The 247,774-nt window shown below is 46.6% G+C and overlaps 2 protein-coding genes, 1 long non-coding RNA gene, 1 other non-coding gene and 1 pseudogene across 13 annotated transcripts; 2 read left to right on the top strand and 3 right to left on the bottom strand.

Annotated features, from left to right (window-relative positions):
* Positions 1–11,588: 11,588 nt before the first annotated feature.
* On the bottom strand, positions 11,589–12,323 carry LOC144311899 (U2 small nuclear ribonucleoprotein B'' pseudogene; annotated as a pseudogene).
* Positions 12,324–74,260: 61,937 nt separating this feature from the next.
* On the top strand, positions 74,261–74,364 carry LOC144313137 (U6 spliceosomal RNA). The gene has a single exon (XR_013378861.1). It is a non-coding gene; the product is annotated as a U6 spliceosomal RNA (small nuclear RNA).
* A 4,821-nt stretch (positions 74,365–79,185) lies between these two features.
* LOC144312762 (uncharacterized) lies at positions 79,186–158,823 on the bottom strand. 4 transcript variants are annotated; one of them, XR_013378334.1, is made up of 4 exons: positions 157,688–158,823; positions 155,317–155,470; positions 134,018–134,109; positions 127,766–130,055 (listed from the first exon to the last, which is right to left on the bottom strand). It is a non-coding gene; the product is annotated as an uncharacterized LOC144312762 (long non-coding RNA). The 4 variants fall into 4 exon arrangements; XR_013378335.1 differs by lacking the exons at positions 127,766–130,055; positions 134,018–134,109 and adding an exon at positions 79,186–83,182; XR_013378332.1 differs by lacking the exons at positions 127,766–130,055; positions 134,018–134,109 and adding an exon at positions 127,476–127,734.
* Positions 129,879–214,490, top strand: LARP1 (La ribonucleoprotein 1, translational regulator). 6 transcript variants are annotated; one of them, XM_077895772.1, is made up of 19 exons: positions 129,879–129,900; positions 190,786–190,847; positions 191,087–191,152; positions 192,088–192,262; positions 193,200–193,328; positions 193,405–193,611; positions 193,711–193,873; positions 194,799–194,943; positions 197,975–198,149; positions 198,263–198,432; positions 200,460–200,852; positions 202,061–202,184; positions 202,308–202,513; positions 202,967–203,073; positions 203,673–203,824; positions 206,218–206,362; positions 208,877–208,986; positions 209,176–209,303; positions 210,728–214,490. In XM_077895772.1, exons 4-19 carry the CDS (start codon positions 192,139–192,141, stop codon positions 210,935–210,937), a joined length of 2,688 nt encoding a protein of 895 aa, XP_077751898.1. In that variant the 5' UTR covers positions 129,879–129,900; positions 190,786–190,847; positions 191,087–191,152; positions 192,088–192,138; the 3' UTR covers positions 210,938–214,490. The 6 variants fall into 6 exon arrangements, with proteins under 6 accessions (XP_077751898.1, XP_077751893.1, XP_077751895.1 ...); XM_077895767.1 differs by lacking the exon at positions 129,879–129,900 and adding an exon at positions 159,341–160,042; XM_077895771.1 differs by lacking the exon at positions 129,879–129,900 and adding an exon at positions 160,504–160,576.
* A 1,031-nt stretch (positions 214,491–215,521) lies between these two features.
* FAXDC2 (fatty acid hydroxylase domain containing 2) lies at positions 215,522–243,623 on the bottom strand. Of its 2 annotated transcripts, none has more exons than XM_077895774.1 (9): positions 243,475–243,623; positions 229,982–230,029; positions 227,857–227,948; positions 227,624–227,727; positions 223,635–223,756; positions 219,319–219,524; positions 218,719–218,824; positions 218,204–218,370; positions 215,522–217,409 (listed from the first exon to the last, which is right to left on the bottom strand). In XM_077895774.1, the coding sequence occupies exons 2-9, from the start codon at positions 230,027–230,029 to the stop codon at positions 217,253–217,255; spliced, it is 1,002 nt and encodes a 333-aa protein (XP_077751900.1). In that variant the 5' UTR covers positions 243,475–243,623; the 3' UTR covers positions 215,522–217,252. The 2 variants fall into 2 exon arrangements, with proteins under 2 accessions (XP_077751900.1, XP_077751901.1); XM_077895775.1 differs by lacking the exon at positions 243,475–243,623 and adding an exon at positions 235,037–235,055.
* Positions 243,624–247,774: the final 4,151 nt, after the last annotated feature.

The raw sequence follows: 247,774 nt of genomic DNA, 5'->3' as shown, positions 1-247,774 counted from the left end.
TTCCATGCAGAGGGAACAGACAGTACAAGGACTAGCAGCAAGAGAGAGGGCTTTGAGTTCAAAGACCTAGAAGGCATTGTGAGGCTGGAACTCCATAGAGGAGGGTGAGCCTGCAAGGGGAGCATGGGGGAGGCAGTTCAGGGAAAGCCTTTAGCCTTTATCCTGATGCGGTGGGGAGTCCCTGATGAGTTTAAAGCAGAGGCGGTACAGATCAGCCCAGAGCTGCATTTGCCAAAAGGTCACTGTGCTGTGCAGAGAGGAGCATGCCAGGTGTGGAAGAGGCAGGAAGGAGACAGGTTAGGTGGGACGCTGTCACCTTGAACGACACAGCCAGCAGGGAAAAAGGAAAATGTCATGGAGGGGGAGGCCTTCAGTCATGGGACTAGGCTCCATGGGGGTCTAGGAGCTGGTGGGCCAGAATGAGAGGGGAGCAAGGCAGATGGATTACCAAAGGAGAGGCCCTCTAAAATTTTGGCTTGGAGATGCTTAAGAGGCATCATTTCTCAGGATCCCCAGTTGGGATACAACTGGTGGGGAGCCTTATAAATGACTGGGAGTTCAACAACCATGTCCTGATGCTTACCACACGTCATCCAGCATGCTGGGTATTGCAGGTGTGGTGGTTTGCAAGACAGAAGAGGTTCCTGCTTATATTCTGCTGGAAGAGAGGGGCGATAAACAAACACACAGGTCACATGGCTCCTGGTGAGAAGTGTTTCAGACAACAATTAAGCAGAGTGAGGCTAAGTGTGAGGGGCAGAGAGGGATTGCAGTTTCCTATAGGATAGTCAGGGAGGGCCTCCTTCATGAGGTCATTTTTCTTTTCCTATTTCACTCTTTAAAAAAATAGCATTATAGAGATATAATTTGCATATCATACAATTTACCCTTTAAAGTATGCGATTCAGTGGCTTTTAGTATATTCACAGAGTAACTATCATTGCAATGTAATTCCAGCACTTTTTTTTTTGAGATTTTATTTATTTATTTGTCAGAAAAAGTGAGAGAGCACAAGCAAGGGAAGCAGCAGGCAGAGGGAGAAGTAGAGCCCCACTGAGCAGGGAGCTTGACATGGGACTTGATCCCAAGACTGCAGGATCAGGACCTGAGCTGAATTGAAGGCAGACTCTTAACTGATTGAACCATGCAGGTATCCCCCAGCACATTTTCATCATACCAAAAAGAAACCTCACCCCAGCCCCTCCCCCTATTCCTCTTTACCTCCAGTCCCTGGCAACCACTGATCCACTTTCTGTCTCTGTGGACTTGGCTCTTCTAGACATTTCATGTAAGTGGGATCATGCAGTATGTGACTGGCTTCTTTCACTTAGCATGATAATTCATTAAATAATTAATAATACAACTTTTGGGTACAGACCTGTAGGACATGAACAAGTTGGCTATGCAGATGTTAGGGCAGAGAAGACCATGGTCAGTGAATCCCAAATTGCCCAAGAGCCATAGAACATGAAGCACTTGCTCCAGCCCAGCTGTCCTGGGCCCTTGTGGGGAAGGAGGTTTGCTGGGCAGGCAGTGAGGACTGGAAAGTCTGGCAGCTGAGCTTGGGGACATCTTGAAAGCCTGCTATATATGTAGGCCAGACCTAGCCTCGCCTGGGTAGGTGGGTTGTAGATGGCCTCTGACGCCCCAGGAGGCTTTGAAGGGCTCCCCGGGGCCTCAGTATCTTTATCTATAAAACCAAGGTAATTTGGGCCCCTGGGTGGCTCGGAAGGTTGTGTGTCTGCCTTTGGCTCAGGTCATGATCTCCAAGTCCTGGGATCAAGCCCCACGTGGGGCTCCTGGCTCAGTGGGGAGTCTGCTTCTCCCTCTCCTTCTGCCTCTACCCCTGCTTGTGTTCTTTCTCTCTCTCTCTCTGAAACGAATATATAAAATTTTTAAAAACCCAAAAAACAAAACAAAAAACCAAGGGAATCATTTGGGTCCTGCAATCATATGGAATTGGAATGACACCAAAGGACTGAAGTGAGCCTGAGTGGACCAAAAGCCTCGAGGTGGGAGGAACTGGTGTTACTGTGATGGTTGAGGCACTAGGTGTATCCTGGGTCTGTACCAGACCCTTGGGGATCTGGATGGCCTTTTATGGGATTTTTGCATAGCCAGAGGATGAAGATTGGAAGAGATTTCTTTGTACACCTTGGCAATTCTGGATCTTTCTAGGCTGGGTCAGAGATGGGGCCCAGGAAGGCATGCTGATGCCCAGACCCAACTGTGGCCTCTTGCTCATACCAGTATGGAGGAACAGAAAAAGGAAGGAGTCTTGGGTGGGGTCTCAGCTCATAGTGACCTTTGGCAAGTTACTTCTTCCCAATGATCCACAGACTCCCCAACTGAGGACATAGACAGCATAGTCCAGAGGATCCCTCAATTATAACACTGTAGGACTCCAAACCTCTAGAATCACCATGGAGGAAAAGTGCCTCAGGGTACGGGACTCAACATAGAACACATGGTTGACACATGGTCTGACAACAAAGTACAATTTTTCTCTTAAAATGATTTAATTTTTTTCATTTGTAAATATTTTAGTATATATCTCTGAAATGTAGCGCTTTTTTTTTTTTTTTAAAAAAAAGCAAACTGTATTACCATTATAACATCTGTGTCAGCCAACTATCACCACAATAATGCTGAGTAACAAAACATCTATACACAGTGGTGTAAAAGGCAAGTTTGTGGTTGTTTCTGGAATGTCTGTGGGGCAGCTGGGTTTAGACAAAGTAGGTGGAACTTGGCCCCAGGCTGCTTCTGGGCTCAGATCTGTTCTATGTGTCTTTCGTTCTTGTGGGGCCAGAGAGTCAGGCTGGGACGTGTTCTTCCTCCGAGGGCAGGAGCTCAGGAGCAAGCCCGTCCATGCAAGCACATTTCAACCTACTGTTTGGTCCGTTCACCAGCATCCACTGGCTAAAGCAAATCCTGTGGCCACTCTTAGATTCAAGGGAGGGAGGGGTAGGGAGAAGGGAGAGGGGGTAATAGACTCTGCCTCCCAGTAGGAGGAGCTGCAAAATTCCCCCAAGGTTTCAGGGAAGGGTGAAGAATTGGGTCTATTTTTGTGATAGGCCAAACCCAGCATCCTCCACAAGAGATGAATAAGGTATGTGCAGATGGATGTTTCTTTATGAACTCTAGATTCATTGCAGTTATTTACTATATTAATACTCCTTGTTCTCCTCCCATCTTTAGCCTGTGAGAGCCTCTTCAGTTTCGCATGACCCCAGTAGACTCTGAGAGCTCCCTTGCTCTTTAATATTGATTATAAGACGTTCCGGACTCATCTTGCACATTTCCTGCTCCAGGCCTAGAATCAGCCTATTAATTATTTTTAAAAGCTGTACATTTGTAAAGTTTAAATGTCATGCCATTTTTTAAAGTACAGAATGTACAGCAAACTCCCTACCTCCCAGCCCCCAGTCCCCAGGCTCTTCATTCCCTTCCCTACAGGCAGCCACAACTGTCAATGCCCCGCTACTCTTTCTGGAGGTATTCTACGCCTAATGAAGTACATGTGATAGGCATCTTATTTTTTAAACACAAGAAATGAGTTCATGTTTTATTTTATGTTTTACAATATGCAATAATTTCATTTCACTATACATAATAGTAGTGGTTACCATTTGTATCACATCTACCGTGAGCTAGGAGAGCTAAGGTCCAAATGAAAATCTGCTCAAAATCAGAAGGCTTTAATCACACCCTGTCCACCATCTCGAAGTCCAGCAGCCCAGACGCATCCGTTGTACAATGATGTTTGACGGCATTTCCCAAAATATGGTAAACTACGTGATTTTATGTCACAGTACAAAGTGAGCATAACTATTATTTAAATGGTTATGAACCTATTCGAATTTATAAGAGACAAGACGAGGATAACAAGGAAGCTGCAGTGTCCCCTGATTACTTAATGGAAGCTGTTGTTCTGTTACTAAAGCTGTGTTTGGGGCCAGCTCCTGGCTGTTTCTGGGCAGAAGGAACTCTCATTTTGAATCAGGTCCCCATTGCTGTCTTTCCAGATCCTTCTATCTCTCACATCTCTGCTTCTTCTGCCACTGCAAAGACCCAGCCTCCAGGGGGAGTTCTGGAACTTTGATTCGCATCAACACATCCCTGAGCATTATGGGCTCTTGGGTGCCATCAAGGCTAAGCCCTTCCTTGTAGAGAAGGGGATGCTGAGCGCTGAGTGCAGGGGTGGCCTGAGGCCACATGGGGAGTTACACAGCGCAGCCATCTTTATTCCACACCAAACTGTGCCAGAAATTGAGTGTTCCTGGGGACAGGAGACAGCCACAGGGCTCTGACCCCTTGGGAAAGGGGGAGGATACCTTCCTTCTGAACTCAATCAGAATTAAGGGGTTTTAAGACAGCTTCACAGATAAAAGAATAAAAATACATGTTCAAACAGTACAACAAAGTGAAAAGTAAGTCTCCACCAGTAAACCTCCCTTCCGCTCCTCCCTGCTGGTCTCTTGGTTTCTTTTTTTAAGATTTTATTTATTTCTTTGACAGAGAACACAAACAGGGGGAGCGGCAGGCAGAGGTTGAGGGAGAAACAGGTTCCATGCTGAGCAGGGAGCCCAATGCTCAATCCCAAGACGCTGGGGTCAGGACCTGAGCTGAAGGCAGACACTCAACCAACTGAGCCACCCAGGTGCCCTGGTTTCTTGGTCTCTTTAGTATCTTTCCATAGATACTCTGAGTAGACTCAGGTACAAGTGTGTGCATGCTTCCTTAAAAAAGGATGTAAGGAGAGTTTCAGTTTGGGATGATGAGAAGGTTCTACAGGACAGTACAATGGCTTCCCAGCCATGTGAATGCCCTTCATGCCACTGAGTCGCACCCTTAAAAATTATAAAGTGATAAACTTCATATGTATTTTACCACAATTTACAAAGTAATAATGTGTGTATTGTCCACATTTTCCTCCATCTTTTTCAAAATAAGCTTGTATTTAGGAGATCATTCTGCCATCACCCCATGAAATGATTTGTTCTTGGCCGTCTTGGTTAAGCTGGGAGCTATGCTTCCCTAAACATCCCTCCCTGTAAGGGGCTCCGGTTAGAGTTGGCCAAAAGAAGAATTTGTGGAGATCTGGAAGGCGGAAATGACACAGTGAGCATTTCTCTCCCAAGGCTGAATGACAAGTAGTGGCCCCGCAGAGCAGCAGGGCCCTGGCCAGTGAAGGTGTGCTGTAGAGGTACAGCCACCAAGCACAGCTTCCCAAAACCCTTCCAGCCACACCCCCTGGCTGGCTCCTCAGATCCACCAGTGCCCCTCCTGAATTCCCAACCCCCAGTTGTGTCAGGGTGTGTTTCCCAGAACAAAGCCCTTTTCCCAGAAATCACAGTGGTTTTGTTTCTCTGAGGGAACACTGACTATCTCACCTATATTCTGCCTCATTTTTTTTTAATTGTGGTAAAATACAAATGACATGAGATCTACCATCTTTTTTTTTTTTAAGATTTATTTATTTATTTGAGAGAGAGCGCAGGAGGAGGGGCAGAGGGAGAGGGAGACAAGCAAACTCCCCACTGAGCAGAGAGTCCAGAGGGGCCCTGTCCCAGGACCCTGAGATCACGACCTGAGCCGAAACCAAGAGTTAGACACTCAACCAATGGTGCCACCCAGGCACCCAGTCCTTTTTTTTTTTTTTCTTAAAGTAAGCTCCATGTCCAGCACAGAGCCAACGTGGGGCTTGAACTCACGACCCTGAGATCAAATGTCAGACGCTTCTGACTGAGCCAGCCGGGCTCCCGCATCTTAACCATTTTTAAGTGTACAATTCAGGAGCACTAGGTACATCATGTTGTTGTGAAACCGGTCTCCCAAACTCTTTTCATCTTGCCAAACTGAAACTCTGTGTGGGTTCCCTCCTCCCTCAACCCCCTGGCAACCACTATTCTTCTTCTGAGTTTACAAATTTGCCTTCTCTAGGAATCTCATAGCAGTGGAATCATACAGCATTTGTCCTTCTGTCACCGGCTTATTTTACAGAGCATAATGTGCTCAAGGTTCATCCATGTCACAGCCTGTGTTAGAAGTTCCTTCCTTTGGAGCATCTGGGTGGCTCAGTGGTTGAGTGCCTGCCTTCGGCTCAGGGTGTGATCCTGGGGCCCTGGAATCGAGTCCCACATCAGGCTCCCCACAGGGAGTCTGCTTCTCCCTCTCCTATGTCTCTGCCTCTCTCTGTGTGTCTCTCATGAATAAATAAATAAAATCTCAAAAAAAAAAAAAAAAAAAAAAGAAGAAGAAGAAGAAGTTCCTTCCTTTCTAAGGCTGAGTCATGCTCCACTGTGGTGATTCCTACACTTTGCCATTGGTGTCTACGGCAGACACACGGGCTCCTGGCACCTCGTGGCTGTTGTGATGGCATTGCTCCTGCATCTGCTTGCTGCACAGGGCTCCTTAGGAGTAAAGCAGCAAGCTTAGGGACACAGGCTTTATTTTATTTTATTTTTTTAAAGATGTATTTATTTATTTATGATAGAGAGAGAGACAGACAGACACAGGCAGAGGGAGAAGCAGGCTCCATGCCGGGAGCCTGACATGGGACTCAATCCCGGGACTCCAGGATCGCGCCCTGGGCCAAAGGCAGGCGCTAAACTGCTGAGCCACCCAGGGATCCCCAGGGACACAGGCTTTAGACCGAGGGGCACCAGGTTTGAATCCTGTCTCCCCCCCTGGGGACACACTCTGGGACCTTGGGCACCTAGTGAGTGTTTTATAAAGGAGAACCTCCCCCCTTGCTGCGGCCATCTGTGGCAGAGCCACAGCTCACCTCTTGGGTCATCCAACTCTCAGCAGCAGGCTCCCTGCTATCTCCTTGGGCTTGGGATGTGGGCGACCTAGATCTGCCTCTGGCAGCCTTCCCGTCCATGCTGCTGCCACGCAGGATGGGCCAGCCCTTCCTCCCTCATCTGGCCCTTGGCACACACGGCCATATGTGTGCACACGTGGGGCACATGAGGGCCCATGGGGCTGGGTCACCTGTGGGGTCACCTGCCTCCAGCTGCAAGAGCAGAAACGTTTTCTCAGCCCATTGTTCTTGCTTTTGCTTTTTCACATTGTGGAGTTCAGGGCACTGGACTGGGGGCCGACACAGCCAGCCTTTCGTCTCACACGGTGCCAGCCCGTTCTGCGAATTTAGACGAGCCCCCTCCTTCTGTGGGCTCCCTCTCATTTCTGTAAAATGCAGGCGTTAACTGGATGGTCTCCAGTGCTGCACCCCGGCTCTGGTTTCCTCTGGCTCCTTCAGTCAGTGTTCGTTTATCCATCCATCTGTCTGTCCGTCCGTCCATCCTGCAACTTTTCTTTAGTTTTTCGTCTTATTGGTGCTTCTGCTCATCTCGCTGTGTCGTGCTTGCACATGGCAACATTTTCAGGGTAGGACTTAGCAAGCAAAAGTCCCTCCTGCTCGTGTCCTCTGGATCAGTAGTTTTCAAATGGGAGGGAGCGGTGCCCCCAGGACATTCGAGATGTTGTCACAGCTTGGGTGGGGGAGGTGGCACTATTCCTGGCAACTAATGAATAGAGGCCAGGATGCTGCTCTGTGTCCTGTGCTGCACAGGACAGTCCCCATAGCAAAGACTTATCCAGCTTACAATGTCAGCCATGTGAGGTTGAAAAACCCTGCTCTGGGTAATAATGCTGTTGATATTTGCCGGGATATTTTCCTCACAATGTCTCTGAAGATACAAACATAAATGTGCATATTTTTTTTAAAGATTTTATTTATTTATTCATAGACACACACACACACACACAGAGGCAGACACAGACAGAGGGAGAAGTGGGCTCCATGGAGGGAGCCCGACGTGGGTCTCGATCCTGGGTCTCCAGGATCATGCCCCGGGATGCAGGCGGCGCTAAACCGCTGCGCCACCCGAGCTTCCCTAAATGTGCATATTTTTCAATTGAAATGGGTTCGAAATACAGTTTGCTTTGTTCCATTAGTAATATCAGCAATGACATTTAGTTAAGAGCCCTGTTAGAACTGGGTTGTCAGTTAGGGCTCGGCTGGACCCAGGGCTACCCCAGGGCTCTCCAGCTTAAGCAGCACTTCTGATAAAAGTATATGTTGATTGGTTGTTTGTTTGCTTGCTTTATTCTGTTTTGTTTTGGTGGCAGCGGGGACAGATCCAGAACAGGGGAAGCCACTAGCCTTGTGCTACAGGGTGGCAGAAAGGTTCTGCCCAGGCCTCGGGCTGGGATCCAGCCATGTCTTCCCCAGCTGCCCTGAGTTCCCCATCTCTCCGCCCCACCTCCCCACCAAGTTGGCCTGGCTCTCTGCTAGGCTTGGAGCAGGCCCTGCCTTATCTCCAGACGCCTGTTATCTGCACACCCATCTGTGGACAAATGGCCGGCCCGGCTGGCTCCTGGTCACCCCTGCCTGGAGGGGGCCCTCCTCTCAGACCTGCGTCTGGCAATTTGGGCTGGAGCCCAAGGTGGGGGGTCTCACAATGGAGGAGGCCCAGCCCAGTCCCACCCCTGGGGCTTTCAACTCCAGAATGATGGTGCTGGGACATTCCATTCACAGGACAGGAATCAGGGCCAGGAAACTCATCCCTTCCCACTGCCCCTTCACTCACTTGGTTTTGCAGCAGGCCTTATAATGTAGGTAGGGGCTGGAACTGTGATTCCCATTGGACAGTTGGGGAAACCAAGGCTCAGATCGGGGTGTAACTGGCTGCAGGTCACACAACAAGGCAGAGGCTCTGCTGGGAGTTGAATGAGGCCCCCTACCTTCTATCTCGGCCTCTGCAAAGGAAAGCCCACAGATACCAGACTCCTGGCCCAACTTTGCCATGCAAACCAGGTGGCTGAGACACAGTCACTCCTTGCTTTGGGACTTCATTTCTGTACTTTGCAAACACACAAAAGTGAAGGCCTGCTCCCAGCTCCCAGGAGGCAGGTGAGCAGTAGGCAGAGTGAACCATGGGCTCTGCGCCCACCCTCCTTGGGTTCAAGTCCCACTTTCCCCACTTATGCTCAGCAGGACCTTGGAAAATCACTTGCTCTCCCTCTCTTTGCCTTGGCTTCCCCGTTTGAGAAATGGAAGAATAGGAGCCCTTATGTCACAGGATTGTTATGAGGATTAAGTTAACCTACACACTAAGTACTTAAGTACTTAGCACAGTGCTGGGCCCATAATGAGTACTCACAAGTAAATGTAGGTTACTGTTATTTGTATTAGCCGTCAAGTATAGGAGGAGGACCCAGAATAGTGCTTGCAGTAGGTGGGTTGACTCTGTGACCGTGGGCGGCTGACTTGACATCTTTGAGACTGTTTTCTCACCTGCAAAATAGAGGCAGTGAGGGGCCTGTGTGGTTGAGGTTCTGGAGAGGAGCTTGGCACAGAGCATGGCCCCAGCGGCCAGGGTGGGGCAGGGCACTGCCTGTGACCCACGGGCAGGGGTGTCTGCAGGAAGACAGAGACAGCCTGTAGGCCTTTGTTTACAGAGCCCATCTCTCCCCTGATGGATGCAGCCGGCAGAGTCTGTTTGCAAGTTCCTCCTGGAAACATGAATCAAGGTCTGTTTGGAGAACGCGCGCGCTCCTCTGTCAAACATTCCACCCATTCTGGGGCCACCAAGCCCCCGGAGCCAAGAGCAGAGTGGGTCCCAGACTGTACCCAGGGACAGAGCAGAGGCTGAGACACGGAGCCAACCTGGGGGAACCGGACAGCCTGGGCTCAGTGACCCCCCCACCCCCGGACAGACACCCTGCCTGGCCTCAAGGAGCTCTCTAGAAAGCAAGATAAGACCTGGACCCAACCAGAAAACAGGGAGGGTGAGATAAGGACCCATCTGCTTCTACTCTGGTCCCCTGTGATCTTTCACAGCAGCACCAGGGTGATCTTCTCAAAATACAAATCTCATCAGCTCTCCTTTGCTCACCAGCCACAAGTGGCTTCCCTTGCAGCTGAAAAAAGATCAGGTTTGGGCAGCCCGGGTGGCTCAGCGGTATAGTGCCCACCTTCAGCCCGGGACGTGATCCTGGAGTCCCGGGATCGGGTCCCACGTCAGGCTCCCTGCATGGAGCCTGCTCCTCCCTCTGCCTGTGTCTCTGCCTCTCTCTCTGTGTGTGTCTCTCATGAATAAATAAATAAAATCTAAAAAAAAAAAAAATCAGGTCCTTACAATGGGGACCTCCCCCCTAACCCCACCACTAGGACCTCTGCTCCCGCACCCTCATCTCCAAGTCCTGCTTTCCCCGCAGCCCCTCAAGGAGGCCTGCCACGCTCCTGTCTTGGATGCTTTCCCTAGGCCCCTCATGCCCCTGACGCCCCCCAAGGCGTCCCTGACCACCCCGCTGGCCCCCATCAGACCTGGGAGTATACGTGTATTTGCTGGCGCGTGTAGTGTCCATTTCCACAGGGATGGGGGCAGCGTCCGCTCTATTGCTCAGCCAGCGCCCAGCCCCTGGCGTGAGGCTCCGAACAAACAGCTCTTCAGTGAGAGAACGACTGACTGTGGGAAGAATTGATCTCTGAAAATGGATGGTTGTAACCAGTTGGGGGATCAGAGAAGGCTTCTGGGGAGATGGCAGCACAGCCAGGGCTTGCTGAGCAGGAAGGCTGACCCTCCCGGGAGATGAGGAAGGAGGAAGGGCAGGGCTTAGCTGCTAAGCAGCGGGGGGGTGGGGGGGGGGTGGGGGGGGTGGGGGGGGTAGGGGCCCACTTCAGGGGAGGCTGCACCGGGCGGGGGAGACCAGGGCCGCCAGTTCAGCCACCTTGGCCAAATCACTTCAACCCTCTGAATCTCAGTTCCTGCGTCTGAAAAATGGGGGTGATGATATGCATCCAGAGACAGAGCATGAGAGGAGGAAATGGGGCGATGCACGTAAGCCCCCCAGTCCGAGGTCAGTAGGTGGAAAGTGTCACCACCACAGATTTCCAGTTCACCGCCATAGCGATCTCAGGGAGGAGGTGTCCTACTGCATCATTCTCCCGTAATAATTAATTGGATTTAACACTACATATATCTTAAATATTGAAACACTGTCAGATTTACAGAAAAGTCACAAGTACCGTAGTACATAGACATTTTCCCCCTGAACCAGATGAGAAGAAGTTGCTGATACGATGTCCGGTCTCACCTAAATACTTGTGTGTAGATTTCTCTTTTTGCCCCTTTGTGTGTATTTCCAACAAACATGGACAATCTCCTACCAACCATAATATAACCATCACTGTTGGGACATTGACACATTCCTAGCAGAGAATCTTCAGACCCCATCGGAGATTCTTCACGGGGCGGGACTGTCGTGCAGCTTGTGGTTGTCACCACTTGGTCCCCTTGTTCTCCCGGAGGGATGAGGGTGCTGGGCTCCCGGCTGCCTCTAGGTGGCACACAACTCTCTGAGGAAAGGAAGGGAACTCCAGGTGAATTAATTCCAAGGGAAGGAGGGATTGTTTTTTTTTTTTAGAATACAAATAAACGTTTATTGTACAAAATTGAGGCCTTCATATTTCATAGTTCAATAAGGCTAAACAAAAACTAAGTTATTTTTTAAAATTCACAAAAATTTCTCTTTCACTCCCCCACATCCCAACTATTAAAATGGCCTGACAAATGTTATCGAAACAAACACTTTAAATAACACCGAGTCCTTTAAAGACAACTATGCCATATGTTATTTTTTGGCATATGTGATCTTCATGGCATGGGACGGTGTGATTTTAAATCCCTGTAAAGCATCCCTGGCAGCTCCAGCCTGTCCATCATTTTCAAATTCAACAGAAGCAATGTCATGCCTTCCGAGGACTAAACGTACTTCTTTGAGGCCCCGAAACTGATTAAACAGCATAGACAACATCATCTCATTAGTCTCTTCTGGTAAATTGTTGAAGAATAAAATATAGTTTGGAGGGTACTCAGGGACCTGAGGATTTGGTGTTGAATTTCCTTGAGTATTTGCTACATTTGGTGTTCCCTGACCAGGCTTTATGTTTGCAGTGGTCTCAGTCTGTTCCACAGTTTTTGCTTTTTTCTTTTCCTTCTTCTTTTCTTTGTCAGCAAAGTGCCACGCATTTTAGATATTATATCCGAATCTGTTTTTGCATACTGGATTCGCATTGGTTTACCATAAAATGGAAATCCTTGTAACTGTCTCAAGGCATTTGTGGATGAGCCCAGTTCCTTAAAAATAACAAAGCCTTGTCCCCTCATCTTCATGGTCTTTAAAGCTACAATATCTACCACATGGCCAAACTGAAAAAACAGGGCGTATAGGGATCTCTTCAACTCTTCTTTTTAAATTTTGTCATTCATATTGTTAATGTAAATTCTATGATTTGGTCTGATATCCATATTTGCAGTTAAACTGTTCAAATTGCCTGAGGCCTGCGCTGGTCCCGTACCAGGAGGGATAGTTTTACATGGATTAAGCCCTGTCTGTACGGGTGGGTCCTCCAAAGGAGTCAAATTTTACCCTCTGTTCCCACTAGGAGGAACCAGCATTCATTCATTCATTCATTCATGCACTCATGTATCAAGTACTTCCTGGTGCCTCCTGCTGCTGATAGCTAAAGCTCATGTGCCTTCTGAAGGTCACAGTACAAAGAAGGCAAGGACAAGGTCACTGGGCTCAGAGCTCCGAAGACCGGGCACAGGCCCAGGTTTTGCTCCTGGCTTGCTGTGAGACTTTGAGCACCTTTCTAGGATCTAACAGTTTAAAAAAATTGCAGATGTCAGCTTGGCTAGATTAGGGTTCTGTTTCATCACCCCATGCCTGTCCCCCTCCATCTTGAACCTATCTCTAAATCCAAGGGACACTCTGCTCCAGACTCCTCCTCTTTCCCATAAGAAGGCAACCAAGGTGTGGATTCAAGTTGCTCACAGGCAGGTGAGAAGATAGTTTGAAAGGACCTGGGGTGTTAGCATGGTTGGAGAGGGGCTAGCACCAAGCAAGAAAATCTCCAGCCCCAGGAAGTGGGGGGACAGGGAAAGGGAGCTAGGAGGCTGGGGGCTATCTTCCCCCACCCCACCCCCAGAGCAGAATGGTGCCTCTATCCCCCACTCTTCAAGTGCTGTCCCGTGGCTGGCTTAGCAGGAATCTCTTGCCCAGTTGGTAACTACAGCAAGGGGTATACAGAGACTGTCTCCAGGTTTACCCTCGACCACAAACTGTATCCCCTATATGATTTACTCTGCTGTGCCTCTGTTTCTGCATCTGTTAAATGGGAGCCAAACAAAACCTTTCTCTTGGGGAGATGTAACCATACTGTTGATCAAAATGCTTCCATATGCTTCTGCTATTGAGAGCAGGACAGCTGGAAGGAAAGTGTGAGGTCTCGGAACCTTGACTCAAAGGAAGATCCTGTGAGGGAGAGGGGACCCACAGGGCGCTCATCACACATAAGGAGCCCTGTGGTGCTTTCTGCATCACCTATGCTGGTAACTCTTCAGCCACAGACAGCAAGCTCCCTGCAATGTCCAAAGTACTGCCTTATCCATGACCTCGTGTGACTTTCATCTTCTACCTTGATGGGTGGGATGGGATACTGAGGCTCGGGAAGGGAGGTGTGACAATGAGCTAGCAGCAGAGTCAAGCTGTAGGGGAGAGAATCAGGCAGTCCTGGGTTTAAGTCCCAGCTCTGTCATGCCCAGGATCTGTGACTTTTGGCAAATCACTTCACCTCTCTGAGCCTCAGTTTCTTCACTTATTCAATGGAGATAGCTCAAAATCATTTAGAGGGTTAAATTAAATAATGTTAAGGAGGGCACATGATGAGATGAGCACTGGGTGTTAAATGTTGACAAATTGAATTTAAATAAAAAATAAAATAAAAATAAGTAATGTAGCATGAGATGCAGGGTGCCATCCTGGTTTTGATAATTGCCTGAGTGAGAACACACCTTCCTTGGTTCTAAGTGACCATCTATGGGGAGTAGGGTTTTTCTTTTTCCTTTTTTTTTTTTTAATTTTATTTTTTTATTCATGAGAAACACAGAAAGAGACATAGGCAGAGGGAGAAGCAGGCTCCATGCTGGAGGCCTGATGTGGGGCTTGATCCCTGGACTCCAGGTTCACACCTTGGGCCAAAGGCAGGCACCAAACTGCTGAGCCACCCAGGCATACCCCGATTTTTCTTTTTCCCATCCTACCTCTTACTGATGTTTTCCCTGGCCCCTCCCCTCCCCCTGTCATCTCCTATCACAGTCTCCTGATGACTTCCTGGTTCCACTGTAAGCACCATGAGGTCAGGGATCTGGTGTGCTTCAATCCATCGGGGCTGCCCTAACAAAGTACCATGGCCTGAGTGGCTTACAAATGTCAGAAATTTCTCTCTCACAATCCTGGCAGTCAGCGCCTCGCCCTGAGCACTGGTGGTGTTTTAAGCGCTGTCTGTGTGCCGGTCCAGGCTAAGCTCTTCCTCTGCTTCTTCTCACTCCTCACAACTCTCCAAGGCAGAGGTTATTTTTCTCACCCCCATCCTACCAGTGATGGGACTGCAGTTCAGAAAAGGGAAGAAACGTGCCCAGCAGGGATAGGTCAAAGGTGAGGCAAGAGAGGCACCCAGGGGATTCCCCAGGTGGTTCAGCAGTTTAGCGCCTACCTTTGGCCCAGGGCATGATCCTGGAGTCCTGGGGTCGAGTCCCACATCGGGCCCCCTGCTTCTCCTTCTGCTTATGTCTCTGCCTCTCTCTCTCTCTGTGTGTGTCTCTCATGAATAAATAAATAAAATTAAAAGAAGAAGAAGAAAAAAGAAAGAGAGGCACCCAGGGTGCCTTGATTTGGGGGGACTCAATCTCAAGGTCAGACCTCCTTCAATTTCGTATCCTAGGTTCTCACTCACTTCACCCTAGCCATGCTGCCAGGGTCACACAGCTAAGAGGAGGCGACACTGGGATTCGAACCCGGGCCTGCATGATTCCAGGCCTCTTCACCACAGTGGGCTCAGCAACTGTTGGCTGTTTATAGAGTACATGGTGCCCAGGAACACTGGCCACGCTAAATGCATATGGCTATTACATGACTGTCATCACTGCCTTCTGATAGTCCCTCCTTCTAGCATCTGACTTTATGTCACCCCCACCCACACCCTACCAAAACCAGCTTCTTAGGACCTCCCCCAGCCAGGGTGACCAGGGTGACCTGGTTTCCCAAGTTCTGTTACTCAACTTATTATCTTCAGTGTCGGTGACCAACTGCTGTGTGTCATGGGGTAATGGCCCCACCTGCATTTATTTTAGCCGTGGTTTGTCTACTTGTAGGGATTTGGTTATCAATTAGGCATTTCTATTACTATGGCCGGCATGTTGGCCAGCTGCACACAAAAGCCACAAAAACCTTCATTCTCATTCAAGAAGGCCCAAGAAATGTCTCTGTACCCAGAGGTCTTCGAGAAAGCAAACTGCTTCAAGGGGAATTATGAGAGTAAGCTTGTCCCCACCTCCCCACTCGCCACCCTGGGCCCTTCATCTGGACAATAACAGCTCCTGTCTCCAGAAACCATTCCTTCAGGTTTCAGCTGAGTGGCAGGATTATACTACAGGGTGGCAATTAGCCTGATAAGGCGATGACCTCACCCCTTCTGCCTCTGGCCAGAGCAGAAGGACCAGCTAGCTGGAGCCTGCCCCTGGAGGACCTCTCTCCCCCAACGCTGGGGGACACTGGGCCTCCCTCGCTGTCCATACAGAGACCCTAGTTCAAGGCCTTGGGCAAGTCTCTTGCCCTCTCTGGGCCTTAGATTGTCCATCTGTGAAATGGAGCATATTCTGGCATTCACAGGCTTGTGGAAAAGTGTCAGTAGAATAATAAGTGAGAAATTGCTTTGGACAGGGACTGCTGACTGCAAATGACCATAGAACTAGGGACTTTAAAAAAAAGATTTATTTATTTATTCATGAGAGACAGAGAGAGAGAGAGAGAGAGGCAGAGACATAGGCAGAGGGAGAAGCAGGCTCCCCGCAAGGAGCCCAGTGTGGGACTCGATTCAGGATCCCAGGATCACTCCCTGAGCCAAAGGCAGACACTCAACCACTGATCCACCCAGGCATCACAGAACTAGGGACTTTTCTGGAATATTCCTGAAGGAACAAAGTAAAGAGCACTGGCCAGAGAGTCAGATGGACCTGAGTTCTGAGTCCCGGCTCCCATGTTCACCAGCTATATGCTCCCAGGCAAGCTACATGTTTCCTCCTCTGTAAGATGGGGCAATGCCGTTGCCTTTCCCTCCTTGCATGTGGTTATGAGATACAGGGACATGTGAGGCAGGATAGCCAGCTGGTTAAGACAACAGGTTTCAGGTTGGATAGAGCTAGGTTCAAGTGCTGCCTTAACCACTCACTAGCTGTGTGCCCTTGGGTAAGTGACTTTACCTCTCTGAGCCTGTTTCCCACCCATTAAATGGGCAGAATAATAGTTCCTACTTATTTTAATTTTTTAAAGATTTTATTTATTTATTCATGAGAGACACAGAAAGAGAGGCAGAGACACAGGCAGAGGGAGAAGCAGGCTCCCTGCAGGGAGCCTGATGCAGGATTCGATCCTTGTACCCTGGGATCACACCCTGAGACAAAGGCAGATGCTCAACCACTGAGCCACCCAGGAGTCCCAATAGTTCCTACTTATGGGGTTGTCCTGAAGACTGAATTAAATAAAGCTGGTAAAGTATTTTGTGCAGAGTCTGGCAAATGGTAAAGGGACATGAGGACAGCTGTGTGATCTTAAGAACACGTGTAACTCTCTTTGAATTTGGTCTTCTCATCTGAGATGAGACACCAAGACAGTACAGGCAAAGTAGGAACAGCACCTTAGGTTTTAAGAACATGCCATGGAATGGCGGAAGGGTGCCAGCTATTCTCAACTCACAGAGTCAGATGAATAAAGGCATCTTTTTTTTTTAAGATTTTATTTATTTATTCATGAGAGACACACACAGAAAGAGAGGCAGAGACATAGGCAGAGGGAGAAGCAGGCTCCCTGCAGGGAATCTGATGCAGAACTTGATCTCAGGACCCCAGGATCACGACCTGAGCCAAAGGCAGATGCTCAACCACTGAGCCACCCAGGTGCCCCGAATAAAGGCATCTTTTATCCAAAGACCTCTCTCTTTTTTTCCTCTTCTTTGCTTAACATAGAGGCAAAGAGTGTTGGCCAATGAAGCCAACTTAGCAGCTGTGTGACCCTGGTCAAGTAGGTAAACCTCTCTGTGCCTCACTTTCCTCACCTGGAAAATGGGATAATAGTTGTGCCTACCTCATAAACGTACTTTGAGGGCTAATCACGTAAATCTATTTAAAGTGATTGACACAGTGCCTGACATCCAGTGTGTGCTCAATACATGTTAGTTTTTGTTTGTATTATATTGAAGTACTAATTTTCTCCTCAGGTTGCCTTTGCAGCAGATGGTGCATGGCGGATTCCCGGCAGGTGCACAGAGAAGTTGCACAGGGTCAGAGAGAATCCTGAGGCCTGGCCCTGACGCTTCCATGTTCAGAATCTCAGATCTTCAGAGGCAAGTCCTCTCCCCATTCAGGGCCTGTTTCTCCAGGAGTAGGAGGAAAGGTGAGACTAAGAGCATTCCAGAATTCTAGGTCCCCAGTGAGGACTCCTGAGGGGGTCAGTTTGCTTCCTAGCCTCCAGCACACCTGCCAGAGCTGAGGTAGCCCCCTTGTCTCCCTCACTCTACAGCTCCAGGCCTGAGAGAAAGCGGACCGCACCCAGGCTGTCGCATGGGTGCAACATCCCATAAGCCTTCACAGAGACAGACACAAACTCGACACATGGGTAGGCAAGCATGCTCTGACACAGGCATGCAGTCAGCCAGCACACAGCTATGTCCCCCCGGACACATCTCCAACACAGCCATAGGCCAGTGCCCTCCCTACCTTGTTGTGGAAGCACCTGGCCTGGTGCTTTGCACATATTGGCCTGAAGCAGATGGGTTTTTTTTTGTTGTTTGTTTTGTTTTTTTATTTATGATAGTCATCAGAGAGAGAGAGAGAGAGAGAGAGAGGCAGAGACACAGGCAGAGGGAGAAGCAGGCTCCATGCACCGGGAGCCCGAAGTGGGATTCGATCCCGGGTCTCCAGGATCGCGCCCTGGGCCAAAGGCAGGCGCCAAACCGCTGCGCCACCCAGGGATTCCCCAGATGTTTGTTGATTGACTTAACAAATGAAAGCTTCACAGAAAGGTGCCTATCCTGTAACAGCCCCAGACCAGGGTTTCCCAAAGCACAGAACCTCAACTGCTGGAGGGACCGAGGATTTTAGATAGCTCCCGGATGAGCCCATTCTAACTCTACTAGGTACAGATTTACTGAAACGTGTCTTAGTTAAAACGCAACCAGTGGTTATAATGGAATGACAGGAGTAAGAAAAATTTTTCTTGTTTTTAGAAGTTTCTTTAAAAATTTATTTAAATAAAAAGATCTTTGAAATAAAATTTTTAAGTTGATAGTAATATAATATTATAGCTGGAACTCACTTCACCTTGGGTGCCTGGGACTTGTGACACTGTTGATGCAGCCACCACCCAGTCTAAATATCTCTTCACCACTTTATAAATGGGGAAGCTGAACAGAAGCTCAGCCCAGGAAAGAGTCTGTCTCAAGATAACACTTACTTGGAGACCCAGAAAGCAGGGCCATTGGTTTTGCCTCTGACTTACCATGTGACAGTTGAGTTCATCTCTGGCCTCAGATTTCTTAACTGTAAAATCAGGGAAATTTATCCCCATACTAGTTGCCTCCCAGCATGGCTCCGAGGATCTCGAGAACATGAGAGGCAAAGAGTAGGAGAGCACTTTGCAAAGGCTTGGGGCATTGCATCAGTTGGAGGCAGAGCCAAGTCTAGATCTCTGATCTCCTGATGCCCCATTCAGGTCTTACACAGGGCAGCTCACAGCATTATGAAGGGACAGGGGAGGTTTGGCAGCCAGGCAGATAGGTGCCTAAGTTCGGTCTCTACCTGTTTATTCATTCCTTCAACAATTTTTTGAGTACTAAATGCAGGTTAAATACTAGGAAGGCAATGGAGAGCTGAGCAAGGCAGGCATTAATAAAAAAAAGTATACAAATAAATGTAATATTATATAAGTGCATTAAGTACAACACAGCAGAAGTTCACAATGTGGGAATGGTACTTGTCAGGTAGGGCAACATAAGCTTCCTCAGGAATGAGGATCAAATGGAGGCTGCGGAAGAAGAGGAAAACTTCTGACAAAGGGGGAGAAAAAGCATCCCAGGTAGAGGAAACCACTGATGCAAAGGCCCTGGGGCAGAAGGGGCAGGATCACTGGAGTAACTTTAGCATGGCTGAAGTAGAGTCCCAGGTGATGTGTTCTCAGCCAAGTAAAGCTGAAAAGCTAGGAAGGGTAAGCATGCAGCATTGAAGGCCAGTTAGGATTTGGGCCATAATTGTAACAGCAGTGGGAATCCATTAAAGGCTTTTAAGCAGGGAGTGATATCCATTTGATAAGCTCACTGGCTGCAAGTCAAGTGTGAAAGAAAAGAACATAAGGGCAGACTTCCTTTACAGAAACCAGAACATACAATAAAGTCACTAAAATAAGATCACTGTAGTATTGGGAAAGGCACAGACAGATCCATGGAACAAGACAAATAATCCAGAATTAGATTCTAGGATACAGATGTGAATATTTGACAAAAGAGGTACCTCATCTCAGGAGGAAAAGGATAGTTTATTTCCCAAACAATGCAGGCCCAATAATCTAATCTTCTGGAATAAATTAAAATGAGTTCCCATCTTACACCATAAAATCCTATATTTCAGATGGATCAAAAATTTAAATGTAAGAGTTAATATAACACAAAATATCATTGAGAGATTCCAGAATACTGTAAATATGAAGTAGACAGGAGTCAACAAGCTACTGCCCATAGGTCAGATCCAGCTGGCTGCCTTTTGTCTTTGTTTTAGTTTTGTTTGTTTTTTGTTTTTAAAGATTTTATTTGAGAGAGAGAGGGAAACCATGCAAGAGCATGAGCATGAGCTGCGGGAGGGGGTGCAGTGCAGAGGGAGAGGAAGAAGCAGACTCCCTGCTGAGGAGGGAGCTTGATGGGGCTCCATCCCAGGACCCTGAGATCATGACCTGAGCCTAAGGCAGACGCTTAACTGACTGAGTCATCCAGGTGCCCCGTTATTGTTTTTTTTTTTTAAGATTCATTCATTTATTTGGGATGAGGTGGGGGAGGGGCAGCAAGAATCCCAAGGGGACTCCCCACTGAGTATGGAGCCCAACTTGGGGCTCCATCCCAGGACCCTGAGATCATGACCTGAGCTGAAATCAAGAGTCAGCCGCTTAATCGATTGAACCACCCAGGTGCCCCATCTTTTGTTTTGTTTTATTGATATTTAATTCAGCTTTATTGATATATAATTCACATACCATATAATCTACCTGTTTAAAGTGTACAGTTATATGGTTTAAATATGGTGCAACCATCACAGAGTCAATTCTAGAACATTTTCATAACCTCAAAAGGAAACCCCATACCAATTACCTCTCAACCTCTTAGCTCCTGTCCTTTCGCAGGCTCTGGCAACCACCGACCTAAGTTCTGTTTCTGTGGATTTACTTCTTCTGGACACTTCACAAAAAAGGAATCAAATAATATGTGAGTTTTTGTATCTGGCTTCTTTCACTCATAATGTTTTCAGGGTTTATCCATGCTGTAGCATGTTATCAGCACTTCATTCCTTTTTATAGATGTATGGCTATGCCACCGTTTATTTATCCATTCATCAATTCAGTGATGTCAATCGATCAATAGACATTTGGATTGTTTCCACCTTTTGGCTACTAAGACTAGTGCTGCTATGAACTACATGTACAAGTTTTTGTGTGGACTTATGCTTTCATTTCTCTTGGGTAGATGCCTAAGAGTCATGTTGATGTTTCCTATCTTTTGTAAGTAATGTTACATTGGAACATGTTTGTTTGTTTGTTTGTTTTTTGTTTTTTGTTTTTTGTTTTTTTTTTTAAAGATTTTATTTATTAGAAACAGAGAGAGAGAGAGAGAGAGAGAGGCAGAGACACAGGCAGAGAGAAGCAGGCTCCATGCAGGGAGCCTGATGTGGGACTCGATCCCAGGTCTCCAGGATCAGGCCCTGGGCTGAAGGCAGCGCTAACTAAACCACTGAGCCACCAGGGCTGCCCCTGGAACATGTTTGTTAACAAATTGTCTGTGGCTGCTTTCTTGCTACAATGGCAGTGCTAGTTACAACGGAGAACATACGCCCCATGAAGTCTGAAATACATACTCTTTGGCCTTTTACAGAAGAAGTTGCCAATTCCTGATACAGAGGCAGAGAAGGCCTTATATTTCAGACTGAAAATGAAGAGAGATTATTTTAAAATGTATATGGACTCAAATATATATATAAATATAAGTTTAAAATATATATACATATATATAATCTCTAATATGGCAAAAGACACTAAAAGTCATTAGGCAAAAAATAGAGCTTGAAAAAAATAACACTGACAACAGAGAAAGGGTTGTGATCTTGTATCAGAGTCCTGGCAGGAGGTAGATGGCCCACACAGATTGGGTAGCTAAGGAGATGGAACGAAGGGGACAATGCAGAAGAGCTGTTTTCAAAGGTATGGGCAGGGTTGAGGAAACACACCCAAGGAGGTGCACAGGGAGTATCAGAAGAGAGTCATGTCTGCCTGGGACCTGTCCTGCCTATTGAGAGAAGATAAGAAGGCTTAGATAAGTTCCCCAACTTCTCTTTCCACCTGTCCATGACCCCCAATAGTGCCTTCCATTGGCCAAACCCTACCAGAAGCTGAGGACTGGGAGTACAGTATAGACCCCATGGTGTGCAGGGCACAGAACAGATGGAGAGACAAAGCATGGCTCTGGAGGGAGAGAACGTAGAAAAATGGGCAAAGTCTAGACCAACCAGCTAATGACTGGGCAAATGACATGGCCAACAATCTTATGAAAAAGATACTCAAATTTATGTTAGCAGTTGGGAAAACACAAATAAATCTGGCAGTGTGGTGGAGTTTTGTGTCTATCAGAGCTCTAGTACCTGTTGCTGGTGGGGAGGTAAAGATAGCGGCACCCTCACATATTGCTGGTGAGAACGTGAAATGTGACAGATGATTGGAAAGCAGCAATTCAATTCCTGGGAACCTGTCCCAGAGGAATAAAGGCCCAGATAAAGAAGGACATTATGTGCAGGAAATTGTAGTAGATCCTGTCATATCCATGGTTGCCCATCCTTTTGAATAGTCTTTCTCTATATTTGGGGAAATCCCTGTGTTGGAACCCCACTTCCCCGATTTAGGAATCTCAACTAAAATTCCAGCCTTCTTTGCAGTTAGGATGTGGCCACCTCACCAAGCTCCACCAATCGGATTCATCCTGTGGGATTTTCCCACTGTGCTGGTGAACTGGTGGCCACAGCACCAGAGGTGGCTTCCCAGGGACTTCGGAAGGGGGGCTGGGATTTTGCACGCAGAAGAGGCAGGGGGCAGAGGGTGGGGAAGGTGTGGCAAGACTGCATCTGTGAACTCATCAGACTAGTCGCGTCGTTTGGGGCTTTGATCTAGAAACTGAGCCTTCAGCTCAATCCAAGAGGTCAGCATCTGCTGCTTCTTAGAACCTTACCAAACACTCACTGCAGCATCGTTCCTGGTAGTGAAAGCTCGAAGGAGAATGATCATGAAAAGGTGACAACTGCATAAAGTGATACATCCACACAGCAGAATATTAGGCAGCTATTAAAAAGCGAGAACTTGAGTTATATTAGCTGACTTGGGAAGATGTCTATGAAGAAGACAAGGAGCAGAAAACTATAATATGGTCCCATTTTTAAAAAAAAAACATATGTTCACCCTGTATATGTAATGTGAATACAAACACTTAGATTTGAAAGAGTCTGCTTAGGATTGAATGATTACAAATAAAAGCACAGTAGGACACATACAAGGTGTCGGCTTGGGGTGCTGTGGGAAGAAGAGGAGATGGACAAAGAGGAGCCAAACAGAAAGGAAAGAAAACCCTACTGACTAAATGAAGTATATTTCTTATCATTTTTAGCTACTTATGTAAATTGTGTATGTATTATGGGCATATGCATACAGAAGTTAACAGACTTGTTAAACAAAAACTTTGTAAAACAAAAAATCCGTCCCAAAGCGGTCAGAGTGGTGGTAGGGAGACTGACTAGTCGGGAGCCTATGGCATCTGCACAGGCAAGAGGAGATGGGAGCTCTGGCCACATGGTGGCAGTGGTCATGGAGGGGTAACAGAGGGGTTGGAGGAACAGCCAGCAGATCAGATGATCAAGATGCAATGGGTTGATTGGTGGAGTGGCAAGAGAAAGAGAACCCTCAAGGAAGAGTCCTAGCTGAGCTTAAATTCCTGTTGCCTCATCGGTTTCCTAGGTATAACAATACCCCCAATTTCTCAGTGTTATGAGGATTAAAATGTAGTCACGTATGAAATGCCTGGCCAAGGGTATGCCCGTCACTGCTTTCACTTTCTAGTAAGTCAGCAAAGTCTGCCTGCTGGGGTCTCACTATGACCCCAAACACCACGTGCTCTGTGTGTTCACCCCAGGGAAGCTGAGGTCTGGGACATTCTGATCATCAGGGCGAGATGGGGTTGTTGGAGAAGGTCCAGGGCTGGATGGAGGCGGAGGTTCACGCATCTTCGTGATTACTGGAAAAGCCAAGTGGCTCTCCAGAGGAGCCTCAGCCAATGCACGTGAAAGCAGGGAACTCAGATCTCAGGGACCCGCAGCCTTCTGTCTCAGGGCGCTCATTGGGCCATTAGAACTGCACCTGTCACTTCAGTTACTGAGCATCCACTGTATGTAAGCAAGGCCCTCAGAAAGGTTTCTTAAGAAAGAAAGAAAGAAAGAAAGAAAGAAAGAAAGAAAGAAAGAAAGAAAGAAAGAAAGAAAGAAAGAAAGAAAGAAAACCCAGATGAGGAAAAGAGCCCCAGAAAGACATAAATACCAAATAGTGGTGATAAAGCCAAATGAACTGAGAAGATAGTAGGTTAGGGATTTCAAGAGAGGAGAGAGGGGGAACTTTTAGTAATTAGTGCTCCTAGAAGGCTTTTGGGAGGAAGTGGCTTTTGAAGAATAGGTGGAATTTGGACACACAGAGAGGGCAGATTTTTTAAAACTCTTCCCTTTTATTTTTAAAGGAAATTCTTCCCATTCTTTAAGGATCAACGCAAAGGCCGCCTTCCTGCTTACTTGATCCTGCTGGTTGGAATTATTCATGTTTTCCTAGCACGCGCCCATTAACAGAGCTTTATCATTGGTGCAAACGGTGCTATTTGCCAGTTGTCTTCTTGTCTGGCTGGACGGTGTGAGCAGCTTGAGGGCAGGAGCAGTGTCTTCAGTCTTACAGCCCTAGGGCCAGGTAGTGCCCCTTCAGTTGGTATTCAAAACACTGTGCTGAATGTGGGAAGTGAAAGTCTTACAGCAAGTATTCATTTGACCCTCCAAAGTTTTTGGAGGAATCTACACTTACCTCTATTCAAGAACCCAGCAAGCATTTCACACTCTCTTTATTTCCTAAATCAAACCATGAAAATATGGGTGTCTGAAATAAAATGTAAGAGCCAGTATATTAAGCCATTTCGGATTTTGTCCATTCAACCTCCACAATGGTTCTCTAAGAAGAAGCTTTTGCCTATGCCCATTTCACAACTAGGAAAACTGACATTTAGTAAGGCCAGCAATTTCAATGGTAATGGCAGAATTGGGACTAGAAACCCAAACACTTGGGTGCTGTCCCTTATGTACATATATGACTATGTGTGCATGCCCATGAATGAAGAGTTTCCAAATTTGTAAGATTAGGGACTGGTCTCAATGACCTTGGACAGCACCTCATGCCCTGACAAGCTAAGGACTCAATTCCATGTATACAAAGATGTCACTTGAACTTGATGCCCAGGTGTGACCCCCACCTGGCAGTTGAGAAAACAGGCTTGGCAAGGTCCCGTGGCTGGCTCAAGCCCTCGGGCTTCTTGGTAGTGGAGCTGGGTGCAGGGCCTGCCTTTTCTGCTCCTTGGCCCTTGCTCTTTCTCCCAGTTCTTTGTTCGGAATCTCTTGGTCCAGCCACCCTGACTGTGGTCCATGGAGTGGCTGCACGCAGCACAGCCTGCTGCAGATCTGCTCTGGGGTCCTGGAGGAGATGTGGGCCGTACATTATTTTACTCATGTATGATCCTTTCTTTCTTTGTAAATACAACTGGGTGCCATGTCCCAGGCGCTGGGCTAAGCACTTTACACGCAATATGCCTTACCCTTCACTAAAATCCCACGGGGTAGGCATTTACATTATTCCCAGTGAATACACAGACCACTGAGGCTTGAAAGGGGTGAGGGCTTGCCCAGTTTACTTAATCAGGGAGCTGAGGAGCTGGGATTTCATCTCAGGTCTGCCTGATTCAGAGTCCCACCTTCCCAAGCGCAAGTGAGACACTCAGCCACAGCTCGGCTAGGGCCTCTGCTGATGGTATGAGCGGTAAAGAGTGTGATTTGCAAAGTCATACTGGGGCCTTGGAATTTAGACATCTATCCCAGTGCCCAGAGGCTTGGGGGTGAGACAATACTCTCTGTGACACCAGGTCACGGAGAGGATTTTACAGGACGAGGACAGTGAATAGGTGAGCAGAGTAGGATCAGCACTAGATGTAAAGGTTGCTAGCACTTAATAAATATTCCATTCCTTCCTTCCTCTCTCCCCTCTCTCTTTACCTTGGATGATTAAGAGCCAGACTTTGAAGTCAGGCAGACCTGAGTTAAATTGCCAGTCGAGCAACTGACTAGCTATGTGGCCTTAGACAAGCCACTTAACCTCTCCGGGCTTCAGCTCCCTCATCTGCAGAATTGGGACAGTATCTCATCATTATGTGAATCGGGGAAATCCGCATAAAGGGCTTAGCCACATGCTGAGTGATAGTAAATGCTCATTAAGTAGCTGTTATTAGTCCCTTCTGCTCCCTGTTCTGCCCCAAAATAGATGAGTGACTAAGACCCTTCCTTTATGGGCCTCAATGTTTCAATTTGTACAATGACCATGTTCGACTAGATCAGTGTTTCCCAAATTGTGGTACCCCGGTGGTAAGTTAGATGATTTTACTTATTTTTTTTAAAGATTTTATTTATTTATTCTTGAGAGACACGAGAGACGCAGAGAGAGAGAGGCAGAGACACAGGCAGAGGGAGAAACAGGCTCTCCTGACGTGGAGCCCGATGTGGGACTCAATCCCGGGTCTCCAGGATCACGCCCTGGGCTGAAGGCGGCACTAAACCGCTGAGCCACCAGGCTGCCCAAGGTAGATGATTTTAAATGATACAACATGCACATTTATTATTTTCTGTTATGACTATATTTTAATGTATAAGAGGAAAAAAATTAAACTGAGATACCAAACACAGGATTTCATGGATGTTGTCTGGATTGAAGCTAGGTAAAAAAAAAAGTAGTGATTTAAAGTGAGAGCCATTAAATAAATAATAGATCAGGTGGTACCAGAATGTGGCAGAAATTGAGAAGGTGGTCCTTGAACAGATGGGCTCGGGGAAGTCTAAGCTAGGAGATCTGGCTTTGATTATATGGCTGCCCAGAGAAACTCTGGCTCGTGAGTGACTTGCCAGAGGGACCCCCGTTCCCCCCTATATTTTTAAGTGGCCAGGTTCCTGTAAGCCCCATTGCCAGCGGTTTGGGCTAATGCCCTTTCAGTACACATTGCAAAAATAATATAAATAACTCATCCTAGGACTTCAAACATGCCACCTCAGATGTATGGTGGGAGATTACAGGTTCCCAAGACGCAGCCCCTCCATCATTCCCGTGGCTTAGAAGCTTGCTGGAGAGCAGACATCAATGCTTTGGTTTTATGGGCAGCTGGGCCACGTGACCAGGCCCCAAATCCTTTGCTTTATGGGTTGTTTACACATTCCTGGTGAGAAACGGTTTACATTCTGGGCGCTGAGCACACTCCTAAATCAGCTGCCCGGTGCTTGCAGTTGGAGGTGAAAGAGACCTGTGTGTCGGTGGGCACCAGAAGGCAGGGGAGAAGGGAGAGGCAGGCCAGAGGAGGCCTGCGAGGGGGCCCCTCGGCTTCCCGCCTGTGGCACCTGGAACCTATTTCTGAGTCAGTGGGGGGCGCTGTGCAGGGCCTGAAGTGGGGAGGACCCTGAGGGGGTTACCGATGCAGGATAACTCCAGGTGTGCTGGGCTCTCGCTCCATATGGGCACTTGGGCACTCGGTGCACACGAGCTCGCTGGGTTCCCACATAGCCATGGGGCTTGGAATTCTCATTTTCAGATGAGGAACCAGAGGCTCAGAGAAAGAAGCGTCTTGTTCCCTATTCCACAGCTGGGGAGTGTCAGGGAAGGATTCAAACCCACCCTGACAGAGGCAAAGGCTGAGGTCTCACCACTGTACTTTCTTGTCGCTGGGGCTCCATAGAAACCATTTGGGTGGAATTTAGGAGGTGTCTCCTGGCTCGGGGAAGGAGGATTAGGAGATGACAATTTCTGTCTGGATTTTGCTGCTGACTTAGCTAAGTCACCGTCTGAGAATCCCACGTCACAGAGTTGACCTTATGACCAACGCATAAGTTGCCCTGGGAATCATCTGGGCAAACTCAGGGCACCCAGTGGGCCTCTGCTTGCTCCTCCCACCCCACCCCTCCACCTCCTTCCTTTTCCTTCTCCTGGGCCCCTTCTCCTATCCCCCTGCACCCTGAGAGGGCCCTTACTATCTACTATCTACTGGTTTTTCTTGTATCTACCTATTTGTGGTTTATACCCACCTGCCCTAGCTCTGGCCTTTGCCTCTGCGTGGGCTTCTCCTAGGAAGGTGCTCTGATGTTGGAGGTGACCCTTAGCTCCAGGTCACCCCCCAAGCCATCCCCGTGCCTTCAGCAACTCCTCATACCACATGGCCTCTAGTCTCCTCCTCATCTTGGCTGCTACCTTCTGAGGTCAGGGCAGGAAAGTGACCCAAAGTTTGAGAGGGAAGGTAGTTAGCAGCCTGGCTTAAGGAATCTTCTCCATCTGGATTGAGAGGCAGCTGGGTCTTAAGGAAATCATGCAGGGTCTGGGGTGAGGCAGATATGGATTACAGTCCTGTCCAACACTGGATCATCTTGCCCAAAGCTCTAACATCTCAGCCTCTGCTTTCTCCTCTGTAAAATGGTCACAATGCCTGTAGTAGACAGCTGGGCTCTTTCTGGCCCAACAGCCTCCCTGACACCCCCAGTTTCCTGTCGGGCACCACCCCTCTTCTACCCTCAGCCTAAGTGGTATGCAGGTAATTCTACCCTTGACTCAGGGCCTCAGCAACTCAGCACTTCCCTTACACCTTGTTCCAGTGATTGGTTCAGGGATGCACATGTGGCCCGATTCCAGCCAATGAGAGTCCAGCTGTCAGAGCCAGATGCTCTCTCTTCAGTAGGTGTAAAGGTGTGAGGGTGTGCGCTATGAAGTCACTTCTGTTGTTTTGCTATTATGAAGGAAAATTGTGTCTGAGAATGGAGCAACCCACGAAGCAGAACCAGGCCAGGAGATAACTATATTATTTGGGTTAAGCTGTGCCTAAAGCTAGATTCTTTTGACTTTCCAGGTACTAATAAATTCCTTGTGGAAGTTTAGTTACAATAAGGGGGGAAAGAAACTGAATCGGGTTGTGCAGAGAAATAGCCTTGCTTCCTTTGGGAAAGCAGCTGGCCTCCCTCATTATGGGGTACTGGCCCCTTAAGTTCCTTCCTGGAGATGTTGGTGGGGTGCTCTCCCCCCACATTGGTGCCCAGCATCTTCACACCCTTCTGTGTTCACCTCCCAGCTCCCCCCCGACTCCGCTCTCTCTCCCTGGCCCTCTCAGGTGTTAAATGGGGGGAATTTCAGTCTGGAGTGAATGTTTACAGCTTACTTGAAACCCTTAAAAATAAAAATTCATCATAAACTGACAGATCCTTAAATTTAACTGTGCAAACAGTGCCACTATAATATTTAAAGCTCCACTTGAATGGCTGCTCTATCAAAACCACATGGGCTCCCACCTGGCTCTCTCCCTTCCACTGTTGAATATGAGGAAATGCTGGCAGGATGTTTATTTGGGCTGAAGGCACAGATCCTCCTTGCTTTGGGTTAACCATTTTTACAGGACCATCCATGTTACTTGGTCGATGACCCTAAGCCTTGGGCCTCAAGGTTCTGAGTTTCCTCCTCTGTATTCATACAGAGGAAGCATGGCAAGTAGTTGATGGTGGGGGCTTCAGGCTTGCCGGATTGGAATCTTGGTTCTGCAGGTTTGTGACATTCAGAACATTACCTGATGGCTCTGTGCCTCATTTCCCCATCTGTAACAGGGGGAGTAATGACAATTCCTCCCTATTATGAAGGCTAAATGAGTTAATTTATGTAACACACAACTGTAACTGGAACATAGGATATCCTCAGTGAACATGTACATACGTGGAACCTCAGGGACAGAGTGTTCAGTTAATACAACTCCCCATCATCCAACTGATTCCAGATTGCTATCGACTCAGCCTCACAAAGGGTATAATCCTGAACATAAGAGAACATATTCCTAGTGAACGTGTGTGGAAATTTCATTGGGATCTATAGGTAGGAATAGGATGGTCAGATAATATATATGCATATACTGAATTTGACTAACACTATAAACTACTAACTTATATCCTTGGCTAATTTTCTCTTAAGGCTATTTTCTGGTTAATTGTCAAGAGTTCCTCTTCATTCTTATTAGTTTTTGACAATATGAACCATCTTCCTTCATCCGTCATCTCTTTACTACATCTATGTTGTTCTCCATTTTAACAATCCTTAATTTTTATATATCCATATGCTTTTTCCTTATGTTGTTTTGTAACTTTTTTTTAAAGATTTATTTATTTATTTATTCATGAGAGACACAGAGAGAGAGGCAGAGACACAGGCAGAGGGAGAAGCAGGCTCCACGCAGGAAACCCTACGTAGGACTCGATTCCAGGGCTCCAGGATCACGCCCTGGGCCAAAGGCAGCGCTAAGCTGCTGAGCCACCCAGGCTGCCCTTTGTTTTGTAACTTGACAGAATTTTTATTGAATTATGATATGTACACACAAATGCCCAGACTTTAAGTTGAATGAGTTTGGAAAAGTGTATCCACTGATGTAACACTACCACAATAAAAATATAAAACATTTCCATCACTCAAGGCAATCTCCCATAAGAGGCAAATACCATCCTAATTTTCATCACCACAGGTTCACTTCTCCTGTTCTAGAACTTCACATAATAAATGAGATCACACGTATACTTTTATGGCTAGCTTCTTCACTCAGTGCATTTTTCAGACTCATTTATACCAGTGCATGTATCAGTAACTATTTTATTGCTGAAAAGCATACCATTGTAAGAAGTTGTTTATCCGATCGCCTCATTATATACATTAGGGCTATTTCCATATTTTGGCTGTTATGAATAAAACTGCAGTAAATATTCACACAAATGTATACATATATACATATATATTTTTTCCTTTCATTCCTAGGAATAGAATTGCTAGGTATAGGGTAGATGTAGTTTACCTTCAAAAGAAACTTCCAAAGAGTTTTCCAAAGTGGTTTTATCATTTTATAGTCCAGTCAGAAACATAAGAGAGGCCCAGGTGCTCCATATCTTCACCAATACTTGATATTGTCTGTGTTTTTCATTCTAAGTATTCAGGTATATAATGAGTATCTCATATTGGCTTTAATTTGCTTTTCCCTATGTCTAATGATGTTGAACACCTTTTTATGTGCTTATGAGCCGTTTCTATATCCCTTGTAGGCTATCTATAAAACTCTTTTGTCCTTTTGTTTTAAATTGGGCTGTCTTTTATTGTTGAGTTATAAGAATTCTTATATATTCTGGATGCAATTCCTTTGATATATCCATCTATCTATCTATAGATAGATAGATAGATAGATAGATAGATAGATGACATCAAACACATATATAGCAAATATTTTTTCCCATCTGCGGTTTCTTTTTCTTTTTTTTTTTTTTTAAGATTTTATTTATTTATTCATGAGAGACAGAGACAGAGAGGCAGAGACTTGGGCAGAGGGAGAAGCAGGCTCCATGCAGGGAGCCCAATGTGGGACTCTATCCTGTCTCCAGGATCACACCCTGAGCCAAAGGCAGATGCTCAACCACTGAGCCCCCCAGGCGTCGCTATCTTTTCATTTTTAAATGACGTCTTTGGAGTATCAGAAGTTTGTTTTTGATGAAGTCTAACTTAACAAATTTTTAATGGACTACTCTTTTAAGAGTTTTTGGTTCATAGCAAAGTTGAATGGGAAGTAGAATTCCCATATACTCTCTGCCCCGCACACATGCATAGCCTATTGATATCTCTCCAAGAAATATTTGTCTACCCCAAGGTTGAAAATTTTCTCCTCTTTGCTTCTAGAGGTTTTATGGTCAATCCTAGAGGTTTTAATTTTTGCATTTAGGTCTTTGATTCACCTGGAATTATTTTGGGGGTATAGTATGAGCTAGGGATTGAGGGTCATTTTTTTTCACACATGTATATCCAACACGATTTGTTGAAAAATGTTTTCTTTCTCCTTTAAATTACTGTGGAACTTTTGCTGAAAAGTCAGTTGACCATATATATATGTGTGTTTATTTCTAGACAGTATTTTGTTTTATTGATCTATGTATCTATTCTTAGGCCCCTACCACATTGCCTATTATTGTGACTTTACAGTGAGTCTTGAAATCAGGTAGGGTAAGTCCTTCACCTTTGTTTCCTCTTTTGAGGATTGGTTTGAATATTTGAGGTTGTTTATATTTCCATATAAATTTTAGAATTAAGTTGTGCTTCAAAAAATATCTTGCTGTAATTTTTAAAACATTTTTAAATTTAAATATAGTTGACACGCAATGTTATATTAGTTTTAGGTATACAACATAGTGAGTTGAGAATTCTATACATTATATTATGCTCGTCACAACTATAGCTCCTATCTGTCACCAAACACACTATTACAATACCATTGGCTCTATTCCCTATGCTGTGCCTTTCAATCCTGTGACTTATTCATTCTGTAACTGGAAGCCTGTGCCTCCCACTCTCCTTCACCCATTTTGCCCATCCCCCTATTCCCGCTCCTTTGGCAATCACTAATTTGTTCTCTATGGGCCTGTTTGTGCTTGTTTGGATTCCACATATAAGTGAAATCATATGGTATTTGTCTTTGTCTGACTTATTTCACTTAGCATTACACCCTCTAGGTCCATCCCTGTTGTTGCTGATGGTAAGATCTCATTCTTTTTTTATGGCTGAGTATTATTCCATTATGGATGTATGCATACATACATATATACATATATATGTAAAACAGTTTCTTTAGTCATCTATCAGTGGACTTTTGGGTTGCTTCTATATCTTGGCTGTTTAAATAAAGCTACAATAAACATAAGGGTGCATATATCTTTTTAAATTAGTGTTTACATTTTCCTTGAGTAAATACTTGGCAGTGGAATTACTGGATTGTATGGTATTTCTATTTTTAATTTTCTGAGGAACCTCCATACTGTTTTTCCACAGCGGCTGCAACGATTTACATTCCCAACAGTTCACAAGGTTTCCCTTTTCTCTACATCCTCACCAACACTTGTTATTTCCTGTCTTTTTGAAACTAGCCATTCTGATAGGTGTAAGGTGATATCTCCCTGTGGTTTTGATTTGCATTTCCCTGATGATTAGTGATGCTGAGCATCTTTTCATGTGTCTGTTGGCCATCTGGATGTCTTTAGAAAGATATTTATTTAGGCATTCTGCCCATATATATCAGGATTATTTTGAGTTTTTTGGTGATGAGTTATGTAAGTTCTTTATATATTTTTAATATTAATCCCTCATCAGATGTATCATTGCAAATGCCTTCTCCTATTCAGTGGGATGCTTTTTCATTTTATTAAGGGTTTTCTTTGCTGTGAAAAGTCTCAGTGGTTTATTTTTGCTTTTGTTTCCCTTGCCTGTGGAGACATATCTAGAAAAATGTTGCCAAGGCCAATGTCAAAGAGATTACTGCCTATGTTTTCTTAGGAGTTTTATGGTTTCAGTTCTCACGTTTAGGTCTGTAATATTTTACAATACTTTTGAATAAGATTATGTTGAATCTATATATAAATTTAGAGAGGATTAATATCTCAACAATATTGAGTCTTTCGATCTATGAACATATTACAGGTCTCCATTCACTTAGATCTTTTAAATTTATTTTATCAATATTTTATAGCTTCAAGTATAGAAGTATATACATCTTTTGACAAATTTATTTCTAGGAATTTTATGGGTTTTGGAGCTATTGTAATGGTATTATTTTTTATTTAATTTTTTAAATTATATGAGCTACCATAGAGATAAAATTGATGCTTTTAAAAATATTGACCTTTGGAGGGAAACAAAGGCAAAAATGAACTATTAGGACTTCATCAAGATAAAAAGCTTTTACACAGCAAATAGTCGGCAAAACCAAAAGAATGGGAGAAGATATGTGCAAATGACATATCAGATAAAGGGTTACTATCCAAAATCTATAAGGAGCTATCAAACTCAACACCCAAAGAACAAATAATCCAATCAAGAAATGGGCAGAAGACATATACAAACATTTCTCCAAAGAAGACACACAAATGGCTGACAAACACATGAAAAATGTTCCATATAACTTGGCATCGGGGAAACACAAATCAAAACCACAATGAGATACTACCTCACACAAGTCAAAATGGCTAAAACTAACAAGTCAGGAAATGACAGATGTTGGTGAGGATGTGGAGAAAGGGGAACCCTCTTTACACTGCTGGTGGGAATGCAAGCTAGTGCAGCCACTATGGAAAACAGTATGGAGGTTCCTCAAAAAGTTGAAAATAGAGCTACTCTATGATCCAGCAATTGCACTAGTGAGTATTTACCCCAAAGATACAAATGTAGTGATCTGAAGGGGCACCTGCACCCCAATGTTTATAGCAGCAATGTCCACAACAACCAAACTATGGAAAGAGCCCCAATGTCCATTGACAGATGAGTCGATAAAGAAGATGTAGTACATATATACAATGGACTACTACTCAACCATCAAAAAAAAAAAAATGAAATCTTACCATTTGCAACAATGTAGTTGGAACTAGAGAATATTATGCTAAGTGAAATAAGTCAATCAGAAAAAGACAATTATTATATGATCTCATTCATAAGTGGAATTTAAGAAACAAAACAGAGGATCATAGGGAAAAGAGGAAAAATTAAACAAGATGAAATCAAAGAGGGAGATAAACCATAAGAGACTCTTAACCATAAGAAACAAACTGAGGGGGACGCCTGGATGGCTCAGTGGTTGAGCATCTGCCTTCGGCTCAGGGCATGATCCCAGGGTCCCGGATCAAGTCCCACATTGGGATCAAGTCCCACATTGGGCTCCTTGCAGGAGAGCCTGCTTTTCCCTCTGCCTATGTGTCTGCATCTCTCTCTCTCTATGTCTCTCATGAATAATAAATAAAATCTTTTTCTAAAAAAAGAAACAAACAGAGTTGCTGGAGGGGAAGAGGATGAGGGGACAGGTATCTGGGTGACGGGCATTAAAGAGGGCGTGTGTTGTAATGAGCACTGGGTGTTATATAAGATGATGACTCCCTGACCTCTGCATCTGAAACCAATAATACATAATATGTTAATTAAATTGAATTTAAAATTAAAAATAAAATAAAATGTTGACCTGGTGTCCTGAGTTTAGTATTATCTATTATAGATTTCTTAAATTCTTCCACACATAACCTTGTAATCTGTGAAAAAAGACAAATTTAATTCTTTTCCAAATTGTATGCCTTTTTAAGAAATATATTTTATTTATTTATTTGACAAAGAGAGAGTCACACAGCACAAGGGCAGATGGTGTGGGGGCTGCAGAGAGACAGGAAAAGCAGGCTCCTTGCTGAGCTGGAAGCCTGATGTGGGGCTCAGTCCCAGGAACCCAGGATCATGACCTGAGCAGAAGACAGATGCTTAACTGAATGAGGCACCCAGGCATGCCTGTATGCTTTTTATTAATGTTTCTTTTATCACTGCAATGGCAAAATAATCACTTTAATGTTGAATAGAAATAGTGAAAGGGGATGTCTTGGCTTTGCTCCTAATTACTTCCCAGCGACTTTGTAGTCTTTGTTATGAATGATATTGTATTTTTAAATTATATTTTCTAGTTGGTTATTGCTGGCACAGAAAATGTTTTTAATTTTTATAGGTGGAATTGATTTTTCTAGGTCAATTAGCATAGTCACTGCAAATAGTGATAGTTTTATCTTTTCCCCTTTAATCCTTATATCTCTTAATTATTTTTCTTTTCTTATGGTTTTGGTCAATTCCTCCAGTGCACATCTAAGAACAACTCTTGTGAAATAGGAAGGACTTGAAGCTGTTTTTATTTCTTTGTTTCAAGGTTTTATTTTAACATATAGTGTAATGTTAGTTTCAGAAATCGAATTTAGTGATTCATCATTTACATACAACACCTGGTGCTCATCACAGGAAGTGCCCTCCTTAACCCTCATCACCCACCTAGCCCATCCCCCACCCACCTCTCTAAAGTTGTTTTTATTTTATTTTTTTAATGAGAAAACTGAGGCCCAGAGAAGTCAAGTTATTTGTCAAGCTTATAAGTAACTGCTATTTAAAAAATATAAATGTAGTTTTAAAAATAAGTAATCCAAATTTCTGGAAGCAAATTTAGAAAATAGAAACAAAAAGAAATCAAATACACATCTAGTGGTCATCCAAAAATTAAGTGCTATTAATATTTTGGTTTATAGCTTTCCAGACTGTTAAATAAAGGCATATATATATATATATATATATATATATATATATACACACATATATATGTTAAACAAGATTATACAGTAACGCTGTTTTGCAATGTGCTTTTTCCACTGAGCAATTATCATAAATATATTTTCAAGTCAATGAATACATTTAATGTTTGCATAGTGTTCTGTCTTCTGGCTGTAACATAGTTAGGCATTGAGTTAAGCATTCCACAATTGCTAGACCCCAATTTTGGTTCCAATTTTTCACTATTATAAGCAACACTATGAAGAATTTCATTGTGACTAAATTTTTACCTAAAAATCTATGACATTTTCTTCAGTATAAATTCTTGAAAATGGAATTGCTAGATCAAAGGTTGTACAAAAGTTTCAGGCCCTTGATATCTGCTGGTAAGATACAACTTTTAACAGGTATATAATAGATGATGAATAATTCCATGTTGACTTTTTTCCTCTTCCCCCATATAGGATACACTCATCTTCTCACTGGCTCTATCCATCCTCCACCCTTCCTTAACTGGAAAACCCCAAGGCTGATCTTTCCTCAACCCCGTTTTAGTCATTCAACAACATCCAAGAGTTGTGTGTTGAATACCTACCATTTTTCAAGTTCTGGAGATACATTGATGAGCAGAACAGTCTTATGCTCATGGAACTTGCATTCTAGTGTGGAGAAACAGATAATAAATATAACAAATAGGTAAGTTATATGGCAGTCAGAGATGCCAAATGATATGAGGAAAAAGGAAAGTAGAGGTGGAGATGGGGAGACAGTTTGCAGTTTTACAAAGGAGGGTGGAGAGTAGGTCTCTGAGCAGGAGACGCTTGATTAGACTTGATGGAGGTAAGGAGAAAGGGGAAGAACATTCCAGGCAGAGCAATCAACAAAGGCTTGAAAGCAGGAACTTTGCCTGTGTATCAAGGAGAAAAGTTAGTGTGACTGGAGCAGGGCAAAGACTGGAGAAAATATGGAGGTGAGGTCAGGGGGACAGGTTAGGGGGTGGGGGGATGACAGATTATAAGGAACTTGTGAGGTTACATAAAGTCTTTGGCTTTTGCTCTTAGTTTGAAGACTTTGAGTGCTGGAGTGACATGGTCTGACTTTCAGTTTACAAGAATCACCCTGATTGCTAAGAACAGACTGTAGAAGCTGGGAGATCACCTAGGAATCCTATAGTGACCTAGCCAAGGGATGATGGTGGCTCAGACCAGGGGCTGACTATGGAGGTGGTAAGATATGGTCAGTCTGTGGATGTCTGAAGGAAAGCCAATATTTCCTGTGGAATGTGTGGGTATCTTCCTGCTGGCCCCTCCGGATTTGGTCTCTGGCTCTCCTCATCATGCCCTGTGCCCTGGGAGGCTGACCTGTATGAATTGCTCCAAGTCTCCTTGCCTTCTGTTTCCCATTGGATTTGGCTGTAAGGAGTACTGGCAGAGACATACCTCAGCTCCCTCCTTGCTGATTTGGCTGTACCTTCTACCAGTGGCCGAAGTTCTAAGCATACAGCCCATTCCCAAAAGCTGCCCATCTGGGTTGGAGAATGGTTCCTCCTTTTACCCCCCACTCCCCCCCGAGGCCTAGGTGGTAACAGCTCGCTGCTCTTGCCAGCCCCAGAGTACTGCGCTGGGCCTGGTTGCTTTACAACACCCTGCCCATAAATTTGTGGATAGTCTTTTTCTTTCATTCTCTTCAGATCACCCAATTTGAGTGTGCTACCTATTTCCTTCAGGGACCCTGATAGTTTGGATGCAGGGCATGAATGAAGATGGAATTGGCTGTAAGACCCAAGGTTCACCATGTTCTCCCTTTCCATACAACTCTGTGTCCCAAACCTGGCCAAGGTGACTTTGGGGACTTCATTCCCCTTAGAAATAACCAAATTGCATACAGCTTCAAAAAGGTGGAAGGAAAAAAAACAAAAAAACAAAAAACAAAAAGGTGGAAGGAAGGGGCTCCTAGGTGGCTCAGTTGGTTAAGTGTCTGTCTTCAGCTCAGGTTAGGATCCCAGAGTCCTGGGATGGAATACCGCATGGAGCTCCCTACTCAGCGGGAAGCCTGCTCTCCCTCTGCTTCTCCCTCTCCCTCTGCACCCCACCCCTGCTGATCTGTTCCTGCTGTCTCCTGCTCTCTCAAATAAATAAAAAAAATCTTTAAAAAAATAATGGAAGGTAACAATAAACATGGTCACATTCTCCCACCCCCCCGCCCCCGATCATATTAACATCTACTCCTATGCAACAGTGTGGAACTTAAATGATGGTATGCCCGGCAAGTAAGCGTTTGGTAAGTGTTCTGTAGCTAATAAGTACTAATTTTAAAAAATATTTTATTTATTTATTCATGATAGACACAGACAGAGAGAGGCAGAGACACAGGCAGAAGGAGAAGCGGGCTCCATGCAGGGAGGCTTAAGTGGGACTGGATCCGGGGACTCCAGGATCAGGCCCTGGGCTGAAGGCGGCACTAAAACACTGGGCCACCAGGGCTGCCCCCCATAACAAGTCCTAAATTATTTCCTTTTCCCCTTCCATGAAGTGAGGGACTCTGAATGTCCTAATACATTAGATAACTCTCCTTTATTGATGCTAAGTCTTGACTTTAATTTTGATTGCATCCATGTACCCACTACCAGCTTAAAAAGTAAACCTTATCAGAGTAGTTTATATATGAAAAAATGATTTTCAGGGTTTTAAAGATTTCACTTTATTTACTTACTTATTCAGAGAGAGTAGGGAAGGGGCAGCAGTAGGCAGTGGGAGGGGAGAGGGAATCTGCAGCAGACACCCCGCTGAGCATGGAGCCAGACATGGGACTCCATCCCACAGCCCTGAGATCATGACCTGAAATCAAGGGTCAGATGCTCAACTGACTGAGCCACCCATGTGCCTCAATTTTCAGGGTTTTCAAATTTTATTTAATTGGTATCATGTTATAAATTCATCTCCAATATGTTTTGGTTTAATCCCCTCAAAGATGTTTGTGAGATTCATCCATTCAACATGTGTAGATCTCATTTATTAGCTTTCACTTCTGCATGGTATCACACTGTATAAATTTGCCACGATTCATTCATCCGTTCTCTCATGGATGGACATTTCCAGTGTTTTCCACAAATGTGCTGCTCTGAACAGCCTGATAACGGCTTCCCTGTGCCCACATCCAGGTTTACAAGTTGAAGTGAGTGTCCTCTCGGCTGCCAGATGCTGGTGTGAGCCCAGTTCAGGAGGGGGCGGGGAGGGAGGCCGGACTAGGGGTGGGGGTAGGAAGGAAGAATGGGGGAGCCGAATCTTATTTAACAGGTTTTGAAGGCTTTGTAAGTAACAGCTCTTAAAACACAATATTTTGAAGATTTAAGTGTAAATGAATCAGAGCCATATGGATTCCATTTGCCTTAAATTACACAGGACTTAGAGCAGGGCTCAGTGCTCTAGGGCAAAGGTGCAGGCCTTCCGTGGGCTGTCTCCTTTGCTTGCCAACGACCTGGATTTCCTTCACCATCCAGAGGCTCTGGCTGCAGGGGAGGAGGGCAAACACTAACTGCCCAGGGCCCCGGGATGCCCTCGCCCTAGTTCTTACTCTGCCTCTGCTTTGCTGTGTGGCCTTGGGCCAGATGCCCTGCTTCTCTGGGTGTTAGCTTCCTTATTTGGAAAATGAAATGTCTAAGAGGTGGCATAGCATAATAATTAAAAGCCTGGGTTTGAAACCATCCTTTAACCCCTTACTGGCTGTGAGACCACGGCCAAATTACTATACAGCCTGTTTGTGCCTCAGCTTCCTCATCTATAAAATGAGAATAGAAATAGTATTTATCTCATGGGTGCTTGTGAAAAATAAATTAGTTAGTAGTACACCCAGAGGGTGCCTGGCTCCTAGTGAATACTCAATTGGTACCACTTTTGCTTTATCGTAATGGTCCTTACCAAAGATGAGTCCAACTCTGATTTTTCCTGGCACTCCCAGGCAGAGATGATGGAAGTGAGTCTGAGAAATGAGACGGGGTTACATGGTGTCCAACCACTTCCCATTCTTTTAGCAACAACATTTCCATTATGTGGCTATTAATTCATATTATTTTATTTTTTAAGAGAGAGAGAGGGAAGGGCAGAGGGAAAGGGAGAGAGAGTGGGAATCGTAAGCAGGCTCCATGCTCAGCATGGAGCCCCATGTGGGACTCAATCTCATGACCCTGAGATCATGACCTGAGCTGAAATCAAGAATCGGATGCTTAACCAACCCAGGCACAAAAGCACCCCTAATCCATATCTTTTTAAGTGTAAATACATAACACATATGCTTATGAAATGGATCATGCTGAGTTACAATCTGCTTTTTTTTTCCCCCAGGAGATTTTATTTGAGAGAGAGAGAGAGAGCATGAGCAGAGGGAGGGGCAGAACAGGAAGCATGCTGCAAGCCTCTATCCCAGGACCCCGGGATCATGACCCGAGCCGAAGGTAGACACTGAACCAACTGAGCCACCCAGGTGCTTCTACAATCTGCTTTGTTAACTTTCACTATCCCACATATATATTTCCAAGTCATGAATATCCACATATGACATTTTTCTGTATGTGAATAGGAGCATAGTAAACCAACATGTACCAAGCACTTACCATGTGCCAGCTTCTGTGTGAGATATTTTCCATGCATGTCCTCATTTAATCCTCAAGACAAGAAAAGTGAATTTGATATTATGATCATCTCCATTTTACAACCAAGGAAGCTGAGGAGGAGGCTGTAACTTGCTGAAAATATCACTCAAGTCTGGACCTGCTGACTCCTGAGCAGAAGAGCTGACTTGTTCCCAGGTACTGCCTGTGGGATCAAAATATATCACCAAGCGACTTCAGGCCCCTATTCTTGGACACTTGGATTTTTTTCCTGGCTTTTTACTCTTATCAATAGTATGTGATGAATATTCTTGTACAAAGATCTTTACCTATATTGTGCTCACTTTGGGGGAATCAGTTCCTTGAAGTGGATGGCCCAGTGTTTGGGGCTTCCATTATGGAGCTAGGAGAAACAGGACTCAGCCCAGTTGGAGGCTGGGGATGAGGGAGAGGCAGGAAGCCCTCTAGGAGATAGGCCCAGCTGGAAAGCCGGGATGCCTGACTAATCCACAGACTATGCACACTGCTTCAGTTTATCTGAACACTGGTTTCCCGTGCTCCTCTGGCTTACCCTATAACCCTCAGGAATTCAGTTTATTTCCATTCTGGTTTTGCTGACTTTGCTGAAGTCCCTGCTCATTGGATCAGCTGCAAGACACAGACACACACACACACACACACACACACACACACACACACAGCCCTCCAGGAATCAGGCATGAGGGAGACACTTATTGGGAAGAGGCCAGTGAACCTATGGCAAGTGGGGACTCTAACTTACACAGAAAGAAAATCCCCTGGAAAAAGCTGTTTGCCAGATTTACATAAATCATTCTCTTAACTGAGCTGGGTTAGTTTAACATTTTTGCAACAGCTTTATTGTTTTTGAAAAAAATTATAAGTTCATTGTTAACAATTCCTCAAAAATATACAAATAAATTTGAGGACATAAAAGTATTTGCAAATTCTCATTTCAGATCAGAGGTATATGAAACAGCTTTACAAGTGCTGGGCATCTTGTTAAAAGATGCAGATTCTGCAGATTCTGATTCAAGAGTCCTGGGCAGGGCCCAAGAGTCTGCATTTCTAACCTGCTCCCAAGTGAGGCCCATGCTGCTGGCCCGTGGCCAAAGCTGCAAGCAGGATAGAGCACAAGATATATTTGGTAAAGCAGAGTCTTCTGTCCTGGAACTGCCACTGTCTGGTTACTGCTCAAAATGTTCTAATGTCAGAACTGCAAGGGATCTTAGAAACCATTTGGTCAGAGCTTCTGCAGACGGATGTGAAAACTGAGGCTCACTGAGGGCATGGGTCAAGCCCAAAGCCAGGGAGCTTGAGCCAGAGCATGGCTGAGGCCTCCAGGTTCCTTTTGTTTCCACCGAAGCCAGAGCCTAGTCTCACTGGGACCAGTGAGGACTCTGAGAATGGCTGAGGGGAGCTGTGGCCCTGTGAGGAAAGTGCAGACCCCAGGCCAAGCACCACATGGATGTTTACATCCACATACTCTCAGGAATCCCCACTACGGCCCTGTGCAGTAGCACTCTCCACGCAGGGAAACTGAGGCTCACACAGCACAGCACTCTGGGTCTGCTGGAACTCACACTGCAGGTGAGTGTGAAGCCAGTGTCAGTTGTATGTGTGTGTGTGAGAGAGAGAGAGAAAGAGAGAGAGGGACTCCTGGGTGGTTCAGCGGTTAAAGCATCTGCCTTCAGCCCAGGGTGTGATCCTGGAGTCCCAGGATCCAGTCCCATGTCGGGCTCCCTGCATGGAGCCTGCTTCTTCCTCTGCCTGTGTCTCTGCCTCTGTGTCTCTCATGAAGAAATGAATAAAATCTTTAAGAGAGAGAGAGAGAGAGAGAGAAACGCTGCAGCACTGCCTTCCCAAGTCCCCTTTCAGTTCCTACCTCCAAGGTCTCTGCCTTCCCATGCTTGAACAATGGTTCACTTTCCATCAAGTGAAAACCAGTACTCTTAGTAAGAAACTCTGAGAAAGAAATACAATGAAAACAAAGCAGTGTTATTCAAATCCAAGTAGATCTCGGCCCCCTGCAGAGTGCTAGGCCGGCTTTCTTTGTTAACAGGGGAGATCAGTTAGGAAGGTGTTAAAGACAGAGTAGCACCACACTGAGGCTTTCCTCTGGATGAAATCCAAAGGATTGAAAGAAAGCTGAAGAGAGAATAATTTTGCATCACATGAGTCCACCTTTTGTAGTGCCCTTGGTGAATTCCATCTCCCTTCCATCTCTGAGGCCTGCTATGTCATCCTGCACTATGCTACCTTTCAGCTCTGAGCCTGGTGGCGTCAACCAGGATGGGCTTCCTGGGGGAGGCACCTGGACCACGTTTGACATCGTGGGAGGCCTAAGCCTATGACATCTCTACTTAAGTTCTTTGTGTCCCAGGGGGTCCAGTCACACTCCTCCCAGGGGCCTGGGAGTCCGTCAGCAGGCAGCCTGGAGCCAGGGCCTGCTGCCTCCCAAAAAAGATGACCCTCTAGCCTGTTTGTCTAATGTGACCACTTTGGAAAAATTGTTTGTTCTCATCCTGCTAAAAACAGCTTCAAAGTGACTCCTGTCTAGACTGTGCCAGGATCGATTATCAGATCCCTGACCTGATCCAAACCACAGGGGGCATAGTCATTTGCTTTAATGCAATTAAAGCAAAATATAATAATGTATCCAGGCCAGGGACAAGAACAAGGCTCCCTGGAAGGTGGGAGGAGAAACTGGCTCTGGATAATTTCTTCTCAGCTCCAAAGTAGTGAGTTTAGACTTTTCCTGCCTCTGTCTCCAAGGCAATCTTGGGTGCCACCAAGTGAGGGTGGCCTGGGAAAAGTGGGGGTTGGAGGAAGCAATCTTGGGGAGGTGGGATGTGGAGAGGACAGTGCAGAGCATAGTCCAGGAGGAGGGAAGCCGGAGAAGAAGGAAGGGAAGAATGAGAAAAAGAATCCCAGAGAGAGGAGGAAAGAGATGCAGGCAGCTCAGTAATACCCAGACTCTAACAAAGCCCCAGTGCCAGGGAGGCGAGCGCGCCCCTGCCGGGTCTTCCCAGAGGACTGAGCAGGGGAGGTGAATCCACTTCCCCAGGATGGCTCCAGGAAAATGGATTTTCGGTTCTCAGAGAGCCACGGGAAGCAGAAAGATCAATTCCAAGGTGCTGGCCTGGTGGTCAGACAGGGCCTGCTGGCCTCCCGGCTCTGTCCCACACGCGCGGGGGGAGCAGGGCGATGCTCACACCACTCCCCACCCGCCGGGACACCTGCGCGGAATTCCTCGGGCTTAGCACCCGCGCAGCCCCACAGTCCGAGGGGCGCCCCGGCGCGATCCCTCACAGTGCTGGAGGCCGCACGTCCAGATCAGGGTGCAGGCGCGAGGTTCCTAATGAGGGCGAGGGAAGGATGGGGTCCCGGGGTCCCTCGTAGGTGACCTTGTAGATGACCGGCTTCTCCCTGTCTCTTGGCGGCCTTCGTGCCATGCGTGTCTCTGCACAAAATTCCCCTTGTAATCAGGACCCCGGGATGAGGGCCCACCCTCATGCTCTCACTTTAACTTGATGACCTCTGTAAGGACACTGCCTCCAACTGCGGTCACACCCTGAGATACCAAGGGTTTAGGATTGCAACGTGTAAATTTGGGAGAGGGGCCCACAATTCCACCCGCAGCCCCGTCGGTGGGGAGCTCCCCCTGCTGCCCTGGCAGGGGTGAGAGGAGGACCCAGCCCTGAAGGCCGGCTCACCCTAGCTCCAGGACACCAGGAAGCCTACTAACCTTCCCGAGCCACCTCCATTTGCTCATCTGCGGTCACACTGCCCCCAGGGGGGGGGGAGCAGAAGTACTCTAACTCCAGGTGCCTCACTTTTCAGGCTTCTGTGAATTTCGCAGCAACAAAGCATCCTGGGAAATCTTACGTGCCCTGCCTTGCCAAACAGGTTCCCTGAGCATTGAGAATTGTTTTCTACTCCAGAAAGCATCACTTGTATACATTTCTTTCCCCTTCCTCCTCATCCTCATGCTGCTGCCTGTTTTATCGATTCCCAAGACTATCATTACTTTATTGTTTGTTATTGGCTACCACGTATTGAAGACTTAATTGTGCAGCCATGTACCAAGTGCTTTACAGCCTTTTTCTTTTTAAGATTTTATTTATTTATTCACAAAAGACACAGAGACACAGGCAGAGGCAGAGGGAGAAGCAGGCTCCATGCAGGGAGCCCCATGCAGGACTCGATCCCGGGTCTCCAGGATCATGTCCTGAGCTGAAGGCAGACGCTCAACATCTGAGTCACCCAGGCATCCCAACTTTACAGACTTTATCTCATTTTATCCTCATGATAACCCAAAAGGATAGGAACGACTGCAATCCCCATTTTGTTCACAAATAAACTGAGGTTCTAAGAGTTTGGTTAAGGCCCAGATGACAGAGCAAGGACCCTACCAGGAAAAGTCTCAGAAAGGCAGATCTCAGCTCCACGGAAGGAAGAACTCCGGCCTGGGCCCCTAGTGTGGGGGAGAAACGGATTTGAGAAGTCGTCAAGTTCAGTGGCTCTCCTGGGCCCTGCACAAACCCCTCTTGAATACCTTGAGACCTCAGCCAAGAAGAGGCCTGGGGAGGCCTGGAGGCTCTTGCAAACCTTCCCAGGCCTACAAGCCACTTGCCCTGCCAGCAGACTGCCCAGCACACAGCGACTCAACACGTGCATAATAAATGAGTGATTGTATCCACCAACTGCAGTTATAAAAACAGCCACTTTTGTTGCCCAATGACCATCTGCCAGGCTGGGGCTAAGGTTTAGACCTACAGTTTTTTGTTTCATTTTGTCCTCTCCCAAGCCTGACAAGATAGGTGTGATTATTATGACAGTTTTACAGCTAAGAAAGCCCAGACCTAGAGAGATTTGGTAACATGCCCACGTCTGGCTGACTCCAAAGTCGGAAGTATGGCACGAGGGGACTCAAACCCTGCCCACGGTGGAGGCATATTCATCTATCCGTTCTGACAGCCCCGGGTCCCCAGAAGCCCTCAGCTCCTAGTCAGTGCTTAATAAAGACTTACTAGGGACACGTGGGTGGCTCAGTGGTTGACCTTCTGCCTTTGGCTCGGGGCATGATCCTGGGGGCCTGGGATCGAGTCCCACATCGGGCTCCCTGCAGGGTGCCTGCTTCTCCCTCTCCTACGTTTCTGCCTCTCTGTGTGTGTCTCTCGTGAATAAATAAATAAAATCTTTTAAAAAAAGAAAGAAAAGAAAAAAGAAAGACTTACTGAATTAATGAATTGATCCATTCATCAAATCTAGCTCACTGAGGCAGACATCACAACCCCACAAACCTCTAGGCCCATAAATTTCCTGATCCCAGTGCCTGGCACGTAGTAGGTGCTCAATGACTATTTGTGGGATAAATGGCCCTCTGACCCCTAATGGGAGCGAGACTGCACATAAATTTCAGCTCCAGGCACTTTGAAGCTCCCCCAGGGGACAGCTGCTTTTCTTGTTAAGGAGGCCCCCCCAGGCCCCACCCCTCCCCTACCCCTCCTGGCCCCCTGGGCCCATCCAGGCCAGGGACCTGGGGCCGCCAGAGCCAGGAGATAAGAGTGATGGATGGCCAGTCGCCTGGCTCCACTGAAGCCTGGGGTTTCCTGGGAGCGGGAGACAGTCTAGTGATTCCAAAGCCCCACGGAATTTGAGTGGAGAGAGCTCGAGGAGGGGGTGGGGGCGGTGTCTGCCGAAGTGTCCCTATCTCTTCAGGAGATGTGGACCCGACAGGAGGTTTCGGCACCCGCCGGCTGCCCTGATCTCCTTCCATGTCGACAAGGCTCCCTTTCAGCAAGTGCTGGACACCGGGACTCGTCATTGGAGCTTCCAGTGGGAGGCTGGGGGATGGCATCCCTGGCTCTCCCATCCTGTCCCCTCCCCTGGGACATTGGGCCCAGGGTCTGAAGGCAGGCAGGCTTGCTTCCCACTTCGTAGTCTGGGCTCTACCATTAATTACATCCGTGGCAAAACAAGAAATCACTTCACATTTTGTATACCTGAAACATACACAATGTTGTATGTCAAATACATTCAATAGATTTAAAAGAAAAAGAAATTAGTGTGGCTGGACCTATGTTCCCTCACTTGTAGACGTCTCGGGGGAGGTGTTCCCTTCTAGCAATGCTGAGATGGGGATTCTAAGTAACTAAGAAGGAATCAGCTGGGGCTGGACACATTGGATTCCAGCTCCATGATGAGGCCAGCTTGTCCTTGGATCCAGACTGTAACATTCATTGGTTTGTGTGACTTAAAATCTCTGATCCCCAAACCAAGGTGTTTTGTAGATTTAGGTAGATTCTGGAGTCTGAGCACGTTAGTTTTTGTTTGTTTGTTTGTTTTGTTTTGTTTTTGAGCACGTTAGATTTTGAAGGACTCTGAGAAATTGAAACTTGTAAACTTCTTTTTGTCTTTTCTTTCTCTTGGACTTAAGTTTATTTTAAACTTTAAAAAAATACACATTTTTTAACCACAAATAATATTTGAATGTATCTTCCTTGTTCAAAAACAAATACAGATGAAGTTAAAGTACCCCAGACAAGGTACCCTCAATCCATGGTACCCTTATTCCTCTTTCTAGAAGCAACATCATCATCTGTGGATGTACCCCCCCTAAACCCTCCTCAGCACTTTTTCATCTATCTGCTCACCCATAGATAGGTGTACAGACTTGTCCTATAGAGGGTGGGGGTTTATATGAAAGGAATCAGCCAACTCTGGTCTTGATTCCTTCTTCCACCACTCAGCCGTATGACCTGGGGAGACCCATCCATGCTGGGATGCATGGATCCATCTCATGTGCCCTAAGTGGGATGCAGCTCATGACTAGGTGGACCTACCTTCAGGGTATGCTCCGAGGAGGTGGAGACTTGGTCTATTTTGTTCACAGATGATTCCCCTTGTCTAGAACAGTGCCTAGCAGTCATTAATAACTATTCCATGAATGAATGAAGAGATTATAAACGAATGATCCTATGCATGTAACATACCCCATACCAGTAGACGTGTCCGATTGCTTCCAACTTTTCACCAACACAAACTACTTCAGTGAGCATGCCTGAACATGCCCCCTGTGTTCACTTCTTTAAAAGATTTTATTTACTTGAGAGAGAGAGTGAGAGAGAGAAAACAAGTGGAAAGGGGGAGGGGCAGAGGGAGAAGCCAACTCCTCACTGAGCAGGAAGCCCAACTTGGGCTCCATCCTAGGACCCTGGGATCATGACCTGAAGGCAGACACTCAACCAACTGAGCCACCCAGGTGCCCCATGGAGAAGCAATAACTTTTTTTAAAAGATTTTGTTTATTTATTCATGAGACAGAGAGAGAGAGAGAGAGAGGCAGAGACACAGGTAGAGGGAGAAGCAGGCTCCATGCTGGGAGCCTGACATGGGACTCAATCCTGGGTCCCCAGGATCACGCCCTGGGCCAAAGGCAGATGCTCAACTGCTGAGCCACCCAGATGGCCCAAGGAGCAATAACATGTAGGGTCTCCCTAAACCCCAAAGATCACAGTGTGAAATCCTTTGGTTAGGCCAAAGACTTCATAAATGAGAACAGGGAGCCCAGAGAGGGCAAACAAGTCACCCCAAGGTCACCTAGCACATTAGGAATTGATTTCAATTTCTCTTCCTCCATTGACTCTTCTAGTACTTACACTTTCTCAGACCCCCACCTCACCCCCACCCCAGCTCCAGCTTGTATAGCTCTGGAGGGTGAATTTAAGGGAAGAAGTTCTGATTCATTCAACACAGAGAAGGAAGACCCTCCAGACTCAGAAGGGTTTTGTCCTGGGGCTTTCATCCCACCATTGAGCTTTTGAAGGATCTGGGTAAAACACATTTCCTCCCTGAGACTCAGTTTCTCTAATCTGTAAAAGTAGCCAGAGAGTCTTGCTTAACTCCTGAAGTAAAGATGACAAGAAAGAGTTTGCAAAACAGAGAAGAGGCATAGGAATCTGAGAATCAGTTTAAAATGTAGAATTTCTTTTTTTTTTTTTAAGATTTTTTTAATTTGTTCATTTGAGACAGAGAGATACAGAGAGAGAGAAAGAGAGAGAGCATGAGCATGAGCAGGGGAAAAGGCAGAGGCAGAGGCAGAGGGAGAAGCAGGCTCCCCATTGAGCCAGGAGCCTGACATGGGGTTTGATTTCAGGACCAGGAGATCGTGACCTGAGCTGAAAGCAAACCCTTAACCATCTGAGCCACCAGGTGCCCCAAAATGTAGAATTTCTTAAAACATATTTTAGGTTAAAAGATATAGAATGTTTCCATTTTTATGAAAAGGAAAAAGAAAATATTGCATATATATTATATATGTGTGTGTAATATATGATATATATGGAGAGAGAGAGAATTTGCATTAATACAGAAAAAACGACAGCAGTTACCCAGCAAATATTAATTGTCAGTGCTTTCCCAGGAATTCAGAATAGCAGAGGAAGAAAGGGGAAGCTATTAACATTTTCTTGCAAATCCAGTTTTGTTTGATTTTGTAAAAACTTAGCAAAACAAAAGATGTATTTACATATTAAATATATAACCTCAAAAAGTCAAAAATGAAAAGTATTACCATAGGAAAAAAAATCAAAGCAAAGGCCATGAATAACTCATTTACAAAGAAAAAAAGAAAATTCATTTACAAACAAGAAATACAAATAGCTAAACAAGAAAAAAGGCTCAATCTTAGAGTGATCATATAGATACAAATTAAAACAACAATGAAATTCCTTTGTGTGTGCCTATCAAATTGTAAAAAGTGATAAGAAATAACGACCAAAAGGTTTTTGTTCTTGCCCCAGAGAGAGGGTAATCATGATGAGGATTAGCAGGAAAGGAGGGGGGGATACCCGCACCCCTCATGGTGATGACAAGTCCGTCCTGTCCTGCTCCCCGGGTGCTCTGATAGAGTCATCTCGAGGACAAGCAGAGATGACAGGACAGAGTCCCTGCTTCCTCTGGTTTCTACCTCCTCCCCGTCATGGAGACCCGCCGTGGCGTCCGCTGGCCCACTGCTGCCCACCAGGGACATTCTATCCTCATCAGACCTAAATCCCCCTTCTTCTGATAAAGAGTCCTGGATCCTGTGACAAAACCAGAAGAGATTGGGAAGGTGCCTGGTGCACGCAGACTGATCCTTACTTCCAAAGGAATTGCTAGGTTCAGAAGAGAATGCCCATCGTGGGATCAAAGGTCATCTCTGTTAAGCCTCTGCCTCTAAGCAGCTCTACACCAAAGGCTTTATTTGGGTGGGTTTTTGTGGGAATACAATGCCATACTAGGAAAAGCCATTAGCAATCATCTGGTGCAATAGCCCCATTTTATATAAGGGGAAATAGAGGCATAGGGGGGCTTATGAGAAATTCAAATCACCCAACTGATTAGATAGAGCTTTGTTTAGAACCAAGGTCTCTTGACTCCCGGCCCAGTACCCTTCCTTGCTCAGATCCACCATTGCCGTATCTTTTTGTGTGTTTGGACCTGATCTGTTCTTTAATCTCTGTATATTAAAATCTATTATCTCCCTGGCTATGGCTAAAAATCCCACTTGTTCACTCGCAGAAGATATTAAGCATTCAAATGTAGATTATAAAGGAGGAACAATATAGTTCTGATTCAACTATAGTAAATAGCATTAATAATAATCTATAAATATCAACAAGTAGTGAAATAAAATCATTCTAAAGAATAAAAAGTGTTAAATAAAACAATAAAAAACCCTAATTACGTCACAATATACATACGCAAACCACAAGGAGTTGTTAATGTGCTTGGCACAACGCCCCTGCCTCTGTTCTGCTCAGCACCCCCTTGATGGAGAGATCTGCTCTGGGAGAGAATGAAGAGGGGAAGAAGCAACCCCAGACTGTAATTCAATCTCTACCCAGAATTTGGATTCAGTACTTGCTTGCTGCCTAAAAATGAGTCCTGGTGTTAAGTAGAATTCTCTTTTTAGATTCTCAAGTAAAAAGACGCCTAGGTGGCTAAGTGGTTAAGCATCTGCCTTCAGCTCCAGGCATGTTCCTGAGTCCTGAGATCAAGACTTGCATCAGGGTCCCGTCAAGGAGCCTGCTTTTCCCTCTGCCTGTGTGTCTGCCTCTCTCTCTGTGTCTCTCATGAATAAATAAATAAAATATTTAAAAGAAAATAGATTCTCAAATAAAGACCAAAAATGGTGGGTAAGAGTAGAACTAGAGAAACTTTTGGTAAATAGCCAGATAGTAAATGTCTCAAGTAAATATCCTCCATTTACAATGACTGCCCCAATGACCTCAAAAGCAGCCAGAGGTGATGCATAAGTAAATGATTATGACTATGTTCTAATAAAACTTTATTTATAAAAACAAGTATGTTGGGCAGCCCGGGTGGCTCAGTGGTTTAGCGCCGCCTTCAGCCCGGGGCGTGGTCCTGGAGACCTGGGATCGGGTCCCACATGGGGCTCCCTGCGTGGAGCCTGCTTCTCCCTCTGCCTGTGTCTCTGCCTCTCTCTCTGCATCTTTTTGTGTCTTTCATGGATAAATAAATAAAATCTTAAAAAAAAAAAGTATGCGGAGGGGCATTTGGCCCACAGGCAGCTATTTGCCAACCCCCTGGTTAAGAGCATGGGCTTGAGAGTTAGACTTGAATTGGAATCCTAACTCTGCTGCTTTATTTCTGAGACCTTGAACAACGGGCATAATAAATGAGGCTGGTGAGGGAATAGCTACTCAGTGGAACACCGCTTCACTCGGGCATGTTGTGGATGCTCATTATGTGGAGCCTAAACAGGTAGGACACAGCCTGCTGTGCTGGAAGGGGCCTGGGTTCTCATTTTAAACCAACTTCCCTACCAGCCACTTAACTTTAGCCAGGACTGTTATTTAATAACAGCTCCAAAACTCTGTTTTCTTGGCTGTAAAATAGGAAAAGAAACTCATTTATCACCAGGACTTTTATATACACCATCCTACCTAACTCTCAGAACAGCCCTTGTAATTGTTACTGTTCTGTCCCCATTTTTACAGAAAAGGAAATTGAGTCGCAGAAACCAGATATTTACTGTCATGATATTTCTTTCCACTCAACTGTGTTGCCTCCTAGAAAACGAGAAGGGGGCTTCATAAAGCATTCCAATCCACACAACTACGAACTCCTGTGTCACCCACCTGGTAACTGAATCTCCTCCCAACGTCCCTGCCCAGCCTCTGCTTCCACACCACCAGAAGAGGGGAGCTCAGTACTGCCCTGAACAACCTGTTTCCTCCTTGGTCAGCTCTGACTATGGTGAGGTCTTGGATTGAATGAACCTCCACCCCTGTCACTTCTGTCGAGTCCGGAGGCTCTCTTTGAGGACCTCCAAGACTTTATCACCCTTTCTCTCCTGGATGCTCACCCAAGACCTGATGACAGCTTTTATACCCCTTACTTCCAGGCCCTGTATCGCAGTCCAGGGGCACGGTATGGAGGCCCCTGGCCTTCCTGCTGCCCCACCCTGGGACTGCCCCAGTGTGTCTATACCCGTGGAAGACTGGCGCCCAGAATAGCGTTCCTGCCCAGCGGGCTGAGATGTCACGAAGGTGAGTCAGCTCATTCCTGTGATAACATCTACACAGCCAGCCTGGGAGGCAGGTGCTTCTTGCACTGGAGGGATGGGTTTGGGACACAGAGGAGCCTCTTCTGTCCTTGCTGAGCCTTCCCCTGAGGCGGGGAGTAGGGGTAAGGAGAAGAAAGGTCCCTCTTTCTGAGAACAACTTTTGAGAAAGAGGTATATCAGCCTGACTTTTACAGAAACTGGGTCTTTGGGAACCTGCTCAAACAGCTGGGGCAGGAAGGACTGGCTCAGAAGAGGACAAGACCACAGTGGAAACAGACTTTGTGATTTCCGAGGCTGAGAGGATGAGGAGGCCTCGTGGTGGCAGTGTGATCGTTCAGAAGACACCTATCCTCCTAGCTGCTGGACAGGGCCGCTGGGCTGGAGCCAGAGTGCTTGGATCCTATTCCCAACCATGTTGAAAAACTCTTGTGACATTAGACCCATCATATCTCCTTTCTGGGCCTTAGTTTCCATGTGTGGATGATGGCATGGGGGCTCTTTCAGCCTCTGCAAGAGTCAGTATGACATAGTGGTGGGAAGTGAGAGCTCTTGGTGTGAATCCAGCTCTGCCTCTCCTAGCTCTTTGACTGTAGGCCATCTTGGTTTTCTCATCTATAAACGGGATAATGACAAAGCGCTCCATATGCCTGGTCCTACTCAGTGTTCAATACACGCTGGTTGTTGTGGTGGACATCTTGGGCTCATCCCCCTCCATATTCTGACATTCTACTAGTGGGTGTGGGAGAAATGGGGTGCATGAAAGTGGTAGGGCTGTAGGTAAGATGCTGAATGCCCCCTGGGTCCAGTGTTGAGGCACACTAGGACTTTAGTCACCCCAATACCTACACACGTCCTGCATATTCTTCCTTCCAGGCCTTTGCCTCCCCTTCTCCCTCCCGACTCCAGAATGCCTTTTCTTCTCTCATTCAGTCCTGCTCACCTTCAAGGGCTCTACTCGAGCACCATCTCCTTCCAGAAGTCTTCCATGGCCTCTTCCTCTGCTGACACCTTACAGTTCCTCTTTGTAAAATCCATACTTGGCAGGCTTCTATTTTTGCATTATCTGATGGGTAAAGCAGAGCTAGAGGAAGGGCTAACTATCCATGAGGCCCAGTACCTAATACCTGTGATATATTTAGTGACCCACTAAAATGTTTTCATTCTTTCTTTTAAAATCAAGATTAGAAAAGAAACAAACAAAAGAATATGTAGTAATGAATCCAAGCTGAGTTATATTCATCTTTATACCTACATGGTGGTATTTTAAAATATTTTTTTGATGGAGCTTCCTCCATGAAGGGTGCATGGAGCAAAAGTACTCAAGGCCCAGGAAAGCCATAACATGGCCCCAGCTGCAAGGTTGTCTGTGCCTCACTGCACACCCATGTCCAGCACAGGTCTCTGCCCAGACTGCAAGCCTGTGAGTTCCATGAGGGCAGGGATGCAGTCAGTGCCGCTCACTGCCATATCCTTGGTGCCTAGCACATGGTAGGTGCTTGATAAAATATGTACGGTGGAGGAATGGCATTCAGAAAGGGTTGGGAGGTGCACATATGCCTCTAACACTCAAGCAAGGGTATTTCCTGTGTACCTTTGTTTCTGTCTGCAGAAAGCACCTAAGCAGAATCAAACCCAGGTGCTTAGAATCACAGAGTCATAAGAAGTGGGAGTTTAAGGGGATAATTTATTCATTCCACACACATTTCTGAACACCCATGATGTACAGGCACTGAGGGGTCTTACAGAGGGTCCTCAGGGACTTCCAGAGGTCTAAGAACATGTGAATGTGTAAAAAAATGCACGTGTAAAATTTCCTTCCTAGAGCGACCTGCTGACATCAGACTGCCAAAAGGCCAGGGTCTCCAAAATGTGAAGAACTAGTGGTTCAAGCCCATGATCTGATAAGCTTTTCACAGTTGGGTCCATTGAGGCAAGGCTAGGACTTGTGCAAGGTCACATAACTAGTGAAGGGCAGAGGTCGGCCCCTCCAAACCTTGACATCTCCAGGAGAAGACCCTTTCATTCACTGGCAAGGGGTGGCTGAAGTAGGGCCAGCAATGGAGCTGATTCTGGATCTCTGGATTCCAAGGATCCCCTCTTCTGAATCCCCAACCCCCCCAGCACACACGCACACACGCACACACTCACACACTCCCAGCTGTCTTTCGCAACATCTCCCAGGTTCACCCATCAGAGGCCTGGTGTTGGGCCTGCCTCAAGTCAAAAGCAGATAACCTCTCCCAGGGATGTATAAACATCCAGTGGGCGTTCGGGGCAGAAGAATGTGGAAATGGGTTCTTTTCCCTGTGAGCACTGGACATTTTCTGCCAGACTATGTCGAAGTTACAGTGACCTCTCAGACCGGGGCCTGAGGCCCTTTGAGTCCCCATCTCTCTGGCACAGATGTTTTCTCACTATAAGATGACATTAGCAACCTCAACAAGGAAGGTTTCTCAAGCACTGGGATCCCACACTCTCTGCACGTGCCTTTGTCTGAGCCCCACACTTTCCGTGGCTTGCAGCCCACAAGCAAGGGATTGCCAGCTGTGGGCTGGCCCTTCCTTCTGAAGGGTGTTAATGGTGGTACCTACGGGAGATTTTATGTGGAGACAAGTGGTTTGAATTTAGGGGGAGGACACAGGGGAGCTAATTAGAAAGCCTAGTTGTGGTAAATAGATATTTGTTTTATCCTACTTTTTAGAGAACTAAATCTTAGAAAAACACAACTGACCTTGAAAATAAGCAACACCTTTTCTCCCTCAGCTACAATTTGTTTCCAGGTTAAAAAAAGAAGAAGAGAAAAGGAAAAAAAAACAAAACAAAACAAAAAACAAAAAAACCTCTCCAAAAATTTGGTCAAAAGAATCAAGCAGAAATGTGCTGAAGCTCTGTCCAAACCTAGGGACCAGAAAATTTGGCAGGCAATCCTCCCTGCAACTCCAGGAGCTGGGGGTTCAGTCTCAGCTCCCAGTAGATGCAAGGGAAAAAGGTACAGGGTTGGTGGGGACAACTTCCTAGAACCCCACCCACCGTCTGCCTAGCATTCCAAACAAAGTGCTGCGAGCTGTTGCCAATGTTTGGAAAGAGGAAAAAAAATGAATACCACCCCATCTTGATTTAATTCTTTTGGTTGCTATTTGCCAGTTCCACTTCATCTAGGGGAAGTACAGAGATGATTTCTGGATGTGTTTGGAGTGATCTGGAATCCATTTTTTGGAAATAGAGACCATGTCATTGAATTACATGATACCCCTTACATGGGCAGCATGCATGTTCACACACACACACGCACAGGCACATGCACACAGGCCCATGCGCACAGGCACACATACACACATACACACATGGGCACACACTCACAGCTCTGCTCAAATGACACACTCCTCACCAGCCTTCTCTTTGGCCCTCCACCCAGACTCTTCTGTTTCCTAAGGACTTGCAGAGAACTTGGCAGGTCTCTCTCTTCCAGAACTTCCTATGCTCAGCCTCAAATCAGAATTACTCAAGCAAATGAAAATCTCTTTCAGTTGTCAAGAGAGAATTCAAAGGCCCCCTCACACTAAAAACAAAGAGTAACAGAATCAAGTTTCTTAGAGTCAGAGACACCAACAGAACCTCCTTTCAGGATAGTTGTGAGAGTCAAGTGCCTCAGGCTGGCCCAGCGCATAGTGAGCACTCAGCCAATGTTTGATGAGACCCATGGTGGCAGGAAAGTAAGTGCTTGAGGCTGTCATTCCAGCCAATGCACCTGCCCCACAACAAATCTAAGATTGTAACACATTGAGGGCTCTCATACCTGGGTGCCCAATGACATGCCTTTTGGAGGCCAACCAAGCAACTCTGTAGAAAATGGGACCATAGAGAATGGAAATTGAAGGGATCATTTATTCAGTTATGAATTCAACTAATATTTAGTATGTTATTAATCTTATGATTGGATCCTAAATCCTAAACCAGTATAGTCATTGACCCCAAGCTGGAATATATCTCAGAAATTCATCTTCCCTTCCCAAGCATCTCCTGAATGGATGGCCATTTGGCCTCTTGAATACTTCTGACAATAGACCTCCACGGTTGACATGTTGAGTCAGAAAGTGCATTCTGGTGTTGGGCTGAAATCTGCTTCCTGAAATATTCATCCATTGGTGATCCACTTCTGTCCTTCAGGACTTGTCAAGTCTGCTGCTCCTCTTCCCCAGCAGGTCTTGGAGCCAAGTGAAAACAGCTCTCTTGGCCATGCCTACCTCACTGCCAAACCACAGGTCTCTTCAGGGCCAAAGTGGAATTTTCTGAAAAAGACAAGAAAATCCCCCCATGTCGTTGTGGTTCATATGAACTCCCAGGATGTGCGTGCATCTTGTGATCTTGTGTTTTTATCTGGCAGAAAAAGCCCAAACTGTCCCCAAATCCTGAGTCCATGAGCTCCAGTGGCAGGTCTGGGCTCTGAGGGCACATTCCCTAGTGTACATGGGAAGCCAGAGTCACTAGGTTTGTGCCACTTCCCTCTTGACCCATTCCCTCAAAGCCATGTCCAGATGAGAAAATGCCCATTTCAGAGAAGGAAGAAGGAAAGAATTCAAATGGAATCAGGAGAACTGGGTCCCCACACAGACAAACTGCAACTTTAGGAAAGTGCCTCTCTTGAACTCAATTTCCCCATTTGTGTAACAGACTGAATAATCCCTGAAGGCGTTTCTAGAAGTAAAGTTTGGACAAAGAAAAGAGAAGTACTACACCTCGATAGAGGCAGCTTCTGCTGGGGTCACAAACTTCCCGCAGCAGTTATTCCCCATGTGCCGGGTTCTCCTACAGCAGAAGGGGCTCGCAGCTGTGCCTTCTGCCCGGCAGGGTCTCCCCCCTGCTTTTCACATGCTGACTGCTCTCATCCGTCAAGCCTCTTCTCAAACATCACCTTCCCTGAAGGCCTCCTCCGGTCACTTGCAAACAAGCTGGTCCCCCTCATCCTCTTCTCTCCTGCCAGCCCGGATCACGGTCAGAAATGTTAGTCCATTGTATTTGTCTGTAATGTTGGTCTCCTGATAATGTCGGCCCCAGGAGAACAGGATCCCTATCTGTGGTGTTTACACAGGGCCTGGCACATAGTAGGGATCCAGTGCATGCTGAAGAAACACACAGGTGAACAAATTAGTGAATGAGTGCATGGGCCAGGCTGGTGGTGCCCTGTGGATCATGCCCCACCCGAGAGCCACTTTCTCCTTTTCCTCTTCTTCCTCTCCTTCCTTCCTTCCTTCCTTCCTTCCTTCCTTCCTTCCTTCCTTCCTTCCTTCCTTCCTTCCTCCTGCTCTTGTCCTTCCTTTGTCCACATCTGTCATTTTTATTCCAGCTGCCAAGTGTTTATTCTTGTTCCTCCTTCCTCTCCTCTCCACCTGTCCACCTCACATGCACCTCAAGGCCAAGATGTGCCATGCTACCACCGCCTCCATGAAGCCCACCAAGGTATGTGTAGTTCACAGATGTCTGCCTCTCAGACACCTAAACCCCTTATTGACCTGGTGCCCAGCCATTAACGACAGACTTTTCTGGATGCCTTCAGACGATAGCCTCTGGAGGAGGCAGGGAAGGCAAGTGTAAAAAAAAACCCACTACACCCAGTATACAGTGTTACCAGACCTATCTTCCTTCACAGGTGACCGTATCAAAGTCTTCGATACTCTGTCGAAACACACTGAGCAAGTGAGTAGGTCCACATCACCCTCCAGCCCAGGTCATCTGGCTTCCTGCACCCTATGAACACCTGCCCTGGCTGTTTACTGCTTTAATGTTTATGATGAAAATTTCAAACCAAGATGGATAGTACAACAGGCATCTCTATGCCCACTTTGTGGCCTGGTCTTTTAGCCCCTCATTAACCATTGTTCTGTCCTCTGGGATGAGTTTGCATGTTTGTTTTCTTAGACCTCAAGTTCGAAGCATCAAGTTAACCACTCTGCTGTATTCATGACATTTAACCGCCATTGGTCCTTGCTGCCCAGGTGATCCATATGTATTTTTTCTATTCCCTTTTATCCTCATTGACCTCTCCCATCCTACACACACACACACACGCACGCACACACACATGCGTGCACACAAGTGTTCTACTGGTTTCACGCACACTGTTTAAAATGAAGTGTGTACTGATTTTTGTGTGAGTTTTTCTTGTGATAAAATATAGACAACATAAAGTTTACCATCTTTAAGTGTATGATTCAGTGATACTAAGTACCTTCACATCACTTTGCAACCATTACCTCCATCTATCTCCAGAATTTTTCCATCACCCTAACAGCAACTCTGCTCATTGATCACTAGCTGCCCATGTCCCCCTCCTCCAGCACCTGGTAACCACCACTCCACTTTGTTTCTATGGATTTGCCTGTTCTAGATACTTCATCCAAGTGGCATCATACAGCATTTATTCATTTGTGTCTGGTTTATTTTACTTAGGATAATGTTTCTAAGACTCACACCTATCATAGTATGTATCAGAACTTTATCCCTCCACATGAGTGAGTAATATCCCGCTGTATGGATAAACCACATGTCGCTTATCCATTCACCTGTTGATGGACACGTGCATTGTTTCCTTCGGCCACTGCATAACACTGCGATGAACTTTGGTACGTAAATATCTGTTTCAGTCCCTGTTTGTAATTATTTTAGGTCTATATCTAGGAGTGGAATTGCTGGTCATATGGTGATTCTATGTTTAACTTTCTGAGGAACTGCCAGTCTTCCCCAGTGTCTGCACCATTTCACATTCTAACCAGCAATGCGCAAAGTTACAGTATCTCCATCTCCTTGTCAACACTCGTTATTTTGGGGGTTGTTTTGTTGTGTTCTTTTTTTAAGATTTAATTTATTTATTCATGAGAGACACACACACAGAGAGAGGCAGAGACACATTGGTGGAGGGAGAAGCAGGCTCCATGCAGGGAGCCTGATGTGGGACTTGATCCCAGATCTCCAGGATCATGCCCTGGGCCAAAGGCAGGCGCCCAACCGCTGAGCCACCCAGGGATCCCTATGTTGTGTTCTTTAATAATAGTCATCCTAGGGGGTGTGAGGTGGAATCTCGTTGTGGTTTTGATTTCCATTTCCCTAACAACTAATGATGTTGAGCATCTTTTCATATGCTTGTTGGCCATTCATACATCATCTTTGGAGAAGTGCCTGAATAGGTCCTTTGCCTATTTCTTTTTTTTTTTTTAAGATTTTATTCATTTATTCATGAGACACACACATACACACAGAGAGAGAGAGAGAGAGGCAGAGACACAGGCAGAGGGAGAAGCAGGCTCCATGCAGGGAGCCTGATGTGGGACTTGATCCCGGGTCTCCAGGATCACACCCTGGGCTGAAGGTGGTGCTAAACCACTGAGTCACCCGGGCTGTCCCTAAACCCTTTTTTATGGGCTGCCCTGCCCATTTCTTAACTGAGCCGTGTGTGTGTGTGTGTGTGTGTGTGTGTGTGCGCGCGCGCGCCCACGCGCACATATGTTCTTAATTTGTAGGAGTCTCTATATATTCTGGATATTAATTCCTTATCAAATATATGAGTTACAAATATTTTCTCCCATCCTATGGGTTTTCTTTCCACTTTCTTGATCTGTACCTTGGTGCACAAAAGCTTTTAATTTTGATGAAGTCCAATCTACCATTTTTGTGTGTGGCCTGTACTTGGTATAGTATTTAAGAAATCATTGCCATAGCCAAGATCATAAAGATTTTCCTTTATATTTTCTTCTAAGATTTTTGTGGTTTTAGCTGTTAAGTTTAGGTGTTTGATCCATTTTGAGTTAATTTTTGTACCCGGTGTAAAGTCAGGGTCCAGCTTCCTTCTTTTGCATGTAGCTATCTAGTTTTCCCAGCACCATTTGTTGAAAAAACTGCCCTTTTCCTATTGGGTGGTCTTGGCACCCATGTCAAAAGTCAGTTAACCATATATGTGAAGATTTATTTCTTGAATCTGTATTCTATTCCACTGGTTTATATGTCTGTCTTTATGCCATAACTGTTTTGATTGCTGTGGCTTTGTAGTGCATTCAAAATAAGGAAATGGGAGACCTCCAACTTTGTTCTACTTTTTCAAGATTGTTTTTGGCTATTTGGGGTCCTTTGAAATTAGATATGAATTTTAGGATGAGCTTTTCTATTTCTACAAAAAAGACTATTGAGATTCTGTTAGAGATTACATTGAATTTGTATGTGTGTATATGTGTATTTTTTAGTTAAGTGATTGTTACTATTTCTTTGCTTCATCTCTTTTCACTCTATTTTCAAGATCCATCCATGTTGCTATATGAACATTCAGTCTGTCATAGCTCCCTTCTGCCAAACCCTCATGATTACCCATCTGCTGGAGGGACTCAGGTTCCTTTCAGTTCTGCATGACCATAACAAAGCTGCAACACCCCCACGAGCAGGCCCCCTCTGGGTGAGAATCTCTGTGATATATCCCCAGTGCCAGTATCTGTGAAATAATTGTGACCCACCAATACTTATGAGCCCCTCATGAGGCGCCAGGTGCTATGTGAGCACTTTATATGCATTCTTTCATTCTGTGACTATAATAACAACTCCGAGAAATGTGCTAATATTGTCATTTTATACCTGAGGGAACTATGGCTCAGAGAATCATGCAGTTAGGAAATATTAGTTGAAGCCAGGTTTAGAATGCAAGGCAGCCTGGCTCTGGCCCCTGTAGGTCCCATCATTGCACTCCAGGGCCTTTGGACCCATCACAGAACTTACAATTCTGGGCCCAACTTATAATCATTTAGCTTCCCTATGTGCTGACTGCATACCAACTGCCCAGTGAACACCCGGGCTCTGTGGGACTTGGAACCCAGAGAGGGAAAGGGACTGACCCAACATCATCAGTAGCTGGGAGAGCAGAGTGAGGCCTGGAACTCGGTGACTTGACCCCTGCCCATTAGGGTACTCCAGACCAACGGTCAGGAAAAGGGTCACAGTGTGCACATCTCCCACAGTGAAGGCCCTTCTGGCAGCCCATAAATCCGGCTGGACCCTGCTTATCCTGTTTACTGGATTAGTGGACTGGGTGTCTCTGTATAAATCATCTGGGGTGATTTACAGGGAGGCCCTGGAAGGTCCAAGGGCCCGACTGACACAGGCCCCTGGGGAGGGGCAGATAAGTGCCGCCTGAGCCCACGGGCCTGTCTCCCAGTCCTGGGTGAGGGCTGATGACCTGGACCCACTGCTCTACCGCCCCCACCAGGGTGAGGCCCTCTACATCCGTGCTTTAATCTGCCCTCCTTTCTTACAGGCTCCTGGCAGAGTTTAAAGGTTCCAAAGGCAAAGGTACTGGTATTCTTAGGGACACTTTCAATCAGAAGTGTAAAGTAAGAACAAGGAAGTACAATAGGAAATTGTGAAAGAACATAGAGCCAAACTGTGAGGGAACCCAGGCTGCCATCTTTTTTACATAAGATGGTAACGAACTTTCATGGATTTTGTACCCGTGCCAGGTACTGATTCACCTTCTTTTACCTCATTTTACTCCACAATAGACCTATGAATCTCCTACTCTGCAGATGAGGCCAATAAAACACAAACAAGTTAGGGACGCCTGGGTGGCTCAGCGGTTGAGCCCTTGCCCCTGGCTCAGTGTGTGATCCCACGGTCTCAGGATCGAGTCCCACATCAGGCTCCCTGCCTGGAGCCTGCTTCTCCCTCTGCCTACGTCTCTGCCTTTCTCTCTCTGTGTCTTTCATGAATTAAAACAAAAACAAAAACAAAAACCCACAGACAAGGTAACTGACTTGACCAGGGCCGTGGTCACAAAACTTGAGTCCCAGTAATGAAGGTGTGATGCAAACCAGGCAGTCTGCACCAGAGCCGTGAACTCCACTTCACCATTCCTCGCTCTGTTTATTCAGTACATGTGCTGAGAAAGGGGTATAAGTTAAGGTCTGGCCAGCATATGGTGAACAGTGTTCAAGAGATGGGCTTTGCAGTTGGAAAGGCCAGGATTTAGGTCTTGGCTCTGCCACTTACTAGCTTGTGACATGGGCCACTCACTAAATATTCTGCGTCTTGGTTTCCTTATCTATAAAATGGGGGTGATGATAGCACCTCCCTCATAGGAGGACAGGTCCCCTTCAGGTGTATTTTGAGTAATAAGGTAATGTACTTAAAATATCCTTGGCACAATGCTAAGCGTGTGGTTAAGCATTCAATAAACGGTAGGCTAGTACTGTTGTTGTTTATGTTTACCCTGATCTTAAGGAGTTCATAAGCCAATGGTGAAGACTCAAATTTACACAAGGAAGTCCAAAGAGGTTGAAGCATAACAGTGCAGGATGAAGGTCACCCCAGAAGGGGTGGTGAATTTTAAGAGGAAGAACTAGAAACCTCATGGAGAAGGTAGCTAGGACCTGAGCTGTGAAACCCAAGCAAGATTTCCTAAAACTATGAAGGTGAAGAAACACAGATAGAGCTTCCTTAGCAAAAGTACATGGTGGGTGATAGAGAACATGCCATCAACCTCCATCCCGTGCACTACTGTTTGCACCTGTCTCCCCTCCGGCTGTCATCTCCATATCAGTTGAGATGGTGTCTAATTCTTATCAAGTCTTCTCCATGCCTCCTAATGATGAATCATAACAGATTCCAGTACATGATATGGATGGATGGATGGATGGATGGATGGATGGATGGATGGATGGAGAGATGGATGGATGGATAGAGAGATGGATGGATGGAGAGATGGATGGATGGATGGATGGATGGATGGATGGATGGATAGAGAGATGGATGGATGGAGAGATGGATGGGTGGAGAGATGGTTGGATGAATGAATGGATGAATAGAGAGATGGATGGAGAGATAGATGGAGAGATGGATGAAGAGATGGACAGATATATAAAATGGGTGGACAGGGAATAGGAGAATGGATCGATGCATGGATGCATGGATGCATGGATGAGAGTGTGGTTACGGTCAGGTGTAAGAATGGCAGCTGCCTCATGAGTTCCTACTTTAGGGCCTTTGTCCTTAGGGTTCTCTCTGCCTGTATCATTCTCCAAGGTATTCCTTTGGTTTAGCTTTCATTTAAGGCTCTGATCAAATGTTACTGTCTCAAGGAGGCCTTCCCTGACCACCCAGTCTAAAATAGAACCCTCTTTGACTCTCTAATAGTGTTTATTACTCCCTAGCATAGCAGGTATGTGCTTGTATGTTCTCTCCCAACAAGTGTAAGTTCCATGGTGGTAGATGTTTTCTCTACTTTGCTCACTCCTTTGTCAACAGCACCTACTACATGGCCTGGCATGTAGTCAGCCTCTCATATACATTTGTTGAGTAAGCTGAAGATCTAATAAGCAGCTAGCGAGGAAGGGTGAAGTCCAATATTGGAAATATCTGAACATCTTTGCAAAAGTTGAAAAAGTGCTCTGTAGGGTGCCTGGGTGGCTAAGTTGGCTAAGGATCTGCCTTTAGCTCAGGTAACAATCCCAGGGTCTTAGGATTGAGTCCCACATGGGGCTCCCTGCGCAACAAAGAGTCTGCTTTTTCCTCCACCCCTCCCCACTGCTCATCATCTTTCTCTCTCTCATGCTGTTCTTCTCTCTCTAAAATAAATACATAAAAATCTTTAAAAAAAAGAAAAGAAAAGAAAAAGTACTCTGTAAATGATAATGCTGATATTTTCTCTCATTGGTTCCACCAGTGAGAGTGAAGTTCCCCCCCATGAGTGTCTCACTCTCCTCTCTACTCTTGAGTTATTCACTGTTGAGAGTTTGGGCTAGGGTTGTAAACCTCACTTAGATGGTTGAAGAAATTGAGGCTCAGGAAAGCTGAGAGACTTGCCCAGGATCATACAGCTACTCAGCAGCGGAGCCAAATGTTATATCCATTCCACCTCAGGTATTCATTAGGTACCAGTCGTATGGCCCATGGGACATACTTTCTGGGGGTTGCAGTTCTCCTTACCCCAGGTCCACCCTGGGCAGAGCCAAGCGGTGTGGTCTCAAGGGAACAGAATCACAAGCACAACAAGCAGATACACTTTTCTGGCCTACCCCCGGCCTGGTTAAGCCTGCTTAGCCCCACAAGGCTCCTGGGCAGCCAAGATGGGGAAGGAGGCCACTCTGGGCTGACTGGAATGCTCTCTCAGTTGCCCAGATGTCCTATTTCTCCTCTCCTGTTGACCCAGGTACCACTGTGTACAGGCAAGTTCCATTCATATCTTAACTAATATTCAAAATAACCCATGATCCATTACCATCCCCATTGCAATTGCCATCCTCATCAGAATTGAGGTCTGGGGTGCTTAAGTGGCTTGCTCAAGGCTACACAGCTAATGGGCAAGAGCTATGACTTGAACTCCGAGCCTGTATCTTTCTGATTCAGGAGCCCGCACCCCTACCTTGCTCCTCCTGCACCCCATCCCCAGGCCCCCTCTCCTCAGCTCTATCCCTGCCACTGCTCCACACCTTTCTTCAGGAATCTCTGCTTCTTCCACATGACACCATCTTGCTTTCAATTGTGCCCCTCAACCCCCAACCCTGACACTTCTCCCCGTCCCTCTGGGTTTCTTCCCTCACATCCACAAACATTCTCAAGTCTTCCCCATTTTCTATAGGAGCCCCACCTCAGTTCTTTTTCTCCTTCAGGCCACCAGTCTCTCTTCCTACTGTATTTCACCCCAAAATTTTGGGGTCAAAAATTTTTGATGTGTCCTTTCTGGCCAGCACTCTCCACAAATGACTTGGTCATTGGACAGACCTGGATCTCCAGACTGACTCTGCCACGGGGTTATGGTCTGACCTTGATCAAATCATAGGCCTCTCAACCTCCTCACTTGTAAAATGAGGATATCACTATTCTTCCCTCCTGGGCTCTTTGCAATCACCGGCTGAGATGAAGAATCCAAGCTAAACTTATCATTGTCCGCTGTCTCCCCAGCCCTTGCACAGTCCTGGCACGTGTAGACTTAACATCAAATATCTGGTGGGTGAGAAGTTGAATGAGTTAATGTCCTTCACGTGGGGCCTTTCCTCTCCACCACCCTTTCCAGCCTGGGCCCTCGGTGCCTGTGATGGTAATTTTTTTATTGTGTTAAAATATACATAGCATAAAATTTACTATTTTAACCATTTTCAAGTGTACAGTGAACTGATACTACCTATGCTCATATTTTGGTGCAAACCACCATCATATCCAGAACTTGTTCATCATCCCAGCAGAAGCTCTGTACCCATTAAATGCTAACTCCCCATTCCTCTCTCCCCTCAGCCCATGGTAACCACTGTTCTGCTTTCAGTCTCTGCAAATTTAACTCTTCTAGGTCCCTCCTAGAAATGGAGCCATACAGATACTTGCCATCTGTGGTGGATAATTTCATGCACCAAATTGATGCCCATTTGCTTGGTCAAACACCAGCCTAGATGTTGCTGTGAAAGTATTTTTTAGATGTAATTAACATTTGAGTCAGTAGACTTGAGTAAAGCAGATCACTCTCCATAATGTGGGTGGGCCTCGTCCATCATTTGAAGACCTTAGGAGGAAAGATTGAGTTTTCCCGGATAAAAAGGAATTCTGCTTCCAGACTGCAACAGAGAAATTCTGCTCACGTTTCTAGCTTTTGTGCTCAACACTACAACATCAACCCTTTCCTGAGTTTCCAGGCTGTTGGCCTCCCTTACAGATTTCAGGTTTGCCAGCCCCTACAATCATGTGAGCCAATTCCTTAAAATCTCAATTTCTGTCTCTCTCTCTCATTCTCATATATATGTATCATATATTTGTATCAATGTGTGTATACGTCCTCTTGGTTCAGTTTCTCTGGAGAATGTTGACTGATATATTAGCCTGTTGCCTCTACAGAAACCTTATTCCCATCTTCTCATCAGCCTAGATATCACCTCCTCTAGGAAGCCTTCTGGAGCATTCTCACATGGGACACTTGTATGGGGCCATTTGCATGAGAGAGTCCTGGTAGGCAGCTAGTTAGAAGCAAAGTTCTTGGCTTGGCCATTTCTCTACCTTGCCCCAAGAGGCCTTGAGTACCCCAGTTGGAAGCTTCCAGGGCATGTGAGGATTTCTGTCAGGCCTGGGATCTGACAGCAGAACAAACACCCAGGACTGCTCTCTGGCTTCCTGGTGCCCGTGGAGGCTGTGACAAGGAAGAGGAGGATGGGGCTGCTCCTCAGGACCCCAGGCTCCATACTACAAGGTGATTGGGAACCTGGTTTGGAGCAGGTCTGCTTGCTTTTGAATCCCAGCTCTGCCACTTACAAATCATTGTCACCTTGGGAAAGCCACTAATATCTGTTGGGCTTTCTCTTCTTCAGGATGAGAATAATAATGCTTATCTCAGAGAGTATCTGGACCTTTAAATGAGGTAACACCAAGCACCTGCACAGAGTAATCACTCTATAAATGGCAGATACTATTATTGTTGTTGATGCTGTTTTTATTATTAACCAGGTAGCTTCAGCCAAGTGGCATAACATCTCTGTCCATTTCCCCATCTCTAAAATGAGGTCGGAAATAACAACAAATGCGTCACAGAGTGGCTCTGGGCATTAAACGAGATGAAACATGTAGACTGGGGGCACCTGGCTGGCTCAGTCTGGAGAACATGCGACTCTTGATCTCCCGGTAGGGAGTCCGAGCCCCCGCCCCACGTTGAATGTAGCCATCACTTAAATAAATAATGTAAAATCAAAACAAAACACGCCGCTCTCCATACGCAAGAGCTGTTCCCGCAACAACATTTCTTATGATCACTCTCATCATTTGGGCCGGCCAACCAGAGGAGGCCCCTTGATCCCTCCAGCTCTGAGGGATCTGAGGATCTGGGTGGAGGAACAGCCGGGCGGCAGCCTCCTCCCCGCCCTCCCCGCCCTCCCCCCACCCCTCAGGCCCCTTTGAAGTCCCCAGGGCCCCACCCCCCCACCCCGGGCCCGTGATAAATGTCCCAGCCCTATAGGTTATGACTTGCTGCCAGATTTGACGTTAACCATCATGCCCTGGCTGGGTGTTTGAAGAAAGTGGCTAAATGCTGCTGGGGCTGATGGGGGAGATAGCCGCCGAGGCCGCGCTTTGAAAGCCGGCCGCCCGGCGAGCGCGGGCGAGGAGGCCGGCTCCGCGCAGCTGTTTAGTCTACCAATCACCGTGGTGACAGCGAGTCTGTGCGCCCAGCGGCCGCCGCGCGGGGAGGGGCCTCCCCGGAGCTCGGGGCGTGCGCGCCCTTCGCACCTCCGCGGGAAGCCGCCGGCGGGGGGCTGCAGACAGACAGACAGACAGACAGCCGGCCTGGAAGCGCAGGGAGCTGGGCTGGAGGGCGCCCCTTGGCCGCAAGGGGTGCGCCTTCCAGGAGAGGTTCGCGTCGCGGGCCGCGGGGGCCCGGGTCCCCCCATCACCACCACGCGGCGCCGCCTCCTCTTGCGGTGAGTCCTCGGGCAAGATCTCTGATGCCCCAGGCTCGGTCTCCTCATCCGTCAGATGGGGGTGCACAGAGCAGCACCGCTCTCAGCCCGGCAAGTGATGCGTGTGAAGCATCCCGCGCACAGGCGGTGCGCACAGGCGCGCGCTCAGCAGGTGGAAGCGGCCTTCCAGGTTGGGGGGGGTCGGGGGGTTGGAGGCATTAAGAAAAAGTCACGCTTGCTTTTTGGCTCCCAGTGTGTCCCCAGACTCCTCATCCCAACTTCACCCTTCTCCATTCATTTGTTCTTTCAAACAACTTGTCTCCAAGGCAGAGAAGCATCATAATTAAAAATAATAGCTACCATTAGTGAGCACTTACGACCTGCCAGGGACTGTGCAGAGCACTTGACATGTCACAGCCGACCGGAGAGAAGAGCATTAGTATGAAACCACTTCACACTGTGGACACCGAGGCTCAGTGAGAACCACTGGCTTAGTGAGCAGCAAGAAAAAGCACCAGCCCGTTTGTCTCTTGGGTTGTAAGTGGTGCCAGAGGATGGAGACGTGGGTTCCTAGGCCATTTGCTAGCCAGAAACGTCCCTCATCTGTAAATTGGGACACCTGACTTCTAGGGCTGGTGGGACTTTTAGGTGATGAAACAGTGAATAGTGCCTGGCAGTTAGCAAGGTCTTAATAAATGGTAACTGGTGTGATTTTTGGTTGCCTCCTCTGTTCTAGCCTGTGTAGGGAACGGGGACCCAAAGCTCATTGTTTCAAAGCACTGGATCCATAGGCCAAGTCAGGTTATGCTGCAGCGACAAATAACCCTGTACCTAGTGCAACAAAGGCTTGGTTCATGCTCAAGCTGTGTGTCTAACACAGGTGGGCAGGAGTTTCTGTTCACCCAGGATCTCCAGGACAGCCGCTGGTGGCTCCTCCCCCTAGATGCGCATTTCCAAGATCACTGGCAAGGTGAAGAGAATGTGGTGAATCACACAGGCTCGCCAAGTTTGTATCACCGACATTTTATTGGCTACTGTAAATCACATGGTTAGGCCTAACCTCAAAGGGAAGTATAATTTTATGGGTTAGGAAGGGGGAGTAACGACCACTTGCGAGTCCCCATAGTCCAGGAGGGGAGGCAGATCTGTAAACAGCTACCCTGATGGAGTATTATCCTCACTAAGCATCGTGTGAACACAGAGAAGCGATTTTGTCGGGAGGTCTGGGCAGCCTACATGTCAGAGGTGAGCTGAGGCCTGGTGTTTAGACCAGTGGATCATCCTGACGCTGGGAGCAGGATCCATGGTTGGTTTTTAAGGATCCAGGAATTGCCTGAAACTATGCAAGATCTTGTAGATAGGTGGGTTTGTACATTTTTCAGGGAAGAACTTCTTAACTTTCATCATCGAGACTCAAGCTCACCGGATGACATCCATGCCTGTCTCCTGACATCAGTCCATCTATTACAATGAACCTTCAAGTGCCATGTTCAAAGTACTTGTGGCACACAGCCTGGGAAGTTGTAAAAACTGCAGAGTCCCAGGACCAGCCTTGACCCACTGAATCAGAACCTCTGGGGCCGGGGCTAGGCAATCTGCATTTTAACGAGTTCTCAGGTATCCCTGATGCACCCCCCACCACCACCAACTTGGCTAATGAAGCATGGGAAGGAAGCTGTGACTGAAGTGTGGTGAGGGCTGCCAAGTGAACGAGACCATCTGTGGCCTATGTGTCCAGGGTTCAGTCACACACTGTACCTCCTTCAATCTTCATAGCAGAAGGGTAGAGGAGAAGGCGCCAGCTCTCTGACCGGCCTGGAGGAGGTACTCAGTAGATGACACTGAGGGAGAAAGACAGGACATGAAAAGGGTATCGAAAAGGAAGGAACCAACTAAAAATATGCACTCTGGAACTAGTCAGCCCTGAGTTCAAATATCAGCCTGGCCAGGAGCAGCTGGGTGACCTCGGACAAGACCCCTCCCCTCTCTGGGACCATCTTCTCCATTGGCCCAGAGAATGATTGTCTTGGCTCCCTCCCGGGACTGTGCGCACAGCCCAGGCTCTCTGGGACCACCGGAGAATAATAATTGTTTTAATAATTCCTATGCTCTGTCTCTGTAACTCCCTTCAAGAGGTGGACAGAGAGAAAACCCGAGGTGGTTCCACTTTAGGTTCTAGAGGCAGGAATCAAGCCCAGGCACAGCCCTTAGGCCTCCTGCCCCAGGTGTGCGAGGGCACACTCTGTCCAGGATAACAGCTACTGAAGTAGGCGGAGCCCCAGGACGCAGGGCCGGTGGTCAGATCAGTGTTGCCCAGCCTCCTCTGTGCTGAAGGAGAACGTAGCAAGTGAGTTCAATATACAAATTCCTGGCCCCACCCCTGGCGGTTCTGATTCTGTGGTTCTGGATCAGGTCCCAGAAACTGCATTTTAACATGTTCCTCGGGATTCTGATCCTCAGCCAGGTCCTTGAGATCCTGCTCTGAACTCCAGTTGATTCAGAACATGCAAGTCTGGAACTTCTGATAAAAAGATGAAGGTCCCGGTTCACACGGGACCCTATGCCCTGTGACCTTTGACCCCCATGAACCCTTTCCTCCCCAGGAGGCTACCTGCCCACCCATCTCCATGATGCCCTGTGCTACCCGTCTCCTCGTGGCTTGAGGCCAGGAGAAGGGGCAGCTGTATTATTAGGTGAGTTGGGTGAGGGAAGAGGACTGGACTGGGAGTCAGGAAACACAGCAGCACAGACCCCTCTGCTCGCCATCCCCTTCAGGCGTCAGAGCCTCCGCTGCTACCCGTGGATGAGGGGCTGACTCCCCTGACAGGAGGTCAGAGGTGGAGGCTCACCAGGGCCCACCCTGCACAGCGCCGCTTCTGAAGCCCTGCACCTAACTGTGTTTTGTGCTCTCTAAGGAGAGCCCCAGAAAATCCACCCTGGGCCCTGGCTGAGATAGTGGCTGTGCAAGTGCCAAATGAGGGACAGCCTGGGCGCGGCTCTCACCCGGGAAACTCGGCACCTTATGAAGGGGAGAGATAAGACCCCCTGGGTTGCCGCGGGAGCACCCCTCCTCCGCCTGCTTTGATTTCTCCACTCTCTCCCAGCGGAGCCAAGCCGGAAACCTGCCTGGGAGTTTATCAGGGGGGAGTGGCAGGGCAGGGGATGAACTCTGCAGACCCCAGTAGGCCGGGGCAGGGGCCCTGGCTACTGGCTGTGCCCCAAGGGATCTCCACTTCAGATTGCTGGTGGCGGGGAGGAGGGGGGCTATTGGACCCTCGGGGAGGAGCCCTCGGCACCAGAGAGGTTAAAGCTAAGTGGAGCCCTCACTCTCCTGCTTAGGACCCTCCAGGGGGCTTCCTCTCTGCTGGAATAAACCCAAGCCCGTGCTCCGCCCACAAGCCGCCCCCACCCCGGCCTTTCTGAACTGAGCCCTCGCTCAAGGGTGCTCCAGCCATGTCTGCCTTTCTTCCCTCCTGGACTGCTCCCCGTCTCAGGCTGTTCTTGCTCTAGGACTCTGGAAGTGGCTCGTCATATCTGGAACCCCTTCCTAGATCTTTTTTTTTTTAAGGATTTTTATTTTTTATTTATTCATGAGAGACACAGAGCGAGAGAGAGGGAGAATGAGAGGCAGAGACACAGGCAGAGGGAGAAGCAGGCTCCATGCAGGGAGCCCGATGTGGGACTCGATCCCGGGTCTCCAGGATCACACCTCGGGCTGCAGGCGGCACTAAACCGCTGCACCACCGGGGCTGCCCCCCTTCCTAAATCTTCAAAAGACTCCTCCTCTGGGTGTCTTCCCAAATGGCACATCCTGAAGAGGCCTCACCCAGCTGCCTTTCTGAGGGAGGCCCTCCCACCCCACTGTCACACTATCATCACTCTGGGTTTTATTCTTTCTTATTTTTTAAAGACTTTATTTATTTGAGAGACAGAGAGCATAAGCAGTGGGCCGGGGGGGGGGGTGCAGTGGATTGTGGAGAGGTAGAGGGAGAGGGACAAGAAGACTCTTCACTGAGCATAGAGCCCTACTACGGGGCTCAGTCCCAGGACCCTGAAATCATGACCTGAGCCAAAGGCAGACACTGCTTAACCAACTGATCTGCCCAGGCATCTCTCTCTGTTTTATTTTTCAGAGACTAAAATTCATATTTGTTTTTTGCTTCTTGTCTGCCTCTGCCATAAGGAGGTGAGCTGAGAGTCTGTCCCCAGTGTTGAGGACAATAGTGGCCACCCACTGGTGGCTCAGAGCAATTTGCAGGATGAGGGCTATAGACCTGTCAAGCCACCATCCTGGTCTCTGGGCAGGGACAGACATAGGGAGGTAGGGGGGCTGTGCCAAGAGCCCTGCTCTGGGGAGCCCGTGTGCTTCCCATTGTGGTAGAACAAAGGCACTGGGTGTATTTTAAAAGGCAAGCACCAACTACTGGTTTCCGGTGCAAGCCTGGGGGCTGGCTTGGAGGAGGTGGTTCCATACCTGGTCTCCAGGCCTGGGGAGCTTGTTACAAAGATGGCTACCTGAACTTCCCCTCCAGGAGCAGGTAGGAGGGGAGGGATCCTTGGGCCTCAGTGGTCAGAGGGGGGCTGCGCGGTAAACAAGGTGAGCAGGAACATCTCCCCAGCATCTCCCCAGCAGGGTGGGCAGGAGAGGGTCACAGGGAAGCCTGGACACCTCCGCTTGCCCCAGGTGCATGACTCCAAGGTGGAATATGGTAAGACTTGGGGAGGCCCTGGAGAAAGGAGGCTGGGCAGGGCTTCAGAACCCCTGGCCTCCTTCCAGCCACGCCGCCCCCTCCTCCCAGGACATCCACCACCTCCTGTCCCTCTGCGCGCACTCCGCTGCCATCAGAGACCAGCTCCCAGCCTGCCTCACACCCTCTCCCAGCAGGACCTGGGCCAACTCTCAACCCCTGCGTCCCCCACCTGGGAAAGTGAGGTGCTTCGGGTGAGAGCGCCGCTTGGCCCCTGAACTGGGCTGGGGCCATGGCCCAGCCACACACAAAGTGGGTGGCCATAGGAAAGTCACTTAAAAAGAATCTCTGAGCCTCAGTCTTCTTCTCTGTAAAGTGGGATAATAAACAAGATAGCGCGAGGGGTAAACGCGCTACTGCGTGCAGGGCCCCGACAGCGTCCGGCGCGCCCCAGCTCGGTGAGCGCGGCTCAGGCTCTGCCCGCCGAGCCTGGGGCGCGCATCCGAAGCCTCCGGGCCTGCGGGCCGCCTGCCCAGCCCTGGCCTCTAGCGCCACCTGCTGGCCCCGCGAGCGCGGGTGTCGCAGCCGCGGGACCGGCCCCTGCCCCGCCTCCGCGCCCTCTCCCTCGTCATGTCAGCTTGGTTTGGGGGCTTTCAGAGCGTCGTCGGGGTCGAGGGGGCGGGAAGAAGGTTTCTCTGGAGGGTCTGGCTCAGCTTGAGTGCAGAAGACGGGTCCCCAAGGCGGACGCGGGGCTGCTGCTGGCCGGTATCGCTCCTTCCGCCGGGGACGAGCTGGGGCAGGCCGGACGGCCGCGGGGGTTCAGGACAGGTGCAGATCTCGCGCCCCCCGTGCCCCCCGTGCCCCCACTCGGCGCGCAGGGCCACGCAGCCACCGCACGCGCACAGCAGGGGAGCAGGTGCACAGGCCAGCGGTTCACGCAGTCTCCCTCACCCAGAAACACGCACCCACGAGGTTAACTCCGTTTGGGCTTTTTCTGGCTTGATTTGCTTAAGGTTTGTCCCGCTCAACACTTCCCTTCCCTCCGTGCCGTGTCCCTTCCGTAGGGAGACGAGGTCTTCAGTCACTTCCCGTCCGTACGTATCCCCGGCCCCCGGCAGGGCGTGCGGCTGGCACACAGCTGGCTCCGCACCGCGGTTCTGTCCGTGAGCCGGTGAACAGGACTCCACTCACCGCACAGACAGGCAGCGCAATCCCAATCACGCTCTCCGCTAGCGACGATGCCTCCCCTCCACGCGCAATCTTGGACGTAGATGAGCCCACGAACACTCGAGTGCACACACACACACACACACACACATTCACACACGCTCCGGCGCACCCTGGGTGCCAGCGAGCCCATCTGACTTCCACCCCAGCCTCGCCTCCTCTGCTTTTGGTGCTAAGGGTTCCACCCCAGCCCTCTTGAGGCCGTGGGCGAGGGAGTCGGGAAGGGCTCCGGTGACCCTCAGGCAGGCACAAAGATTTTAGGAATTTGGTGGCTGTAAATTTTCCCTCAAGGAATCCCACCCCCTACACCCACCGCACCTGCCTTCTCTCTTGAGGGGAAGTATTTCCCCACCCTCTGCTTGGCCCCAAGGCTCTCTCCTCCAACTAATCAGCACAATTCAAATGGAACCATTCACCCAGGGATCACACAAACCACACGACCACGGCCATTTAGACTGGTGGTGCTTGAGTCCCAACTCTGCTCTGACCAGGTGGCTGTCAAGTGGACCTGACCACTTGAACAAGTGACTTGACCTCTCTTGGGCTCAGGGACTTCCTCCTTGAAATGTGACTAATAACACCATTTACTTCCCATGGGAATAAGTGACAATGAAATAATGCATAGGCCCCTGCTTCTGTGCCTAGCCCTTGTGAAATGCTCAGAAAATGGAGTTATAGTTATTCTTATAGGATCCTCCATGTGATTAGTCTTAGGCTGCTATTTAGACTTAGAATAGCAGAACTGGACAGGCTCTTACAGAACCCTTACTGCAATCATTTCATTGTAAGCTGAAGATAAAGAAGCCCAGAGAGAAGTGGCTTGCTTAAAATCACACTGCCAGTCAGCAGCAGGACCATGTCAAAAATTCCTGTCTCTCGTGCTCGCTTCGGCAGCACATATACCAAAATTGGAACGATACAGAGATTAGCATGGCCCCTGCGCAAGTATGACACGCAAATTCATGAAGCATTCCATATTTTTTCAAAAAAAAAAAATTCCTGTCTCTCAAAGAGTTCTTAGACATGACACCAAAAACACAATCTATACAAGAAAAAAAAATGGTTAAATTGGGCCTTATTGAAATTAAGAACTGCATTTCGAAAGACATTATTAAGAAAATGAAAAAACAAGCCACACAATGTAAGATACTATTTACATATCCTATATCTGATGTCACTAGTATCCAACATATATAAAATATTTGCAAAAAATAAAAGTAAAAATAAATATTTGCAAAATTCAATAGCAAGAAAACAACCCAATGTTAAAATGGACAAAAGACTGGAAGATGGGCAGCCCCGGTGGTGTGGTGGTTTAGCGCCACCTGCAGCCCAGGGTGTGATCCTGGAGACCCGGGATCGAGTCCTAGGTCAGGCTTCCTGCATGGAGCCTGCTTCTCCCTCTCCCTTTGCCTGTGTCTCTGTCTCTGTCTCTCTCTCTCTCTCTCGCTCTGAATAAATAAATAAATCTTAAAAAAAAAGACTGGAAGAGACACTTCACCAAATAAGATACATGAATGGCAAAGAAGCATGTGAAAAGATGTTCATCATTAGTCATTAGGGAAATGCAAATTAAAACTATAATGAATGATGCCTGGGTGGCTCGGTGGAAACATCTGCCTTTGGCTTAGGTCATGATCCTAAGGATCATGGGATCAAGTCCCACTTCGAGCTCCTTGTGGGGAGTCTGCTTCTCCCTCTGCTTATGTCTCTGCCTCTCTCTCTCTCTCTCTCTCTCATGAATAAATAAATAAAATCTTTAAAAAAACCATAATGAGATACTACTACACACTTATTAGAATGGCTAAAATTGAAAGATAAAGCAGTGCCTGGGTGGCTCAGTCTGTTAAGCGTCTCCCTTCAGCTCAGGTCACTATCCCGGGGTCCTGGGATTGAGCCCCACATCAGGCTCCCTGCTCAGAGGGGAGTCTGCTTCTCCCTCGCCCTCTGCCCCTCCCCCCCACTCTAGCTTGCTCTTTTTTTCTTTCTCCCTCTCTCTCTATCCCTCAAATAAATAAATAAATCTTTAAGAAACATAAAGCTGGCAATTCTTAGTACTGATGAGGATATGGAGCAACCAAATTCTCATATATCACTGGTGGAAGTGCAAAATATGCGGCCACTGCAGAATGTAGTTTCACAATTGCTTATAAAGTTAAACACATATTTACAATAAAACCCAGCAATTGGGCAGCCTGGGTGGCTCGGCGGTTTAGCGCCTGCCTTCGGCCCAGGGCGTGATCCTGGAGACCCGGGATTGAGTCCCACGTCGGACTCCCTGCATGGAGCCTGCTTCTCCCTCTGCCTGTGTCTCTGCCTCTCTCTCTCTCTCTCTCTCTCTGTGTTTCTCATGAATAAATAAATAAAATCTTTTAAAAATTTTTTTAAAAACCAGCAATCCCATTTCTAAGTATTTATTTACCAAGTGAGATGAAAATTCATGTGCACACAAAAATCTGTACATAACTGTTTGTAACAGCTTTATAATCACATAAACTGGAAACAATCCAAATGTCTTTCAGCTGGTGAAGAGATAAAACTATAATACAAAGTTACTCCTGGGAAATGCTGTTTCTAAGTATTAAATGCCATTTGATTGGACCAGGGTCCCCTGGTGGGACAAAAAAAAAAAAAAAAAAAAGGTGTGCAGAACTTGAAAAATACTGTTTTAAATAAAATCACAGCGTAGGTCATAAAATTATATGTTTGATCTCCAAAACAATTCCTAGTGGTTCTATGGGAGTCACCTGCAGAATCTGAAAAAAAAAAACAAACCACAAATTTTATTTTATTTTTTTTAAAGACTTTATTTATGTATTCATAGAGACACACATAGAGAGAGAGAGGGAGGCAGAGACACAGGCAGAGGGAGAAACAGGCACCATGCAGAGAGCCTGACGTGGGACTTGATCCAGGGTCTCCAGGATCACTCCCTGGGCTACAGGCGGCACTAAACCGCTGCGCCACCGGGGCTGCCCAAAACCCACAAATTTTAGAGTGATTTCTGGAATATTACTCAGGAAGTTTTGAGGGTTTTAACTTTTTTATTGTGATGTTTAACACATCCTGAAAATTGGACAAAAAGTAATTTATATAGCTCAAGTAGTTTTCATGAAGTGAATATACCCATGTGGCCAGCTCAAGTCAACAAATAGAACATTGCCCACCCCCCAAAATCTCCTTTACTCCCTTCCAGATCACACCACCCTCCCTCTTCCCCCAGAGGTTACACTCACCCCTCTGACTTCTAACACTAGTTTTTGCCTAGTTGGGGACTTGACTTGAATGAAATTATAGTGCATGAACTTATTTGTGTTTGCTTTTCTTGTTGAGCAACATGTTTTACAGATTTATCCTTGCCATCGTATAGAACATTTTAACTTTTTAAAAACTTTATTTATTTATTTGAGAGATAGAGTGAAAGAAAGCATGAGTGGGGTGAGGAGCAGAGGGAAAAGAAGCAGACACCCCTGCTGAGCAGGGAGCCTAATGGATCCAGGACCCCAGGATCACAATCTGAGCTGAAGGCTTATGCTCAACCCAGTGAACCACCCAGACACCCCTATTTTTATTTTTTTTAACTTTAATTTCTACATCCAACTTGGGACTCGAATTTACAACCCCCAGATCAAGAATCACATGCTCTACCAACTGAGTCAGCCAGGAGTCCCAGTATGGAACATTTTAAAATTAGGTCTGAGGGCAGCCCGGGTGGCTCAGCAGTTTAGCACCTGCCTTCAGCCCAGGGTGTGATCCTGGAGACCTGGGATCCAGTTCCACACCGGGCTCCCTGCATGGAGCCTGCTTCTCCCTCTGCCTGTCTCTGCCTCTCTCTCTCTCTCTCTCTCTGCTTCTCTCTCTCTCTCTCTCTCTGTGTCTCTCATGAATAAATAAATAAAATCTTAAAAAAATAAAATAAAATTAGGTCTGCTGATTCTCAAGTTCATCTAGGTTTGAAAGTCTTCTCCAAGAAAGCTGAGACTCAGAGAGGGAGAGGAATTAACCCAAGGTCATACAGGCAGTCAATGGAAAAACTGGGATGAGCTCTTCTGACCCACATCCTGAGCTTTCTGCATGGCATCACGTTATCTGTTATTTATGGTTCTGGGGAAAGATTTTTGATTTATTAAACACATTTAGATGGCGAACAATGTAATGGAGTCTAACCATTCTTCCCAACCTGGGCCACCTTCATGGGAAACACCCAGCATGCTGAAGGAAAGCCTGGATGAAAAGCCCAGCTCCGCCACTTCCAGTTGTGTGAGCTTGAAAAACAGGCCTGACCGCTCTGAGCCTCAATTTCCCCAACTGTGACAGAGAGCTAGAAATACCAAAACCTACCTCACAAGATTGTGGAGAGAGCTGAGAAAAAGCATGGAAAGTGTCTCATCAAATGGCCTCCATAACTAAATGGCAACTTTTTATTATTTCCACCCCCCAGGGACTCACACTGAATCACCACTCGGGGACCAACAGCAGCTCAAACAAAACCATGGCAAACCCCCTCACGGTATCAGTGGGTCATGGGGGTGTCACGGTAGAAAACTCAATATAGAGAGCATACTCAGGAAGGGCACGCTGGGGTACGGTGGTGCAGGGGCCCCAATTCAGCCACTAACTGCCTCGTAGCCTTCGGCAAGTTCCTTCCTCTCTCTGGACCCCGGTTTCCTCCTACTTAAAATGATGGCATTGAATTGAAGGGTTTCCAGGTATCAGAGCGGAGATCTCAAGTCAGGTATCTTCCCACGGTCCTCTAGCTTCGGTGGAATGAAAGTCCCACTTGCCCGGAGCCTCCGCACCTCCCCAGAGTGGGAGACCCCACCGAGACACAGTGTAACCTAGAGGGGTGCACACGCAACCCCGACACCATGGCCATGAGACTTCCTCGTGCCAGGGTTCCTCTTCCTACATCCCCAGACGTCTCTAACCTCCAGGTGAAGAACCCCCCCTCCCCAATCTCTATCCTAGCCTTGAGTTCCACACCCTTTTCTCCCATTGGTTCATAGGCACTTAAAAAGAAAAAAAACCCTACAGCTTTATGGAGACAGAATCCACATACCAATTTATTTATTTATTTATTTATTTATTTATTTATTTATTTATTTATTTATTTATTTAAAAGAGAGAATGTGGGGTACCCAGGTGGCTCAGTAGTTGAGTGTCTGCTTTTGGCTCAGGATGTGATCCCAGGATCCTGGGATCATGTCCCACATCAGGGAGCCTGCTTCTCCCTCTATGTCTCTGCCTCTCTCTGTGTGTCTCTCATATTTAAGATTTAATAAATAAAATCTTTTAAAAAAAATAAAAGAGGGGATCCCTGGGTGGCTCAGCGGTTTGGCGCCTGCCTTTGGCCTGGGGCACAGTCCTGGAGTCCGGGGATCAAGTCCCGTGTCCAGCTCCCGGAATAGAGCCTGCATCTCCCTCTGCCTGTGTCTCTGCCTCTCTCTCTTTCTCTACCTCTATCATGAATAAATAAATAAAATCTTTAAAAATAAAAAAAATTAAAAAGAGAGAGTGCACAAGCCGGGGAGAGGCTGGGTGGAGGGGCAAAGGGGGAGGAGAGAGAAAGAATCTTAAGGAGGCTCCACACTCAGCTCAGAGCCTAATGCCTGGGCTTCATCTCAGGACCCTGAGATCACCACCTGAGCCAAACCAAGAGTCCAACACTTAACCGACTAAGGCAGCCTCACACACCCTTTTAAAGTATACAGTTTTGTGGTGTTTAGTATATTCAGAGAGCTGCACAGCTATCACCACTGTGTAATTCCAGAACATCCTCATCACCTTGGAGGTCACTCCCCACTTCCCCCAGCACCTCCCAGCCTTGGGCTACCATTAATCTACCTTCTGAGCTTATGGATTTGCGGTTGCAGACATTTCATATAAATGGAACCATACAACACGTGACTTTTTGTGTCTGGCCTCTTCCATCTATCACAATGTTGTCAAGGTCCATCCATGTTGTAGCCTGTATTGGTACTTTCTTTTTATTCCAATGCATGGCTGGCTGTACCACATATTTATCCACTCATCCATTGATGGGTATTTGAGTTGCTGCCACCTCTTGGCTACTGTGACTAATGCTGCTGTGAACATGGGTGCACAAATATCCATTCAAGTCCTTACTCTCAATTCTTTTGGGTATCTACCCAGAAATGGAATTTTTTTTTAAAGATTTTATTTATTCATTCATGAGAGACACACACAGAGAGAGAGGCAGAGACACAGGCAGAGGGAGAAGCAGGCTCCATGCAGGGAGCCCAGCGTGGGACTTGATCCCGGGTCTCCAGGATCACACCCTGGGCCGAAGGTGGTGCTAAGCCGATGAGCCACCGGGGCTGCCCAGAATCAGCATTTTAAAGACTCTTTAGGCACACTGACTTTTTTTTTTTTAATATGCAAAAGTCAGTTGTACTTCTACACACTGTCATGGAAAGAGCGAAAAGGAAATTTTTTTTAAAGATTTTATTTATTTATTCATTAGACAGAGAGAGAGAGAGGCAGAGGCACAGGCAGAGAGAGAAGCAGACTCCATGCAGGGAGCCCCACGTGGGACCCGATCCCGGGTCTCCAGGATCACACCCTGGGCCGAAGGCAGGCGCTCAACCCCTAAGCAACCCAGGCTGCCCCGAAAAGGAAATTAAGAAAAAACAATTCCACTTAACAATAACATCATAAAGAATAAAACACCAGGAGTACATTTATTTTTTTTTTCCAGGAGTACATTTAACAAAAGTGTAAAACACATTGAAAGAAATGGAAAGCCAAAGTGGAAAGACATTCTATGTTCACGGGAAATACTCCCTGAAACTGTCTGCAAACTCAATGTGATTCCTACAAACTCAAAGCTGGCTTCTTTTCAGAAATTGACAAGCTGACCCTAAAATTCATATGGAAACATGAGGGACCCAGAATAGCCAAAAACAATCTTAAAAAGTACCAAGTTGGAGGACTCACACTTACTGATTCTAAATTTTACTACAAAGCTATAGTAAAAGCAGTGTGGTACTGGGATAAAGCTAGACATTTCTCCAGAAAAAATATACAAATGTCCAGTAAGCCCATGAAAAGATGCTCGGCATCATTTAGCCACTAGGAAATGCGAATCAAAACCACAATGAGGTATCACTTCCTACACAGTAGGATGACTGTAATCAAAAACGAGTGTTGGAGAGGATGTGGAGAGTTGGGAGCATCCAATAGTGCTGACGGGAATGGAAAATGGTACAACCTCTGTGGAAAACAGTTTGGCAGCTCCTCAAAAAATTTAACATAGAATTACCATATAATAAACAATTCCAGGGGGATCCCTGGGTGGCTCAGTGTTTGGCGCCTGCCTTCAGCCCAGGGTGTGGTCCTAGAGCCCCAGGATGGAGTCCTGAGTTGGGCTCCCTGCATGGGGCCTGCTTCTCCCTCTGCCTGTGTCTCTGCCTCTCTCAGTCTGTGTCTCTCATGAATGAATAAATAAAATCTTTAAAAAAGAAATTCCATTTCTGGGTAGAAATCTCCATCTCTCTCAAGAATAAATAAAATCTTTTAAAAAATAAAATAAAATGTGGATTCCCAGGCCTGCCTCTATAGAGTCTGTAGTGAGGTCTGGAAATCTACATTTTTACTTTATTTTTTTAAAGATTTTATTTATTCATTTATTTATTGGGGGAGAGAGAGAGTGTGAGTGGGGAAGAGGGGCAGAGGGACAAGCAGACTCCCCACTGAGCAGGGACCTCCAACCATGTGGAGCTCTATCCCAGAACCCCGAGACCACAGCCTGAGTCCAAGGCAGGCACTCAACCAACTGAGTCACCCAGGTGCCACAGAAATCTCCATTTTTAATCCTCATCCCTGGTGATATGCTTTAGGAAGGGCTGGCCTGGTCCTTTCTGACGTCGTGTTCAATCTCCCATCTGGGCCTTCGCACATACTGCTCCTATTGCTTAGAACACTTTTTGTCCACCTTTCTATGTGATGAGACCTACTCAGTCTTCAAAACTCAACTCAGTCTCTCCTCCGCCAGGAAGCAAGAGTGCTTTCCTCCGGGAAGTCTTCCCCGATTACCATCTCCTCCTAACTATATTGGGCACCCATAGTGCGCTGGGTTCTCCCTCCCTCTTAGCATATATAATATGCTATAATATTGATGTCCTTTCTAGATTATGAACACATTTTCCTTGTAAAAAGTGAAAACACTGCAGGTAGATCCTAACTCCTCTTGACAACCAGTGCCACTGTGTGGTGTGTTTTTTCCACAGAAGTGTTTCAATGCATTGAGACTAGGGTATTTTGTTTTGCATAAGTGGTATCCTACTGTGTATATTGTTCTGCAACTTGATTTTTCACCAAAGGCATCCCTAGGAGAGCCATCTGCACGTCAGTACCCACACACTCTGTTTTAACTACTGCACAGCATGACAGAGTGCACACCACCCCACTACTGATGAATGTTTCCCCCTCACAACTGTCTTTCATCTTTATCACTAGATTGTCAGCTCTTTGAGCAAAAGACACAGGCTCTGGAGGCAGACCACCTAGGTTCAAACTGCGGGTCTGCTATTTCCTAGCCATGCAACCTTGGACAAGTTTCCCCACTTGGCTGTCTCATCTGAAGGAGGGGGCAACAGTGATTGACACCTTATGGGGGCTAATCTGAGATACAACACAGAAAGCACTCAGCAAAGGTACCTGGTACACAGTAGGTGCTCAAAAAATATTTGTAGACATATCAGCAGATGAAGGTGGGCAAACTATAAGCCCTCTTGCATCCCCCAGAACATAATGTTCCTAAAGAATAAAGAAAAGTACCATGGTTAGCAGAGATTAGGAATGACTGGCATTAGAATGCTGGCTTTCCACAGTTGGGGGCATGGGAAGCTGGATTAGGAGACAGCTGCTCCTGGTCACCATGCAGATCTGTTAAGCAGGACTTGCCACGGGCTTTAATAGTGCCTCTAGCAGTCATAGGAACTTCCGTAAGTCAGGGAGCCAGGGCCTAGTGGCAAAAGGTCCAGCCTTGGAATCAGACAAATTCCAGACCTAACTGGGTTCAAGTCCTGGTTCTACCACTTGCTAGTTGCATTGACCTTGGGAAAGTCACTTATCTCCCTGACCCTCAGCTCTTCAGCTGCAGAATGGGAAAGCGCCAGCTGATGCTTGTTTGGGAAGATGATATGAGGATCACTGTAAAGAGTTTGCTTTGGTGCTTAGTATATGATGATGCTCACTTTGTTGGTCCTCTGGACCTGGCTATGCCTGAAGCTATGCACCCCTCCCCAACTTTTCACTTAACAGAGCCAAGCAATCATTTTGGCTTAAGCCCATTACAGTTGGGTTTCTGTCCTTTGCAGCTCAGAGTCTGGCTGATTTAGAGTGAACTTTGTTGTATTTGCTCTGTATTCTGACCCACGCCCCAACTCCCAGTTTCCATGTGACCCTGAATAAAACAAATAGCCATATACATATAGATGGTCACACTGAGATAAACTGAGTTCAGTATCTCACTTTTCCCATCTCATTTTCCCTTATTTATGCCCCATTTCACATGGTCTGGGGAAGCAGCATTTATTCCAGCAAATCATGGTAAAGGCATCATCTTTCATCCTGGCCCTGGGGAGCCCGTCATCAGCCCCTTCCACAAGCATCTTCCCCAGTTCCTTCCGGCTGAGGATGTGGTCTCTCTGTGCATCACAGAAAGCAGAGAAAAGGATAACTCTTTAGCCGTCAGTACTTGGTTTAAAACCCAATTCTGCTGCTTGCTAGTGTGACCTTGGGCAGGTTACTTGCTTCACTGGCTTCCTCAACTCCAGCTATAAAAAAAAAAAAAAAGAAAATAGAGACAATAAAATCTATCTCAGGGGATTTGGGCACCAAATAGACAAAACGCTAACACAAAGCTTGACACAGTAACACTCCAGAAAGGGTAGCCACTGTTATTGTTAATAATAACAACAAAACATTTAGGGCAGCGCCTGGTATAGAGTAAAGTCAGGCACTCAATAAATATTTCACTCAACAAATATTTGCTGAAATGTGTTAAATTCAAAGCAGTGTCATGAAGATTGGGGGAGGGAGGAAAGGAAACTGTGGCATTTTTTAAAGACTCTTAAAAACATTTAAGAGATATTAATAAATACAGTGGGTGGACCTTGTTTGGAACTTCATTTGTATAAACCAACTGAATATTGGGAAAATTTTAATTTTGGTGAGTGCAATAACCAGCCAGACTAATTTTTTTTAAAGATTTGTTTATTTATTTTAGAGAATGAGCACATGAGGGAGGGAGTGGAAGAGAGAGAGCAAGAATCTCAAGCAGACTCCCCACTGAGCCTGGAGCCCAATGGTGGGCTCAGTCTCATGACTTTGTGATTGTGTAAGAAACTGTCTCTCTGTTTTTTCAGGTGCATACCGAGGAATCTAGAAGTGAAAGACATGACTCCTGAGATTTGCTTTATAACACCACACAAAAAACATTAAAGGCAGAGAAGGATGGAGAGAAGAAGTATGCAAAGTGTAGAGAGTTGCTGAAGCATAGAGAGGTACCATGAAGCGGATGGTACCTAGATGTTGACTGCATCTGCTTTTGTGTGTGTTTGGAAATTTTCCCAATGAAAAACAAAGAAATGAGTTAACTTGACTGCAAGACATCTGAGAAAAAGGTAGGCTATACCTTTGTCCAGAAAGCCCATTCTCCTAGCATGAGCACAAAGACACAGGCAAGTTGAATGCTGTCAACTCCAAATTGGGGGATCCCAGGGACAAGGGGTACTCAGCCATGCCCTTCCTGGGGGCCTGGGTTCCTTGTGGGGACATTTCCCATTTGGGAGCCTCACAGGCTGACAAAAGATCCTACAGACCCAGGGCCCCACCCACTCTCAAACACACAACACTGGCCCACAGACGGGCGGGGGGTGGGGGGCGGGCGGGAAGCAGGGCTGCTTTTGATGATACCCCTGATTACATGAGGGTTGGTTTTGATTAAACTTCCTAAGTAAATTCTTATTCAGGCTAGAGCCCCCTTGTGAAGCTGTTGTTCAGGATGGCATCTAGAGTTTGCAGTCATGTCAGGAGCACCTGATGCTGAGAAGTTCACCTCGGACACTGAGAGGCTCTTTGTGGGTTCCTGAACTCTCGAGAGCTCCTGGCTAGATCTTGAGGAAGAAACACGGCCCTGGGTGAGGAGTCTGAACCCAAGCCCCCATTCTGACTCTGCAACCTACCTGGGAGGGACAAGATGAAGCACTCAGTGTAGGGAGAGAGGGGGGCCTGCAGAATCCCACAGACCAGGCACGAAGCAGGTGTCAACCACTGAAAGCAGGTGTCCAAGCACCCCTGCTCACTAGCTAGGTGACCCTCGGCCACCTACTTTGCCAGTCTGAGCCTCAGTTTCCTAGTTTATCAGATGAGGAGGCAAATCTTTCTGGGTCTGATCCCTTGTCACTTCCCTGACTTCTGGAAGGGGGCATGCTTGTTCTCTGCTCCTGCCCACTGTGCTTCCCCAGTTGTAGTCACACAGACCTTGTTTATGGGCTTATTTCCTGTGTCCCTCCCCCAAGCCCACTCCCCAGCTGTAAGCTCCCAGGGGTGGTTGTACTCTGTTTAATCTGCCATCCCATCGCTAGCACAAAAGCCGGGGGCCTGACGTAGTGGACCCCCTGAGTAAGTATACCCTGGATGGATGCATGAAAAGGGCTTGGCCCCAGGTCTGTTGCATAGGAAATGCTCAATAAATTATAGCCATTCTTATTAGTGGTAGTATGGTTCTTATACATTCCTGAGTTCCTTCTCTGTGGCATGGGTACTCGTACTTACACCCCCAGAAGTATCCTGAGGCTTGTGACAGGGTTCGTGTGCAGAAGGATATTGATTAACCAGGGTGAGTGCAAAGAATTGCTAGCAAGTATCGTGTGGAAGGTAAAGCCAGTGCCAGGATGCTACCCGGCCTTAGGGAAGCAACGCAGGGCCACAGGCAACTGGGTTCAGCGGGGTAGACATCTCTGGGATGGCGGGCATGATCTTTCTTCCCTTTGCTTTTCATTCTCGATGCAAATGTTAAAACTTTTACATTGTTGCAGAAAAAAGAAAAAGTGATCTATAGTTCACAATCCTCAAGTGTCTTTCAACTATTCCAGCACGTGTGTAACAATTGTGGTTTCCTCTTCCAGAACACAACTTGGAGACACTTGGGGGAAGAACAAGGAAGTGAAGGGGAGACTCAGCTCCACTTATGGGGAGACTTGACCACTCCCAGGGACAGTGTAGGATACAAGGTATTTCAAGGCCCCAGGAGACAAAGGTCACTGGGAATGGTTGCAAAAACTGCCAGTGTCCTACCTCTGTTATCTGTTTTCTCTTTCTTCCTTAATAACAGAACCCCAGTTTTCAATGTTGAAAACTGAATTTCCTGATCTCCCTTGCAGACAGAGAAGACTAATAAGATTTAAGCAAAAGTCATTGGGTAGGACTCCATGAAATTCCTTGAAAGACAACTGACTAGGATGAGAAGTGTGCCTTTTACCCTTCTTCTTCTATTATAGAACTCCAGAACTCAGATGTGATGGCTGGAGCTCCAACAGCCATTTTGGACCATGACATGACCTCAAGGATGGGAGCCACACACTAAAGATGTCAGAGCTGGGGATCCCTGAGTGGCTCAGCAGTTTAGTGCCTGCCTTCCGCCCAGGGTGTGATCCTGGAGTCCCAGGATCAAGTCCCACATCCGGCTCCCTGCAGGGAGCCTACTTCTCCCTCTGCCTGTGTCTCTGCCTCTCATGAATAAATAAATAAAATATTAAAAAAATAAAGATGTCAGAGCAGAACGATCCTAGGTTCTTGATGATATCATGTCATATCACAGCCATCCCAGTGATAGGCTGCCTAACTCTAGGCATGTAATTAAATGAGAAATTTAAAAATTTAATCAGACTTTTGTAACTAGAAACTCAACACAATCATTTACAGGCTGAGAAATGATGGAGGAAAGGGCCTACCATAGCGCTCAACACGTATCAAATAGATAGATGAAATAATTAATTAGTGAGGAGGAAGGAAGGAAGAGAAAGGCAAGAGGAGGAAGGAAGGGAGGTGAGAAGGAAGAGAGAAAGAAAGGGGGCAGTCTTTGATGGCATAAGAGCATTCTCTGATCTGGAAGTGGGTTGGGGGTTTGAAATGAACGATCTGTTTGACAAATTCAAGCCAAGACCCTCTGCATACCTTCCCCTTAGAGCACCCTCTTGGGAGAAGCCAGTGGTGCCATTTTGTCAATGTGACCCCTCCAGGTTCTGGGGTTGACTTCCTCAGAGTCTTTTCTTTTTTTTTTTTTCAAGATTTTATTTATTTATTCATGACAGTTACAGAGAGAGGCAGAGACATAGGCACAGGGAGAGTCAGGCTCCCTGAGGGGAGCCAGATGTGGGACTCGATCCCAGGACTCTGGGAATCAGGCCCTGAACTGAAGGGAGAAGCTCAACCGCTGAGCTACTCAGGTGTCCTGACATCCTCAGACTCTAGTGGACATTGAGGAAAGGCCTGGCCCCCAGGCTCACATGTACCACAAAGGACTCCACGCACATGTCTCCTTCCCTTGTCTGGTCTTGTTTCTCCATCTGGCCATTAAGGCTGCTGCTCTGGAAGGGTCCATCCAAACTGTGACTCACTCAGTAAACAGTCTTTACACTTGTCCCCACCCCAGATGGACTTTCTTATGATAATTGTAACCACTGTGTGCTGAGTGCTCCTTTTCTCCTTTATTCCTTAGGACAGCACTTAGAAAGCTTAGTATTATTATTATCAGACAGGTTGTACCTTCTGGAGCCACACGACCAGGGAGGGCAGAGCCAGCTTTTGGACCCTTGTAGGTATGACACCAAAACTGTGCTGTCAGCTTTGTCATTTCATTCCCTTTCTAGAACTTCCTCTTCACTGTGTCCCTGAGCTGAGACCCCAACAAGAAGCTGGGTGGGAGCTGGGGACAAGGTGAGGCTCCTCTGCACCCCATCACCCCCCAAGTCCCTTCCCATCTCTGGCTCCAGTGCGGGAGAGGCAGCCAGCTGCTTAGCCCAACCCAGGCGCCTCTAGGGGAAAACAAATAAAAATAAAACAGTAATAACGTGGGCCCCAGCGGGTGTAGAGACAACAGCTTTAGCCAATTAACATTCCTTCGGGGTTTGGGGCGCCCCCCCCTTCAGCAGCACCTCGTAAATGTCAGGAGGGGCTTGGGAGTGGTCAGGGTTTCTCTGTGGTCTGGCTGAGGGCAGAACCCTGAGCCAGGCCTGCCACGGCAGCTTCTTGGGGAGCAGCTTCTCTGGCCCAGCCTGCCAAGGGCTGAAAGAAAACCCGAGTGAACTCGGTGCCCGAGAGTGCTGATCAACGTCCCAGGAGCAGGGAGAGAGATTTATGGTGATAACTGGAGAACCTGTCTGATTTGGGCCTGGAGTGTGTTAAGCCTTGCCCAGCCGGGAAAGAGGGGGAAAGGCACAAAGGCAACCCCTCCCCAGCTTGATTCCTTCTCTACGTAGATAAGGGATGATAAAGTCTTGTCCAGTCTCTTCACAGCACCCATTGTACCCATTTCACAGGTACAGAGAGTGAGGCCCAGAGACCAGACATGACAAGCTCAAGGTGTCCAAAAGCCAGTGTAAATGGCAGAGAACACACCATCCTCCATGCCCTCCTTTGTACTCTGAATGTCCGACCCACACACCCTAGCCTGTGGAGGGGATCTCCCCAGCTCCTACTTCCACCTCCCTGCTGCCCCAGGCAGGATCTGGACTTTCTGGTCCCTTCTCAGTCCTCTCTAGATCTTTCTTTGATAGCACATTTCAGATTGTGTGCTGATTACTTTCCATCTCCCCCACTAGGCTCGAAGTTTCCAGGGCAGGGGTGGGATCTGCTCTGTGCATGTGACATGCCCTGCACAGTGCCTGTGAAAGGATAAATTCACAAATGGACGAATGCCCCATCTGTGCTTGAAGGCTCCCCGGTCCCTAGTGGGACAGACGGTTTTCTAGGGCCCCTGTTTGGGCCCTTTAGGGCAGTGCTTCTAATAGGCAAAGGCCCCAAACCTGCTGGCACATCAGAATCTCCTTGGGCTGCTTGTGGCAATGCAGATTCCCAGGCTCCTCAGCCAGAAAGCCTGAAGGAGGAGTGCTGGGAAGCTGCATTTTAGCAAGCATCTCACCAGATTCCTCTGATCCCGGGCATATCCCTTCACCTTTCTAAGCCTTGCTTTCCTTGTTGGTGCAATGGGAGGAAATAGAACAGACTCCCAAAGGGCTGCTGACAGGAGTGAAGTGGGATTTTTTTAAAGGGCTACAAAGTCACACACAGGCTACTGCCATCCTGGGGATCATCTTCCATCACTGTCATCATCATTGATAGTTTGGGACAGGATCAAGGAGGCTTTGAATGCCAGGGTGCAGGATGTACATTTAGATTTATTGTCAGAAACATGTGTTTACTCATTCATTTATTCAATGAATATTGGCTGTGTTCCCATCATGCTCCAAGCCCAATGCTGGGCAGTGGTGATACAGACACTGCCCCTGCCCAGAGATGTCTCCTGCCCAGACCAGAGCCCCACAGGGCCAGGCAGCTCAGGTCGGTGGGTGTCTGGGACTGGGGGCCGGTCAGGGGGGTGCACAACAAACCAGCAGCCAGAGCCCCCATCTGCACCAGGCAGCTACTCCTCAGCCCCACGCCTAGGAAGTCAGGCCAAGGGAGGCAAAGCTTGGAGTTTACACAAGCAGCTGGGAATTCGGGTTTAAACTCTCCTTATTCTTAAATGTTCGCCTCTAATTCAGAAAATTAGTTGAAGCTGAGCACTGAAACCCTGGGTGAGAATTCCTTAGGGCCTGAGGGGGAAGCCTATCAGCCTAGGGAGGGGGTGGGGTGCCCTCCCTAGAGGAGGCGTCTGGTGCAGGCCCCTGGGTTTCAGCTCAGAACAGCAAGGGCAGAAGTTCTGGCCCTCTCCCTCCTGCCCTCCCTGGACAGATGACCCCTGGGACAAGGAGCCAGCTCAGACCCCTCACCAGGAGGAACACCCAGTCCAAGGAGGGACCAAAGTTGCTTCCGGAGATGGTCACCCAGGTGAGCAGCAACATGGGTTTGTGAAAGTTTGAGGGGGCCTCCCAGGGAGCCAGAGCCAGAGATCCAGAAGGGGGGCCCCCAGATCCCGCAGCAAGGAACTGTCAGGCTCGGGTGAGGACCAGCTTGCGGGGATCCCTGCACAGGCCGAGTTGTGCTTTCCTAGGACACTTCACGGTGACTTGCAGCTGCTCTTTGCGGGGGCCCGAGGGCCAGGGGGTGGGGTGGGGGCGGGCTGGGATCAGAGAGCAGACGAGCTGGACGCTGGAGCACACAGGTGGATTCCGCTCTCCCTCCCCCACGGACACACCCCCCCCCTCCCCCCGTAGACCCGGCACGCAGCTGGGCACGCGCAACAAGTGGACGTTAAATGCGCGCCGACCACCTGGTCTCTAAGACCGAGCTCCGGCACGCCTGGCAGGTGCAGTTCGGGATCTCCCCTGCCCCCCCGCCACACACACCCCCACGCGATCACCGCGACCTCCGCGACCTCCGCGACCTGGGGCGGGCGGCACCGGGGCACCTGCAGCGAGCGGAGCGCGGGGCGCGCTAACGGGTCCCGCCGCGAGGGGGCGACAGAGCCGAGCCCTGCAGCCGCGGAGCGCGGAGGCGGGGGCTCGGCCCCCCCAGTCTGGGCCAATGCGGGGCACAGGCCAGCGCCCCGCCCCGCTCCAGCCCCGAGCCCTAAGGAAGAGGTGGCGCGTTTGGAGAGCGGGCACGGCGGGAGGAGGGGGGCTGGAAGATGCTGGAAGCTCGGGGAGGGCTGCTTAGGGGGCCCGCGGACACCGCCCGTCTGTGTTGCTCGGTCTCCCTCTGGTGGACACCAAGGGAGCTTTAAAACCTTTCTAACTCGGAGGATTTCTTTTTTGTTCTCCTTCGCTCTCCCTCCCCCTTCCTGCCCTACCACTGCTTTGTGCTTTTGTTTGTTGTTTCTTATTCCTTTTTTACTATTACAAGGCCAGCAGTACGGAAATGGAGTGTAAGGCAACCAATAAAATGGTAAAATGTATCTGGTTCCTCGAGGAGTTCCAAGTCCTATGGTTAATCTACAAAACCAGGTCGTGGAACGATATAAACACATAACTGCATGTGTACACGTACAGGTACAGGAACAGAAAGAGCCTGAAAATCTGGGGAGAAGAGCTGCAAAAATGAACACCCAACGCAGTGATTTCTTGGGGAGGCAGGGGCAGAGATTTTGCTTTCCCTGGAAGGTTTGCTTTGTTACATGAGAACGCACTTTGTGAAAATAAAAATGGACAAAAGTAGCTTTTTTAGTATACAGTTATGATTTTTGAAAAAAAATTACAGGGATCCCTGGGTGGCGCAGCGGTTTGGCGCCTGCCTTTGGCCCAGGGCGCGAACCTGGAGACCCGGGATCGAATCCCACGTCGGGCTCCCGGTGCATGGAGCCTGCTTCTCCCTCTGCCTGTGTCTCTGCCTCTCTCTCTCTCTCTCTCTCTGTGACTATCATAAATAAATAAAAATTTAAAAAAGAAAAAAAAATTACAGTATTCAACATGTAGTTATGTAAAGTGATAGTCATGAAGTAATACCTATGGCATGAGTCCATATCTTATTAATAACGTGTGTGCGGGCACAGAAAAAAGGCTGGGAAAATATAAACAAAATGTTTACCAATTGTTATTTCTGAGTGGTAGGATTAAGGCAATCTTTGTTGTTTACTCAATAGTCTGTGCCAGTGCTGTAGGTCTGTATTTTTATATTTTAAAAAAGATTTCTATTTATTCGAGAGAGAGAGAGAGAGAAGGAGAAACAAAGGCAGAGGGAGAAGCAGGCTCCATGCAGGGAGCCTGATGTGGGACTTGATCCTGGGACTCCAGGATCACACCCTGGGCCAAAGGCAGGTGCTAAACCGCTGAGCCACCCGGGCTGCCCTGTATTTTCATTTTTAATAGATTTTAAATGATTTTAACCATTTTCATTTTTAATCATTTATGGTATGTGTGGGCATACCATTACTTAACCAGTTCCCCATATTGATGGACATTTAAGTAGCTTCCAACAATTTCCTATCATAAGCAGTGCTGTGAGAGACATCTTGCAATACATAAGGATAAATTCTGGAAGGTAGCCTCTGGGTCAAAGAGCGTGGCACATTACATTTTGTTATTATCAGAGCTCTGCCGGGAAGGTTGGGCACATTGTCATTCTCCCCACATACAAACGCACACAACAATGTAGAGGGTGTCTTTTCCCACTTACCCCCCTACCCACTAGAAATTCTCATTCTTCGTCTTTGCCAGTCTGATAGCTACACAAAATGATCTTGTTTTAATTTGTGTTTCTTCTCATGACCAAAGTGGTGAAATAAGAAAACTGGTTTTCCTGCTTTTTCTTAATATGTATTCCCAGAGCAGTACTCTCTTAATTATAGATAAAAAGCCTTTATACTCAGCCTTGTATTTGATAGGAGAAGTATCCCTTCCAGGTCTTCCAGTTTCATGAATTTCTTGAAGGTTGTTCACTCTTCCGTGTAATTCTAGAAAAGTGTATTAAATTCTGCAGAAGATCTCAGTGGTGTTTTGATTGTATTGCTTTGCGCTTATAAACTGGAAAGAGCTGACCCCTTTCATCCATGATCATGATACATCTTGCCCGTGAATCCGATTTTTGTTGTCTTGCATCCTTCATTAAAGTTTTCTAATTGCCTTTATAAAGGTGACTCTAGGGTTCACATCCTCCGTCACAGCACAGGGCCAGGGAAGCAAAGACAACATCCACGGAGGAAGAGCTGAAAGGCAGGACCCGGCTCCCGATAGTGTAGCAGCCACATGCGCCTGCCCGCAGGTTTGCAGGCAGTGGAGGCTTCTGCTGAAGAGGGCCCGCTGCCGGCTCCATCGGCACCCACCCTGACACCCTTGGGCAGGTCACTTGGCCTTGCTCAGCTTTAGTTTCTTCCTGGGTAAAATGGATTTAATGATAGTGGCCACTGCGTGCTGGCAATGAAGTGAGATAATGGCTATAAAAGTGTTAGCCCAGTGCCTTGCATGCAGGGATAAGGATTTTAAAATGTGGCCTTTCCACCTTTCAGCGGTAACACCAAATACTAGCTAGTATTTGGGATCACACACCACATTTGTCAACCTTTTGGTTCCTGGGGGTTTACTCTTTTATAGAAAGGAATGACTGTAGCCTCTCATCTCAGGACTTTGTATGCGGGTTCAGAGTGGATCCTCCTGGGTACGATAAATACCAGACAGGGGTGGCCATCTCAGTCCAGGGATGTCTCTGGTCAAGTGCTCTGCTGAGGACTGGGGGCTGCAGAGAGAAGCCCCAGGGGGTGCTCCCTAAGAAAGGAGGGCAATGGAAGAAGCTCTGAGTTTCTGGGGCTAACTTGGCTGCTTGTTCGAGGGTCTCTTGCCTTTGCACCAGGACCATCTGACTCAGGGGTACCCTGACAGCCACCTGCTGCAGTGCCACCTCTGGCCCTTCTTTGGAGGGATAAGGATGGCTGGTAGTCTTGGCTGAGTGGCAAGGAGTCAGCCCCCGGGGATTGACACCCCCTACCCCTATCTGGGAAGCTGCCCACATGACCCCAGGCCAGACCTGCCCTGCTCAATAACCCCTTGCTGCCTTTTTTTTTTTTTTTAACTTCCCCAGGCTCCTCTGGGTCCATCTTCCGGAGCCACACTGAGTCACTCCCTTCAGGGGACTTCACCTCTCTGGACCGGTTTGCTCAGTGCTAATGTGGGAGATGTCAGCCTTCTTCTCACAACCAGGGGCTGTGGACACTATCACTTTAGCTAATGGATGCAGAAGGGATTTGTGGTGAATAAAGCACCCTGCAAATATAATGTCCTTTCTGGCCCTGAAACCTTAGAGCCAAATGTCACTTAGCCTTGCAGGGCTGGGTTTCCTTGTCTGGGGGTTGAAGGGAAATGTGACACTTCCACATGAGGTTTTTCATTCATTTAGCCAGCCAGTGTTGGGGTGCTGGGTATTGTATGGCCCCCGGCCATGCCCAGGCCAACCCCATCCCCTCCAACCCTAACTGTCCCCCTGGCTGGTGTGCCATCCTGCCCCAGGCATGAGATTCCTGGTGCTAGGCCAGGCACTGGAGCTCCACAGAGTGAGAAAATTCAGCACCATGTGGGCCTTTCACATGGAGCTACATTTATTCACCGACAAGGACTGCCCTTTATTCTGAAATTCTCTCTGTATCTATACAGCTTGTAAAAGGGTCTGTCTCATTTATGAAATTACAGTAACCAGAGGTGGGGTGATCTTTTCAAGTTGGTGACTGGTGTGGCAGAAAGGTTCTAGAATGGCTCCCTGTGATGCCCTCTTCCTCAGATTCAAGTCTCGGTGTTCTCTCTTCCTCTGGAGGATGGCTGGCCCCAGTGGCTCACTTCTGACAAACAGAATATACAGCAATAATCACTTCCATGATTAGGCTACAAGAGATTGTGACTTCCATCTTGCCCGGTGACTTCTGCTCTTGCCTTCACGCCCTGCTTGCACGCTTGGATGAAGCTTAAAGAGATGGGTGGTGTGGTCAGATGCTGAGGGTGGCCTCTGGCCAACAGCTGGGAAGACGTCAATGCAACAGTCCTTGAGATTGAATCATGCCAGCAGCCATGTGACCTTGGAAGCCGATTGTTTCCCAGTTATCTCAAGACTAGTAGAGCCCAGCTGCAGGCCCAGACTCGGGGCAGCTGGGGCTTCTGGGACACAAAATAGATTTTAAAGCAATTTGTTATGCAGCAATGATGAATATACATCTGGGTATTTTTTTTAACGTTCCTGGTATGTGGAATCCAAAATTCAAAATTCAGGCCCCATTAAAAAAAAAAAAAAAAAAAAAATTCAGGCCCCAGTAGTGGTAAAACAAAACAAAACAAAACTGCTCCCTTACAACTCCTTTTCAGTTGAACATGTGAAATGGTATCCTAAAGGCAGGAAGGCAGGTTCTAGGCCGACCTGGATTCTCTTCTTAGCTCTTAACTGTCTTAGCCAAGCAGCTTCGGGCAAGTTACCTTAACCTTTCTGAGTCTTGAGTTCCTCATCTGTGAAATGGGTACAATGCTGCTTTCCTAAGCAGCAAGGAGATATGTGTGTAAATACCAATAATTACCATTTCAAGGACATTCTTTTGTGTCGGGCCCAGTGTTAAGTGCTTCACATGCATTATTGCATTTTATCCTCATAAAGATATGACATAAATTGTTATTACTCCCCTCTTGAGATGAGAAAACTAAGACTCAGAAAACTGAGAGGCCTGGGACCATTGTCAAGCCTGCCGGTCTCCATCTCCAAGGCACAGGACCTGTGAGGGCCTGATACCTTGTGGGCCCCTGATAAAGGGGGACTTGAAGGAGTCAAGCGGGAGAAGCAAGCCTCCCAGTGTGTGCTTTCTGCCTGTGGCCACTAGGTGGCAGCAAAGACAGGCAGACGAGCCTCCAGCGCGGAAAGCTGAGCTGAAAATTGACTCCTGAAAATACAATTAGCCAAAAATTGATTCCTGCTTTATCGACTGCCTGTTATGTGCCAAATTATTTACAACAATTCGTTTCACTGATGCTCATCGCACCCCTACGAGGTTTGTTATTACCCACTTTAAAAAAGGGGAAACAGAGACTGAGTTAAATCACTTCCCAAGGTCACACGGCTGGAAATGGCATGCATCAATCATTTGCTGTGACTCCTTCCAGAACTTCTCCATGTCAATAAACTGCCTATGCCTCTGCCTCTCTCTTTCTGTGTCTCCCATGAATAAATAAATAAAATCTTAAGACAAAAGTACTTTCCTTTTTTTATGTATGATTTTCAGAGTTCTGCTTGTACATATTTTTCAACTTGCTTCTTTCATCTGCAGTGAATTTTGGAAGCATTTCCAAGGGAGTCCACACTTTACTATTCCATAGCATGGTGGGGTCGCACAGTGTGTGAGTAATCAACCATCTGTGGACAGTCGTGTAAAATATTTCCAATACTATTAGGCTTTTACCTACCCATCCCCCAAAAAGGTTTCACAAACATGCATGAACAGGTGACCCTGTGGGAGCTTTTCTGTCCCATGGATTGCCAGGAGTGTGGCCCTGGGTTGAGGGTTGGGTATGTTGGTAGAGATGCTTGTCCCCCACCTGGGGGCTGTGCTCACTGTCATTCTCACCCTCGGTGACCGGGAAGCCTGTCTCGTATGGTCTTGCCATTCCCCAAGTCTCAGGGTCCACACTTTTTGCCAGTTTAATACAAAGAATTTTCTAGTCAATATTTTAGCTTCCTCCTTCCTTGCAGGTGAGTAGTGAGAGTTTGTGTAAGCAACAACGTCCCATGGGGAGAGATGAGAGAAGAAAATGTCCCCTCCCAGGCAGAGACTCAGGCTGAACGCATGCCCCTTGTGTGTGCATGGAGCACAGATACATTGAAAAGGTGCCAGTCTTTTAAGTTGTGGCGTGCAAAGCCCAGCACTACGGCCAGACCGGAACCCCTTAGGGTGCGTTTGTGCTTTTGGGGGATAGTGTGTGCAATTGCTTAGAGGGGCTGTGGCAATGAGAGGGGTGAACAGGCGCCTGGGAGAAGGTGGGATTTGGAGGCAGTCGGGGAGGATGTGGAAAGAAATAAGCAGGATTTCAGGCCCCACACCTTGTGGCTTCAGGCTCAGGCAGGAGGGAAACCCCCAAGCCTCCTTATGGTATAGTAGGGGCTCCCAGAATGTGGAGCTAACCCTAATATCAGAGAGCCCTGGGTGAGCCCCTCCCACTCATCTGACACCACCAGGCCTTAGCCCCCTCACTCCACTCTATACCCTATCAGGAAAGAGCTGTGATTGTCCCCATTTTACAGATAAAAACGTTGAGGCTCCAGGAGGCGAGGGCACCCAGCAGCATCTGAGAAGTGCTGGGTGGTACAAAGCAGGCAGAGGCTCAGGGTGGTCTCGAGGGTGCTCCTAAGCCTGAGGGGGCTGTGGACATTCCCCAGGCAGGGCCCACAGTAGCAGAGCTGGCAGGGGCTCTACTAGGGAGGGCAGCCTGGGTGTTGCTCTCATCCCGCCCTCTCCTGGGGCTGCCCACCCCTCCCCAGGGCCCACGTTATCTGCCTCCTGGGCACACAGCTGTAGGCTCTCACCAGCTGAGGCCCTTCCTGGCAGGCAGTTCTGACCTTTGGACTGTAAAACAAGCCTTGGCCTGGTCCAGAGTGGCCCACACTCATCGTCCTTAGGGCCTGCAGATGTGGGTATGTCCAGACACACATGTGCACATCCATTCAGGCTCCCAAGGGTGCCTTTGAGCCTCCACTCAGAGTTGAAGCTCAGGGCTGAGGACGTGATGTCTATCCTGCTGTCTGTCCCTACACTGGGGACTGCCATGGATGGTTTCAGGGTCCAGGTTACTTCCTTAAAAAGGACCAAGCTGGAACCAGAGATTCCCAAGGGAATCTGAGGACCAGAGAGGGTATGAAAAGTGCCCAGGACCGCACAGCAGACCAGAACCAGAACCAGGTCCACATAGGCCAAGCAGATCACACCTCTCTGGGTCTCAGCAGCCTTGCCTGCCCAGTGGGGAGAGATGTGCCAACACTTCTGACTTACCACCCCACCTCCCTGCTGCAGACCCTCACCCTACTGATCCTCACCACTGAGCCCGAAGCTCTTGTTATCTCCAGGGCCCTGGAGCCTGGTGATTTCTGGAACAGGGCCCTCCCTCCGTGGGGGGACCAGATGGATGTGACTGCAAGGGCTGCTCAGGCCTGATATGGGGCTCAGCGGGCCCTGGTCTTTATCAGTGGAACCTGGGGCTCCGGGCAGGCATGTGGCCCTGGCTAGAAGCGGGAGCAGTGAGGAAAGGGTGCCCTGATCCTGAGCAGATGAGATACAGGATAGACATGTTTTTCAGTATTTTTTTTTTTTTTTTTTGTAATCTATACTGCTTTCTCTGATCAGGAATGTAATTTAGGCAAGTTAAGTAAGTTCCACATAACAGAAGTAGTTGGTTTTGAAAGTGAAAGTGCCTATGAATCCATCTCCCAGACATAATCCTTGGGCCCAGATTGGGGTCATCTCTCCAGATTTTGTCTGCACATAGACTAACATCGCCAATTATTTGCTAGATTGAAATCAGACAATAGAGCTCAGTGTGGTGGCTCAGAGTGCGTCCAAGGTCCCAAACCGTGTGGCTCCTTGGCTTCATACCCAGGCACGTGACTTCCTCTCCTTGAACCTCAGTTTTTTCTTTTATAAGACCTCACATGGACATTGTCAAGGTTAAACAAAGTAATGCCTGTGAGGCACTTTAGCTGAGCCTGGCCCACGGTGAGCTCTCAACAGTTGTCAGTGTCCCCAGGGTAGTCACATAATTTGCCTTTTTTTTTTCACTTATGTTTCAACAACACAACATGGATATCTCTCCATATTGATGACAAAGTTGTAGTCCTCTCTTTTTTGACAAATCCAGAGCTTTCCTTGTGTGTGTGAATAATTTGCCTTTTTTTTTTTTTTTAAAGATTTTATTTATTTATTCATGAGACACATAGAGAGGGAGAGACTGAGACATAAGCAGAGGAAGAGAAGCAGGCTCTCTGCAGGGAACCTAATGTGGAATTTGATCCCAGGATCCTGGGATCACGACCTGAGCCAAAGGCAGATGCTCAACCCCTGAGCCACCCAGGCACCCCTCATTTCTTTTTAAATCAGTTTTCTTATCGTATAATTTGGATATAGCAAAATACACTCATTTTAAGAGTACTTCTCAATGACTTTCAAAAATTATAGTCATGTAACCACCAGCCATAACCACAATCTAGAACATTTCTGTCACTCCAAAAGTTCTTTCATGCCCCTTTGTCGTCAATCCTTTGCCCCCACATCCTGCCCCTAGGCAGCCCCTGGACTGTTTCCCCGCCCTTATAGCCTAGATGTCCTTTTTCCAGAATTTCTTTTCAATGGCTTCATTCAGTAGGCACTCTCTGCGGCTTCTTCACCTCGCACAGGGTTTTTGAGCTTTTGCCCCATGTTACTGAGAGCGGATTGCTTTTCATTGCTGAGAAGCGTTCTATCACGTGGACGTACGAGCTTGGGCATCTGTGCACCTGCTAGTGAACATCTGGATTATTTCCAATGTGGGGCTACTAATTCCCTCATGTTTAAAATCCCAGTGAGGAGTGGCACTGAGATGGTTTCTAAATGTTTACATTACCTTATAAGTGATACTGTAATAAATAGCCATGCACATTTTTAGTCATTACTGCCAGGGGAATATCATGCACTAGAGGTATAATAGAAATCTTTTTATTGTTTTTTTACAATAGAAATCTTTTTAAAAAAGACCCCTCCCCCACCCTCATTCCAACTGGGGACACGGAGGCACAGACATGGCAGACGGTGTGCCAAAATCACGCTATGAGTCAGTCTCCATGCAGAAGACGGAACACAGCCCTGCATTTACCCATCTCTCCCCAGGGTCTTGAACAAAGCAGGGTGTTTGCTCCATAAGGAACACACCCACAGTATCCCCTAACGATATGCCAGGTCTCAACGATGACGATGATGATGATGGCCATGGCGATGTGCTCAGTGTTAACTACTGCTATTGAACGCTAGGTAGTGTTCTAAGTGCTTTGTGTGGATCAACGCACCTCACTTTAATCCACACCACATCCCCATAAAGGAGGTAAGCCTGTGATTTCTACAGTTAAGAAAACAGAGGCACAGAGAGGTGAAGCATCTTGCCTGAGGTCCAACAGCCTGGAAGTGGCAGGGCTGAGACTCCCACCGGACAGTCAAGCTCCAGAGCTGCTGCCCACGTGCTCATGAGTCCCTGCTGAGCAAGGAAGGTGGCGCGGTGCAGCAGACACAGCCTGAATCAGATGCCAGGTAGCCTCGGCCTTTTGTCCCCCACTTGCTGTGTGACGTGGGCAGTCTGGTTCCCTCTCTGGGACTCAGGTTCTTCAATTTGACAAGATGGTTTAGATTATTTTCTAGAGCTGGGATGATGAGAGAAACAGGGAGCCAGAGGCTTCACACTTTGAAGGGGCTCAGGAGAGCAGGTGGCCTGGTGGCTTTTCCGGGCAGGCCTGGTCTCAGTCCCCAGCGGCCAGCTGGCCCCGAGCAGGGGATCTGGCCTCTGTGCCCCAGGCCAGGTGAGGCTGGCCCTCCTGGCACACTGCATTTCTCTGCTGGCTTGGATGCCCAGAGTCCGTGGAGTCCAGCGCCAGTCCATGCCCACGCTTCAGAACATGCTCATAGTCTGAAAGTCCCTCCTTCACCCTCCAGGCCACCCAACTTCTCCCTGCCTCGGCCCTGCCTTCTGGCCCTGTGCTACAGCTGCGCCCTGCCTCCCTCCAGCTTCACCAAAACCATATCCATGGCCCTGTTTTCAAATCTATACCAGCTAAAAGATGTGTACTATGTATGACATGTATCGAGCACTGTTATAATTTACATGATTTAACACTGAATCCTCCCCATGACCCCATGATGTAAATATCATATTACCACATTTTACAGAGGGAGTATCTGAGGCTCAGAGGAGTTGAGTACTTTGCTCCTGGTCACACAGCATGTACAGGGCACAGCTAGGATGTGGGGCCGGTCACTGTTCCCAAGCCCATAATCTTAACCACCACACTACATCTCCCCACTTAGGGTACCCAGAACGTCTGGCTCCTTCCTGATCCCATTCCTCCCACAATATCTGTCCATCAGCTGGGACCTAGAGTACAGTGTTGCTGTTAGGAACACACTTCCCCAGAGTTGATTATCTTGGGTTCAAATCTTGATACCACTGCTCACTGGCTGGGTGTCTTATGAGCAAGCCTCATAACCTCTCTGAGCCTCATTTTGCTCATCTATAAAATGGAAATAACAATAGGATGCACCTCCCACAGTGTGGTGAAAATTTTTTTTAGAAGATTTTATTAATTTGAGAGAGATCGGGAGAGCAAGAACAGGAGCAGGGCGAGAGGCAGAGGATGAAGCAGACTCCTCACTGAGTAGGGAGCCTGATACAGGGCTCAATCCCCGGACTCCAGAATCACAACCCGAGCCAAAGTCAGGCGCTTAGCTGAGTGAGCCACCCAGGTGCCCCAGTGTGGTGAAAATTAAATCAATAGTGGTTCTAATGTTTAGAACCGGTGTTTCTAAAGTGTGGTCTCTGGGGGCCCCTAAGTTCCCCGAGACCCTTTCAGGGGATCCATTAGGTCAAGACTAAGACTAAGATGTTATTTGCCTTTTTTACTTTCAGTCTTTCATGAGTGTACAATGGGGTTTTCCAGAGCCTCTGTGTCATGATATCTCACAACAGACAATACGGAAGCAGGAGTGAGAACCCAGCTGTCCTCTTTTAAGCCAGGCATTAAAGAGATTTGGGAAAATATAAAACAATGCTACTCTTTGCAATTTCTTTTTGTTTTCAAAAATGTGATGATTTTTCATAAAATATATTAGAATGCTTATTATTATTACATTAAGTAATACTAAATATCTTAGTTTTAATTTTTAGCACAATAAATGTTGGTAGATATAATGACCACAAAAAGAAGATCTTGGGATTCATCAATAATTTTTAAGAGTATAAAGGGGTCCTGAGACCAAAAAATATTTTTAACGGCTCTGGGAGTGCAAGTCACTGGCTACATTTGTGGAGGGAGCTGCCCTTGACCTTGGGCTTGCTAAAACGCATCGTTCTTTTTCACCAGGGCTGTGTCTCTCCCCTCCTCAGCCTGCCCTGCTGGAGGTCATTGCTAAACCACAGGTGACTGGACACTGGCCAAGAGACACATGTCAGACCTTGGCCCAGGTTCCACCATGGTTGATTGCTGTGTGACCCTGGACTATACCCCAGGATGCTCTTGGCTTTCTCTTTCTTCACCTGAAGGACAGGCATGGTCAGCCAAGCAGATTTCTCGGGCACCTTGGACTGCTACCGTGTGGAGAAAGTGTGAACAATAAATCCTAAATCTGCCGACCTGGAAGTCAGATCTCGAGGACACCAGGAGGAATGCAGCCTTTGGCCCCCCACCCCCCAGCCTCAGAGGTGACATCTGTGATGGCCGGGTCAACAGGATGCCGATGTGGGAAAAGCTGCACAGTGGGGTCTCCCCGTCCAGGTTTCTAGCCTCTGCAAACTTTGTGGTGCAGGACCCGCAGCCTCACGGCACCTCAGCAATGGCATCTGCAGGCTGGAAGATTGAACTCCGGCTTGCCCCTGTTCTAGCTGGAACCTGGGAAGCTCCAGGCCTGCACACCTCCTTTCCCTCGTCTTGTCACCTAGAAGGCAGCGGGGGGCGGAGGAGAGAACACTGAACAGAGGAAAGGGCTGCATTGGAAGCTGCGCAGCCTTCTCTGGCTCTGCCAGCATCCCAAGTGACTTCAGGTGAGTCCATGTCCCCATCGGAACCTCAGCTCCCAGGAACTTAAAATGGGCACAACCTGGTGGAACAGAGTTGGTTTCTGTGTGCCCTGCAAATCCGATGGAAGTTTGGGGATTCAGCAGATATTCCTTTCTCAGGGCCCCACATCCCAGAAAGAAATGCTACCCCCAAACACCCTTGTTTTTCTCCAGAGGGCCAGTCTGTTCCTGAGTCACTCAACACAACTTTATTCAGCACTTACTTTCACCAAGCCGCAGGGCAGGCTGGAGCCCAGATATTTTCAATTCTTTGTATTCTAACCTGCTTAATCAGGACTCCAGAAACATTCACGTGGGGCCCAGGGCTGTGCTAGAGATGAGAGAGGAATGAATTGGGATCTTTGCCTTGTAATGAGCCTGGAATCTCACTATGAAAGGCATTTGTTCATTCATTCATTCATTCAACAAATACCTACTGAGCCAGGGCCTGTGCTATGAACAAAACAGACAAGGCCCTGCCCTCGTGGAAATTACAGTTTAGCAGAGGGAACAGACATTAAACAAATAAACACCCAAGCACAGGTATTCTCAGACATTCTGATGACTCACCTGAATGGTATGAGATGGGATTATAGAGATTTTTCAGGAATGTTAGTAACACCTTAAGAATGGTAACATAAGCACATAGGAGTCTGGAGGTAGTGGCTGCTGGTGTTAGTTCAGCAACACAAGAACAGAAGTCCCTGTTGTACCTCATGTTCCCAAGAAGGCTGCTGGAGTGTCTGCCTTCACGTTCGTATCCCAGACAGAAAGCCCAAAGAATGGGAGAGTGAAAAGGTATGCTTTGGTTCTCTATCCCCTTTTTAAGGAGCCTTCACAGAAAGCCACACAACCTCTTGCTTCTATCTCATTGGCCATAACCTAGTCATGTAGCCACACCTGCTGGAAAGGAGGTGGTGGTAAATGAAGCAATGAGCTGGGCATCCTTAATGAAATAAGAATTCTGTAAGGAGAGTGAAACGGAGAAAGAATATCAGGCAGGTGTATTTGTTTCCTGTTGTTACCATGGTCTGAGTGGCCTAAAACAGCAGACACTTATTCACTCACAGTACTGGAGGCCAGAAGCCCAAAATCAGTATCACTGGGCTGAAATCAAGGGGCTCTCGGGGCTACATGTCCTCCAGAAGTTCTGCAGAAGGATCGATTCATCGCCTCTTCCAGCTTCCAGAGGCTGCTGGCATTCCTTGGTTTGTAGCTACGGGAACTCCAGGGTTCAAAGCCAACATTTTCACATCTCCCACTGCTTCATCTTTGTGTTGTCTTCTCCTCCATACAGGTGTCCAATCTGCTCCTGCATCTCTCTTATAAAGGATGCATATGATTGAATGGAGCCTCACTCCACCCACCCCACCCCCACCGCCAACCAGATAGTCCAGGATAATCTCCCCATCTTGAGCCCTTAATTTAATCACAACTGCAAACGTTAACCTTTTTCCAAAAAAGTAACAGAGGTCTGATGGCTTTTTTTTTTTTTTTTTTTTTTTTAAGATTTATTTATTTCAGAAAGAGAGAGAGAGAGCTCTGGGAAGGAGGCAGGGGAAAGGGAGAGAGAAACTCAAGTAAGCCCCTGGCTGAGCACAGGGCCCAATGCAGGGTTTGATCTCATGACCCTGAGATCAAAACCTGAGCCGAAACCAAGAGTCAGGCACCCCTAAGGCCTGATAGCTTTGGGGGCCAATTATCAGCCTTCTACAGTAGAACACGTCAATTTCTATTCCCTGGGACTCCATTTAAACTGAGGAGTCTCATTTCCTCTTTCATTCATGATTTTATTAATTTGAGTCCTTTCTCTTTTCTTTTTAATAAGTCTGGCCAGGGGTTTATCTATCTCACTAATTCTTTCAAAGAACCAGCTCCTAGCTTCATTGATCGGTTCTACTGTTCTTCTGGTTTCTATTTCATTGATTTCTGCTCTAATCTTTATTATTTCTCTTCTCCTGCTTGGTTTGGGCTTTATTTGTTATTTTTTATACAGCTACTTTAGGTGTAAGGTTAGCTTGTATATTTGAGATTTTTCTAATTTTTTGAGAAGGCTTGTATTGAAATGTACTTCCCTCTTAGGATCGCCTTTGCTGTATCCCAAACATTTTGAACAGTTGTACTTTCATTTTCGTTAGTTTGTACGAATCTCTTAAATTCTTCTCTAATTTCCTGGCAAATTGAATTTAAATAAATTTAAAAATATGTAAGTTGAGGAGTTTCCAAAGAAGAGATACTGCACCTGAGTTGGAAAGAATGCATGGGAGTTAGCCTGCAGAGGAGTAGGGAAGAGAGTCCTGAACAGAGGGAACAGCACGTGTGAAGGCCTGGGGTGACAAAGGGCTGGCCATGTGGCCAGTGGGGCTGGCAAGGGTGGAGGGTGGTAGAGAAATATGAGCTGGAGTCCAAAAGCCCGGAAGCCATGGCAGGGCTCTCTGTGTTTATTCTATTTTTATTTCTCTTTGTAAGTTTTTGTTTTTTAGTAATCTCTATAACCATCATGAGGCTCGAACTCACAGCCCTGAGATCAAGAGTCATGTGCTCTTCCAACTGAGCCAGCCAGGTGCTCCTGTTCTATTTTTAAAAGATCACTCAGGCAGCCATTTGGAGACAGAGGCTGTTGCCATAATCCAGGGAAGGGAGGTGGTAACTTGGTCAGGGCCAGGGCTGGAGGCTGGGAGCAGTGGTCAGGGAGTATTATTCTATTTATCTGATTTTGTCATGTTTATGGAATTGCTCATTTTTAAAAATATGTTTTTTGCTGTGCTTTCTTTTCACCTGTTATTTAGAATTTTGCATTTTGCACTCTTTTTCCTGAGGAAGGCTCCTAAGGCTGCATGAACTTCAGGCTCCCCACACCTGCACTCGTGAGCACAGGGGCACGCGCTGTCCTCATCTGCCTGCTCATGGACTGAAGGGCACATTGCTAGCGGCCTCCCCTGATCTGGAGCCAGTGCCCTGAGCAAACAGCAGGCGCTTCTGGCCTTTTCCCTTTCTACCTGCAAACTCTCTCCCCAGGACTGAACTCCCTGAGGCCAGGGATCTCTTCTTCTTCACCCTCACCAGACCCCCAGCACTCACCACCGCACCTGGTGCAGGGCAGGCCTGCTGTCCAGAGGAGGGGAATGGATGAACATGGAGGGACAATGGGTGTTGCAGCCTGGTTTTCAGGAGACAGGAGCTGGAGACCACACCTGAAGGCATGACAGTGCGTGAGCAGGCTGGCCTGAGCTTTCCCAGGGACTGACCCTGGACCCACACCCCGGGGGGGCTGATTCAGAGGGAGGACCACACCAGGCCTTGGATGACTAAGCCACAAGAGCACCTCTCAGAGAAGACCTCTCTGGTCAGGGCCACCACACTCCTGACTGCACATCACTGGGATCTGCCCCTATGTCCCCTAACCTTAGACTGAACTTCAGACTCAGGGCAGGCTACCCACTGATTTTCAGGGCTGGCAGAGAGCAAACCACCTGGAAGTAAAGTGGGAACTGATGTAATTTATTTAAACTCTCTGGATGTCAACTTCCAGATGTATAACTTTGAGCAAACTTTCACTTTTCTCTGAATCTCAACTTCCACATCTGTGAAATGGAGCAATACTAGTTTCCATTTCACAGGCTTGTGGTGAGGACTAAGTGAGATAAGCCCTGGATAGCATTTAGCACAGGGCTTGGCACGTAGGAAGGCTCAGCAGGTACCTGTTTTTTTTTTTTTTTTTTTAAGATTTTATTTATTTGTTTGAGAAAGAGGGAGAGAGCATGAGTGGAGGGTGGGGGCAGAGGCTGAGGGACAGAAACAGGCCCCCTGTTGAGTGGGGGGCCCGATGTGGGACTCGATCCCAGGACCTTGAGTTCACAACCCGAACTGAAGGCAGATGCGTCTAAGCCACCCAGGCACCCCCCAAAATACCATTTATTATTATTCCTTCTACTTTCTATTTCCAAGTACCAGTCTGTGGAAGTTTTCCTTGATTCAAGGTGAAATGAGAAAAACTAATATGGGAGAAAGCCTAATTAATATTAATATCTCCACTTTCTTCTGTTTATTTTTTCTACATTTCCATTAATATACTACTTTTACAGTAAGAAAAAAGAAACAGAAGTCATCTATAAATTAGAAAAATTAGAAATACACGCACTATATGTGTATAATAAATACTGTGAAGAAAGACCGGAAATGTTAATGGTAATTACCTGTCTGGGTGTTGAGACTAAAGGTGGATGGCTTTTATTCTGTTCATGATAAATCATGTTTTGCAATGAGTATGTTTCTTTAAGTTACTGGAAAACAGGAATAAAATTTTATTCAACTCTCTATCCTGTGATTATTTCCTTCTCACTAATTTTATGCTCAAATGTTCTTTTTCTGAAATCATGATCAGAATAGATCATTCCATTTTTTTTTAATTTATTTTTCTCCCACCCCTCCCCTCCCCCAGTAATTAATTAAAAAAAAAAAAGAAGAAAGAAAAAAAAACTACTCTGGGCAAACTTTAAAATCGACATCCCTGTACCCAATTTTATTTTCCTGAAATGTCATTGGTCTGTGAAGTCCTGTTATTTGATAACCACCACCGTTCTAGATGAACTACCCTATTTTAGAGCTGGTGAAACAGGCCTTGAAAGACGAGCAAGCTTTCATTCTAAAAACACAAACAATATAAACAGTAAGATCACGAACATCCAAGATCTCCTACTCAGAATTGACAACTGTTAAGAGGTGGTTATATTTCGCTTAATCCTGTGTTTTTAATTTTTAAATTACAGAGTCAAAGCTCCGTTGGCCTCCATCTCTGTCCCACCCTCCTCCCCACTTTCCCCGTGCAGCCCCCCATCCACCATCCACTAGCAAATGCAAAGAACAGTACGTGTAGTATTATTTCGTGTATATATTTTGAAATTACATAAATGGCATCAAACTACACATCATTCTGTCACTTTTCTCCCCTCTCAACATTATGTTTTCTACGTATATCTGCATATAGACTCTTTTTTTTTTTTTTAAGATTTTATTTATATATTCATGAGAGACACACAGAGAGGCAGAGACACAGGCAGAGGGAGAAGCAGGCTCCCTGCAGGGAGCCCGGTGTGGGACTCAATCTCAGGTCTCCAGGATCACCCCCTGGGCTGAAGGCAGATGCTCAACCGCTGAGCCACCCAGGTTTCCCTGCATATAGACACTTGAATTATTTCTCCTTAGTATTTAGTAGTATTTAGTATCCTGGCTGATATATCCATTTCCCATTGAGGTACATTTAGTTTTTTTTCCAGATGATTCTCCAAGGTCACACAGGAGTCAAATGCCCTTTCTTCTGCCCAATGTCACAGATGCATAGTCACTCTGGGGCAGATACAGTTCAGAATTCAGAGCTCCACCACAGTCACACGTGGTCACGGGTAAGATCCAGTTGTCTCCCTGGACCCACACTCCTCTGTTTTCCTTGTATCCTAGGTCCCCAGAGATTCAGGGCAACTGGGCTTCACAGTGTGGGTAAGAGAGGGTCTAGAGGCAAGGGTCTTTCCTCAGGACAGAATGTTAGAAGACCCCCAGGCACTCCTGGCCTGGACTTAATGATTCCAAAATGTGGTTAGGGTTGTCTGACTGGGGACACCTGGATGGCTCAGTGGTTGAGCATCTGCCTTCAGCTCAGGTTGTGATCCCAGGATCCTGGGATCAAGTGCTGCATCAGACCCCTGTGGGGAGCCTGCTTCTCCCTCTGCCTGTGTCTCTGCCTCTCTTTGTGTCTCTCATGAATAAATAAATAAAATATTTAAAAAGGATTGTCAGACTATTTCTAAGTGGTCATCAGAGGACAAAGCCTATGATAGGCATCAGTGCTATTCACCAAACATTCCAGTTCTCCCCACTTGGGGCACAAGGAAGAAAACACGTCTCTTCCCCTTTGGAGTTAAGCATGTCTATGTGATTTGTTTTGTCAAAAAAAAAAAAAAAGAAAGAAAAAGTGAGAGAAAGAAACAAGTCACTTCCTGGTGAAGCCTCAAGAGCCAGTGCACCATTGACTATATTCTCTCTCACGTCCTGGAACGGCAACAGGCAGTGTTCAGGTTGGTGGCTGACCACACAACAGAACCCGAAGCAACCCCACAATGAATGTTTTAAGCCCAAATCTTGGGGTTGTTTGCCACAGCCACATAACCTGGCCTATCCTGTCTGTTACAGGGTTATGTCCAGTGGGCCCAGGCTGCTGTGAGCCTGGTGATAAGCTACCAAGACCTGTCCTTCTAAACTGATGCCTCTTTTAAGTCCAATGCCTTTCATGAGCCTGCCGCAGAGCAAAGACAAGTACTCCTCAGGGACCCTATTAGAATAAAGAACTTTAGGACCGAGAAAGCAGGGAATTATCCAACCTTAAAAGGCACTCTGAGTTAAACACGAGCCTAAAAGTGTCATTTTCTAGCTGAGTCTCCTTTGGCTGGTGGAGGATTAAATGCGGTAAATAAACATCAAGTACCTAGGACAGCCCCTGGCGTGCAATGAGCTCTGGGCTCCGCAGATGCTCCCTGAAACCTCATGGTGAATAGGAAAAACTTAGAAGCTAACTATACAATAGGGGAAACAACTGAGTATGGTATGTCCACACATAGGTGTCCCTTACTTCTGCAAAGGTTCCATTATGCCACTTTGCTTTTACAGAAGACCTACATTAGCACCTACCTCAGTACTTCGTGAGGCGCCCGAGCCTCTGCAGCTAAGTCACTCCTGAATTCCTGACCCACAGGAACTTTGAGATAATATTTGTTTTAAGCCACTAAGCTTTAGGGTAATTTGCTACATAGTAATAAGTAACTAATACAACTACACAATCCCAGTACAAGGAAAAAACGATGCCTTGAATATCCTTAAAAGAAAACAAAACAATTATCACATGACTCTCTTTGTCTCCCTTCAGCCACGTGTTGGAAGAACTAACACTTGTGCACAGAGCATCCTCTCTTATACACTCACCTGGCCAAGTTCTCACAGTTCCTGAGAAGCACACCATCTTTCTTGGGCATCAGCTCTAAAATGGACCTCCTATCTGCTTCTGTCATTTAATGCCTTCCGTACCTTTCCTACAACCCAATTCAAACAAAAGCACCAGAACAATATATACCTTGGTTTGGAATAAAAATAAACTTTACGCACTAATAAAAACTTGGCAACACCTCTTGGAGGTCATGAGACCATAGCCTACTGTGCTAGGGATTTCACCAATAGCTGAAAAAGGGCAACTTCATCCCAACCCCACCCCACTCTTTTTTTTTTTTTTTTTTTTACCCTTTTTTCCTTTTTCTTAAGAGAGAGAGGAGAGTGTGGGTGGCAGAGGGAGAGGATCTTTTTTTTTTTTTTTTTTAAAGATTTACTTATTTATGCTAGTCCTAGAGAGAGAGAGAGAGAGGCAGAGACACAGGAGGAGGGAGAAGCAGGCTCCATGCAGGGAGCCCGACGCGGAACTTGATCCCGGGACTCCAGGATCGTGCCCTGGGCCAAAGGCAGGCGCCAAACCACTGAGCCACCCAGGGATCCCCGAGGGAGAGACTCTTAAGCAGACTTCACACCCAGCATGGAGCCCAAAGTGGGGCTTGATCCTACGACCCTGAGATCATGACCTGAGCTGAAATCAAGAATCAGATGCCCAATTGACTGAGCCACCCAGATGCCCTGATCCCTTTTAAGCCAAACCCCTCCTCTGCTCAGGGACACCCCCTGCCTTTCCATGCCTCCCACATTTGCCCTGCACACCTCAGCTGGAGAGAAGCCTGCTTCCTATGGTGAAATCTGCTTTCAGTGGAAATCAGGGTGATTAGGCTTTGCAGTGACCACACTTGGGTTCAGATTCCCCTTAGTTCTGTCACCCTGAGTAAGTCACTTAGCATCATCCTATCTGAGCTTCCTCTTCTCCACTGTGAGGTTAATAATGGTGCTTTCCTTACAGAGCTGTTGAAGGGATCAAATGAGAAAAAAAAAATTGTCTGGGGCTGAGCACAGGGCCTGGCAATTAATGAATACTCGTGTGCATTTCTTTGTTCATAAAGAATAATGGCAATAGTGGTAGCTGCTATTTATTAGGGGCTCCCTATATGCCTTGCATCCTTTGCATGGACTATCTCATTTAGTCCTGCCAGACCGGGCCTCTCAGCATCCCTATGTTAGAAATAAGGAAGCTGATGCACAGGGAGGTTCAGTACCTTGCCCAAGATCACACAGACCCAGGGGATGAGGCACCAGAACCCCCACCTTTAACCACTTTGCTCTGCAGCCTCCCAGGAGGAAACGGAATGAGGCCCTGCAAACATAGGCACTCTGCACAGGCTGCAGGAAAATAGAAGGAGCAGATGGAGAGATGGTGCGGCAGAGGAACACACCTTCAGGGGAAGAGAGTTTCCAGAGCAGCAGAGACAGGGGCGGTGTGGAGGTCCCCCCGGGTGTTGCCCCTCTGTCTTATCTGTAGTAGGAGCCTGAGGCCTCCTGCTTGTGCGGCAGAGCTACGGATCTCTCCTCCACCTGCCACCCAGACCCTACCCAGCAGCATGGACACCCTGCCCAGGCCTGGACATGCCAAGAGCCCTGCTAATGGCTCCATCTTGCCCTTCCTGAGCACCTGCTCTGGCTATGAGGCAGCTCTTGCTCATAAAAATCAGGCTTTGCTGGTGGGGAAAGTCAGGCTGTTTTATTTGCAAAAACGATATATCATAATTAATGATAGTGTCAAATGGGACCAGCTTTGCCTCAACCCTATGGCATTGTATTCTTACTGAACCAGGAAAGCAAACCCAGCAGCGTCCACAAGTCTGGGCCAGAGAGAGTTGGCTGGCTAGAGGCCCTCTTTCTCCACGTTCTGACCCTAGGGAACCCCTGTGACTCTAATGATAACAATAAGAGCTGTCGAGAAAACAGTGAGGTGCCAAGCTTTCTATGACTGGGGTTCAGAGACATTGAGTTGCTTTGCAAGGTGGTCTAGCTGGGAAAATTTTTGTTTGTGGCACAGGCAAGGGGCCACTTGCATGAAACTGAGGATCACTGTGTTAAGAAGAGGGACAGCTGAAGCCACTGGACCAGGTAGAGATGGTACAGCTCCTCAAGAAACACTTATCCAGGGCAGCCCGGATGGCTCAGCGGCTTAGCGCCGCCTTCAGCCCAGGGCGTGATCCCGGGGTCCTGGGATCAAGTCCCACATAGGGCTTCCTCCATGGAGCCTGCTTCTCCCTCTGCCTCTCTGTGTCTCTCATAAATAAATAAAATCTTAAAAAAAAAATTTATCCAGTAAGGCAGGATACTCTAGCATAGTGGTTCTCAAATGAGGGTGTGTGTGTGTGTGTGTGTGTGATTCTCTGTTCCCCAGGGGACATTTGGACCTGTCTAGAGACATTTTGGTTTGCACAACTGGGGAAGGAGATACAACCAGCATCCAGTGTAGAGACCAAGGATGCTGCTGAACATCCTACAGGGCTCAGGGCAGCCCCACATCCCTGAATTATCTGGCCTCAAATGTTAATAGTACCGAGGTTGCAAGCCCCGGTCTAGCAGTTGAGAAGGCATACGGCCTCTGGAGTCCAAGGCACCGTTCCTATTGGTATAAACAGAAGCAGGCACTTGACCAACTCAGTTTCCCCTCTGAAACTTGGGATGCTAGATTTCTGCCTCACAGAGCTGAACCAATGCTGGCTCACTGCTCTTGTGAAGGCTGGCACACAGGAAGTGAGCCATAGTGTTGCTATTGTTAATTACCAAGGACATGCACTCTGCAGTACAGCACTGCCCAGCACTGGCAAGATAAATGGTGAGGCAGCCACTAGAGAAAGAGACCAAGCACCTGAGTGGGCCCAGGAAGCCAGAATAGGCTGCAAAGACTAGTTCTGGCATTCAAGGTCTTGCTTTAGCCTACCTCGTTCACCCAACCTCCCACTGCTCTTGATGGTCACTGGACCAACACAACCAGGGATTTTTCCTACTTTCATCATTCCCACCTCACCCCCTTCAAGGGCCTCTTCATCCAGGAAGCACCTCGATCAGCCCAACCCTTAAGAATTATATGGTCCTAAAAAAAAAACAAAAAAAAAACAACAAAAAAAAAACTACAAGGAAGTCCTATCATTTGCCACAATATGGATGGATCTTGTAGGTATTACACGAAGTGAAATAAGTCAGAAAAACAGAAAGACTGTATAATCTCACTTAAATGTGGAATCAAAAAACAAAAAACAAATGATAGATCAGATGTGTGGTTATCAGAGGGAGGTTGGAAGAGGAAATGAAAGAAGGTGGTCAGAAAACACAAACTTCTAGTGAGAAGGTAAATAAGTAGTAGGGATGTTATTTACAACATGATGACTATAGCTAACACTCCTGTATGATATACTGGAAAGTTGTTAAGAGTAAATCCTAAGAGTTCTCATCACAGGGAGAAAATTATTTTCCTTTTTTCTTTTTATTGTTTCTATATAAGAAGGTGGATGTTAGCTGAACCTATTGTGGAAATCACTTCACAGTATACATAAACCATCATGCTGTACACCTGAAACTTATACAATGATGTATGTTATTTTTCAATAAAACTGGAATCACAAGCCCCTTTTCTCAGACTGAATAAGTTCTACTTATTCTCAGACTGACTACAGAGATTCATCAAGACACATACACAGCGGTATCCATACAGACTCTGAAAAGCACGTATGTTCTCATTTATACACACAGACACACATGCAACCTCAAGGCACAGTTCAGCCCTGGCCACAAACTCACAGATGTATTCTCCTACACACACAACACAATCTCACCAAGACACATGCAGCCCCCCCCCACACACACACATACCACATTGGCACATAAAAGCAATACATAGTAGTCACATACACAAGCCTACAAATTCAGGTACATATACATATTTACATACACACTCAGGCATGCCTATAGATCTCGTGCACACACACATGTCTAACATCTAGGCACATAAACACCTGTGCATATACACAGAGACACATTCTAGGCACGCAAATTCAGACACACTATCAATATGTTTACGTGTATAAGCATACATACACATATATCGTTCAAGATACACACACACATTCCTATACATCCTCCCAAACACACATGAACACATATACAAAAAGACTAAAAAATAAACTTTCCCCTCATATACATACACACATATATATATGCTCTCATAGCACATTTCATTCATTCATAGATTCATTTATAGTATTAAAAAGTTGCTAAGGCAACTTCCTTGGGGCACCTTCCAAATTCAACCCCGTGTTACAGCTACTTGTGGAAGCTCAGCAAAATGCTCCAGTGGATCATTTCTCCCTTTAAGCTTGCACTTTGCGGATAGGAGGTGTGGGCCATCTGTCGCCCGCAAGGCCCCAGGACGCGGGGCTCAGGCTCCCTCAGTTTGGTCCCTCACTGCCCAGGACCCACGGTCCCTCAGGGACGTGCTCCCAGAAGTCCACGGCTAAAGGTGCCCTCCCTCCCGGGACCCCATCAACGGCCAGGGTGGGCCCGCGGGGCGGCTGGGATGCGCGCGCGCACACGCGCGTCGGGGGCAGGCGATCCACCCGCGCTCCGCCCCCCGCCCCGCGCGCCCCGCGCGCCCCGCCGGCCCCGCCCCCGCCAGCCCCGCCGGCCCCGCCCCCGCCGGCCCGCGCGCCCCGGCGGCCAGAGCTCCGCGGGCCCCCAGGCGGGGGCGGGGCTTGCCCAGGCCCCTCCCTCCCTTTCCCGTCTTTCCTCCTTCCGCCTCCCTCCCCACGCCTGCCCGCCGTCGCCCTCGCCCCTCCCCCGCCGCGCCGGCCGCCGGAGGCTGAGTCATCGCTGCGGCGCTGCGGGGCCGGCGGGCGAGCAGGTGGGGAGGGGGCGCGGCCCTCCGCGGGACGGGCCTGGGAGGGGGCGCCCGCCGCCGGGCCGCGTGGGCAGGGGCGACGCTGCGGCCTCCGGAAGGGCCACGCGCAGGTGCAGTCCTAGAAGCGTACACCACTGGGACGGCATCCAGGCCGGGCACATCTGCCCTGCACCTGATCGTTATTTGACCCACAGAGCGTTGGGTGTTAAGCACATGCCAGTATTTAAGCCCCATGTGATATTTGGTAGGGGGAACATCAGATTCCCAGCCCTTGAAAAATTACAATACATGGCAACACTGGGCCCATACTTCCCAGGACAATAGCCTAGTGCTGAGGGCGGCCGCCTGTTTTAGGGCAGTGCATCCTCTCTCGTTGGCCACAGTGCCCACGGTACCTTCCTTGAGGCTACCTGCCAAGCCCTTGATCTAGTGATTCCTAGTCCGGTCCATCCTGCCCATTTCTCAGATGCCAGTGGAGAAGTGGAGATGGGAGTTTCCCAGAGTCACACAACATGTGGCCTTAAAGAGAACCCAGCCTGTTCTCACCCACTCATCTCTTCTGTCAAACCATCTTGCTTCCTTTGTAATGCAGACTAAGAAAGGAAATTGTTTTGAACATGATCTGGGGGCCAGAGTGGGTCCCAAATGGAAGATGATTTGGAGCAGTAGTTAACCAGGAGAAGGGTCAAACAGCTTTACATTTATGCCTGGGTGAGGGCAGATTATACTAAGAAATTGAGCAGACCCAGAGTGTATAGCAGCCCCTCCCTGGAGTTGATGGTACATTCTCAGCCTTTCTCTTGGAGTCACAACAGAAGGCAGAACTGGAGCAGGTAGATGGATGGAGCAGTTGGCAATTCTGGCAAATTTGGTTATAATAAAGCTGTTTTCAAGTCGCTGGAGACATGGCCGGTGAGACTGTGGTGTAAGGGTTGCAGGGTAAGGGTTGTTATTGCTTGGATTATTCTCTGGTGCTTCTCAGCCTGTGGTGTGTACGTGAGTCTTGTAAAATGCAGACTCCAAGTCAGTAGGACTGGGTTGGAACTTGAAAGCTTACATTTCTGACAAGTTTCCAGGTGATACCAATACCACAGGCCCCCACACCCCGCTCTGAGTGGCAAGGCTCCCGACTCCTAGTGCCTTCTAGTTTATTCCTGATGGCCATTGCTACACGGTTACCCAAAGGAAAGGCTCAGAATCCTGCAGACCTGGGCGTGGGTCCCTGCCCACCCCTGAGTAGCCAGGGCACATTGGGCAGGCTGCTCATCCTCTGTGTGCCTTTCTTATCTGTTTGATTGGAATCAAAGAATACTTACCTCCTTCGAAGGATACAAAAGGAAGAATGGACAGGACATGGGGCCCCAGCACATGGGGCTCATGGTAGGTGCTCTGTAAGGGTAGTTTATATTATTGTGCACTCTGGGGGTCTTCCCATTAGCAGTACACTCATCAGCAACATAGTCAGGGAGGGGGGATACAGAAGACATTGCAGGATAAGAATCAGATCCCCTAACATGGCCTTTCAGGCCTTGCATGGTATGGTCACCACCCAGCCCACCCCTTGCTACTCTTGCCCCCTTGTCCACACTTCAGCTGCGCTAACCACTTAGTAGGTCCTTCAGCTGTGGTACATTTTCCCCTTGGAGGCCTGGTTCCCCATACTTCTACCTCCCTGGCCCCTTTTTATCCTTCAGTCTCAGGTCCTATATTCTTCCTTGGAGATACCCACCTTGATTTAGAGAGTATATCCTGGTAGAAAGGGAAAGCAGGGACATCTCTTGAGGCCACATCTATAGAGGGAGTCACCATTCTTACTTAGAGTCTACATTTATTTAGAGCAGCTTTTGGGGGGGAGGGCTGGGGCATCAGAGAAACTAAACACTGCCCCTGTCTTTCTGCAAATTAGAAAAGGGCACAGCTTGGGCAAGCCAGCAGGAAGCAGATTTCAGCTTTCGCCTGCCCTCTCTGCTGGTTACCTTTGTGCAGTATACAGACTGTGCAACCTTATGTGGCAGCCCCGGTGCTAATATTTCCCCCAAGTTGCCTCATGACCTGCTTAATCCTCCTGCCTGGATTAAGCTCCTTTTATAAACTTTCTTAACTCCATAAAACTCATCGCAACTGGAATTCGCTATCTTGGGAATGATTTATTTAAACTCTGTCCCCTGCAGTAGACTTTATATTCCATCAAGGCAGAGTCTATCCATCTTGTTCTAAGCTGTATTCTTAGCCTGGTGCCTGCAACCAAGCAGGTGCTCCTTAAATATTTGTCCAATATTCCAGAAGCTCATTTTCTACCAGGGGAAGACTGAAATAGCTATGGCACGAGATGGGCAGGCACAGAACTAAGTGATTGGTGCAGCCCCAAGGAGGAGATGTCCCTTCTAGCCAGGGTCACCCAGGGATGCTCACCGAAGAGGTGGTGCTTTGGCTGGGCCAGAGAGAACAGGTGGAGTTCACCAGACCCAGCTGAGTGGGAGGGTGTTCTTGGAAGTGGAACCAGCAAAAGCAAAGGTACAGAGGGAGAAAAGTTCAATGTGTTCCTATGAGAAGTCACAGATTACGGTCAGCAGACTGGCCAAATGTGTTTTGTGAATTAGCTGCCAATATTAAAAAAAAAATCAGGAGATTTTACATAAAGATCCAGATTTCCTGATTTCCTTTGAAAAAAAAAAAATGGAAGTAACCACCAAGGAACAACTGACTGGCACTGAAAGTGACAGTCCTTCTAGAAAGTCTGTGCTTGCTTGAGTTTGCCACAATCACCACCTTTCCTGGCTGTGTTCTTCCACCCGGTTCTCCTTGCTCATTACTGCTCCTTCCCGGTTTGCTGTGCAGCTGGCTGGCAGGCCATTTGACTGACCCGTGGGAGATGTAAGGGAAGTTGGTTCCCTTACAGCTGGTACAGGCACTTAAATGCCAGACTAAGGAAGCCAGCAAATACCCACCCTGAAGGAAATGAGGAGCCACTGAAGGTTTCTGAGCTGTAAACCTTTACTGTAAATCACAGTAAAGCTGTGGGGGACTCCAAGAAGGTCCTCATGGCCTGTAAAGAGGCATGATAACCCAAAGTGAGGGAGCACAGATGTTTTTGTTTTTGTTTTTAAACTGGTAAATAGCAGGCTTCCTCAGCTAAGTAAGTAAGCTGGGGATTTGGGGTCTTCTCTAGCTCCCCAGAGCACAGCCCACAGCTGCCCTGGCCAAGCGAGGCCTGACTACAGAAGCAGGAACTCTGGGCCAGGATGGCTGGTGAAGTTCTGGAAGCTGAAGGAGTGGGGAGCCCTGCATGGGACTTTCAAAGAAAATAAAACATGGGCTGACCCATGGTTGGGGAACAGGGTGCTTCCTAAAGGCAGAATTTTCATCTTAAAGGTTTCTGATTACTCACACCTTGGTGACCTCTAACTTGATCCAGCCTAGCCTTGAATATTTTCAAATACATTACTTTTCTTTAAAAATCATTGTAGTGGGATCCCTGGGTGGCGCAGTGGTTTGGCACCTGCCTTTGGCCCAGGGAGTGATCCTGGAGACCCGGGATCGAATCCCGCATCGGGCTCCCTGCATGGGGCCTGCTTCTCCCTCTGCCTGTGTCTCTGCCTCTCTCTCTCTCTCTCTCTGTGACTATCATGAATAAATAAATAAAATCTTTAAAAAAAAGAAAAAGGGAAATATGGAAAAATAGAGATGAAGACAATAGTTATCAGTAACCCTACCACCCAGAGGTAACTGTTAACATGTTGGTGGATTTCCTTATCTTTCTTTCTTTTTGTTTTCAGTGTATCTATACTTCTTAAAATGAAGTAGGGGCCACATTTCAAATACAATTCTTTTTTTTTTTAAGATATTATTTATTGGGGATCCCTGGGTGGCTCAGCGGTTTAGCGCCTGCCTTTGGCCCAGGGCACGATCTTGGAATCCCGGGATCGAGTCCTACATCAGGCTCCCTGCATGGAGCCTGCTTCTCCCTCTGCCTGTGTCTCTGCCTCTCTCTCTCTTTCAATGTCTATCATGAATAAATAAATAAAATCTTAAAAAATAAAGAGGCAGGCAGAGGGAGAAGCAGGCTCCATGCAGGGAGCCTCACGTGGGACTCAACTCCAGGACTATAGGATCACTCCCTGGGCCAAAGGCAGGCACTTAACCACTGAGCCACCCAGGTATCCCTTCAAATACAATTCTGATGAACATTATACCATGCATGCTTTACCATGAGAATATATTAATGCATCTTCCTATAAAATCCATAAATAAATTCATAATACAGAAGTAAACATTATATGTTGGCATCATTTTTCCAGGTTATTAAATATGCTTTGAAAAACACTTTGTATGTTTGTTTCCTTTCATTCTCAAAGTGGTCAGGAATCTGAATTTTTTCATCTTTCAAAACAGATAAAAGAGGGATTATTTCCCCCTTTGACAGAGGATACTGAATCACAAAGATGAAGTGATTTACCCAAGTGAGTAGCTGGGGAGGTAGGGGTGGGAAGGGGGAGTTCCTGAAGTACAATCCTTAGGCCTTCTAATGTGGTGCTGTGGGGAAGGGGGTACACAGGATGCTCTTCCCCAGCCCAATCTTAGATCATGTCAGCTGTGCTTTAAATACTGGAAATCAAGGAAGGCTTTAAATTGAGTGCAGTTAATCTGGGTGGACTTTGTGGAGGAGGCAAGTTTTATTTCAGATCTGGAAAGTCTGTCCAATTTGTACATAGGTAAATTAGTGGCAGGCACTCAAGCCTCCTGACTCCCAGGTTAATAATAATAACTAGCCTTTAGCATGTGGCAAGTGCCTTACTCGGTCCTTAAATGCTTACTTATATTATTTAGTCCTCACACCAAACCCTAGAAGCACTGTTATTTTCACCAATTTAAAAATGAAAAATCAGAAGCACAGAGAGGAGAAGTGACCAGCTTAAGGTTGCACAGCTAGTGAGTGAGGGCAGAGATCTGAACCAGGCAGTCTGGCCCCAGAGCAGTTCCTGTCGCTCCTTCTATGCACCCTCCATGCCTAGGCTGAAGGATGGACAGCAAGGGCCCAGAAATCGGGGAGTCCTCAACTCCGACTGGGGAGGATGTGGAATACGGGATAACCCGCTGAGGGCTGTGTGACAAGAACCAAGCGGCCCAGAGCCGCCGCTTCCATGGCCACCCCGTCCCTCTGAGAGGATTCCCAAAGTGGGAAAATATAAATTTTAAAAAGTGAAGGATTCTCCAGAGTATTCAGCATCCTAGTGGCTAGTCCAAAACAGTTGTGTCTTGGTCCCTCCTAGATTCTGAAATAGACTCCTTCCTGAAGGAATAGCAGACTTGGAATTAAGACATGACACAACTCTAGTCCTGCCTCTGCCAAGATCTGACTGTCATCTTGGGCCAGTCACTTCCCCTCTCTGGCTCTCGGAGGGTAAGGCTGGTCCTTGCTTCTCACATCTCACCATGATGTGGGGCCCACAGGGTCCCATGGCTGTGTGCCGTAGGAAGGCTGCTGGTGTCCCATGGAACCCAGCCCACCCTGACCCGAAATGCTTTCTCCTTAGCTCCCACCAGGCCTCCAGATGCCTAGGAAAGTAAGAATCGGCTCACAGGTCTGGAATCAGCACACTTGAATTCCTCCCACCATCTCTGTTCACCAGGTCCCACTCTCCTGAAGGGATGCCTGGCTTTCCCCCTGATAGCTCATCCCAGCAGTTGTCCACTCACCCTTCACAGACCGAGTTCAAGGTGCACTGCTATGCTGCCCAAACCGGGAAACCTTCACTTGCTCCCCACTGCCGCTGAAATAACATCCAAACTCGGAATGACAGAGAAGGCCTGTCTCCACTTGCTCCCAACTCCTTTGCTCTGTCCCCTTAACATAGAGCTTAGTGATTTTTAAATGCAGAGGCTCAGGAGTCAAGCAACCAGATTCAAATCCTGAGTCTGCCTGTTTCTAGCTAGGTAGACAAGTTACCACATATCACTCAACCTTGACTCCACACCCTTAGAATGGGGGTGGTAGCACCTATTCTAAAAGACTGTGTGAAGAATTAAATGAGTCACTTAGCAGGGTTCCTGGAACACAGTAAATTTGCCCTAAGTGCTTGGTGTTGTTAAAACAATTCTCAACCACATTTGGTTACCACCTCCTACTTCCTAAAGCCTGTCATTCTCTTTCCCAACACTGTACCTCCATGTATATCTGGAAAACCCTTCCTCTTCCCTTTTCTCCATCCAGTAGGCTCCTACACACCTTTTAAAGTCCTATTCAAATGTCATGGTGAAGACTTTACCATCCTTTCCAGTTCCTTCTCTGTCTGCCTATTACTACTTAACCCAGGGACCACACAGCATCGCCAATGTTGGGACAACCAGCATTTCATGCTTCCTGCTAGGATGCAGCGGACTCCACAGCTCCACCTATTTTGGTTCTTGCCAAAAACGTTAAGTCCAAATCTAATCAGGTCTTTAAAGCTAGCTTCCATTTACAGGAATTTCAGGGGTAGAAGAACACATTAAACAACACTCAGAAAATCAACCAGACAAATCCAGAATGTGGGACAGCTTATAAGACAACTGGCATGATCTCTTCTTAAAAGTCAATGTCATGAAAACAAAAGCAAAAGCAATGGGAGAGGAGGTTCTAGATTTAAAGAGTTTAAGAGTCTCTTTTATTTTTTTTTTTTTAAGATTTTATTTATTTATCCATGAGAGACAGGCAGAGGAAGAGACAGGCTCCCCACAGGAAGCCCGAAGCAGGACTCCATGCCAGGTTCCCAGGATCATGACCCGAGCCAAAGGGAGACACTCAACCACTGAGCTACCCAGGTGCCCCAAGGTTTAAGAGTCTTAATAACTAAATATAAGATGTGATTCTTGATTGTACTTGTTTTTTTTTTAAAAGCTGTTAAGGGCAGCCCGGGTGGCTCAGCGGTTTAGCGCCGCCTTCAGTCCAGGGTGTGATCCTGGAGACCCTGGATCAAATCCCAAGTCGGGCTTCCTGCATGGAGCCTGTTTCTCCCTCTGCCTGTGTCTCTGCCTCTCTCTCTCTCTGTCTCTCATGAATAAATAAATAAAATCTTTAAAAATTAAAAAATGAAAAGCTGTTAAGACCATGTTTTTAGACAATGGAGGAAATTGGACTATGAACTGGGTTAGATGATGTAAGAAAAATTATTATTGATTTTGTGAGTTAAGTGTATTATCCTTATGGAGGAGAATTCTTATATTTTTTGGAAATGCATGCTGAAATTTTTTTTAAAGACTTTATTTATTCATTCATGAGAGACAGAGAAAGAGAGAGGCATAGACACAGGCAGAGGGAGAAGCAGGACACCCACAGGGAGCCCCACACGGTACCCTATCCCGGGTTCCCAGGATCACACCCTGGGCCGAAGGCGCGCCAAACCACTGAGCCACCTGGGCCGCCCCATGCTGAAATGTTTAGGGCTCAAGTTCTGGGATATCTATAAACTTTAAAATGTTTTAGCCACAAATGTAACATATAGTGAGATGAATTAATATGGTGACATGTTTATAATGGTTGAATCTGTGATCAATATATAGGTATTCAGTTTACAATCCTTTCTACTTTTCTGATATTTCAACATTTTCATAATAAAAAGATTTTTTTTTACTGAGATATAATTGGCATATAACATTATATTAGTTTCAGGTTTACAACCAATAATTTGATCTATGGATAAATTATAAATGGTCATCACAATAAGTGACCACACATGGTTATAATTTTTTTTTTTATGATGAGAACTTTTAAGATATACTCTCTTAGCAACTTTCAAATGTATGATACTATGTCACCATGCTGTATGGTATATCCCCAGGACTTAACTTATTTTATAGAAGGGTTTTTTAAATGCTACTTCTTCTGGGCTCCCACGGCAAGTTTTTGGACCTTCATTAAAACACAAATAATAAAAAAAATAAATAAATAAAATAAAATAAAATAAAACACAAATAATAATATATGGAGGTGTTGTATGCTAATGGTCTTGCCATTCAGATTAAAGATTATGAACTCCCGGGGGTAGGATCTAGATCAACTAGATTTCTAGTTGATTTCTAGTATTTCTCTAGCAGCACCAAACTTATAATACTCAATAAACATTTGTTGAGTGAATGAAGACAGTACCATTACTGTAGTGTATGATTCATCAGTAAACTTATTCTTAGGAATTTCCAGAATGAAAAATGGTAATGGTAATGATAAACTTTTGTCAAGCACTAAATATGTACCAGGTTTGGTGCTAAGCCCCTAATTTTGTTTGTCATGGATTTTTTGTGTTAACTTTGTTTTTTAAAAAACTGCATTTGAGTATTATTTATCTAGGTTGCTAAGTTTTGGGGGGGCCTTCTTTATTTTAGAACTGGAGCCAAGTGACGGCACCCTGATATGGGCCCGATAGAAGAGGTTTTTTTGGCACATGGCTGAGTAATGCCCCATTGCCCTCTGGGAATCCTTCCAGATCCTATCACTTTATTTGTCTGACAGAATTGACGTTTGTTTGGCCTCACTGTAACATTGCTCTTGTCATCTGACCTGAAGAGAGGTTTGCAATCTGCAGTGCATATTTATTTTGCTGCCCCAGCAACATTCTCCCTTCTCTGGCAACAACAACCCTATGTTGCTCGGGGACCCTCCCCTCCCCTTCTGTGGAGCGGACTCCAATGGGTGGCTCACAGGTGGGCATGTGACTCAGCTCTGCCAATCTGAGCTTTGCAACCCTGGCCACAGTGATCGCTTTGGAGAGGTCATGTGACTCGATTACAGCCAAGGAGACTCCATTCTGGGGGTTTGATCTGAACTTTGGGGAAGAGACACTTTCTCTTTTCTGTGGGAGCTGAGACAGGCTGTAAGCCACCGTGGGGGCTCAGCCTCTTTGAGACTGGAGCTCAGACACAGAAGGCAGGATAGGGTGACAGAGTCTGGGAGGAGACATCCTCATAGTGTTTGAGCTCCTGGATGCAGTTGTACACAGAGCAAGTCTGCACTCTGGACTTAAGGGCTATGGGGGCCAACTTTGTCCAAGTCAATTTGAGGTCTTTCTATCACCTAGATGATTCACTCCCTCTTGCCTGCAATCTGGCCAGGTTGGTCCCAGGAGATGCCTTGGGGAAGCCCAGCATCTATCACTAGACTTGCGCCCTGACATTCTCCATCCAAGGTGCCTTCATCCCTGGGCAGCCTTGGAAGGCAGAGGATTGATAGCAACCACAGTAACTCCACATAGCATTCCTGAGCACTGGTACACTGTCAGGTCCTATAGTAAATATTTACACATCTATTTACTTCTTGTGTCCTATAACAATTCTACAAAGTAGATTCCATGAACTCCAGGCTGAAATCATCCATCTACTCCCAGGCCAACTGTTCCAAATCACCAAGTAGAGGTAAAAGAAAAGGCCCTAGTTAACCAGCAGACAAGCCTGCTTCCCACTCCATCTTTGTCTCTTGTAAATGGGTAGACTTTCTAGGAGGCAGACTCTTTCTAAGAACAGCTGAGCCTGGGTATTAGCAAACCCCTCCCTCCTCACTTTCCCATAACACTGTCAGCATCTTGAAGTAAATGGCCTAATGGCAGCTTCCTTTGTCCTGGTCATGGGCTCAGCACCTGCGGCAGCGTAGGCCATCAAGATTGGCGGGTGGGTTGGCCCACTGCCGTGGCCATCTTTGCCATCTGTGTTCATTTATTCATTCAACAAACATTCACTGAATGCCAGGTACATGCCAGATCCCATTCTAAGCACCGGGGATACAATAGTGGACAACGCTGGGGGCACTCTTTGCCCCTGGATTACTGACAGTCTTGTCAGGGAGGCATGCATTAAACAAATAATTGTACATGCAGTTATTTAATTACAAGCACAATAAGTGCCGAGAGGGAACAGTTTGGGCTGTTAGGATTGTTATGATAGAGCACTAGTTGTAGCACTGGTTTGGTGCTGAGTGCTGGGCAGAGTGGGGAACCGGATACAGCCCCTGCCCACAAGGATATCACTGTGCACAACCACACCGTCTGACAGGCTGTGCCTCCAGCTTGCAGCCTGCGAGCAGTTGCAGAATGACAGGTTTGACATCTTCTTGAAAGAACAACTTCACTCCTGCTTCCACAGGAGAACCAAATATATTTAACTGGTTCCATTCATCTCACTTTGGTCTTACTGTGTCTTTCTCTGATCCTCAATGGTTTTTACTCTCTAGGGTTGGGGAAATTGGGACCAGGGGTCACTGAGCCAACTGAGAATGTTCTGTTGGGCTCTATAAAAATAGGGTCTTGGGTGAGAAATACACATGGTTTCCGTGAAAGGAGAAGGCATCAGGAAAGAGAAGGAACTGGATATTGAAACTCCCTGGGCTCCGTGGTTCCAGCAAGCTAGGGACAGGAGCTCAGCTTTGAAGGCAGGCCTTTTGTGATATTTCTGGCTGCTTGGCCCCGAGGGTGCAGACCAGAGTGTGGTGCCTGGCTCGCCACAGGGAACTTTCTGGATGGCTTTATTATTCAGAGCATGTGATGCTTTGGCTTCAGCAGCCTGAGGCAGTCAGGGATTCTGCAGAGCTGGGAATGGGGTTCTCACCAGCAGAGGTGAGTGTGCCTGTGCGTTCAGACCTAGTAGGTCTGGCCTGGTCATTTTTAAAGCCAGCTTCCTTGTGAGATAAAATGGTTAAAATCACTGTGACAGCAGGGGGAGAAATGAAAAGGAAGGAGTGGCCTCTGACTCTATCCCCCAATGGACTGAAGCACTCTGAGGGCAGGAAATGCAGTCAATTCTTGTTTATATCTCTAAGCCTGACACCCTGGGATAGAAGTCTTGCATCGTCAGCATCATAGCTCCCATATACTGAGGACTTACTATATGCTAGGCATTAATTAGTTCATCTAATCATGACAACAACCCCATGATGTTGGTTCCACCATTATTCTCATTTTACAAGGAACTGGGGGGCTCCAGGTGGTGGACCAGGAGTCATACAGATTTAACCATTTGAGAGCAACACAGAATGTAGCATTTTGTCCTTTTCCTAAAGTCTTTCCTAATATCAATAACAGTAAAGGTAAATAAACTATCCACTGAGGTCTGACTCCTTTACAGTCACGGGGTCAAGTGCTTTATGTATATCATTTCATTTAATTCTCATATCGACCTATGAAGTATTGCTATACTTCAGAGGAAAGAGAATAACTTGGCCAAAATCACAATTAATAAGTTACAGAGTCAAGATTCAGCTTAAGGATGTATGGCTCCAAGATCTGATTTTGCTGAGCATCAGAGACCTCTTTCAATTCTTGGTTCCCCCATAAACCAACCAGGAGCCTTGGCAAGTCAACTAGCTTCTCTGGGCCTCATTTTCCACATCTATGAAATGGGTAAGTTGGGCTCAATGATATGTCAGGGTCAACCCCCCTCTACCTCTGATATCTAGACTTTAAAGCCCTAGAGGGACATCACGTCTGTATCCTCAGCATTCAGGAAAGGGCTTGGCCCAGAGTGGGTACCAGGTCGACATATGTTGAGCTAAATCTATCCTGATGGGGCCCTGGCTCCTATCTCCACATGTATTTGCCATTTCCAATCTCTACATTTCATTAGCCTCCCCCCACCTCTTGTGGTCCAAAGATACCAGAAATTATCCATTTTGGTTGTTTTCTATTTTTCCTATTTAAAAAATGCTTCTATATGTCACTTAATGGATTAAAGTTTCTCTTGAGTATAGATCTGGATGGGGAATTTTTGGATCATGAGGCATACACAAATCACTATCAAAAATTGTAGGAATTTACATCCCCACCAGCTGTGAGATTTACATTTTCCCTATATCCTTTACAAACTTCGAGTTTGTCAGATTTTTAAAATTTTGTCAGTTGGTTGAGTGTGAAATGGTATAAATATATTTTAACTTTTCAGAGTGGAAATTTTCAAGTATTTACAAAATAACAGAGAGAATAGAGTAATGAATTTCTCTGTACCTGTCTGTCATCCACCATCCAACCCCTCTCCAATTTTGTTTCCTTTAGATTTCACCACTCATTATTTTTAACCAAATCTGAGATATCATTCCATTTCATTTCTAAATATTTCAGCAAATGTCTCTGAAAGATAAGGACTCCTCCTTTTAAACACAACCACAGGGCAGCCTAGGTGGCTCAGCGGTTTAGCACTGCCTTCGGCCCAGGGAGTGATCCTGGAGACCCGGGATCGAGTCCCATGTCGGACTTCCTGCATGGAGCCTGCTTCTCCCTCTGCCTGGGTCTCTGCCTCTCTCTCTCTGTCTCTCATGAATAAATAAATAAAATCTTTAAAAAAAAAATATCCTCAACTTAAAAAAAAAACACAACCACAATGTATCATCAAATATCTCCAAATCTCAACAATAATTCCTTCATATTATCAAATATTCAGGTCACTGTTCACATTTACCCAATTATCCCATAATTTTTTTAAATAACTGCTTGAATTAAGGGGCGACTGGGTGGTTTAGTCAGCATGCCTTTGGCTCAGGTCATGATATCAGGGTCCTAGGATTGAGCCCCGCGTCGGGCCCCCTGTGCAGTAGGGAGTCTGCTTCTGCCTCTGCCTCTGCCTCTGCCACTCACTTGTGCTCTCTCTCTCTCTCTCTCTCAAATAAATAAAAACAATCTTAAAAAAATAATTGCTTCAATTAAGATTCAAATAAGGTCCATACAATGTGATTGGCTAATATTTCTTAAGTTTCTTTTAATCTAGAGGTACCTCCCTCTCTGTTTTTAATATCTTGACATTCATTTGTTAAAGAAATCGGGTTGATTTTCCTATTAGACTTTCCCCCAGTTTGGGTTTTGCTTATTGTGTCTCCATGGTGTCATTTCATGTGTTCCACAGTCCCTGTGTTTCCTATAAACTGGTAGTGGGGTCAAGAACAGGGGTTGGCAAACTATGGTCCATGGACCAAATCTAGCATCTACCCTTGTGAACAGGATTTTGTTGGAACACAGCTCCATTCATTTGTTTAGCTATTGTTCACGGCTGCCTTTTGTGCTCTAACAGCAAAGTAGTTGCCGCAGAGGTCAAACACTGTAGCCTATAAAAGCTTGCCCATTGGAGACAAAGTTTGCCAACACCTACTCCAAAGGCTTGATCAGACTCCTGCTTGATTCTTGGGGCATGATTTCTCCATAAGATGTGGTGATTCATTCTACCAAGGGGCCCATTATGTCTACTTGTTTCTCTCTCTCTCTTTTTTTTAAGATTTTATTTATTTATTCATGAGTGACACAGAAAGAGAGGCAGAGACATAGGCAGAGGGAGAAGCAGGCTCCACACAAGTAGCCCAATGTGGGACTTGATCCAGAACTCTGGGACCATGCCCCAAGCCTATGGCAGATGCTCAACTGCTGAGCCACTCAGGTATCCCCACTTTTTTTTTTTTTTTTAAGATTTTATTTATTTATTCATGAGAGACACACAGAGAGAGGCAGAGACATAGAGGAAGAAGCAGACTCCCTGCAGGGAGCCCGATGTAGTACTTGATCCCAGGACCCTGAGATCATGTCAAAGGCAGATGCCCAACCACTGAGCAACCCCAACACCCTTGTTTCTCTTTTTGTATTATCAGTTAGATCAACTAATCCATAAGGAGTTGCAAAATGGTGATATTCCAGTTAATCCTTCTTCATTCCTGTTCCATTTTATTTGTTGGAAAGCTTACATAAAAAGCACCTTCCTTTCATCTATTCTGGTTGCCTCAGGCACAGTTCGTACAGGAAAGACAGAATAAATGTTTGTCTCCCTTTATTTACCACTTTTCAAAATAATGAGTTGATTTCCTACTATCTTTCAAAGATGATCACTGAAGTTTTTTATTTTAAAAAAATCATTATGAATTCATGGATTTAAATATGTTTAATGTTACCTATTCATTGCAGTTATTTTCTTGACTGATGCTGAAATCATCTGGCCTTTGGCAAATAAGAGTCTCTTCAGGTTGTTTCCTGAGCCCCTTTGCCATGACTCTGGTTTCCTTCGTTTGTGGCATTAAAAGTCTATGTACATGTTGTACATTTTCCACTCCAGAGCTGGAATCAGCTATTTATTTTGTGAGGAGCCTGGGATCCTTTAAATGTAAAATCATATTTTGAGACTATAGTCTGGACCCTAAAGGTGCTCATTCAAGTGTTGATTGTTATTTCTAGACCTGACAACAATAGGCAGAGCCAGGGAATATGGTGTTTGTTTTCAGATCAGCTGCATCAAAAATTCACACTGGAACTTCTGACTTAAATCCAGGATTATAAAATTTTTACTTAACCCCTTTTGTCTTTCATTTGTATTTCCTTTCTCTCACATTAAAAGTCCTGGTTCCCAATACCACCACCATGAAATTCACTTGCTTTACCCTACACTACTTACCAACAGTTTCAGAATAACAATCCCAGTGTTACCATCAACAACATGATGACTGACAACAGAGAGCCCTTTTAAAAAATCAGAGTAAAAATTCTGAAAATGACAGTGGAAAGGAATTGAACAGGAAAGGTCTGTACTGACCTTATGTCACAATAGGGCAGTTTACATTGCTGCTGCTTTTTTTTAGCACTATATTCTGTTGGTCAGGATTTGGTTCTTCAACGTAGGAAACTCCTAAAATCATAGCCCCTGCCCTTTGGGAATTTACACATGTCTACAGAGTGGAAGAAACATGAGGTCAAAGCAGTGTAGGCTCGTGCAATGATTGTTTTATTGGTAACTCAAGTGCTGATGAACTCCAGACTTCAGTTTCCCTCCATAATGAATGAGGATAAAGAAAGGAAAGAGAAATTTGCAAAAGGGGATCTTGGGCAAGCCATTGCTCTGAATCATTTCCTTATCTATTAAAAGGGAGTACAAGGATTGGACTATATTCTAGCCACAGGCAGCTTTCTTTCTATTCTCCAAATACCCCTACCTCAGGGCCTTTGCACTTATAGTTCTCCGTTCCTGGAAGATTCTTGCTCCAGCTCCTCTAATGACTGGTTTTTCTAATGGCTGGTTATTCAAGCCTCAGCTTCAATATCACCTCATCAGAGAGGGCCTTAGCGACCACATAATCTAAACTAGCCCCCCCCCCCCCCATGACTTTATCATATCAGCCTATTTCATTTCTTCAGGGTACTTTTACCTATCTAATCTGTTTACTTATGTCTGTCTTTCCTCTTTCTAGAATGCAAACTCAATAAGGTCCTTGACTTTCCTGTTCACCGATGTAGCCCTAGGATTTAAAATAGGTGTGGCACATAATAGTTGCTGAATAGCAATGCCTGCAGAATGAAGCAATGGCTGCTAGATGCATGGATGAGCTAGATAATCTCCTAAGTCCTTTTTAGCTCTAAGTCTATGATACACTCAACCAACTGAGTGTAGACTCACCTACAAGCAAGACTGTACCATTTTACAGATATGGAAACTGAGGCAGTGAGTGGCTTGTCAAAGGCCTTATAGAGAGGGAGGTGATTTGGTCCAGGAGCAGTGGGTGGAAGTCAAAAGCAGGAGACTCAGGTTTGAATCCTCACACCGTCCTACTCTGTCAACCTTCCTTCCAAGAGCTGCGTGAGTTGGACATTTCATATCTCCAAGGACAGTTCTCCATGGACAGAGAAGACATACAAATAACTCTGGTCTAGGGTTATGTAGAGATAGTGAAGCTTTGTGAACTGAGAGGCATTAGGCAGTCTGCAGAATGTTTGCCCTTTCTCTCCCTCCAGCTGGTCCTGTGGTTGAGGTGGGGATAAGGAAGGAAGCCCAGGAAGGAAGGGCTGTCTGTGAAGGAAGGGAGAGCCAGCTGGTTGCCACGGTTTTGTTTTCTCACCTGAGTCCCCAGCCCTCCCCTAGCCTGGCTTTTCTCACCTGCTCAGGTAAAGAGGTAGGGGGAGCCTTGCTCAGCCAATGAACTGTAGTCATTCTCTTAAAGGCACCCAGCAGCTGGCAGGAAAACCAGCCATGCCACCTGGAGAGCTCCCCAGTGGGGGCCAGAGGCAGCTGTTCAAGCTAGATGAAATTAAGCCCTCAGTGGCCACTTCGTGACCCCAGGGCCTGGTCATTTTATGTCCTGGAGGTTGCTTTCTTCAGAGGCCTCTTTCACCTTGCCCAGAGCTGGCTTTCCAGGACAGCTCCCATGCCTAGCTGCCCTGGCAGACGCCCAGGGAGGAAAGACAGCGTGGCCTTGGCAACTGCCCGCCAGGAAGGAGCCCACAGGTGCAAGGGAGAAGCCATTTCCCTGTCCTGACCCTTTTCAGCAGCCCTGGTGAGTACTGACAATCTGGGTTTCTTGAAGCTCAGCAAAGCAGGGTCTGGTCGAAAGATGCTTCTCCTGAGGGGCAGAAACTTTGGGTGCTGGTTTCAGCTCCGCTGTGTGACCTTGACAAGTCACTGCAGCTTTCTGAGCCTCATGTTCTCCATCTGGGAAAATGAGTTTAAATTTCCATGTCAGCTTTCTCCTTCTCTTATTTTTCCATCACACCCCTTGTTTTGAAAGATTTTTGTCTGCCGAGCTGTACCTGTTACATGTCATTAACTGGTTTTCCCCTTCTTTGTGAATTGGGACCCCATAATAGCCAATCATTGTTTTCTGGTCAGCAGGAACGAACTGCCATGAAACATCAAGCTGATGTAAGTTAAACCAAAAGTAAAGAAATGTGCTGTTTTAAGCAGCCTGTGCGAGCTTATCTAGAGTCAATATTTGCTTTTCATTTGGTCTTTTGAAATATGAGAAATAGGGCAATTTTCAGAGGATGGGGATCCTAGGTGGGAGCCCCTAGATCTAGCTTGCATGGATCATGAGCATACCAGGCAGAAATACCGCCTTCACACCCTAGGCCTGGCTTGGGTCTCTACAATACATAGGTTGCATTCTCTCTCTCTCTCTCTCTCTCTCTCTCTCTCTTTTTTTTTTTTTTTTGTAAGATTTTATTTACTTATTCATGAGAGACAGAGAGAGAGGCAGAGACATAGAGGGAGAAACAGACTCCTCACAGGGAGCCTAATGTGGGACTCCATCCCAGGACCCCGGGATCACACCCTGAGCTGAATGCAAATGCTCAACTGCTGAGCTTACCGAGGTGTCTCATGGGCTGCATTCTTGAAAGTGGGATCCTGTGACCTGAAAACTTCCTATTTGGGGCTAGACTGCTCCTTGAAGACCTCACACTGGGTTCATCCGCTGCTCTGCCTGAGGTTAGACAACCCTGGATGGGGGAAACTGAGAGGTCCCTCAGTCTTCCACCATGGGTTGACCAGTGGGGTGATGGAAACAGGTGCGCGTGAGCACAGGGTTTGGAGTCCAGGAGCATATGGCAGACACAGCTTGTGCTGGGAATCAGGGCACAGGACTAATCTGCATTGACTAGCTCTGTAACCTCAGGCAAATTGCCTAACCTCTTTGAACCTCAGTTTTCCCAGCTGTAAAATGGGGATTATAATCTTGGCAATGCTTGCTTCCCCAGATTATTCTTAGGGCCAAATAAAATAGTGTACATCTTGGAAGCTCAGAGTCCACAGATTTTAAAATGCTTCCCAAATTCAAAGATGGAAACAAAAAACCCCACAGACATGCATCTTAGAATTGACAAAATAGAGTAATGGCTGTTTTATAAAACGTGACCTCCTTGATAAAGAATTATTCTAAAAAAAAAAAAAAGAATTATTCTAATTGTGATGGGATTATGGTTGCTCATTAAGTTCTCTTCCTTTTTTTTACAATACCATTTATTGGGACTTTTTTGAAATACAGACTCATATAAACAAAAAGCAGGGGAAACAGCTCACTGAGTCATGGTATTTTCTAATGGAACTGAAACCCAGGCTGGGAATGTGGCCCTCATGTATGAGACAGTATAATATGTGGCTGGCATCAGACAACCTTGAGTTCAAACACAGACTTTGAGACCTCCTGGTGACCTTGGGTGTAAGTCACTTTTCTCTGCTTCAATGTCTTCTAAATTCTAAAATGAGGTGGGAGTGGAGAAATAGCAAAAGTGTTGGCTGGCTAAGTGGTACTGGTGGTGTTGTTAAGTTGGGGTTCAGCTTAGGGCAGGGACTCAGAACCCACATACTTGTTCTATTAGAGGAGCCCCAATCAGGAGGGCACCTGATCCTTAGAGTGGATTGGATAAACTGATTCAGAGCTAGACATTTCGGTCTGTCTCCCCATCCATAAAATGGAGTCCCTCATAGCCCTGCCATCATCTGGGGTGGCAAGAGACTTCTGGAGACAATGGATGAGCAGGTCTTTGGAACCTGTCCATTCCCCTGAATCCAGAGGGCTGTTTTTGCTTCTTGCTTCGGGGGTCTGGTCAAGATCCCAAGCCCCTTCTATTCAGTCATTTAAGCTTCTTTATCCTGTCCCTTCTCCCATTGCTCCCTGCTAAGCAAATCAGTCTCAAGGACTGCTGGTTCAAGGGTCTTGGTGGTACCTCCTTTCCCAGAATGAGTGGAGTGAGAGCTAGAATGGAAGTTTCCCGGGAATGGGAAAGGCAGCCCTTCTTGCCTAGGCTTTGGGCAGATGGTAGGCAAAAGCATGTGTGTGCATGTGTGTTTGAGCACATGAGCTAACAAAATTCAAGTTGAAAAATTCTAATGCTGTGAAGGCTCGCAATAGGTCACGTTAGCCAACCCCCTGCAGTGTGCAGGCCTCTCTTCTAAACAACATGAGAAGGTTGTGGCTGCACCCCAGGGAAGTCTCTTAAACATCCTTCCTAGGTAACCAAACTTGGCATCTCCAAATCCTCCCAAGGGGGGGTATGCAAGCTATGTGTGAGCATGTTTGAGGGCCTTGCGTGTCTACGTTAGAGTTCTACAGACACTGAGCACTGATACCTCGCAGGAAAATAAGCTTGAGGTGGATGGACTGGGGTGCCTTGGGGTGGGTGTTCATCAGACCGCTGTGAAGTTCAGAGGCACTTTGCGGGGAGGGGCTACATCTACGGAGCACCTACGATGAGCAAATGATTGTGCTGTTTTCATTACTTTGCTTAATCTGGACAGTAGTCCATTTTAGTGTTCAATTCCCATTTTACAGATGAAAACTCCAAGGCTCAGAGAGGTTACAGATCTTGGGTGAGACTGCTTAACTAACAAATGGCAGAAGCATGATTCAGATCTTTGTACAGCTGAATTCACAGCAGGGGCTTTTACTTGTTCTACTAGAGGTTGCAAATCAGACCAAATACTAAAGTCCCCAGATCCAATTTGTTTGGTCTACACAGTGTTTTGTTTTGTTTTAACCTATTAAAATTTAGATGTCAGCATTTGAAAATGGGGCTGTTTAATATAAAAATCTCAATTCTGACTTCTCTTTAAAAATCAGGAGAACGTGGCAGGATAAGTTCACACCCTCCCATGCCAACCATCAACTTAAACTGATAATCAGCTGCTGCCTTTAAACAGAACATGTGACCTCTAGTTGGCCACAGTTCCCATCACTCCCTACTATCTACCCAACACACTCTAATTTGTGATATCAGCCTGGTCACACAGGTCTATAGAGACCCAGACCTTGGTCCTAGCACTTGTACTGACTGTGACCTTAAGTAAGTTACAACACTTGTCTGGGCTTTAGCTGTCCCCTGGGATAGTTAATGCTCTGAAATAACTTTCTAAGTAGTTTTTTTGTGCTGTTTGGGAGAGAAACCATTAGTCTCTAGCATATCCACGTCTTGACCACCTGGCTGTGCATGATATACATCCATGTAAATTACACTAGGAGTGGTTGGTGTTATTCACTCTTTGTTACCATCATTCTGTTGCACCGCATGTCTGATGTCTTTTGTGACATGAGCCATTTGGGAACAGGTAGGGCCTGGCGGCACTGATTCTGGAATGATGCCCATTCCAAACATTGCTTGGAGTTTGACTTCCATCTGCCTCTGCTCATCTGTTCTGGGAAGCCTGATTGAGATTTCAACATCTCAATGTCCTATTCTGACCTCATTTTTGCTATAGAGTGTACAAGAGAAAATCTACAGCCCAGCTAAGAATGTTCTCTCTTTCTTTCCTATACATATGCACACACCTATGAGTGAGAAATAGCCATGCTTTAGAAGTCTGCACTTCTATCTAGGGTCTTTTTTGAGTTCCTGGGGTCAGATCTTTAGAGGCATGGATGGACTAGTACAGATGCAAATGTGTAGATCATCTAATCCAACAATAGCAGAAACATTTCACTTCATTTGCTAATTCCTATCAACTGGTAGTGTTGAAAAGGCTTCTGAAGCTACCTATGAGCATGGAATGATCATACGCTAAGAGCTATCAGCAATATCTACTGTGAGCATGGCAAGGGCTTGTAGCAGGGCTTACACCAGCAATTATACGGACATGGAAACTGCCTGGGGAAGGGAAGTGACTTGCCCAAAGTAACTCACCAAGGCAAGGAAGAGTCAGATCCAGAAGCAGGGTCTCTTTCCAACGTGAGGCCATTGTTTCCACTATATTAGCTCAGAGAAGAAAATTGAGACTGGGCAGAGAAATGAGAAACAAGACTAGGACCCCCAAGTCCTGGCTCCCCCAGAAGCCTGGCTGGGGTTGTGGCTGAGGAATTCAGTTCTGTCCCACTAGACTGAGCCCTGCCAGCCAGCCTGTTGGCTTCTGCTCCACTTCTCAGAGTCCCTTTGCTCCTGCCCCACTTTCCTGTCTCATTTTCCTCAGGCTCAGAGTGTGCACATCGGAGCATGAGGCCTCCGGGGATCCTAGGTCCTACATGCCCTCTTTTGGCAGGACCTTCAACAAGCTCCCAGCCCCCTCTGTTCTGGAAGAGAAGTCCTAGGACGGGGGCTTGTAACCTACTGATGCCATGGACTCTTCTGGCAATCTGTAAAGCCAGAGGACCCCTCTTCAGAATGTTTTTAATTTATTATTTTTTAATTTATTTTTTATCAGTGTTCAATTTGCTAACATATAGAATAACACCCAGTGTTCATCCTATCAAGTGCCCCCCTCAGTGCCCATCACCCAGTCACCCCCACTCCCCGCCCACCTCCCTTTCTACCACCCCTTGTTCATTTCCCAGAGTTAGGTGTCTCTCATGTTTTGTCACCCTCACTGGTATTTTCACTCATTTTCTCTCCTTTCCCCTTTATTCCCTTTCACTATTTTTTACATTCCCCAAATGAATGGGACCATATAATATTTGTCCTTCTCCGATTGACCTATTTCACTCAGCATAATACCCTCCAGTTCCATCCATGTTGAAGCAAATGGTGGGTATTTGTCATTTCTAATGGCTGAGTAATATTCAGAATGTTTTTAAATGTATAAAACAAAATACATAAGAAAATGAATCATAACAAAATATAGTTATCATGATATTTTTTACATGGTGTGGCATCCTAATATATAATTCTTTATTAATAATTAAAAAATGAGATCTGGCAGCAGATATAATAACTATTGTCATTTTAAAGTGATAAACATAAATGACATTATGACCACTAGAATGTGACACGAAAATATCTCATTTCTCTTAGTGACACAGTCACAGGAACTGTCAATATTACTGTGGTCACTGCTGACATTGGTAATGGAACAAAGTATTTAACTTGAGTTAGAGGTGAAAATAGAGATAGAATTTTTCCTTCCAAATTCAGAGAATTCTACTTGTGGACCCGGTGGAGAATCCCTCACTCGAGGATCCTTAAGGAGGAGTCCTCCAGTCCAGCAGCTTACAAACTGTGGGCCATGGAACCCTGCAGATTCTGAAAGGCTGCCGGATGCAGAGGGGGGTGGGGTGAGGGGGAGGCAGTCAAGACAACCAGCCAACCAGATAACCACGTCTGCCTTGGCCTGAGCAGGTTCTTTTTTATTTGAGTTCACGTTAGTGATTCATAAGATTCCTTTGTAAAAAAGAGGATCACCTGTTTGTGTCTGAATGTCAAGAACCTTCACTTGGCCCCACCCATGTCTTCCTAGGACAAGGAGCAAAGCTGGAGCAGGGGCATGAATGTAGCTAGAGGCCTACTGCCCTTTGGTGGCAGGCTGGGGGCTGTGGAATCCCGAGGAGGCGATGGGGAGCAGCTGGGTGGGAGCAAACTTCCCACCACCTCTGCCTGCCAGTCAGTTTAGGGAAGCCATTTCTATGGCCAGGTGTGGGGCCAAGAGTCAGGAGGCCTGAATTTGAGGTTCTAATTGTGTCACTACCTTAAGCTTCTTGTTGCAAAACAGACCCGTGTTCAGAGGACCAAATGAGAAAACATCTTAAGCAGCATAAAAAGCTACTGGAGGTATTTTAGTGTATCTATCTCTAAGCCTGAGACTCATTACTCTACTCTTCCTTGAGGTCCTGTCCCCCATACTAACAAAGCAGATAGTCCCTCTGACCCATGGCGGTGTAACCCCAGCTGGCACGTGACACAGTCAGATTTGTGGTTGAACCGCCAATCGGTCAATCACCCAGCCTGCCAAATGACCTCCTCAGTTCCTCCTATTTTTGTCCCTACTGCCATGTCATGGTCTCTGGCCTGACTTTTCTAACAGTTCCCTGTCTCTCTCTCTTTCTGCTCCAGTCTGCCTTCCATAGAGCTCAAGCACTTTGTGATCCTAAGTTTTGTTCATGTCCTTCTGCTTCAAGGCCCATGGTGTCTCTGCCCTACACACCAGGCCAACTCCAGCCTCTGGAGCGTCACGGCCCAGGTTCCTCAGGATCTGCCTTCAGCCTCCCCACACTCTCCCTCCCTCTTGCAGGGAGGCTGCTGCACTCCTGCTGCTGGAGTCTTCCCTGCCTTTACCATGAGCCCAGATCATACTATAAGCCCGAGAGCTGTGGGAAGAAGAGATGAAATTAGGAATGCCTCTCTCCCAGAGGCTGGTCTGGGGGGCAGGAGTAAGCTGAATGTGTAGAGGACTCAGAGGAGTTCTGTTGATGGGGGCATGGGGCAAGTTTGGCTCTGCCCTCTGTCAAGACTTCGCAGGGGTTAATTTCAAAGACTAGCCAGCCAGTAAACTGTGAGGAGAGCTGGGAGCATCTGCACAGTTGGAGAGTCTACTATTTGCTACACTTATCTGATTCAGAGGCAGGAACCAGGTCACCAGGAAAAGAATACTGCTGTGTGATGGGGGAATTCATAGAATCCTGGATTCTTAGAATGTCAGTGCCAAAAGGGACCGTGTAGATCTTTCCTCTAGTCTAATTCTTTTCTGCTTCAGATGGAAAAGTAAAGCACAGAAAAGAGTAATGGCTTGTCCAAAGTCACATGAGTTTGAGGCAGAGGCTGGACAGGAGCCGACATCTGATTTCTTCCCAATCTCCATGTTCTGGGCTCTGGCCTCTGGACTCCAAACGGAAGACTGAATAACTGGTCCAGGACTGATTTACCAACAATGGGTTAATGTGTCACTTCTGGGCAGTGCAACACTGGCCCTTATGTGGGGTTGTCAACATCTTAACCCAAAGAGCCTCAGCCAGGGGACAGTGACAGGTTATAAGTATGCTGAAACATAGAGCCCTCAGGTGGAGGGGCCAGGTGGAACCTAGGGCAGCCTGAGCCCCCAAATCTGATGAGACTGGCACATGCAGGCTTCAAACAGCTTCATTGGGATAGCCCAGGTAGTATTCAAATATTATCATGTATTTAAAAAAAAAAACAAATATTATCATGTATTGTGATAGGAAAAGTTGGGAAATAATGCTTTAACCCCTGAGCAGGAGAAATTTTAGGGGTGGTGTGGGCAAATGGTGGAGAAAGGGAGAGTCTGAAGACAAAGGTTCTAGTTCTAACTTCTACTATTTCCTTCTGACTTATATATTCTGGGGGAAAAATAACAGGAGAAATAAAATGAGAGCTATTATTTATTGGGCTCATTCAAACAGTTCAATAGGTAGGTACTACTATCAACTCCATTATACAGATGAGGAAACTGAGTAAGAAAAGTTAAGGGATTTAACTAAGATCCCACAATTAGGAAATGATGAAGCTAAGATTTGAACGCCATCTGTGTTTTCTGTTTTTTGTTTTGTTTTGTTTTTGTTTTTGTTTTTTGTTTTTTGTTTTTTCTGGATTCTGTGCTCTTAACCACTCTGCCATAAGGACGTGTTTGGGGGCCAGTGGAAGAGAAAGGTTTGGAGTCTTTCAGCCCTGCCACCCTAGTATCTGGGCTGCTGATTCTCCATCTACCCAGACCACCAGGCTTCAGAGGGGCCTGCATCAGGAGGGAAGCAGGCAGTAAGGTCCTGATGACCCCCAAGAAGCAAAGACTATTCCTTCTACTCCAGCCTTCATTGGTTTGAGACTGTCATCCGGTTCTGGGGTGGGTATTTTGCATGAGGAGAACCATGAGCCTCCAGGGAGTAGAGCCCCCAGCCTCAGGGGAGGGGAAGTGGCAAGATATAATTGGTTGCTGCATTACCTGTGAAACTCATAGGAATGAGGCACTTGTTACCATTCTGATCCTCTCTTAAAGAATAATTCCTATTTACAGATAGGGTGACTCTGCCAAGTACTTTATACACGTTGGCCCACTTTAGTCTTCACAACAACACTATCTTGAGTAGCTCCTATTAATATTTCCACTTTACCAGAAGAGGAATCTAAAGCTCCAAGAGTTCATGTAACCTGTCCAAGGCCACACAGTTAGTAAGTGACAGAACCGAGATTTAAACTCAGATCTGGGGAACCCTGGGTGGCGCAGCGGTTTGGCGCCTGCCTTTGGCCCAGGGCGCGATCCTGGAGACCCGGGATCGAATCCCACGTCAGGCTCCCGGTGCATGGAGCCTGCTTCTCCCTCTGCCTGTGTCTCTGCCTCTCTCTCTCTCTCTCTCTCTCTCTCTGTGACTATCATAAATAAATAATAAAAAAAAATAAAAAAAATAAACTCAGATCTGCTTGACACCCAAGCCCATGATGTTCTTGACCATTACATCACAGTACAATCTGGCAGAGTAAGGGAAAGCACCGTTTTGGTTCTGTATACCAGACCCAGGTAGGCCACTCACTTCTTAATAGACCTTAGTCATGGAACCTTTGGGCAGGTCTTCTCTGGGCCCAATATCTAGGACTATAGAAAAGCCATTTCTTTTGTCTGCAGTTTAAAATTATTAAAGTAAAGGCAATTTATAAACTGTTATTCATTTTTTTCAAATGGTATCCATTAAGAATTTAAAGAAAGGGAGTCTCTGGCACTACAGAGAGGAGTAAGGCTGGTTTCTGCCCACTTAAAAAATATAGCATAAATGTTAGATGAGCAAAGGTTTTATATTCCCAATAATTATGGAATAGCTTGTTGAACACCAACCCTCCCACTGAGAATTGTCCAATGAGCTGAAAATAACTGTGTGTGTGTGTGTGTGTGTGTGTGTTGTGTGTGAAAGCATTAGAGAGCTACCAAAGCAACAAGAACCTGAGGGTTCAAGATTCCAGAGATAAGAGAAATGCAGAGAGGTAAGGTCCATATTCAGCTGCCAGTTTGCCCTTCAAGGAGTATGCTGTTTCTCAAAAGATGACTAAGAAGCTGAGCAGAAGCTGAGTATCTGAAGGTGTTATGAAGCTGAGATATAAAAGATGGATTTCAGGGTCCACCAAGTAGGAGTATCCCTAATAAACACCCCAAGTTTTCAAATGGAACCCCTAGAGGGTTCTACCCTAGGAGTAAAGGTGACTCAGAAATAGACCAGCTCCACAAAACTGAAGATTAGCATATAATCAATTCAATCCCTTATAAGACTCTTGCTTGAAAAAAAAAAAAGACTCTTGCTTGCCTAAAGTAGAAGTAAAAATTTCTCTGAAGGAAGATAATACCATTTAGGGTATCAACTTTTCATATAATTCTTTTCATATACAATATCTAGCATTCAATAAAAATTTCAAAAAATCTCAGTAGGCAGACCAAATGGCTGAAAACCAAGAGAAAAAATAGACAATAGAAATAGGTCCCCAGAAGATCCATATATTAGTACTGTAAGATATGGACTCTCTTTTTTTTTAAGATATGAACTTTAAAACATGATTTTTATAGTCAAGAAATTAATTGACAAGGGATACCTGTGGCTCAGTCAGTTAAGCGTGGGCTTAGGTCATGATCCTGGAGTCCTGGGATTGAGCCCTGCATTGGGCTCCCTGCTCAGCAGGGAGTCTGCTTCTCCCTCTGACCATCCTTCCTCTTGTTCTCTCTGTCTCTCTCTCTTTCTCTAAAAAATAAAATATTTTTTTAAAAAAGAAAGAAATTGATTGACAAGATGGTGAATTTCAGAAGAGAACTAGAATCTACCAAGGAAAATCAAATGAAAATTCTGAGCCCAGGGGATCCCTGGGTGGCTCAGCGGTTTGGCGTCTGCCTTTGGCCCAGGGCACGATCCTGGAGTCCCAGGATCAAGTCCTGCATTGGGCTCCCGGCATGGAGCCTGCTTCTCCTTCCTTCTGTGTCTCTGCCTCTCTCTTTCTCTCTCGATATCTATCATGAATAAATAAATAAATAAATCTTAAAAAAAAAAAGAAAAAAGAAAATTCTGAGCCTGAAATACAAAACTGAAATTAAAAAGTCAATAGATAGAAAAAAAAAAAAAGAAGTCAATAGATGCATATAACAGTACAGCATATTAGCACAGCTGAAGATAAAATTAGTGAAGGACAGGCAATAGAAAGTACCCAGACTACAGCACATATAATAAAGAAGAGAGTCATATGGAACATGGTGAAAATGTCTAAATATGTATAATTGAAGTCCCAAGGGAGACTTGCAGCAAAGGGGTAGGTTAGAGAAAAAGGAAGAGGAAGGAAGGAAGAGGAGATGGGGAGGAAGAGAGGAGAAGAAGAGACTCAGAGAAATGAAATGATCCTGGAAGCAATATTGTAATGATAGTCAATAATTTCCAAAGCCCAATGAAAGACCCCAAGCCACAGATTTAAGAATCACTTTAAACTCCATGCAGAATAAATAAAGAAAAAACTGAACTAGGACCTATATGGTATAACTGCTGAAAACCAGAGATAAGGGGTAAATCTTGAAGGCAGCAACAATGAAACTAACAGATTCTCCACAGAAATAATGAAGGCCCAGAAGGCATTGGAACAATATTTTCAAAGCGATGAATGAAAACAGATATTGTGTGAGCATAGATGAATAGTTCTCAAGTTTTATTATGGGTATGAATCACCTAGGCTGGGATAGGAAGAGGAAGAATGTTAAAATTTTAGACTCCTAAATCCCACCCCAGATATTTGGATTTAGCAGCTCTGGAGTAGGGTCAAGGAATAGACTTTCAAGAAGTATTCTGCTGTTTCTGATGCTCTGGGACTGTGGGAGGTTGTTCGCAATGATGGCTGCAACATTCCCACCAGTCCTGTGCCCATGCCCATCTGCAATGTGACTTTGCCACTTTTCCAATCAAGAGATAGAGTTTATTTTTTCTCCTTATGAATCTGTGCTTACTCAATGGCTTATTTTGACTGATAGATATCAGTTAACATGATGTTATGGTGCATCTGAGCCTTGGCCTCAAGAAGCCTTACATTTTCAGCATTCATGTTTTGGGACACAGCTGCCATGTTAAAAAAAACCTCAAGGTTATCTTGCTGGAGACATTTGGAGAGAAAGGCACAGTCAATAGCCAGCACCAACAACCAGACAGATGAGTGAGACATAGGTCTAACCAGGGGAGAGAAACCATATAGTACTTTGAACAGGAAAAGTTTAATATAAAGAATTATCAATTATAATGGGGGGTTGAAGTAACAAGGGACTGACTAGTAAGAAGTAAAGAGAACTCTGAAGAATACAAGAATAGCAAATAGAAGGAGCAACCATTAGGGTGGACATAGAGCACCTGAAGTAGAGCCCCCACCCCCCACACCCACTGCCCAGCTCCTGCCCAGGGCTGAGATCCAGATCTCATCCCAGAGGACATGGCAGAGGGGTCACTGCGGTACCATGCCAGTTGCTGGAATTGTGTCCTCCTATGTTCTAGGAAAGCCATTCTTAGGGAAATGTCTCACCAGAGACACTTTGCTACAAAATCCCTCAAGAGAGATTTCTGGGGAAGCTTTTGGCTGCTGGGTGCTGCTGGCCACTATGCACTGTCAGAGCCCGATGCTAGAGAAGCCATGCACTGCAGAACTGGGCATAGGGGACCCACACACGCTGCAGGATTCTGGTGAAGTGGATTCTGAACTTTCTTACTTAATGTATCCCCAGCTTCCAATACTGACAAAACTGAGGATCCTGCTAGCTGGCAGAGGAAACATATTTAAAGGGCCCATATTCATTTTCCTAGAGCAGGCAAAAAGGATAAACAGCACAGGCCATCTTAGGCTAGCTAGCCCCAGTCAATGCTTCTGACTACATACACTCGTATGAGTGACCTTAGCTGAGACAGGACTACCTCACTAAGCCCAGCCCAAACCGCCACTTTTCAGAATTATGAGCAAATAAGTGTTATTGTTTTTAATCCTTGTTTTGGGATCATTTGTTTATGGCAAAATATTGTAATACCCATGTTGTAAGCAAGCTGGATTGTTTTCTCCTTCCCACTCTTGCAACTTTCTTTGTGTTATTTCCTCTGCCCAAAGTGACATCCTTGGCTTGCTCTACCTGATGGATGTATTTGCTTGCAGCTACTTAATTAATTCATGTTTTGTTGACTTGTAGAACATATGTAGGAAAGCACACAGTCATAAATGTACAGATTGATACATTTCACCAAATGCTTATACAGTGTTACCTACAGTCAGATGCCTCCCTGCATGGTCCATCCAGTCACTAGCCATGCCCCCCAGGGTAAACAGTGTTCTGACATCTTATATCCTGGTTAATTTTGCCTGGCGTTGCACTTTCTATCACCGGGTCATACAGTATGTTTTCTTTTGTGCCTGGCTGCTTTTGCTCAACATTATATTTGTGAGATGCATTCAAGTTGCTATGTGTAGCTGTAGTTTATTTCCATCACTGTATACTTTTCAATTTGGGAAATATAGCACAATTTATATATCTATTCTATTGATGGATATTCAGGTTGTTTCCAGTTTGGTGCTGTTTTGAAAAGTGCTGCATGCACATGCCTTTGGATGAACATAGGTACGTACACCATTCTGTTGGCTGTTCTTACAAATGGGTTATGGAGGCACGCTGGTAGTATATTAAAACTTAAAAATCAAGGGGTTCAGGGTGTCTCAGTCAGTTAAGTATTTGACTCTTGATCTCAGCTCAGGTCTTAATCTTAGGGTCATGGGTTCAAGTCCCGCATTGACCTCCATGCTCCATTAAAATAACCACAACAATTTTTAAAAATAAAAATATAAAATGGCACACATAGATGAACAACTATGAGAAAAGGGAAAAAAAAACCAAATATCTCTGCATAGAGAAAAAAAGATACTAAATGAGAAAAATGAAATGTTGACAGAGTTTATGGGTAAAGGAAATAGGAATGATTTTACCACTCGATATTCTATCTTTCCAAATAACTATGTAACAATCATATATGTCAAAGAAACATTTAGTCCATTTAATCTCTAAAGTCTTGCTCAAATACCCCCTCCTTCCAAGCAGCCTTACCATGACCAGATCACTGTAGCCACCCAATGTCTTACTTCATTTTTACACTCTGGAGCAAAACCAGCCTGCAGCAGGGGCACAGTACCTTACCTAGAGAAGGTGCTTTCGAAATATCTGATCCTTTCCCTGCAGTCATAGAAATTTCAGCAACAGCCCACATTTCTCAATACAGCACCCCAGCTTACCAGTAAGAGAAGCAGGAATATGAATCCAGATGACTATCTCCATTTTCAACTTGAAAACACCTGACACACAAAGATTTTAAGCAATAGGCCTCCTGCTGCTCAGCAGATCACTGGTAGGAGCATTCTAAAGGAAAGAGGAATCTGGTGCAAAACATGATCTATCCAGTGTATTCTGAACACAGCAAAAGGGCAAGTGTGGAGATTAAGAAAAAAGCAAAAATTTGGAAACTTCAGCTTTGCATCACCAGCTGTGTCTCTTTGAGCAAGCTAATCTACCTCTCTGAACTCCAGTCCCCTGTCGATCACATGGCAGGGATGGGAATAGACTAATATCCTAGATGACGAATAGGGTTTGACTCTGATTAGGCAGTAGTCGCTGCTAGAGTGCTACGTTGAGAAAGATTCTGAGGTTTAGTCCAGGTTTAGTGAGAAAGAGTGCTATGATTGATCATTTCAACCACGAGCAGGGGATTTGAAGTTGGTATTGTTTATTTGTCTTTTTGAACAAACTGCTCGTCAAGATCCTTTCCAGCCCTGTGTTCAGAGTTTCTGGATTTATTTTATTTTATTTTATTTTATTATTTTATTTTTGAGTTTCTGGATTTAGATCTATGTGTGTGTGTGTGTGTGTGTGTGTGCAAATATGATTTGTGCATCATATTTATCCCATAGGCAATTCTCTTAATTCCAAAGGCAAAGGAATTTTAATTATCTTCTAAAACTATAGAATTTCGGGTGCCTGGGTAGCTCAGTCAGTTAAGCATCCTACTCTTGATTTGGCTCAAATCATGATCTCAGGGTCTTGGGGTCGAGCCCCATGTTGAACTCCAAGCTGGGTGTGGAGTCTACTTGAGATTCTCTCTCTCCCTCTCCCTTTGCTCCTTCCTGACCTCCCCCCACCCCACTCTCTCTTCTAAAAGGAATAAAATGAATAAAAAATAAAACTATAGACTTTGTCTCCAACAATTCATGTGATATATATTTAAACAATCTCTAAGACTCTCAGAGATCCTTAGAGATGAAAATGTTTGAACACCAAGTGTTAACTATATAATCCTAACTATTCTTTTGTAATAAATCATATTATACAATTACCATCTTTGACAGCCTTTCCTTTCTGCCCTCCCTTCAAGTTGGAGTCGGTCCTGAGACGTGGGTGTGTTTCCTGCTTGGTTGTAGTGGGCAGTTGAGTTAGTATCTACATGAATGAGGTGAATGTCCTGGATAGAGTCCCACAGTCCCAAATCACTCAGAATCCCCAGGATTGGCTCATTCATTTGCTCTGTGTGGACCCATCTGGAATGTAACGTGGCTTGGAATTTATGGAGGGAAGTTGACCTTCACCTCATCTGTGAAACAAATATGGTAGGACCATCGGGAGAGTGGTAGGGGTGCTGACTGGACCATGCAAGTAACACATAAATTGTATGTTCATGGTTGCTGAAGGGACCCATGCACAGCATGACAGATGAGTACATCATGTGTGTCTAGCAGAATAGCCAGGCTATCTGAATAGCTTTTGAATCAGACTGCTGAGGGTTTCAACACAGCCCTGAAATTTATAAAGGCATTTTTACCAGCTACTTAACCTCTGTTTCCTCATCTGCAGAATGGGTTTAATAGTGGTACATACTTTGAAGGGTTATTATATGAGATAATTCATGAAAAGCACAAATGTTGAGCACAGGTTAAGTTTGCCCTACATAGAAAATATTACTATGCTATTTTTATCTTAAAATTATTAGCAGTGATTCTAATTATATATACGGTAAAGACTCAGGGATGTGAGTTTCGCTTTTGTAAAGTTTGTGGACATAAAGACAGGGGCTGGAATGGGATGAAATTTTTTATTGATTTTTAAAAAGATTTTATTTATGTATTCATGAGAGACACACAGGGAGAGGCAGAGACATAGGCAGAGGGAGAAGGAGGCTCCTGAGAGGAGCCTGAGGCGAGACTTGATCCCAGGACCCCGGGACCGTGACCTGAGCTGAAGGCAGATGCTCAACATTAAGCCACATAAGGGCCCCTTTGTTGTTGTTTTAATAAGTAATGAAATGCTTCCTTTAAAAAAGTTAGAAAATATAGATGGTAAAAAGAACAAAATAGGTACCAGAAATAGCCATTGTTAATCTTTTGGTGTATATTCTAATGACAATAATGTATATATATTAGAATGGTAAAGGACATTTTACAAAAACAGGATCATACTGAACAGGCTGTTTTTATAACCAGCTGTTTTTCGGTGAGTAAAGGAAAATCTACAGGCAAATGTATTGGTTTCTTATTTGTTTATTTGTTGTAATAAAAACACATCTAACATAAAATTTACCATTTTAAAGTGTAAAGTTCAGTAGTGATATGAATATTCACATTGTTGTAAAACAGATCTCAGTGCTTTTCCATCTTGCAAATCTGAAACACTATCCCCATGAAACAACTTTCTCTCCCTGTCTCCCCAGCCCCTGGTAACCACTATTCCATTTTCTGTTTCTATGAATTTGACTACTTTATTGTTATTTTTTTTAGTGTAAGCTCTGTGCCCAACATGGAGTCAAACTCACGACCCCGGGATCAAGAGTCTCATGCTCCGCCAACTGAACCAGCTAGGCAGCCCTAAACCTGACTACTTTAAATACCTCATATAAGTGGAATCATATAGCATCTGTTATTTTGTGACTGGCTTACTTCACTTAACATAGTGTCCTCAAGGTTCATCCATGTGGCAGAACTTCCTCCTTTTTTAAGGCTGAATAATATTAATTTGTATGTAAACACCACATCTGTCCATTCATCCATTGCTGGGGACATGAGTTGTTTCCATCTCATGGCTATTTTGAATATGGCTGCTATGGACATCAGTGTACAAATATCTCTTTGAGGCCTTGCTTTCAATTCCTTTGGATAAATACCCAGAAGTGAGAATCGTTGGATCATTTAGTAGTTCCATTTTTAATTGTTCGAGAAGGCTACATACTGTTTTCCATAGCAGTTGCACCATTTTACATTCCCACCAGCAGTGCACAAGGGTTCCAGTTTCTCCACATCCTCACCAACACTTGTTATCCACCCATTCTTCCTTCCTCCCTCCCTCTTTCCCTCATGCCTTCCATCCACCCATTCTTCCTTCCTCTCTCCCTCCTTCCCTCATGCCTTCCATCCATCCTTCCTTCCTTCTCTGATAGTAGCCATCCAAAGGAGTGTGAGGTGAACAAATGTATTGTTTTAATACAGTTCTAGGGAAACTGTTTGAATTCCTCAAAAGAATAAACACTTTTGACCCTGAGAAGCACAGAATCTTCCTTTTTTTTTATAGATAAGCAACTAATAAACTTTATGTATCAGAAGCATATCAGATCTAATCTCATTAAACATATTCTGCTTTGTGGATTAACCTCCTCCTCCTCCATCACTCCAAATTTTAGAGTGTTCACTTATGAAAGGATAGTGACTAGTTTTGTGACCACTGCAGCAGGTCCACTCTGGGTACTTGCTTTCTCCTCAAAAGCCAGGCTACCTCCAAATGTCTCTCTCTCTGATGTCCCCCAGCTGTTTGTATCCTTTTCCTTCCTTGGTTCCCCTCTGCTGCTGTCACTTCTGGAATGAGGGGTTCTCCATAGTTGCAGCTCTCCAACTCTGCTCCAACTTCTTTCCCTCCCCGTACCCCCTCAGGAACCAACCCTCAGATCCTTGTCCCCAGCTTCAGGCCCTCTGTTGACTTGCTCCAGCACCTGCTCAGGGAGGGGTGTGTGTGCGTGTGTGAGTGTGAGGTGCGGTACCCAAAACTACATTCCCTTAGCAGTGTGGTTCCCACGTGTGCCTCCCACCACACCACATATACTTCTTTTATAGAGATACATTCTTTCTCTCGCAACCTGCCCCCTACAAGGCAGCCAGCATCTAATCTGGACCTTCTGAAGAAGCAGCAGGCTGTTACAATGCTTTTGCAGAAACACCAGCTGAGAGACCCTGCTGGCTCCAGCCCGCTGCCTTCCTAAGGGCTTTTCTTGAGCTCTTTAGATGATACGTTATTTTGCCTTAATGCTGGCCTCAGACACTGGCTCTCTCATGAAATAGAACTCTGCCACACCATTTTATCTTTTTTTTTTAAGATCGAGTTAAATTTAACACAAAATATTGTTGAGGTTTTAAGTGTATGGTTCAGTGAGGGTTTGGGTTTTTTTTTAGGATTTTATTTCTAGGGAATCCCTACCCCCGGGATCAAAAGTCACATGCTTCACCTACCATGCCAGGTAGGGACCCCCAGGTCAATGGAGTTTTGACAAATGTGAACCCCCACAAATTACAATATTTTGATACATAATCAGCTAATTTAGAGAAATTGCAGGATTCCATAGAACTATTGGAAAGAATATGGGGTTTGGAGTCAAGAGACCTGGTTGGTTAAGCCTCCCCATTAACTAGCTGTGTGACTTGGGGCAAGTGCCATCCCCTCTCTGAATCTTTGTTTTTGATCTTTATGGTAAGACCAGTTCTAGGGGCCTCCTCTCACTACAGGCCCACATGACATGACAGGGTTTGAACAGAGGTCATACCAAACTTCCTGAAATTATGCAGAGTTGCTATGTCCTGCCTACATTTGCAAAGTGAAGGTACCTCACCTGGATCCTTTCAATCAGATTCCTGAAGAGAAACTAAAGAAATAATAATTACAACAATAAACAAAGATGTCAGAAATCAGCCAAACTGAGCTCTATCTACATCCTGTAGGAATGTACCAAATGCTTATAAATAAATCCTTCTCAAATTTGTTTGCTCTGGTACATTAATGAAAGAAGATTCTGAAGGGATTAGCTTCAAATTCACAGCAAGTATCAAAAACACACTGTTTGCCAAATAGGTTGAGTTTAGCTATTTTGCTGTTTGGAAGCTAATGTGCCTTGCTAAAAGAGGAAAGGGCTCTCCAACAAAATAAGACGAATCCCTCGCATCCGTAGAGCATTTTTGCACTTTTCGAAGCCTTCTTGTTTATTTCTCCTGTGATCTATGCATCTGTTCTACAACAGGAAGCAGGACAGGGATTATTCTGTCTCCTTTTTTCAGGTGTGGTCCTGAGGCCTGGAACAATGCAGTGAATATTCTCACAGTCACCAGTGAGCCCACCCGCTCTGGATTCCTAGCCCTGTGCTTTTGGGGCCTAGCCCCACTGTCTCTTTTGCAAACAAACCAACCAACCCTGAGAACAGAGTCCAGGAAGATCTGAAAATGATAATAACAAGAAGAACATTCAAAGGTAGCAGTTAACAGAAACAGGCATTTGTTGCCTTCCCACTAGGTATTAATGCTTACAATTTTCCCAACAGCCCAATGAGGGTTCTCCCTATTTTGCAGAAGATGAATGGAGGCACAGAGAAGGTTCATGGCTTGCTCAAGCTCATATAGCAAGTAGGTTCCAGAGCTGGGATTCTTCCCAGGCCACTCAGAGCCCAGACTTTGTGCCCCTATGCTGTACTGCCTAGTGTTGCACCATGCTGCAGAAAGAACTTCCTAAAGCTGTTCATGGGTGAGATGAGCAGCCCTGAGATTCAGAGAGGCCCCTGTTCCCAGCACTTCAAGTGGAATCCAAGTGATCATGATCACTAGTGAGCAAGGTTTAGAGGGCAGTTACATTTAAGGCAGAGGGCCAGGCCAAGCATCCCGAAGGTCCCTTCTAACCAGAGATTATAGGATTTGTTTGAAAACTCCCAAGGAGGCCAACCTTTCTTATCAGGGCAAGGAGTGACAAGTCTTCTTGGCCCTTGAGCTTCTAGACTGAACATCCTCTCCCAGGTGGCTGTGCATGGATCATCCTGGAAATCTGACAGCATGGTTCCCAGTCCTGGGACTGGGGAGGAGGGATAGTAGAACACAAAATTACAGGGTGCCGGCCGCCTGATTAAATCAGCATGCTGTGTGCAGTGCTGTGGCAATGCAACATACCAGGCTCACTCCCAGGCCCAGGGCCCAGATATTAGTCACAGAACCACAGTCAGAGCTACAGAGGCTCTCAACAGCACCTCATTCAAACACTGCTTTTCACACGTGGAGAAATGAAAGCCCAGAGAGGGGAAGCGACTTGCCAAAGGCCACACGGCATTCATTCAACCAAATATTAAGCGCCTACTGTGTGAAGCACTGTACTTGGGACTGGGTATTAAGGATGAACAAAATAGCCACAAGCTCCAGTCTCATGGGGTTTATATATTATTGGAGAAAATTGGCAAAAGAAGATAAACACATAAAATCAGAGATTGCGATCTGTGCTATGAAGAACATGGAGTATTTCAGCCAAGTTGATCAAGGGAGGTGTCTCTGAGAAAGGGGACTGTTTTAAGCTGAGGCTTGGAGGATGAGAAGTATATGGTGTTTGTGTTTGTGTGTTGGGGACCATGTGTTCTAGGCAATGGGAATTGTGCCCTAGAGGCCCCAGGCTGCTGAGAGCTCCATTTTGAGAAGCTGGCACAGTGCAAGGACAGGGTAGAGGAGCAGGGGCTGGGGGGTCAGAGGTAGATGGAGTCTGGAGCACATGGGGTCTTATGGGCTGAGGTGACAGGTCTGGAATTTATTCCTGTTGGAATATGGAGTCACTGAAGGGTCTTTTGCAGGAGAATGGCAGGCATGCCATAATAGTTCCTGCTTTTCTTGGTTGAGGTGCCCTCTGGGAGCCTCATCACTCTGGGAGGCTGGCACAAAACACACCAGGCGGTACAAGTCACACAAAATGAACTTGGCTATTCCCCGTCTTTATCTAGTGATCTCTATGCACTTTATCCACATTAAGTAATTAGGTCACTTATGTTATTTGAGGTTCCCTCTTCCTACCATGTGTCACAGATCTAGAAACTCAAGTGCTGTGGGATCCTCTGGGAATTGGTGAACCTCTCTGATCCAGTGACTGTTGCTGGGACACGCAGTCAGGCAGCTTCATCAGCTTGCCACAGACTTTTCCCACCTCATTCCTGTGACCAGCACTCATCCTCTTTGTCATAGAGGTATGAAATGTTAGAAACTGCTATCAAGACTGCGAGGATGGGAAGAAACTTCCAGAACATTCAGACTTTTTTTTTTTAATGGGAAAACTAAATTCCAGAGAAGAAAAGAGACTTTTTCTAGGTTCTATAGAACGTAGCAGGAGAGCCAGCCAGGGAGGCAGGCCTCTTTCTACATGCCTTTGTCCAATACCACCCCAGCAGAAAAGGAATCAATGTTTCTCAAAGGGATTCCTCAAATACCTGGCTCAGATTTGCTCTATATTACATGAGTTTGGGAAATGCTCTCTTTCTGAGAGATTCACCATGAATGGTAAAAGCCCACAGTAAATTTAATTTATTTTATTTATATATTTATATATATTTATATATTTATTTTACTTATATAAATATAAATTTAATTTATCCCACAGTAAAACATTTATTTAACATTGGTTAAACCCAGTGGTTCAACAGATTCCATCCTGGTGGTCTATCTATTCACATTCTGGAGACTTTACCTTGGGAAGTGCCACCCTAAACAAACAAACAAAAAAAACCCTGTCTACAGACCCTGCCATTATCACTATTATGCTTGCTATTATCACTGAAGGCAGGAGCCCTAGTTAATACTTGGGCTCATGTGATCATACCTCTCTCCAGGAGCCTTGCATGATGCTGAGTACTCAGGGATGATGGCACAGATCAATTAATCAACAAACACTGCTGATATATGTTGACTCTGGACCTCCTTAGTCACACAGCCTCATCTGAGATAAGGGGCAGCTTACTTCTTTTCTCGGCCAAGAGAAAGGCCTGGGGAAGGAAGCATTGGCTGGAAAACTCAAATATCCCTGAAGATCACCAAATGCTAAAGCAACCTGCCCTGCCCCATACCTTCCCTTTCATGGTGGACAAAGCCCACTCCCTAATTTTAAGTTGTTGTTTGTTTTTTTCTTTTTAATTTTATCTATTTGAGAGAGAGAGAAAAAAAAAACAGGAGCAGGGAGAGGAGCAGAGGGAGAGGGAGAAGTAGGCTCCCTGCTGAGCAGGGAGCCCAATGAGGGACTTCATTCCAGGACTCTGGGATCATGACCTGAAGGCAGATGCTTAACTGACTGAGCTACTCAGATGCCCCTAATTTTAAGTTTTAACATACATATGGCCACCTGCAGGAAGGCTTCCCTGACTACCTCTTCCCTGTCCCTCTGGCCTGTGCTCCTCCTTGCCTCATCTTTAATCTCCAGAATTTGTCTATACCATGTGTTTAGTGACTGGGATTGTATCAACCTGTGCAAGGATCTCAATGAGGGTAGTTGGCTGCTTGGCTGGGAGTAACAAACACCAGAGGAAGGGTATGATCTGACACTCACTAGTGTGTGCTGGGCCCATCTAATCACAGCTAAACTCAATTAAAAAGAAAATACTGTGTGGGCCAAACAAAACATGCCTGTGGGCTGAAACTGGCCAGAAGGCTGACCCCTTGCAACAGCTAGAATGTGATCTGGAGAGGGAAGACATTGCATTTGGAATCTATAGAAGTCCTGGGGCTGCCATCAACTAGCATCAGGACTCCAGAGGAACACTTCATCTTTCTGAGAGTTGGTTTCCTCATCTAAAGATTAGGGTAACACTTGCTCTGCATTTTTTTGTGTGGGATTCGAAGAGTGTTTGTCTTGATGCTATGCCAATGATAATAATAGCAAATACTTATTCAGTATGTACTATTTGTCAGGTACTGTTCTAAGCACTTTGCATGTATTTACTCACTTAATCCTCACAATAACCCTAAAGGTAAGTGCTGTTATCATCTCCGTTTTACAGATGAGGAAACTGACGCAGAGAGAGATGAAGGAAATTGCCCAAGGTTACAGAGCTGGCAGGTGGCAAAGCTATAAGACCCTACCCTTTCATAAATGTTGGTTCATTTACTGTTCTCAAAGGCATAATGAATTTTCTCAGGCAAGTATTTTCCTTTCCCCATTTTATAGATGGAGACAATAAAGCTCAGAGAAGTGAAGTAACTTACCCAACAACACACAGCTAGGAAGTAGGCAAACCTGAATCTGAACTTAACTCTTTTGACCTCAAACCCTTTACTTTTTTCCCCTGTGCTATAAGTAAAGGACAGGCAAGTGGTCTGTGACAAGAATACTGTGCTAGTGTAGGGAGTTTTTTTTTTTTTTTTTTCCCCTGGGACAGAGAACATGTCTTGCCCTTTATTGTTTCTAAGAGCAGGGCCCTTCTGTTCCTTTTTTTTTTTTTTCTTTTTTTTTTTTTAGATTTTATTTATTTATTCATGATAGTCACACAGAGAGAGAGAGAGAGAGAGAGGCAGAGACACAGGCAGAGGGAGAAGCAGGCTCCATATAGGGAGCCGGACGTGGGATTCGATCCCGGGTCTCCAGGATCGCGCCTTGGGCCAAAGGCAGGCGCCAAAACGCTGCGCCACCCAGGGATCCCGGGCCCTTCTGTTCTGAGAGCTCAGTACTTGTGACTGATTATGGTCATGTTGCCAGGAAAATTGCCTTCTGCCTTTGTTTTGGCTACTAATTTCCACCTGTCTCCATAAGAACTTGGATGTTTCCAGACCCTGGAATAATTGAATGTGGTTGTCTGAGTTTGTCTCACAGGTGGGGCAGGGGGTTTGTATTTTCCATTTGTGCCATGTCTCCTCTGAGGTGCTGGAGGGGTCTGGAATGGAAGGGGCATGACCTGGGTTCTCATTTTGATTCTGCTGCCCTGGCATCCTGGAGCAACTGACTGAACTTCTGTGAGTCTTGGTTCTTTAGCTGCCAACTGGGGACAGTCATCTCTGTCCTTCCCCACGAAAGCCCTTTGGGAAATGCAGTGTGGCAAACCATAGGGGCTCAATAGATGATACAACTAACTATGTGAAGGGAATTTACAGTGATGTGGAGAAAGTGCTCATAATACACTGCCAAGGTGGGAAAGCAAAAAATAAACCTGCTGAATTTGCAATACAATCTCAATTAGGTAAAACATACATAGAAAAAAGACTAGAAGAAAATACACCAACATGTTGCTGATGATTACCTCTGGGGTGTGGCCTTATATGTTTCTTAAAGTTTCTTAAAGTTAGCACATTTAATTTTCATATTATATCTTATCATTTAAAAGTACATATATAATTTATATAGTTATATATAATTAATATATTTATTAAAGATATTATATATTAAGTATATATAAAATTTAGCACTTGGCCCTTGACAGCATCACTCTGGTTACCAAAACATTGACGTGATCGGGACTGATCCTGTAGTCATTCATTCATTCATTTTTTTTTGTCAAGAAAATACACTAAGGGCCTTCTTTGCGGGAGACACCAGTGATGGATCCAATAAGGGACAGTAAGAAGAATGGAATGCTATCCCTACTCCAAGAAATGTCATAAGCTAGATGGAAGAAAAGGTCTACTCATAAGTAACCATAACTGAAGGAAGAAATAACATAAAAAATACCATATGCTTTAAGAATACTGCCATTAGGAGTTAAGAGTGGGGAGAAATCTCTTCCAGCTGTGGAAATTAAATAAGATTTCGTGAGGAACTTGGCATTTTGTGCTGAACCTTGAAGGACAAGTAGAATTCTGGACCAGTGGAAATGATATTACTGGCAATAATAAAAGTAACAAAAGGTGATACTTACTTACCACATACTATGTGCAGGCATTGTGCTATTCAATTACACACATTATCTCCTTTAAAGATCACTGAAGCTCTAGGGGATAAGTAGTTCATTATCATCTCCAATTTACAGATGGGGAAACTGAGGCTTAGAAGTTAAATATTTGCTCACACAGTCACCAGATGGTCAAGCTGGGATTTCGCACTCAGGACCTCGCTCTGAACAGGAATGTCAGAGTGAGAGGAATTACATGAATTGAGGCAGGAAAGAATGGGGCCCACAGGGTTAAGCCTTCAGGGAGCTTCCTGAAGATAGGAAACGTGTATCTTGCTCATTTGTCTAAGTCCAGGGCCTGGGCAGTACCTGGCACATCGTGGGTGCTTAATAAATATTTGCCGAAGGAAAGAAATAGTGAGTGGTCCACTGCTGCTGGAAAATACAGGGTGTGGTAGAGGTGGCAGGAGAGGAGAGGGGTGTGAGTAGGGAGATTTTAAGCAGAGGCAGGGCTCATCAAAGTCCAGGAAAGAGTCAGAGAACTGGCTTAGGCAGTGTGGTAGGCTGCATTGCAGTGGGGAGAACAATTAGTGGGCAAGCTCATCATGAGACCATTTGAGAAGTGCAGGCATGCCAGGATGGGGAGCGGGGCTGGGGGAAAGATGGTAGCATGGAAGAGGAAGAGGCTGGGATGAGGAGGCTTGGCTCTAACCCAAGGTGGCAGATGTATTAGAAGTTAAATTCTCCATCGGACCACCTTCATTACAAACCCATTCTTTCCGTTTCCTAAGCCCCTGGGGGATGCTTGGCTGCCTCTGAGCCTACTTCCTCATCTGTAAAATGGGGATAATCGTACTTACACAAAAGTGTTGCTCTGGGGGTTAACCAGGTTTTATGGGAACAACCAGTACTCCTCCACCCCCCACCCCACTTAACTATTGATGTCTGCACTGACTTCACAAGAAGAGGTCTAGGCTGAGCCTCCTCCCAGGAACTGAATAAATTTCTTGGCATGTGCTAAAAGACCCAAGAGTTTTCAGAGTTTGGAATAACACTCCCCGGGGTTGGCACAGTAGGTATTGGCCAAAGCCCCACCCCTGCTAACCCCACCCACTCCTCCGTGTCTGCCTCCTGCCCAGGAGCCCAGGATATCAGCAGATAAGGTACACAACCCAAGTTCTTCCAGAAACACAAGTTCCTTTGGAAAATCAAACTGAAAGAGGAGTAACACTGTACACCTATACGTGTTAAACTTTTTCTTCCTAACACAGATAACTCGAGGAACCGCCACACCACCTTTTACCTATGCTCCCCACAAAAGAATGAAATTTGGTAAAAACTGTACCTTGCACATCCATAAGCCAGATAGGCAGGTATTATGCTTACCGTTTTGTGGATGGAGAAATGGAAGCCCAGGAAGGTAGGGAGGCTGTCCAAAGTCATTCGGCAAAGCCAAAGATGGGCTGGTCTCTGGGCTCTCTGGTCCCTTGGTCCCTTGGTCCCTCAGTCCCCGGTCCCTGGGGCAGCTTCCTCTGTCTCTCTTCAGGAAGTTGTGAGCACCAAGAGCAAGCAAACACATAATTAAATACAAATAGGTATTTGGACCCACTTTATAATTTTTATTTTTTAAGTTTGATTTTCTCACTCTGTGTCTCTGGGTTTTTGTGGTTTTTTTTTTGGGATTTTTAAAAGATTTTATTTATTTATTCATGAGAGACACAGAAAGAGAGGCAGAGACACAGGCAGAGGGAGAAGCAGGCTCCATGCGGGGAACCTGATGTGGGACTCCATCCTGGGACCCCGGGATAATGTCCTGAGCTGAAGGCAGACACTCAACTGCTGAGCCATCCAGCCATCCCTGTGTCTCTAAACATGTGTGTGTCAAAGCCCTGGGCAATAGGCAAGTTAGTTTGATCCTTGTCACTTTCTGCCCAAAGCAAATCTTGTTTTACCTCTTTTTTAGCCTGAGGGCACATATTGCTTAATTACTTGCCCCTCTTCCCCACCCCCCCACCCCAGAAGTTTACATTTTGGGGAGACAAGATTCAACAATTTTAGCATTTTTCCCAGACCCATGTATTTGATTGTCTCTCTGTAAGAACTTGAGGATTTGGCAATGGAAAGAAGAGAGGCAGGCCTTATAGTGTGCTGTGGTAAGAGCAAGGCCTAGGAAGTTAAACTGCCCTGAAACAGGTCACTTTGATATTTAGCTGCTGCCTGTGACCCCAGGCACCCACCTTACCTTCTTTTTTAAAGATTTATTGATTTATTAGAGAGAGAGAGAGAGAGCGCGCACGAGAGGGAGAAGAAGAGACAATCTCAAGCAGACTGCGCTGAGCGGAGACCTGACTCAGGGCTCACATCTCATGACCCTGAGATCACGACCTGAGCGGAAATCAGGAGTGGGATGCTTAACTTACTGTGCCACCCAGGCACCCAAACCACCTTACTTTCTTTTCTGAACTTCAGTGACCTTCTTTTATGAGTAAAGAGAACAGTCACAAGGCCTCACCATGCCAGGCACAGTCAGGACTCAAAAGATATTTGTGGCAAGAATTAATATCTATCTCATTGGGCTATTGTGAGAATTCAATGAGATAATGAATATCAAGTATTTCTCATAGAACCTAGCACACAGTAGCTACTCAATAAAAGTAGCTACTCTTAATTGTTTTTGGTCATTATTAATATTTAGAACTGAGTATATAATGCCACAGTGGGTCAGGAATTTTAAAGACCTGAACTCAAATCCCAATTGCATCATTTAATGTAGAAAAAGCTACTGGATTTAGGATCAAGAAATTCAGGTGTGAGACCTGGTTCTGCCCTGAACTAGCTGTGTGACCTTGGTTAAGTAACTTCACTTCTCTGAACCTCACTGTTCTCATCTGCAAAACAAGGAAATTGAGTAATTGTTAAGATTCCTTTTTCCAGTGATGAGAGCCTCAGTTTAAGTTGTAGTCTTTTACTTTACTGTCTCTGGCCTGTTTGCCCATCTGTAAAATGGCACACTGGTGTTTAGAAGCCTCTTTCTGGGACAGAGCAGGAACAGGGTATGCAGATCCCACGGCCCCTCCAACCTCCAAACAGCAGGCTTAGAGGTGCTTGACTGCTGGGCAGTGTGTATAGGTAACTCGTCCACATGGAGTTCCTGGTCCCCTCACAAGTTGCAGGGGGGTACCTCTAGCTTCTACCTCCAATTACAGGAATATGGAAAAGAATGACCAACAATGACCATGACGTCTCCTATTAGGAGAGTTCAGAGAGGATCTAGTGTGAATAACTTATAGGAAATACTTATCAGTAAGTAGGATAAAAAGTAGTGCATTTGAGTGGCAAGGTGCAATAATGTACCTTCTGATTAAGAGCACATACAATGCGGTTATGAAGAATCTTGCTAAAATTCATGGAGATTCCCGTAATCATTACCTTTCTCGGGACCTCTTTTGAAGCACTGGCCTCAGTCTCTACAATTTACACAGCATTTTGACAAACAATGTCTCACTTGACTCCTCACAAAAGTTGAGAGGGTAGAAGCAAGTCAGGCATAATTTACCCCCATTTCACCACCAGGAAATGGTATCCAGGGGAAGAGAGGGATGCTCACCAAGGTGTAGAGGCTGAGTTGCAAGTTATCGAAGAGCTGGGACTAGACATCACATTGCCTGGCTGTCCCCAACAGTGCCTGTTCTCAGTAGTCATGGTTACAACCACCCTACAACCATCTTCGTTTCCCGGGCAGTTTCAAGAGGCTTACCATAAGCCTCCTCCGGTATCCAGCAGGTCCTGTGTTCTGATCCTTGCCTTTGGAGATGGCCGACATCCCAGGCTGTTATGTCTTGAGCAAGCAGGATCACAGCCAAAGAGGCCAGGAATTCTCCCAGTGAATTGTAGGACCATCTGATGGGTAAGCACCCAAGGGGGGGGGGGGGGCGGGGGTTCTTAGACACTTTCTAGGTCCTGTACCAGGCATACTTAATTCTAAAACATTTGGAATCTGTATTCAAAGTTTTCCTTCATCATCCATACTAAAGGAGCTGCTCGAGTCTAACCTACCACTGTAGTAGTTACTGTCTTCATAGATACTACACAAGCACTTGTTTATCACCTCGTTTATGGTCTTTCTCCACCTTAGAGTGTAAATTCCGTGAGGACAGAGAACTTGCTAGCCTGATTGATTGCCAAACCCCGTTTCCTAGAACCCTGCAGGCCCCCACCCTATGCGGTTAGTAAATATTTATTGAATGTGCACTGAAGTTTGAAATCACTGTCCTACACCACTGGTTCATTTTACGATAGAGAAACTGAGGCCCACGGAGGAGAGAGATACCTGGTGCATAGTTTGTAAGGGGCAGGGCCAGGATAAAAATCTCAGATCTCTGAGTCCCAATCCAGCCCTGGTTTAACTCCGCCCAAAGCAATTCTTTAGGAAAAGCGAAATTCACTTGAAAGAAAAGACGTTTCCTGCCTTATAAATACTGGGTTTCAGGGGCTTGGCCGGGTGGGGGGTGGGGGGCTGTTGGTAATTCCGTCCCCACTTTGTAGGCACCCTTGTCCCCAAGGGTTAAGGGCTTGCCTTCGGGCCGGGCGTCGAACCCGACTGCGGGCAGTGTCCAGGCCAGGGCCCGCGGGGAGGAGCCCGGCGCGGCCCGCGGAGGTGAGGGCGGCTCGCCCAAGGTCACCCAGGCGGGGCCCCGGAGGGGCCAGGCCCGCGGAGCGCCGGGGAGCCGGCAGCGTCGGCGCGTCCTCGAGGTGGATAGGGACCCCTCTCCTTCGCCCTGTAAGTCAGGGGTGACGTTAATGGCTCCGACTCCCGAGTCGGGCGCAGCCAGCCTGGAGAGCGCGAGCAGGCCCGCTCGGCCGCGTGGCCCGTTCCCATGTGCTCCACCTGCGGGCGCTCCGACGCGCGGGCCCTTTAAGACACCTCCCCCCTTCCCCCACCCCGCTCTCCGCCCGCCCCCCCGTCGCCCTCCCTCCCGAATTGCATCAGGCACGTGCTCGCCCCCGTCCGGTCGGAGCACCCCTCACCCCCCAGCCCGGGAGGCGCTCCGAGGCCTCGGAGGCGAGGGGCGGGGCGGGGCGGGGGGCGGGGGCGGGGCCGCGGGGCCGTGCGCGCGCGCTCCCGCCGCCTCCGCCCGCCCGCCGCCCGCCCGCCGCCCGCCGCCCGCCGCCCAGGGCCGGCCTCGGCGGGCGCGCCCCCGCCGCGCCGTCCCCTCCCCTCGCCCGCCGCGTCGCGAGGCGCGCGCCCGCCCGCCGCCTGCCGCGGATCGCGTGGTCGCCTCGGCTCGCCGCGCCTCTCCCCCGTCCGTCCATATTGCTGCAGCCCCCGAGCCGGGAAGCCCGGGCCGCCCCGGCGGCGGGGGGGAGGGAGGGACGGGACGAGAAGCCTGCCGGGCTCGGGGTGGGGGCGCCTAGCGAGGAACGGGCGGGGGGGGCCGCGCGCCGAGGAGGCCTGGACCGCAGAGTGGGGGGCCTTCCTCCCCCCCCCGCCCGCCAGCGGGCCTCGGACCCACGGCGGCTGCCTCCGACCGCGAGGGGAGCCGCGCCTAGCGGGAGCCCCGGCCCTTCTCCGCAGGGACTGGGGCCCGGCGGCCCGGAGGAAGGCGTCGCGGGTGCCCTGAGAGCCAAGTTCGCGGCGGGGGAGGCGGCTTCTCCGGGGGGGCGGGCGCGCAGATGGCCACTCAGGTGGAGCCGCTGCTGCCGGGGGGCGCCCCGCTCTTGCAGGCCGAAGAGCACGGGGGTCTGGTGAGGAAGAAGCCGCCGCCGCCGCCGCCTGCCGAGGGCAAGGGCGAGCCCGGGGCGAACGACGTCGGAGGGGGGGAGCCGGACGGCGGCGCCCGGAGACCGCGGCCGCTCTGCGCCAAGCCGCACAAGGAGGGCACCGGGCCGCCGGAGCGCGAGAGCCCGCGGCCGCCGCCGCCGCCGCCGCCGCCCGGCGCCGAGGGCCTGGCGGTCAGCGACGGGGAGGAGGGCGGCGGCGAGCTGGGCGCCGGCGGAGCGGCGGCCGCCGGGCGCCGGGACTTCGTGGAGGCGCCTCCGCCCAAGGTGAACCCGTGGACTAAGAACGCGCTGCCGCCGGCGCTGGCCGCGGTGAACGGACAGTCCCCTCCAGGTGGGTCCGCCTGCTCGCCGCCCGGGCCGGGACCTCTTCCGGGGAGGAGGGCGTCCCCTCCCCCAGCGGCCTTGAGGGCCCGGGGGTCCGCCGCCGGCCGTCGTGACTCGGGCCTTTTTCTCTCCTTCCTTTTTCATTGCCTCCCGTTTAAACTGGGCCGCCGCGCCCCGTCCCCCGGCTCGCTCGGGAAGCCGCCCCGCCGGGGCCCGGCCTCCGGGAGCCCGCGGCCAGCGCCCGGGCCTCGGCGGCCGGCGGGCAACGGCGTGGCGCGGGCCTACCCGGCCGGGGGACGGCGGGCGCGGGCGGCAGTGCGGGCCCCCCGGCCCGGCGAGTGGGTGTCGGGGACGGTGCCCGGCCGGACCCTCCCCGGGAAGCCCCCCTGCCCGCCCGCCCGCCCGCCCCGCCCCGCCCCGCGCTCGCGTCCCGGGAGCGCCGCGATCGGCCCCATGTTGTGAATGTTTGAGGAGCATATGTCAGGGGCGGCGGAGCTCCGGCGAGGCGTTCGCACCGGCCGCACGGATTCGGGCTCGGAAAGTTAGCAAGTTTTGTTGTGTGGTGGCTGGTCGTAGGCGGTAGGATCGCCTTGGGCGGCGGGTCGAGGGGTCGGGGACGGGGACGGGGAGGAGGAGAGGAAACCCAACGTGTCACTGGGTTCGGTGGTTTCCCTTCCCGGCCCCGGGGACCTTCCGCCTCGAGCGGGGGCCGGGCGGCGGGCGTGCGGGGGACCCGCTCGGGGGGAGGCGGAAAATGGGCGGCGAGGCCGGGGGCACGCGGCGCGCCGAGGGGCGTGCGGCGGCGGGGGAGGGAGTGGCCGCGCCGGGCGGGCGGGTGACAGTTGGGCGCCATGCGCCGCGCCGCCGGCCCGCGGGCTGCTCGCGGCCGCTGGGCCTGTGCGTTCGGGGTGGAAGGCGGGTGCGGGCGGCGGCGGCGGCGGCGCGGGGGGTGCGTGTGCGGGGGCCGCGGGGGTGCGTGTGCGCGGCCCCCCTTCCCGGCATTCCTCCGCAGCCGGGACAGCGTGGTGCCTCCCCGCGCGGGCAGCGGCATGTGACCGCCGCCGCGCTGCCCGCGCCCTGCCTCTGCGGCCCCGGGCCCTCGGAGATCGCCGCGGAGCCGTGTCAGCGCGGGGGCGGGCGGGCGGGGGAAGGCGGTGCGGAACCCGGAGGCCGGCCGGGCCTCGGTGGCCGGCTTGGGCGGGGGGCGCGCTCGGCTTCCCTTTGGAAGTGGATCCGGAGCGAAACCGGCCTGTGGCTACAGCGGGGGGCCTGCGGGGCCGAACTCCTCCCCTTCTGCAGCCGCTGGCCGAGGGGGACTGGTGGAGGTTGAAGAGGGAGCTGATGAAGGCCTTCGCATTCGAGGTGGGGATTAGAATCTACTCGTAGTCCTAGGGAAACCAGAACAGCCAATTCTGAAAATAGCATGTTGCAATTTTTATTTCTTTGAAGGTTGCTTCATTTGGAGGAGGGGACATTGACGTTTACTAATGATACCTCAGACCGTGTTCTCTCTTCCTTCTGCCCTCTCCCCTTCCCCCCTTTGCCTTCCAGAACCCTCTTATGCAAAGGGCAGTGCCGAAACCTCCATTTTCTTGCGTATCCCTCCTGATCCACCCACAGAGGGAGGGAAATCAACTTTAAAACACTCTTTGGTCCTTCCCCCGTCTTTAAACTCAAAGGGGTATAATCATCCCCAGGAGAGAGCACTCCTCAGAAGTTTAAATGGGGCTACTCACCCTGGCTGCTGCTGCTGCTTAGCTAATGGTGAACCTGCCTTGTGGGTTTTAAATCAGCCGTGACATCAGGTGGTATTGGGTGCCTGAGCTGGCATTTTGTGCAAGTGCAGTGCACCCTTGATAGGGTGCGTCACTGGGGTTATTGATCGTGGGAAGAAGACAGCTTGGCTGGCATCTCGCCTTTCCCTGGAGTGGAGAAGCCAACTTGCTTTAAGTGCCCAAAGCAAAATTCTGAGCCTAGTAGTTTTGCTCTGTTTTTGTTTTTCAGGAGTCTTAAGGCAAGAAAGCGTCTAGTCTGCTCGTTGGTTTTTGAACCTTTGGACTAGTCTTTGACAGACTTAACTCTCAATTAATCCGGTAGCTGCTTTGCTTAAGCCTGTTATTAGGGCCTGGATGCTTTTTGAGGGAGAATTTTGTGATTGAACTCTCTGTCTGGTAAGGTTAGTTGGTGGCCCTTTCTTTGGAGAGTCTACATCGACTGCTAAGGCAGTTTTTCAAGTCCTGATTTTATTTGCAACTTAGACAAGTTTAAATGTGACACCAATGGAGTGGCAGTGTGGTCTTGGGAATTTTTGTGTTCTGTGATGCATATGTTTTTGGGAGTCCACAGAAATGAGTGCCTCATAAGCAAGCTAAAAGCTTTCCAGAGCTTGCTGCAAATGCCTATTTTTAGCCCTCCTTTTGGCTCGGATGCTAGTGTTTTAGTGCTTTAAGGGACACATGCAGTAACTAGTAATAAAAGATGTTTTCCAGTATCTCCCCCCCACCCCCCATTCTTAAGTCAGGGCTTACGTTCTCCTAGAATATTTTGAAGACCTTTAATTTTTTTTCCCTTATTCTAGCCACAACTACTGAGTATGAGAGAAGCAGGGTGAGAAACGATACACTGCAAAGGTTCTGGGGTTAAAACAGTATTCGCTCAAATGCCAGCTCTCCCACTTGCTGGCTGTGCCTCCTTGGGCAAGTAACTTAACCATTTGTCTAATAGGGAGTAAATTAAGATTTATCTGCTTCATAGGGTTGTTGTCAGCATTCACTGTGGTGATATCCCAATGCTTGACATGTAGTAGCTGTTATACCATGTCTGGGAGACTGTAGGGCTTTCCAGGACTTTTCCTGGGTTGCCATCTTCTCCACCTGTAAGATGGGGTTGGTGGTGGAGGATATGCAGTACTTTTCCTTTTCTGGGATTGTCAGTATTCCATGAAATATATGGGATCCATCTCCTCAAAATGGAGTTCTCCTTACCCCAGACAGGAAGGACATATTGTGGATAATCTTAAAGGTTGCTGACCCAAGGAATTGGCTATTTTTGCTTCGGAATGTGGTGTGATGACTGTTTTAAAAATATTTTTTAATTTGTTTATTTGCGTTTCATAAAAACTACTTTTGGTAGAGTGCACGTGTACTCTCAAGGGCTGTGGGGAACGGCCGTGGCTGAGCTAAAAGTTTGTGTGGCCAGTGCACGTGCAGTGGGTTGAGACCTGAGAATGTCATCACCACAAGCTGCCCACCCCAGCAGGGGAGTCAGTGGGTTGGCTGCATGGGACCTCTAACTTCACGTAATAAGAAAAGTAAGCTTGGTATGTATAGTCTTCTTGACTTTAAGGAGAAGTCCGGCGGGGTCTCAGACTTGAGTATTTATGTTTTGTGTGTGTTCCTTTGAAGTGCAGCTGACTGATGGCACAAAATAGAGTTATAATCCCAGCTAACCCAGGGCAACCCCAGGGATCCTCCACTCCACCCAGCTGGCCCCAAACAACAAACCTCTACTCTCTTTCTCTACTTTTCTAACTAGGGTTAGGCCCTTTCCCAGGTTCCTCCTAGTTGCACGAGGGTGGGTCATCTGTGTGGATCTGGGGTATCAGTTTTCAGTATAGCATCAGAGCTACTTCAGACCCTGGCCTCTTCTTCCCCACCATGAGAAGTGGGAAGCAGGAGCTCTGCTATAGAATCCTACAGTCTGCAATTTTGAGTCCCAGCTTTGTTTCTTTTGCTGCTACTGCTGCCCTTTTTTTTTTTTTGAGGTATAATTGATTATTAGTTTCAGATTGGCAACTAATGATTTAATATTTGTATATATTGAGCTTTGCTTCTAACTTGCTGTGCGATCTTGGGTGAATTACTCAGCCTCTCTGAGCCACCATTTTCTCATCCCTAAAGGAGAATAATGAGTTACTGTTGCAAGGGTTGTGAGAATTAAAGAAGGTAATGTTTATGAAGCCCTTAGCAGAGTGCCAGGCACAGACCACTCTAATAAGTGCTACCTATCCAATGATTGCTATTTAAAAATTTTTACAATAAATGACCACCGTTATTAAGCATGTTCATTCCACTTTTGATTCTGTTGGTGACCAGCGTTGTGGTCCCCATGCTTCCTCTGCCTCTGTTTCTTCATCTGAAAATGAGGGAATCAGATTAACTCTAAATGTGTTCAGAGTATTTTTGGTATCGAAAAAAAAAGTTTTTCAATAGCCCCGCCCCACTCCCCCACACAAAAGAAAGAAACCAAAACAGAGTTTTTTATATGTTTTTTTCTTTTTCCTATTGGCCACAGCCGTTAAGAACTCAGTTTTGAATCCAAGTTTTGTGATAGCCTAGAGAGACTTCTGGCTTTAGGAACCTAGGCAGATCACTTGAGGTGCTATCAGACACTATGGAGCAAGTAGACATTATGCACCTTGAGGCGCCTAGATAGAAAGTACACAGCGTTGCCTGTGAAAACTGCCCCCCCACTCCAGCCCCCCAAAGAATTGAACCCAAACCTAATAGAGCCCTAGATCTGTTGGTATAGAGGAACAAGTTGATAGACCATGAGGTAGCAGTCCTTTAGTTTCTGAATGTGAGAGGTTCTGTGGGACAAATTATCAATAAATGAGTTTTTAAGAGAGTTGAGACATCAGTCAAAGTGCATTGTGTGGATCTTGTGTGAATCCTGATTTGAACCAGTTTCAAGAAGACGTTTTGGTGACAACTGAGGAAATCTGATCCCTTTAAATCATTGTAAGGAATTACTTGTCAGGAGCGATGAGCTCCATTACTGTTTATATTGTGTACCCTTGGCTAAGAACTGCTAGGTTAGCCTCCATAAATGAGAATTTAAAGCTGTTTTCTTGCAGTTCAAATTAGTTTCTCCTCTTCTAAGGAAAGCACACAATTAGGACCCCCTAAGGGGGAGATGGGGGAGGCTGGCAACCCCCTCAACTTTGGGTGGGGAGTTTTTTATACTTCCCTGGGAAGTAAGTGCCTGCTTGGGAGAGAGAAGTATGCCTATTAGGGCTGAGGTACAGGCTGGGGGACTAGGGAGGTATAGGATGGTCTCTGCAGTCTGAAACCCTGAACCTCCTGAGAGGTAGAGTCTCTTGGCCGACCCACCCCCCTGTCTGCAGTGGGACCTAGGCTAGAGTAAGCATTTTAGAGCTGTTACTCAGCACTCATTCCCTCCCAAAGGGAGGCGGGCGGAGAGAGGAGGAGGAGCAGGCCTGAAACCACAGAAACCTCTTTAAAATGGAGAGCTTGGCAGATGGGAGTGCCCCTGTTTGCAAAATCCAAGACAAGCTTACAAAGGGGGTAATTAGGGTGTTGGGGCTTCCAGAGGGCTCACAGGTGCCTCACTCTGGGTTCACAAACACCCCTGGCTGGTCCAGAGTTACCTGGTGGGGAGTGGTCAGGAGAGAGGATGGCCTTACCTTGCTGGGGGTTCATGAAAGGAAGTAAGTTTTAAAACCTGCCTAATAAAAGCATAGGAAAGAGCAGGGTGAGGGAGCAGAGCGATAGGTGGTGATAGGATTTGAATCAGAACATTGGCAGAGTACCTCTTCTGCTCTCACATGGTGACTTTGCTTGCTAACCTCTTTTTTCTTAGTTATGAATGGGAGTAATCCCTATGTTGAGGTTGTTTTGAGGATCAAATTAATGTGAGTATGAGGTAGCACCGTTCATTAGTTAAAATGTCCCACACAGGTATAAGTGGTTTATGTTCCAGAAGATGCATTCCAAAGCCAGATATATGTAGTTTCAATGACCCCTTCTGGCAGGTTATTCATGACTTTCTAAAATGAGGGTGGATAATCAGGAGTTAGCTTAATTTTCAAGTAGCGCTATTTGCAGAAGTTACCAGAACCATTTGGCCAACTTCTTGTGGCAGATAGCCTAGGATGTCTCCCTGAGGGATTTTCTGAGAATCATGGGGACAGTCTTGACGTGGCACCTTTCTTTTGGCTGCACCTTTGTACTGGCAAAGCTGTAGGTGTGGAATGTGAGGAGTATGGGCCTTTATTGATGAATTTTGTAAAGCCAGCCATATAAATCTGTCCTGTGTAGTGAGGGGCTTCTCCATCTCAATATGAGATACTATTAGTAAACTCAGATGACCCCATCCATTGGAGAAGGTGTTTATAGGGCACTTTGTAATAATTGTCCATACTTGTGATAACCACCTGACCCTCCAGACATGCTTTCCAGTAACTCAAAGTAGCCTTTTCTCTGCTTTAAAATGAAGTTGCAAGCTGCTTGGGGGAAGCTGAAGTCCCACTGTGGCCAGGAGCCATCTGGATAAATGATCCACCTGGGCTCTGTATGGTTTTTCCTCTCATTTTCACATGCACCAGTTTATTTAAGTTCCTGGTGATCCCAAGATAAGTTAATAGTGATACCATAGTTACCACTTACTGGGTGCCTGCTGTGTTCTAGCCCATATAATCTGCTAAGTGAGTAGTCTTTTTATCCCTGCTTCAAAGATGAGGAAAATGAGACTCAGAAATTAGTAAGCAACTACTCTTCTAATTGCTTGGACTAAGAGTCTTGGGGTCATCCTTGTTACCTCATGTATAATTTACCAGTACATCATTTTGGTTCCTAAAAACTGGATACAAAGTTAGACAGTTTTTACCACCTCCTCTTTTACCAGCCTAATCCACAGACGGTTACTTCTCATCCAGATTGCTGAAGCAGCTCCTACCTGATCTCCTGTCACTCTTGCCTCAAGATCTCTCATCATGGAATAAAATCCCAAATCCTTAGAGTATTCTGTAATCTACACTTGGTATGGCTCCCTATACCACCCATTCCCCCCAAGCTCTAACCTCTTTCGCTGCTTTTCTCATCCAGCAACATTGGTCTTGGCCTCTCCTAGAGTATGTTGTATACTCTGTTTCAGAGTTTGGGTTCTGGAATGCTCTTTCCTCAGATAGCCACATGGCTCACACTGTCACATTCTTCAAGTTCCTGTTAAAGAACACTGTGATGGAGAGGCCTCCCTAGACCACCCTCTATAAAATTGCAAGACTCCATCCCGTACTCTGTATCCCCATCCCACCTGCCTCCTTCATTTTTCTTCTTAGTTCTTATCACCATTGAGTCAGGGACTTCAGTATTTGGCTACTGCTGTATCCCCAGCATCTACAATATGCCTGGCACATAGTAGGTGGTTCAGTGAACATTTAATTAATGAATGAATGGGTGAATCTCTTACTTTGACAGCATCACGCAGCACATTGTGAGTTTGGCATAGAAAATACCACAGTAGAGATGCCTGGGTGGCTCAGTGGTTGAGCGTCTGCCTTCAGCTAAGGACGTGATCCTGGAGTCCAGGGGTTGAATCCCACATAGGGCTTACCATGGGGATCCTGCTTCTCCCTCTGCTTATGTCTCTGCCTCTCTCTCTCTCTGTCTTTTATGAAATACATGAATAAAATCGTTTCTTTAAGAAAAAGAAAGAAAATGCCACGGTAGATAACAAAAGTCTGTGTTGGGAAGGAATACATGCACTCAGTCCATTATGGAAGGTACCATATAAGAAAGGGATGGGGTTCTCTAGGAGTGTATCAAAGGCATCCAACTCAATCCTAGGTCAGAGAATTCTTTGTGGAGGAAGCAATGGGTAACAAATCACTTGAAATGGGAAGGATGGGTAAGAGTCTTTTGAGAAAAAGTCTGAAAAGAAAGCTCATTCTTGGTGGAGCAAAGGCCCTAGGGGTTCAGGGAATTGAGTAAATTCCCTGTGGCTATAGTGTAGATGACTTAGAAAGATCATGATTTTAACTGGACAGCAGTGAGAAGCCATAAAAGATTTTAAATGAGAGAGTGGCATGGTCAGATTTTTTCTTTTGAAAAATTACTTTGGCCACATGAGAACATCTTAAAAGTAGATAGTTTGGGGTTTCCTGTCTGATCCTTTGGGGCAAGGTTCCCAGATTACAAAAGGGAGCAGACTTCCAAGTCATTCCTGAAGTGTTGGGCCATTATCAGCTGTCATCCTTTAGGCATAGGGAGCAGCTCCAGTTTATGAGATTTCTCTGACCTTTCAGAAGGCCACATTAGCTGGAATGCATCTCAGTTGCTGGAAGAAGTAGGGTTCCTGACGGACTGGCCGAGGCTGACTGAGCTCATGCTTGAGCTTAGAGCCACCAGCCTCCTTCACCCAGATGTAGCAGCATAGGCATGAAGAGGAGGAAGTCCTGGAAGTAGTAGCAGGGGACAGGCTTACAGGTGGACTGGCATGGCAACTCTCACTTCTAATAGGGGAGGCACCCATGTGGCAGGACTTTGAGACTCACAGGCTGCCTGCTATAAGCCACTTTGCAGCTTGGCCCTTTGGGCTTTTCCACAGATAGCCAGCCATGTGCCCAAGGTTTCCTTCCATCAGAGCCACCTCCCCTCAGCTTAATTCAGTTGGTTTTATACTTGTGCTTAATTCAGTGGATTTTATACTTGGGTTTTATACTTGTGCTGAGAGTAATGGCTCTGCTTTTGCCCACGGGTAAACTGCTATAGTGAGTCCCTGAGAATGTGGGGCTATAATCCGGCTCCCCCGGCCCAGTTCCCAACTACTGTGCTCTCAGGCTGGGGTTTCCTTTCCCTTCTTCTTTTGATTGATTGATTGATTGATTGATTGATTGATTGATTTGGAGAGGAGGTAGGGGAGGAGCAGAGAGTTTGAGTCTTAAGTGTGGAGCTGCCTTGGGTTTGATCCCACAAGCCTGAGATCATGACCTGAGCTGAAACCAAAAGTGGGCACTTGGCCTACTGTGCCACCCAGGTGCCTCTTCCTTCTTTTTGAGAGGAAGGAGTATTTTGAGCTGGAAGGGACCATAGGGGTCATTGACTCTAAGCCCCTTGATCATAGGTTACGTACTTCAGACCTAGAAAGGAAATAGTTGCTCAAGATCACAGTTCAAAGAGAGGCTGAGACTTGAACCCAGTCCTCTTGCCTTCTACTTCAGTTCTGTTTGCACTCCACCTCTGGAGGAAGAAGTAGAATGGGGTAATTGAACAGGGACTTTGGAGTCAGTCGGGCATAGTTTGAGTTAGCCCCAGCCACTTAGCAACTGAGTGCCCTTGGACAGGTTGGTAACTTACAGGCTTCAGTAAATGGAATTATATCTAGAGTAGTCAGGCGTTGGAATCCTTGTTGAAAATGAGGTAGATGAACATGAGAACTCAGCCGGAGCATGGCAAACAGTAAGAAGTGATAGTTCTGAGAGTATTGAGGACTTGGTTTTGACCCATGTCTTCATTTGTTAACAGAGGTCAGGTGCCAAAGCCAGCCTTTCTCTGTCTTCCTGGATCCTCTGCCCCTTGATCCCTTCTGTTTAGTCATGTGCTGTCAGGGAACTGTACAGTAGAGGGGTGCATAAGGAGTCGCTGGGGGCTATAATTCTGCAGCAAGAGGCCTAGAGTGTGGTGCTTAGGAATGCACTAGGCTCGGGTGCCTTGAAGTGAAATGCTCTTATTCCGTCTTTGATGTCTTTCTCCAGCTTTGGGTTTGTTTGGGGGAGTGGAGGTCTCTGCTTTTCCGGTTTTAAATGTATGCATTAACAGCAGCTTGAGGAAGAGGTATTGATTATGTGCATGGAATAGCCTGGCTTAGGTTTTCCCCAAAGTGGTGCTGAATGTAGGGGTAGAGTTTGGACGTGGTGAGAGCAAGGTTCTTGGGTGTGGGGAGCCAGACGCTGCTGCTAGAGAATGTGGGAGGGAGACAGGAAATTAGGAACACACAGAGGAGGTAGCTTGCTGAGATGCATGCACCTTTCTGTGAGGAGGGAATGGTTGAAGGAACTAGAATTATTTTGCCCAAAGAATCAAAGCTTGGGGTGGGTGGAAATGCTGGCTGTTCTGAAATACAGTTTGAATAGACCTCCTTCCTGTGTCCCTATGGGTAAAGCTCTGAGAGCAAATGGGGGATAGAGGGTCAAGAAAAAACTTTCAACAGTGCCCCCAAATAGATTCAGCTGCTCGTGAGGTGCACTGAGTTTCTTGATGTGGTAATAATATTTTAAACAGGTTGGATGGTGATTTGCTATACGGGTGTGCAGCTGCAGATTTGCAAAAGTATTTGCCCAGATTTGTTCAGAAATTCTTCTTTTTTTTTTTTTTTTTTAAGATTTTATTTATTCATGAGAGACCTACAGAGAGAGGCAGAGACATAGGCAGAGGGAGAAGCAGACTCCCTACAAGGAGCCTGATGGCGGACTTGATCCTGGGGACCCGAGCCAAAGGCAGATGCTCAACCACTGAGCCACCCAGGTGCCCCTCATTCAGAAATTCTTGAGTACTTGTAGGTGTCAGGCCCTGAAATGCGGGGGTAGGTAATTTAGGGGCTGTCATGATGGGGCTTACATCCTGAAAGGCAGAAGTCAAAATTGGCATCTCTCACCTTACATCCTCAGGTCCGTTCCAGCCAACTGACAGGTTTTTTTGTTTTCAAGATTTTATTCATCTATTTTAGAGGGAGTGCGTGTATGAAAGTGGGGGGAAGAACAGAGGGACTGGGACCAGTCGGTTCCATGCTGAACACAAAGCCTGACATGAGGCCCGATCCCACAACCCTGAGATCATGGCCTGAGCCTGAGCTGAAATCAAGAGTCAGATGCCCAACCAATTGACCTACCCAAGCGCCCACTCCCCCCTTCCACGAAAATTTATCTGGAAACCTTGAAATTTGCAGCTTCTCTCTAAGAGAACAGACTCAGTATGAATATGCAAAAACAAACAAAACTTTAAATTTTATATTTTGGATGAATAGCATGATATGTGAATGATATCAGTAAAACTGTTACAGAAAAAAATGAGAGGAGCTGGCCTTGCTGAATCTCTTCCTTTATGAGTGCTGTCCAGTGGCAGTACCTACCTCACGTTAGACTTGGACACCAGCATGTGTCCCGTGGGCCCAGACTTTGTATGTTTGATCATACAAAGAGAGAATAGCAGTCTGTCCAGCCTGCAAGCTGAGGAGCATCCTTATGGGAAGAGTTAGGGGAGGGGGGGGGGACTTTAAGGTCTGTGGCAGGAATTGGAGCCCCTAGAAGGGATTCCTTCCCTATGGGGAGACTAGACTGGACACCACTAGGCATTGTGGCCTTAGGCCCCAGAGCTGTGTGAGAGCTAAGAGATGGGGAAACTGGCTTATGTTAGGTCCCATTGAGACTTCACTCCCCTCCCACGTCTGTAAAATGGGTATGGCATCTTTGATCTCAATCTCTAAGGCCCCTTCCAGCTCAAACACCATAGATGGGAGAGTGAGTAGGACAGGTATTACTAGTTCTCAGACAAAAAGGGAAAAAATCCTGAGTAGGTCCGTGTCTTTGGAGCATTGAGTTCTCTCTAGGGGTAGAGACACTGGAGAGAAACTTCCTCAAGGCAGGCTTGTTCCTCCTACCATTGTTGGTGTGAGCCCTGTACTAGGGCTAGGACAGAGAACTCTGGGCAGGAAACTAGAGACCAGCCCTCTAGTCTTAGCTGTTTGGTTCACTTGCTAAGACATTTAGGGCGACTTACTGAGCTTGCTTAGACTTCCTTTTCCTCTTCTCTAAATGAAAGTGGGTAAACCAGAAAGTCTTTCAAGGTTCTTTCCTGCTAGGGTTAAGTTTGGTGTATCAAATTGGAGATGAAGACTGCAGTGTGTTGAGAAAAATTTCATTTAGAGGGAATTGTTTTCCCCCACCTGGTTGGACTAGCTTTAGTGTTATATCTGAGAGGTTGGCCAAGGCTTTGGGATTCTTCTACCAAGGCATGAGACATTCTTTCTGCCTTAGGCCTTTGGAAAATGCTGGGCTAAGATGAGCTGCCCCAAAAGGTTATGGGTACCCGTCTCAGTGTGTAAACTAGTGGCTCATCTATTGATGAAAATGTCATTGAGAAGATTCTGCCATCCTGTACGTGGTTACACTGGGTTGCGTTGAGACCACCCCTCCGCTTCTGGCTCTCAGATTTAGAACCTATGTCTTGTGGAGTCCAGGGTCAAAGTATTGACCAGCTCAGTGGAAGGGAAGCTGACCCATCTCAAGAAACTATTCAGACTCAGGCTAATCAAGAGCACAAGGGCTTGAGCCTAACCCTTGTTTGTACGAAAGGAACTAACTTGGCTACCACCAAAGTGAAAATCATTCAACACATTTGAGAAACCTAAGTATGAGACTGTGGGAATACTGCTGGGAACAAGACAAGGGAGCTGCCCTTGTAGTTGGCATTCTAGTGGGGAGACACAGTAAACCAACAAGGTAGTTCTTGCTATCTATTGCTGCCTAACCAATCACCCCAAACTTAGAGTAAGATTTAAAAAAAAAAAAACATTTTGTTCACTGATTCGTGTGTGGGTCAGGATTAGGACAGGTCTCAGCCAGGTGATTTCTTTTCTATATGGCAATGATAGAGGTCTGGAGGGCCCACCAAGTTTCACTCGTATTTTTGGTACCTTGGCAGGGATGGCTGGAAGGCTGAGTTCAGCTGAACTAGAGTGCCCTCAGGTACCCTCTCCAATCTGGTAGTTTCAGAGTAGTAGGACTTACTGTGAGTGGCTTAGTGCTCCCAGAGTTTTTTCCAAGAGACAGGAAGTAGATGCTGTCAATATACTAAGGTCCTGGGCCTGAGCACTAGCACAACATCACTTATAGCATGGTGTGATGATAGAGGGCACAGAGTCTGCTGAGAATGAAGGGAAGGGATCATGGGCCCTGCCTTTCAATGAGAGGATTGCAGTTTGCAGCCATCTTTAATACTACATGGCAGCTGCTTATAGTGGTAAGTGCTGTGAGAGAAACAAAGTCAGTGCTAGAGTAGTGGGGATATGTGGCTGGGGACAACTTCAGATACTGTCAGGGAAGGTATCTCAGGATGAGCCGAGATGAGATTGATGAGAAAGAAGCATGGTGGTGAGCATTCTTGCCTGGAGGAACAGCAAGTACTACGTGTTATGTTAATGAGTTCAGAATTCTGCAAGGAACGTACCAAGAGGCCTGTGTGGATGGATAAGAGGTGAGGGGTCCAGGGACAACTGGGTGGCTCGGTGGTTGAGTGTCTGCCTTTGGCTCAGGTCGTGATCCTGGGGTCCTGGGATCGAGTCCCACATTGGGCTCCCCTTAGGAAGCTTGCTGCTTCTTCTTCCTCTGCCTATGTCTCTGCCTTTCTCTGTGTCTCTCATGAATAGATAAATTCCAAAAAAAAAAAAAAAAAAAAAAGGTGAGGGGCCCAAAAACTCAGAATCAAGCGGCCTCGGGAGGCCCACTTAGGATCCTGTTCGAAAGCATTGAGAGAGAGAGCATTTCTGCTTGAGAGTTACTTGGTGCTATGCAGAATGGACTGGCATGGAGGGCAGGGAGATAGATCCCTTGGAGACTTCTACAGTAGTCTGGGAAAGAGATGGAAAGGAGTGAATAATGGCATGGTCACTGGGCCCAATTTTTTTTTACCTTACTGTTTTCCTTTGAGACTAGGCCACTTAAAGAGGAAGTTTTCTGATTGCTGTTTCTTACTTCCTCCTGTCTGTCCAGAAGCTGAATTTATTGTTGTATTGTGCCCATTAATAAGAGGATGGCCTGAGGCAGGCAGATGTTTTCTCTGGTTTTGGGTCTCTTGGCCCCAGGGCCAGGAGAATATTGGAGTTTCCCTGTTAGGTGGTTTCCCCTAGCCTATCTCAAGCTCCATGCCCCAGGGTGGAGGTGGAGTGACAGTGTGGGTAAATAGCATGCTGCCACCAGCAGGAGCTGGGGCAAGGATGGTGGGGCCTACGGATGGGGAATGGCCTGACATGGGCTCTCAGTGTCACACTTCTTGTCAGAAACTACAGTGGCTTTTTAATTTCAGGTAAGATCTTCAGGGTGGGGTCAGAGCAAGCTGATACCTGTGGATCCAAGTTCTGTTTTCAGCTCTGCTCCCTCACTTCTCCTGGCTGGACCTTCCTTTCTCGTAACTTGTAAGAAGGCTTATAGAATTCATTGTTTATCTGTCATTAATCTAATGTGCCTTTATTATGTCCCTGGGCTTAGCCAGGTGTCCTAGAATCTGCCTCATGGGTAGCTTCCCTTGAGGACAGATGCCCTAGGGAGCCAGGCCAGACTGCCCCAGACCCTCCACTTCCAAGATGATTATCAAACTTCTGAGCTACCACACTATCTCATTTATTTTCACAAATACCCTATGGGAACTAGCTACAGTTCTGACCCTCATTTTATGGATGAGAAAACAGAAGAGTTCAGAGAAGTTCAGTAATTTGCTTAAGGCTATGCAGTATTAGTATTAAGTAAGAAGATGGATTTCAGCTCCTGGCACGCTGACTACAGAGTTCCTCACAATACTTAACATCTAGCTTTGCATTCTTCACCACGGAAGTATACATACCCTACCTGGAAAACTGTTTCTGGGAGAGAGAGGACCTGTACAAATCTCCAGGCAGCAGGAATCTATATAGGACCCTGGTGCTCCAGCCTGGACTTCCCAGTTCTGTCCCCTGGCCACCTTTAGTGGGTGCGAGCCAGGCCCTGGAACTAATCATCTCACAGAGGAGCCCTGACCCTTTTTTCCCCAGAGATGTTCCTCTTCAGCTCTGTTAAGCCACCTGCAGCTTCTGGAAAGAGCCATGCTGACCTTGTGGTTTCTCAGGCATGGCCTCTGAGCCCGTTGTGGCCAGGGAGGTGGCTCTTTACAGGCATTGGGAGGCTCTCTGGCTCTTCCCAAAGGGGATGCGAAATACTGTTATGTGTTGGGCTTTTTAACCTCTTTTGTAGGGGAAATCTTTTCAACTTATTTAAACACCAATTCATTGTAGAAAAATGTCCACTAACTACCATAAACAGTACTAAGCAACCACATCCTTTTAGACTAGTGTTGCCTAATAGAAATACAACACAGGCTATATGTAGTTTTAAATTTTTTAGTAGCCATAGTTTTAAAAAAGTAAAGACAGGTGAAATCAATTTAAATGATACAGCCCAAGATATTCAGAGAGATTGTTATTTCAACATATAATTAACATAAAAATTACTAGTGAAATAGTTTGTATTCTTTGTACTAAGTCTGAAATCTGGTATGTCTTTTACATTTAAAGCATTTCCTGGGTGGCTCAGTGGTTTAGCACCACCTTCAGCCCAGGGCGTGATCCTGGAGACCCAGGATCAAGTCCCACGTCGGCCTCCCTGCGTGGAGCCTGCTTCTCCCTCTGCCTGTGTCTCTGCCTCCCTCTCTCTCTCTCTCTCTCTCTCTGTTTCTCATGAATAAATAAATAAAATCTTTAAAAATAAATAAATAAATAAAGTATTTCTCCGTTTGGACTACCAACCACGTTATAAGATAAGAACTCAAGGGATCCCTGGGTGGCGCAGCGGTTTAGCGCCTGCCTTTGGCCCAGGGCGCGATCCTGGAGACCCGGGATCGAATCCCACGTCAGGCTCCCGGTGCATGGAGCCTGCTTCTCCCTCTGCCTATGTCTCTGCCTCTCTCTCTCTCTCTCTGTGTGACTATCATAAATAAATGAAAAAAAAAAAAAAAAAAAAAAGATAAGAACTCAATATCCACATGTATCTAGTGACTCTTGTATTGGACAGCACATTTCTTTTTTTTTTTTAAGATTTTATTTTTATTTATTCATTCATGAGAGACAGGCAGAGAGAGAGAGAAAGGGGGGGGGGGTGCACAGACACAGGCAGAAGCAGGCTCCATGTAGGGAGCCCAACACAGGACCCGATCCCGGGTCTCCAGGATCACACCCAGGGCTGAAGGTGGCGCTAAACCGCTCAGCCAGCCAGGCTGCCCTGGACAGCACAATTCTATACTTATTTTGATTGTGAGTGTATATACATATGCATACTTTTTTAAAAAATGGGATCATAGTATCTTATCTGTATCTGCACGCACACACACACACACACACACACTTAGAAACATATGCTTTCAAGGACACTTACCTGCTGGTAATCCTCAAAGCAGCCCTTGGTAATGAAGGTAGCATTTTCCTGATGAGAAAGGTTAAGGAGCTGGCCAGTGTTGCATCACTGCTGGCACACAACCCCCCCCCCCCCACCTGTGCTGCCTCTGAATCCTCCACGCCTTCACTGCCCCCTGCAGGCACCTGGAGTTGCCTTGAGCCCACTGAACCCACTCCAGAATTTATCATGTGTCCATGCCCACACACACCTCGTACGTACTTTGCCGAGGAAACCAGGCCCACGTAGGGAATGCTATTGACTGGGGCTGCCATACGGGACAGCAGGTTTAAAACACAAGTACGCTGATCCCCAGGATAGTGCTCTTTCTGCCATACTTCTCTGCCCCCCAAGAGCTTACTGTTTGGGTTTTGCAGCTAGCCAGAAGACAAAAAAACAGTGTGGGATGGACAGAGGCTTTCACTTGGGTTTGTTCTGGGGTTCTCCCAAGCCCATAGTACATCCCCGGTAGAGAAGAGACAACTAGGTCAGAGTTGGCGTGGAAAGGGATATAATTTGACCTAGATGAGGTTCAGACTTAGAAATTTCTAAAATAACTTTTTGCTAAACAGCCCCCCCCCCCGCCGCCATGCGATTGCACAGATGTATATGCTTCACATCAGGCCACTTCTGTGGCAAGAACCTCATTCCTTAGCAATTCTGAGATTTGTAGGAGCTTGGTTTCAATTTTTTCTTCCCTCTCTCCCACAAAAAATTGTGCTTTGGTTTTTCAGACTGTAAAATGGGACTCCTTTCTAAGTGTATCATTTACATATTTCTGGCCACTCCCTACCCCTTCGTAGGGCAGTTGGGGATGAGCAACAGACCTTGGATTAGCCCTCAAGTTAAGGGGACTGGATTTTTGATGATTGAGGTTTTGAAGACTGAGAACCCAGGGCAGCTGGCCTTCTCCCCCATTACTGTGGCACTCAGGAGTGCTGAGCCAAGTCTCCACAGGCTGGGAGTGGCCTATCTAGGGAATGAGGGGGTGACTTGGTTTGCACTCTTTTGGGAGTTCTATTGCCCTGAGGTAGGATACTGTCCAGGGTGGCACCTGCCAAAACTGAAGATTCTAAGCCACCATCCATTGGTTTATCCTAGGGTCTAGTCTTACTCATCAAGTCCTTGGATTGTAAGAGTTGGTACTACCTTTGGGATGGATTTTAGAAGACTTTACAAAACATTTCTTAATTTCATATCTCACATATGCCCTTGAGGTGGGTGGTAGTTGGCCCCTTCTTACAGAGAAATTCCTTCTCCATAGGCTTATGGTGATTAAGGGACATACTCAGGATCAGAGTTAAAAACTGGTAAAGCCAATTTGTTTGTTTTTTTCCTTTAAATCACAACTAATAAGGAAAAGATAAGCATCCAGTCTTCCTATTAAGATATTGCAAGGGAGGCACTTAGCACAGTGACAGTTCATAGTAAGGGCTCAGTGGTAGCTCCAGAAACTTTTTTTTTTTTTTTTTTAAGATACTTAACTCAGTCAGTCTTTCCAGGAGCCATGAGCACAGCAGTTTGTCCCCTAAGCTGGAGGTCCTCTTGCCAGGCATGGGGAAAGCGGTTGAGGGCAGTGGTAGGCTGGAAATACTGGACTGCTGGCTGGGAGTGCAGAGGCTGCTCAAGTTCCCTTTGAGCAGCTGGCTCTGAGTTGTTCTGGAATGTTCTCTGCCATTCTAGGCGTTCTCTGTCCCACCCCCTGATTTGCATCATCACTGCCATTGCCCCTCTAAGGTGGTAGCTCTTTGGAGATCCTAGAGGAAGACCAGAATCTGAAGGGGCCTTGGAAACCATCTGGTTACTTCTCATTTTATAGAAAACTCAGACCATCTCTTGGCCAGAGTCTCCCACATGGCACTAAGGGAATCATGATTCCTGTGCTGGTCTCTTTTTATTCTGCTTTATTCTTTCAAGAAAAGAGAAACGGCAGCCCCTTTGCATGGTTGGTTTTACAGGAATGTAGATTAGAAGAGGACTAGGTCTAGTAGCACCAGCCCCCAAGGCTGATCTCGTGTACACGCTGCCGTTCTGGTCCTCCAGACAACAAGCCTTCAGCTCTCTTTACTCCCCCACATGGGCCAGCCGTTGACACACCCTGAGCCCTCAGAAGGCCAGGAAAGCCTGCCCAAATGGAGGAGGTGTTGCCCAGAAATGCTCTAAATTTCCAGAAAACAGGCCCTCCCATCTGCTCTGCTTTGCTGATGAGCTCTTTAAGATAGAGCATAAAGCATGGTTCTGGGAAGGGTGGGGGCACTGAGCAAACCTCCAGGACTAAGTACCTAATAGGAGGCTTACCTCAGAAACAGCTTGGGGTGGGGTGGACAATTTGTTAGTGGCCTTTTTTTAAAAAAAATCTTTTCTGCAGTCAATTTTATTGAATTCATCGGGGCATTCCTTTATGAAAAATAAAACAACTAAAGTTGTACAGGCATGCTTTGTAATGAGACAAACCAGTAATGAAGCCTGCTCGGATACACTGAGATACCTCTAAAGTTCCAAGATAATTGCTAACAAATAGGAGTGCTTACCACGTGCTAGGTGTTTTTCCAGGCACTTTACAAATAGCAACTCAGGTCGGTCCTCACAGTCCTGTTAGTATAGGAACTATTCTCATTTACAGAAACCCAGAGTCACCAAGATAGAAGAGCTGTTGGAGCCCAGGCTCTTAACCCTCGCACCACCCTGATGCTGGGTGTGAGGTCAGCAGTTTTCCTGACTCCTGGCCCAGTGCTCTTTCCACAGAAGTACCTGTCCCATAATTTCTCACTTGTGGAGCTTGCCTTAATCCCTCCAGAAGAGCCCAGGCCTAACCTAAGGGTTGCAGATCTTTTCTGAGATAGGGACAGAGCAGCCTTTGGAGGGAAAGAGCATTGACCCCATCACACCCACGTCTGCTCTCAGCATCTGCTACTAGTTTCATGGGCTCTAAATCCTTGGCAGTCTTACCTGATTTCTGTTTCCACAGTACATAGTACATTGTTGTTAAGAACATTTTTCAAAAAAAAAAAAAAAAAAAATTTTTCAATCCTTGCCAAATGGGATGCCCACCGCAGACATTGGTAATTGGTCTTAGGCTTTTCTTGGGCAGTCAGGACCAAGCAGTCTCATGTGGAGTTTAAGATTCAAGCCCTTGTATAAGCTGAGCCCTCAAAGGGTACGAACTGTCTTATTAATCACTGCTTCCCCAGTGCCTGGCACACAGACCCCTCAATAGCCCAGTTACCACTAGTCAGGTGTTGCAGTAGGGTGGTAGGAACTCTGGGCTGGGGTCTCAAAAAAAAAAAGTTGATATTTTTGGAACAAGTCAGTTCTATGTTCTGTGATAACGGAGAAAATCACATCTGCCCTTCCTACGTCAGACTATTTGGGACTTAGACACAGCAATCGGTAAGAAAGTGTCATACAAGCTCATCAGCCCTGATTTGCAAGGGTAAGGAAAGATTGTTTGCCTGGATGGGTGGTGTATGCTCCTTTCAGCTCTCCTCTGTATCCTACAGCAGAGCCTATACAAAGTCCCTTCTTTTTCCACCTCCTTTTCCCCTCTCCTGCCTGTCCTTTGTCCTATAAAGTGTTCACAGTTTCCTCCATCCTTTCAGATATGCTGGAGGAGGCAAAATCCTCCTGGGCTTGGTGCTGGCTAGAGCTCAGGCTTTGGGGGGGTGCAGGTGGCCCTAGAGCATTGCCTTTCAATAAACAGTGCTTTGATTCCTGACTGTGCTTTGCCCTTCTTCCCTTATGCTGAGTACCCAGCAGGCAGGTAAACTAATGAGGGAGAAGTGGATTTAGGTGCTGGTGGCCTCAGTCCCCTGTTGGGCCTGCAGGCTTAAGCTGGAGCCCTTTGGGGACGTAAAGAACCTAATGTTTGTCTCTTACAGTGCTGAAAGAGGTCTAGGGTAGCCTGGGACTTCCCATCCTTAGGGTCAGATACCTTCTCACTTTGTGACCTTTGGCTAGCCACTTGTCTCTGAAACTGGGATAGTATTTCCACCATTGTGAGGATGCACAGAAAGCCTGCAGCAGGAAGCTTGAGGTGAATGCTTAGTAAGTGGTAGCTACTGTTGTATAGGGGATCCAGCCTCAGGGCCATTGGGTGAGCAGAGAATAGGCTTAGTCTGAGAGACTGGAGACCATTTGGCTCTACAGGAGGAGGCAGGCAAACAGTTACCCTTCAAGAGCCTTCGTTCTCCTTCTGGCAGAGCCATAATTTGGAGCTCATTGTGAAACTGACCCCGAGCCCAGCCCAGACTGATCTTTTGTGACTTCACATCTGTCAAGACAGCTCGTGGCTTCTTGGCCTGACGAGTCTTGGTTCCTGATGCTGGAGATTGGGATGGTGGGTAAATGGAGGGGTGGTGCTCCTCATGCACCCCTCCTGTGGCTGCTGTGTGTGCATGTCATGAAATTGTGCTACCTCCTGCTCTTGTGAGCCAGTTAATTCCTGTCTGCAGACATGAGACCCTGGACTGTGGGTCAAAGACCAGGGTTCCTTCCCGGGCACACTCATCCCTAGCAGCTCAGTTCTCAAACATTAACATTATCAGCCTTGCATAGGAAACTTGCTAAAACTGCAGGTGCCCAAGCTCTGTCTTCCTCACCAAACTGATTCCTGGAGCTCGAGGGAATCCAGGAACCTGCATTTAAACCAAGACTCCCCCTCTCCTCTGAGTGGTATTGCAAGCCTGCTTGCTCCCTGATCCTAGTTTCCACAGCTGTGAGGTGAGGGTTTTTCATACAGGCATCTACTCAGGAACTCCAGCTGAGTAGAAGGTAAAGGGGGAAGAGACTCATTTAAGCTGTTAAATCTGTGAGCCGGCAGCTGTCACGAACCTCCAAATGAGAGATTTAGTCTGACTCTGCGATCTCCCATGTAAATTGCCTTTTTGCCTTGATCACAAACCTACTTGTATGGCCCTCATTCCTGTGTGACTGGGTTAATTCTTATCAAGCTACAAGCTGAACTAAAGGTTGGTCCTGTTTAACCACATCACCTGGCCTTGTGGGTTACTTATTTGATGTAGACTGTGGTTAGAACATCTTCAGATGGACTTGAGGCCATGCTGTTAACTGCGCTCTGTCCTGCCTCTTAGCCCAGCAGCCTAGTAAATCGGTGATGAAGTGGGTTTTGGGTAGATCTTAGATTCCCCTCTCCATTTGCTGAAGGGAAAGGGACTGTGGAGTAGGGTGATAGGATACCTGCCTTGAGGACGTCTTTGGGGGGTGGGAGTCTGCAAGTGATGACACACCCTGAGCCCATGATTTGCAAGCCCTATCTCTTCCTCTGTGGTGTACCAGGGCTCTACTCTTTCCCAGTTGGGGTGTAGCACGTGGCACTAAAGGGGCCTCATGGCCAGAACTCCTCAAGAGACACAGATCAGCTGCTTCTGGCAAGCAAATCTTGGCAGACCTGGATTGGGGTAAATAGTCCCTATTCAAGGACTCCAGCTTGCCATCTGTTTCTGGGATACCCGGCAAGACTCTTCCATTTCTGTGGGATTTCCCTTTGTGAAGTATACCCAGCCTGCAGGGCTGGAGCTATTAGGGCTCAGTGATTTCACAAAGCAGAAAGCTGGGGGCCAGTGAGGATGTCTGACCTGCTACCCTGCATGGATAAGTGGTCAGGCCTACCTGTACCCCATCTCCCAGAGGGAGCCAAGAGGTTCAGCCATCCCTGGGGAAGTGTGAAGAAAAAAAAAATGAAGGTAAAAGTGACACCTGCCTCCTAGATTAGATCCATTTCAACAAGAGCAGCCCTCCTTTTCTGTCATGTATTCCAGTTCCATGTGAGAAGTTTTTCTTAAAAACCGAGGGGCAAAAAACAAAAACAAAAAAACCTGAGGGGCATTTCCTGTAATGCTTGGGTTTCTAAACCTGCCCTCTACCCACATATGCCATGCCCCCGTCCCATGAGTGGGTGTCAAGGTGCACAGAGCATATTTTGTTTAGGCAGGAAATTGGCTTCCCTACCAGTTGGGAAAGCTCTGGATTTGGAGTCAGGAACTGGATGGTCAGTGCCAGCTTCACAGCAATTCACTGGTCTCTTCTTTGAGCATAGCCTGGTCCCTCCTGGGCTCAGTTTTCCTATTTATACAAGGAGATGAGTTCTCAAGTCCCTTCTGGCCTTCACTGGGTCTGAGAACTCTCCACTTCAATAAAAGTGATAATCCAAAGTAATTTGGGTGGGGGACTCAGAAGCCTCTTGAAGCAGAGAAGCAGGTTAAGACAATAAAAATGAATTTGTATTACCTGACATGGTGGGTGACCACTAGGGACAGGGGAAAATCAACTTTAAGATCAGCAGCCTCCCACATCAGGACAGTGGAGTCAGGCAGCATTGCTATTTCTCAACCTTCCTGAAAGAGGTGGCTCCTGAAGTCCAGGGCCCAGCCACTCAAAGCTTGGCCTATCTCTCAGGGACACTCAGGAGCCCATATGGCTCAGAGAAGGTTGGGTTTTTTGTTTTTGTTTTTTTTTTTACGTGAATGATTAGCAGTACTTAGCAGGAAATTTCTTTTTTAACATCTACTTTGTCTACTTTTCTTGAAAACTCAGAAGCTCTGGCAACACCCTACTCTATTCGACGGTAGAGCCTTGGCTGCTTTTGAGTGGGTGATACCGCCACCCCCTCAGCTGATACTTGTGCTTCCCAGCTTGCCAGTATTGCTGGCCAGCTTTGTGATTTCTGCTACAGCTTGGGGCCTAGAGGCTGAAGTCAGGACCTCGGGGAAGTCCATGTGCTGTTTCGTCTGCCATGTACCCTCTCTGTCATCTGTTTTCCACAACTGGCCAGTGGTGTTTGGATGAAAGTACACCGATTCCAAGTCTGAGAAGAGAACATAGTCTAGACTCTGAAGGGGTTGCAGTGCTGGACGGTCCAGCTGTGCTGTCCAGTTGTAATGCAAAGGGCTAATTCACCTTTCTTCCCAGAAGAGAATGCTTCATTCAGTAAATGTACATTGTGGGCCTGCCAGGTATGGGTTGTAGTCTTGGCTCTCAGAGGTGAATGGGAAAGGTAGAAAAGGTCCCCACTCTATGGGGTTCACAGTCCCTGTCCACAAAGGGTGTGTGACAGGCTGGCAGAGTCCAGAGCTGGGGTCAGGCTGAACCAGAGTTTCAGTCCCAGCTCTGGAACCTGGTAGCTGCTGAACTTGGACAAATCATTTAGCCTCTCAGCCTTCACGTCCTCATTTGTAATCTGGGAATCGTCATCATCATACCTACCTCCTGAGTGGTTGTGAAAACACAAAGGAGCTACTGTTCGTTAAAAGCTTTGGTACCTTGCAAGTGTATAATACACTCTCAGGAAGTGATTGGTGGGCTTGGGAAACAGATGCAGCCATTTCTGGGCCTGGCTCTGAAGACCCCAAGTTAGAGACTGGATTAGCATTTGCTCCTGTGTTGCTAGTTGGGTAGCTCTTTACATTGGGCACTCACAGGGAAGACTTCAGGCTTCCTTAGAAGAAATCTGAAATTAATGCTGAGATCTGTGAGTGATGTCCTACAGAATATATACTAGGCTAGTACCTTGCCTCCCTTTCATTTTGTGAGGAACTGGAATAATAGTGTCTTTTTGAGGCAGTTTAGTAAAATCACACATACAAAGCAACTTAGACTAGCGCCTAGTAAAAGGGTGGTTATTATTACTACAGTTCTAACTAGAACCAGATGTGCTCTTCAGAAAGGCTGGGTTAGGGTGCTGGCATTTGGGAGACTCGTGTGTTTCAGCTATGATGATTATTAGTTAGCTCGTGGGCAGGACTTAGGGGCTAGACCCAGCCTTGGGGGCAAGGTCCATGTCTGGTCAGGGAGAGTGGAGGCACCAGGCTGCCTAGGTCACCACAGGCTAAAGATAGTCCCCTGGGCCTAGGCCTAGGCCAGTCCAAGCAGCACCATGTGATTGGGGCCCAGTGGCCCTGCCCCTCCTCCCAGGCCAAGGGGCACAGATTGTAGCCAGTAGCTTCCTTTGAGTGGAGCCTCAAGATGGTTTGATGTTCTGAAGGCCTCACCACCCCCGCTTCCACACAGGGGTGCCCTCCTGCCCATTCCTGTGTTTCCATCCATGGGTCTGGGGTGTCAAGGCAAGAGGGCTGGGCAGAAAGAGGTCTCTGACAAGTTGGTGGCAATGGCAGCAGCAAGAACTGGTGAACAGGGGGAGGAAGTTAGCCCAGCACTCTTTTTACTCCTTAGAAGAGGGTTTCTGCCTCAGGGGGTGTCAGGGTCAGTGGGGATGGCATGAGAGGCCTGTGGTCTTCAAACACCTCCACAACTCTGCCCCTAGGCTGGCATAGGAGAGATGAACGCAGGTGGGCAGTGTCACCCAGAAGACTCCTGCCCCACCTTCCGCTTAGATGGTTTTGCTGCCTTCCACATTTCAGGGTCTCAGGTTGCAGCTCATGCAGATGGTAGTGGTGGTTTTCCCCATATTGGGAAGCTGAGGGTGGGGGCAGAATCAATGTTAGCTGGACCCTCCACCCCTCATTGCATTGGGGCAGAGGCAGGAATGGAAGAACTGGGAGGGGCACCTGAAAGCAGTGCCTATTTCCTCGCCAGGGTGCCAGAAATAGGGACTGCAGCTAGGTGCTTGGTGGCAGTTTCCCCTGCTTGTCTCTATGTAGGGGAGACGGGGATTGTCAGGTTGCTGGCATCCAGTTATGGGAGTGTTACTTGCCCTGATCTGTGACCTTAGGTTTTCTTGTAGTGGGTCTTGTATTTCCCCAGTGTGTAGAAAGATAGCCCCCGTGTCCCTGCCACTAAGGATCTGCCCTGTTGGCCACAATGAGAAGGTGACTTGGACTCTCCTCCTAGTGGTTAAAGAGCACAAGTTTGAGTCAGACTGCTTGGCTTCAAATCCTTTTGTACTACTTACTGGTTTTGGCAGATAATCTTTCCACCTGTGCCTTGGTTTTTTCATTTGTAAAATGAGGCCAATTAGAAAAACTAGCTCAGTGTCACAACAACGCATGGTATCTAGTAAGGGCTTACTACATATCATATGCGCTTGTTAATATTACAACCACAGCCTGTCCCTAGCATCTCTTCTGCTTGGATGAGAAATCTCAGTGGTTGAGGTCTTGCCTTCTCTCCCTCCATACCTCTAGACCTCATGTTACTACCTTTGGTTCTGTTGAGGAAGGTGAGGCTCAGGGAGTATGGGAGGTAGTGCCCCCTAAGGTTATACAATTGAAGAATGCTGGAATCTGGATTAGGACCCAGCCTGCATTTCAGGTTAATCGTGTGCCACAGAGTCAAGGCAGGGCTGGGCATAGGGTTCCTCCGGAAGCCAGCAGGGCCTCGATTACTTTGTTTCTCTGTCTGGGGAGAGCTCTGCCTGAGGGTGGGAGGGTTGAGACTGTAGCCTTGGGATTTAGCACTTGGAAATTGCAAAGCCTCTTTGCTTGGTGTGAAATCATAGAGGAGATGGGCTTGTGAACTCTGTTAATTCAACCGATGCCAGCTGTGTTGTCAGGCCCTGAGCTGGACACTGGGATTACTGCTATCCAAACAGCCCGGTGCCTGCCCTCAAAGGAGTCACAGGATTAGGGGTGAGGGTTACAGCACTAAAAGATCATGCAGCAGGGGCACTTTACTTGGGGTCTGAGAGCGCTCCCCAAGGAGATTGGCCTAATGGCCAGGTAAAGGTCTGCAGGTGGGTAAGTGTGAACTCAAGTAATGCAGCCCCTTATTTAGCCTAATAAATTCCCTTGTTCCCCAGAGTAGAAGTTCTTTTCAGTCAGGGTAAATTCAGCCCTTTCAGATGCCAATGTCCAGGAAATGGTGCCAGCCCCAAAGTAAACATTAGGCCTTCCCCATTCAGCTGGCACTGAGGCTGAAGTCTGACCACCCAGTTAGTCCCTCCAGGCTTTCACCCATCTGGCCCAGTCTGGTTTCCCCTTTTACCCACCTTTGTCCCCAGTTTCATTTTCAGCTTCTCCCTCTTACCAGTTCTTTTTACCACAACCTGTCGAGTTTGATCACGCATGTGCCTACTCCCTCTAAAACCTAGTTCCCCACTAGTTGACCCAAGTCTTTGCTCTTTAGATCTCCTAGGTCTATCTTCTGAGTAGCTTTTATCGCAGAGTCCATAGCATTAGGATCTTTCTCTAGAACAAGGCAGTATGTTTGTGTTTGTTTGTTTGATCTAGCTTTATACCAGGTGTTTATGGGTTTGGTCCTAGGCTCTCTTCCTTCCATGCTGAGTTAAAAATCAAGTGACTACATTTCTTTAACTGAAAGGGAACTCCAAGCCTTCCCTATGTTCTTCCTTCCTCTGACATGGCAGGGGCTTATGCCAAAGCCTCCCCATGGACTTGTGGTGAACTCCCCCCTCTTTCTTTCCTCTTTTCTGGGGAAACCTGTCCTGGAGCCCAGCCTGTCTCTGGAGGGCAGTGTCCGGAAGAAGGGCCAGGCTGGAGTCCAGTAGTGGGGGGATCATTTGTAATCCAAGTCCGTGAATCCAGCCCATTGATCCCGTTTTTCTCCACACATTCTGATTCTTTTCATGTCGAGAGATCATTTGATGATTTCTTTTTCTTTTTGAGGATGAGGATTACTTGGAAATTGTAAACTTCTTGTGTGAATCTGAATTGAAATATTTAGCACTTATTGTGTGCTGGGTACTCTTACTATGCTCTGGTCGTGTAACTGTCACAGCAGTGCTATGAGATAATTAGGCCTTAAGTCTTACAGCTGAAGAAACTTAAGTTTAGAGAGGTTCTCCAGGGGCAGAGTTGGTAGGGACTCCAACCAAATGCAGTAGATAACAAAGTCTTATGTAGTTAGGATGGACTGTCTGCTTTCTTAGACAGTGTTTGAATGAAGGGGTGACAGTTGAAGCAGAGAGCAAATCTCGGAGGGTTAGATAGTGTTGTGCAGTGAGCCTCTCTCTGCCCTGCCCACCCTTGGTACCCACCTTCTGCTCCTTGTTGCCTGGTATCCTGCATTAGCCATAGTAGTTGAGCTCCCCTGATCCCCACCACTCTCAATAATCTGAAGTAAAAATGGTGAGTTTGCCATGGAGGTGCAGGTTCACAGAGTCTCCTGGAGCTGCATCCTTAACGACCACAACCACACATAGAGGTTCTGCTGTGTTTCATTTAATGCACAAATGCATGTATGTATTTAGGAAGCCTCATCGCCCCCTGGAACTAGTCACTATTGGTTCCTGGTTGAAGATGGTCCTATGGGACAGAAAGTGGCTTTTCTTCTTTACCTGTTAGCTCTGTTAGCCCATGTCTTGCCTTATTCAAGGAGGGAAGGTACTTCTGGGGCCTCTCTCTGCCATCCTGCTCCCTTAGAATGCTGGGCTTCGAGTAGGGCTTGCCTCACCACACTTCCCTCCCTTAGTACCTGAGAACCGGAGAACCTCTCCCTGCCTTCAATAACCCCACTTACCAGGAAACACTGGAGAAGTGCCCTAAGATTGCACAAAGAAGGAGTTTTGACTCCACCAGTGGACACATGGGATTTGTGGCAAGCGGGAAGAACGCTTGAACAAAGAGTTGAAACTTCTGGCTCTCATCCTGGTTTTTCCCCAGGCAAGCCCCTTGAGGGCCTTGGTTCCCCAACTGCAAACAGAGGGGATCAGAACCATGATCCTTTTTGCTGCTCTGACCTACAACTGTTTTTCAGGCAGGTGCGTGGTGGTGAGTTTACTGTTTCCTGAGCTGGGCTTGGGTCACTGGCACAAGTTCCAGAATGCAGAGGTGGGAGAAGGGGGCTTGTTCTCTGTTTTCCCTGGGATGATGCTGGAACATAGGGACTGGCACCTGCACAAAGGATTGGTTTTCATTGGGAGCCATTTCAGATGCCAAGTCCTCTATATATTGTGGAGGTGGAGAGAGAGACGGTTAGTTGGTTGCCTGCTGAAGGAGGATGGTGGGGAGGGGACCCAGAAAGGGATGTGTAATTGAAGTCAGAAAGCCTAGTCTTTTTTCTAGTCTCCCATAGGGCCTGACAGTTACGCATCTGAGCCTTCCTGGCTTCTCCTAGGCCCCACAGGATTTTAACAGATCTAGGAATTTTACGTAAAGGCAGAAGTAGTTCTCTCTCCCTAGTGGACTTTTCTCTCTCTCTCTGGGAGACCTTGATCTTTCTTCCTTGAAGTAGGAGCAGCCTCAGGCTTTAGCTGCGAGCAGCGCGAGAACAGGGCACTCTGGGTCCTTGGAGAAGAGAGAAGCTAGCTAGGGATGGGGCTTTTTCAACAAACTTCACACAGGATACTTGAAGAATATTCCTATGTGTGTCCCGACTAGCCTATTCCCTCGGTCATCTTGCCGTTGGTGAGGGAATAGGGAATTGGTGTGGTCTCTTAGTGGCAGGATGGCTCTCCCATTAATTGGAGCCCGAACTTTTAAGTGCTTTACCATATGCCTTTTTGATCTTGGTGAATGAAATGTCAGGCAGAGTGATCACAGGATATGACTCTTTCCAACTTTAAGAGTTTTTATTATTTTTATTTTTATTTTTATTTTTTTTTTTAGGAGAAACAGACAATGACCTGAAAAACTTGGTCTCACCTTTTCAAGGAAACTCTTTAGGAACACCTCACCCTCTGAGCCTGATTCCCCTTTCCAGCTTCTTTTTAATGAATTTGAAGTTGCAGGCCCTTGGCCTGCTCTTACTCTGATAGCATGCAGGGAGTTTTGTTGCGGAGGATGGGTCCCAGGAGCAGTGATCACTGCCAATTCCTTGGGTGTACTCAAGGATGAGGATCCTGTAGCAGGTGCTTCTGCCAGGTCCTGGTTCCAAGCAGCAGCCTAGCTGGGAACCGAATGGTGGTAGGCTTCTCTGGGCCACCTAGGACGGTCAAGAAAGTCAGTGCGTAGTAGCTCCCTGGTTCTATGGGCTTCATCCTCCTGGGATTGAGAGATTGTTTGCATCTACACTGTCTAGCACTGAGGCTGGAAGATGCTGTGGCCTTGGGTTTCCACAGCTCCAGCTCTCAGAAGGCATGTGGGGCGTCTTGAGGGGGCAGTGGCTCCAATAGGGTTTAAAAGCCAAGAATGCCGTGACCTCACAGTTAGGAGTCAGGCAGGGATTCTTGCTACTCATTAAGAGAACATGGGTCTGTTCGAGGAGTAGAGAATTCCTTTTGAGGCCAGGTAGGCAGATTTCTCTGCTCAGGGACTAGGGGCAGCTCTTGTCTTGGCATGGCTAGCCAACAATGGAGGCAGAGTGATGGGAGAGAAGTGGGTGAGCAGAGCCCCAGGATGGACCTTCCCCATGAGTCTCTGGGGGCAGCAGCATTCAGAAACCCTGTTCTTCACAAGTATGTTTGGAAAATAAGTGTAGGTATAGAAGGGACCAGACCTATTAGAGTAACTTCTTTAAAAAACATTTTTTTTTCTTTTTAAAAAGCCCATGTCTTTGTTGAAATGACTGGAAAACTCCAAACAGAATTAAATCCCTGTTAATACACTACTTTACTCTTGATGATTTTTGGTTATATGGCCTTCCAGAATTCCTACTTGTGTATATACATGGGGCTTTTAAAAATATTTATTTATTTGAGGGGATCCCTGGGTGGCTCAGCCGTTTAGCGCCTGCCTTTGGCCCAGGGTGTGATCCTAGAGTCCCGGGATCGAGTTCCACATCAGGCTCCCTGCATGGAGCCTGCTTCTCCCTCTGCCTATGTCTCTGCCTCTCTCTCTCTCTCGAATAAATAAATAAAATCTTTAAAATATATTTATTTATTTATTTGAGAGAGAGTGTGAGTGGGAAGAGGGGGAGAGGGAGAGAGAATCTCAAGCAGACCTTCCTGCTGAGCATGGAGCCTGAGGAGGGGCTTGATCTCATGACTCTTGAGATCATGACCTGAGCTAAAACCAAGAATCAGATGCTCAGCCTACTGAGCCACCCAGGCACCCTGGCATATACATGTTTTTTATTGGTTTTACAAAAATAGAATTGCAACTTTTCTCATTTCCTGTGTTTATCTTTTCATATCTTTTATCTCTGGTAGAGAGCATTATCTTTTTAACTCTAAAAATTGTTAAACTTTTATTTCTTTAGCTAGTTTTCTGCTGTTGGATGTGTAGTTTGTCAATTTTTTGAAGTTATAAACAGCACTTCTGTTATGGACATCTTTGTACATAATTCTGAACGCTCTTTTCATTTGTATGATTAGAATAAATTCCTAAAGGTTGGGACCATTGAGTCAAGTAGGGTTCGCTTTTGCTTTGGGAAGTTGGGAGAGCAGGGAGACTTTTCTGCTAATCCTCTGTTAACTGCAGGTCATTGAGGACAGAGCTGGTCCCAGTAGGGAGTGAGGAGGCTTAGGAGAGCCCTGGACTTCTTGATTGCCAGCTCAGGATTTTTATCATGCCTTCCCCATGATCATTAGCCCAGATCTGCTCACACATAGACTTCCACAGTGTTAGAGCCAGAGAAGGCCTTTCAAATCCTTCCTTTATGGAATCTGCTGGGATCCGGGAGCCTTCCATTCTAGAGCCAGCTCTGGTTATGGCCCCAGTCTACCATGGACTTCCCCTGTCCAGGAGGGCCCGTGGCCCTCTTTACAAGAGGGTACAGAGCTGGGAGGGCCCTTCTGCCTCAGAGTCAAATTCCTGGGGTGTTGGCTGCTGGTTGTTTCCATGATTTCATTTTCCATGATTTTTTCCGAGAGGCTGGTGCAGTTGTTACTGGACCAGCAGTTGTTGCAGTTACTGTTAGAGCATATGCCCTTCCCTTCTTCACCATGTCTTCCTTGTTTGGAAACCTGCAGGTTGCTTCATGGAGCAGAGGTGGTAATGAGGGTGAGGAGCTAGTGGTGTTCCCTCCATGGGTTTTGCATAACCATCTCTCTCTTCTTGTTCTCACAGAACATTCTGCTCCAGCCAAGGTGGTGAGGGCAGCAGTTCCTAAACAGCGCAAAGGCAGCAAGGTAAGGAGTAGGAGAGGGCAACCTTAGGGGACTTCCTTAAAGAGGTGGTGACCTCTTCTGAGCTGCGAGGTAGCTCTGGAACCTCTAGCAGAGGAGCCCCCTCTGGGTCTCCAGTGTAGATGGTCCTAGTGGATAGACTGATTGTGACTTCTGATCTCTTAGGGGAATGGTATTTTAGGTGAGGAGCTGAATGGCAGAGACAGGGCCACCCCAGGGCCCTCATAGAATGTGTCTTGCAGGTTGGTGACTTTGGAGATGCAATCAACTGGCCCACACCTGGAGAGATAGCCCACAAGAGTGTGCAGGTGCGTCTATGGGGAGGATGGGCAGGTTTAAATGCTATGGACATAGACATATTTGAGTTCTTAAGTTCTCAGAGCCTTGGATCTTACCTTTCTCAGTTTTTCAAGACTGGTTGGTACAGTATGGGCAGTGCTGAAATAGCTAAAAATCATCGTCATTTGAGCCCTTGCTGTATGTCAGGAACTGCCAAGTGCTGTTTACCATTTCACCTGTCCCTCACAGTGACTTAGAGATAGGTCCTTTAGTAATTCCCATTTTACAGATGAGGCCACTGAAGATAATAATTAGCCCTTGATGGTCAAGTGGGGGTTGGAAGTCAACTGTGTTATATCATTCCAGAGCTGGTGTTCTCCATCAACTATACTTGGGTTCCCAGTGAGTGAAGCAGGAGAGTGGCCCTTAGGCCATGTACCCACCTCCAGACGATATGTCTTAGGGAAGCTCATGTAGCACTATTTAATCCCAGCAGATCAATCTTTTCCTTCTAGTGCTCTTGTTCTGTGCTGTTGGCCTAGATTCCTCACTAGCAGTGGCTACTGGCCTTCAGTTCACAGACATGGTTGCTATGGACAAACTGAGGGCTAGCATCTCTTCCATCCCCCAGACTACCAGGTTGGTGGGGTCTTGTAGGAGTAAACATATGGTCCCTGCTGGCCTAGCCCGTGAGTCCTGGGGGCTGTTTCAGTCCCTTAGTTACACTCGAGGAATATGGAGAGACAAGGTGACCTGACCTGTTACCTGTTTCACCACACTTCCCAGTGGAAGCATCTCAGCTGTGCAAACAGGACCTGAGAATATACATCTAGTCCAACTTGCTGTTGAATGCTCCAGCTCCTCTGCCCTGTTTTCTTAGTGGTGGTGGAGGGGGTGCTTCTGTCCCATTCCAGGAGGATCTCAGATTCACGTCACCTCCCTACTATTCTGCTTTCCGCTGCAGCCACAGTCCCACAAGTCCCAGCCTGCCCGTAAGCTGCCACCCAAAAAGGACATGAAGGAACAGGAGAAAGGAGAGGGGAGCGATAGTAAAGAGAGCCCGAAAACCAAATCGGATGAATCTGGGGAGGAGAAGAATGGGGATGAGGACTGCCAGCGAGGGGGCCAGAAGAAGAAAGGTGAGTGACTTGCAGCAGGGGTTAGGAGTCCATGGGAGGCAGAACTGGGAAGTGTCAGAACTTGGGGTTGCTAGTTTCAGGAGCTCTGAGAAGTCCTTGGGAGGCTGACTGGTGTAGGCCACTAGGCCAGCAGTCTTCCCTTCTTCTGCCTTCCATCTGTCAGTTCTTTCTCTTACTTAACAAACACCCAGTAGGCTCTGTTCTCAGTAGTCAAGCTGTAGCACAGGACAGATGAGGTCCCTGCCTGTGGATAATCAGTGTGTCTTGGTGTATCGCTGTACCATGTAAGATTTGTTTAAAGACAAGAGCTCCTGTTGCCTTGGCTAAGGGTGTTTAGGGTACAGATTGGCTGCTTTGACAGAGATTCAAAATAACAGTGTTTTAAACAAGATAGAAGGTATTTCTCTCACCTGACAGCTGGGTATAAATAGGCCAGCCCTAGAATGATAGCCATTTCTTTCCATTTTCCTTTCATCTTGCTGTGGTGTGTTGGCTCTTTTCATCCAAGGTGGCTCACTCTTCCTTCTCATTCCAGCTAGCAGGAATGGAAAAGGAGAGAGAGTAGCTCCCTTTTAAGGACTCAACCTGGAATTGACTACTTTCATGTGATGGCTCTCATAGAATTTTGGCACCTGTCGAAAGGGAGCCTGGAAGTACAGTCTTGATTCTGGGCAGCCACCTGTCTGGCTCCAGAAAGGGGTTCTCTGACCAAGGAGAAATCAGTATTAGGAGTCAGCCAGGAGGGTCTGTCACATTGAGGTCCATGGCTTCCTTATTTTAGAGATAAAAATAAGGTCCAGTGTGGGAGAAGGAATTTGCCCAAGGTCATCAGATTTTGAGTCAGACCTATTGCTCCAGACTGAAGAATGGTTAGGGGTGAACATGGCTAGGAGGGACCTCTCTTAAACCTTCTTCATGTGCCCATGCTGTTGTCCAGGGAACAAACACAAGTGGGTTCCGTTGCAAATAGACATGAAACCTGAAGTGCCCAGAGAAAAACTGGTCTCACGCCCTGCTCGCCCTCCAGAGCCACGACATACACCTGCCAACCGAGGGGAGATCAAAGGTATGTACCACCCACTGTGGAGGGCCTGGGCATGGGGGTCACCCTCAAGCGTGACCCAGTGCCCCTCTCCCCATAGGGTCTGAGCCTGCCACCTACGTGCCCGTGCCCATGGCCCCCCCCACCCCAGCCTGGCAACCAGAGACCAAACCGGAGCCTGCCTGGCACGACCAGGATGAGACATCGAGTGTGAAGAGTGATGGGGCTGGTGGGGCGCGGGCTTCCTTCCGTGGCCGTGGACGGGGGCGCGGTCGCGGCCGGGGACGCGGCCGGGGTGGCACTCGAAGTACGTGAGGCCCCTTTGGGCTCCGGGATGTCCGAGGGAGTGTGGCGGGGGCGGTGGGCAGGGATCTTCTCTCCCTTATGGCACCCATTTCCCCCATAGCCCATTTTGACTACCAGTTTGGCTACCGAAAGTTTGATGGTGCAGAGGGGCCTCGTACCCCCAAGTACATGAACAACATCACCTACTACTTTGACAATGTCAGCAGCACTGAGCTTTACAGTGTGGACCAGGAACTGCTCAAAGACTACATCAAGCGACAGATGTGAGTGGACAGAAGCCTCCTTCCTGGAGCGATGCATAGGGTCGGGACCTGTCAGAGCGTGGCTGCTGGGTAGAGTAGGGATTGGCAGGTCCTTCTGGTGCTATGGTAGCAGCATATCCTGCACCAGCAATCTTGGTTGCCTTTGGCTAGAGCTGAGAAAGATAACCAGCACTTACCCTTTAAAAGTTAAATTTTCATAAAGATAATATTGCAAAAGTAATATCGTATTTGCTTTAAGAAATTTAGAAATTACCAGTGATAAAAAGGAAGGAGGAATGTCCAGAGTCCACCCCCTTCTGCACTTGTCTGTGTTAATGGCAACATGGTCAGAATGCTAGCAAACACCTGTGGAGTACTCCCTGTTAGTGAGGCCCAGTGTTAAGCGCTTTACAGGCATTCTCTCTTGCTTGGTCCTACACTTACCTCATTCCTATGAGCTGGGTGTTAACTCCATTTCAGGGATGAGCACACAGACCCAGGAACTTACCCAGAGTCTCAGAGCTAGTAAACAACAAGGCACAGATTTGAATCCATTTCCGCCTGATGTGGAACCCTAGCTCCAAACCAGTCCTATAGATTGTCCCTCAGTCTAGTTGGGGAGCCGTACAAGGAAGTGGATCATTTCGGTAGAGTGTGATAGTGTTTTAGGAGAAGAGAAGGTGACCGGTGACAATGGAACTGGGTTTTAATGGTGGATGAGGGGTTTGCCAGGCCTACAGAGAGGCTGAAGAGCCGGGGGAGTGGGTCTAACCTGAGGCGAGGGAGCCATGACAGGGTAACATCTTTCCAGCCCTTGATACTGTCCGTACGATAGGGTCAGGGTCGGTAAGAGGCTATGTGAGGTGGCCGGGGGTGGGGGGGGGTGTAGGACGAAAAAGGCAGACTCCTAAGTGACGCAGCAATCTTCTGTCTTCTCTCCACCCAGCGAATACTACTTCAGCGTGGACAATTTAGAGCGAGACTTCTTCCTGCGACGGAAAATGGATGCTGACGGTTTCCTTCCCATCACCCTTATTGCTTCCTTCCACCGAGTGCAGGCCCTTACCACTGACATTTCACTCATCTTTGCGGTAGGTCTCCCTCCCTGGGGCTGGGGTGCAGGGGAAGGAAAGGTCCTTACTTATGGAGTTGGAGTGTGGGCCCCGGCAGAAAACCCTGGAGGAGTCCTCATCTGATGACTTCTGCTAAAGCTTCAAGGCTTGGCCAGCCTCTCTGCCTCCCTTCTCTCCTCTTTCTCCCTCTTACTGTGGAAAATTGCAGACATTTACAGAAGTAGACAGAATGGTATGATGAACCCATCGCCCAGCCTCAGCAATTACCAACTCATGGCCCGTCTCACTCCATCTATCCCCCATCTGTTTCCTCTTCCAAATTACTTTGCAGAAAATCTCAGGTAACCTGACATTTCATCCATGTTTTAGTACTTATCTCTAAAAGATAAATACCTGATAAAAAATGTAATCACTATATCATAATCCCATGTAAAAATGTTAATAATTCTTTAATATGTCTAAACAGTTGCAAACTCTCCCCATTTGTCAAAAAACATTTTTGTATTTTATGAGAATCAGGATTCAAAGAAGACCCATGTGTTGCCTTACTAAGTCTCCTCTTCCCTTCTCTTTTTCTCTGCAATTTATTAATTGGAATAAACTGGGTTATATAGCTTGTCAAATTTCTCAGGGGCCACAAGTGATGTCCTCTAACATGTTCTTCTGTATTCCTCCAGGAGCCTGATCAGATTCAGGTTTGGGGAGTTTCCCTCCCCTCTTTGTCAAGAATCCTTTATAGATCATGATATGTTCTCTCAGGTGGCACAGAGCATTTCATTTGTTCTCTCTCCTGATGCAAGCTGCTGTTGATGACCCCTGCCTGTTATTTCATTAGGGATTGTGAAATGGTGAAATTCTAATTCTATCGATCTGTCTTCATTTGTTAGCTGGAATGCCTCTTTAAGGAGGAACTTTGCCTCATCAGCTATTCAGTTACCAAGACGTATGGTTTGTACAGAAAGAGCAGATAAATACTTGATCTTTCCCTTTGTTAACCGATTGTCAGAATTATGAGTTGATTCCTGATAACTTTACGGGTTGTGGGTTCAGGTGTGGGGTTGTTTTGCTTTAGTGTCTTTTAGTATCATCACAAACCTGTGGATTCAGACATCCTGTAGTTTCAGCCCATTGCAGTTCATAAACTGAATCTAGTTGTCCCATCTGGAGTTAGAGGAATCCTGGTTGATCTGGTACATTTCCTGCCTCAGATCTGGAATAGGCTTTTTTTCAAGGAGCTCTAGATCCTCTTTTGGGGAAATGATATTTATATACCACACAGTTGGAGTTATAGGGATGTTCATTGCTGCTCTGATTGATCATTGTTTCTAGAGCTGCTTTTTTTTATTTTAAAGATTTTACTTACTCATCAGAGAGAGAGAGAGAGAGAGATAGGAAGAGGCAGAGACACAGGCAGAGGGAGAAGCAGGCTCCATGCAGGGAGCCCGACGTGGGGCTTAATCCCGGGTCTCCAGGATCACACCCCAGGCCAAAGGCAGCGCTAAACCGCTGAGCCATCCAGGCTGCCCTGCTTCTTTTTTTTTAAGTACGTCAGGAGATCATACTGAAATTTTCTATTAAAGTTCAGGACTACAAGGACTTTATAACACCAATGAACTTTTATTTGTAATACTTTTGTACCCCAAATCCTAATGCTGATGATGACCTCAACATAATTACTCATTTTGTTTTATTCAATAGTTTGTATACCTTATTCTTATAATAATACCTCTACTACTACTAAAAACAGGGTTTTTTTCTACTTAAACACCCAAATGACTGTTTTCAAGTACTGAATGATCTTTGTATGGTTATGTTTTTAATTTGATGTGTATTAGTTTCATTAGTTTCATTTTGCTCTCAAGTTTAGGGATTGCTTTTTCCCCTCCAATTTCTAATTGTTTTGCACTTAGGTAAGACATTTGCATGACTGTAAAATCAACATGGTATATTCCTAGAAGACCGACTTAAAATTCTCTCTTAAAATTCTCCTTTTTCCTTTAATTCCCTTATAGGCAATTTGTTTCAAATCCTTTGTTTAAAAAAATAAGCAAATGCCTCTTCCTGTATTTGTATCCTTTCCCTCTCTTAGATGGCAACATATAGAGCATGTATTTCTTTACCTGTTCTTTTGTTTTCAGTTAATACATTTGGGTGCTGACTGCATAGTAGTACATAAGAGAAAGATGCTCTTCATTCCTGCTTAGACTTGCATATATATCTTTTCATATTTTTGCCAGCGTATCATTGATGTAGATTTATAGAAGTGAGAAGGCTGCACTACAGGGCAAATTGCTGGGTTCCCTTTCTTCAGGGAGCTGTGCCTTTGCACTTCTGACGGCAGTAGAGCAGAATGCCTGTTGCACTGTTGAAATGTTTCCCATTTCCACTAAAAGGATTTTTAAAGACAAGTCTCCTCTCTTCTCCACTCTTCACCCTTTTTCCTAGAGATAAGTAAGCACCCATAGCAATTTACCTGTGAATCCTAGAAAAATGTGTATGTGTTTGTAAGTTTTTATTTAAAAATTCAAACACCAGTGGTATCTTAGGCACATTGACCTACACCTGTTTTGTTTTTTTGTTTTTTTTATGGCTCTTTCCACCTCAGCACATGTGAAGCTGTTTTTTAATGTGAGTAGTATACCACTGAATAGAGAGGCCGTTACTTATTTTAAATGATCTATATGGTGGCAAATTAGGTAGTTTCCAGTTTTTTCCATATTACAGACTGTTGCTATGAATGGCTTTTTATCCACATCTTACGCATAATGTAATCTATCTGTGGCCCTGTTTCTCTGGGGGCGGATGAATGGATATAGAATGAATGGCAAAGTCAAAGGGCAGGTTATGTTTTTCACGGTGGTGCCCTCCTACAAGTTTGAACATCTCGTCTGTCTGCTAGTTGTGGAAGATGGTGCCAGTTTTCTTATACTCCTGCCAGCACTAGACTCCTTCCTGAGTTCATGGGGGCCAGCCATTCGTCTGCCAGCTTCTGAGACCTCATTCTTTCCAAGTCTTTTCTTTGCATAGACTCCTTCCTTCTCCCCTGCAGGCCCTAAAGGACAGCAAGGTGGTGGAGATCGTTGATGAGAAAGTCCGCAGGAGGGAGGAGCCGGAGAAATGGCCTCTTCCTGGTCCCCCCATAGTTGATTATTCCCAGACTGATTTCTCCCAGCTCCTCAACTGCCCCGAGTTTGTGCCCCGCCAGCATTACCAGAAGGAGACAGGTAGGTACTCTGGGCCTCGAGGTGCCTTCCTGTTGTCCTCCAGCCAACAGTCCTTAGGGTTGTCATCGAGAGGACAGCTGGAAGGTTGAGGACCTCACCTTTCCACCCTTCAGAGTCAGCACCTGGTTCTCCCCGTGCAGTCACCCCGGTGCCAACCAAAACAGAAGAGGTCAGCAACCTAAAGACGCTGCCCAAGGGCCTGTCTGCCAGCCTGCCTGACCTGGATTCTGAGAACTGGATTGAAGTAAAGAAGAGGCCGCGGCCGTCCCCAGCGCGGCCCAAGGTGGGTGGGCTGTGGGACTCGGAGGAGCTAAGCCGGAAGGCCGGCTGGCTCCGGCTTATGGCTCGAGTCGAGGTCAGCAGTGACCGTGGGAAAGCTGGTGGGTCCTTGTCCTTTTTCAGTGAGGATCATGTCTCAGGACAGGCCCCGGTGTGGGAGTTCCTGAGTGGCATTCTTCGTGGGAGGAAATCCTCCGGCTTCTGGCAGTAGTGTCCCAGCTTTCTTGGTGTTTGGCTCTTTGTCTTGCCCCATTGAAATCAGTGGGGCTGTTGTAGTGCCTGAGTGTGTTTTCATTGTCCCCTAGATAAGCCATTCACGCCCTCTGAAGAGGAAAGGGAAAGGGAGCAGACACATGGCCTGGATGTAGAGTTAGTCTAGAGAGAAGAATACAGGTCTTCTGTCACTGATGGGTATTGACCTTGGGCAGCTTGGTTAATATCTCAAGTTTTCAGTGTTTCCATCTTCAGATGAAGGAGAGAAGGGCTTAGACTGCCCTAGAAATTGTAAAGCAATATGCCAGTAGTACACGTTGAGAAGTGTTTCCATTTCAAACTAAAACTAGTGCCCGCTTTCCAGGAGCAGTTAATGTGCTCCATCTACCCCATTCCTCACCTCCCCTTTGGAGATCTCTTTGGTCTGGGGCTTGTGAGGAGGTCTCCTAGACCTTGGACTTTGGGTCTCTGAAATTCTATGTCTCCTTTTCCATTGTGCTGCTATGACTGCTTCCCTCTTGTTCATACCCTCATACTCTGACTTCCCTGTCTTCTGGGTGTGGTCCTGCACAGAGTGTCCAGGATCAGGCCAGAGTTATGAGGAAAACAGTGGAGAGGGACCTTATGAGGTTCAGGCCTATAGAGTGTGAGGCTTTGGAAAGGCAGGCAGGCTTAGTACCCATTCCAGAATTAGAGGCCTGTTTCCACCTGGCCTATCTTGAACCTTAAAAGAGAGTAGGTTTTGGGGCACCTGGGTGGCTTAGTTGGTTAAGTGTCTGCCTTCGGCTCAGGTCATGATCTCATCAGGGTCCTGGGATCGAGCCCTGCATTGGGTTCCCTGTTTGGTGGAAAGTCAGCTTCTCCCTCTCCCTCTGATTCCCCCCTGCCCACCTCATGTGCTCTTGCTCTCTCAAATAAGTAAACAAAATCTTTGAGTAGGGTGGCAGGGGGAGTAGGTTTGGAGGTTACGTGGGAAGCTTTTTGCACAGCAGAGAATTGACTTTTTGGATATAAATGTGAGGTGGACAAATGCTTTTGCCCTAGTCTCAGATAAATTCAGCTGAGCAACACTGAAATATTTGCTTTTTTGCCAGAAGTATCCCATTTTCTCTTGCCTCTGGAACATGCTGTTATTCCTGCCTCATACGCTCTTTATCCCTGCCTTCATCTGGCTTACTTTTATGCTCATCCTTCAGTAATTACGTCTCCCAGGAAGCCTCTTCCCTGACTGTCTCTACTCCCACTTCTAGTTGGTTAAGTGCCTCTTTATGTGTACTCCACAAATTCAATTTATCATCTTTATTGATACCACATTACATTTGGCTGGCTGCTTGTTTTTCCCCACCAAACTGTGAGCTGCCTTAAGTTAAAGAACTGTGTCTTCTTTAAGGCCTGGTATCAGTCGGTGCTTGCTCACTCATCAGTCGAACATCTGCTGTTGCTAGGTCCCAGTCTAGCTACTAGGAATATGATGGAAGGCAAGGCAGCTGTGACCCCTGCTTGATGAAACTTCAGTTCTCTTAGGAGATTTTGAATAGATAGAATAGATGGATCAACCTATTGAACTTGTGCTGTGTGCCCACTCCTGGGCTAGGTAAATGAGAAGGACAGGTGACTCTGGGGGCTTGTCATCTCATTTTGAATGACTGTGATGTGAGCTGGGAGAGAGGATACGTAGAGTCATGGGGGACCAGGTCCAAGGTTGGCAGCTGTAGCATTCTGGCATGGCTGGGTCCTCTCTCTCAGCCAACAGCTACAGACACTCGCCCAAGGACACCCTGGTGATCCCGTCACGCCCCTTGATCTTCTCCATTTTAGAAGTCAGAGGAGCCCAGGTTCCTCCACCCGACTTCTCTGCCTCAGCAGCTGCCCTCTCAGCAGCCGATGTCAAAGGAGCAGGATGAGCAAGAGGAACTAGATTTCCTGTTTGATGAGGAGATGGAGCAGATGGATGGGCGGAAGAACACCTTCACTGCCTGGTCTGACGAGGACTCTGACTATGAGATTGATGACCGGGATGTGAACAAGATCCTCATTGTCACCCAGACGCCACCTTACATGCGCCGGCACCCTGGGGGGGACCGCACAGGCAACCACACCTCACGTGCCAAGATGAGTGCAGAGCTGGCCAAGGTCATTAACGATGGGCTCTTCTACTACGAGCAGGACCTGTGGACAGAGAAGTTCGAACCTGAGTATTCCCAGATCAAGGTGAGGCTGGGACATAGCCTTGGGGGTGGAGCCTGGGGTGTTTGCAACACGTGGAAAAGAGGAAGGCTAATTTGGGCACAGAGCCTCAGTATCCTTGTGTTTGAAAAGGGAGTAGTAATGGACACCATGCTGGGGCATTAAGTGAGAAGAGATGTAGGGGGAGAGGTGAGCACTGTGCCCCCTGAATGCCCATGTTTAATGTCCTAACAATCAGCCAGACACACTTAAAAGCTTACCTTTAAAATAATAGCTTTTGGGCAGCTCAGGTGGCTCAGCGGTTTGGCACCACCTTCGGCCCGGGGCGTGATCCTGGGGACCCGGGATCGAGTCCCGCGTCGAGCTCCCTGCAAGGGGCCTGCTTCTCCCTCTGCCTGTGTCTCTGCCTCTCTCTCTCTCCTTTCTGTGTATTCTCATGAATAAATAAAAATATTTTTAAAATAAATAAATACAATAAAGCTTCTGGGGCACCTGGGTAGCTCAGAGGATGAGTGTCTGCCTTTGACTCGGGTCGTGATCTCAGGGTCCTGGGATTGAGTCCCACATTGGGCTCCCTTTGGGGAGCCTACTTCTACCTCTGCCTGTGTCTCTGCCTTTCTCTATGTCTCTCATGAATAAATAAAATCTTTAAAAAAATAAAATAATAGCTTTTGGGTGCCTGTGTGGCATAATTGGTTAAGCGGCTGCCTTCACCTCCGGTCATGATCCTGGGGGCCTAGAATTGAGTCCCATGTTGGGCTCCCTGCTCAATGAGGAGTCGGCTTCTCCCTCTACCTCTACCTCTTTGTCTTGCTTGAGCTCTTTCTCTCTCTCACTTTCTCTCTCAAATAAAGAAAATCTTTATGTATATATATATATATATATATATATATATATATATATACACTAAAAAATCACTGCTGCCTGGAAACAGTCAAAACTTACAGTTTTTACAGAGTAGCTTTGTGAGGTGAGCCTGTGTAAGTAGTGAGCAGCAGGGTGTTCGGTGGAGGTGAAGAGACAGTGGCAGGAGGAGAATCGGGTCTGCAGGAAGCTGCCCAGGTAACTGGGGTTGGGGAATGGTGATGAGGTAGCTGAGAGCCTGGGGACCAGATTTCCATGTATGTGGATGTGGGAGCTGTCCCCTGCAACTTCCTGCACTTCTTGATTCCTAAACAGGCTGGGGCAGTCTTCTTACTAACATCTCTCCGCCCATCTTGTTTCCTCTGCAGCAAGAAGTCGAGAACTTCAAGAAGGTCAACATGATCAGCCGGGAGCAGTTTGACACACTAACCCCAGAGCCCCCCGTGGATCCCAACCAGGAGGTCCCTCCTGGGCCACCCCGCTTCCAGCAAGGTGAGAGACAGGTGGTATCTGGGACCCTGGGTGGATGGGAGAGTACAACCCTCAGACAGGGGCCTCCCAGGTATAGTCAGTCATAGGCCTACCACTGCTCACTGACCTGCTCTCCCTCTGCAGTCCCCACTGATGCCCTGGCCAACAAATTATTTGGTGCTCCTGAGCCTTCTACCATTGCCCGTTCTCTACCAACTACTGTCCCAGAGTCACCAAACTACCGCAATGCCAGGACCCCCCGTACTCCCCGGACACCGCAGCTCAAAGATTCAAGTCAGACATCACGGTTTTATCCAGTAGTGAAAGAAGGACGGACGCTAGATGCCAAGGTGAGGTGCTCCTGCTGAGTGGCTGAGAGTCTTGGGCTCACTTAAATGCATTCCAGTGCTTTGCTGTCCTCCCTAGCCTAAGCCAAGGAACTGCCAAATCCCAGAACTGCTCTTTGTTCTTAGGCTGGTGGGCCCACCTGGGATGGAGTGGCCACATCTGAAAAAGGGACTGGGTATGGCAGTGGTGGCCCCGTGTCTCCATGATAAGGCCCAAAGAGGATCAACCAGGGGTGGGTCCTTAGGCTCCCAAGCCATGATGTCCTCACCTGTGAGATAGGCATACCAGTTTCTGGCTCACAGCCGTGGACTTCATATGTGAGAGACTAGATATGAAAATGCTTTTTAAATTGTGAAGTAACACATACATGAGGGGATCTTAGTTCAACAAATGCTTGGTGCTCCTCTGAGTTCCATGAGTACAATTAATAACAAATTCTGGACTGACCTTTGCAGATGCCTCGGAAAAGGAAGACAAGACACAGCTCAAACCCACCCCTGGAGAGTCATGTGGGCTGGGTGATGGATTCCCGAGAGCACAGGCCCCGGACTGCTTCCATCAGGTGCCAGCACAGTGGAGAGATGATGGCAGGGTGGGCGGGAAAGCCAGGCAGTTGATGGGACCAAGAAGAAGGAATCTCTTTCATCTGTAAATTAAAGAAAATTGAAGAAAGGGACTCTTAACCTAAATCGGAAAATTTGGAGCAGTCTAGAGAATGTAATTCAGGGCCTTGGAAGGTTTTCCCCAAGGAAAAGTGGCACAGACTGAGAATAGGCGTGGTTTTAAAGAAAAACATAGATGGGCTACCCCATAATAGCTAATCAGAGAAAGTTAAATGTGAACTCGGGATGATTAAATGCTTAAAAGCTCAGGTTTGGACACTGTGCTAATCTGGGATGTTAAAGGGTCCATGACCAGGATAAGTCTCCCAGGCTCTGTGAGCCTCAGTGACTGCTTTGTAAAAACCCACCAAAGATTGATGCAAAGAGTGATTTGGCCTGAAGGCTGTATGTTAAGGGCCTACCATGGTATTTAGGTCTCTTTGTTGCCCTAGGAGAGGCTAGATCTTGGCTGATAGGAAGGGACCCGAGGGACCCCTCCTCACCTGATGGGCAGCTGCTCCAGAGAACCTGATGACACTCTCTCTCTCCTGGCCTTTAGCTCCAGCCCCTCAGAAGGGACACCTGCAGTTGGCAGCTATGGCTGTACCCCTCAGTCTCTGCCCAAGTTTCAGCATCCTTCCCATGAGCTGCTCAAGGAAAATGGCTTCACACAACACGTCTACCACAAGTATCGTAGGCGCTGCCTTAACGGTAAGAAGCAGAGGGGCCTCACCTCTGAGGTCCAGACTGCAAGGGCTGGTGGAGCAAGTGGTTCTGCTTTCTCTGACCTTAGGGCAAAAAGGATAGGAGTTAGACTCAGACAAGTAGTTTTTGAATACAGAAGGCTGAAAAAATCTAATAATCAGAGTATTTCTGTTCTTTGATCTTCTATTGATAATAAAAAATAGAAAAGTTTACCTATTTCTAGCATGACTGCCAAGTCAGCTATTGTCCACTGTGGTCCACTGTTGATCATAAAAGAGTATGCATGGGGCAGCATAGATTTCTCTAGAAACAGGGGTGGCTTAACCATGGCCTCTGGACCAAATCCAGCCAGCTTCCTATTTTTGTACAGCCCTTGAGCGAGGAAGAGTTTTACATTTCTAAGGGGTTATGAAGGGAAAAAAGAAAAACTTATGACTGAGACCATATGTAGCCTATGAAACCTAAAATACTCTGGTCTTTTATAGAAAAAAGTTTGCTGGCCCCTGCTCTTAGAAGATGGTGTAAGGAAAGAACTCTCTAGATAATCTCATATATCTCTTTTTTATCACAAAATGAGATGTCTTTTCACTGTAGGTTTCTGTCCGGTTGGCTGTAAAGATGCTCGGAAGCAGTCTCAGTGCTCCCTTGTAGTTGTTACTGTTCATCGCTCTCCAGTCCTTTTCAGTTAGCAGCACATGGCTGTTAAATGCCTCGCTCATCTGCCTTACTCCCCTGTTTGTGTGTGATGACTGGTTTACTAGGATAGAATTCACATACCTTACAGTTGACCCATTCAAAGTGTGTGGTACAGTAGCTTTCAGTACATTCAGGAGTTGTGCATCTATCCCCAGAATCGATACTAGAACATGTTCATTACCACAGGGAGAAACCCAGTGCCCCTTACTGGTCATTTCCCATCTCTGCACCTGTGGCTTCTCCCAGGCCTGCACAACCACCAGTTTGTATGGATTTACCTGTTCTGGACTTTTCCTGTAAATCAGTCACGCAGTCAGCGCCCTTTGCAACTGGCTTCTTCCCTTAGCATATACTGTTTATTCTTACACTTCATCTCTGCTGTAGCATGGTGCCACAACTTCATTCCTTTTCATGGCCAGGTAGCATTCCAGCATAGGGATATGTCATGTCATGTCTGTCTCTGAATACAGATGATGGACCTTTGGGCTTCCACTTTTTGTCTGTCATGAGTAATGCTGCTAGGAATGTTCCTGTGCAAGTTTTTGTGTGGACATAGGTTTTCATTTAGTTTGTATAGAAAAGTGGACTTGCAAAGGGTCATATGCTAACTCTGTTTAATCTTTGGAGGATGTGAGACTGTTTTCTAAAGCAGGGGCACCATTTGTTCTGACAGAGACTGAGGCTTCTGATTGCTCCGGGTCTTCCCAACATTTATTATTATCTGTCTTTCTGATGATAGTCATCCTAATAGTTGCGAAGTGATAAATGATAGCACCTGGTAGTTTTGGTTTGCATTTCCCCAATAACTATTCATGTTGAACGTTTTTTTCATGTGCCTATTGGCCACATGTCTTTGGAGAAATGTCCATTCAGCTCCTTTGCCTAGTTTTTAACTAGATTGTTTGTCTTTATTAAATTATAAGAATTCTTTATATATTCTAGGTACAAGTCCCTTATCAGATTTATGACTTGCAAATACTTTTTCCAATTCTGTGAGTTGTTTTTTCACTTTGTTGATAGTGTCCTCTGAAGCACAGGTTTTGAGGGGTTTTTTTAATGATAATTAAATTTATCCTTTCATTGTTTGCTTTGGTGTTATGTATTTTTTTAAGGTTTTATGTATTAATGAGAGACACAGAGAGAGAGGCAGAAACATAGGCAGAGGGACAAGCCGGCTCCATAGAGTCAGCCTGATGTGGGACTCAATCCTGGAACCCCAAGATCATGCCCTGAGCCAAATACAGGTGCTCAACTGCTGAGCTTCCCAGGCGTCCCAGTGTTACGTATTTTTAATGTTCCATTTTGTAATTGTTAATATTGTAGGATTCCTGAAATAATGATTGGTAGCGAATAATGAATATAAGTTGTTGGGATTGTCAAGTTATTTGTTCATACTTTTCCTTGTTCTAACTACACTTGCAAGTAGTACCATTTGAGATGAAGAGCTAGACTGGGATGACCTGGTTTAGAGACGGATGCCACCTGATTTTGGTGAGGTCAAGTCCAGTGCCCATCAGCAAGGCCTGACACAGGATAGTGCTTGAGAACTGTCTCTTCAAAGACCAAAAGGACAGGGAATGAGCAAGGGGATTTGATGGGTGGGCATAGTTGAAAGACTCAAAGTCCTTGAGCCCAGGAGCATTTGTCCCTGAATCACAGACAGTGTGACCCTGACACATCTTTCTTCCTTCCTAACCCATCAGAGCGGAAACGCTTGGGCATTGGCCAGTCTCAGGAGATGAACACTCTCTTCCGCTTCTGGTCCTTCTTCCTCCGAGATCATTTCAACAAAAAGATGTATGAGGAGTTTAAACAACTGGCTCTGGAGGATGCCAAAGAAGGCTACAGGTAAGCAGGATGTGGGGTTGCAGGATGGGGGGATTGGGGTCTGGCTGATGCTTACAAGGGATGAGGGCTCCCAGTGGTTCTGCCTTCAGAACTGTAGCCAAAAATCTCTTGTGTATATCCCAAATATACTTTATAAAAATATGATTTTTGGATGAATAATAATGTTCATGTGGTTCAAAATGCAAAGAAGCCAAAGGCTATATAGTGAGAAGTCCTTCTCATCTTCTCATCCTTCTCATCCTTGTCCCCCTACCTCCAATTCCTTTCCCCACAGACAGCTGGCATGATCAGAAACCTGAAGGCTTTCCTAAAAACACTTTGCTTTGTGTAAGCAAGGATATGCCTTTAGTCTCCTACCCGTCCCCTGTTGTTTGCACAGAGGATACCCTCTATTATATATATTTTGTACCTTTTTAATTAAAAAAAATTTTTTTAAAGATTTTATTTATTTATTCATGAGAGAGGCAGAGACCCAGGCAGAGGGAGAAGCAGGCTTCCTGCAAGGAGCCCGATGCAGAAGTTGACTTGATCCCGAATCCTGGGATCATGCCCTGAGCCGAAGGCAGACGCTCAGCCACTGAGACACCCAGGCATCCCTGTACCTTTTTTAATAGTGTATTTTAGAGATCATTCCATATTCATATGTAAATAACTTTCTTGTTCAGTCTTATACCATATGGCATGTATCATAGTAAGTGTCCTATTAATAGATATATTGGTTGTTTTCATTATTTTGCTATTAAAAAACAAACGCCTTTAGAAGATACCTTTCTTGGGCAGCCCGGGTGGCTCAGCAGTTTAGCGCCGCCTTTGGCCCAAGGCGTGATCCTAGAGACCCGGGATTGAGTCCCACGTCAGGCTCCCTGCATGGGGCCTGCTTCTCCATCTGCCTGTCTCTGCCTCTCTCTCTCTGTGTGTGTCTCTCATGAATAAATTTTTTAAAAAAGATTAAAAAAAAAGAAGAAGAAGAAGAAACCTTTCTCCCCGCTGCCGCCCCCCTCCCCCCCCCCCACCCCGGGAGAAAAGTTCTCTCTATAAACAATTTGAAAAGTACAGAAATGTTTAAAGAAGCTGGGGGGGGGGGAGCACCCTTCAATCCCGAGATAACCAGTGTTAATGTCCTGCCATATTTAATGCATTTAGATCATCACATGAATGCCTTTTTGTGCCTTATCATTTATAAGCACGAATGTTTTTCTGTGTTAAAATATTTAACTTTTTGCCTGTAAGAAATCTTCTTTATATCCTTTCCTGAAAGTTTGGAAAATACAGATTAGATAAGATCATTGGAAAATCCCAACTCCCAGAGTTAACCAGTATTAATATATTTAAGTATATGTCCTTCCAGACTTTGCACGCATGTGTATATTTGAAAATTACACATTTGTTTATAAAATGGGCTCATTCTCACATAACACTTTGAAACGTGTCATTTCTACTTGGTAATCTATGGTAAGCATCTCTCAGTATTCCTCAGTGTATATTTACATTATAATTTTTTTTGAAAGATTTATTTATTTATTTGAGAGGGAGAGAGTGCATGCATGCGTGGTGGGAAGGGGCAGAGGGAGAGAGAGACTCCCAAGCAGACTCTTTGCTGATCATGGAGCCCAATATGGAACTCGATCTCACAACCCTAAGATCACTACCTGAGCCAAAGCCAAAAGTCAGATGTTCAGCCGACTATGCCACCTGGATGCCCGTACATTCTAATTTTTAATAGCTTATATTCTGTTGTACATATTTATCATGATTATTCTTTAACTGCATCTCTTTAAGACATTTAAATTTTGTTTGACAACGTTATGAGCAGTTTTGTACATCTGTTAAATATAAAAGTGTATTTTTCATCATTTCCCTGGCATATGTTCCTAGAAGTAAAAGAAATTTTTTAAGATTCTGTTAGAGTGAGAGAGAGAGAGAGAGAGAATAAGCACAAGCGGGAGGTGGGTGCAGGCGAGGGAAAGGGAGAAGCAGACTCCCATCCCAGCCCAACACCAGATTCGGTCCCAGGACTCCTAAGATCATGACCTTAGCTAAAAGGCTGGCACTTAACTGACTGAGCCACCCAGGAGCCCTAGAAGTAAAGTTTCTGAAGCCAGATAAAGTCACATGACTTTGTAGCAAGTTCATCCCAAGGATTGGTAAACTTTTTCTGTAAAGGGACAGATGAGAAATAATTTTAGGCTCTGCAGGATGGAGGGGTGGTCTCTGTCACAACTACTCAGCTCTGCTCTTATAGCACAAAGCAGCCGGTGACATTTCATGAACAAGTGAGCATGAGCAGGGGACTTTTGTTCATTTGGCTGGAGTTTGCTGACCCCTGAAAAACCATAAACTGCTTGGACCCACTGAGAAGAGCATTAAATGTTAGCCTCCTTAAAGATTATTTACCATTTTCTCGATAATCCATGTGCTTAAACGGTTTCCTAGTCCATTTGTGTTGCAGATTCATTTCCCTGTTTTGAGAAAAAAAGAAACTGTATCCCAATTTCACTGGCCTGTGTTCTACAGATATGGTTTGGAGTGCCTTTTTCGATACTACAGTTATGGCCTGGAAAAGAAGTTCCGGCTGGACATCTTCAAGGATTTTCAGGAGGAAACAGTGAAGGACTATGAAGCTGGTGAGAGATGGAGTTGGAGCTCTTGCAAAGCTTGGTCATCCAGGCCTTCTTTCCCTTCTCCCTCCCCAGTCGATTGGGTCTGCCTGTATCAGTCACATCACTTGTCCTGATCCCCTAAGCCTCTTTATTCTCCTCTCCTCACCTGCCCAGCTTCTCTGACTCTCTCCCTCTGTCTCCTCCTTTCTGCAGGCCAACTTTATGGGCTGGAGAAGTTCTGGGCCTTCTTGAAATATTCCAAAGCCAAAAATTTGGACATTGACCCCAAACTTCAAGAATACCTCGGCAAATTCCGACGTCTCGAAGACTTCCGAGTGGATGTGAGTGAAAGTCTCTCATCTTTCTCATCCTTGTCCTGGAAAGAAAACTGGACCAGAGATCAGGATAGCTGGGTTCTGGTCCCAGCTGTGCCACTAGCTTAGGGGCTGTTTTTCCCCATTGGATCCTTAGTTTCTTCAGCTGTAAAGTAGAGGGTGAGAAGTGGACACGGACAGCTAATTGGAGGAGGTCTTATGGTTGCACCTCCCTCCTTCCCATGGTCTTCTAGCTGAACATCATAATGCTCTCTCCCTTTTAGCTCATACCTTTCCTTGTTACTGTACCCTAGTCAGCCATTACTGGTTGACTAGGATGAGTACCCAAGTAAATGTCCTTGCTTTTTCTGGAAGAAGCAGTTCCAACCCTAGAGGTTTATAAATTATGTTTAACACACTGCTACCACCACTTCCCCTGGTCTTCTTGGAGCGGTAACTCAATGGTGACACCCAGTGGCGGGTCAGGGTTATTGCTGCTGGGCATATCCAGGGAAGTAGGAGAGTGATGGATGTCTCTGTTGTGCGTGCTTCGTGCTTCAGAGACGTTATAGATGAGTGAGATTTTCTTTCGGAGAGTTTATAATGTAGTAGAGCTGTGCCAATCATCTTATTCATGTAAAACCTTTTAGCAAAAAAAGACAAATATAAGTAAATAAAAGTAATAGTCCTTATGCACGTTGGAAAATTACCATTGATTGAGGGATTACTGTGTGCCAGGCACGGTGCTAGACACTTTATATTGACCTCCTTTAACCTTTGTAATGTGGTAAAGGAGGCAGGGTTTTTGTTGCTGTCCCTGGACCAGTGGGTAATTGGAAGCCTGTGGCTACCCAGTGAGGTCATGGCAGTGCCACATAGCCCTCCTATTATAAAGATGAATCTGTTGTCTTCCGTCCTTAAGCACCTCCTTGTTTGGGGGTTGGAGAGGGGCACATGTGCAGAGAAGCTTTGTAGTAATAAGACCTGTGTGCTCCCCAGTAGCATCTGCGTCTTTTGAGCTGAGACATCTCAGCATATTGCATGCTGCATTTCATACATCATCACCTAAACAGCCATCCCTTCTCAGAAGGGGAGCAGAAACTTAGGTGGGTGATGGCCTGGGGTTCTGAGGTAGATGGGTCTAGTCTACTTTTTGTCACCAGTTATAAGCTATGGGACTCGGGGCAATTTATTTTTCTGTGCTCTACTTTTGGGATGATCATGTCTTTATCAAAGGGTGGTGTAGACCCCATGAGTGAATGTGCAAAAAAACAGCATGGGGCTTGGCATATTGGCATGGGGATGTGCTTCATAAAACTGGTAATTAGTTTTTAAGGTTATACCTATTATCTACATTTGGCAGTAAGAAGCTAAGTCTCTAGAGAGCCCTGGCAAGGGAGGGGATTTGGTTAGAGGCCCCTTATCACCTGTGACTCCCTCCTCTGTTACAGCCCCCCATGGGTGAGGAGGGCAACCACAAGCGACACCCAGTGGCGGCAGGAGGTGGCGGCGGTGAGGGCAGGAAGCGGTGCCCCTCTCAGTCTTCCAGCAGACCCACCACCATGATCAGCCAACCCCCCACACCACCCACTGGCCAGCCTGTCCGGGAAGATGCCAAATGGACAAGCCAGCACTCGGACACACAGACTTTGGGAAAGTGAAAAGCCCCTTAGCCCTGGGGTTTTGGAGGGGGGGTTGGGGGGGGTGGGCGAGAGTCCATAGGGGTGCCCAGTCCCAGGAGAGGGGACAGAGAAGGGATAGGCCTGGAGTCATTAAGATGGGCCTTTGTGCTGAGTAGCAACGTGTACACCATTTGGGCTATCAGAGGTACTCCTGGGCAGGAGCCTCCACACACCTCCTTCCCCCTCCTCTCTCCATGACTCTTCTTCACATCCTAGCTTCTTCTAAGGGGGGGGGTAAGGGGGGAGATTTTTTTTATATATATATATATATATATATATCAAGTTTTAAATTATTGATAGTTCGTCTGGATTACCAAAATCACTCTGCAGCCCTGCCCGCGGCTGGTAGGCCGCAACCCTGGTTCCCACCCACAGCCTCCTCCTGCTCTCCCTCAAGCCAACTATGCAGCCCACAAGAAGGCCCTGTGGGCCCCATTGCCCAGCACTGTCCCATGGAAGGCTCTGGCAGCGTCCTTGGCCCCACGAGCACCAGCCCTTTGATCATCTGGGGCTTGCCATCACCATGTTCTCCCCCTGCTGTCCCCACCATGCCCTTCTGCCACCTTCTGGGAGAAGGAAACCAAAGGATCTAGAAGTGGGGGTGGGGGAAGGTTTCATCCTCTTCCCACCCCCCTCTCCCCATGCCCTTTACTCCCCAGCCCAGAGAGACGCTGCTCATACCAGAAAAGACTATTGAAAGATGATTTATTTTATTTTTCTCTGACCTTTCCATCCTTGGAAAAATGGAAAAAAAAAAAAAAAAAAAAAAGACAAAATCGACCATAAAAGACCAAAAAAATAAATCAGAAAACCCCCACCTAATCCATAGAAAGTGATGTCTTTCCCCTATCCTTGGATTTCGTTTTTTTGTTTTGTTTTGTTCTTGGAAATAATATTTTTTTAAAAGTTGCCTTATTGTGGAGCGGGAATCTGAAATACCCAAATGCCTGTTTTCCTCGGTGGAGTCAACTCGAAGAGCTCACACCTTCTCTGGATGTGCCTGGGCTGGATTGGCTAGAATCTTTCTCTGGACTGAGTTGCATGTACAGTGCCTCCTGCCTGTAGGCAAGAGAGTTGAGGGCGGCTCAGGTCAGAGCCGTGCTCGAAATATCCCTGCTGTTGCATCGTTTGAAGCTGACGTCCTGTGTCTGTACACTGCTGCCACTGTCGTGTCCTCGCTCTGCTTGCTGTTGCTTCATGACAGGCCCTGTCCTGCCGTGACACCCTTCATCCTACCCTTGGAACCCCAAGGCCAAGTTTGCTTCAAACTGTTGAAGAAGAGCATTGGCCTGGATCTGGGACACACTTGGCCTCAGCCTGACCATCTCCCCCACCTCAAAGGGGAAAGGTGAACACCTGGCAGCTGAGGCTTGGAAATGTGTTGCCCTGAAAGATCTGAGACCTCAAGGAGGCTTTGTCTCATAAAAGGTGGAGAAGGATGCCATTCTCCTCCCTTGGGTCTGGTGGGGTCTCCCCATCTTGCATTCCCCCCTCTGCAAGCCACCTCTGCCTGCCCTCCAATTGACCCTGCCTGGGAACAAGGGATGAGGAGGATTTGGGGGCTGGGGGAATCCTGCCAGTTGGAGAAGCCCTGAGGCAGAAAGGTATATGTGGACATAGAGTATACCTGTCTTCTCTTCTCCAGCAACTGACTGCTTGGGTTGGGCTCTGAATGATAATGGAATGGCTGGAGTCTCCTGGCATCCGGAGCTAGGAAGGGGTGACAAAGGACTGCCCCCCACAGATTGAGCTGTGTGGTGGGTATGGGCGTGGGGACATGTTCACCCCCAGTGGGGACCGGGACAGCACACAGAAGTTGATAGTAGTGTTGCTCCATTGCCGACACTCCCCCGGCCCTCTCTGTTGGGCCCAAGGATTGGGAGTAGGAGATGGTGTCCCAGGCTGGCAAGGGCTTGCCTTCTGTCATGGGCACCTCATTGCTTTCGGCCTCTGCCCTTCCCCATCTCTGCCCTCCCTGTGGTTAGTACCCGGGAAGCCCACCTCAGTTCCTGTTACCTGGTTGTCCCAAAAGCCAAGGATGAGTGTCTGGTCTGTGCTCTAAAATGGGATCTAAGGCCTTTCCCTGCTGTCTGGTGCCTGCCCATGTTGTACCAGACGCTGGACTCCTGCACCCCCTCTTCCTTCCCTTTACCCCTTTCTATCCTTTGGGTCGCTTAGCCCTGTACTGTATCCAGCACCATAGAACCTCAGTGTTTGTCCTCTGCTGGGTTTGGGGGCACAAGGAAGCCTTGGGAGTGTGCAGAAAGGCTTTTCTTACCTAGAGTTTACTCCCAGGCCAGGGGGCTGCCATCCCCTCCCTGATCCTCCCACAGACACCCCAGAGAGAGGAAGCCCCTTTGGGGTGGGGAGGTGAGGATTTCATCTCAACACAGGCTGAGAATGAGGGGAGGGGGCTTTTTTTTCTTTCTTTCTTTCTTTCTTTTTTTTTTTTTTTTGTAACATGTTAGGAGTTAATGTTGCAAAGAGTAGTTTACATCTTCACTTTCTGAAGACACTTGAATTTAGGACCGACTTATCTGTGACAGGCATGCCAGGAGCGGCCAGAGCCATCAAGGCTTGTGGCTTCCTACCCCCCACACTCCCGTGGGGGTCCAAGATCTGAGACACAAAGCAGCAGCCTGCCCAAACCCTTCTGCTCATCCTGTACCCTTCCATGATTGGTCCATGCCAGCACGACCTTTGGGCATCGAACATCACAAGGTCTGTGTACCTCGGCCCTGCCAAGGGGCAGGTTTCTTTTGCCCTCTTCTGAACCTGGGAGCAAATGCACTACCAGTAGAGAGTGGCTGCCTGGCCCTGGCCCTGCCCCAGCCTGGACCCCCCAGGGCTCAGATCCAGGTGCAGAGCCCTCATGTCAAAGTTGTTACATTTTTGTTTTGTTCCACTGTAGCTCTTTACCCACCCCACCCCCCTTCCCTGATGATTGATTTTACAAAAGTAAGCTGCTCAGATGGCCCAGGAAGTGGGGAGGAGGAGCAAGGAAGATGACTAGCTGGGGCAGGTGGGGGTGGGTTCGGTCTTGGGGGTTTTTTTTGTTTTTTTGTTTTGCCAAAAAAGCCTGGGTACAGTGGTCTGGATCATCTGGTGCCCTCCTGAGTGGGACCCTGAAGTATGTATGTCCTGTGTGGAAGGGTCCCTGGATTTGCCCCAGCCCCCACCCTCTCCTTCAGCCACGTTGATGGCAGAGGCAGAGAAGATCAGAACTTATAGCCCATTTCTCACTGGAGAGGAAAACTTGTCATCTGGCTTTGCGGAGAAGGTTCCACCTTATGCTCATAGTACATTATCTTTACCATGTGCTAGGATATCACATTTAAAAGGACAAAAAAAATGTAAAATACTTGAATGAGCTTGTATTATAACATTAATATTATTGAGAGTATCTGCTTTCCAGGCTGAAGTGATTCATTCATTATTCTAGTCCTGCTTTAGTCCTTTGTAATTTGTGGTAATTATGCTTTTCTTTTTAATACAAAAAAATGTATAAAAATAAAAACTTGAAAAGGCAAAATACTGGTTGGTCTCCCATCTGGGGTACAGCTCTTGAGGGATGGAGCCTGGTTAGGGTTCCCTCAGATTTAGGGGAACCCTGCACTCAAAATATGTACATGGAAGCTTTGGAGGGCTCTGCCTTTGGGCTTTTGAGGAATCTGCCTAGGGAATGGACTCAAGGCTACTAATGAATGCATCCAGGTGAACTCAGTGGTTTTAAGAGTTTCTTCCAGGCTTGAATTCACATCCACCTTGTGTCTTAAATGAGACATGGCAGCTCTAGTCAGTGCTACAGAATGGAGAGCTGCTGGTCCAACAATTCCAGGGTTTTTGCCTACTTGCCCGGCTCCCAGGATTTCTATCCTCTGGCTGTGACCTGGCATCTTGTAAGGAGTTAGCCAGGAAGGTTGCTCTGATTCCAACAGGAAGGCCAGCACAGCCCCTCAGCAGACAGATTTCTTGCTGCTAGGGTACAAAGGAGTAACAGTTCACCACTCTGTGGCCTTAGAGGAATCCAGGTCAGCTAGCAAGCCCTGAAGATTGAAGCTAGGAAAGGATGGAAAGATGAATACACCCCACCCCACCCATGACTGGCCCGCCCATGGGCTGTTGGTGGCTTTCCCTGACCCGGGTGAGGCCAGGTGCTGGCAGTAGTAACATTCTGAATGCCAGTCTGGCCTGGATGTAGAATTAGAAAACTAGAAGTGAGGCATGGCTTGCTTGCTCATTAATCTGCCCACTGTCTCTCATGCCTGGCACTTGAGCATCCCATCAGAAATGTTTTTCCAAGAGAATCCCACCATACCTCAGGTGGGCAGGACTATTGACAGGACCACCAATAGTCTCTAGGCTGAAAGAGTTTAGGAGGTTGTAGCCAGGGCTTGTGCTGAAAGATTTGGGGCCGGGAAGATAGACCCCACCTCTGCAACCTGGTAGGAATGCTCATTAGGTCACTGATGGCTTAATTGCACTACTGTGGCTCCCAGATGCCACATGATCAGGAACATTGGAACTGGTCACGTCGTGGAGAGAAAACACAGAAGAACCTACTGGAATTAAAGAGATCCGTTTATTTGCAATATCTCCTATCCCTTGGTCTTCTGGGAATTTGGACCTCAGCCTTTTCTTAAGCCTGACTTGTTCACCCACCTCAGGGCCACTCTGTTTGATGAAGAGATTAGGGCTGAGACCCCCTGTCAGACTGCCAAAGGGATGAGAGACTGACAGCCGCTTGGTCCTCTACAGTACTTCCAAGTCTAAAGACCTCACAGGGGAAGGAAGGCATCTGCTCTTCCTCTTTGTGCACACTACTCATTCCCTATCCTTACAAGTAAACTGAAGATGGGCTGTTTTCGAAGTGTTTATTCCTAAGAGCAGGTTGTGAGTACGGGCCAGCAGCTGTGAAAACCTAAAGCGTTGGTGCACCAAAAGCTGTACTTCAAGCTCATGGCATGGGTGTCCTGGGGATAGGGCCAGGTAGGTCCACGAAGGCCAGAGGATGGTAGGTGGGGTTTGGAAAGCCAAGGAGGACACTGGTAAGTACCCAGCTGGTCTATCAGCAGGTCTGGGGTCGAAGGGCCAATAGGAAGGAAGGAGTCTTAGATCTGCTTGGAGACTTGGCCCTATCCAATGTTAAGGTATTTTATAAAACTGGATGGTTTTCTTGATGTAAGTGAAAGTAGCTGGTATTTGGTGGCTTTTCAAACCAAAGAGTGGTCCTCAAATTTTTCCCAGGAGCTGCAGGGTTCCTGACAATGTCTAGCTGCTGAGGGAAGGCCAGGCTGGGAACTGCCGCAACCCGAGCAGCTCTTTGGGTTTTTAGAGAATAAGGTTCCTGACAAAGTTTCATTTGAAATAAATGGTGTTGAGACAACTGGCTAATCATTTGGGGAAAAGTGAGGGTTTTGCCTTTTGGTCAGCCATGTTTTTCTTGCCTTCTCATTGGAGGAAGAAGGTTCTAGCCTCCTCAGTTGGGTGTCCCCAAAGGTCAGGAAATTGGAACCTTCCCTCTGGATAAAAGGGCCTCCAGCTTAGCAGGTCAACAGGGCTTGACCTGTGGTTTCTGGGTTTCCATGTGTGGCTGAAGGTAGGTGTTGAGGTTTGGTCTGCACCTCTTTGATATCTCAGTTTTAATCCCTGGAGGAACTCCCTGTGATTAGCATTTTTCTTTTCATAGAGGGATGGGGTTTGCAGTGGGCAGAGTTGAAATGAGGTCTTTGTTAGCTGACTCGCAAGTGTGTGTGTGTGTGTGTGTGTTGGCAAAGAAAATGTCTTGGCTCTGGCCAGAGTAGGGTATGAGAAAAGTTTTGTGGGACAGGAAGGGGCAAAGCAATACCTTCTGGCTCCCTCACCCCTTAGCACCAGGAAGAGCTCTCCCTGGAATTGGCAGTAGCTTCCAGTCTCACTGCCACCTTCACATTCTCTGTGTCTTGCTAGGCCATAAAAAGTTCATCTGGAGTCCTCTCTCCCCTTCCACAGCAAAGGACCAGGGGGACTCTCCAGGAGTGCTTTTAAAGGTGGTTTCTTCCTTCTCACTAGCTTCCATCTGGGGAGCTGCTTTTTCCCTTTCTTTAAGCCCACCCTTGGTCCTTCTGAGGAACAGCAGGGGAGCCCTGGCCCCATCCTTGGCCCTGCTTTTCTAGGAAGCTGAGCTAACCCCCTGCCTCAGTGATGCTGTCATTAGAAAGTGCATGGCTAAAGAGCAAATTCGGGGCATTAAGGATATCTTGGGCCACCTTAGTCCACTGAGGGGGACAGCCAGGGTGGCCATTGGGCCTTCTCTCACTCCATTTTCTTTGGGGGATCCGGGATGCTCTCAGACAGTGGGGTGAGGCCCAGCAGGAGGATGTGTCTCTCGTAGGCCTTAGTCTGCTTAAACAATGTGTCAGTCCCATGGAGGTGGTCTAGCACCCCCAGCACCCCATAGCACTGGTTGAACCTAGAGGAGAGAGAAAAGTACGGGAGGTTGGTGTGCTGATCTCCTTTTCATTTGCACCAGCCTCATTTCTAAGCCCTCCTACCCCAAACCCATCCCCAACCATGCTGACTACCTACACCAGAAGGTCCCAGGGAGTTGTACACAACTCCTAGGGGCACTCCGTACTGAAAACCTAGGACCTTCCTTTGGAAAGCTATGTGAATCTTATGCACACAAGTCAACCTGTGGCAGAGCTTGGCTTTCTCAGGTAGGTTTAGGGATTACTTCCATCAGAATCCCCCAGATTAAAATGCAGATTTTCAAGTCCTGCTGCCCCCCATACTTTGATTCAGCATATGTGGAGTGGGACCCAAGAATCTGCATTTTATCAAGGAATCTCAGGTGCTTATGGTGCTGGAGGTTCTTAGACCACACTTAGAAAAGCCTGGAGGTTTTCAGAGAATGCACAACTCCCCTTGAATTGCGTGCGGTATTTTTATGTGGATATGCATTTTCTGACAGTGTCCACAGCTTACATTTGACACTTAGAGGGCCCATGACCTAAGTAAAAGTTAAAAACCCACAGCTGGAGGAAGACCTAGTGTTAAAGAAAAGAGCAAGGAAAAAGAGAAAAAAAAAAAAAAGAGCAAGGTGATCTGGGTCTAACATCATTTTCCCAACATCCAGGCCTCTCCCTCCACTAGCACCAGCACATTGAAACTGAGACCCCCCAGGGTCATGTCTGCTCCTGGAAGCTCCAGGAGTGAAGGTGAAGTCTACTGCCCCAGGACTCACAGTGGGGAAGGAGGCCTTACTTGAGATGGTGGTAGTCATGGAATTCAGGTGAAGGCAGGAAAGGTAGGTGGTAGCCACAGTGGGAAATGGTGGTGATGATGAGGGCCAAGGAGAACCACATGGTGATAGAGGACAAGTGGGAGCCCATTAGTATGGGACCCACCATCACTGGCAGCGTGTTGGAGACCTGCAAAAGGAGGGCTGTTTGAAGGTGGGCCCCAAGAGACCGGCTGGGTGTCCACTTTGCCCCAGGGTAGTATCAGGAAGACACCCTTGACTCAGCTCTGGAGAAGCTGAAAGAGTTGCAGACCCTTGATTTGCTGGAGGCATTCAGCTTTATAACTTTGGGACAAGTTACTGTTTGCAACAACTTATATTGGGCATCTTGCACAGACTAGGTCAACAATAAATGGTAGTTGCTGAGTGGTAAGAAGAGAGAAGGGGCCACTGTCGGCTACTTCTCTGTGGGAGGCCTTAGGGAAGGTGGTTGGGGCCCTTTGCCCATTGGCTCTGGAGAAAGCAGAGCTCTACTGACCACATGCTCGATAGGGTGGGCGTAGAAAGAGATCACGCCAATGGGAGCTGTCCACTCATGGTGTTTCTTGTGGATTTTCTTGTAGAATGTTGGGTGGTGAAGGAGCCTGGGGAAATAGTTAATAGGTAATAATCTGCCAATCTCCCTTTTCCCTTTCCCACCAGGCCATGAGAAACCCAAAGTAGGAGCTATGAGTTCCACCCATGGAGCAAAGTTGCAAACACACTCGACTGGAGATCAGACCTGCCTTCGAGTTCTAACCCCACCTCTTATGCTGCACAAATTGGGGGTGGGTTACTTTGCTTCTCTCTACCTCAGTTGTACTAGCTGTGGGGATGGTGTCCACAAAGGATTCAATAAGGAAACCAATGGGAAACTGCCCCTCTGCACACAGGAATGCAGAAGGCTCTGGAAATTTTTCAGTTGCTTCAAGTTGTTGGTTGTGGAACAAATAGTTGTGTCAATGTTAACTAAGAGGATGCTTTTGAGGCCAAGTGATGTTGGTCTTACACCTACAAGTCTAAGGTCTCAATTTCCTCCCTTAAAAGTGAGCCCTAGGAGAGCAAGGAGCCAGCTATGCTTGGGCAGGGACCCACTCACCGGTGTGAGTAGTAGAACAGGACTTCCTCGATCAGAGTGAAGACGGTCAGCTCCAGGAGGAACCAGTGGAAGGTGGGTAGCTCTCGGCGGCAGGGGTCTCCCCACAGCTTGAGGACGGGATAGAGGAGAACCACCATGGGCAGAGAGATCATGTACTGGTTGAAGAGAACTGTGCGGATAGACCGGCGTAGTTTCTCAGCGTCCACCTGCCAGGGCAAGAAAGGAGGGAGATGAACAAGAGGGTGAGAAGGTCTTTCCCTTCTAGACATGGCTTCACTGTGACCCACTCACAGGAGGCCCTCAGTCTGGAGTGGATGCTAGGTCTGACGTTTGGCCATAGCCAGCAGCCCCTGACTACTGCCCAAGCCCTGAGGTGTGACCATGTGGCAATACTGCTTTTGGAAACTCCCTTCTCAGCAGCGTTCCACCAGCCTGAGCCTGCCTTCTCCTTCCTGCTGCTATTACCACTGTTCTCCCCATGTCTCTGGCCAGGCCCAGACGTATTCCTGACAGGTATCTCAGGGTGCCTCCAGGGTGCTTAGAGAAGGCTGTCAACTCTCAGGTTGATACCCTTTTTTCAGTCTTTGAGCCCCTCCTCATCCGCAGAGGCTTGCCCATGATCAGGTGCAGAGATCAAGGTCTGCCTCCTCACGTGGCCCAGCCTCACTGGACTAGGCCGAGTGAAGAGAGGTGAGCCAGAGAGCTTCCTGTGCAGCCTCTTGACTAAACTTCCTGTGACCTGGTCTTCCTAGTTCTCATGGTGGGGCTGTCAGGATGGGGACCTGCCCGAGCATTCTCTCCAGGTTTTCTTTGGATAGCTGGCCCCAAATCGCATACCCCACTGAGCCTCAATATTATAGCCAGCATTTGCCCAAGAATTAATATCTGACCCTTCCCTCCTTCAGAGCACTGGGGCTCCCCAGGATAGCCCCTTGACCATGGGTCACTTCCTGGGCCCTGATGAACTGGTTTGGGATTGGTCAGAAGTGATTTCTCCCTGAGTTGCCTCCGGGAACTGGAGGGGTTCTAGCTGCAAGGTAAGGCTGAGTTCAGAGTGGTCCTCAGACTCCAGGCCTTGCTCTTACTTCAGCTTTTGCAGGCGCTGCATGAACTAACGGACTTGAATCCAATCTCCAAGCTTTCAGTTCCAGCCCCGTGGTGAAGCCAGGTCTGGCCAGCCTGGTTTGAGAGCACCTGTAGATGAAGCCATACCACTCTTCTAGAAACCCTGACCAAGGGGAGGGTGTCACATATGTTTACATTTACATTTACTCACCTGATTTTTTTTTTTTTTTTTTTTTTTTTATTCATGGCAGACAGAGAGAAAGAGACAGAGAGAGAGACAGAGGGAGAAGCAGGCTCTGTGCAGGGAGCCTGACGCGGCACTCGATCCCGGGTCTCCAGGATCACATCCTAGGCTGAAGGTGGCACTAAACCGCTGGGTCACCAGGGCTGCCCTACTCACCTGATATTTTGAGCACCCTCTACGTTGCAGGTGGTGTCCTATGTGCTGGGAATTGAGCAATGAGCCAAAGAAAGATTCTTTCCCTCACTGAGTTTATGTTCCTGGCACCAATAATTTTAAATAGGATAATCAGGGTAAGCTTTGTGGAGATGGTGAGATTTGAACAAAATGATGAGGAAGGTGAGGGCAAAGATCCTTGGGCAGAGAGTCTTCAGCCCAAGGGCTGGTCATTTAGAAGAGTGGCCCTGCCGTGAACTCAGACTGGGGAGGTTGTGGGTGGCAGTCTTTGAAGGGATGATCAGAAATTCTCTTGGGGACATGTTGGATTGGAGATGTCAAAGATGCACCTGGCAATCTGAGCCTGGAATTCAGAAGAGAGTGCTGGCTAGAGACAGAAATTTGTGAGCTGTGGGCATATTGTATTTAACGTCATGGACTGTATTTAACGTTATGACCCTGGAGGAGATAAGTGAGGGAGTGAAGACAGAACTGAGGAGCAAGGCCTGAACCCCGGGACACTTAGGATGAAGAGGCAGGGGAGAGGAGGAGAGACCAGAAGGAAGACCATGAAAGAGTGGCCACTGAGATGAGAGGAAAAGCGGAGAGGCCAGGTAGAACAGGTAGCAAGAATGTGTAAACAAGCAGCTGTGGAGGCACACAGGCCAGGAGTAAGGGAGATGAGCCTGAGGCCACATCCCGGGACCCTTGCCCAGGGCAGCAGAGGAGGAGCAGTGGGGGTGAAGGCCTGGCCAGAGGAGGCGCACAGGAGAGGTGAGATGATGGCTTTGTGGTAATTTAGGAGCTATTGGCTGAGAGACTTAGGGTGAGGTTTGTAATGTCTGGAACTTACTTTCAAATGGTTAAGCTAAAAATGAGAGATGCATACATATTTCTATTTTTACATATAGATAATGCAAATCCTGTAAAATGTTTAAAACCGGTGAATCTAGGTGGTGTGTGAGCGATCACTATACTACGTTTCTCAACTTCTGTATCTACGCTTACAAAATTTTTCATAATTACAAAATGTTGAGAGAACAGAGTGGACAGAGAGGAACTGGAAACTACAGACAACTTTCTCAAAGAGCCTAGTCGCAGGTACTGCTGGTAGGCTGATGTGGAGGAAGTCTGGGATTTCTCTCCTGCCTGCCCCTGCGGGGGGTGTGAGAAGGGAGGAGAGGGTACAGACCTGCTAACCAGGAGAGTGTGACAGCAAACAGAGCAGGCACCGGACCTAGAATTCAGAGGACAGAATTTGGAGGATGGGGCCCTGGCTCTGCTTCCCAGCAACACTCTGACCTTGAGCTAGTCTAGCCATTGCGCCTTTCTGAGCTCAGCTTCTGCAAAATGCAACCAGACCTTCCCTGTGTGGCTCTCCAACCACTGTAGACCATTACAAGGAGTGTTGTCATGGTAGGTGATACTCTTGAGAGCTGATGTCTCAACCACCAAGATGGTGGTTGAGAGGATGAGCCCTGGGGTCAAAGAGCTTGAGTGTGAATCATCTACCCATGTCACACCTGAGCCTGATTCCTCACCTGAACCATGAGGGTTATTACAGTACTTGACCTTGAAGACCAAGGCATTAGAGCCTGGTAAGGAGAATGCCGTGGTCTGACAGATAAAGGGCTCTTAACAACCAAGGCTGGCTTAGACACTTAGGCTCCAGTCCATGCCTGCCAAGCTGGACCTGGAGGAAGCCCCCCAGCTGGCTGGCAGTTAATCTCTCAAGTGTGCGGGGCCATGAGCCTGGCTGGCAGCTCTGGTTCAAGAAGAGGATATCCTGGGATGCCTGGGTGGCTCAGTGGTTGAATGTCTGCCCTCAGCTTGGGGCATGATCCCAGAGTCCTGGGATCGAGTCCCACATCAGGCTTCCCATAGGGAGCCTGCTTTTCCCTCTATGTGTCTGCCTCTCTGTGTGTCTGTCATGAATGAGTGTGAATGAAACCTTTAAAAAAGAAGAAGTAGAAGAAGAAAGAAAGAAGAAAGGAAGAAAGAAGAAGGCTATTCCAAGAGCCTTGGTCAAGGGCATTCTGCTTTCTGGAGGGCTGGGCTGGGGCAGAGTGCTCTGAATGCTGAGATGAGCCACCTAGGCACCTTGGCAGATAATTAAAAGATGATTGTCTTCTCTGGGAAAGGAGCCAAGATGTGGTTTGGGTGGAGCTGGGGAAAGATTCTGAGTTTAAGAATGAACTTCTTGTTGTGTAAGGAAAGGCTCTTGGAGGTTGTCAGAGCACTGAGCTGGTGGCTGGGCTCAGGGCACAGTGGGGCTCACTTCCAGCGCTGTGTTAAGTTGAAAATGTGTGTACTGGCCTTCTCTCCCTTACTGGGCCTTGTAAGCAGAGTCCAGGCCTTGTTTCTTGTGGATAAGCTATGCACCAGCAGTTGAACTGAATGTTGGGAAGGAGGACCTGTTTAAAAACCAGCCACAGCCTACACATTCAGACCCCATTATGTCAGCAGCCATGTCCCTCACGACCCCTGTCATCCACGCTTTTGGCATCCAGCCATTGCTATCCCTACCCCAGTGGCTGAGTGGGGAGCTGCCTGACATCTCCAAACTCAGCCCAGTAGCAGGCTGAGCCCATCAGCTTGGTTCCCAAAATGCTGACTGCAGTGCTGTGGGGTGGTGCAGGGAGGCACAGAGCCAGGGTGGGGAATCAGCAACATTCATCTGAGATCTGGGGCAGATTATTTCTTCTCTCTAATCTTCTCAGTTGGGGGAGCCTTGTACACAATAACTTGGCTCACAGTGGCCATGCTTTCTCCTAGGCCTGCAGTGAGCATTTTGAGTGTGGCTTCGGCTCTTGCTTTCTCTGCTTTGCTCAGGAGAAACCACAGCAACACTTACTGGTTCATTCTTGCCGACCTGAATTCGGTAGCGAGAGATGAAGTTAGGTTTTCCAGTTGTATCAACCACCAGTAGAAACCCATTGAAGCTCCAGAAGAGCAGACCAGGTACTTGGATGGCACCTAAGATGGGGAAGCAGAAGGAAACAATCAGGGGACTTCAGGTTCTTGCAGCACATGTATTAACTGAACACAAGCTTGAATGTGACTAAGGCTGCTAAGGCTGTCACATAGAATTGTAGATAGTCCCTTGCCAGGGAGTCTTGGTGCTCTGGGCCAGAGGGCCTATCTTTTGTCCTGGGGTGACCCAGCTAACTGGGGGAACTTAGGCAGGTCACTTAAGGAGGGTCTCTTTTCTTTTCTTTTTTAAAGATTGTATTTATTTATCTGAGAGAAAGAGATAGCAAAAGAGAAAGCATGAGCAACGGGGAGAGGGAGAAGCAGGCTCCCCACTGAGCAGGGAGCCCATCCCCAGGCTGGATCTCAGGACCCTGGAATCATGACCTGAGCAGAAGGCAGATGCTTAACCAACTGAGCCACCAGGTGCCCCTCTATTTTCTTAGTTGTAAAATGGAGGCCACAACCTTCTACGTGGTTGAGGACCCCCCGCCCCAGAAAAAAGTTAAACATAAATAAAATTTATATTTATAATAAATATATAATCTACATAATACAATAGTGGATAAATAAACTACAAATAAATTTAGGTTGATATCTGGGAGTCTGTGCCCATTAAACATTTTATGAATTCCCAAGGAAGGGACAAGCAGAGGAAGTGCTTGGTAGGATACAGTCCCCAATGAGCACTGGACTAGGAGTCAGGAACCTAATCTCTATGGCCCTACTAACTGAGCAGCGGGACTTCAGGCATCTAGTGAGCAGCTCCCAAAGTGGAAAACTCCTCTTTCAAGGCGCTTCTTGGTTAAACAATGTTCAGACACTGCTCTATTGGAGAGCCATGATCCAGACTAGTGTGCTAACAGCTCTAATAATTCCTGCAGCAGAGAAACCTATTTAGCTTTGTTAAATTCACCCTTTGGGCAGCCCCGGTGGCTCAGCGGTTTAGCGCCGCCTTGAGCCCAGGGCGTGATCCTGGAGTCCCGGGATCGAGCCCCACTTTTTGGGCTCCCTGCATGGAGCCTGCTTCTCCCTCTGCCTGTGTCTCTGCTTTTCTCTCTCTGTGCGTCTCTCATGAATAAATAAATAAAATCTTTAAAAAATAAGATAAATGGCCTTTCCTGGTCTTTTTTTTTTTTTTTTTTTTTTTAACCCAGAAACTCTGTTTTCTCAGAAAACCGATCTGATGGCCACGCATCCTTGTTTGCCCCGGACAGTTTCAGTTTACATCAGGCAGTCTGGCATAATTATTAACAACAGCTCATTTACTCTCACAAAAGTCTCTTTGGATAATGAATTGTATGGTCACCCCACCCATTCACATCCCACAGCACTGATGTTCTGCAGGATACTTTAGAAAATGCTGATTGAGACTTAAAATTTAGATAAGGCTTTCTTTGCTCCGCATCCCACTTTCCTGTAAAGTCCTCCCAAGTATCTCTGATCTCTGACTGTGGACAAACAAGCACTTTGTCCACCCTGATTGGCAGTTATTCAAATGATAATACAATGTTACCTAACTCTTGCACTATTAACTTTGTCCATGTTTTGCCTCCTCCTTCTAAATATCTCAAAGGGCAAAGGCATTTGACTTAATTCTGTGTATCCTTCTGGCTCCCACCAGAAACCCCAGAGCTTGTGCCAGTTGGGACCTGAAAAATACTTGGCCAGCACTGTGGGGAAATATGACAAACACATATCTTAGCAATTTGGCAGTACCCAAGGGAAAAAAAAGAGGGTGCTAGGAAAAAAAAAAAAAAAAAAAAAAAGGAAAAAGGACACACATGTCTATACACATATACATTTATTACCTATTTTTTTAAAAATCACAATAGAACACTGATGGAGCCTGAATGTCCATTAATAGGAAATGGAGTAAATAGATTAGAGTATCTCTATTCAATGGACTAGACAGGGCAGCTTAACATAGTCAGTTTATACTGACAATGGAAAGATGTCCACAATCTGTTCAATGAAAAAAGAATAGTTAAAAAAATAGTTGGTGTCTTAGAAGTTCAACCGTATATCCAATATAGAAGAGATTTATACTAATATATTCACTATGGTTATTTCTTAGATATATGAGAGTGGGTGGTTTTCACTTTTTTTTTTTTTTTAAGATTCTGTTTATTCATGAGAGACACACACAGAGAGAGAGAGAGGCAGAGACACAGGCAGAGGGAGAAGCAGACCCCATGCAGGGAGCCCGATATGGGACTCTGAGCCACCCGGGTTACCCAATTTTCACTTTCTTTATGCTTACTTGAATTGTCTGATTTTTATTTTTTAACAATGAACATGCATTTACTTTTATTCTCAGAAATTGCACGCTTTCTTATTTGGAAAAATAAAAATGTTAGGTTGGTGATTGCCTAGTGGCCCATCCACCAAGGTGGCTGCCTACTTGTAGATCCAAAGGCTCCTTGAGGAATACAGAAAAAAGCCCCAACAAGAGAAGATCTGGAACTTTTTTCCCCGCTGTAACACTTAAAATTGCAAATATTGGGATCCCTGGGTGGCTCAGCGGTTTAGCGCTGCCTTCAGCCCAGGGCGTGATCCTGGAGTCCCAGGATCGAGTCCCATGTCGGGCTCCCTGCAGGGAGCCTGCTTCTCCCTCTGCCTGTGTCTCTGCCTCTTTCCCTCTCTCTGTCTCTCATGAATAAATAAATAAAATGTTTAAAAAAATAAAATCTAAAATTGCAAATATTTTGCTTCTTTATATTTGCTTATCATTGGGGGAAAGTCGTTTTCCCATCATTGTAACAGAAACATATCAAATGTTTCCCCACCACTTCCCGCATATATGTTGGCAATCTGCATTGTTCTTTTCAATGATTTCAATGACAGCTTGCACTGAACCTGCCATATTTAACGTTTAGCCTGCTTTCAGAGTTCTTCCAGCTGAAAACATTTGTCAGGAACATTTTATTTGTACTTTTGCTTTGTGACAACTGGCACTGGCAATTTTTTTTTAATCTCCCCTTCTAGACTGTGACATAGTTTTTATTTTTATTTTTTAAGATTTATTTATTTATTTTGAGAGAGAGTGCACATATGGGTTGGGGAAAGGTGAGGAGGAGGCGTGGTAGGGGGAGGAGCAGAGGGAGGAAAGGCAGAGCATCCCAGCCAGACTCCCCACTGGCCACCCGAGTCTAAAGCAGGGATCCATCCCAGGACCCTGAGATCATGACCTGAGCCAAAATCAAGAGTTGGACGCTTAAACGACTAAGCCACCCAGGTACCCCTGTGACATAGTTTTTTAAATGAGGTAAATATTTCATCTTAAATATCTCTATTTCCTCCATAGAAGGAGGAAAAATTCGGCACAGAGTAACATTAATAACGAACCTGTGATTGAGGATGTTCACTAACTGTAGATAATGCTGTTATAAATATCTGTGTTGAAATGCTTGTTTTCTTCCACATTTTCTTTGGCTTTTTGTGAGTCATTCACACTATCTGTAAATATTTATTAAGTGACCACTTGCTGTCAAGCGCAGAGAGCTAGATTACACCAGGTATGAAGACACAGTCTCACAGGAGATAGAGCAGCTCTCTGTGCTCGTGGGCCTGGCATCCAGAAGCAGGATTCTGACTCTAAACATGCATTCATTTTCACACATGCTGTTTCTTTTTTTCTTTTTCTATTTTTGGGGAGAGGGGAGTCTCCAGTTCTCTTTTTAGACATCTTTAAGCATCCATTTCAGATTGCCTATGATGAGCACTCTTTGGGATTACCACTGTCTTAAGCTTGAAGTCTTCATTCTTTGGGATGAGGAGCTGAGAATTCTCAAAAGTAGAGAAGAAAACAATAGAAAAAGAGCCTATAATCATGTCCCCAAACCCTAAATGCTAGTGGTCTGGGAACCTCACCTATAAAGTAGAGCATCCACTCCATCCCTTCGAATGTAGACAGCAGCTTCTCCCACTGGGCTTGCCAAAAGTAGCCAGAAGCACCCCAAAATCTCTGAAGATGCCTTGGAAGAAAAATCATTCAGGTTTCTGGGCGCAGACTGGTGGGTGGACAGCTCCTTACCTCATGCTCTGCCTCCAGACCAGCACACTTGGCCCCACGTCCTGAATCAAAGCTGGTGGTGCAGACTCACCAGGTGACTGAGTTCCAGAAGGCCACCAGCAAGAGAAGGCCAGAGCCCAGGATGAAAGCTGTCCTCCTCATGGAGCCCCAGATGTGTCCCTCCTGGAGGAGGACAAGAAGGTATCAGGCCCCAAGGAAGCCTTCTGATGTCACAGGCAGCTCGTACTGAGTCCTGGCACAGATAGTGTGGGATCAGGATCTCAACCACATCAGCATCACACCTCTGCTGACCTTTTCCCAGCCTCTATGGGAGGTTCTTTCTTATCAAGAGTTCCCGGGCTGTATATGGGTGTGTTTATGAAAATAAGAATTCAGGTTGGGGAAAAAAAAAAAAAAAAGAATTCAGGTTGGGGGAGGGAAGAGAACAAACCTGATTCCAAAAAAACTAGCAGTCAGTTCTGTCACCCCCAGAAGGACAGGTGAGCCTTCCACAGCAGTGGGGCTTCAGCACCAGCCCTCCCGTGGGAACAGAGACGTCCATTATCTATGCACTGGAATCACCTGGGAGCTTTTAAAACATCCCAATGCCCAAGGTCCTCCCCGACCTGATTACATAAGAGCCTCTAGGGTGAGACCTGAGCCTCTGTGTTTTTTAAAGCTCTCCTACTAATTCCAGTGGGCAGGCAAGGCTGAGTCAGCCATCGCAGAAAGATCTGCAGAATCTGTTCATGGGCCAGAACTCTTTCCCCATCCCCATCACCCACTTGCTGGCAAAGAAAACAATGAATGAATACGTGTTCTGACTTTTAATAATTCCTCTGCTTCTAGTGAGATGAGCCTGGGCTGCCAGCTGGACAGGATAATGAAAGGCAAAGAACAGACCTCTGGCAATCACCGAGAGGTCCCTTACCTAGTCTCTTCCAAAAGTCTAAAGTAGAGATCATAGCAGGCTCACTGATCAAACAAGGTACAATTAGGAGAAGGAGAATACTGGCTACCAGTTGTCACCAACTTGCATTGTACAATGGACAGAAATGACAGATGTCCCTTGCATCTTATATTTCTTTTTTTTTAAATAGAAATATACATCTTCTATTTCTTTTTTTATTTTTAAATATTTTATTTATTAATTCATGAGAGACACAGAGAGAGAGAGAGGCAGAGACACAGGCCGAGGGAGAAGCAGGCTCCATGCAGGAAGCCCGATGTGGGACTCGATCCAGGGACTCCAGGATCACACCCTGCGCCAAAGGCAGGGGCTAAACCACTGAGCCACCCAGGGATCCCCCTACATCTTCTATTTCTAAGCCCAGATGGAGTTTGCTCACATTCTTCCACAGGAGAGAACTGGATGTGCTGGTCCCTCTAGGTGTGTGCCTGCTGTTCATCGGCTGTGAATTGGACCGTGTACATGGGGGTTTGGGTGAAGGGAAGCTGATCTAATAGGATGTTGTATTATAATCCAGACTTTGGAGCTCTCAAGGGGCAGACTGTTTTACTGACCCATTCAGAGCAACCTGAATCTGCCCTGAATTGTTTATTTTTAGCTTACTCCATCCCACTTCTGATCGAAAAGACCAAAAAGAACTAAGTCATTTTCCACGGTCAGTGACAAGTTTTTGAAGTGCGAGTGCTCCTCAGGGTCCTGAGCTCTGGAAATGAACTTTCAGCTCTCTCCTTGAGGGCTGAATGGGCAGGACCAATCAGAGGAACTTGTTCTTTTAAACAGGCCATTGAAAGGTCACCCTCAAGCTTGCCAGACATTTCCCTTGGGTTTTGCAATTATTCCTTTTTTAGTATTCAGAAGACTCTTTTCATGAGCTTTTCAGGACTTGCTAGGAATTTTTCATTTGTGTATAAGCAGATCAAGCTAAATCAAAAACCTCAATTTCGTGTATAGAATCAGCTATTTTTTTCGCGGATTGTGGTGTTTTCTCTCTCTCTGGCAGCCGGAGTGAGAGGATTATAAACAGGCCACAGGTCTCTATGAAGTGCAAGAGAACAGTGCAGAAGTTAGCTGGGCTCAAGAGCTGGTGCCCAATCCCATTTCCAGCCCCTGGTAGGCTGCTTCTGTCTCCAGAGCAGTTGAAAGGGTTGGTTTCACAGGCCAGAGGGATAGAGCATTTGGGGCCAAGGGACAATGGGAAGACAGCCAGCATTCTCACTAGCTTGGTAGGTGCGGTGCTGGCACTTACCTGCTTTGGCTTCTCATTATGTTGCATACTTCCAGCTTCTCCCTTCATCTGGAATAAGAAAGCACCAGTGAGTCATGATGTCATGTTCACAGGCAGCCAAGGAAGTAGAACATGAAGAAAGTCAAGGTGAATGGCTCACTGTGATTTTTAATGCTGGCTACTCTTTAAAATCATCTGGGGAGTTAGATAACCTCTGTCTGGGCTCCAGCTCAGGAGATCGAATTCATGGGGGCATAGGTAAACACGAATCAGAGAGTTGGCAATGGGGGACTCCATCTGCATGAACTGGCTTTCTACTAGATGAACTGTGACAAATGCTTCTTTTGAATAGCTTCACTCCCTGCCTCACCACAACCTTGTCTCATTCAGAAGAAATCTTTCCTCTGTACCCTAACTGCCGATGGCCTACAGTCCCAAGGAACCAGGACTGAAATCAGAGTTCGGCCCTTGACTTGCATGGCCAGCTTGTGTAACCTCTGTGAAGTTAGGTTACCACACACAGAGGAGCTGCATTTGTAATGTTAACTGAAATGGAAACATTTTGTAAACTGTTCAACACGATTCAAATGATGGGTGTGTTTATATGCAGGAATCATTGAGACAGCGAGTCTTGAAATGTGACAACTTTCTCAAGGTTATATCATAATTGTGTCTATCATTTACTAGTTTTAGGATCTTGGTCAAAATCTCCTTTCTGAGCCTCAGTTTCCTCAGCCATAAAATGAGAATAACAACAGGGTTTCCCACTTGTGTGATCTCTGCTGGGATCATGTAAGTGCCATGAGGACAGGCTCTCTGGTGTGTCTTTCCTTGGGCCTTCGCACAGTGGGGGCTTAGCATATGTGTAGTGAGTGGATGCAACAAGCAGAGGGGCTGGTTTGTTGGGCTAATGTTTCCCCAGAGAATCCCTACATCAGAGTCACTTGGGGGTTGGCCAAAACCCAGGTTTCCAGGCTATACTCCAGAGTCTCTTCGGGTAGAGCCTAGGAAACTGCATTTTAGACTTTCCTGAGGTGGTCCAAAGGGACTTCATTGTCAACCCAAGCTAGGTAAGCTATGGGCTGTGGGTTGGTAAAGGTAATGGTAGCAGAGTGAGATGAAACCGGCAGTCATCTGAGCTGTATAAGGGCACAGATTGGCTCTGGGAAATGTCTTCTCATCCATTCCCGACTCCCATCCCCTCTTGGCAGAAAATAGAAGCTAGAAATCTGGATTGCTGCAGGACAGCACTTCCCTAAGTCTACCCACTGGGGGAGATATCACCAGCATGATGAAATTCAACCCACCTTAATTCATCAACCAAGCACAATCCATTGGGACCTACTCTGTGCCAGGCCCTGTGGCCTTGGGTGGATACGGCAGGGCACACAGGGAAATCCATGGCCACTGCCTTCAAGTTGCTCATAGTCCAGTTGGAACCAAGCCTAGTAGTATAGGATGAAGTCCAGAAAGTGCAGAAAGAATGGCAGGAAAGGCTCAGGGTGGGGGCGAAGAGGAGCCAAGCTTAGAGCTGGTGCTAGGATTTTTTTTTTTTTTTAAGATTTTATTTTTTCATGTGAGACACACACAGAGAGAGGCAGAGATATAGGCAGAGGGAGAAGCAGGCTCCCTTAGAGGAGCCTGATGTGGGACTTAATCCTAGGACTCTGGTGCTTCTCCCTCGGCCTATGTCTCTGCCTCTCACTCTCTCTCTCTGTCTCTCATAAATAAAATCTGAAAGAAAGAAAGAAAGAAAGAAAGAAAGAAAGAAAGAAAGAAAGAAAGAAAGAAGAAAGAAAGAAAGGAAAGAAAGAAAAGAAAGAAAAAGAGAAAGAAAGAAAGAAGCAAGAAAGAGAGAGAAAGAAAGAAAGAAAGAAAGAAAGAAAGAAAGAAAGAAAAAGAAAAGAAAAGAAAGAAAAGAAAAGAAAAGAAAAGAAAAGAAAAGAAAAGAAAAGAAAAGAAAAGAAAAGAAAAGAAAAAAAGAAAGAAATTAAAAGGGCAGCCCGAGTGGCTCAGCGGTTTAGCGCCGCCTGCAGCCCAGGGCCTGATCTCGGAGTCCTGGGATCGAGTCCCACATTGGGCTCCCTGCATGGAGCCTGCTTCTCCCTCTGCCTGTGTCTCTGCCTCTCTCTCTCTCTCTCTCTCTCTCTCTCTCCCTGTGTGTGTGTGTGTGTGTGTGTGTGTGTCTCATAAATAAAATCTTAAAAAAAAGAAAAAAAAGAAATCCTAGGACCCCAGGATCATAACTTGAGCCCAAGGCAGATGCTCAACCACTGTGCCACCCAGGCATCCTTGGCGCTAGGATTTAAGAGAGCACAGGCCTATTAAAGTCTTAAGAGAACTATGTTCACCATCACCACTACTTTAACACCCAGGGGGGCATTCCTCAACACAATTTAACAAGGGAAAATAAGCAAAGGTAAAGAATTGGGAAAGGAAAGGCAAAATCCTCACTATTTCTTTTTTTTTCCCCTCACTATTTCTTGATGGCGTAGTCCCCTCCTAATTGTGGGGGTACATCCCAAGACCCCCAGGGGATGCCTGAAATGGTGGGTAGCACCGAACCCTTTCTATACTTTGTTTTTTCATATATATATATATATATATACCTGTAGTAAAGTTTACTTTATAAGTTAGGCACAATAAGAGATTAATAACAACAATAATAAAATAGAACAATTATAACACAATACTGTTAATAGAAGTTATATGAATGTGAGTGATCTCTCTTAAAGTATCTACAATATTTATCCTTCAAAGCAGAAATCATTTGTCCACATTCGGGATCCCTGGGTGGCGCAGCGGTTTGACGCCTGCCTTTGGCCCAGGGCGCGATCCTGGAGACCCAGGATCGAATCCCACGTCGGGCTCCCGGTGCATGGAGCCTGCTTCTCCCTCTGCCTGTGTCTCTGCCTCTCTCTCTCTCTATCTGTGTGTGACTATCATAAATAAATAAAAATTAAAAAAAAATAACATTTGTCCACATTCAACTCCTCAGTTTGTCACCCATAGACCTGACTACACCTGCCACAGACTCACCTTTGCTCTTTGTCACTGCAGTTTGGTCTCAGGTTGCCACAGCATCAACCTTAGCCCTTATTCATGAGAAATTAATTGCTTGGCTTTTCTTTCTTTCTTTCTTTCTTTCTTTCTTTCTTTCTTTCTTTCTTTCTTTCTTTTTTCTTTCTTTCTTTCTTTCTTTTCTTTCTCTCTCTCTCTCTTTCTTTCTTTTTTTTTTCCTCTAAGTTGCTTGGTTTTTCTGATAGTTTGGGTCTTTGGTATGTGTTCTTGCAACTCCTGGGTGCCCTTCTGAATGCCCTTTTTAATATTGGCCTCTTCCAGTAGCTTCTTGGCATTCCTATTAAGCGTTTTTGTGACAAATTTAAAGTGTTTCTCCATATTTGAAACAATGCTGTGGCTTCTCTGGGAAAGTGGCAGCCTGGGACAGTGGCTGGATTTGGTAGTTGGGTGGTTGGGGATGGCATGCGCCCTGAGCTGGCAGCCAGCTTGACTTTGTTGAGTACTTCACTGCTTGTTTTATTGTAAAGCTTTAATAATTACAAGTGTGGTGGTAGCACATGAATAGGCAGACATCTATAACAGATTAGAAAGTCCAGAAACAGATGTATATATATAATATACTTATCATATACTTATCATATACATACTTCATTTATCCATTCATCTGTTGATGGACATTTGGGCTGTTGCCTCTCTGTGGCTATCATGATAATGCTGCAATAAACATTCGGCACATAGATACATATGGTCTTATATGTATCATATCTCATATGTATATGAATTTAGTATATGATAAAAAGAAATCAATATAAATGGACTTTGAGCTGAGCAGATAGATGCTGAACCTCCCCTATGATAAGAGAAATGTGCATGAAAACTACAATGAAAAAAAAAAAAGAAAACTACAATGAGAGATTATTTCTCACACATCAGCATGGCAACGATCCAAAAGTTTGATCACATGCTCTGCTGGTAAGGCTGAAGGGACTTTAAAATTGCATTTGTTCTTGTTCTTTTAAAAATGTCTTTATTGATACATAAATCACATACCATACAATTTACCCATTGAGAGTGTACATTCATTCAGCTTTTAGTATGTTCATACAGTAGTGCATCCATCACCTCAATTGATGTTAGGACATTTTCATTACCCCAAAGGGAAACCCTGCACTCTTTACTCATCAATTTCCAATCCCTGTCTCCATCTACCCCCACTCCAGACCTAGGCAACCAGTCATCCACTTCCTTTCTCTATGGATTTGCCTATTCTGGACATTTCAGATTCATGTGGCCCTTTGTGAGTGGCTTCTTTCACTGAGCATGTTTTCAAGGTTCATCCATGTTGTAGCCAAGTAACATTTGTTTTATTGCCAAGTAACATTCTGTTACATGGATATATATCATATTTTGTTTATCCATTCATCTGTTGATGGGTATTTGGGCTGTTGCCACTCTGTGGCTATCATGATAACACTGTAGTAAACACTCATCCACAAGCTTTGGCACGGACATATTTTTATTGCTCCTGGATGTGTGCTAGGAGTGGAAGTGCTGGGTCCTACCGTAACAACATTGGCCCTTTCTGGGAATGTGAAGTGGTTGCACCACTTTACACTTTCAATAGCAATGTATGAGAGTTCTAATCTTATACCCTCACCAACACTGACTATTGTCCCTATTGAAGAGTGTCAGAAGCTGGCTGAAGAGGAGCATTACAGATCATCTGATCCTGTCCTGTGACGAGGAGGAAGGGACTTAGATAAAGGAGGGCAAGCGACCTGACTTCCCAGGATTTGTAGATGGCATAGCCTGGATCAGGGCCTGGCTTTCAATATCTCTAAGGATATTTTCTTCTTTTGTGTTTGATCGTACTTGGTTGTATTATTCTAATGCATGTTTACCAGCTATGACCTTAGGAAATACTGCTTCTCTTTGACCCACATTTCTTATAGATTCTTAGGCTGGAGAAAGGAAGAGGCAGCCGTGCCCTTGAAGTTGCCTTCCAGGGTTTGAGGAGTTAGGACAGCAGAAGGAGGTGATATGCAAGCTGCTTACCGTCTCCACAGGGATGACATGATGCAGAAGGGATGCAGTCAGCTCAGAGGAAAAGCTGTCAGGAGGAATGCTGAGACATTTGATACCCAGTCAGGGAGATAACATATGATTTCAGGAAAGGCATCAGAGGGTTTAGGGTGGTGGTAGTGCAACCCCCATCCCCAGGCAGGAGAACAGATTTCAGCCACTCTAGAGTACCACCACCCCCAACCTCCCCACTCCAGGCCAGCTTCCTTGCCATCCCTGCTCCTTCTTTCAGTTCCCTCTGTTCTAGCCAGCAGAAGGGGAACCTTTTAACAGGCCCGTAACTGTGAGTTCTCATGAAAAGCGATGGAAGAGAAGCAATGGATTGGAGCAAAGCCATGCCAATGGCTTTCACTCTGGTTCTGACCTGGGATGGCAGCCAGGATTTCTTTGCTTGCTTGACTGCTAGTGGGTGCTCCGTAGTCATATTCCCCACCACCCAAGCCTTCCAGAAGGCAAGTTGAGCAGGTATTTCACAACAGCAAGTCTCAATCCCAACCTGTGGTGAACATCCCCGCACCACATCTAGGACAAAATGTGTTACTTAATAATCTGGGTTTAAAGGGATTTCCAGGAGCACCTGGGTGGCTCAGTCAGTTAAGTGTCTGCCTTTGGCTCAGGTCGTGATCCCAGGGTCCTGTGATCAAGCCCTGCATCAGGCTCCCTGCTCAGTGGGGAGTCTGCTTCTCCCTCTCCCTCAGCCCCTCCCCCTGGCTTGTGCTCTCTGTCTGTCAAATGAATAAAAGATTTTTTAAAAAAAGGATTTCCAAAACTCTCCCTTAAGTAACAATTTTCTCCACCTGCATTGTCTTAAGCAATTCCTGTTGACCCAATTCCAATTTTGCTCCACATCCTCAGTGTGGATAAGGGCCCATTCTGAGAAGCCACCTTTCACACAGTGATAGGATTCTTGGACAAGCCAGGGTCATCTTCAGTCTGGCAGTTTGTTGCCTGGATTCTGAAAAGCACAGATCTTTCATCATCAGGAAGGTAGTGGTGTTAGTACCTTTGGGGCTAAGCCTGTCAAGTGTCTTAATAATAAGGAACCAAGTGTCAAAGGAAGCACCTTCACCTGAGAAAAACTTGGGGATATCAGTGTCTACGAACCATTGGCAGACAGGTGGAACCTTTCTATCACCTCAGACTTCCCTCCTCAATACTTGATGGAATGTGTGAAAGGCTCCGTTGACCCTGTTGAGATAACCATCCCTTTTGGAGAAGGAAACAGAAGGATTTGGGGTTTATTTGTTAAGCTTCCAGGATTGCCATACCATGGGAACTTTACTTAGAAGGCAGAGTTTCATCCTAGCTTTTTCCCCACTTAGCATCACCATTGTCTTTACCAAGAGCTCATGAAGTTAATGCCATATGATCTCTGATCTTTAGAAGCTTATCTGTTCCTTCTAGGAACATTTATGAAGAACTTACTTCATGCAAGGAACCCTGGAGATACAAGGATAAATAAGAAACTCTCAGTTTAAGATTTTATCTGTCTGATAGAGCACACTCATGCAGTGGGGAGAGGTAGAGGGAGAGGGAGGAACAGACTCCTCACTGAGCAAGGAGCCTGATGTGGGATTGGATCCCAGGATCCTAATATCATGACCTGAGCTGAAGGCAAATTACTTAACCAACTGAGCCAGCAATGGCACCTAGAAACTCTCAGTTTAGATACATAAATCCATCATTCCATCCATAAATCCATCAAAGAATGATGGATTTTAGTTAGATCATACTTAAAAAAAATCAAGATAGATGTCACATAATTAAGACATATAGATCAATGGAACAGAATAGAAGACTTGGAAATGAACCCACAATTATATGGTCAGTTAATCTTCAACAAAGCAAGAAAGAATAGACAATGGGAGAAAGACTGTCTCATCAACAAACAGTGTTGGGAAAACTGGACAGCTACGTGCAAAAGAATGAAACTGGACCACTGTCTTACACTATACACAAAAATAAACTCAAAATGGATTAAAGACCTAAGTTTGAGACCTGAAACCATAAAAGTCCTTGAAGAAAGCACAGGTAGTAATTTCTCAGAGATTGGCTGTAGCAACTTTTTTCTAGATGTCTCCTGAGGCCAGGGAAACAAAAGCAAAAAAATACTATTGAGACTACATCAATATGAAAAGCTTCTGCACAGTGAAGGAAACAATCAACAAAACTAAAACTTACGGAATTGGAGATGATATTTGCAAATGACATATCTGATAAAGGGTTAGTATCCAAAGTGTATAAAGAACTTATGGGCAGCCAGGGTGGCTCAGCGGTTTAGCGCCGCCTTTGGCCTGCAGCATGGTCCTGGGGACCCAGGGTTGAGTCCCACGTCAGGCTCTCTGTATGATGCCTGCTTCTCCCTCTGCCTGTGTCTCTGCCTTTCTTCTCTCTCTCTGGGTCTCTCATAAATAAATTTAAAAAATATTTTTAAAAAGAACTTCTAAAACTTAATGCTCCCCAAATAAATAATCCAATTAAAAATAGGCAGAAAGGGCATGTGGATGGCTCAGTAGTTGAGCTCTACCTTTGGCTCAGGTTGTGATCCTAGGGTCCTGGGATCGAGTCCTGCATCAGGCTCCTGTGGGGAGCCTGCTTCTCCCTCTGCCTATGCGTCTGCCCCTCTCTGTGTGTCTCTCATGGATAAATAAAATCTTTAAAAAATAAAAATAAATAAAAATATGCAAAAGACCTGAAACCATAAAAGTCCTTGAAGAAAGCACAGGTAGTAATGCCTTCAGTTCAGGTCATGATATTAGGATCCTGGGATCCAATCCCACATCAGGCTCCTTGCTCAGTGAGGAGTCTGCTCCTCCCTCTCCCTCTACCTCTCCCCACTGCGTGAGCGTGCTCTATCAGACAGATAAAATCTTAAACTGAGAGTTTCTCATTTATCCTTGTATCTCCAGGGTTCCTTGCACGAAGGTATAGGCAGGAATGTGGTGAAAGGGGACCCTTCGTGCACTGTCAACGGGAACACAAACTGGTGCAGCCACTCTGGTAAACAGCATGGAGGAGGTTCCTTAAAAAGTTAAAAATAGAATTATCCTATGATCCAGCAAATGCACTACTAGGTATTTTCCCAAAGAATACAAAGCACTAATTCAAGGGGATATATGCACCCTGATGTTTATAGCAGCATTATACATAATAGCCAAATTATGGAAGCAGTCCAAGTATCTTTCGATTGATGAATGGATAAAGAAGATGGGTGGGTGTGTGTTCATGTGTGTATAAATTTATATATACATGGAATATATATACCACATTACCACATATATGTAGATACATGACACACATATGTACTTATACACATACATGTATACACACATATATGTGTGTATATATACACATGTACACAATAGAATATTCAGCCAAAGAAAGGAATGAAATATTGCCATTTGCAATGACATGGATGGAGCTAGAGAGTATAATGCTAAGTGAAAAAAGTCAGAGAAAGACAACTACCATATGATTTCACTCATATGTGGAATTTAAGAAACAAAACAAACAAGTGAAGGGGAAAATAGAGAGGTGGCAAACCAAGAAATACACCCTTAGCTATAAAGAACAAACTGATGGTTATCCAAGGGAAGGTGGGGGTGGGGAGATGGGTGAAACAGGTGATAGGGATGAAGGAGGGCACCTGTTGTGATGAGCACCGGTATACAGAAGTGCTGAATCAGTACATAGTACACCTGACCCTAATATTATGGGTATGTTAACTAATTGGAATTTAAATAAAAACTTAAAAAAATCAATATAGATGTATGAATCTACTACATGACTATCAAAAGCTGCCACTGAAGATATTCCCTACTCCATTATTTAATTCTCCAAAAGAAGCAATGTATTTTGTATTAGGGTACAGGTGCGAAATTCTTATAAAGATTAGTGTACAGTTTTCCTCTTTGGAAGAAGTGGTATGCTTTTTTTGTAAAATGCAAAAAAATTTAGGCAATCCATTATGGTCTCTCCCCCCTGCCTTTTTGCTCAAAGCTAAGCTTAATGCTCAATAATTACACTTTGGAGGATTTTTTTCTATTATACAGCCCTATATAAAAAATGATATATATATAAAGATGTTCAGTGTGACACTTTTTAATCTCTAAGGATTAGAAACAAATTAAATATCCATCAATAGCGACTGGTTAAATAAATTACGGTACATCCAGTAGTGAAACATTTTTCAGCCAGTAAAGGAATAAGGCAACTTTGTGTGTACTCTCCAGAAGTATTGCGTGAACAAAACAATGTGTGGAACATATGTGTGTGTGTGTGCATGCTGTTTATGTATGCATAGGATAATATATAGAATATTAGACTATTGCAGGAAGAATATCTAAGAAACTGGTTACAGTGGCAGCTTCTGGTGAGGTGAACTGGGCCACTGCGGGACAAAGTAGAAGGAAAGCTATCTTTTTACTATAGTGCCTTTTTCTGCCTTTTGAATTTTGTACCATGAGTAAATTTTACCTATTCAGAAAATTACAGAACTGTTCAAAATTTTAAAAATAAATTCAATGCCCATTCACAGGAAATATTAAAGATTTGTAATTAGCTCTCTCTATAACTAGCTTTCTACTTCTCTAAATCAGATTAATTTCAACTCCTTTGAGAAGTCTTTGTTTCCCCTGAAACTGTAGGCCAATTTTTCCGTGTTCATTCTTCAGGATAGAAAGATCCATAGCTTTCATTAGATTATTAAAGGTAACTCTGATTAAGAACTAGTGCCCTGTCTCTTCTTTTATATTTATTTATTTATTTATTTATTTATTTATTTATTTATTTATTTATGTTAACAACTTTCCATGTTCCCAAAGAAAAGCAATGGTGGTAAAATATCTGGTTCTTTTCTCTTTGGATTACAACTTAAAACAGAAGGGAAGGTATTTACTGAGTGCCGGATGGTTTCTGATCAGTTTTTACTTATTTGCAGTTGTATATCTCCTTGATTGGAAGCTGCTTCAAACTCTTTTGAGATGGAGACTGGCTATAGAGTATCAATAAACAGAACCAGATATTAAAATTTAAAGCAAGAAATAAGAGAGACTAAGATGCTGGCTTGAATGATTAGGGACTGATATCTAAGTTGGACCTGAGAACCCTCGGCTCCAGGTAAACCTGGCCAAAGGAAAGGTGACTGTTTACTTTCTGGTGGTACGAAGGCCCCTTTGGCTACAGGAGCCATGGCATTTGTCTGTTCAAACCTGATGTCACTGGAGGCAATGAAGCATTTCCTAATATTTGTTCTTTGGCTAAGGTAATACACCCACATACTCTCTAAGAATATTTACCTAGGTGGCTGACTCCTCTAAGCTGCGCAACCCTATAGACTGCTGAATATTTTATGCCACAGCAGCTTGTTTTTTGTGCCTCTCTACCCACTGGCAGACATGTTTTCAGTTTTAAGTGGACAGAGTCCATCAAAAGGTTCTAGGAGAGACCCCAAACATGGCAGGCAGATGTGTCTTCAACCACAGAGGTTGAAGGTGAACTACATTGATTGCTAATGGGAGTGCTTGCATTAGAAATTTTGGCAAACAAAAACAACAGCGATTAATATTTAATATGTTAAGGTGCTATAATCATTACATTTTTATTGTGTTTTCTCCTCTGACCTTTTCCTCTACCTTTGGCAGTGTCCTATCTAATGACTAGATATTATCTCAGAGCCCTTCAATTCAGATGCTACTGTTTTCCATCAGAAGACATGGAGGCATAGAAATGTTCAATGTTCAGGGGATCCCTGGGTGGCTCAGCAGTTTAGCGCCTGCCTTCGGCCCAGGGCATGATCCTGGAGTCCTGGGATCAAGTCCCACATCGGGCTCCCTGTGTGGAGCCTGCTTCTCCCTCTGCCTGTGTCTCTGCCTCTTTCTCTCTCTCTGTATTTCATGGATAAATAAAATATTTTTTTTTAAAGAAAGAAATGTTCAATATTCAGCTTCAAATTACCCAGCTATTTAGTGGCAGAACTTGATTTCAGTGCTTGGTATACTAACTGAGTCTGCAAAAAGTATAGAATGTGCTGGTGTTGATGAATGCAGGGTGGGCATTAGGATTGTGAAGGAACACACAAGAATGAGCTCAGCCTCTATTAGCTGTGAATAATGGATTAGATTGTGTGTGCGTGCACACAAGTGTGCAGGTGTTTTAATACTGAAGGGAAAACAGAACATGTTTTCTCTAAAATATGAGTCATTTTTTCAAGAAACACTTATTGTATGCCAGATACAGTGGTAGCTACAAGGGATACAAAGATGAATAGGACATGCTTCTTGCCCTATTTAATAAAGTAATCCTATATAGCTTTGATTTTCCAAATGAGAAAGTATGAAGGAGGAGAATATGAAATTGCATTTATGATGGGAATGCATCTAGGGAAGAGAAAGAAAGGCACTAGAGGTAAATAGTCTAATATTTTGTTACAATGAATTGATTCCCCTTTAAAGGGAATTTGATACCTATTGTGAGATTATCCAAATTAGATACTTTTTAAGTATGGTTCTTTTGAGAGCAGGTGATTCTGACTATGTAAGCTTGTTACTGAACAACCCCCAGTCTACGAAAATGATACATGATACGGTAAGGCTTACAGCTGATGTTCATGACCTTGAGAATCTGAATATGGAACAGAGGAATAGGGTGAAGGTGGGAGGAGTAGAGACAGTTTAATTTTAAGTTTTGTCTGCAGCCTGAGTCTTTCAGATTTTCTTTCAGATTCTAGGTCCCTGAATATTCTGCATGGTTGAGGAGTGTCCCTTTTATAGGTATAAGTGACATCATCTTTATATATGACTGTCTACTGTTTCTTTGTAAACATCTTATGCAATTAGTAGAATTATTTACTTTTGGAGGAGAAAAAAAAGGCAAAAAAAGACCTCACTGATCATCTAGCCTACCTCTTCTATTTCATAAGCAAAGAATATAGGCCTCAAATAACAGAAGTGACTTATTTCAAACTCTTCAGTTTCTGGAAAAATCCAGGCTTCCCGAGACTTCGCTGGGTGCTGCAGGTGTGTTTGGAAGAGCACAAATTCTCTTTCATTAGTGGGGAACAACGCTGGGAGAGGGCTACTGACAGGAGGACTGGAACTCCCATTACTTCAGCCTCTGCTCTCAGGCTGTTCGTCTTCTTGGAAAAAATTGAGCAGTCTGCCTTTGGAGCTGAGGACACTGACCTGAAATGTAGTTACACAGCTTAAAGCCTCTGGTGAGGAAGATTCTGAGGAGCTGCTGTGACCACGGTATGCATACAAGTAAGACTTTTATAGACGAAAAGGTACTCATTCAAGAGGATGAAATGCCTGAAGGAAAGGTGAAATTCCATGCCCCAAAGACCCTGGATTGTTCTAGCAATGTTCGCTTCACTGCTTTTGCTGCAGGATACGGGTACCCTTTGAGAAGTGACTGTCCTGCTTGGTTGTCTGCCTGTGAAACTGAGGCTGCCTGTTGGTTTACTGTGAGATCCACAGGACCAGGCACGAGCCTGCCATGTAGCAGATATTCAGGAAGTAGCTGCTGAATAAGTGAAGGAAGAGGAATTGAAGAAAAATCTTTGTTTTTTGCCCTTAGGAGGTGTCCAACACTTGCTTTGAATGTATCAGCACCTTTCCCTGGTACTAAGGCCTCTCTGTTCTAAGCATTTAGAGCATTTGTTTTACCAAATTGATTTCAGAATCTTGATTATCTCAATCTGAAAGACGTAGTTGGAATTGCACACGAAGCTGAAGCAAACCACAGTCTGTATCCTGTCTTGCTTGCCTAAAGCCCCAAAGGGCCTGTAGGTGCATCTGAAAACCACCACCTTTATCCCTCATCCCCATCTACCCAGTGCCTGCATCCCCTCACCCAGCAAGCTTTTTGAGGGTCCTTTCTAGGAACTACCAAACTGCTAGTAATCCTGAAAACAATGGTAAATCTTAGTATTTTGCAACGAGACAGCTTTGACACGGTTGTTCATCTCCGGCTCACACGTTGATCTCGGGACTCTACAGTTTTAAGACAGTTAAAACGGGCTGGGTGCCTCCCAAGGCGATTCTGGAAGTTGCTTCCCGACAGACAGACTTCCCACCGGATTTTCCTCTTTCAGAACTCTGACTTGAGAGCGTCTCGCGTATTCACAGCGTCGTGAAGCCAAACCCCGTCCATCGGACAGGACTTACTGTCAATTGCTAGAAAAACAAGACTACAGAGGAGGGGGTGGCCCCCAAGGCAGAGTCCGCAGCCTTCGCGGGCGGCGCGGACCAGAGGCCCCGAGGAGCCGGCGCAGGACGTGGTTCGGGGCGCCCCTGCCGGGTCGTGCGAGCGGGGGAGGAGGCGGGGAGCAGAGGGGAGAAGCACGGCCTGGCGGTCGCTGGGGGGGCTCGGGCGCCCGCGGCCCCCAGCTCCCGCCCGCAGCGCCCACTCACCTGCGCAGCGCCCCGCGTCCCCGCTGCTGCGAGGTCCCCGCCGCGGCCCAGGCTCCTCTCCTCCCGGCGGCCGCCCCGACCAGCGCGCGGGGAGGGGAGGCTGGGCCCGGCTCCTCCGGTTACGGAGCAGTCACTGGCCCCGGCAGGCACGTGACGGGAGGAAAGTTTGTGTTTGCGTGCACTGGAGAGGGGCGGCTCCTCGAGGCCCACAGGAAGGCGTTTGGCCACATTCCGGGCTTTTTCCTCCCCTTTTTAAAAACTTCCTTCCTTCAGGGGCGCCTGGGTGGCTCCATCCACAAGGGGTCCGGTCAGGTCGTGATCTTAGGGTCCTGGAGGCTCAGGGCTCAGTGGGGAGGCGGCTTGTGCATTTCTGGATTCCCTCTTTCCCCAGCCCCCAGCCCCATTCTTGTGCTCTCTCTCTCCCCCCTCTCAAATAAATCAATAAATCTTGAAAATAAAAAATGAGGGGCAGCCCGGGTGGCACAGCGGTTTAGCACCGCCTGCAGCCCAGGGTGTGATCCTGGAGACCCGGGATCGAGTCCTACATCAGGCTCCCGGCATGGAGCCTGCTTCTCCCTCTGCCTGTGTCTCTGCCTCTCTCTCTGCATCTCTCTGTGTCTCTCATGAATAAATAAATAAAATATTTAAAAAATAAATAAAAATAAAAACTGAAAACTTCCTTCGTCTTCCCCAGCTTAAACTGTTGCTCTCCCGTTTGAGGCAGGTGCATTCAAAGATGTGGCTTTCAAAAATAAATACACAAATAAATTAAAAGCGGAGCCCCCGTCTGCCTCAGTGAATGGAGCCTACGACTCTTGATATCAGGGTGATGAGTTCAAGCCCCACCTCGGGCAAAGATATTAATTTAAAATAAATAAACAAAAGATGTGGATATCAGATACTGTGTAAGGTGGAAGGTGGGCCATCCAAGCTGGTAAAAAGGTTGCAGGACCAGAGGATCTCATTTTCTCATTTTTAAAATTGCTTCTGTTGCTACTGAGGACAGGCAACCGAGGAAGGATGCATCAACTATTACTGAGTCTAGGGCAGCCCCGTGGCTCAGCGGTTTAGCAGGCTTTCAGCCCAGGGCCTGATCCTGGGGACCTGGGATCAAGTCCCACGTCAGGCTCCCTGCATGGAGCCTGCTTCTCCCTCTGACGTGTGTCTCTGCTGCACTCTCTCTCTCTCTCTCTCTCTCTCTCTCTCTGTCTCTCATTAATAAAAACAACCAAAAACTTATTACTGAGTCTAGATACAAGAATCTAGATGGAGGTCAAGTGTACCTGTTGATCGAAGCAGGTAACAGGATACAGGATCCATAACATGAAATGGTGAGCATCTTTGAAAAAGAACTGAACTTTATTTCTAAATTTCTAAAAATTACTATTAGTTTTTTAAAATTTTATTTGTTTGACAGAGAGAGAGAACACTGAGTGGGGCAGAGGGAGAAGCACACTCCCCATTGTGCAGGAAGCCTGACATGAGGCTTGATCCCAGGACCCTGGGATCAGCACCTGAGTCAAAGGCAGACAGGCACTTGACTGACTGAGCCACCCAGGCAGCCCTAAAAATTATTTTTGAAGTTAATATGTGCAACTGACATAAAATACAAAAAAATTTAAAAATGCATGGTAAAAGCCTTTTTTCCCTCTTCCCCAGTCAGCTAATTTTCCCAAGTGACACCCCTGTGACCAGTGTTTTATATGTCCATCCAGAGCTTGTCTATATAAATACAAACAAGCATGTCTCCCCCCTCTTTCTTAGAAATAGCACACTATATATGCTTATTCTGCTCCTTGGTTTTTTTCACTTAGCAGGTAAACAGGGAAATTGTTCTGTATAGTTCCTTTAAGAGATAACACATTCTTCTTAATGGCTGCACACTGTCCCATTACCTATATGTGTCATTATTTGGCAAAAAAAGGACCATGTATTAGTTATCCTTACCTGCCTAATTCCTGGCACAATGCAAGGAATTATGCATTGTGCCAGGAAACATGCTTGCTCACAAAATAATTACATTTTGTAAACCTTGTTCATGTTTTCCCTCCTCTCTCCTTTTGGAAGTACCAGTACTTTTTTTTTTCAATATTCCAGATATTTATATAATATACATATTCCCCAGCAGACCAAGTCTGTCTTGTGCACTGATCAAATCTTGCTCCCTGATCCAATGTCCATCTTAATCTAGTTCCTCTCATATAATATTATTCCCCACTACTTCCTATTTTCTAATGCTCTGAGTATCACTCTCACATATAAACATGTGTCGATCACTTACTATGTGCAAAAACATTTTTTTTAATTTTCTGTTATCCCTACCTCTATGTCATTGCTCATAGACTTTCCCACCCAGATATTCCTTCCTGATCCTGCCCACTATTCTACTTCTGGTTCTTTTTTTTCTGAACATTTTTAGCTTATGTGGTCAGTGCTTCCCCAGAATAGCATGCAATCTTTTTCTGTAATCATTTCAAGTAGGAGCTTTATGCATTTCCATGGTGTAACTCTGGCACATAGCAGGTCCTCAGCACAGCCTGCATAAATGAGAATCTCTTTCTGGTCCTCCTGGGTTTTCTTTCCATCCTGTCTTTGAGGAATTGCTCGGCTTTCTTGTTATCTCAAGGTCATGTAAGACATCTCCCTCCTGGAGGCACCTGCGTGGCTCAGTGGTGGAGCATCTGTCTTCGGCTCAGGGCATGATCCCGTGATCCTGGGATCAAGTCACGCATCAGGCTTCCCGTGGGGAACCTGCTTCTCCCTCTGCCTATGTCTCTGTCTTTCTGTGTCTCTAATGAATAAACAAATTTTAAAAAAATTTTAAAAAAGAAAAAGACATCCCCCTCCTGGCTGTTCTCCTTTAAAGGAAGTGCTCTTGAAGAGAGGTCCAAACATCCTGGAAGAAGGTTCAAACTGAGGACTGCCATCCACGAACTTTATGACCTTGGCTTCTCTGAGTCTGTTTCCGTACCTGTAAAATGAATGAATTGGCTTAGTGGATCTCTGAGGCCCCTCCCAGTTCTAATGTCTGATGATGTGGAGTTGAAACTTAGGAGTGCGTTTACCAATTTTTCTGGAATACATCCTCTATCCCATCCCTCAAATAAGCACATCTAGTTAGAAACTTCAGAGATATTCAAAAGCTTTTGTGTGCCATTTCTCCTAGAACATTACAGAATGTTACAGAAGTTCAAAAGAAGATTCTCAATTCTGGTCATATAAAAAAAGATCACTGAGATTTTTGAGATCTGGCTATAACACCAGGGATACTGGCTTTGTCGCATGAATGCACAGGGAAAGGGAGAGAGACTGAGAGAAAAGAACTTTAGAACTGACTGGAGGGTCCCAAAGGATAAGTTCTACTCTTATCTGCATTAATGTGCTTAACTGCTGTCTTTCATTGGTCTGCATTTCTGTTTGCCTAGCTCTGTATAGGCAGAGATCAACCTCCTTCTTTATAAAGAACTGAATATTCAGTTAGCAGCCTTGAAGAGTTTCACAGTAACAATAATCAATAATCAAAAGGATGTGGTAGCAAATAATTCTCAGAATCACCTAGCAAAATTATCTAAATTGTTAACTAATTCCACAGGTGATACATTCACCATGCCTGGAAGAAGCTTTCTTTTCTTACCAAATTTAGTGTAATTCAAATAAAAAAATTAAAATGTCTCTGACTCCACTCCACTCTCCATCCACAGAAGTCAAAAGTGATCTTTATAGGGGCACCTGGATGGCTCAGTCGGATGAGAGGCTGCCTTGGGCTCAGGTCATGGTCCTAGGGTCCTGGGATTGGGTTCCCTGTTCCACGGGGAGTCTGCTTCTTCCTCTTCCTCTGCTTGCCGCTCCCCCTGCTTGTAGTCCCTGTCAAATAAATGAACAAAATCTTTTTTTAAAAAGGTGATCTTTATATATATATATTATATATATATTATATTTAAAGATTTATTTATTTATTTGAGAGAGTGAAAGAGTGCTAGTGGGATTGGGGAGGGACAGAGGAAGAGGAGGGAGAGAAGCAGACTCTCCACTCAGTGGGGAGTCCAATCAGGGGCTCAATCCCAGAACCCTGAGATCTTGACTTGAGCTGAAATCTAGAGTCAGACACTTAACCCACTGAGCCACCCAGGTGCCCCTCAAAGTGATCTTTAAAACCTAAATCCAGGGCAGCCCTGGTGGCTCAGTGGTTTAAAACGCACCACCTTCAGCCCAGGGCGTGATCCTGGAGACCCGGGATCGAGTCCCATGTCGGGCTCCCTGCATGGACCCTGCTTCTCCCTCTGCCTGTGTCTCTGCCTTT

The sequence above is a fragment of the Canis aureus genome, chromosome 4, assembly GCF_053574225.1.
Source record: "Canis aureus isolate CA01 chromosome 4, VMU_Caureus_v.1.0, whole genome shotgun sequence".
In the NCBI taxonomy this organism is placed as follows: Eukaryota; Metazoa; Chordata; class Mammalia; order Carnivora; family Canidae; genus Canis; species Canis aureus.
The sequence above is the reverse complement of the archived record's forward strand: the minus strand, read 5'-3'. Positions and strand labels throughout refer to the sequence as shown.

Bases quoted from the DNA above. Each gene is read 5' to 3' on its own strand.
- LARP1 (XM_077895767.1), top strand. From the start codon at position 159,604: ATGGCCACTCAGGTGGAGCCGCTGCTGCCGGGGGGCGCCCCGCTCTTG. The intron at 194,944-197,974 runs GTAGGTCTCCCT...TCTCCCCTGCAG, and splicing joins ACATTTCACTCATCTTTGCG to GCCCTAAAGGACAGCAAGGT. The intron at 206,363-208,876 runs GTAAGCAGGATG...TGTGTTCTACAG, and splicing joins GATGCCAAAGAAGGCTACAG to ATATGGTTTGGAGTGCCTTT.
- FAXDC2 (XM_077895774.1), bottom strand. From the start codon at position 230,029: ATGAAGGGAGAAGCTGGAAGTATGCAACATAATGAGAAGCCAAAGCAG. The intron at 227,949-229,981 runs GTAAGTGCCAGC...GTCCTCCTCCAG, and splicing joins ATAATGAGAAGCCAAAGCAG to GAGGGACACATCTGGGGCTC. The intron at 223,757-227,623 runs GTGAGGTTCCCA...TCCCCATCTTAG, and splicing joins GTGGATGCTCTACTTTATAG to GTGCCATCCAAGTACCTGGT.